Source organism: Kogia breviceps, chromosome 1 (genome assembly GCF_026419965.1).
Source record: "Kogia breviceps isolate mKogBre1 chromosome 1, mKogBre1 haplotype 1, whole genome shotgun sequence".
In the NCBI taxonomy this organism is placed as follows: domain Eukaryota; kingdom Metazoa; phylum Chordata; class Mammalia; order Artiodactyla; family Physeteridae; genus Kogia; species Kogia breviceps.
In genome coordinates, this window is record NC_081310.1 from 118837204 (window position 1) to 119125561 (window position 288358).

Genomic DNA, 288358 nt, shown 5'->3' on the forward strand with positions numbered 1-288358 from the left:
TTGCCTTTTACTTAATGAAAGTAAAATGTTGCCTTTTACTTAATGATATTTTACTTTATGTAAAATATCAAAGAATATTTAACACTTCTCACATTTTATAGATGATGTATAAGGTCAGAGGCTTTTAAAAGTCAGTGTGGCGGGCTTCCCTGGTGGCGCAGCGGTTGAGAGTCCGCCTGCCGATGGAGGGGACACGGGTTTGTGCCCCGGTCCGGGAGGATCCCACATGCTGCAGAACGGCTGGGCCCGTGAGCCATGGCCACTGAGCCTGCGCATCTGGAGCCTGTGCTCTGCAACGGGAGAGGCCACAACAGTGAGAGGCCCGCGTACCACAAAAAAAAAAAAGTCAGTGTGACAAGATATAATAGCAAGTTAAACTTTGCTTTTAAATCCTTTACTATCTGAGTGAGACTGAGTTATAATTCAGGATTGTCTTTAAACAGCTATTCAAAATGACATGAAACTATAAAACTCCTGTATATATGTGATTGGTAATGGTGTCTTTGCAAACTCATTAGAGGATTAAAGTAGAGGAGATACACCATCAGCACAAATTTGTAGATTTTGTGATCATAAGGCTTAAGATAATTAAAAACAAGATCTTAGAAAAAATAAAGTTCACTTCTCAGCATTTCATGATGTACAAACCACCCTTTGACTTCCAGATGCCATGTTGTCTAAGTTTGAGAACCACTAGTACCAAGAAAAGAGGGACAAATGGCAGAGTTCTGAGTCTAATTGCTAGCTCTTTGGCTTTTCTATGTTTCTAAGGCCTTCCGGGGGCACATAGTTAATCCCAGTAATAAACAGGACATTTGAACAGCAGTTTACAATTTACAAAGTGATTTCACACACATTATCTCTAATTCTTGAAGCCAGTAAGATACATTCCAGTTTAGACAATAAACAGACTTCATAATTTGAGTGTACTGTAATATATTAGTTGTCTGTTCTTACACAATAAGGTTGTTTTCAACTTTTTGCTATTATAAATACTGTGATAAGCATTGTGATGAATAATACTTTGCATGTCTATAGTTATTTTTATGACTATTCCTAAAGATAGAATTGCTGATTCAACAAGTATACCCATTGTAAAAATTTTTAATATATAAATTCAAAGGGTTCTTATTAGGTTATTAAATAACTAGATTATGTTTGATGTATTTTGCTACTATAAATAAAGGTAAATTAACCTGCAATCTTTTTGTTTCTCTGTCTAAAGTTCTCTGTTTCTTCACATCCCACTTGTTCCTCAATCTACTCTGGCCTGGCTTCCATTTCCATCACTCTACTAAAACAGCTCTTGCTAAGGTCATCAAGGACCTCCATGTTTTTTAAATCCAGTAGATATATTTTATTCCTAACCTTACTTGTTTTCACCATGGGTATTCACACCTTTGACAATTCCCCCTTCTGGAATCACTTACTTCCATGGCTTTCATGACACCATACTCTGGTGGTTTTCTTCCTACCTCTTGGACTGCTGTTTTTCTTTTATGTACTGTGTCAGGGTCCCCAGAAACAGACTAGAAGAACTCACAGGACTCAGAAAAGTTGGTATGCTCATGGTTATGGTGTATTACAGTAAAATGATACAGATTAAAATCAGCAAAGGTAAAAAGTCCATGGAGAAAATTCCAGAAGAAAACAGGCACAAGGTTCCAGGTGTCTCCTCCCAGTGGAGTTGCACAGGCACTAATTTTCCCAGCAATGATGTGTGACAACACCTTTGTGAAGTGTTGCCAAACAGGGAAGTTCACCCAAGCCTTGGTATACAGGGTGTTTATTTGGGGGGAAGGTCTGTCCCATAGGCATGGATCACCCATATAACTGACCTCAGCTGCTCAAATTCCAGCCCACAGAGGTCAAACTGATACATCATGGTCCAAGGCCTCAGGCATACTAAAACAGATGTTCAGCATAAATCATATTGATAGCTTAAACTATTCAGTCAAAGTGATACAGTGTGGCCCAAAGCCTAAGGGATACAAACCATTCTTATTAGGCAGAGTATTCCAAGGGCTCAGAGGTTATCATCTCCCAGGAGTCAGTCAAGAACAGTTCTAAAAACAAGCCTTTCTTTGGAATGTGCAAGGTTTGATCAATACAGGCCTACAAAGTTAGCATTTTGCTATACTCAGACTTATTCAGTGTTGGGCTTTCTGAAATATGAGCTCTAGACCCCCTTCTCTTCTCATCAGTTTTCTTCCCCTAGGCAAACTCATCCATGCTTCAGCTTCATTTGCCATCCATACAATGATAACTCCCAAGTGTATGACTTTAGCCCAGGTCAATTAATATCTCCATGTGAAAGTCTCAAAGGCACTGCAAAGTCAGCATGTCCAAGACTCAGTAATCTTTTCCCCAAACCTCCTCATCATCTTCCACATTCCCTATCTCAATAAATGGTGTTTTGAGCTAGAAAGGAAGATATTTAGAAGATACATTAACTGATTTTATTGACAGATAACATACAGGAGGGGGTCGTCCTTAAAACCTACAACTTCTTACCACTCATATCTAATCTTTTACCCAGTACTGTCAATTTGACTTTCTAAATATTTCTCCACATCCCTCCATTTGTCTACATTTCCACTGTCACCACCCTAAGTCAACTTACCACCCTCAAGATATCACAAGCCTCATCTCCACATGTACTGTGACTCCCCTATAATTCACTGTCTAAACTGGAGTTGAGTAATCTTTTCAAAGGAAACTGATCTCTGCTTCCCCAATCCTTATCTTAATGGCTTTCTCTTACCCTTAGGATGAAAAACAAAATCCCTAAGGGCCAATAAGGCCCGGTTTCATCTGGCCTAGACTACCTCTCTAGCCATAGAATGTCCCACTTTTCCCTTGCTTTCTACATTCTGGCTACATTGGCCTTTCAATTTCTTCACTGTGCCATGCTCCCTCTTGCCTCAGGGCCTTTGCACATTCTGCCCTCTAGGTGAAATGATTGCTTCTCCTACCACCACTACCACTACCACCCACTTTGCAGAGTTAATGCCTACTCAAACTTGAGGTCTGAGCTCAAGCAGTACTTCCTCAGAAAGCTTCTGTCTAGATCAGTTTTCTTTGTTGGATATCCTCATTGATCCCTCTTTCTGGGACTTCCCTGGTGGCGCAGTGGTTAAGAATCTGCCTGCCAATGCAGGGGACACGGGTTTGAGCCCTGGTCTGGGAAGATCCCACATGCTGCGGAGCAACTAAGCCCATGTGTCACAACTACTGAGCCTGTGCTCTGGAGCCCGTGCTCTGCAACAAGAGAAGCCACCTCAGTGAGAAGCCCATGCACCGCAATGAAAAGTAGCCCCTGCTCACCCCAACTAGAGAAAGGCTGTGGGCAGCAACAAAGACTCAAGGCAGCGAAAAGTAAAAAAATAAAGTAAAACTAAAAAAAGATTCCTTGGGCTTCCCTGGTGTCGCAGTGGTTAAGAATCTGCCTGCCAATGCAGGGGACACGGGTTCGAGCCCTGGTCCGGGAAGATCCCACATGCCGCAGAGCAACTAAGCCCATGCGCCACAACTACTGAGCCCGGGTGCTGCAACTACTGAAGCCCACGTACCTGGAGCCTATGCTCCACAACAAGAGAAGCCACCGCAATGAGAAGCCCGTGCACATTGGCTTCCGTGGTGGCGCAGTGGTTGGAAGTCTGCCAAAGCAGGGGACGCGGGTTTGTGCACCGGTCCAGGAGGATCCCACATGCCGCGCAGCGGCTGGGCCCGTGGGCCATGGCCACTGAGCCTGCGCGTCCGGTGCCTGTGCTCCATGACGAGAGAGGCCATGGCAGTGAGAGGCCTGCGTACCGCAAAAAAAAAAAAAAAAAAAGAAGCCCGCACACCACAACGAAGAGTAGTCCTCACTCGCCGCAACTAGAGAAAGCCCGTGCACAGTGACAAAGACCCAATGCAGCCAGAAACAATAATAAATAAAAATTTTTTTTAATTAAAAAAAAAATAGATCCCTCTTCATAGCTACTTGTAAGGACCAGTATAGCATAATGGTTAAGAGCAGGGGCCAGACAATTTGGGTTTGAATTCCAACTCTATCGCTTATTGGCTATATTGACAAGTTACTTAACCTCTCTCTGACTCAGTTTCATTTCTGCAAGTGGGTATAATAGTGGTGGGCATAATAAAACTATATACATATTATAGTATCTATAACACATTATTTGTGATTAAATTAATGCATGGAAAGAGTTTGGAATAGGGACCAACAAATATGAGTACATAATATTTCATTTTATCATTAAGGTCTCAATTTGCAATAATGCATTCATTAATGTGATTATCTGATTGATATTTGTCTCATTAAGCTCCATGAAATCAGGGATATCTGTTTCTGCTTATCATTTTATTCATGGTACCTGGCACATGGGTGCTCATAAATATTCAATAAATTAATAAGTGATTTTTAAAATTTTATTTATTTATTTTGGCTGTGCAGGCTTCTCTAGTTGCGACACACAGGCTTAGTTGCAGTATGTGGGATCTTAGTTCCCCAACCAGGGATCTAACCTAGGCCCCCTGCATTGGGAGTGTGGAGTCTTAACCACTGGACCACCAGGGAAGCCCCAATAAGTGATTTTTAGAAGTAGAATTATATTGGATCAAAAAAAATTTACATATTAAATGTTTCCTGATCAGAGGAAGGTTTATCTTTGTTTATAAGAAGGAAGAGACTTGGCCATTTTTCTGCTTAAAGAAAAGAACTAATAATAATCCAGAATTTGAAAATAAAGGAAATAAAGGAAACTTTTACCAAAGCAGACTCCCTAAGAATCTGGGAGAAAATAGGATATAGAACACATGATGGGTAAATAAGCCTTGGAATAAGAGAAAGAATATCACTGCCTGGAAATTATGGGAAAGAAGATAGAGTACTGTGGAGATATAGGTAATTTTGTGCCTTAGGGGATGTGGATAGAAGAGTAGGAAAAGCCTGTGTAACTTCTGAGAAAGAAGCAAGGCTGTATGCTGAGAGAGGGGCATCAGTAAGGTTAGTTGGGCAGTTAGAATTCTTTTGGCTGCAAGTAACAAAAGATGGTGGAAAGAAGGGTTATTGCGAAGGCAATCAGCATGTCTATTATAACTGATAAATATTAAAAATAGTCACTGAGCTCTCCTTCTTACCCATTTCTTTTCCCTTCCCCAGCGATTCTGCCCAGAAGCCATTAAGCAGGATCAACAATGCGGGTATTTGTGCCTCAGAGGGAGAGCAGCTGTGCTCAAGGGCAGAGTCAGAGACTAAGCAGGGTTTCCTCCTGGGGAGAGGGGTCAGCCTCTGCAGGACGAAGAGAGAGGCTTCTACATGGGAGGGTGGGCCATTGAGTTTGGAGAACAAGCAGGGTGAAGAGTGTGTCCATGCAGGGGATTATCACCCAGCACAGACAGTCAAAGCCAGAGAAGAGTGGGGGCACCCAGCATGGGACATCAGAGCCAGCACAGGGTGAGGAGGGTGGCCAGCACAGGGGGATGGCCTGGCCCTGGCATCAGAGCCCACGATGGATGGGGAAGGCATCTGTGTAGAAGGAAGGTCCAGTGTAGGGTTTTAGACTCTGAGCAGGGTAAGGAAGACATCCAATGGGAGAACAGTTTTGCATGGGCAGGGGTTAGCCCAGCATAGGGTAGCCCGAGAGGGTTAAGAAGGGCATCAGTGCAGGAATGGAACCCGTCATAATGTGTCAGAGCCTTGATGGAGTGAGGACATCCTCCTCAGTTACAAATATGGAAAGAGAAAACTAGAATAAACTGCAATGCTGGGTTGGAATTATGGTATCCATGTATCCTCATGGGTGTCAATATATAGAGATAGTTACAGAAATAAATACATAAATGAGACATAAATGTATAATTGTATATGTATGTATATATAATGGAAGCAAAAATTTTACCTCTACCCTCTTAAGGTCTCTGGTTGGGCCTGAGTATTAAATTGACATAAGACAGATTAAGGGACTTCTCTGGTGGTCCAGTGGGTAAGACTCCACGCTCCCAATGCAGGGGGCCCGGGTTCAATCCCTGGCCGGGGAACTAGATCCCACATGCATGCTGCAACTAAGAGTTTGCATGCCACAACTAAGAGTCCACATGCTGCAACTGAGTCTGCGTGCCACAACTAAGAAATCCACATGCCGCAACTAAAGATCCTGCATGCCGCAACGAAGACCTGGGGCAGCCTAAATAAATAAATATTTTTTTAGAAGAACATTAAGAGGAGAAAAGCATACAGATTTATGTAATATAAGTTTTACGTGACTTGGGAGCCCTCATAAGGAAATGACCCAAAGCAATGACAAAACCTAAGGGCTTATATATTAAGTTGAACAAAGAGAGGCAATTGTGGAAGAGTAACTTAAATATATGGGGAGACTAAAGGAAGATAAGAGTTATTTGGGGGCTTCCCTGGTGGCGCAGTGGTTGAGAGTCCGCCTCCCAATGCAGGGGAGACAGGTTCGTGACCCGGTCCGGGAAAATCCCACATGCTGCGGAGCAACTGGGCCCGTGAGCCATGGCCGCTGAGCCTGCGCGTCCGGAGCCTGTGCTCCGCAACGGGAGAGGCCACAACAGTGAGAGGCCCGCGTACTGCAAAAAACAAAACAAAACAAAACAGACACATGGGCTTCCCTGGTGGCGCAGTGGTTGAGAGTCCGCCTGCCAATACAGGGTAGATGGGTTCGTGCCCCGGTCCGGGAAGATCCCACATGCCGCGGAGCAGCTGCGCCCGTGAGCCATGGCCGCTGAGGCTGCGCGTCCGGAGCCTGTGCTCCGCAACGGGAGAGGCCACAACAGTGAGAGGCCTTTGAGAGGCCCGCGTACTGCAAAAAAAAAAGTTATTTTAACAAGGTCTGTTGTATACAATTTTCTCAGCATCGACTCCCTATCTCTGGTGATAAGAATGTGTCTTTCCTCCTGGTATAAGGAATACATCTTTTACATGGGGGTTTCATCTCCTGCTTTCAGGTAGAAAAGGGGATGTCAGAGCACCCTTCCTGCACCTGCTGTTTTTTTAAGAACATTTTGTTCAAAATAATCCTTAGGCCATAGTAGCACATTTTGGGGTGGCATATTCTGCCACCCTTTACATATTTATGTGGATGTATATGTGTGTACATAGAACATATATTCCTTAGGTCTCTCCACTGAGAGGCTTGGGAGCAACAATACCCCAATAGCAACAAACACACCTAGCACATATTGTACATCAACAATACTTCAGTAAAAAAATTAAGTTAAAAAAATAAAATTAAAGTAAATGTTACAGATTCACAGCCCCTCATTTACAATTCTAAAACTTAACAGGTTTTAAAAATCAGAAGGTTTTTTTTTGTAATTTTTGGCAGTAAAACCTGAAGTCTAATAAAAATAATAATAATAATACACCTAGCACCCAGATCCTAGCTCTTAAATACCCTTCTCTTTTAAAAAGAACTAGAGAGCCCTTTAGTGAAATGGCTGATTCCAAGCCTACAGCAGAGAAAACAGAAGATGAGCCTGGAATATTTTATTGTTGCAGGTAAGGACGTCTTCATAAAATGATGGTAACATGTTAAAAGGTAAGAAAAGCCAGCTTTAATAAGTTTTGAGTAGCCAAATCTGGAACAATTTGAGTATCAAAATAAGCAATGATAGGAACAGATTATAACCCACTGAATAAAATAGGAAACCATGAATCCAAACTGATGAAAAGGGCTTACCTGGTGGTGCAGTGGTTGAGAGTCTGCCTGCCAATGCAGGGGACACAGGTTTGTGCCCCAGTCCGGGAGGATCCCACATGCCGCGGAGCGGCTGGGCCCGTGAGCCATGGCCACTGAGCCTGCGCGTCCGGAGCCTGTGCTCCACAACGGGAGAGGCCACAACAGTGAGAGGCCCGCGTACCGGAAAAAAAAAAAAAAAAAAAAAAAAAAAAAAAAATCACATTAGCAAACTAGCAAACTGACAAAAAGAAATAAATCAAGTTTGTTGAGGAAATTTTATTAACATAGCCTCAAAGTTTACATATTTGCATAATTTAGTATCTCATTTATATGCTTAATGTAGTGTCAAAATATTACTCACAAAATATTTATTAAGTAAAGAAAAAAGGAGTAACTTTTTAGTGGAGAAGAGTAGCAGACACTGCCTTAATCACTAATTGAATTTAAGCCATCAGTAATGAGACAAATCAAAACTATATTAGGATGGCATGAGAACACAGAACACAATTCTTTTACATTCCTGCTAAAATTGTATAACCTGCATCTAGTCATGAGGAAGCATCAGATAAACACAAACAGATATTCTACAAAATAGCATGTCTCCAATCTTCAAAATTTCAAGGTCATTTGGAAACCACGTTAAGAAGATGGCAAAGCTGCAATATGGAAGAAGCATGGGATCTTGAATCACTAACTACTGATCAGGCCCATTGGTTTTGGAATTTATGGGAGTGATAATTAAACTTCTGCATGAGCCACTATTCACTTGGAGGACCAAAAGAAAAACTATCAAGGTCACAAACATCAAGGAGAGACTGAGGAGCTATTCCAGATTGAAGGGAGATTAAAAAGACTGACAAACTGCAAATAAAAACCACAATGAGATACCACTTCACATACATTAGGATGGCTATTATCAAAAGAAAAGATAAAAAGAAAACAAGTGTTGGCTTTTATGTAGAGAAATTGGAACCCTTGTGCATTGCTGATGGGAATGTGAAAAGGTGCAGGCACTCTGGAAAACTATATGGCACTTCCTTAAAAAATTATACTTTTTTTTTTAACATCTTTATTGGAGTATAACTGTTTTACAATGGTGTGTTAGTTTCTGCTTTACAACAAAGTGAATCAGTTATACATATACATATGTTCCCATATCTCTTCCCTCTTGCGTCTCCCTCCCTCCCACCCTCCCTATCCCACCCCTCTAGGTGGTCACAAAGCACAGAGGTGATCTCCCTGTGCTATGAGGCAGCTTCCCACTAACTATCTAATTTACATTTGGTAGTGTATATGGACATATATATACACTACCAAAAAATTATACTTAGAATTACCATGTGATCCAGCACTACCACTTCTGGGTATACACCCAAAAGAACTGAAAGTAGGAACTTGAACAGATATTTGTACATCAGTGTTCATAACAGCATTATTCATAATACCTAAAAGTTGGAAACAACTCATGTCCACTGATAAATGTATAAACAAAATGTAGTATATACATACCATGGAATATTATTTAGGCTTAAGAAAGGAAACTGACACATGCAACAACATGGATGGAACTTAAAGACATTATGCTAAGTGAAAAAAGCCAAACACAAAAAGACAAATATTGTATGATTCCACTTATGTGAAGTACCTAGGATAGTCAAATTCATAGAGACAGAAAGCAGAATGGTGGTTGCCACGGTGTGGGAAGGGAAAAAATGGAGAATTATTGCTTCATGGGTATGAAGTTTCATTTTGGAAAGATGGGAAAGTTCTGGAGATAGATGGTGGTGATGGTTGCACAAAATGTGAATGTATTCATGCCACTGAGCTGTATATTTTTAAATGGTTAAAATGATAAATTTGTTTTGATACAAAGGACATTTCTGGATCGATTGGTAAAACTTAAATGGGTCTGAGGTAGTAGTGATGTATGGTCTTGATAGTTGTGCTGTGGCTACTTAGGAGAATATCCTCATTTGTAGGAAATACTTGCAAATGTTTGAGAATGATGGGGCATCTCTGTTTGCTCTGAAATGAGCCAGGAAAAGAAAAAAACATTTTTCTGCTGTGCTTATAACTCTTTAACATACTTAAGATTATTTCCCCCAAAAAATTAAAGGTAAAATTAAAAGTGGAAATCAGCAGTGGTCTGTTAAATAGTTGAGAAAAATGAATCCTGGGTTAGTTTTAGCATCAGGATTTAAGCACAGGTCTCCTAGATTATAGCCTTGGAGCACTTTCGCATAAAGTCAATACAATGTTAATATAATAAAGACTCCATTATAGTATGTATTTTTGTATATATGGTGTTTTATTTGTTAAAGGTTGGCTTTTGCTAACTACCTAGCACATTATTGTGTTATGAATCACCATTCTCCAGACAATGTTCCTTAGGAAAGATAGCCATAAGTTAATAATAAGGAAAAGAGAATGGAAATAGGAAAACAAGGCTGATGGACAAAAAAATTGTGTCTGTATTCTAAAACTAACTACAAATGATTTAAAAATTTTTTGTTGTTATTTTGTATTATACTTGTGGTAGAAATGTGTGGGTTTACTAGAGGAAGTTAGTTACAACTAACTTCCCTTAGTTGTAAATATACTATGGTCAATAGAAAGTGCTGCCTACCTATTTTAAATTACTTTTATATTTTATTTGGCCTTAAAACAGTTGTCTTTTATTATGTAAATATACAAATTAATCACTGAAAGGAATGGTCCAGGGATTGGACCATTTGGAATTGGAATAGAATTGCTAAGTAGATTGATGGCTAATGTCACTGAAAAGGCAGGGAAGAATTGGGATCCGGAAATGGCCTTGGTGGATAGGTGGGATGCTCTGGGGCACTTCTCAAGTTAATGGACAGAGGGGAGATGTCAAAGGTCAGGGGCCAAATCTGGCCTGCTTTTGCATGGTCCCAGAAGGTAAGAATGATTTTAATGGATGAATATTTGCAACTGATCAGAGCTCCCAATTAATGTTATTCCTAAAAAAAAAATCATTCTTCTCATTAGTAGACCTTTTATATAAAAACCCACATAATATCCTTGATTTTGCCTCTTGGCCTTCAAAGTCTAAAATATTTACTATCTGCCCCTTTACAGAAATGTTTGCTGAGCCTTGTTCTAGAGGTAGAAAATGGTCTATGTTCATGTGAAGAATGGAGTTGCAAAAAAATGTTGGAATTCTTGACAGACTCAATTATTTGTGAAGAGTTGTCTGCTGAGAGTGATGGAAAAGTGGCTGATAGGGAATAAAATAGTTGAAAAGTTTTGAAATAATTGCTGTGGGAAGTGCCCACATATGATAAAGGGACAGTTCAAATCATGGGGAAGAGATCTTAATAAGTGATCTTAATAAGTGATGTTTGTGCAACTGGCTAGTCATACACAGCAAAAAGAAAATTAGGTTGTTATCTCACTCCTCTGCCAAATAACTGTGGATAGATGAAAATTAGAAATGTGAGAGAATGAAAACATTAAAGTACCAAAAGGAAGTTTGGGTAAATGTCTTTTATAAATTTGGTATGAGAAATCTCTTGAATCTTGATGAAGATTTAAGAAATAAAAGTTGAGGCCGTACCTTTGACTACATAAAAAATTTAAAACAGGTATAGCCCTCCTCCCTTAAAAAAAAAAGATATTCGAGGCTAAAAAGCAATTCACAAATGGAAAAATATGTACACAACATACATGATAAACGGTTAAGATCATATCTCTTAACAGTATTTTTTACTGTTTATTTTTAAAATTTTAATCAGATGAAGTTGATATTCTTTGTTCTATGAAGGCTGTCTTAGTTATGCAAATATAACTGGTGAAGGCACCCACTGTCCTGCAAGAAGATTCTAACAAAACTTTTTGGTGTGTTGGACTTGCCTGGTGGCACAGTGGTTAAGAATCTGCCTGCCAGTGCAGGGGAAACGGGTTCGAGCCCTGGTCTGGGAAGATCCCACATGCCGCAGAGCAACTAACCCATGCACCACAACTACTGAGCCCAGGTGCTGCAACTACTGAAGCCCACGCAGCTGGAGCCTCTGCTCTGCAACAAGAGAAGCCACCGCAATGAGAAGGCTACGCACCGCAACGAAGAGTAGCCCTTGCTCGCCGCAACTAGAGAGAGCCTGCACGCAGCAGCAAAGACCCAACACAGCCATAAATAAATAAATTAAATTTAAAAAAAAACTTTTTTGGGTGTGTGTGTGTGTGTGTGTGTGTGTGTGTGTGTTTCCAATCAGCAGCTGCCTCACCTTAGTTTTACCTAGTGGGTCACTGGGAGAACGTGAATCAGTTTGCCTTAGAAGCCTGGTATCCATAGGGAAGAGGAGACCAAAAACCCTTTATACTCACCAAGATCTGAAGTTAAGGAGAATTTATGTGGATGTTCAAAGACTCAGTGGCAAAGGAGGACTGAGTAGACACCAGTTCTAGTTCTCTCTGTATTTGGCTATTAAAAGAGGTGCCCTTTGGGCTGAGTAAGCCCCCCTCAGTATTCTTGGACAATCAGTGGAGACGAGGGAAAACCACAGTGGAGAAAACTAGACTTTCTTCTAATAGGGCATGTGGCAGGCCTTGAAAATTAATGGATGTACTTGACCACATTTGTACCTTGAGTTTCTGGAGCAGATCATACTAGTTACACTAGTATATAAAGAACTCTTTTAAAAATCAAGAATAAAGGTCCTACTGAATAGCACAGGGAACTATATTTAATATCCTGTGATAAACCATAATGGAAAAGAATATTTTAAAAAGATGTCTAAAATTTAAAAAAAGCTACTGAACCACCACCCCCCCAAAAAAAAATCAAGAAGAAAAAAGCATTCAATATAGAATAAACAAAAAGCATGACCAACCAATCATATGAGAATAAAAATAAATGCATATTAAGTGCATGAAAATGTCAAAGGTGCACTGGTAATCAAAAAAACTATACAAATAAAAAGTGACATTATTTATCACAGATCAGATAGTTCAAGAAAATATTATTCAGTGTTGTAGATGTGAAAAAATATATATATTCCAATGTACTGTAAGTTAAGCATATAACACATTGTCATTCTGTATTAAAAACTAGTATGTAAATTTGTTTAATTTTAGAAAATAAATAGAAGAGGGATTTCTAAGGAAATAATTGGGCAAGCACCCAAAAATATGAGAACATTGGTTGTAGAGTTGTTAGATAATATATACAATTCATGAGTACAATAAATTAATTTGTGCCTTGGAGTAGAGTTCAGTAAAAGAGATTGGTGCAATGCCTTCCAGATTTATGGGAGTCCTACAATTTCCCTTTTTTTTATGTCTATATTATTGAAAGCTCATTCACTGCCCTCCACTACCAAGTCCTACCCCCAACTATGCCTAAGTTGCTGGAAATTCTGTCAGCTATTCTTAACAAGAACAAAAGAAAGCAGAATCAAAGTTGAATGAGAAGGAAAGCAAAAGAGGGTGAAACGGAGAGTAACCATCAGATCCATTAAACTATAACTTGCTTAAAAATAATAAACTGTAACCTGCTTTCACTGATCAAGCTTGCTTTGTTTTTACAAAAACTTGCATATCCTCCAAGCATCATGTAGCCTAAACAATGTCACGAATCTTAAGATGTTTGCCCAAGTTGTTTTTCAGGTACTTAGTCAGCTGTTGTCCATTTTGAGCTAGTTAAGACTTGCTGGGACCATGGACCTTCCAGCTGGACACGCACAAGTGTCCAATTGATGATGACCTATTGACATCAGAAGGCCAAAAACTCCACCCTCAGCACATGGCTAATGCCACCATTTTCTAAAAATGTGTCCAGGCTTCCCTGGTGGCACAGTGGTTAAGAATCTGCCTGCCAATGCAGGGGACATGGGTTCGAGCCCTGATCCAGGAAGATCCCACATGCCTCAGAGCAACTAAGCCTGTGCTCCATAACTACTGAGCCTGTGCACTAGAGCCCACGAGCCACCACTACTGAGCCTGTGTGCCACAACTACTGAAGCCCGAATGCCTAGAGCCCATGCTCCACAAGAGAAGCCACAGCAATGAGAAGCCCGTGCACCACAACAAAGTGTAGCCCCTGCTCGCCACAACTAGAGAAATCCTGCACACAGCACCAAAGACCCAAAACAGCCATAAATAGATAAATATAAATAAATTTTTTAAATAAATTAAAATGTGTCCAATGAAGAAACATGTAGCTTAGTTTCACCTGTGTGAAACTTTACCTCATCTTTTCGTTATTTCCAATCACAGTGTTTGGCTTGCTGTGTGTCAGGCAAAGGAAATTGGCCTGGTAACAGGAAGAACTGGGATTTCCCAGTCTACCAAAATTTTGACTTTGTCTGTGGCTATAAGGAACTGAAGGATGCCTCCTGGTCTTTTGTATTAGCATGAGGGAAATCCTAGTGGGCTTCACATTAAATGTAAATATGATTTAATCATTTCTAGGAAGCAGACTATTTACCAACCCTTTCCAGGTCATTAAAAACAGCTCCACTTGGACCAATTCATATGCACTTGTTCTTTATGTATAATGGAAACCATATAAATTATCTTCTAAACCAAAATGCTTGAGAATGAAAGGGGATGCTGTTTTATGCTGCGATTGTCCTAGGAAAACCAGGGCAAACAGTCACCCTATTTACATACCATATGATTTTGCCATGCTGCAGGGGGAAAACAGATCTAATTGAGTTCAGATATTAGTAGATGTAAATTGAAGTAAATTGAAGCACAAATCAGATAGATAGCTACCCAGCTAGAGAAATAGATATTGATGTGTGAAAGATGTAGAGACGTATGGCACAATAATTTTAATAGATATCCATTTTGTAGTATAATACAGTCCATTAAATTTTCTTTTTACCTGGCTTCTGCTTCACAAATAGGCTGACTTTATTACAACGACTTTAACAATTTTGAAAAATGCTGTTGCTAGTTCTTTAGACTCTTGTCCTTTTGTTACCGAACCAGGTTCGCTTGCCCCATAGACGCCAAGGTTTGCAGCAGAGATAGGGTTTATTCATGAGACAGCCAAGCAAGGAGACAGGAGAGCAAATCTCAAATCCAGCTCTCCCAAAGGCGAGGGGTTTTAAATATTTATGGATAAAGGGCATAGGGTGGTCAGAAGTGCAGGGGAAGGTGACTGGAGGTAAGAAAAGAGGAAGTGAGGTAAGTGTTGCTCTGCACAGTTGCAACTGGGCTTCATGCTCCTTTGTAGGATGTATGTTCAGAAAATGGCGGAGTTAGCATGATCTAAGGGTAGAATTTTTGGCCCTCTGACTCAAAAGGTCACCTGTGGAACACTAAAGCAGGCCCGGTTAATGGGCCCATGGCCTCAACTGGCTTGATGTGGACAAGAGCTGACTCAGTTCCTGAAAAACAGTTTGAGCACACATCTTAAGACACGTCAGAGATGCTATCTATAAGGGGGTGGTGAAGGGAGTCTTGTGATACATTGTCTAAACTACGTGAAGCTTGAAGGGCATGCAGTTTCACAAGCTTGATCAGTGAAGACAGATTACTATTTACTAGACAAGGAAGTTAGTTTAATGGATATAACTAATGACCATCCTCAGTGTCACTTTTACATATTTTAAAATCTAAAAGGTAAGAAGTGGCAGATACAATAGATAGGCTCATTCAGCCTTCATTTCAAACCCTTTTTTGCTTACCTTAATCTACCGTAGAGGTTTGTGCTCCCAGACCCTCTTATTGCTAAGTGTCACCATGTGATTTAATTCAGGCTAATGAGAGTTAAGTGGAGGTCTGCTGCTTCTTATTCCTTTTCCTTCTTCCTGTTTAGAATGTATAAAATATCTGATGCACAGCATCCATTCGCAAGAAAGCAGAAGACGACTGCTAATGAACTGGTTTCTTCTTACTGTATGTGTGCGTTGGGTTTTTTTGGAAAAAATGTGTATATATTTGTACTTCTCCTTTTTTATTATACAAAACTCAGCACACCATATATATTATTTTTGGCTTACAATTTCACTCCTCATTAGTACACAGAGATCTTCCTTTTTCTTCTTAATGGCCACATAGTATTCCATTCTGTGAATTTTAAAATCAAACCTCAAATTTGAATAAAAAGAAAAACAAACTTCCAGTCCTTCCCTCCCCAGCCCCAGAAGGCCTATGAGTTTGGGATTACCAGATGCAAACTATTATACATAGGATGGATAAACAACAGGTCCTACTGTATAGCACAGGAAACTGTATTCAATATCCTGTGATAAACCAGAATGGAAAAGGATATGAAAAAGAGTATGTATAACTGAGTCACTTTGCTATACAGAAGAAATTAAACACAACATTGTAAATCAACTATACTTCAATAAAATTTTAAAAAGAAAAACAGGGCTTCCCTGGTGGTGCAGTGGTTGAGAATCCGCCTGCTGATGCAGGGGACACGAGTTCATGCCCTGGTCCGGGAAGATCCCACATGCCGCGGAGCGGCTGGGCCCGTGAGCCATGGCCGCTGAGCCTGCACGTCCAGAGCCTGTGCTCTGCAACAGGAGAGGCCACAACAGTGAGAGGCCCGCGTACCACAAAAAAAAAAAAAAAAAAAAAAAAAAAAAGAAAAACAAATAAACTTAATTGTATATAAAATGATATAACCTCAGGGACTTCACTGGTGGCACAGTGGTTGAGAATCCGCGTGCCAATGCAGGGGAGACGTGTTCGATCCCTGGTCTGGGAAGACCCACATGCCGCGGAGCAACTAAGCCCATGCACCACAACTACTGAAGCCCATGCACCTAGAGCCCGTGCTCCACAACAAGAGAAGCCACTGCAATGAGAAGCCTGTGCACCGCAACAAAGAGTAGCCCCTGCTCGCCGCAACTAGAGAAAACCCATGTGCAGCAACAAAGACCCAACGCAGCCAAAAATAAATAAATAAAATAAATTTTTAAATGCTTAAAAATACTTTATAAAATGATATAACCTCTGAGAGAAAAATAATTAATTCAAATAATTTTGAGTACAGGTTTCTCACTGTACACATTTAGTGGGGGTATAATTTGAAGACAGAACTAAAATGAAATCTTAAAATTCTACTTAGAAGATTTGTTGTTGGTAGTGATATTGGTGTTGCAGCTCTGAAACTCTTGTGCATAATATAAGGAAGAGCAAATAATTGATATTGAGACCCAGGGTTTTCTCTGTGGGAGAAGGAAAATAAAATATGGAAATGGGGGAAAGTAAGGAAAGACCTGTGATGTTTGATTTGAATTGGAGGGGTCACTGTAAACTGATGGTTTTTGTTTCATTTTATTTTTAAGTGCATTTCCTAGCTTTGTCGACTGAAAAGGGCCAGAAGCAATGACAACCCAGAACAATTTCTAAATATTATTCTCCACTATAAAGAATCAGAACTCCTTTAAAAAATGGCTGAAACCAGCTCTGGGGCAGAGAAAGCACAAGGTAAGCCTGCAGTGTTTGGCTGTGCCAGAAAGCAAGGAACTTTTCAAAGACTATTGGGAACAAAAGGACAAAGGGGCCAATGTGAAGGGTCTCCCACTGTCCAAATTTGAGACAATATGGGAATCAAACAGCATAACGATGGTAAAGGATTATAACATGCTGGGATTTTTTTTTAATTCTACAAGTTCACAGTGACAGAGAGGGAGATAAGCAGATGCTGTTGATGCTTTTTTCCACATTACCCTCAACCCACTTGAATTCTTTTCTATCTGTCATTCTGAGATGCCCACTTTTCTGCTCTGCCTGAGGTCTTTCTCAGGAACCACTTAGAGTGTATGGCTGCTGAGGGAGGCAATGGGAAAGTGCAGAGGTTTAGGAATGGGGGGATAGTTGATACATCCAGGGCAGCTCTTAACTAACAGGTGTTGGGATTAGCAGCACAATTCTAAGGAGTTCAACATCGTTTCTCAGTGGAACTGAGCCCCAATTATCCACAGCAGAACTGTTCATTGATAAACCATTTACTGGCTTTTCCTCCTTGCCCTTGTCTAACTTTCCCCATTTCCTCTGTTCCTCTGGTATCATCTCCCAAATAAACTACCCACAACCAGGTTTCTGTGTCAGGGTCTGCTTTGGAAGGACAAAAAGTAAGAGTTAAAGAGACTAGATAAAGGGGGAAAGGGTAAGCTTGTATTATAGAAGAATGCCAGTTAATACATATAAAAGGAATGATAGAATTGGGAAAATCACCATTTTGCAACCTTGAATTAAAATTTGATTCAGGCAAGAACTATTAATTTATGCTAAAATTATTATGAAAGGTTAATGAGAAACAAGATATTCACATGGTGTCAAAGTATCACCCACCCCTCAGATTACTTAATGATTACAAGGAGATCTACATGTTAAGTGGAAAGACTGGTCACCACCTCTACCGAGTTGTATGAGTCAGCTCGGGCTGCTGTAACAAAATACCATAGATTGGGTGGCTTAAATAACAGGAATTTATCTTCACAGTTCTGGAGGCTGGGAAGTCAAGATTAAGGTCCTGGCCAATCTGGTTCCTCGTGAGAGCTCTTTTCCTGACTTGCAGATGGTCACCTGCTTGCTGTATCCTCACATGACAGAGAGAGAGAGAAAGGCAAACTTTTTGGTGTTTCTTTTTTTTAAGGACACTAATCCCACAATAAGGACTTCATCTTCATGACCTTATCTAAACGTAATTACCTCCCAAAGGCTTCATCTTCAAATGCCATCATTTTAGGGGTTAGGGCTTTAACTTATGAATTTTGGTGGGACACAGTTCAGTTCATAACACCAGAGATCACACTTCACATCACAATACTTGGGTAACCTAACATTATGTGCCTTCTGATTTTATGCAAAAAAGGTTACAACATGTATTTTTGCTAAAATATTTCATTTATTGCACTAATGGAGAAACAAAGAAATAAATCCTGGGACTTCCCTGGTGGTCTACTGGTTAAGACTGCCCTCCCAATGCAGGGGGACGGGTTCCATCCGGGGTCAGGGAACTAGATCCCACATGCCGCAACTAAGACCCGGCACAGACAAATAAATAAAAATAAATAAATATAAAGGAAAAAAAAAGGAAAGAAATCCTGAATGTGGAACATTCTACAAGAAAACTGCCCCAGACTCTTCAAACAGCATAATTAAACATTTTTTAAAAGCCAGGAGAACTGTTCTAAAAATTTTAAAGAGTAAAGAGACATAACACCAAATGTAAATTGTGAACCTTGAAAAAAAAAGCAACTATAAAAAAGACATTTTGCAGACAACTGGGAACATTTAAATATGAACCTAAAATTAGATGATTAGACATTATTGTTGATTTTCCTAGGTGTGATAAAAGTAATGTGGTGGTAGGAGAATATCCTTATTCTCAGGACAAGCATGCTTTACCCCATTTACTTAGGGGTAAAGTAATATAATATCCACAACTTACTTCCAAAAGGTTTAGCAATAATAAATGCAGTAATAAACAGTTTAAAAAATAATAAATAGATTAAAAATTTAAAAATAAGGCAAGTGTGACAAAATGATAGCAACTGGTGAATCTAGGTGAAAAATGTTCATTGTGCTATTTTTTAAGTTTTCTATAGCTTTGAAATTTTTTTAAAAACTGAAAAAAGGTAAATATTATATAGAAGCCATATAAATGTTGTTTTTGTTGTCAAAGTGGAAAAATGGATCCTTGTGAATGCCTTTATTCCAAGTCTCCCAGGCCAATGTGTCATCTCTTTCATGCTCTATGATGCTGAATTCTAGGGCTTCAATAAAAAGCTTTTCTGGGACTTCACTGGTGGCGCAGTGGTTAAGAATCCGCCTACTGATGCAGGGGATAAGGGTTTGAGCCCAGGCCAGGGAAGATCCCACATGCCGCGGAGCAACTGGGGTGGTGAGCCACAACTACTGAGCCTGCGCTTCTGGAGCCTGTGCTCCGCAACAAGAAAGGCCGCGATAGTCAGAGGCCCGCGCACCACGATGAAGAGGGGCCCCCCGCTCGCGCAACTAGAGAAAGCCCTCGCACAGAAACGAAGACCCAACACAGCCAATAAATAAATAAATTTATTTTTTAAAAAACAACCTTTTATCTGCTCAGGGGGTTCTTATGGTTTGCTTGTTATTTCCTGGAAACCTATAGTTTCTCGAAGGTTAATCTCAAGGGGAGGAGCCAGCAGCCTATCTATTTCACCATATTGGTTAAAAGATGCCATTAAACACATTAGAATGGGAAAGAAAGGGAGTTGGGACTGGGCAATGGAGTTAAAAGGGAATGAATGAATAAATAAACAGGAGAGGGGCCCTGAATGGGGCAAAAAGCCACATAGTATTCACGGTTTTATTATAAAATATAATAATTATAAAAAATAGTAGTTCGTTGCACCATCACACTCTACTCCGATTTCCACAGCACCAAACATTCACCTCTTTAAGGTTTTTCTTTTGGTACTTATCTTGTATTTCTAAATAAAGTTTTTAAACTCTCTTTTTTTTTTTTTTTTTTTTTTTTTTTAGAAATTCTTTTTTTGGGGGGTGGGAGGCCACGCTATGAGGCTTGCATTATCTTATTTCCCCAACCCAGCCCCTTGGCAGTGAAAGAGTGGAATCCTAACCACTGGACTGCCAAGGAATTCCCTAAACTCTTATTTCTTGATTTTCCAATTTTAGATGCTTTCCATTGACCATAGAGGGAGATTTTTTGTGAAACTAACACGGCTTGTGTTTCAGAGTCCCTCACTTTCACAGGCCCTTTTCAAGGCCCCATTCTTAACTTCAAACAGATAACTTTGTATTACTTTTCTTAAAGACCATCCCTCGAATCATATGTTCCTCTGGCCCCACAAAACTTGAATCCATCCCTGATTTACTACCAAATTTGGACAATGAGGACTTAGCTAAGTTATATCCCACTCCCTTCAACACACACCAAAACACATACATTTCCCTTCCTCGATCTCACACAATTATATTATGTTTTTAAATTTTAGGTCATCTACCATGTTTTAACCCACAGATGCTCTTCCTTGTTATCTTTTCCACATTATCTTATTTTGTCTTATGGGTGTGAAACCGAGCAGGATCCTGTGGGGTTCCTGGGCACGGAAGCCTTTCCGTGTTCCCATTCCTTGTTTGCAGGGAACAGACTCCAGCCTCTATGACCTTCCCTGAGTTCCAAAGGGCAGATTAGAACAGTTGCTGATCAGGGGAGGGGATGCAGAGACAAGGGAGGAGCAGCCAAGAAACAATAGTGCAGCCTTGAGGCATGTTCCTGGTTCCACCTCAAGTAATATACATAATATCTTTGAGCTCTTTATAGAACTAAAACCCAACAAATAGAAGTTGTCAGCATTCTTCTTACCAGAGAAGACCACCTGAGGCCAGATTAAAGGAACCAGAGAAGCTCATCAAGAGATTATCTGAGACCAGATTAAAGGAGTGCACAACCGGTACACACCCTAATCTTGTCAGCAAGCCCACCCCTGTACTATTGCTATACAACTCCTCACCAAATCCTCCCAGGTTGGGACACAACAGTTTATGAGGACAGGAACCTGCTGTGTCCCCCTTTGCCTGGCAAAGCAATAAAGCTATTCTTTTCTACTTCACCCAAAACTGTCTCCGAGATTTGATTTGGCACTGGTGCACAGAGGCTGAGTTTTTGGCATCAGATGCAATATTTTATCTCTCTAGTAATATTGCAGGGTTTGTTTTGTTTTGTTGGTTAGTTGGTTTTATAGTTTAATTTAGTTTAGTTTAGTGTAATTCCCTAAATTGTCTCTGTTTCCTCTAAGTTCCTTCTTTCTTCACGGTCTGTTCAGCCCTCTCTCTTACACTGTAGACTTTTCTTAAATGGGTGGTAATCCAATCACATTTAAGAGTGAGGTACTTAAAAACTGATCAGGAACTCAGGTGGGGGAAGTTTTGTAGATGGTGGGTGTGGTAGGCAGGCTCTAAAATGGCCCCTAGTGATCCTCAGCTCCCAGTAGTCATACCTTTGCAGTGAAGGATTATTCCAAAGAGAGCCTGGTCTTTGCCCTCAGTTCCTGGGAGGTCAGTTCTAAGACCTTGGAATATTCTGCCTGATAAGGGTATCTTATTTACCTGGAGGCCTAGGGCCATGCGAGGTAGTCTATGCTAACAATGTGATTTATGGTGGTGGCTCTGGACCATGCAGTAACAGCTCAACCTCCAGAGGAGCTACAGACTAAGGTTAGCCAGGCAGGCAGTCAATCATGTCTACATGACTAAGCCCCAGTACAAATTCTGGACACCAAGGCTGGGGTAAGCTTCCCCAGTTGGCAGTGTTGCATGTGTATTGTCACACATCGTTGCTATAAGAAGTAAGCACTATCTGTACAACTCCTTGGGGAGAGGAAGACTGGATGTTCTGCACTTAAACTCTCCTGGACACTGCCTTATGATCCTCTTCCCTTGGGTGATTTTGATCTGTATCCTTTCACTATAATAAACCATAACCAAGAATATGACCACTTTTAGTGAGTACTGTGATTCCTAGGAAATTATCAAACCTGAGGGTGGTCTTGAGGACCCCTACATTTGCAATGCCTTTGTGTAATCCTTTCCCTTTGAATGTGGGCTGGACTTACTGACTCACTTCAAGCCAACAAAGTATGACTGAAGTGATGCGATGTCGATTCTGAGATTAGTTTGTAAATAGGCTGAGGCTTCCATCTTGGGTATTGTAGACAGTAGCCTCTTTCTTGTATTGCTTGCCCAGGGAGAAGACAGCTGTCATGTCCTGAGCCAGCTCCATGGAGAGGCCCACTTGGCAAGAGTCCAACAACCACATAAATGTGCTTGGAAGTGGATCTCACTTCAGTTGAATCTTCAGATGAAACTGCAGCCCTGGCTGACAGCTTGCCTGCAATCCCACAAGAGACCTTGAGTCAGAGGTACTCAGCTAAGCCATGATTCTTAACTTAGAAACTGTGAGATAATAAATGTTTGCTGTTTTAAGCCACTAAGTTTTGGGGCAATTTGTTTCACAGTGAGCTACAATGTAAGGTGATTAGGAGGATCCTATGTATTGAGTATCCAGAATTGTTTTTATCTGTAGGTATTTTTCCTGATGCCATTCAATTTCTTTGAAGAAGAACTCTCCAATCTCCCAGAGAATATATGCCTGGCTGCCTGAGTTCAGGGGCCAGAGCTGGAAAAGGGACCAAACTTTCACTTATTCCCTCCATTTTTAGCCCCAAGGCAAACCCCTGCCCTCTAGTGTGTTTGGTGTGCCTAATTCTGAAGACTTTCCCTTGTCATCTGTCTGGAGAAGTTGTTGTAGCTACACCCAGGTGAAGAACGGGCCTGGTGGGGCTAACGGCTCTGTATGTAGACTTTCAAAAATTTTCCTTGTTTTCAGACCAGATCCTTACTCTCACCTTTTAAAGTAACTAGTGTCATTCACAAAAATCAACCCCACAAGAGTTACAGATCTACCATGAAAAACAAAACTATAAAACTTTTAGGAGATAATATAGAAGAATATAATATCTTTATGACCTCAGGAAAGAGAAAGATACCTTAATATAGTTTTTAAAACTATAAATTTTAAAGGAAAAATATTATAAATTGGTCTACATGAAATATAAGAATTTTGTTCGTCCAAAAACACCATAAAAAGAGTAAAAAGACAAGACATATATAGTTACAACACAAGAGGTTTATAACCTAACTATTTAAAGGTATCTTAAAAATCAGCAAGAGGGGCTTCCCTGGTGGCACAGTGGTTGAGAGTCCGCCTGCCAATGCAGGAGCGGCTGGGCCCGTAAGCCATGGCCGCTGAGCCTGCGCATCCAGAGCCTGTGCTCCGCAACGGGAGAGGCCACAACAGTGAGAGGCCTGCATACTGCATACTGCAAAAAAAAAAAAAAAACAAACAAATAAACAAAAAAACTGTTAATCTGTAACCTTTATGTGTGAAGAACAGTTTGGCTGAATAAAAAATAATCTCTGGCTTTCTTTACTTGAGTATATTGTACATATTGCCTTTGTGTTTTCTGGCATTCAATTTTGCTGTTTTGGGAAGTCTACGCCAATTTGTTTTCCTTTCCTTGTAAATGATTTTATCATTCTACCTGGCTCACCAAATAATTCTTCCTTGAAATTTGGATAAATTCACTTTTCACTTGAATTTGCTTAATGATCATTAGTTCTAGTAGTTCTGATAGCCACTGAAATGACTGGACAAAGGTTATGCCAAGAACAAAGACAGAGGCCAAGGGCTTTCTTTAAGCAGTATTATCACCCTGGTCAAAAGTAATCCTGCCCCTGTTAACTCTATTTTTCTAGACCTTTGATAGGTAGCAGCATGAAAAAAAAAAAAAAGAGGTATAATTCACATGCAATAAATGCACATATTTAAAGTGGACTATTTGATGAGTTTTAATATAGACAGTTTTAGAAAATGTAGGCACCCTAGGTTTGGCTCCCAAAGTGTGTGATCCTTTGACATGATCACATGATCCTCCTTGACAGCCTGATTTGACCACTAACTCTCTGAGAAGAAAAAGAAATTTCAACCTTCCTCCAAAGGAAAACTAAACAATACACACAAAAGAATGCTAAAATCCCCCAAATACCAGCCTGAGGTTTTGCCTGAATTTTCTTTAAAGTCTTTTTTTTTTTTCATTTTTAAAAAATAAATGTATTTATTTTATTTATTTATTTTTGGCTGCATTGGGTCTTCATTGCTGTGTGCGGGCTTTCTCTAGTTGCGGCGAGCGGAGGCTACTCTTCGTTGCAGCACGCGGACCTTTTTCATTGCAATGGCTTCTCTTGTTGCGGAGCACAGGCTCTAAGCATGCAGGCTTCAGTAGTTGTGGCACATGGGCTCAGTAGTTGCGGCTCGCAGGCTCTAGAGCATAGGCTCAGTAGCTGCGGCGCCCAGGCTTAGTTGCTCCGTGGCATGTGGGATCTTCCTGGACCAGGGCTCAAACCTGTGTCCCCTGCATTGGCAGGCAGATTCTTAGCCACTGCGCCACCAGGGAAGTATCTCTTTAAAGTCTTTTTTGGGGGGACACTAGTGTCTTTACTTGTATTTCATCCCAAACACCTTTCTTTTGAAATATAATTTATTCATAATGTTTGGATAAATAATATATAATTATTATTAACATATGTTAATCATTTATTGTGTGATTACCGGATAATCCAAATTTTGAAAGGCTCTTTAAGAATTCAGAAAATACAACCCACCACAAGGATAAAAGAATCATTACCATCCTTTAAAACTGTGCATATATATATTTTTTATAAAGGACTTGAACTTCAGTAAGTCCTGAGACTTAACTGTGCAGTTTCAGTGGGAAGATTGTGGGTTCGAGTCCCATCTGTGGTGTGGTTTTGAGACAGGAGGGAAGGGGGCAGGGCACAACCTTTTTTAAAAAAATAAATTTATTTATTTTATTTATTTATTTTTGGCTGCATTGGGTCTTCAGTGCTGCACGGACTTTCTCTAGTTGTGGCAAGCGGGGGTCACTCTTTGCTGAGATGCATGGGCTTCTCATTGCAGTGGCCTCTCCCGTTGTGGAGCATGGGCTCTAGGCGTGTGGGCTTCAGTAACTGTAGCACATAGGCTCAGTAGTTGCAGATTGCGGGCTCCAGAGCACAGGCCCAGCAGCTGTGGGGCATGGGCCCAGCTGCTCCGTGGCATGTGGGATCCTCCCAGACCAGGGCTCGAACCCACGTCCAAGGCATTGGCAGGCGGACTCTCAACCACTGCACCACCAGGGAAGCCCTAGACCCATGTTTTTATAATGTTAGTGTCTAGGTTCTGAAAGAACCAGCTCATAAAAGCCACAGCATACAATTATACTACATCTAAGTTATAATTTTATGTTCACATTACATATAGGTATTCTCCAATATATTCATAAGTGATTCCCATTTTTGGTTCATCACTAAGGTTTTTATCCTCTTATAAAACAAATACTTTATAGTGGAGAATCCTGGCAGATACCAAGTGATCAAGGTTAATATCACCAGTAATATAAAAACATCATGCTGTACCCCTGATATAATGCACTAAGAAGGGTACATCACCTTGTAGTAGCCTTCCCAATAATGTAGAACCTCAATAATTACAGGAAAACATCAGATAATTGTGGGATAATTGTCCCAATTGTGGGATAGCCTATAAAATAACTGTCCAGTATTCTTCAAAAGAGTCAAGTTTTGGGAATTCCCTGGTGATCCAGTGGTTAGGACTCTGTGCTTTCACTGCCGAGGGCCTGGATTCAATCCCTAGTCAGGGAACTAAGATCCCGAAAGCCATGAGGCATGGCCAAAAAAAAAAGATGTCCAGTTTTGTGTGTTCATTATTTTTAAGAGTTGTAATATATTTAATAGTATGGTTGTTCCATAATTACCTAATTCGTTCTCCATTAACACACACTTAGGATAGTTTTTCACTACTACAAACAATACTTCTGTGAATACTATTCTACATGTATTTTGGGGTCCTTTTGCAAATAAAACTGTAGAGTTCATTCTTGGATCAAAGAGTATATACATTCAGAAAAAAATTATAGCTATTATCAAATTTCCTTCTTAAACAGCTATAATGGGACTTCCCTGGTGGTGCAGTGGTTAAGAATCCACCTGCCAGTGCAGGGGACATGGGTTCAAGCCCTGGTCCAAGAAGATCCCACATGCCTTGGAGCAACTAAGCCCATGTGCCACCACTACTAACTAAGCCTGCTCTAGAGCCCTCAAGCCACAACTACTGAGCCCACGTGCCACAACTACTGAAGCCCTGGTGCCTAGAGCCTGTGCTCTGCAACAAGAGAAGCCACCGCAATAAGCAGGCTGTGCATCACATCGAAGAGTAGCCCCTGCTCACCGCAACCAGATCAAGCCCACAAGCAGCAACGAAGACCCAACGCAGACAAAAAAAAAAAAAAATAGGCTATAACAATTTATAATATGTTCTGTTCCAACCTTGCCCTCAACATTATGAAAGTTCCTTTTCCCCCAAATCATCTGCAACACTGAGTATTATCAATTATTTTTATATTGACCAATTATTTTTTTTGACTACACCACACGGCTTGTGGGATCTTAGTTCCCCAACCAGGGATTGAACCTGGGCACTCAGCAGTGAAAGTGCAGACTCCTAACCAATGGACTGCCAGGGAATTCCCTATATTGACAAATTTAATAGAATAAAAAGTGATGTATTGGAAGGAGGATTCTGGGAAGATAGTGAAATACAAAGCACCAGAAATCTGTCTCCCTACCTACACAACAATTGCACGGGCAAAATCTGTCTGGCAGAGCTATTTTGGAACTCTGGCATCTATAGGAAGTCTCACAACTTCCAGGGGAAGGCTTGGACAGTAAATTGTGGTTAATTTTGGTCAATTTAAGCTCTTAGCTCAGTAACAGCTAGTTATCCCCTATATCCCAGTCCCATAGTAGGAAGCTGTGCAGGTGTTTCAGGAGCAATGTGTGGAGCTTGTGGGAGCCAAGGCAGGCAATAAGAATCTTGTCCTCTAAATACTGGGGATCTGTGTTCTGACTGATGATTGCTGCTTCTGATCGTGGAAGTTCAGACACAGATATGGGCAGCAATTGTTATTCCCTGCCCCACATTGTTACAAGCCTCTCCAGCTCTGCCTGAAATGACTTCCAAGGTATTTAAAGGACTGATGCCTTTTTTCCTTACTCTTTATTTTTCTCTTGTTTCACTTTTGGGAGCCAGACTAAGACATTTAAGGACATTTAAGGACTAGGATATTCCAAAGCAGCCACATATACAAAGTCATTGTGCATGCCGAGGGGAAGGTGCAGGCTCAGAAAAGACTTGAGAAGACCCTAAGTTTACACTTCAGGTTTATTCCTAGCACAGAGATATCTAAAATAATCAAAAATAAAAATAAAAACAAAAGCAAAAAAACAGCAAACCCTGGGGAAGAAGGAGAATCTGATTTCTAGAGTTCCTGTATTACTAGTTTCAAAAGTTCAGTTTTCAACAAAAAATCACAAAACATATAAAGAAAGAGTAAAGTATGGCCCACTGAAAGGAAAGAAATAAATCAACAGAAAGTGTCCCTGAGAAGGACAAAATGGCAGACCTATTAGACAAAGACCTTAAAATAACTGTCTGAAAGATGTCTAAGGAGATAAAAAGTATAAAATGAAACCAAAAAGAAATTCTGAAGCCAAAAGTTACAATAAATTAAATGAAACATTCACTAGAGGAATTCAATAGCAGATTTGACCAGGCAGAGGAAAGAATCAATGAATTTGAAGATAGGATAATGGAAATTATGATGGCTGAGGAATAGAAAGAAAAAGAAGAAAACTGAACAGAATCTAAGGGACCTAGGTGACAACATCAAATGGACCAATATAAACACTGTGGGAATCCAAGAACAGAGAAAAGAAGGCAGAGATATTATTGGAAGAAATAATGGCCCCCAACTTCTCAAATTTGAAATACATAAATATAAACATCCAAAAAGCTCAATGAATCCAAGTACAATGAACTCAAAGACACCCACAGCAAAGTACTATTATAATCAAACCGTCAAAAGATAAAGACAAAGAATGAAGGTTGAAAGCAGCAAAAAGAAGTGACTTGTCCCAAAGGGTCCTCAATAAGACTATTAGCAGATTTCTCATCAGAAACTTTGGAGATCAGAAGGCAATGGACCAATATTTTCAAAGTGCCAAAAGAAAACAACGGTAAACCAAGAATCCCATACCTGGCAAAACTGTCCTTCAAATGTGAGGGAGAAGTTAAAACACTTCCAGATTTAACAAACAAACAGAAAATACTGAGGGAGTTTGTTATCACTAGACCTACTATAAGAAATGCCAGAGGGGGTCCCGCAGGTTGAAATGAATGGACAGTAGATAGTAATTTGAAGCTGTATGAGAAAAAATGTTCTCAGTAAAAGTAAAAACATGAGCATTATAAAAGCTAGTTATCATCGTAACTTTGGTTTGTAACTTCACCTTTTGTTTTCTACATGATTTGAGACTTTTTTTTTTTGCTGTACACGGGCCTCTCACTGTTATGGCCTCTCCTCTTGCAGAGCACAGGCTCCGGACGCGCAGGCTCAGCGGCCACGGTTCACGGGCCCAGCCACTCTGCAGCATGTGGGATCTTCCCGGACCCGGGCACGAACCTGTGTTCCCTGCATTGGCAGGTGGACTCTCAACCACTGCGCCACCAGGGAAGCCCTGATTTGAGACTTTTTAAAAAAATATTTATTTATTTTTGGCTGCATTGGGTCTTCATTGCTGTGTGCGTGCTTTCTCTAGTTGCAGCGAGCAGGGGCTACTCTTTGTTGCGGCGTGCAGGCTTCTCATTGTGGTGGCTTCTCTTGTTGTGGAGCATGGCTCTAGTGCATGGGCTTCAGTAGTTGTGGCACATGGCTCAGTAGCTGTGGCTTGTGGGCTCTAGAGCACAGGCTCAGTAGTTGTGGCGGACAGGCTTAGTTGCTCCATGGCATATGGGATCTTCCTGGACCAGGGCTTGAACCTGTGTCCCCTGCACTGGTAGGTGGATTCTAAACCACTGTGCCACCAGCAAAGTCCCTTAAGAGACATTTAAAAAAAAAAACAATTATTTGCCTAAAAGCTAGTATAAGTGTAACTTTGGTTTGTAACACCCCAAGTTTTTAAGTAGTTTGATTTATTACTATTTACCTTTATGGCTTCTGGGTTTTTAGATGTGCCTTTTAACAAAGCATTCATCACTCCAAGAAGTTAAAATAATTCACCCATAGTGGTGATCATTTTGTAAAGTATAGAAATATCAAAACACTATGTTGTGCAGCTGGAACTAACATAGTGTTGTAGGTCAATTATACTTCAATAATTTCTTAAAAATCACCTATGCTTTCTTCTAGTGCTTTTATTCTTTACATTATAATTTTTAATTTATCTAGAATTTATGGTTATACAAAGAATAAAGAAGAAATTTGATATGTATATATATTTTTTCAAAATGGCCTTAAAATTTTGAGTAACCTATCTTTCCCCACTGATTTGAAAAAAATATGTTAATGCATACTAAATTTCACGTGCATTTCAGTCTATTTTTTCTACTTTCAGTATTTTCCTTTGATCCAATTTAGGTGCCTTTCTGCATCAGTACCAATATGCCTAAATTACTATAGCTTTATAATAGGATTTATTATCTGGTTATTTGGTATGGCTAGCCACCTGTTATTCATCTTTGTCAGATGATACCTGGCTCTTCTCAAACATTTATTCTTCTAGATAAACTTGTCATTTCATGAAATTCTAACCAAATAAGCAAATAAACACAAACCAATTAGTATCTGGGTTTGGAGCTACATTGAAATTACAGATTGATTTTGTGAAGAACTGGTATATTTATAATCTATTTTAGTCTTCCTAGCCAAAAACATTTAAAAATTTTATTTCATTAAAATATATTTCATTTTAATAAATAACTCTTGAATGTCCAATATGCATTAGATGCTCTACTAGGCATCAGGGAAACAAAAAGACATGGTTGGGAGTTCCCTGGTGACCTAGTGATTAGGATTCCAGGTTTTCACTGCTGTGGCTGGGTTCAATCCCTGGTCAGGGAACTGAGATCCTGCAAGCCTCGTGGCATGGCCAAAAAAAAAAAAGACATGGCCTCTAGGAGCTCATATCCTGGCTGGGAGGACTGACAAGTAAACAAGTAGTTCTAACATAATGTGTGGTAAGTAAATATAAAAGTATGTCTACAACTTAGAGAACAGATACAGAAGAACATAACTGTCACATGGAGAAGGGTATCAGGGAAGGCTGCCAGGAGGCCATGACCCTTACCTGCTCCTTGGAGGATGAACATAAATTCATCAGCAGCAAATTGGGGAAGGTATTCTAAGGAGAGGACAAAGCATATGAAAAGGGACAAAATAATGAAAGGGTATGTCATGATAGGTTTGGAGAATTATGAAAATTTCACTACAGTTTAAGAATTGCCTTCAGATAATGAATTGGCAGGTGAGCCATAAAATATAACTTGTCTTAAATTTCGAAACTGTAGCAGAACCTAATATGTGCCATGTAGTGTTCTATGCATTCTATACACTTTACGTGTGTTAATTCACATATTCCTTACAACAACTCTCTCAGACAGGTTCAATTGTGCGTATTTTTCACATGGGAAACAGACACAAGGAATAAATAAACTTGCCTGAGGTCACATAGTTATAGGTGACAATCAAAATTTACTCCTGGAACTCTGACTTAACCACTAGGCTCACTATCTGCCTCTCTCTGAAAAGCTTTGTATGCCATGGTAAAAAGTTTAGCTTTTAATTATAGGTAACAAAGAGCCAATAAAGAATTTTAAAGAAAGTAATGACTTATTAGTTTAATTTTGGGAGGAAGATTACTTTGGTAGCAGCTTTGAAGGTGAGTAGTAGGAAAAGATGGTTACAAGGAGAACAGGGAAGAAGCTATTCCTATCATTCAGAGATAAGGAGGACCTGAATTCATGACAAGTGGCAGTGAATACAGAAGAGATCAGAATTAGTATGACATGCCCAAAGTAAATGAATAGGATTGGATGGTGAGTTGGATATAAGGATTAGAGAGGTATCAACACCTTCCTTGTAAAATATCTAGGTGGAGTTGTCTAAAGACTGCTGGGGAGAGGGAATTCCCTGGTGGTCCAGTGGTTAGGACTCAGCGCTTTCACTGCTGGGGCCTGGGTTCAATCCTTGGTCGGGGAACTAAGATCCCACAAGCTGCGTGGCATGGCCAAAGAAAAAAAACCTGCTGGGGAGAGAGTCAGGCTAAAGATACAGATTATTGAGTCATCCACTAGAAACCCCAGGTGAAACAACCGAACAGAGCTTTAGGGAATACCAGCATGTAAGCAATGAGCAGAAGAAGAGAAGTAGCCTCTAAAAATAACACATAAAAACCTGTAAAACTGGTAGGAAGATAATTAACAAAAAATAGAAAGCAACAAATACCATAAAAGAGGTACAAACAAAGTAGTGTGGGAGTTCAGAGAAGGATTACAACTTAATCTTTCTGAGCCTCTGTTAAGTCATGTGTAAAATTAAGTTGGACTAAGTGGTCCCTGAAGTCTCTTTTGTCTCTAAACCTCTGAATCTATTCAGTGTCTATCATATGCCCACTAACACAAGGATGGTATGAGAAGATGCAAGGCACAAACCGTGCTCTGGAGGAGCTTTCAATCTACTGGGGACCCTGGCCTCCTCCCCCTCCCCACCACAAACTAAAACAACACTGGAGATGAAGATCATTTATTTATAATTAAGGGGTGAATTTTGTGGCATAGCCTGTGGGATGCAAATTCAGAGATGAGAGTAAGAGAGTATGTACATAAAAGTTTAATGGAAAAAGAGAGTGGATTTGGGCTGGATTTAGATAGAGAAGAGGAGAAGCATGGAGAGACATAAAGATGTGAGTCCGCTTGCTTGACTGAACTTGAAGATCTCAGTTGGGAATTCATGGGAAGTAAGGTTTTACTAGGTAGCGCAAGGTCAGATTATGGTGGTTCTTACAAACCAGAGAATGGGGTTTAGAGTTGACCTGGAGTGAGCAGAGAGCTATTATAGATTCTTGGTCAGGGTTGGGATATATTTAAAGTACAGGACATAGGTAATTTGATTGATCTCAGCTAATTTTACCCCACAAAATGTTTACCGTTATATTATACTTTATCGCACTGCCAGTTTCAGTGTTGTGGATGCTGCGGTGTGCTGCCTAAATCACCCTCCTCAGGTCTGAGGCACTCTAGCTTCTGGGAGAGTAGACAGCTGGCAACTCTCAGCTAAGTCCTTCTCTGGAACTTGCCTTGGGCTGAAGACAGCCACCTTGTCCAATGTCATGCTACCTCACCAGGAGCAGCCTACCCTCAACAGTATTTACAAAGGCCCAGCCAAGCATCCCAGTTCAGAAAAGCTGAAGTGTCATCACAGTTCCAGAGTTCCCAGTAGGGACTGATCCAGGCCTTTCTTGCAACTGTATCACAGTTTAGCTTCCCCTCCAGCCCACTCCTTCTTCTTTCCCTCCTCCACAGGTGTTGATCCCAAGAACACTTCCCTCCCTAAGAAACTTTTTGCATGCTAATTTCCGCCTCGGATTCTTTTTCCTAGTGAACCAGATTGCAACACCCAAGACAATAATATTTTCACTCAACTCTTCATCTATTCTACTTAACAATTTAACTGAAGAAAATCTGTGAACTCAAATTTTGGTTTGAGCAGTTTTCCTCAATAATGTTGACACTTGTAGTTTAGAACACCAAGATCAACCTTTTATAAAACCTGTAATATCTAAGATCACATAACTTTTTTGGCAATATACGTCACTTCAGTTTATGAAGAGAGTACAGCTACAAACAGCTAAGCATAAATAATGAATACCAATCAAAAGGAAATACTGAGTTGGTGGTAACCGTGGCTTGGCAGGCTAATGGAGCACATTGCTGGGTGTCTTGTATAGTAATATACTTGCAAGTCTCAGGTGTTTTGCAGAGGTGGTCCATAGCTGAAGATTTTACAGTGCTGTTTCAGGTCACGAAGAATCATGACACCGCCTGATTTTTTTTTTTTTTTTTTGCAGTTGTCCAAAATATCTTACTTTTATATATTTTGCACTTAGCACTACTTAAAAAAAAATCACCAACAATTATACTACCAGATGGCTCTCAGCTAAGCACATTACTGTCTTGAAAACACCTTGAACAAAGTTCAGAAATTTAAAACTTGGAATAAAAATGGGTAACAAAATATTACCATCCTAAAATTGGTGGTAAAGTGGTTACCATTGTTACAATGGTTGCCTCAAAGTGTCCACAGCATCGAAGTGCCTGTGAAAAATATCTTGCTAAGACAATGACTGGTCTGGCAGCTTTTTTTTTTTTTTTTTTTTTTGGCCACCCCGCACAGCTTGTGGGATCTTAGTTCCGCAAACAGGGATTGAACCCTGGGCCCACAGCAGAGAAAGAACAGATTCCTAACCACTGGACCACCAGGGAATTCCAGGTCTGACAGCTTTTGAGGGAAGGAAGTGGTATGGAAAAGGGATGGAGAGATTGGCTATCTATATTGCTGATGGGCTACGGCCACTTTTTTGTCCTTATGATGCCTTATTTTTCAAAATGTCCTTTTCTCAACAAGATTAATAGATGTAGTTTAGAAATAAGTAACACTCAGTGCTCACTGAAATTATCAAGTTTTTAACCCTGAAGTAAATAGGCTTACATTGCACACTTTATAATACATACAAATTCAGTAAAGGGAAACATCCATTGAAAATGCTGGGTCTGCAATTGACATATTGCCAAAGAATAAATTATATCCTGTGCTGTAATTATGTATTCAGAAATAATGAATACTAGGAGAAAATAGCAAAGTAGTAATTATGCCAATTACAATTGATTAGTTGGTATTAACATTTAAAAAGTGCTCATTTTATTATACTCTCTTATGCCACATGAAGGCTCTGATATATGAAGATATCTCATTCCTCTTTAAAATCCCTTTTGATAATTGATTAAAGTCAGTGAACTCAGAAGAATACTTGGAACTTGTATTATTACCCATGATGAAATTTTATTTAGTTATGCTACAATTTTCATTGTTTTATGTTACTCTGTTTTCTAATTTTCTAATCTGTTTCTCCTGTGCTATTGGAATACTATCATTGCATTTTTTTAATCACTGCATTTTTATCTAGAACAAAATAATGCAAAAGAACTGTAATAAGTGGAGTGCCTCAATATCCACTGTTGTTTACTTTTTGTTAGAAATTGAGATTAAATATGGCAAAGTGGTTGCCATTCTATATAAAGTAGAACTCTGTTTCTCTGCAGATCTACAAAGTATGAATTTGTTTAGCAGGACAAGATGATAATCCAGTGAGTTGGGTGCCCTTCATAGTTTTAACATTGAAAGTGAAGTCTACTTGAAATTAAATTTAACCTCTGAAAAAAACAGAAGGATCCTTCAATATGTGAAACATCAGAGTAAATTAATTATCTCCGTTTTCTCAAGCCATGAAATGGAGAGCAGACAGGTATTACGAATTGCTGCATAGGTAATTTACTTAACTTTTTATGACCTTGTGCCCTCTATGGTCAGACAAGAATACTACAAGAAATAAGCAGTTTCTCTCTTAAAGTATAAGAGAGGATAACAGAATGTGAATTGAAGGAAAGACCTTCAAACTTAGTGAAAAGTACAAGACAAAATAAGGCAAGGAATATTTACGTGTGGCTAGATAGGTGTTCTTAGGACCAATTTTAGTGAGTGGTTAAGATTTAATTATAGCGGGACTTCCCTGGTGGCTCAGTGGTTAAGACTCCACGCTCCCAATGCAGGAGGCCAGGGTTCGATCCCTGGTCGGGGAACTAGCTCCCACATGCATGCTGCAACTAAGAGTTCGCATGCCACAACTAAGGAGGCCATATGCCGCTACTAAGAAGCCTGCCTGCTGTAATGAAACTAAGACCGAGCGCAACCAAATAAATAAATAAATAAAGATTTAATTACAGCTATAAGCAAAAGCCTAACATATATGGTCATTAACAGAATTCAATTTAAGAAAGTTATTTCCTAAGCTGTACACACTTCTTTCCTTTGAAAGAATTTGATTGCATAGTATGGAGGATAAAAGGAAGACTGAGGGCAAATGAAGCTGAGCTGGTTTTTTTTCTCTTTTTAATTGAAGTATAGTTGATTCACAATGTTGTGCTAATCTCTGCTGTACAGTGACTCAGTTATACACATATAGACATTCTTTTTTCATATTCTTTTCCATTATGGTTTATCACAGGATATTGAATATAGTTCCCTGTGCTATACTTTAAGACCTTGTTGTTTATCCATTCTAAATGTAATAGTTTGCATCTACCAACCCAAACTCCCAGTCCATCCCTCTCCCTCCCTCCTCTGCCTTGGCAACCACAAGTCTGTTCTCTATGTCTGTGAGAGTGTTTCTGTTTTGTAGATAGGTTCATTTATGCCATATTTTAGATTCCACATATAAGGGATATCATATGCTATTTGTCTTTCTCTTTCTGACTTACTTCACTTAATATGATAATCTCTAGTTGCATCCATGCTGCTGCAAATGGCATTATTTCATTCTTTTTTATGGCTGAGTAGTACTCCATTGTATATATGTACCACATCTTCTTTATCCACTCATCTGTTGATAGACATTCAGGTTGTTTCCATGTTTTGGCTATTGTGAATAGTGCTTCCATTAACATAGGGGTGCATGTATCTTTTTGAATTATAGTTTTGTCCAGGTATATCCCAGGAGTGGGATTGCTGGATCATACGGTAAACCTATTTTTAGTTTTCTGAGGAACCGCCATACTGTTTTCCATAGTGACTGTACCAACTTACATTCCCACCAACAGTGTAGGAGGGTTCCCTTTTCTTCACACCCTCTCCAGCATTTGTTATTTGTAGAATTTTTAATGATGGCCATTCTGACTGGTGTGAGGTGGTACTTCATTGTAGTTTTGATTTGCATTCTCTAATAATTAGTGATGTTGAGCAGCTTTTCATATGCCTACTGGCTATCTGTATGTCTTCTTTGGAGAAATGTCTATTAAGGTCTTCTGCCCATTTTTCAATTGGATTGTTTGGTTTTTTGTTGTTGAGTTGTATGAGCTGTTTGTATATTCTGGAGATTAAGCCCTTGTCTATAGCAACATTTGCAAACGTTTTCTCCCATTCTGCAGGCTGTCTTTTCGTGTTTCTTTTTTTCCTTTTTTTTATTGTTTCCTTTGCTATGCAAAAGCCTATTAAGTTTGATTAGGTCCCATTTTTTTTTTTTTCTTTTCCTATTGCCTTGGGAGACTGACTTAAGAAAACACTGGGGGACTTCCCTGGTGGTCCAATGGCTAAGACTCCCAATGCAGAGGGCCTGGGTTCGATCCCTGGTCAGGGAACTAGATCCCACATGCCACAACTAAGAGTTTGCATGCCGCAACCAAGAGTTCTCATGCTGCAACTAAAGATCCCACATGCCACAACTGAAGATCCCACACACTGCAATGAAGACCCCACACATGGCAATGAAGATCCCGTATGCTGCAATTAAGACCCAGCACAGCCAAGTAAATAAATAAATATTTTTTAAAAATAAGGTCATGTTACAACATACTACATACATTTTAAAAAAAGAAAACAATGGTATGATTTATGTATGAGAATGTTCTGCCTGTGTCCTCTTCTAGGAGTTTTATGGTGTAATGTCCTATGTTTAAGTCTTTAAGCCATTTTGAGTTTATTTTTGTGCATGGTGTGAGGGTGTGTTCTAACTTCATTGATTTACATGCAGCTGCCCAACTTTCCCAGCACCACTTGCTGAAGAGACTGTCTTTTCTCCATTTTATATTCTTGCCTCCTTTGTCTAAGATTAATTGACTGTAGGTGTGTGGATTTATTTCTGGGCTATCCATTCTGTTCCATTGATCCATATGCCTGTTTTTGTACCAATACCACACTGTTTTGATTACTGTAGCTTTGTAGTATTGTCTGAAGTCTGGGAGAGTTATGCCTCTTGCTTTCTTTCCCCCCCCCTCAGGATTGCTCTGGTAATTCTGGGTCTTTTCTGGTTCCATGTAAATTTTTGGATTATTTGTTCTAGTTCTGTGAAAAATGTCATGGGTAGTTTGATAGGGATCACATTAACTCTGTGAAGCTGAGCTTTTCACTCAACCAAAAATTTTTAAGATCTAGAGAGAGAAAATTTTATATGAGGGTATTAACACCCCTCCTTCTCCTACTGTATTTCTTTTCACTTACTGAGATATAATGGGACATTTGGAGTACCATCCATTTTATTTCTAGGTTCTACAGAGTGAGATTATATACTCACATGAACAAAATTTGGTTGTAACAAAATGCTGATGCCCATTTTAAAAGCATTTTTATCTGTAGCAAACTGTATATAAATTAATATTACTAGCATACTTCTTTCTTTTCTCTTCAATTGGTTTAACATTCTCTTGAAATTAATTTTTTAAATGATGGTGCAAAATCAGCTTTGGGAAAACCAAAGTATAAAACCAAAGTATAACTGAAGGTAACTCAAAACATTGCAGTTGATGATAATGGTTTTTACTGTACAGTAAAATCTCATTTTAATGAATATGTATTGACATGTTGTATCCAAATCTCATTAAAATGGAAATTTCCTGCTGCTGTGCACAGACTATTTAACCATTTAAGTAAAATAAGTACTAAGCATATTATTCACATCATATCAGCACAGAATTCTCCTTTTTCCTCATTTGTTTACCACCCTTTCTTCTAATGTAGCTTAACAGTAACTTATGCTATGAAGTTAGATAAGTCATCACTGTCCAGGTGTAAGATTCTTGGTCGGTAAAATGTGCAAATTAAGAGCATGACTTGCACTAACAAGGACCTGTTGTATAGCACAGGGAACTATATTCAACATTTTGTAATAACTTATATGGGAAAAGAATCTGAAAAAGAATATATGTATATATATATATATATATATATATATATATATATCTCACTGTGCTGTACACCTGAAACTTAACATGAGATTGCAAGTCAACTATACTTAAAAAAAAAGGGGGGGGGCATGACTTGCAAGTTGCAGATGTCACTTCAGTTCCTATCTCACTAAACACAACCTAGTCACGTGGCATATGCACATGATTGGATGGGAAATTAGTTTTTAGTTGAGCAGCCACGTGCCCAGCTAAAACTTCTATTATAGGAGGGGATAACATATACCAGAAGGACAAGTTGTAGTCTCGGCTACAGTAAGTCACTGAGAGAGTAAGCTGAGTTTACCCCTTTCCCTCTCAAAAGACATAAGAAACCAATCAAGTCAGATAGACATTATAGGGGTAATCCTGAATTTGTATAATACATTGAAAAGACAGTTATTTACAACTTCAGATACTGACCTACTGTTAATAACAAATTTCTTATCTGTCATCTCTCAACAAATCACTACAGCAAGGTTACGAGTGGTTGACTTTTATGGCTATTTCCCAGCCCAAACTATATAATAGGTCAATAAAAACATCTCAGATTTTCCACTGCTGGGAGTTCCCTGGTGGCCTAGTAGTTAGGATTCAACACTTTCACTGCAGAGTCCCGGGTTCAAACCCTGGTGGGGGAACCATCCAGCAAGCTGCTTGGTACAGCCAAAAAAAAAAAAATTTTTCTCCACTAATAAGATTATATAATAAATATGTCTATTACATTTTTCTCAATAAAGAAAAACATTGGTACTTCCCTAGTGGTCCAGTGGTAAAGAATCCACCTTCCAATGCAGGGGACGCAGGTTCGATCCCCGATTGGGGAACTAAGATCCCACATGCGGTGGGTCAACTAAGCCCCTGCGCCACAACTACTGAGCTTGCGCACCTCAGCAAGAGAGCCCACAAACTACAGAGCCCACAGGCTCTGGAACCCACGCACTCTGGAGCCCGCGCGCCACAACGAGAGAAAACCCACACACTACAACCAGAGAGAAGCCTACGCACCACAATGAAAGATCCTGCATGCCTCAATGAAGATCCCGCGTGCCGCAACTAAGACCCAACACAGCCAAAAAAAAGAAAAGAAAAACGTCATGGGGAGTAGGTGGGCGAAAACTTATCATAGTGGGCAGCTAAGTCAAAGGGGTTATCTTTTTTGTTGTTGTTGTTTTTGCGGTACGCGGGCCTGTCACTGTTGTGGCCTCTCCTGTTGCGGAGCACAGGCTCCAAACGCGCAGGCTCAGCAGCCATGGCTCATGGGCCCAGCCGCTCCACAGCATGTGGGATCTTCCTGGACCGGGGCACGAACCCGTGTCCCCTGCATCAGCAGGTGGACTCTCAACCACTGCGCCACCAGGGAAGCCCCCAAAGGGGTTATCTTTTAACCTAGGAAAGATTCAAAGTGTAACAGGTTTTGTTTACTCAACTTCTTTATCTCCTGATGGTGGAAGCACCATCCCCATCTTACTTTGAGGAATTATCACTCCAATCAACTGTCAACTATAGTACCCTACCACAAGACCACACGTATATGACCACAGCCTGGCCAATCATACTACCCCAAATCCCTGGCCATACCTCTGAGTCCAAGGACTGAACATGGAATCCAGACATGGTCAATCGGAACTCTTCTCTGGAATTATATATACTGATACACTTGCTTTCCTCTGAGATTGCTGAAGTGGGATGGAAGTCTGTAGCTGCCTTGTACAGAGGAAGCCTATCTGTAGGAGGAGAGAATAAGGCCAGAAAAAGAGAGAGAAAAAAGAGATGAAAAACAATTACAATGACATAGAATCCCTGCATTTAGCTGACCACCCTGCAGTCAGCTCCACCTCTGTCCTCACCAGTTAAATGAGCCAATAAAAGACTCTTCTAATGCTTAAGATCGTTTTAGTTAGCTTTCTGTCACTTGCAAACAGAGTTCCAATATGCAGAAATACATTCTAAGGATGGAGGAAACAAAGAGGATATAATGTAATAAATGTTAGTCCTTAGGGTAGAAAATAGGGTAAAATATATACATCCATTCATAAATGTTTACAAGGTATCCCATTAGTTTATCTTATTCATTTATTTATTTATTTTTTTGCGGTACGCGGGCCTCTCACTGCTGTGGCCCCTCCCGTTGCGGAGCACAGGCTCCGGTCGCGCAGGCTCAGAGGCCATGGCTCATGGGCCCAGCCGCTCCGCGGCATGTGGGATCTTCCCGGACCGGGGCACAAACCCGCGTCCCCTGCATTGGCAGGTGGACTCTCAACCACTGCGCCACCAGGGAAGCCCTCTTATTCATTTTTGATTCTATGTTTTGAAATTAAATGAAATTTGGGGTTTCTATCTGTGACCATGTGCTCTTCTGGCATTAAATTAAAATAGTACCTTCTAATACATAGACTGGCTATCTTTGAGTGGTGGGTTTATGAATAATTTTCATTTTCTTCTTTTTTGCCTGCATTTTCTGAATTGCCTATGATAACCTTTTTTTTTTTTTTTTTACCATTTTAACCAAACAGTTATTTTTATTATTTACTACTGTATTAGTTTCCTATTGCTGCTGTAGCAAATTACTGAAAACAGTAGCTTAAAGCAAAACAAATTTATTGTTTTATCATTCTGGAGGTTAGAAGTCTAAAACTGATCTATAAGGCTGAGTTTCTCTGGGAGAAGAACATTCTAGGGGCAGTTTGTTTCCTTTTCTTTTCCAGTTTCAAGAAGCTATGTACATTCCTTAGCTCATAGTCCCTTTCCTTCATCTTCAAATCCAGCAGTTTAGCATTCTCTTTCCTCTCTGATCGCCTACTTCCCTACCATAAGGACGCTTGTGATTACACTGGGCCACCCAGATAATCCAGGATAATCTCCCCATTTCAAGAACCTTCACTTAATCACATCTGTAAAATTCCTTTTGCCAAGGAAAGTAACACACTTATAGGTGCCAGGGATTAGGACATCTTTGGGGGCCATTATTCAGCCTACCACAATTAGCTACATGTAAATAAATGTGAAAGGTAATTAACATAAAAACTGAGAAGCATAACCTAGCTATGTAAAGAGAAGGTATCTTAGTCCATTTGGTCTGCTATAACAGAAATACCATAGACTGTGTGGATTAAACAACAAACATTGATTTCTCACAGTTCTGAAGGCAGGAAATCCAAGATTAAGGTATTAGCAGATTTGGTGTCTGGTGACAGCCTACTTCCTGGTTCATAGACCGCAGTCTTCTCGCTGTGTCCTCATACGGCAGAAGGTGGGAGGGAGCTCTTTGGGGTCGCTTTTATAAGGTTACTAATATCATTCATGAGGGCTCCATCCTCATGACCTAATTAATCACTACCCAAAGGCCCCATCCTCAAATACCACCACACTGGAGATTAGGTTTCAACATATGAATTTAGCAGAAGGCACAAATATTCGGTCTAGAGCAGAAGGCAATATTTCAATGGGTTGGATGAAGGCCCCTGGGAGAAAATAAGCTGAACAATCTCTGGGTCATGGTCTGGCTTTAGCTTCCCTAACAGCTACAAGAGCCTCTTCTGGGGAAGTTAGGCAACAAGGCTACAAGTGAATCCTGGGAGACGAAAGACTCATCAGCATTGTTGGGCTTTCTGGCAAAGCTGGAATATAGGCTAGGGGCTGCACCTTTGGCAGGAATATGTTCAGGAGATGAACTCCTATGAATTTTCTACTTCTAAGCTCTCCAGAAGTAGGATATAGCAGAACACTTCCAGCAGGTCAAGGAGGGGAGAACAGGAACTTCATCAGGACAGAGAGCAAGCCAAGTGTAGGTCAGAAATGTGGGCCAGCTCACCTGGGCATCCTCCTCCTCAGGGTATAAGGATGGTGCCAATTGTAGTGGGCACTCTTGTGATGAGAGCTCTCAAAATGTTAGTCTCTTGAGTCATACTATTCCAACCTGAACTGGCTGCCCTCTATTGAGTGTACAGATATAATCCTGGGATCCTCTTTCACCAATCACTTTTGTGTGTGTGTGTGTGGTTGGCGGGCCTCTCACTGTTGTGGCCTCTCCCGTTGCGGAGCTCCGGACACGCAGGCTCAGCGGCCATGGCTCACGGGCCCAGCCACTCCGCGGCATGTGGGATCCTCCCGGACCGGGGCACGAACCCGTGTCCCCTGCAACGGCAGGCGGACTCTCAACCACTGCGCCACCAGGGAAGCCCTCACCAATCACTTTGGAAGAGTTCCTTTACCTTTTCCCTGCGTTGGGTCAGAAGAGCACATTCTCCAGTAGTAGCTCCTTAAGATGCTCAGGTAGTAAATGTTTTCAAGATCTCACTTGACTGAAAATGTCTTTATTCTATCCCCACACTTAACTGTTAACTTGACTATACATAGTGTCCCAGGTTGGAAATTTTTCATAATTCTGAAGGCACTGCTCCATCGGCTTTTTAAAAAAAAAAAATTTATTTTGGGCTGTGTTCGGTCTTCATTGCTGCATGTGGGCTTTCTCTATTTGCAGTGAACAGGGGCTACTCTTTGTTGCTGTGCATGGGCTTCTCATTGCAGTGGCTTCTCTTGTTGCGGAGCATGGTCTCTAGGGTGCGTGGGCTCAGTGGTTGTGGCTCACGGGCTCTGGAGCGCAGGCTCAGTAGTTGTGGCGCACGGGCTTAGTTGCTCCGCGGCATGTGGGATCTTCTCGGACCAGGGCTCGAACCTGTGTTCCCTGCATTGACAGGCGGATTCTTAACCACTGTGCCACCAGGGAAGTCCCTCCATTGTCTTCTTTCTAGTTTTCAGAGTTGATGTTGAGGAGCCTAAAGATATTGATTGATTTTTTCTATGTAGAAGGTCTCCTTTCCCCCAGATCTTGCAAAATGGGCTTCGTTGTTGTTATATCATTAATCATAAACTTAACTCCGCAATCCAGCTAGACTTGTGATAAGGAAAACATGGAACCCAAAGAACTGCAGTAAGAGCACAAAGGTTATAGGAGGTTGTGAGTAGATGGGGGTTGAGGGGTGCTCTCTTGAGCTATGGAAGAAATCGGCTGGTAGTTAAGATCAAACACGAATCAAAAACATTTTTTTTTTTTTGCCACACCCTGCAGCTTGCAGGATCTTAGTTCCCCGACCTGGGACTGAACCTGTGCCCTTGCACTGAAAGCATGGAGTCCTAACCATTGGACTACCAGGGAATTCCTTCAAACTTTTTAGTTGTCCACAGTCAGCAATAGTTATCTTCCTGCCGGTATTGCTATTATTCATGGACCCAAAACACTCCATGGCTTCCACAACATTCATATCCTCTTTTCACCTCGCCAAAGACCACATGTTTTCCATCCAACCATTCAGTCTTGGCAGTGCAGATGAAAACTGGAAACGATGGGCTTCTTATTCAAAAAGGATGCAATTCAGCTGAGGTTGAATCTGGGGAGAAGGGAGAGAAGGGACAGAGGAGGATTGGAACTTGATTTGACAGAACAGTCATGTCTACCCAGAGAGAGATCTTTCTTGCATACATCAGGTTCAACCTGATGTAAATTACACTCTATTAAAATTGCATACACGCATATAAAGCGTTACACAGGATGTGAAGCAGTTCACAGAACCCTTGAAGCCATTCATAGATCTTTAGACAGTTAAAAATACTTAGTATATAACCTTTCAGGTATTTGCCCATATGAGAGAAAGTCACTTCCTTTTGTATATAAATTCCTAAATAAATTTAGAAAAGTTAGAAAAATGGGGAGGGTGGGAGAAGGATGTTTCCAGAAAGCTAGAACATAGGAAAATCCTAAATCACACTAGTATTTTTCCCTTTGAGTGTGGCTAACTTTGCAAAGTGTATTATCACCTCATCTTAAAATTTTAAAAAATGTTAAGAGGAAATTTAAATGTAATTCCTTTCCCCCCCATCTCATCATAAAGAAATATGTAGCAAGCATTATCCTCAACAGTGTTAACATGCTACTGAACTTTCCCCAGGGTTTAGGTTTATACCATTGTGATGCACTTTGTTTTGTTTGGCCGTGCTGTGTGCTGCGTGCTGCACAGCTTACTGGATCTTAGTTGCTCGACCAGGGGTCGAACCTGGGCCCCCTGCAGTGGAAGTGCGGAGCCCCTCGCTGTGATGCGTTTTGGATACTGATTCTAAATCTTTATATAGATTTTTAAACTTCACCACTATACCTTTTTTGACGTTTCATAAGTACTTCATACGTTTCTCTAATTTATTGTCCTCCGTAATTAAGCAGTCAACAGCTCAAAACCAATGAGCTTCCGACTGAGGCTAAAGATTTGCCAGTTCCAGCATATCTCATATATCCATTTCCCAGTCATTTTTATTTTAAAAAGAGCAACATATGAAAATATTCAATAAATTATATAAATACTGCTATACAAAAATGAGTAAAACTGAACTGATGGATGGTATGAGCTCTACCTTATAATAATATGAAATATTTGATAGCTCACATATGAAACTCCATACTTACTGTATAGAGAAGTTATGAGTGCAATACACAAAAATTTTAAGATGATTTTTAAAAAACCGTAAATGAGGTTACATTATAAAAATTATTCCTTAACCTGTTTTTCCTATACATGTACCTTCAAAACCGCTGACCCATATTGTCAATTATACCTCAAAAAAAAAAGGCACTGACCATTACCAACATAATAGGTTTAAAAAGTTCTAGGTTTAATTTGTATTCTTAATGTTAAACACCTTTTAATTGTTTTCTGGTGAGAGTTCACCTCTCAGTGGTTTGTAAAATGTCTCTGTACAGTAAGACTATGACCTTATTTGATATATTGCAAGTATTTTTTTCTGAATTGGGGAGGAATCTTTTATACTTTTTAATTCTTTACAAGTAGAAGGGTAAGAGTACAACCATGGTGCTAGACTACTGTGTTCAAAATTTGATGATGCTTTCTAGCTAATAAAACATCGGCAAATTAATCAGCACCTGTTACAGTTTGTGTATGGGAACAACAGTATGTAATTCCACAGGTTTTTGTGAGGATCCAATTATTTTTCTATTCATGTAAGTTTAGTTCATCTACCTAAAGTGCATGGAACAGTGCTCAGCACATACTAAGCTTTATGTGTTACTTATGATGATGATCATCATCATAGATGACATATATGGAGTCACTGTAGTTCTTTAGTCTTGGTTGGTAATTAAGAAGTCCTTAAGAACTACCTCTTTCATTTTATTTCAGCCGCACTGAGCAGCGTGCAAACTTCCCCGACCAGGGATCGAACCTGTGTTCCCTGCACGGAGTCTTTTTTTTTTTTTTTTTTTTTAACATCTTTATTGGAGTATAATTGCTTTACAATGGTGTGTTAGTTTCTGCTTTAAAACAAAGTGAATCAGTTATACATATACATATGTTCCCATATCTCTTCCCTCTTGCATCTCCCTCCCTCCCACCCTCCCTATCCCACCCCTCTAGGCGGTCACAAAGCACCGAGCTAATCTCCCTGTGCCATGCGGCTGGAAAGTACGGAGTCTTAACCACTGGACCACCAAGTAAGTCCAACTACCTCTTTATTTGAAATACTTATAAATCAAAAGTTTCCAACTTCTTGTACATGTTGAAAACTTTCAATAAAGATCTCTTGGGTACAAAATATGGTCCTGGTGACTCAAAATTAATTCTACGAACATTATTATAAAGTCATACTTATTTTGAAAGTCTAAAGTTCTTTTTTTAAATGGCGAAAACACAAAACAAAACAAGCCACCACTATATTGAAATTTTTTATTTTGCTGAAATGTACAAACAGAATGTAACAGTCCACATTCTATGCTTTCTAAACATTTAACCACTGATGATTTCCGTAAGATGCCGTTGTTCTTCACAGTTCAGATGTTTGACCTATGAAAGCCCAACATGCCTTCCTTTCTACCCACCAGATTAGTCTTTTTCAGAAGTCTTGCCGTATGTTTTCTTTGTTTGCCTCTCCATGTTGCTGCTTCATTTGAAAGAGTTCATTTTCTAATTGTACAATAGTCCTTTCAATCTCATAATTCTTACTGACCAGGGATACCCAACTAGAAAAGAAAAAAGGGGGGGAAATTACTTAATGTGAACTTTCCCTTATAAGATTTTTATAGTATATATATTTTCAGCCAGGGTCATAACACTAACCTTCACTTTTAGCTTTACATTTTCAAAAACTGAGGTGTAATTAGGCGGGAAAGTGAGTAAAGGATGTATAGGACCTCTCTGTATTACTTCTTAAAATTGCATGTGAACCTACAATTATCTCAAAATAAAAAGTTTAATTTAAAAAAGAACAAATTAGAAAGAGTTGAAGAGATATGAAAGAGTGATTGAAGTTGGTATTTAATTGGATTAACAAAAAAGGAGAGAAAATAGGACAGAGGCAATAAAGAAAAGTGATGAAGAAATTTCTACAACTGCTAAGATAAAATTCCATAGATTCAAGGAATCCTTCCCCTTCCCCCAGAAAAAAATCTCTAGGACAAATGGAAAGAAACACACATGTACACGTAGAAGATTATATTAGTTTGAAGAACAGTGTGGAAAGATGCATAATAGACTGATAATATGGGGTACTTAGAGGATGAGGGGAAGGTGGAACAAGGACAATGATGTGGGTTATGGAGGGAGGGAGGTTAGGGAAAGAGCAAATCAAAAAAGAAAAGAAATGATTAAAAAAATCATGACTATATTCAGACATTTGTACAAACTTATTTGAATACATGAAGAACAACATTAAAAAAACAAAATATATAAACAAAGGGAAAAAACCCCTGAGACACGTACAAATTATGAAGAAAGTATGGAATCTCCCTCCTGCAAGAGTTAAAAAATAGACTTTTTTCCTTTTAAAAGGAGAATACAGGTAAAATCCTATTCAGAGCAGAAGTACTGGACAGAAAACAGGGTGCTCTAAGATCAGAATAAATTAGCAGTGGTTCAGTGTTTGTTTATAACTCTCATTTCCTTCCGAGCCCATACTTCAGAAAGAGGAAGAGGCGGTGAAGAGTGGGATTCAGAAAACAGCATTTCTTTGACACCTGTGGCATCCCATTTGAATACTGTTTGAATTATATTGTTGAATCTTGATCTTAAAATGTGCTAAGCAATTTAAAAGGTGATGGGATTGTAGATACTCACGTTGACTCCATTTCTCTTAACTTAGATCCAGCTGTGAGTTGCATGTTCTTTCGCTGCCAGTTTAAGTCTTGAATATGTTTCCTGTAAAAAAAATTATTTATACAACCCACCTACATTCTAAAATAAGACTAAAATCAGCAGAAAAATCTATAACTAATATAATACATCTTTAATTCTTTGAAAAGAACATATATATATATATATATATAGTCATAGACTAATTCCAGGAAATAACTTACTTTTTTAAACTTTCTTCTCATTATTTTTCAATTACAAATTTCATAAAACATGCTCATGGTGAAGAATTAAATAAACACACACAAGCATGCACACAAACAGATTAAAAATCCAAAGTCCCTCCTCCCATGTGCTTCTCCTTCTCCCTGATAACTTTTGTTCAGTTTCTGGTGAGTGTCTTTCCAGATTCTTTCCTGTATATGTATGTGCATGTATAGATTAGGGTCTTGTTTGTTTTTGTTTTTAACATCAATCAGATTATACATGTTATTCTACAACTTTTTCCCCTTCTAAAAGTACCTTTTCAATGTCTGCAGACTTGCAAACTGCAAATGACCTGGTACAGATGTTTTCAGACCTCAGGTCTATTTCTCCTCCACTCAGGTAGGGCAAACCCAACACTAGACACTGGACAGAGTGGATCATCAACTATTTACTCTCATACGACTATAGTCCAACGGTTCCTTTTTCTTCTCATTCTATTTATTAAGATTCACCTCAACTTTATTCTAAAATAAGAAGAAAAACAATTTACCTTAACTTCTGGAGCTCTTTCTGTGCATGTTCAATCATATGAACTAGATTTCTAAAAAAGTAAATCAGATTAATGTACATTAAAATCACATAGTACCAACTAAAAGTATACTATCTAGTTGATACAAGGTCAAATTTTTCTGCTAAAAATAGTTAATATTAATTGAGCTCTCTGCGCCAAACACGTTAGACACTCTATAAAACTAATTTAATTCTCATAAGAATTCTTTTTTTTTTTTTTTTTTTTTTTTTCATAAGAATTCTTTGAGGTAGGTATGATTATCCCTATTTCACATGTTAGGACACTATACTCAGAAAGATTAAGTAACTTGGTCAAGGTAACATGGTTAAGTGTCAGAGGTGAATTCTACTTCAGGTCTTTTAAACTCTTCAGCCCAAGCCATTTACTGATATTCTGATTTTGTGTACTTATATCACTTCTTAAACTGTTACTGTCTTTTCATAGACAAGATGGGAAGTATCTGATAAGTGCACTCATTTACACTCCCTTTTATCTCTTTATTTCTTTACCTACATTTATCTTGTCACTCTCCCCTCCTGTCTACTGCTCGCTAGAGAGAAGGAAAAAACTGTTGTGGAAGGCTATAGATTCAGATTCCATTACAAGTCAGCTCTAATGAGCCGAGGGGAGAAGTTGAGCCATACAGAGTTCCATGTGATTATTATCATTAGAGAAGTGATTCAAAGGTAAAGTTCAAAATCTATCTTTTCCTAAATAACAGCTTTACTGAGATATAATTTACATACCATATCAATTTCCTCTTAAGGCAGCAGAGTCCATTTCAACCACATTGGCCCCACTATGCTCTTGCTCTAGATCCAGTATTGTTTCCCGGCTTTTGTGAGTCAAATTTCCTGCTGCCCTTCTGAGTTATTCTATCTCCACTGACTGATTTCCTATAACTAACTCCAATTCTCTAGAGATTTGGTTTTCAAAAAGTGGTGCCTCTCCAGCTTTCCTTCAGCTCATCCCAATTTCCCTGTCTTTGACAGTCATTCCATGCTGAGGACAATAAAGCTTAGTACTCTATTCCTGACATCCGACCATTAATAGGGAGCTTTCTTTTGAATCACCTCTTCCTGAAAGCTCAGTTTGTGGTCTTCTCCCTTCTTCCAGCCTCCCTCTTAAGTACACAGGTCTCTCCTCAAGTACTCTGAATGCTGAAACTGATCACACTGCAGCATGGGAGTCAGAAGACTTGGCTTCTAGTCCCAGCTCTGCCCTAAATAGCTGTTTCCTTTGATGAGTCACCTGACATCACTAGGGCTAAATCTGTTTATTTGTAAAATTAGGGGCTGACCTTGAAGGTTTCCCTTCAGTTTCAAGTACAGAATTCTCTCCTTATTAATGAAATACTATTTTTTTAAAGCAGTTCTGCACCAAGACCTACTTAGAGCTAAAAGCTTTCTGCCTACCATATCTGACACCCTCAAATCCTACCACAAAGAAAGAAAATATAGTACAGCTCCTCTGGAGGAGCATACATTGGGTTTGGAGGAGACAAAATATGTGCAGGAGAATGACCAACACTATAAATAAAGTGTTATGTAATTAAATGTAAAACAAGTGATGTGCATGATAATTTGTATAGTTACTCAGAAGAGAGAGAGAGAGTACCAGAGGCAGAATTTTAATCAGGGAAGAGAAGGAAGCAGATTAAAGTTGGGCCTTAAATAAGTTGAATTTGGGTAGAATAGTTAAAGCTATTCCAGGAGAAGATAAGGCCTGAGTAAAGGTTCAGAGGCAGAGTTTATGATAATCACCAAGGAGAGGACTAGTTTGGCTGGAGTGGAAGTCTGCAACTGAGGTATAGCCTTTTGCTTTGAATATCATGTTAAATAGCCTGGACCTTACCTTGTAGGTAAGGGAAAATTATTAAAGGTTTCTAGGCAAGATGAAAGCAATGCTCTCTTCAATTGAATGCCTCCTCCCCACCACCCATCCCCTCACCTATGTTCTCCTCCATTCCTGGAATGTTCTCGCTCTCCTTTAAACATCCAAATCTCACCCTTTTCTGGAACCCCTGTACACTGTTGGTGGGAATGTAAATTGGTGCAGCTACTATGGAAAATAGTAGGGAGGCTCTTAAAAAAAAAAAAACTAAAAATAGAACTACCACATAATACAGCAATTCCACTCCTGGGTATATATCCGGAAAAAATGAAAACTCTAATTCGAAAAGATACACGCACCCCAATGTTCACAGCAGCACTATTTACAATAGCCAAAACATGGAAGCAACCCAAATGTCCATCAAAAGATGACTGTATTAAGATATGGTGCATATATACACATATACAATGGAATAGTACTCAGTCATAAAAAAGAAATACTGCCATATGCAGCAATGTGGATGGCCCTAGAGAATATTATGCTTATTGACATAAACAAATTGGACAGAGACAAATATTGTACGATGTCACTTATATGCAGAATCTAAAAAATAATACAAATGAAAATTCATGCGAAACAGAAAACAGACTCACAGATATAGAAAACAAACTTGTGGTTAGCAAAGGTAAGAGAGAAGGGGAGGAGGGACAAATTAATCTCACCCTTTTATAATGATCCTAATCTGTAACGTCCCTTTCTTTGGATCTCTGTAGTTTATGGACCACAACACACAATGCAGCACTTGCCCCCGTGCTGCCAAAAATGAACTACTAGTTATCTGGCCTAGAATATCTTGCCTCCTCAACTAGATAAAGCTTCCTGGGGACAAAGATCACATTTTTCCACTTTGTGAAATACACATTTTGGGGATTGATTTGCTCTCAAATTTCTTAATCATCCCAACCCCATTTTCCCTTTATTCTCCTTGCAACATATTCACAATAGAAACTGAATTGTTTGTTCTGCAGTTTCTTAAATTTTGGATTTTGCCCAAAGATCCTTATGTGGCCAATAGAAATTTAAACATTATTCTGAAAACTTGAGTAAAGGTATTTATTATTTCATGATTTTTGTTTTCCTGTTTCAGGAATCATACTCTAACAAATAGTTTTATGCACAGTTGTGAAGTTCAATGGCCTTTTCTCCTTAAACTGTTAATAGAAACTCAGGATTTTAGGGCTCAAAGGAGCCATGGAGATCATCTAACCACTGAGTTTTACAAGCTGGAAACTGAACCCTAAATAGATAACAAAACCTAAAGCTAAAGCTAGTTATATGGAACAGGAACAGGAGCTAGTGGCACTTTTGTTTCTGGTGTTAATTCTCTACTTACAGTCAATTCTCATCATTTGCAGATTCTGTATATGTGAATTTGCCTACTCACTCAAATTTATGTGTAACCCCAAAATCAATACCTGCAGTGTTTTGTGATCATTCATGGACATGCTCAGAGCAGCAAAAAATTTTAGTTGCTGGACACACACATTTCCAACTGAAATGGAACAAGGAGTTACTCCACCTTCTTGTTTCAGGTCTCATGCAGGGATGACCGAAGGATAGAGTTTGATTTCCAACTCTGGCAAGTTACTTAACACTTCTGAACTTTATCTTCTCTTTTATAAAATAAAGAAAATACAGAATCTGCCAGGATGAGCTGTTTTAAAGGATTTAAGATTATAATCTATCTGAAATGTGTATATATACATATGTACATATTTCTCCCAGGAGAATGGTTCAGTATTTAAGGCCACTTTATAAAGCAAAACATGCAATAATGAGAGCTAACTGTATAAGCAACCCCCCACATTAAGAATTACATTCTATCAAGCTGTGATTTGTAAATCAGACCTCAGAACTCATTATTGCAATATTACACAACAAATGTGTTACGTTTACATCCCCTTAAACTTTGAGATGGGTCTCAAAGCCTTTCATATGGGTTGTAGTTCTAGGACATGACCCCAAGTGAAAGTCCAGCTATACTATTTTTATCCTGTGCCCTGGTCCCCTGCCTTTATTCGCTCTGGGGTCACCACTGGCAGTGCCATAAAGGAGCCAGGTGCCATCCAGAGAGTCAAATCTCCACCCAGCATGGGGCACGTTTCTCCTCCAGAAATACCGTAAACACGGTATTTCTTAAGTAAACATTTAATACACTCCCTCAGAAAGGAGTGTGGCCCCGTGGCTACGGGGGCACGAACCACATGTGGGTGAGAGGAAAGCATTCCATTCTCTTGCCCCCGTGCCTCTGGGATGAGAGGGTGCTAAGGCCTGCGACCTTAGTCCTGGTGCCCAGGAGGGGGTCAGATGGAGCTGGCCTCCAAGGAAGAGACTGCACCCTCCCGGCTGGAGGTAAGAGGCGGGACCTGCTGGGGAGGAGGTGGCAGAGAATGCACCTGTCTGCAGCACAGCCCTGTCCTCAGCAGAAGCTGCTAGTGAGTGCCCTGTCGTGGCTGGGAGTCACGTGCCTGGCTGCAGCTCTCAGGAAGGGATGGAGCAAAGACCGGGGCGTTCATCCTCCCACGAGGCAATCTGTGGGCGGGGGGTGAGAGTTTAAGCGGCAGATGAACACCGAGGGAGAAAGAAGCCTTGTACTGCCAACTGAGCCAGGAAGTTGGGCGGGGAGGGCAATGGAATAAGGCACTATGATCTGTCTTGCTGATCCCTCTCACTGAGGGGGAATGGAACTCAGATCTATAGGGCTGAGGCCCAGATCCTCCCTCCAAAGGCTATCCTTTTCACAGATCCCAGGAGACAAGAATAACTGACTGCTATTTTAAGGGTTGGAAACTCCTAGAACTTGGACAGGACTAACAAATTGGTGGCGCTGAGATGATGCTCCCCAGAGCGGCTGCCAGGCCCGAGACTCAGGTAAAGGCAGGAAGAGACGACAGGCTCACTCCAGTGGGGGAGATGAAGAGTGGCTAAGGGAGAGGATGGCTACCTGGGCCTGACCGAGGCTAGTCTGCCGACTGGGCAGAGCCAGCCTTGACTTTGGGCTGACTTCCACCAGCTGCTGGGTGTCCGAGGTGGATGAAGTGGAGAACAGGGGAGGGAGAAGAGAGACAGGCACTTGGGGCCAACAAGCTGGGCCTCAGGAGCTAGGAAGGAGGTCCTGCCACCAAGCAAGGACAGGCTGGGAGTCCTGCAAGACAAGGGTACATGGAGGCTGGCTACCCCAACCGAGGCTGCCCACCTCACCTGAAAGGTATGGCCACCTGTGACCTACAGCTCCAAGACCTTAGTCAGAGCTAAGAGACCTGGGGAGGGCGGAAGGGAAGGATAAGCAAAAGGTAAATAACCTGTTAGGCATGAACCCTCACTAGGACTTCAGAGTGTGGGCTGCAGTCAGGGACAGGTGAGGGTGCCAAGTCCGCGGACTGTTTTTCCCACGTGCTCATGGACAGACAGACAGCTGCCCCTGAGGGAAGGCGGGGAGGTGGGGCAGAGAAGGGGTGCACACTGCAGTTAGGGGATGTGCTCTGCCAGCTGCAGCTCAGAGTAGACTCTAGGCTGTCTGAGAAGTCAGAGGGAAGAGACAAGAGACAGGTGATGACAAAGAATTTCAGCTGAGGGAGGGGAACGAGGGGCCTGGTCACCTCCTGCTACCCTGCTGGATCCTGCTAACCACAGCTAGCCATCTGCCCAGAAGGAGGAAGAGGACTTAAGAATAGGCGGAAAAAATGTGAGCAAACATACTACTGAGTTTGCAAGTCTGGGCTGATGCTGTGCTGGTCTCTCCTAAACTCCCAGGGCCGAAGGGCTGCGGCTCCAGGGGAAGCCCTCCTTGGTCACATACCAACTTAAATGCCTTCCAACATCTCCCCTATCCATCCTATGCTGGTTTAGAGAGAGCAAACAAAAACAACTAAACACAAAAGAATTCCTTTTCCCTTCCTTGCTTTGCTGTAATGGGGTGAGAAGCCAGGTGAGGGGCAACAGGGACAGCTCTCCTTCTCCTGGCAAGGGGAGAGGACAGCCCACTTCAGAAGCCCAGGAGTAGGGAGGTTGCAAGAGTCGTTGGAGAGCAGAAGAAAGGCTACAGACAGACACTGGAGGTGGGGTCACAGGGTCACAGCCAACAAGCCCACAGGCACCTAATGGCCATAGTCTATTCCGTCAGCCAGGTCCATCCTTTCCCATCAGACACATTTACACTGAGGGTAGCCCCTAACAGTAAGTCCCTGCAGTGAGGGAGATGATGCTCGGCACTGTCACCATATGTGACACCATGGGGCTGGCACACAGGGCACACCCCTCACTGTGAGGAGATGACAGTGGCAGCTGGTTCAGGACACCCTGTTCCTATGGCAATGGTCACAGCTGGGTCTTGGGGACTCAGACGGTATCTGATGACCTGGACATCTGGCGAGTACATCTGGGAAGACGACAATCCAGGAGGCAGGAGGTGATGGGTGCTGAGCTCACAGGAGTGACAGATGCCTGCCGAAGACCCAGCTGTGTCCCAGGCAGAGGTTTGGCACACAGTTTTTTCTGGGAATCATCCTCTGGGAGGAAGATCACTAACAGAAAGGTAGGCTTGTAGAGCTGGGGTGGGCTGGCCGTTCAAACGCCAGGCAGTACGAGATGATCACCCTCTGTCCCTTCCCCCCTCAGAACTCCTGGTTTTAAGGCAGTAGAAGGAATGGATTCCCTCTGTAAGTCCTGGTGTGGCCCTCAGCTTCCAACTGCTTAAAGAGGACAAACCCCAAATACAGATCTTCTTTCTCAAGTTCTCCTGGCCAAGCCCTGGTCCTCCCCTTCCCAGTGGTTCTTGGCCTCTGATCATCTCCAAGGCCCAAGGGCCAGCCAGGAGCAGGCCACCAGGGAGTCCAGCAGTTCCTGCACCTGGTGTTGAGGCAGCACAGAGGCCTCCTTCTGGCTTCATGCCTCCCCATTCTAGGAGAAATCCCCAAATTCTCCATGGAGGGGCAGGCCTTCTCTGGGGAAGTGAGGTGTTATAAGCAGAACTAAGAGATGCGTAAAAGAAAGAAGACAGGAAAAATAAAGAACAAAAACAAAATAGCTCCCTAACCCCTTATAAAAATTAAAAATGAAATTTATACATATGCTTTGTCCATACTGAGTTTCTTTAAAGAAATTGGTGCCTGTCCACAGCATAGCTTCCTGTTCTTCTGAAGTCTTAATCGTTTAAATTTTTTAGAAAAAAGGGGGGGGGGGAAGGAAGACAAAAAAATGAAAAAATAAAAAAATTAAGCAAAACTAAAAAGAGGGGGAAAACCTAAACAAAAGCTTCACATTGCTGGAGATCCAGCTGTTGGGAGATCACCAACCGGCCAAGCCACTGCCTGTACCCTCTGCCGTCCTGTGAGACATGAGACTGTGGGTCCTGAGGATCAACCTAGTTTAAAAACACCCAAGATGCTTTGCCCTGAATTTTAAGCAGCACATGTGACCCAGTACTGGGCATATACCCTGAGAAAACCATAATTCAAAAAGAGTCATGTACCACAATGTTCACTGCAGCTCTATTTACAATACCCAGGACATGGAAGCAACCTAAGTGTCCATCGACAGATGAATGGATAAAGAAGATGTGGCACATATATACAATGGAATATTACTCAGTCATAAAAAGAAACAAAATTGAGTTATTTGTAGTGAGGTGGATGGACCTAGAGTCTGTCATACAGAGTGAAGTAAGTCAGAAAGAGAAAAAACAAATACTGTATGCTAACACGTATATATGGAATCTAAGAAAAAAAAAAAGGTCATGAAGAACCTAGGGGTAAGACAGGGAATAAAGACACAGACCCACTAGAGAATGGACTTGAGGATATGGGGAAGGGGAAGGGTAAGCTGTGACAAAGTGAGAGAGTGGCATGGACATATATACATAACCAAATGTAAAATAGATAGCTAGTGGGAAGCAGCCGCATAGCACAGGGAGATCAGCTCTGTGCTTTGTGACCACCTAGAGGGGTGGGATAGGGAGGGTGGGAGGGAGGGAGACGCAAGAGGGAAGAGATATGGGAACATATGTATATGTATAACTGATTCACTTTGTTATAAAGCGGAAACTAACACACCATTGTAAAGCAATTATACTCCAATAAAGATGTTAAAAAAAAAAGACTAAAGGTGGCATGGGTTTAGAAAAAAAAAAGAAACAAAAAAGCCTTCTTACTCATTATACACTTTCCAGGCATTGCATCCATGCTGTGACATTAGTTCCAGATTCTCAATTCGAACTGCTTGATGCTCTAACTGGGCCATAGAATTGTTTACGCATTCTTGCCACGCAGTAATGTCATTTTTCTGACCCGAGGAAGGGGCTGGAAGTTCATATCTGAAACAACAATGAAATAAAACCACATATTCCTCCAAACCTTTCTTTCTACTCCCAACAGAATGCCTCATGGGTCTATGCACACTGTAAAAACTACAGAAGACTGAAGATAAGATGCAGACCTTGCAATAATAAGAAATCTATTTATCCTAAGAAACAATCAATTTACAGGTAAGATTTAGCATCATTATACACAGTAACAAAAAATTGTTCACTTCAATGAACAATTTAATAAGCTACACTCTGCATTCATATAATGTACTGTTATATTAGCTATTAAATGTTATTAAAGAATAGTTAAAACATTAAGATGTTTGTAATACATTAAGGGAAAAAAGGATAGAAAAAAAATATGTACCTACATCAATCCACCCTCCCACCCACATACCTACACCCCTCTAGAGAAAAAAATGGCAAGGGGATATAATAATTTCTACATTTTGAACTCAGTCTTTTCTGTCTTCCTAATACCCAGTGCTTCAACACTGCCAACGTAGCCAGCAACATACGCTCTTCATAAATCTCAGCTCATTACTGAGTTACTACAAACTAACTTCTAATTTCCATTTTGTTATTTTTACTAGGTATTATAAAACCTGCAAATCATTCCTATGAAAAATTGAGGGATATGCAACTGGGATTAAGAAGTGATAAACCATTTTGTTTAAAAAAACAAAAACAAACACAAAAATAAGCTTTACACATGCATCATGAATGCAGCATTTCAGGAACTTCTAATCATAACCCACAGTAAGAAATATTTTACAGTGTGATCCAGTACACAAATACACACAGCTGAACAGAAGTTTCACAAAACAAAACTTACCTTTACATGCAATGCATTCTGATATTTTCTATCCTACTTCCTTAAAAAAGTGCTGTGGTGTCTTACTAAACTTACTTCACAATCTACTGCTTAAAGGATCATGACCTACTTATGGGTTCAAGATGTACTGTTATGAAGGAGTTACTATCATGAAAATCTTTAGAGCAGAAGCACCTGGAAACAGGAGAACTGAGGAGTCCTAGGAGTTTCCCTCCCTTTATCATTCAAGCTAGATAGGAAATGGAGCACAAGAAAAGAAAAAATCTGGTCCTTTGGTTCTACAGACTCCAATCCCTCTTTTAATCTGCACATATGCTGAGAGGATAACCCTATTGTTCATGTGGCCCTCTCTGCTCTGCCAGATTAGTTACTGGTTCTCATAATTTCATAGTTTTCTGAGCTGAAGGGGACCTCAGATGTTAAGCAACCCAATTCTCCAATTTAGTGAAAGTAACAAAAGGGTGTTTTGGTTTTTTTCCTGAAACAGTTTTGTAGTAAAGTGGTACGGGAAGGGAGACAGTAGAACCAAAGTCAATGGTACGGGGAGACGGTAGAACCAAAGTCAAACAATGCAGGTACTCTGAGTTTACTAATGTTGCCTGTGTAAGAGTGAAGCACTACATGTCTAATCAGGAACCTTTCCTCTGGAATTCTTAAACATGAACTTAGTTACAATTTACCATTCCCCTGTTATTGGATTTTAAAATAGTTTGCATTTTTAAATAATGGTGCAAAGAATATTTTTGAACATTAACACAAGATTATATGAACCACTATTATAACTATTACATGAAAAAACATAAATGCATAAAAACAGACAAGAATTTTTTCTTTTCCACATTCACTGTAACATGGCTACAGCAATTTTACTAATAAATTAAAATTAAACAATGATTTGAGGCCAGTTGAACCCAGAAATAGGACTTACCGTTTCATACTGAGCAATTCAATGGGTTGTCGAGCAGCCAATCTTTCAAATTCATTTCTCATTATGTCGGTCTGATGTGTAAATTGAAGAAAGAATTATTTCCAAAATCATATCAACAAACTGTATTACTATCCATTATTAACGGATCATTTCCCTTTCCCCCAGGTCTTCTCTGCAGTCAGTGCTTTCTAGAATCTGGAGAAGTGCACAGGCACACACACACTTCATATGTAAAAGGGCCCTCAGAGAAAAGGATCAATCCTAAATCAGTGGTTGTCAGTCCAGCACACATTTAGAATCAAATGGGAGTTTTGAAAACAATTCCAATACAATTCACATTATCACTCCTCTCCCCCACTACAGGACGTGATTATAACTTTGGTTTTTAACTCACCAGTTGATTGTAAAGTCAAGCCAGTGTTGAGAACTATGGATCTAAGTATTCACTGGGGGCATGGGAAGAGCGAAGAGGACTTGGGACATAAAATAATTTGCTTTAGCGCTGAGCCTAAACCTATACTTTCTTTTTGATCCTGGCTGCTCTTTTCACTTTACTCTTTGCAAAGGAGTAACAGGGGAAGGGGTAAAAGCACCTGGTTCTGCTGTTTGCTCTAACAATTTTACTATTTTTTTAAAAAAATGTGGTATAGCTCTACCTCTTTAAGTCCAGTGTTTTGGTCAACATCCTATTCCATTTAAACTAAAGAGTAGGCAAAAAAGACGTTCCAGAGGTCACATTCCTTGCTTAAAAATTGTGTATTAAGCATGTCTTCATTGGAGAAAGCCTTTTTTTGGACTATTGCTGAGTTTCACACAACTCTAAGAAAATGTGGTTACTTAGTTTCCTGTAGAAACTAAGGCATTCTAGCTAGAAGGCTATGCACAGTGCCAGAGTAAAAACTAACAATTAGGTAAGACAGAAACTACAAAAATATAGTACAAGCAATCTTCAGCCACGTAACATCACATGGCTAGTAAGTGACAGATCTGGAATTTTAACTCAACTCTCTTCAAAGAATGAGCCAATGCTCACAGGGCTAAGTCATAAAAAGAACTCCAGGCATGAACTGCACACATTAAGCATTCATTAAACTGCCTTAGGTGCTCTTCATACATTCAGTGATAAATATCTGGGTTCCTATTGTGTGCCAAACACTGTTTTAAGTGATGAAAATACAGTGCTGAAGAAGACAAAAAAGATCCCTGCTCATAGAGCATTCTCATTCTCAGCTTAGACAGGCCTTCCTCAGCCATCCTATCTAAAGCAGTCACCCAGTCACTCTGTATCACATCATTACTTTAATTCTCTGTATAGCTGTATCAATAATCGGGTATCTTCTGATTTATCTGTCTCCACACTCTAGAATTTAAACTCCTGTTCCCCAATAACTCGAACAGAATCGATTTTCAGAAATAGTTATTAAATGAATTAATGAAAGAGCAGTTCAAAGGTAGTTTGAGGAGTGCTTAAGGTCTTGGGCAAATTAGTAAGCCTAAGCTGCAGTTTTCCCATCTAAAAAATTGGGATAATAAACATACAGTTATATAGTTCACAGAGCTGTTTTTAGGATTGAGACAGTGAACCCAGTACACTATTAGCTTCTACTATTAAAAAGCGTTAACAGTATACTAAATATAAAGACAGGAAACACAGGTTGTATCTAAAAGAGGTAAAAAGAAAACTGGCTCAAGTATTTAAAAGTTTGTGACTGAATGCAGTTATCTAAAACTTTCAGAAATCAAGCTAATAAGAACTCATTACTGTCCTTAGTTCTTAATGTGATAACATCTATATTTGGGCAACATCATTTACAAAAAGCATGGGAAAACAGCATGCCATAGGAACATATCTCTCCTACTTAAAACTTAACCAATATATATATATTTTTTTTGCTGTACGCGGGCCTCTCATTGTTGTGGCCTCTCCCGTTGCGGAGCACAGGCTCCGGACGCGCAGGCTCAGCGGCCATGGCTCACGGGCCCAGCCGCTCCGCGGCATGTGGGATCTTCCCGGACCGGGGCACGAACCCGTATCCCCTGCATCAGCAAGCGGACTCTCAACCACTGCGACACCAGGGAAGCCCCAATCAATATTTTTTTTCATGTTACTTCAATAGGAAATCCTGCGTTTTAATAACAGAATTTTCATAAATAAATGGTTAACTGTAATGGGGGAAAAAACGGAACATGTATGTACTAAAATGCCTAACAGAATCCATTAACTTAGAAATGATATTTTACATTTCATTCAGCTAATTAGACCCTAAATAGTATTTTGGGTGCACTTCTAGGCTAAATATCTAAATGGTTTGATATGGTTCACTTAGATATCATTTATCTCTACAGTCATTCACGTCCACCCAGTAAATATTTAAGACTTGATACAAAGGCCGCCCTCCAGTGGTTCTCAGAGGCTTAGGTAATGAGGCTTCTATAAATATATAAAACCCTAGATCACTTGTTTTACAGTAGTCCTTAATTAGAAGAGGATCCCTTTGAGAACTTACGCAATAAACCTATCTCGGAAAAACGTAACACTAATTTTTGCACTGTTAGGTCAGTTCGCGGAGTCCCAGAAAGTCCTTCCGTGGATCTCAGAATAAGAACCCCGGGGAAGGTTTATCTGTGTAGCTATTTTCAACTGACTGACAATACCTATACAACACGGTAAGTAGTAGCTAAGCAAGTAACAGTTAAAGCTGGAATTTAAAATTCACTTCTACGTGGAGTAGGCTCTCGATCCAAAATAAGGATTCACAGGATCCTGGTTCATACGCAAGGCTCAAAACATCACACTTACTTCAAAAGCGGAATAATCCGGGGCTGTCAGGTAGCTCAAGTAGTTCTTGGTAGGTCGGTATCTGCGTGTTTCCTCCTCCACCAATGCCGCAGCCTAAGAACGAGAACACGGGCCAGGGTAGAGGCAGCATATTGTTAAGCGATTCTTCCAGCACTAAGGGCTAGCGAGTGCTGAGTCAGTTACACAGACACTCCGAACTTACCGCTTCCCGCACACCAGGCGCTTCATAACCTTGGTCAAAATACGGCAGCGCATCCACCACAACCTCTCCTGCCACCAAACCCGTCCCCGCCATTACTAGGTCCGCCGGAGTTTTCCGAGTCTGCGCGGGCTCAGGTTCACTTAAATACTCCTGCGCCCGACGCTAACGTAATGACGTCGCCTGCGCATCAGCTTTGGCGCCTGCTAAGTTAATTCTCAGGGCGCGCTCAATAGAAATTGACCGGCCATTTTGTTTTGGTCGGACTTGACGTCACGTCGTGGTTTCCCCGAGTCAGCGGTACATCTCAACTTCCTGTCCCCGCGTGCTCTACCGTTTTGCCTCCGACTGCCAGCAAAGTAGAGAGGAGTTGGGACTTTTGGTTTGCTCCAGGACGCTGATTTCTGGGTGGGGAATCCTTTAAAACTTTTGGAGGGAACTGGCTGAAGGATTTGGCGGGGAGAAAGATACTGGTTTCCCACCTCGGCTTTACTCTCCTAACCTTCCACCTTCTTCCGTTAAACTTCTCTCCCTTTGCACTTCCTTGCTGTACCCCCCCCCGCCCCCCATTCTTCGTCCTCGACGCCCCGAGGGTCTTTGCACTAAGTGCAGTTCTTTCACAGATTCTGGAAGTGGGCGCTAGTCTCCAGTTAAAATTGCGATGCTTTAGACTCTGCGTAACAAAACGAACCTGATCTCGCCCCCCGGGGCGAGATAACTGCCTGCTAATCCCATTTTTTAAAAAGACTGTGATTTCGCCTTCAGGGCGTGTATAAAATCCAATCATTTTGCCTTTAGAACTTCCGGTAATAGAATAGTTTCTCATTGCCTCCGACCACTCCTGCTACTGCTGGTGCCCAGTCTCTGGTCCCTGGCTTCCAGTTCCTTTTGACTAAGCAGGGAAAGACCAAATCAGGTAGTCGGACAATATACCGTGCCCCGTGCAAATCTAGACCCCGACTTTGCCAAAAGCCTGGAAATGTTGGCCATGGTAATTAAGCTTGGTTAGTCTTGGATCGATTATCTTTTACCTACCTACCATTAGATAAATGTGTTAGCTACAGATTTAAGTGAAGTAAAATATCTCTACAGCTTAAGCAATTTTATTTCAAATTCTCCAGGAGATCCATGGAATTTTTTGTGTTTGTTTATTCATTAAAAGATCTGTAAACATTTTATACAAATTTTCAGCGATTATTTTACAAATGTGTCCAGAATTTGTAATACTTTACAAATAAAAAATAAAACAGACTGAAGAAAAGGAAGCAGCTTCAGATCGCAGGGATAAGACTCCCATCCCTGAAGAAAAGGTCTCCTCACAGAGGGATGTCTGGGATCCACCACAGTAACACCTTATACCCCCATTTTATAAACACTCAATTCCCAGTTACTAATTGTTCCCTCAGGGTGGGAGTGTCAGAGGAGACCAAATGGGGAAATGTCTGGTAAAAGCCCCACTGAGGTAAGCTGCTTAATAAACTTTTTTTTTAAACATAGGCTTAGTTCTATTTTCTGGACCCACATCTATAGGAATTGTATTATACAGCACCCGTCTTAAATGGTGTCTGCTTCAGATCCATTCATGCACACCTGAATGGGTTGTAATGACAATACTGCACAAGTTAATAAGTTGTATCATAACACAACTTATAATGCTTTAAGTTTGAATAAATATTTTTTATGCCAGTTAAAGCCATCAGCAGGAGTTGAAGAAAACAAACTGACACTTGCTGTAACATTTATCAATTAGAGTTACACCAATGCTGACAAATTCCTCTTTCATACCACTACTACTACTTTAGATATTAAGGGTTGGAGTGATTATGTGGTGTGTGCCCAGGAAATGTCCATATTCTCAGTCCAATTTAACTAGAGCAAAAAGTCCAACATTTCTAGAGGAACCAAAAAAAGTCTCATCTAGACACCTATAGTTTGAAGTCCCTTATTCTCAGAGCTGCAAGTTGACTCTGGTACACTTCAACTTAAAAAACAAAAACAAAAAAAAAAGCTTTTTCAATAGCTATAGTCCCAGAGTTCAAATTTCCATCTGTAGGAATAACCAACTTTCTATGTGTTCATAAACTAATAGTCCTGGCTTCAGTTTAAAGTTATTTAAACTCTCTGAATTCCATTTTCCTCATTAGTAAAATACAGAGGCAAATATCTCATAAAGTTGATTTAAAGACTAAACAAGATGACATACATACATGTACCATTCATGGCACATGGTGGACACTAAAAAAGAAGGTAGTTCTCATGCCCTTAAAGGACATTTTCCTGTTAGGTATATATTTTTTTCTTTTCTTGTTTTTGGCCATGCCACGCGGCATGTGGAATCTGCATGGGGGAATCTTAGTTCTCGGAGCAGGGATCAAACCCGTGCCCCCTGCAGTGGAAGCGTGGAGTCTTAACCACTGGACTGCCAGGGAAGTCCCCCATTAGCTATAATTCCCCAAAGTTTAATGTTGACGTGCGTGGGACAAGCTACCCGAGTGCCACATGATGTGGAGGAGGAGCTATAAAATGTCTATTTTTATAAGATACTCAATAACAGTGATAATACATAGGGCTTCCACGTAAGTGAGATTCCCCTAGACAGAGCATTAGACCAAAAAAAAAAAAAAATGAGTATAGTCCTTAGCTCAAACAGCTCATAGGTTTAAAGCTACCATGGTATTTCAGTGATGAGAATTATGTGTGAAGGGCTAGTCCTCTACTTCTATCATGCCTCCGTAGTACCTTAAATGCAGCACTTTTCTCATTGTGCTTATATTTGAGCTGTTTTTAAAATGCAACACCACCTCTTTCTTGTAAAAGACAAGTGCCTTCATAGACTAAGTTCAAAACACAAAGAATGAGCTCAGGAATCAAAAAGAAAGGCCACTTTAAAAAAATTTGGAGGCAGAGTAAAGGGAGCATTGGTTCCAGACTACTCCCAACAATTCTCCAGTGATTACTACAGCAGCAACAGGAGAATCCTCCTTCGAGAACCTGGCCCGCTCTGTAACCTTTCAACTTTCAAGATTTTGTAGAATACTTCAGGGCATCTTGACTCTTGGAAAAATAGTTTTTTTGTCACTTTCTGTTCTATTTAGGATGGAGGCTGTCAATCAAAGATTTCATTTCTTCTGCAGAAATTTCATTTTACTTCCTAAAGGAAAAAAAGTAGAGTGAACTCTCATTAGTTCATTTTTATTTATTATACATTATTTGAGGCAAGGGATTAAACCTAGTCATTCAGAACAGCCCAGAAGTAAGCTGTCATCTCAAGCTATCAGTTGATGTGTTTAACCACCAAAAAAACCCCAAACCAAACCAAACACACACACACAAAATCCCCACATTTCTAATTGTAGAGGTAGAAGAGAACTGAGACATCATCTAATCTCATGGTTTTCAAAACTGACTGTAGGTTAAAATCAGCTGTCCTGCTCCCCAGAGATTTCGTGGAGCCTGGTGTGGGGTGTGGGGCGGATTTTCTTTTTGTTTTTTCTTTTTCTTGCTGCACCACACAGCTTGCAGGACCTTAGTTCCCTGACCAGGGATTGAACCCGTGCCCCTGCATTGGAAGCGTGAAGTCCTAACCACTGGACAGCCAGGAAATTCCCTGGATTTTCATTTAAGTTCCCCAGAGATTATAATATTGTAATCAGAGCTGAGAACCACTGATCTAATCTAACACCATGGTATAAAGATGAAATAACAGCCCTCGGCATAATTTGTCCATGGTCTCTCAGCTAGTTAGGGGCTAATTTTAATTGGGGGGGGCATATATTTCAAAGATCAATATAAATACCATAGAATACAGGTTCTTCATTGTTTGGGGCTACCACACCACTGTTCTCCTACATCATACTGGATAATTAAAAGTTAACTATAATTGAAAAATCATAAACAACTGTGTTTCCTTATGAAGAGTAAAATTAGAGACTTGCGGGATCCTCTTTTGCCTCAGATGCCCTCTGAACCAGGTTTTTTTTTTTGTTTTTTTTTTTTGCGGTACGCGGGCCTCTCACTGCTGCGGCCTCTCCCTTTGCGAAGCACAGGCTCCGGAAGCGCAGGCCCAGTGGCCGTGGCTCACGGGCCCAGCCGCTCTGCGGCATGTGGGATCCTTCCAGACCGGGGCACAAACTCGTGTCTCCTGCATCGGCAGGCGGACCCTCAACCACTGCGCCACCAGGGAAGCCCTGAACCAGGTATTTTTAACCTGGAGTGTATGGATGGGCTTCAAGGGGGTCCATTAACACCCTAAAATTATATGCATAATTTGTTTGCATGCTCCAAGTTTATTTTTCTGGGAAATGGTGCAGATTTTAATAATATTCTTCCAGGGATGTGGCCTAGAAAAGATGAATAATCATGATATGCAAAATTCTTATATCATGAGGGAGCTTCATCTGAGAAAAACAGCCCCATGGACAACTCTGATGGAGAATCCTAACCTCTGAGAAAGAGTTTTATCTTTCTCCAAAACACGTTGGAAACAGGGTGATGCTTTCTGGTCACCCTCCTTGAGGTTATATTGTTGATGTGATTATAAAGCTTTTGTGATGACGCATGCTTACCACAAAAGTTTTTTGTTTTTTTTTTTAAACTATATTTATCTAACAGGAAAACACAGCAACTTACCAAGACTCCGCAAAATTCTATTCACTCCACTGGGTTCAGACTCGGGAATTGTTTCCAAATACTGGAGGGCCCGGACCTCAAACAAACCTACAAGAAAAACTCATGTTGATGAAACTGCCATACATTCAATACTGAAAATCAATTGAATAAAACTCTGTACTCACTACCAATGTACTTCCGTAGCTAAAACAATATCACAAAATAAATGTTTCCCATAATAAACAACTCATAGTGAGCCCTTGTAGCTTTACGCTATTTTTTGTTTATATTATTTTCAAATCTTTCAAGTACTCACTAAATACAGAGGGAGAACTTTATGATGAAACTGACCTTTCACCCCACTTTTCCGAAGCTCTCGGTCTTGGATGAATCCTGCAAACATCTGAGTTTCCATGAAGAGATCCAGGAAGTGGCGTACACTTCGGGAGGTGTGGGATTTACGGAATGGCTCCCTTTGGAATACACGCACCCCATGCTCAGTGACAGTCATGCTCAAAGAATAATGTCCCACCAGTTCAACAAAAAACCTGACAAATGCTTCAGACACCAGAGAGTTGAGTGTCACATCTTCTGCAAAATGAATGAAAAAAGAAAGAAGGGGGGAAAAATCCCCTAAGTTTTGTGTTTATAGGGACACTGGCTCCAGTTATAAAAGTGACGCCTAGGGGATCATAGATTAAAGGACAGCTTTCTTGTACTCTTCATGACCTGAAAAAAGGCAAATGGCTTATATCCTTACCTTCCTTTTCTTCCCATGCATACTGCAGTCTGCACATCTGTGATTTCACTGTAATGGCTCTTTCAAAGGCAACCAGTGAGAACCAGCCAAATTTAATCTCCTTTTTTATTTTTATCCTCCTTTAAACTCTATGCTGCATTTGTGCTGACCTCCTCCTCATTCCTCTTGTCTCCCACAGCTTTATGCTCTCCTGATTTCCTGATTCCTCTCCTGCCTTTATGACCAAACATTTGTTTTGCTCTTGCCTCTTCTTCTTCCTAGTCATGGTCTTTGAACCCCTTCTCTTCAACATTCCTTTCCTTAAAGAGCTAACTGGTATATATAGAGAGAGCTTCCTTTCTTTGTCAGTAATTCTCAACCTCAAATCTCCAGTCCTGATATTTCACCAAAATTCACTTTCTACATTTTCAGGCTACCTATAGGTGATCATCATTTGGCTGTCCCATTAGCACTTACATTCCATTGTCTAAAAGTCACCATCTAGGGAATTCCCTGGAGGTCCAGTGGTTAGGACTCTGTGCTCTCACTGCTGAGGGCATGGGTTTGATCCCTGGTCAGGGAAATAAGATGTTGCAAGCTGCATGGCACAGCCAAAAAAAAAAAAATGTCACCATCTCAGGTCCTTTTGGGAAATTGGTAGACTACAAATCAAATAAACAATACATGCCAAAAACCAAATTCATTCTATTTCTCCACCAAATCAGTTTCTCTCTCAACTTTCTCATTTCATATTGCATCATGATTATTCCATAATAAATAATAATGTATTGAGTGCTTTTACAAATTTTAAAATAATCCAGTGAGGTAAGTCTATTATTTCGCTTTTACAGCTGAGGAAACTGAGGCTCAAATCAAAGACATTCTCCAGGGTCACCTCATCCAGTACCGTGAAGAAGCTGCAGGACTCCCAAGTCAAATGATTCTTAACCACTATAATATGGCACAATGTGTTGTCTTCCAGGTTCCAGGCTCAAACCTCAGGTTCAACTTAGACTCCTCCTTTTCCTCCCATATCAAAATAGTATTCTTTTCCTCACAATGTCTCTTACTCTCTCCCATGGGCTGACTGGGAATCTGGGACCCAGGTTTAATCAGACTTCTACCATGAAGCAGCTTAATAATAGTGGGCAACTTGCTTTACCTCTCATGGCCTCTCTTTCCATATCTGTATAATGAGGTGGCTGATTAGGCAATTTCTGAGCTCTCTTCCAACATTACATTTTTATTCTTTTTTTAAAATTTCATTTTTATTATTTGGCTGCATCAGGTCTTAGCTGCAGCACGTGGGCTTTTCTCTAGTTCTGGCACGTGGGCTTAGTTGCCCCATAGTATGTGGGATTTTAGTTCCCCAATCAGGGATCTAACCCATGTCCCCTGAAATGGAAAGCAGAATCTTAACCACTGGACCACCAGGGAAGTCCCTACATTTTTATTCTAATCTAGATTTTTGTTATATTTTGTTCAACAGACTTCCTTCTCACCTCTTTCTTTCTGCAGCTGAGAATCCATCACTGCTTTATCATTAACACTTTTGCCCCACTCTCCCATCACCTCCAGTTACTGTCCCATCTCTCCTCCAGTTCGCAGCAAAACTTTCTTGGAAGAGTTGTTTATACCTGTTGTACCTACTTTCTTACACCTAATTCCCTTTCTTTAAAAAATTATGTTTTTCTATAACTTATCTTCCATTCTTTGTTTCTGTTTTAATGAATAACTTTATAGATTCTTGTAACATGTATGAATATTTCATAAGATCAGCAGTGAGATGACCACACAAGTGCCCACCACAAAGCTTAGAATAGAACATCACGTGTATCTCTGAAGTTTCCTGTGTGGTGCCCTCTCAGTGGTGTTCTTCCCCTACTTTGCAATAGAGGGTGACCATTATTTGTAATTTTGTGTATATCATTTGCTTTACATTACAGTCTTACCATACACATCCAACACCAACAACATATTGTTAGGTTTTGTATGTCTTTGAACATTATATAAAACATTATATTCTTCTGCAACTTACTGTTTAATTCAACGTGGTTTTTAAAAAATATTTATTTGGCTGTGCTGGGTCTTAGTTGTGGCATGCCAGATCTTTGAAATGTGTGTTTTAAGCTTCTTTTTTTTTTTAATGCTATATTCTCCTGTTAGTGGACATTTAGGTTGTTTCAGTTTTTGCTCTCACATACAATACCACTATATAAATTATTGTACTTATTTCCTAGTTGTCATGTGCAAGAGTTTCTCTGTGTATATATCTAAAATGGAATTGTTGGGTTGCAGGATATGTACACCTTTAATGTTACTAGATGATGCCAAATTGTTTTCCAAAGGGGCTGAAGTAATTTACACATTCTCATCAACATGGGATACTGTCAGACTTTTAAATTTTTGCCAATATGGTGGGTATAAAATGGTATCTCACTGTGGTTTTAATTTACATTTCCCTGATTTTGATGGGGTTGTGTATCTTTTCATATATTTATTGGCCTTTCATGTTTCCTCCTCTATGAAATGACTGTTCATATCTTTCCCCCATTTTCCTCTTGGGTTGTTCATCATTTTACTTTTAAATTGTAGGAATTTTAAAAACTAAATTCTAGATACTATTCCTTTGTTAGTTATATTTGTTGAAAATGCCTTCATCTAGTTTATAGCTTGTTTTTTATTTCTTTTAGGGTTAGGGAGATTGGGGTTGACATATATACACTATTGATACCATGTATAAAATAGATAACTGATGAGAACCTACTGTATAGCACAGGAAACTACTCAGTGCTCTGTGGTGACAGAAATGAGAAGGAAATCCAAAAAAGAGGGGCTATATGTATACATATAGCTGAGTCACTTTGCTCTACTGTACAAACTAACATAATATTATAAAGCAACTATACTCCAATAAAAATTAAAACAAAAATAAAAACCAAAAAACCTGTTTCCTCTTTCCTTCATGGAATACTTTCTTCACTCAGTTTCTACAATATCACATACTCCTGGTTTTTCACCTACTTCACTAGCTGCTCCTTTTAGTCTCCTTTGCTGGATCCTTCTCTTTCCAACTACCAAAAGTTGGAAATCTAAGCACATCATTCCCAACCAGGGCTCAATCCTTAAATCTTTTAAATTTTCTCTCTATACTTACTCTATTGGGCTATCTCATCTGGTCCCACAGCTTTAAAATAGCAACTTTTAAGTGTATGTCTCTAGCCCAAATCTTTCCTCTGAATCTCAAATTCATGTATATAAATGCCTATTTGATATCTCTAGCTGAAAGTCTGCCAGGTATTGGATGTCCAATAAGTATCTCAAACTTAATATTAAAATAACTGAACTTTTAGTTACTCCTCTAAACCTGCCCCTTCTCTAATGTTCCCCATTGGTAAACAGCCTTAGTGTTCTCATCTGTAGAATGGGGATTAAATCATAACACCTGCTTCATAAAGATATTACAAGGATGAAATAAGTGCTTAAAACAATGCCTGGCACAGAGTAAGCCACCCAGAAAATATTATTCATCCTTTTTATTCAACAAATACTTATTGAATACCTTTTTTTTTTTTTTTTTTTTTTTTTGTGGTACGCAGGCCTCTCACTGCTGTGGCCTCTCCCGTTGTGGAGCACAGGCTCTGGACGCGCAGGCCCAGTGGCCATGGTTCACAGGCCCAGCCGCTCCGCGGCACGTGGGATCTTCCCGGACTGGGGCACAAACCCATGTCCCCTGCATTGGCAGGCGGACTCTCAACCACCATGCCACCAGGGAAGCCCCTGAATACCTATTTACTGAATGCTGTTTAAAGTACTGGAAATACAAAACAAATAGATGGTCACTGCTCTCATGGAACTTACATTTTAGCACATCAGATGGTGATGAAAGCCATGGAGAAAAATAAGGTCAGGGAGCAGGATAGGACGTGCTAAGGAACAGGAACAATTTTAAACAGGACCGTCAGAAAAGGCCTCACTAAGAAAGTGACATTTGAGCATGGGCCTGCAAGAACAAAGAGCAGGAGCCATGTGGATATCTAGGGGAATAGCATTCCATACATGGAACTGAGCAAGTGCAAAAGTCCTGAAATAGAAGGGGACTTGGCACATCTGTGGGTGAGCAAGAAAGCTGACTATAAGCTTATGAAGGCACAGGCAGTCTCATACTACTATTGCATATGCTTTGGCAGGGTGCTGGGCATTTGATATTTACTGCCTTGACCTTCAATCCTCAGACCACTTGTCTCATACCTTGTAAAAAATTCTGCTCCTGAGCCAAAATTTCATTTCGTTCTTCCAAAATTTGTATCAGGGCAGCTTGGAGTTTAGGTGGTAGAATTTCATCCTCATCAGATACCTTAAGAGAAGAAATTGAGATTTTCATGAGCTTTGAGAAAGACAGTCTCAAACATGCCCTATTTAAGTCCCTCAAGTTCCACAGGTGGCTTTGTATATATTTTGGCTGAAGAGTCAGTCTCAAGCTTCCTTCCCTACATTGAGCAGAATCCACAAAACTTATGGCATACACATCTTCATTACATTTAAGAAAAATAAATAATATGCCTTATAAAATTTTCTGGCACTTTCCCACAAAATGTTTCTAATCTCCAAGTCTTACGCTATATTACAGAGATCATCCCCAAATAAATGGTGCTTCACATGTGATGAGCTGACTGATTCTGAAAAAAGACAGTCTTGGGAAACATTCTTTTCACCCTGCGCTCAGTGCTCACAAAGCTACATACAGGTTACATACAGAGGGCTGCTCTAAAGCTTTACTAACTCTCCTCTCCACTTCACTATCCAGAATAAGTGACCACTTCCTTTCTGCCCCTACTGTATCTTGTATAAGTTTCTATTACACCATTTCTAAAACTTTATGGCTATGTCTGCTCCCTCTCCCCTCCCCTTTGAACTATGAGTTTGATCCTGAGGGATCAAACTGAGTATCTTACTCATCTTTAGTTTCTGACTGGCTAACAGAATATCTAGAAATAATTGGTGCTGAATGCTTGTTAAATTTAATTAAATTAGAGACCTATACATCAACCCATAAGACTTGAAGGGAGGGTTACCTCTTTTGAGAATGACATTTAATCTGTTTCCTCCTTCCCTAAATTGGGACAGTCAGCTATGAACCCAAATCAAATTTTTCAGGTCAATCTTGTATGATTGGCTGCAGTGTCAAGTCAAGTATGTGTAGGAACTATAAGTCTTGCCTGAGTCACCTTCTCTAAGTACTTTCAAATATTTTCTGGCCAATTATACCCAAACATTATGTAATCACCTCCTTTGTCACTCACCTCCTGTAAGAACTTGTCTGCACAGAGATCAACTATCAGCACCTATGGAATAAAGGAGCCAGACAACAAGTTAAACCAGAGACATTCACAGAGAAATACATTAGACACTGCTAGATCAGGAAGAGTGTTTTGATTCTTTCATGCAAATGGGAATACTTTTAAATAAACTTAAAGCTTTATTTGTTTGTTTTGTTTTCTTTCTTTTCTAAAAATTGAAGTATAATTGACTTAAATATTATATTAGTTTCAGGTGTATAAAGTGATTCAATATTATTATACATCAACTTAAAGTTTTAGCCCATTTAAAAGTTAACTCATCAACACAAGTAAAAAGAATTTCAAGTTAAAAAAAAACGAGGGCTTCTCTGGTGGCGCACTGGTTGAGAATCTGCCTGCCAATGCAGGGGACGCGGGTTCGTGCCCCCTTTTGGGAGGATCCCACATGCCGTGGAGCGGCTGGGCCCATGAGCCATGGCCGCTGAGCCTGTGAGTCTGGAGCCTGTGCTCCACAACAGGAGAGGCCACAACAGTGAGAGGCCCACGTACCACAAAAAAAAAAAAAAAAAAAAAAAATGATGGCAGCACACCTAGAGATTAAAAGAGACTAAAAAACCCACACCAACCAAATGTACTACATGGACTTTATATGGAACTTAATTCAAACTATTAAAAATTTATGAAATAATTAGAGAGCTGAATACTGAATTTTTCTGATATTGAGGAACTGTTATTAAATTTTTTAGGTGTGATAATGGTATTGTGATTATGTTAAAAATGACCTTATAGAAATTCATATGGCAATATTTAGAATTATGAAATTATGTCAGGATATACTTCAAAATATTATGGGAGAGAGGTAGAAGTATGATTGGTCAAAACTTTGTAAGTATTTACGGAGGGTGATTGGATTTATTTTACTCTCTTGTTTACTTTTACATATGTTTAAAATTTTCCATTATAACAAGTTAAAAAATAGGTTAATACAAAAATCAGAAGTGTTTCTATACACTAACAATGAAGTGTCTGAAAAATAAATTAAGAAAACAACCCCATTTTCAACTGCACCAAAAAGAATAAAATACCTAGGAATAAATTTAAACAAGGAGGTAAAAGACATCTGTGCTGAAAACTATAAGACACTGATGAGAGAAACTGAACAATACACAAATAAATGGAAAGATATTTCATGCTCATGGTCTGGAAGAATTAATATTGTTAAAATGTCTAAATTACCCAAAGCAATCTACAGAGTCAATGCAATCCCTATCAAAATTCCAATGACAATTTTCACAGAAAGAGAACAAACAATTGTAAAATTTCCATGGAACTACAAAAGACTCCAAATAGCCAAAGTGATCTTGAGAAAGAAGAATAAAGGTAGAGACCATCATACGTCCTGATTTCAAACTATATTACAAAGCTATAGTAATCAAAACAGTATGGTACTGGCATAAAACAGACACATGGCTCAATGGAACAGAATACAGGGTCCATAAATAAACCCCACACATAGTCAATCAACTTTTTTTAAATTAATTTTTTAAAAAAAATTTATCTATTTGGCTGCACTGGGTCTTAGTTGCATCACATGGGATCTTTAGTTGAGGCACGAGGGATCTAGTTCCCTGACAGGGGTCAAACCTGGGCCCTCTGCATTGGGAGCGCACAGTCTTCACCACTGGACCACCAGGGAAGTCCCAGTCAATTAACTGTTGACAAAGGAGCCAAGAATACAAAATGGGGAAAGGACAATCTCTTCAATAAATGGTGTTGGGAAAATTAGATAGCTGTATGCCAAAAAATAGAATTGGATCCCTATCTTACAACATACACAAAAATCAACTCTAAATGGATTAATAACTTAAACATAAGACCTGAACTCGTAAAACTCCTAGAAGAAAACACAGGGGGTAACATCTTTACATTGGTCTTGGCAATGATTTTTTGGATTTGACACCAAAAGCAAAGGCAACAAAAGCAAAAATAAGCAAGTGCGATTATATCAAACTAAAAAGCTTCTGCACAGCAAAGGAAACCATCAATAAAATATAAAGGAAACATAAAGAATGGGAGAAAACATTTGCAAATCATATATTGGATAAGGGGTTACTACCCAAACTATATAAAGAACTCATACAACTCAACAGCAAAAAACTCCCAAACAATCCAATTAAAAAATAGGCAGAGGGGGCTTCCCTGGTGGCACAGTGGTTGAGAATCCGCCTGCCGATGCAGTGGACATGGGTTTGTGCCCCGGTCCGGGAAGATCCCACATGCCGTGGAGCAGCTGGGCCCATGAGCCATGACCACTGAGCCTGTGCGTCTGGAGCCTGTGCTCTGCAACGGGAGAGGCCACAACAGTGAGAGGCCCATGTACCACAAAAAAATAAAATAAAATAAATAAATAAATAAATAAATAAATAAATAAATAATAGGCAGAGGAACTGAATAGACATTATTCCAAAGAAGACATACAAATGACTAACAAACACATGAAAAGGTATTCCACATCAGGGAAATGCAAATCAAAACCACAGTGAGATATCATCACCTGTTAGAATGGCTAGCAACAAAAGACAAAAGATAACAAATACTGGCAAGAATGTGGAGAAAAGGGAACTATTGTGCACTCTTTTTGGGAATGTAAATTGGTTCAGCCACTATGGAAACAGTAAGAAGGTTCATCAAAAAGTTAAAAATAGAACCAATTCAGCAATCCCACTTCTGGGCACGTAACCAAAGGAAATATCACTATTTTGAAGAAATAGATGCACCCCCATGTTCACTGCAGCATTACTTACAACAGACATGACAATGGAAACAACCTAAATGTCCATCAACAGATGACTAGATAAAGATGTGGTACGTGTGTATACATACACACATACACACACACACAAAAAAAAACACACAATGGAATATTATTCAGCCACAAAAAGAAGGAAATCCTGCCACTGGTGACAACATGGATGCTAAGTGAAATAAGTCAGGCAGAGAAAGACAGATACCACTTACATGTGGAATCTAAAACAACTGAATTCACAGATACAGAGAACAGATTGGTGGTTGCCAGAGGTGGGGGGTGGGGGATGGATAAAATGGTGAAAGGGGTCAAAAGGAAAAAATTTCCAGTTATAAGATAAATAAGTTCTGGATATGTAATGTACAGCATGGTGACTACAGTTAATAATACTACAGTGTATATTTGAAAGTTGCTAACAGTCTATCTTAAAAGTTCTCATAACAAGAAAAAAAATTTTCTAACTATGTGAGGTGATGGATATTAACTAAACTTACTGTGTAATTATTTTGAAATATATGCATATATCATATAATATCATTATGCTGTACATCTCAAACTAATACAATGTTATATGTCAATCATATCTCAATAAAACTGGGGGAGAAAAAAAGGTTAACCCATCAGTGTAATAAGGAAGAAGAGCTATTTCAATAAGTGGTACTGGGATAGTTGGCTATCCATATGAAAAATATGAAACCACCCCTACCTCCTTTTTTTTTTGGCCACACTGTGTGGCTTACAGGATCTTAGTTTCCTGACCAGGGATTGAACCCACGCCCTCAGCAGTGAAAGCAGGGAGTCCTAACCACTGGACTGACAGGGAATTCCCCCTACCTCCTATTATATAAAAAAAAAAAAAAATCAAGCACTCGACTTCAGAAACAAAAATTAAAGGCATAATAATAAAGCTTCCAAGAGATAATATAGGAGGCTATGTCCATCAAGTTAATATAAAGAAAAACTTAAGCAGTTCACACACACACACACACACACACACACACACACACACACACAAAAAAAAAAAAAAAAAAAAAAACACTAACCATAAAAAAAATTTGATAATTCTGACCACATTAAAATTAAAATCATCTCTGTATTTAAAAAACGCCATTTTGGAGAATGAAAAGGCAAGCTACAAAGGGGCTCGTATCCAGAGCTATAAAAGAAGCTATAAAGAGGCTTCTTGTAAGAAGCTATAAAAAGGCTTCTTACAAATCAGTGAGGGTAAACAATTCAGTATAAGAATATAGCCTATGAATTTTACAAAAGGTGACATTCAAATGGCCAATAAACATAGAAAGATGCTCACCCTCAACCATAATCAAGGAATGCCAGTTAAACCACAATGAGAGTACAAGTACATACCCATCAGATAGGCTAAATTACACAAACTGACGACAACAAGGGATGACAAGGATGTGGAGCACCAGGAACTCTCATACAGTACTGGTGGAAGTTTAACTTGGCACAGCTACTTTAGAAAAGCTTGATTTTACCTACTAAAGTTGAAGGTATGTTTATTCTATGACCCAGCAATTCCATTTCCAAGTATATGTCCATAAAACTGCAGGCACATATGTACCAAGGGTCATGAACAAAAATATTCATAGCAGCATTATTAATAATAACTCCAAACTGGAAACAACTCAGATGTCAATCAACTGTAGAATGGATAAGAAAATTGTGGTATATTCACACAGTGGAATACTACACACAATCAGAATAATCAAACTACGGTTGTTAAACCCATCAACACGGATGAATCTTAAAGACATAATGTTGGGGACTTCCCCAGTGGCACAGTGGTTAAGAATCCGCCTGTCAATGCAGGGGACACAGGTTCGAGGCCTGGTCAGGGAAGATCCCACATGCCACGGAGCAACTAAGCCCATGTCCCACAACTACTAAGCCTGCGCTCTAGAGCTCACAAGCCACAACTACTGAGCCCACGTGCCACAACTACTGAAGCCCACTTGCCTAGAGCCCGTGCTCCACAACAAGAGAAGCCACCGCAATGAGAAGCCCGCACAACACAACAAAAAGTAGCCCCACTCGCCACAACTAGAGAAAGCCCACGCGCAGCAACGAAGATCCAACACAGCCAAAAAAAAAAAAAAAAAAGATATAATGTTGCTCCAAAGAAGCCAGACTGAAAAAAGAAAAGAAAGAAAGAAAGAAAAAAAAATACTGTATGAGTTCATTTATTTCAAGCTTAAAACCAGGCAAAACTGAATTATATTGTTTAGGTATACATGTCTAGGATGTTAAACTATAAACAAAACAAGAAAATGAGCACCATGGAAGTCAAGATAATGGTTATCTTTTGCAAGGGGTGGGGAAGGGAACAGTGATTAGAAGAAAGCATGATGGGGGACTTCCCTGGTGGTCCAGTGGTTAAGACTCCGAGCTTCGAATGCTGGAGGTGCAGGTTTGATCCCTGGTGGGGGAACTAAGATCCCACATGACATGTGGCACGGCCAAAAAATTTTTTAAATAATAATAAAAAAATTAAATTAAAAAGGCATGATGGGGACTTCTGTTTCCATTGCCATAATATTTGTATTCTATTCCAGTGTTGGTTACATAAGCATTCACTATGTGATAATTAACTGAGCTATACATTTTGTTTGGGTATTTATCTGTATGTGTTTCATATCTGAAACAATTTTTTTTTTTTTTGTGGTATGTGGGCCTCTCACTGTTGTGGCCTTTCCCGTTGCGGAGCACAGGCTCCGGACGCGCAGGCTCAGCGGCCATGGCTCACGGGCCCAGCCGCTCTGCAGCATGTGGGATCTTCCCGGAGCGGGGCACGAACCCGTGTCCCCTGCATCAGCAGGCGGATTCTCAACCACTGCGCCACCAGGGAAGCCCTGAAACAATTTTTTAAATTAACCCAGAGTAGTTTCTGTGTATGATTTTTTTAAAAAGACCTATTCTTCTATACAATGGAGAAAAGACAGCCTCTTCAATAAGTGGTCCTGGGAAAACTGGACAGCTACATGTAAAAGAATGAAATTAGAACACTCCCTAATACCATACACAAAAATAAACTGAAAATGGATTAAAGACCTAAATGTAAGGCCAGACACTATAAAACTCTTAGAGGAAAACAGGCAGAACGCTCTATGACATAAATCACAGCAAGATCCTTTTTGACCCACCTCCTAGAGTAATGGAAATAAAAACAAAAATAAACAAATGGGACCTAATGAAACTTAAAAGCTTTTGCACAGCAAAGGAAACCATAAACAAGACCAAAAGACAACCCTCAGAATGGGAGAAAATATTTGCAAATGAAGCAACTGACAAAGGATTAATCTCCAAAATTTACAAGCAGCTCATGGAGCTCAATATCAAAAAAACAAACAACCCAATCCAAAAATGGGCAGAAGACCTAAATAGACATTTCTCCAAAGAAGATATACAGATTGCCAACAAACACATGAAAGGATGCTCAACATCTTTAATCATTAGAGAAATGCAAATCAAAACTACAATGAGGTATCACCTCACACTAGTCAGAATGGCCATCATCAAAAATCTACAAACAGTAAATGCTGGAGAGGGTGTGGAGAAAAGGGAACACTCTTGCACTGCTGGTGGGAATGTAAATTGATACAGCCACTATGGAGAATAGCATGGAGGTTCCTTAAAAAACTACAAATAGAACTACCATACGACCTAGCAATCCCACTACTGGGCATATACTCTGAGAAAACCATAATTCAAAAAGAGTCATGTACACAATGTTCACTGCAGCTCTATTTACAATACCCAGGACATGGAAGCGACCTAAGTGTCCATCAACAGATGAATGGATAAAGAAGATGTGGCACATATATACAATGGAATATTACTCAGCCATAAAAAGAAACAAAATTGAGTTATTTGTAGTGAGGTGGATGGACCTAGAGTCTGTCATACAAAATGAAGTAAGTCAGAAAGAGAAAAACAAATACCATATGCTAACACATATATATGGAATCTAAAGAAAAAATGGTTATGAAGAACCTAGGGGCAGGAGAGGAATAAAGACGCAGATGTAGAGCATGGACTTGAGGACATGGCGAGGGGGAAGGGGAAGTTGGGATGAAGTGAGAGAGTGGCATGATGGACATATATACACTACCAAATGTGAAATAGATAGCTAGTGGGAAGCAGCCGCATAGCACAGGGAGATCAGCTCGGTGCTTTGTGACCACCTAGAGGGGTGGGATAGGGAGGGTGGGAGGGAGGGAGACGCAAGAGGGAAGAGATATGGGAACATATGCATATGTATAGCTGATTCACTTTGTTATAAAGCAGAAACTAACACACCATTGTAAAGCAATTATACTCCAATAAAGATTTTTTTTTAAAAAAAAGACCTATTCAGAATAACACAAGAAGTAGCCCATGGTTCAATGCTGCAAATAAGATACAACTTCAGATTCATGTGTACTATAGAATTTTTCTCACTTTCATAAACAGATACAAAAATATGACAGCATAATGTATTAACAATCATAATTATATATTATTATTAATTAATGACATATCCACCACTGTTAAAGATTACTTGTTTTCATTTGCCAGTGCCCCAGTCTTTTCCACAGGTACTATTTCTCCCATCTCACCTCTTCAATGGGTAGGTCCTGGAGCTGTGGTAAGGAGCAAGACAGGATTCCAATAAGGAATGGAGTAGGTGAGCACACAATGTCAATCATAGATGCTGGCAGGACTGGGATGTAGGTATGCTGCCAGGTGAATGGATACAGTGTGGCAACCACAGCATGGCCACATTTTGACAGGGTGCTAGCCAGAGGAGAAAGCAAATGGTGTCATATAAAGAACAATGGAGGGCATTTCAGATATTACGTTACAGAATTACAAAGTGATGCCAGTTAGTGATCATAGATTAATAATTCTGTGATTACTCATTAAATTTTAACATTTTATTTAAATTTTAACTTAATTTACTGAATATCTTTAATCTCAATCTAGCTGTTTCCCACAATTTATATTGCTAAAAGCTAGTGTGTACTTAGAAAAGCAATACCAATTTTTAACAACAGTTTAAACAAAACACATTTTGAAGGTAAATTAATTGCAACCCCCCAAAGTCACCGTTATAGCCGAATGCAAATAGCTTTTGGATTATCCATGTCACTATAGCATTAGGTAATTGAGATCCTACCTAAGTGTTTTCTAACATGCCCAAATTTTAAAATAGTAAGAACAAGTAAAACAACAGTCTGAAGTGACATATTTTACTTATTTCTCACCTTAGGCTGTTGGCAACAAAGATTATCCTCCGCTCCAAAAGGAGAGAGGCACAGACCCGAATGAGATGGCACACACTCAGGCACTTAAAGAGACATTCAAAATCAACATGTTCCAATCGTGAGTCCAGTGGTCGGCACAGTTCAATTGACTGAAATGCAAAATTTCAATCAGAGGAGCTGAGGTGGGAAAACAATCCCTAATGATAATATTAATGGATCCTGTCATTCTTTTACAGGTTAAATTCAAGAGAGAGGGTCTGCTACAAAGAGTTTGTGAAGCTGCCTACACTAATGCCAGGACTTAATACCTTATTTTTGGGCTGTAAATTTCTGGTGAAATCTTTCATCCCACTGGACAATAGTATGCATAATCTTCATTTATCACACTGAAATAGACATTATGCAGGGGCTCAATCTACGAATGGTAGAAAACCTCTGGTTCCTGGGTCTAGGATCAACTATCTCACAGATCAACTGGATGTTTCTCCAGTGCTTTTGTGACCAAAACATATTCTGTGCAGTTTATGAAAAAGAGAAAACTATCCTCTAAGGTTTCTATCAGGTAAGGCCTACGAGTGTAAGGCCTGCTTTTTGGCAGCTATCAAACCTTTTCAAAATGAACTAACTTACCCCATCTCCAGCCCCAGGGAGGTAGCTCTTTACTGTGATGGTGCGTCCAGGAGCTGGGAAAGGAGCTTCCATGACACTTCGCATAAATGGGTAAACCAAAGCTGGAGACATTTCTCTTCTCTTCTCTACTTCATCCAGAATCTACATACACACAAAAGAAATTTTTTTTAAAATAGGGACTCAGTTCAAAAACATAAAAGAATCCTATTGAAGGAACTACCAAACTGGGTACACAAATTTGAAAATAATACCAACAGATTTAAAGACAGATAAGCTTCTGCAACCAATAAAAGTTCATTAAAGGCATCATTTCTTTTAGAGGTACCTTTAAATCTCCAAGAAAAGTTACTAAAATAAATCAACTTAATTTTAGAAGAGAAGCCCCTTTTTATATCACTAAGGCAGGGGCAAAGAAGGTGACACAATAATACCCTGCAGTTTGGTGTCTGGGAAAGACATGAGACCAGATAAACTTCAGGCAATGTTTTGCTTTAAGCTGGGAGGTTTAGCAAACCAAAATGAGGATGATGGGGCAACATCATCTGGATTAGAGGTCTAAATTTAAGCCTTCAAACCCATACTTCTAATCTACTAATGGGGAACCCTTTCTAAAGTAGTATGTTAAAGTCTATGCCACTTAACATGGCCTAGTGAAGTCATGAGAAACAAAAACTTACTCAGAGCTCAGAAAGGACACCACTTTTTATAGGGCCCATTCTCCACTCACCTTTGAAAAAAGGTTGAAGCAGCCTAGGCGACTGACCATGCAGTATACCTCAGGGAGTCGCTTTCCTTTGCCTTCTGGCTAAAAAAAAAAAAAAAACCACAAAGCAAAAATTAAGCAGCACATGTCTTTACTAATTTGGACTATTAATACCTCTTAATACTCCTTAGTATAGAGTAGGAACCAAAGCTCCCATTCTCAATGAACATTGAAAGATGAGAAAACGCTAAAAAAAAAAATGATAGTATGATTTATTCCAGTTTAGTGACAGCATATAAGCAAGAAGTAACTCAGAGCTCCCTCGATTGGCTCATTGTACTCCATTCCTCAAATATAACCAGACTGACTTCAGCTACAGCGTCAGTGCTTTCTTCATCTATTACAAACAAACAAATAAATAAAATAAATCCATACCATTTCTATTATGGAACACTCTGTGGCTAACCTCCACCTTGCTCTTACTGTTTAAAGCTAACATAGCTTCGGGACTTCCCTGGTGGTCCAGTGGTAAAGAATCCTCCTTCCAGTGCAGGGGACTCGGGTTCAATCCCTGGTCAGGGAACTAAGATCCCACGTGCTGCGGGGCAACTAAGCCCATGAGCCACAACTACTGAGGTCATGCGCCTCAACTAGAGAGCCTGCGTGCCGCAAACTACAGAGCCCACATGCTCCAGAGCCCGTGAGCCACAACTAGAGAGAGAAAACCCGCACGCTACAACTAGGGGGAAACCCGCATGCCACAACTAGAGAAAGGCCCGCGTGCCACAACTAAGATCATGTGTGTTGCAATTAAGATCCTGCGTGCTTCAACTAAGACCCAACGCAGCCAAAAAAAAAAAATAATAAATAAAATAAAAATATAAAGCTTAACTAGCTTCTTTATAATACACAGACCACTGAGTAGCCCCCAAACTCATCTAGAGATCGTGTTTCTGAAGTTCCTAGTCTGACTCTTTTGTTCCTCTACCAAAGCTGCCTGTAGTACAAGTCTGGGACTTACCAAGAGCTTCTTACAGTAACCAAACCACCGGCTCCCATCTTCACCAGTTAAGACAAAGGAGAACGTTTCACTGAAAAAAAACAGTCAATAGTTTGAGATCCAAACAACTGCTTATGACATTCCTCGGAACAAGCAATTAAAAATTAGAGTCCAATAGCAGTCATTTTGTGACATAAGAGGAGGCAGCAATATTATATTTATTGCAAGTCACATTCCTCCTGAGGGAGAATGTCTAGCCCTTGAGAATATCTTGCTTTGTACTGGAGTGACAGAATAGAATGTGATGAGCTGTTGATGCCGCTGGCTCCGTTTACTTTCTTATTTATCCAGTCCAGCTACTAATCAAGCCTATTTTCCTTTTGTTGAATGTCCAGTAAATTTAGTCAAATATATAGGTAAACTATAAAGAATTTTGATAAGCTATTCTTCCCTTCCAAATTCTTCTATTTAGTTCTGAGAGGTCATATGGAACTGTGATAAGGAAAAGATTATATCCTTAATACATAAAAATTATTAGGAAAATTATCATCTCATTAGAAACACTGGCAAAAAATATGCAGAGATAATTTACAAAATGAAGACCTAGAGATGACCAAGAAATAAATTCATTAACAATCAAAAGAAATTCAAATCTGAACAATATATACATATGTCTATATTTGGCCACGAATAAAGATTGGAAGGGAACATCTCAAAACATTTACAGTGATTATCTCTGAGTAACCAGAATGCCAGTGATTTTTAATTTCTGATTTTTATTTACTCCTCTGTATTTTTCAGACACTCTAGAATAAACACACATAACTCTTGGGGAAAGCCAACCATGGAGCAGCCAGGCCAATAAGAAAGAAGCTGCCTATGCAATTAGTACAAATGACAGCGCAAAAGCTTCAGGGTTGATGGCTCAGAGATGAGAGTGGCGATCAGGCTAAACTGGTTAGGAGAGACAGGAGCATAGTCTGGAGGCAACGTGGGGTGGAAGGGCAGAGCTACTTAGGCAACAGCTGAGGCTGTCTTCCAGCAGGTCATTGGCATGTGATATGGTTCACATAATCATGCTTTTCAGCCTAAATACATGATCAATAATTACAGTTTTGACCAAAGCAGTTATCTATTTATAAGCAGGATATGAAACAATGATGGTTTATTAATTGAAAATAGTAATTTCCTCTAGATACTGGGAAGCAATTTCTTATAATTCCCTTCTCAATATACTTCCACCTTCCAAACTAGAGCCCCCTCTTTGTGCAAGTTCGACAGGGAACATACAATCTGGGCTATGGCTTCTTCTAACAACTTGAAGGAGATAACAAGATGCAGATATTGCCATGTTTTATCTCTGTTTCTCAGTCCCTAAGTTCAAGTCTTTTTTCCTTTTCTGTCCACTTGGTGGCATTTCTGATTATATGTAAAGTGGAACTTTTTTCCTGCAGAATTGGCAAATTGAAGAGACTCTCAAACTTGTTTTCCCTTTGACACTGTGTTTTTCTTTTTTGAGCCCCACATAGGAAATGTCCTAATTGTTTCTTCCTTTCCTCCCACTGCATCCTTGATCTGCCACAGAGTCCACATAGCTTCACTGCTGGCTCTATCTGTTTCTCAAAGATTCTGGTTCTACTTTTGCTCGTCCAACAAATAGAAATCAGATAAAGTAGTCTATTTACCTCTTGAGTTCTGAGGTTGGCACCCAGTCCTTTGAATCAGGAAAACAAAATTTTGGGATAACTTTGAGCCTCTCTTCAGTGTCTCTGGATTGCTTAAAGCCATGATCACCCTGAAAAAAAAAATAACACTGTTAAGTGACTAACATTCTATGTAAGCGGAGTATAGAAATAAACTCATCCTGGTCTTAGGAAAAGAGGTCTCTGATAAGTCTAGGTAGGTGTCCCAGAGTGGTTTTGTCCTATTTAATAAAACAGGAAGGCCAAGACTGGTAATCACTTAAAACATACTGAGAACTGAGTTTCTAAGGAAAAAGAATTGTTTTATATAGAGAGGGTACTTATGGAGATCCTATAATCTCATGTAAGAGAAATGATTGAAAACAATTTCTTAGCTAGAGGAAGAATCTTAATTCAGAATTCACATACTAGTGAGAATATTTTTATGAATCATGGGACATAAAATAAATGAAAATCTATTCTATAATATACTGATAGCAAAAACCTAGCTAGCTCAAGACACTCTCCGATCAATAATCCAAGATGTTTTGAAAAGGCAGATGATCGTTACTTAGAAAAGATACTATTTTTAGAATCCACCCCATATATAATCATTTCCCTTAGCATATAATCTTTGCTACCTAATTATGGGTTTGCAAACTTCCTGTAAGATTTTAGCATGGAAGACCTTTTGCGCAAGTCTTGAACTTTAAAGGTATTGTACTTTAAAGGACAGTCTAAATTTAGTTAAACCAAAAGACATTTTAAAATTAGTATAAAAACAAGCAGGTAAGTCTAATTACCATATTGCCTTCATGTAACTAATACCAATGATCTATCCTTTAATTCCTAAAACAAAACATGCAGCCATTCTGGGTCACTTAGAGATTAAGCTCTTAAGAAATGGAAAAGCATTCTAACAAAATTTTAGTTGTGTCATATTCTATTATTTTTATATTGTTAAACGATTCACAGTCATCTTCATTCAAGGTTTTCCATATCAGAATCAAGAGGGGCTCAGGCAGCTCTCTCCCTCCCAGACTTATAGGTGCCTGATGCACAATAACTCCAAGTAACTTGCTTAGAGACATCCTTGAATTACTGTCAGAGTCAACTGGGTCCTCATCTGGTTCCAAACCCATAACTCAGGCTGTGCTGAAAACAGGTTCAACCTCAAGATTTCTCTTTGCAAATGTAAGACTGATGAACAACAGAGAAAAAAATTAAGCTCCTCTTTATGGGAAATTTGATTCCTCAAGACTATGTAGATTACATTATTTTAGACTCTTACGGTACTGTGTTACTAAAGAGTACAGTGACCCTGTGCTCTCAGGCCATACTGAGGAATTTTATAAGAAATTAAACATTGATTTATTTACAGCAGGAATGTTGGTGAGGACTTTCTTAAAAAATGAGAACCCATGCAGGAAATGTCTCAGATTTCAGTTCAGTTGTGCTTCACTAGCTTTTCTTATTTTTTTATTTTTATATTTTGGCGGTGTTGGGTCTTCGTTGCTGCTCATGGGCTTTCCCTAGTTGCGGCGAGCGGGGGCTACTCTTTGTTGCGGTGTGCAGGCTTCTCATTGCAGTGGCTTCTCTTGTTGTGGCGTATGGGCTCTAGGTGTGCAGGTTTCAGTAGTTGTGGCACACGGGCTTAGTTGCTCCATGGCATGTGGGATCTTCCAGGACCAGGGATCGAACCTGTGTCCCCTGCATTGGTAGGAGGATTCTTAACCACTGCACCACCAGGGAAGCCCTTCACTAGCTTTTCTAGTGAAACATGCAACTCAGGGTTTAAACCCTAAGTCCTAAAGTTCCTGAGCAGATAATGAGAGAAGTGGTCCAAGTAGTAAGCTGGAATGTGAGTAAATATCCCTGTTTAAAGGGATCACTCCTTCCCAAGGCCAGCTACATAACTTGCAGAGCACAGTGCAAGATGAAAAACTGTGAGCCCCTTGTTCAAAAAGCAGGAAAAAAATAAATGTAAAATGAAATATAAAACTTGTTACTTTCTTCTGTGGTTTCTTTCTCAACCTGCAAGGGGGTTTTTGATTTTCTACTTAATGGCATGCTCCCTCAGGCACGAGGATCCTGGGGACAAGTGAAGACCCTCACAGGTGCCCAGGGACCCTGGCCTGCAATCTGGTGCTCAAGTGGCCCACCAGCTGCTGGGTTGCCCCTCGGGCCAGCTGCAGTACCGAAACTCTGTGTCCTGACTAGGGGTGGGAAAGTTGAGCCAAGGACCTCCCTTCCCATGGGCCCACTACTCCAACCCGCAGCAGCTAGGCGACCCTCAAGGGGTTGTAGCCTCCACATGGGGACATGCTTAGTACTTGGATTGGGGGTGATGAAAAGGCTTGGCCCCCAGGCCACCCACTGAACACAGGAGCAATGCCCAGGGTAGGGAAGGATCTACCATGTGTTGCTTAAGACACTTCGGGGTTAATGCTTGCCTGACCCTGACCCCCTCCATGACCGTGCAGAGGGTGGCAGCAGTCACTGAGTGAGGATTGAAATGCAGAAGCCAGACAGGGCCTGGGGAACCAAGGGGTAGGAGTGAGGACAACTGGAGAACCCATCCTGGAGAGGCGGCAGCAGGTGACAGCATACATGAGCCAAGGCTTTAAGACCTTGGCACGTGCCCCACTGTCTCATCAGATCTCACTCCTCACTTACAATACACAGATTCAAATATAAAATTATTAAGAACTTCAACGGTGACTGTGGAGCAGGGTGCAGGGCCCTTGCAAGTGAGGGGCCTTGTGTGACTGCACTGGTCACGTGCCCATGAAGTCAGTCCTGCTCCTTACTCAGCTTCAGCCAATTCATGTCACTTAGGAATGTAGGCTGAATGTTGGCAGTCTTTCTAGTTTCTCAGGAGAAAGCAGGAATACAGATTTTTATGTGAAATATGACTTTTAAGCAAAAAATTGACAACAAAAATTTTATTATTTTATTACTGTGCAAACCCAAAAAACATATCTGTGGGCTAAATATGCTCAGAGGCCATCAGTTTGTTAAGCCCTGATGTAATGATCATGTTCTTTGTATTTACTGCCACAAAGCTCAGAGCCACATTTGGGGTCTATTTTGTAAGCTCTGTAAGGGCAGGGACCAAGAAGACCTATTTCAGTTGTATTCCCAGCACCTAATCTTGGCAAATAGTAGGTATTTATGAAATATTGATTAAATAAATGAATGAATTATTTTGTGAAAAAGGTAGAGTAAATGAAATAATACCGTTAATAACAGTTACCATTTATCAAGTGTTACTATGTGCAAGGAACTGGATTAAGCACGTTACATACATTATCCCACTAAATCCTCACTAATAGGGAATAACATTACATAGTGCTTACTGTATGCTAGACACTGTTCTAAGTGCCTTATATTAATTATAATTAGCTCATTTAATCCTCACCACAACTCCATGGGGTAGACACTATGAAGATTATCCCCCTTTGACCAATGAAGAAAATGAAGCACAGAGCAATTTAACTGCTCCAAGTCACAGAGCTAGTAAGTGGCAAATGCAGATAGCTGGCTCACAGTCCATGCTCTGAACTGCTACCCTACTCTGCCACATTTATCACTCCCCTCATTAAGGATGAGAAAATTGAGGCTCTGTAACTTGCTAAAGGTCACTTAGTAAATAGCAGAGCAAAAGATAAAAACCCAACTTGAATAATGAGCTTTAATTCCCCCTTGGTTGCAGCTCATGCCTGACACAAGATATCATCAGAGTGCACCGGATGCTACAAGAAGTACGGTATTAGTAAAAGCTAACTGAGACAATAGGAAACAAGAAGACAGGGAATAAATACACAGAGACACAGAAACGTTCCTGGATGCCTCACAGCCTCCATGCACTTACCTTGCTAGGGAATTGTTGTATGATCTGGGGAATGTAGCTTATTTCTGATGGCTTCTTCTGTAGAGATACCACTACAAAAAGTTCAAACAGCTGCTGCTCCTGTAATTCAATTAGATCCCGCTCTAAGGTCTGGTAGTGAGGATTCCTCTTGGAAGATTGCTGCAGTTGTGCTATGCGCTTGTACCGACCTGCGATGAGATTACGGAGCCTTGTTTTCCTTTATAGCCCTATCTTCCCTCTAGCACCCAAAGGTCATGACCCACGTGGGACTAATCTTCACTCAGTCATTGCTAATGAATGTTGACTAACCAATATCTGCCACCCAGACATACTTGTGAGGGCTATGACACACTTGGAGGACAAGTGCAGATTCTCACAAGCACCTGGGGGCCTTTCAGTGGGACTGATGTTCTGTGTCCCAACTGATACCTATGTATGTCCCAACACATACTCTGTGCCATCCCATCTTTCATGGCATGACACCAGGATACACGGAAAATGTCAGGTAAAAGCACTGGCCTGACAAAAGATGCCATTTGGGGGACCATGAAATCATAGGTGGGGGAAAAGATTTGATAAAAGAACTGAGTCCTATAGAAGGTAAGTTCCTAAAGAGACAAGTTTGATAAAATTAAAACAAAAACTATCCTCACATTAAACAAATGTTCTTTTCCCTTCTCTCCTTGGCATATATTACTAATAATAGACATATACTCATATCAATAAATGGTGCTAAATGCAAGAGAGAAAAATGACATGTAAGAAGGTATCCATTAGCAGACTATTTCTCAAAAGAAAGAATTCATAGAGGCATACTATGTAAACAGTATGAGCAATCCCACTGAAAAGTGGATACCATTTATCCTTTATTCTCATTTATCTCTAAATTCTGAATAATTTGGGGTAGTCTCCACTAGGGGACATGCAGTACTTGCATAAGAAATAGTCTAAGCATCCCAGAGGTTTGCTTATGTGTCATTCTGAGCCAATGATGGAAAGACTCATTCTCTAATTGTTTTGCTTTTCTTTTGAGATATGATGCATTCTGCCCCCAAAGAAGTTACAAGGTAGATCAAAATATTAAGAACACTTAAAAAATAATTTTGGAGTGCCTCTCCAAAATTATCCAGTACATTTAGTGCTCTAGGCAAACCTTCCTTACTCCAAAGGGCTCAGTTCAAGTCAAGAAAATTTTAGGGCCTGTTTCTCAGTAGCAACAGAACAAAATTAAACATCTTTACACATCCAAGCTGAACCTGATGGTGACTTAAGTTTCGCCTTCAGTCAGGCTACAGAATCAAACACCTGAAGCAATTTAGGCTACTGGTAGGAGCACATGATTATTAATCATAAGATCAGAGTATCAGACCTGGAACTGCCCTGTACTCAGCTTTGATAATTCAGGTCTCCTATTTTTTCCATGCTTCAGTTAAACAGAAACTAAATAATTTGCTGTGAAAATCCATTAGATGAAGGATACAGAGCACTATGACTGCTTGAACAAATACAGCCAAAAATGCACAGCATCTTCTATATTCTAACAGAAAGTAAATGGCACAATAATTTAGAATAAAAATACCTATGAATAAGAAACAGATCAGTGTTTCCTGTCCCAATGTCAGAGATATCTAAGATACTCAAATGAGTGACTGAAAAAATCAGATATTTAATGCAAAGTATTTGCCTCAGAGAATGACTCACATACTCTGTTTTATCTGCTGCACATAAGTCTGAACGTGCAGCTCTGCCGCTCCCCTCTTAAGATGGAAGAACATTACATCTTAAGAACTACACTGGTCTGCCTCACTCCACCATGGGAGATTTTTAATGCTGTCAAACATCTGACAGTGTACTGTTTAGTTCCCCAAATCTCAACAGGTTCTTATAATGAAGAAATCACCGACAAAGTGAAACTTCGTGTAGAAAAAACATGCTTAATCACAAAGGTAGGTGCCACTCCACCTACAACCAGGATCATCACACGAAAGGGAGCAGCCCCACTGACTCACTCACTCTTTGGCAGATACTCAGCATCACTTTCGTACCCACTGGTTTCACCTGAAAAGAAACAGTTTCCATTTGTATTGTCCAACAAGAACAGGCAGAACATGAGGACAAAAACAATGTAAAAGCTCCACAGACCTGGGGACTTACTTGGAGTAAGGAATAATTAAGGATGCTGAGCCTTTCTCCAAACCACTTACCTGTATCAGCGCAGGACAGGTGCAAAAAAGAATGAAAGGCTCAGAGAAGACACTATTCCATTCCATCTTCTTCCCACACCCACCTCCCTCCTCAGTTACCCTCTCATCCCTAATTCTAGAAATTAACAGCAGGTCAGACTAGTTTTAGAAAGCCTTGATCAGAGTGGATTTTATTTCTACCTTCATATCATTGTCTTTATATTCCCAAATAAGGTATCAAAGGTAAAACACCAACCTGGCTAAACAAAAATCTCAATACAGAACAAACTATGAATTTAGATTAACAGGAAAATGTGATGCTAAGAAAGATTACCAAATAAGTTTATGAAATAATATTCTACCTTTTTTATGATGCCTCTAAGCCACCTCTAATGCCAAACTAAACTGAACTTTACTCTGAATTCTTATAGTACTCAAATGGCTTTGAACTGCTCTTATTTTCCACAATTGGATTTTAAGTATCTTGAGGCTAAGGGGCTTTGTTTTTAGAAGGGAATGTTTTGTACATTACTAGGCACATTGTCAATTTACAAAAAAAGAAAGAAAGAAAACAACCATAACATAAAACATCGTGAACAGGTGAACGAAAAATTTCTAAATTAAGTCTGAAAAGTTAAAGCAAAATTTTAAAATATAAAGAAAGGGAAAAAATTTTAATGTATCAAGAAAAACAAGGACTAGAAGTCACAAATGAAAAATGTATGGAAGTTTGATTGTAAAAAAATGTAAAATTTCTAATCTAATAAAAAATCATTAGCAAATTCAAAAGGTAAATAAACTGGGGGAATATTTGTAATCCACATTGCAGACGCAAGGCTAAGTTTCTTAATATTTAAATAGCTGTTACAAATGAATAAGGAAAAACAGAGCACAACAAAAAAAATGAATAAAAGAGTGGGAATAGGCAATTTATAGAAAAAGATTGATAACTATTGATAAATATAACTGTCCAAATTCATAATTAATAAATTTAATAAATTAAAACAATAAGTAAGATACACTTTTCAACCATGATACTGGCAAAAAATAAAAAGCTCTAATAAAACACAGTATTAATGAAGATTACGAGGAAAAAACCATTTCCAAAAGCTCTTCATAGAAATATAAAGCTGTTATTTTTTAAGCTGTTAAAATATATTTGTGAGACAATTTGGCAGCAGTTATAAAAATTTTAATTTATGTGTTCTTTAAAGTATGTGTTCTTTGATTAAGTACACTGCTAGGAACTTATTCTACAGATGTATTCTTACCAACATACAAAAAAATATATAAACAAAAAATGTATATTATAGCATTGTTTAAAGAAAAAACATCTATATCTATATATCTACCTATCTATTTATAAAAACTTAATTATCCATAGGTTAAATAAAACGTTAGAAGCAGCCAAAATGTCTACCAGCTAAATAAAATGTTTACATCTATACCAAGAAATACAGTACAGCTATGTGGATCTCTATGTGTTGATACCAAAAGAGCTCCAAAGTATATTAATTATACATTTTTTAAAACAGCAAGACATACAAAGTCTGAATAGTATAAAATTATTTGGGGAGAAAAAATATTTGCATGTGCATAATATTTTCTGGGATTAGTAGGAGGAGGTTTGGGAAACTTCGGCTTTCCGTTTTATGTTATTTTATATTATTGTAATTTCTTGCTGTGCTCATTTTAATTTTGCAATAAGGAAGAAGAGAATATAAAAAAAATACTGTCTCTTCATTAGATATGTGGGAAAGGTACACAAGACATGTTACAGAAAAAGCAGGTATTTAAATATTGTGTACTGTACAGGTTTTATAACTTCAAACTAACTACAATGACAAAAAGTATACTGGGGCTATAAAATATTGTTCAGTACGAAAGAACAAACACTGTGAGCTCCTGAGTCCTATTTGTATTCTTAGCACCAAGCACCTCTTGGGAGCCCATGAAGTGTTTGGAAAGAAAAAAAAAAAAAGAAAGAAGGAAGGGAGGAAAGGTAATTTACCTGGAAAAGACCTTACAAAAGATCATTTAAATGGCTTTAACAAATTCACATCTATGGGTTTTGACGATCTGCGTTCCAAGACACTGAATGAAGGTTAGGGGGTTTATAAGCCAATAGGAAAATCTGTTGAGAATCTGTAGGAATCAAAAAAGTACTAGGTTGTCCCTTTTTAAAATGTGACTTCAACATACAAAATTATAATTTTGAAGAAGGGCAATAAATCATTTTGTGATACCTGATAACTGAGAGTTAAGAACTGTTTAGGTTGGAACAGATTCGGCAAAACCTAGCATGTACTGGCAGAGTAGGTAAATATAATTATCTGGTTCTATGAGGCACTGTTGATATACAGACAAAAGCTTAAGGAGGTAAACAAAAATCTGAGAACTGTGACTACTGAGCCAGGAGATCCTCAGGCATGAGAGAAATTCCTCGGGTCCACTGAAGGAGTTGGTCACAGAGACTGAGTAAAGCATATTTCCTTTGAGCCACGCAAAAGAAAACAAATTTGTAGGGACTACTCCTTTTTGTGTGTGTATGTGTGAGAAGTTGGCAGTTTATGCTCATGAATTTTTTCTTTGCAATAATGATACAGTGAAAAAAAGGATTTGGCTCTTCAAAAACTTTTCTTAGAGCCAAATTTACTAAAATGTTCCTAATCCATAAAGCATTCAAATAAAATAAGAGATCAGTGATAATCTACCTAGGGTGGCATTTCTGGTGGATACAGTTATCAATAGAGTGCTATTAATATGGGAAAATGATAATGTTTTCTAAGAATTTGTCCTGGTTCCAGTGTCTTGATATTTCCCAAAATTTGCAATTTATAATTTATATTCCTTATCTATAAAACAATAATATTTGCTACATGCGGTTATTTAGAAAAACAATCATAATAGAGAAGAATATGACTTTGTGGTATCATGTTCCTTGATTCAAATTGATGTTTCCTCCTCTGGCTCAGCTTCTTCCTCTGTAAAATTAGGATAGTCCCTACCTCCCAGTGTGGTCATACGTTATACACCAGATAAAGTACATAAAGAAACTATTACTTCATTCAGTAAACCAGAAGTATTTCTTCTACAGAAGAGAAGGCTGAAATGTTGTAATAATTGCTTTTGAAAATATGAAAACTCACATTTTAAATGGTGATGAGATGATTTTAATCATCACAAGGTAAGAATAAAGAGTCTTGAATTATTGAATGGGGAAGTTTATTTTCACATAGTAATTGTTAGAATGAAGAAGATATTTTCATTGGAAATTAAGAAATTTCTGTCTTTGGAAGTCTGCAAAAATATGAAATATTCTTTTCTGGTATGACTTGGCTGTTGTTTCTCACTTATGAATCTCATAGACAAAAATTGCTAAACTCTACACATCTTTTGCCAGATAACCAAGTTAAAGTTGTAAAGAAAATGCTACAATAATAATTCCCTATAGATGTTGAAAGTTTCTTAATTAAGACAATCTAAGTTTTATTAGGCATCTGAAGGATAAAACTACTGAACTTATTAGATGACTATAGGTTGAGTACCACATACATTGAGTATATATATACTTAATATTTTCATTTCTCCACTGAGAGAGTCTATACTGACAAAAGACTATAAATCAAAGTAGTACTACAAAATAAGGATGCAACCTGTCCATGAAAATTAGTCTCATTGGTTTATAACTATTTTTTAATTTATTTACTTATTCATCCAATAGTTATTACTTGGTACAGAACTAAACAAAAGGGATTTGAAGAAGAACAAGAAATAATCCCTTAGCCTAAAGAAGTTTTATGTTTAAGTGGGATAAACAGGAAAGTAAACCAAAAATTATAATTCACATCAAACATTAAATTATATAATGATTCGCCCCTCATATGCTAATAGCTATGGACAGTTGGAACAATTCTTACCTTTAGAGGGAGGTACATCTTTTCCAGTGTAAGGGTGTAACTTTACCCTCTTCTTCCCTCTCTTAGATTCAAATATATCATCAATTTTCAATACAAGCTGGAAAAAGACCAGAAAGGTACAAGTTAAAACAAACACCAACAAGTTTTGCAGCTTGATATTAACTTATTAGTGATTCTCGTTCAGAGAAAGATCCATTTTATAAATAAAAACCTTTACCTTTTTCAATTTTGAATCTAACATTATCTTTAGTAAGATGATATGCTATTCTAATACATACTCCATTTAACATGGGTAAGAGAAGTGGGAAAGGATATTTCCTTTCCAGAGGAATTCAGCACAGGCTCTTACAGAGATTGCTTGTCATTCCATGTCACAACATGCAGGAAATCTGGCTACTGCACTCCATATATTGACCAAGCCTTACCAATGCACTCAAGTTTTTGCTTGCCCAGAGTAAGAAGTGGGATATTTACTCACTTGTAAGGCAGGGTGAGGCACAGTTATGTCTGCTCCCAGGAATTTTTGCAAAGAGAGGATAATCACGCTTAGAAAGCTTTAGTCAAAAGGAATACTCCTTTGCTACTGGGAGCACTAATATTATAATTTATTTTGGAAACATGTCATAAAAATAGGAGATTCTCAAACATGCCCAAGTACAAAACAATGTTCCATTTAATATGCATTATTCGTTAAAATTCTTTCTTTGCTTCTGGGAAGTGTGTATAAGAGACAGACAGTCAGACTGGGCTTAAAAAAGAGAAAAGAATTAAAGCTGATCAACAGCCACTTTTAAAAGGAGAAATTGATTAGTTTTTCTATGTATATTTTTCTTAAAATTCCAAACTTTTTCTTAACTATCAATCTTGATTTAACATATTTAATGCCCAGAATTACAGTTGTTAGGAACATCATATAATATGATAACCAACAAAGTTGCTTGAGAATAATGCTCTTGTTTTTTCCTCTGTCCTTGTTTCTCTAGCAATCCTGGCAATCCATAGGCAGTGAATCAGTCCATTGCAAGAAAAATAACATGTGAGAAACATGTGCTTCCAATATGCAGATTATTCCCACATTTTTGGATGAGTTATTAAAGATTTTCATAGCTATAATTCAAATGAAAAGTTACCAATATTCTTAAATATTAGCATTATAAAAAAACAAGAGAATCCAACATAAAAAGGTATTGCTAGGGGCTATAGGAAAGATGTATAAGAGTAAATAAACATGTATTTTGGATACATAAGGACCAAAAATAGAATTATTAATGTGTATTTGAAAAGTATACTTAAAAGTATACTCAAATGTTATAAAGGAAAGGGAACTATCTATTCTAGAAATATGAGATAAAGTAATAAAATTTAAATTTTGATTATGAGCTAGGAGCCTATAATTACCTTCTAGTTACAGGAAATACTGTAGAATATTCTTCCTAAGAAATGATGGAAACCATATTGCTGTACACACTTGACACAAACAATATAAAACATTAGGAAATCTGCTCTAGCAAACAATCCCACACAGATTGCCACAGTAGAGAAGAAAGGAAGGGTAGGGAAGAGGCATATGGACTAGATCAGTTACTTTCAAACTATGAAACCAGTTTCCCTTCCAGAGATAGCTCTAGTCATCAAAGAGGAAATAAGTGAAAACTGCTTTCCTTGTGGAACGTTGTTCCCGAAGATAGTCCAAAACCAAAATTTGTATTGCAAATGAAACATCCTAAAAGAATTTAATCCAAGGAGGGTCACAGGTAGAAATGCTAACAGTCTGTTCCTGCCTGACAATCAAGAATTCATCATCATTTTTCTCTTCCCCACTTCTCAAAAAAACCTTTGGGAAAATATCAGAACAGGAAAAGTTGGATCATCTCACCTATAATCAGAAAGAGAACAAGCTTTGAGTACTCAAGGGATCCACAGTACATAAAATACTGAGGCATGAAATCAAAAGCACCGCAAATATCCTTGGGTCTCATTAAATTCCACAATCTATAATTTCTAAATATTTGTTAATGCTATTCCAAGAACCACATCTTAAATACAATTCCTTATGTGTTTGTGTTCTAGCCCCCGTGAACACATGATCTGCTGTTTCTGGAACATGTGGGAGGCTGCTTTGTTGTGCCAGCAATTCTTTTTTTGGGGAAGTATAGTTGATTTACAATGCTGTGTTAGTTCCTGGTGTACAGGAAAGTGATTGTTATGCATTATATATACATATATCCTGGAAATTCTTTAAACCTCTGATTTTTAAGTAGTCCTCACCATACACAGGAGAATAAACACCTAAAGATTTTTTTTTCCAGAGAGATCAGTTTAGTGCTTTAAAAAAATTCTGTGTCTTTTTTTTTTTTTTGTGGTACGCGGGCCTCTCACTGTCGTGGCCTCTCCCGTTGCGGAGCACAGGCTCCAGACGCGCAGCCTCAGCGGCCATGGCTCACGGGCCCAGCCGCTCCGCGGCATGTGGGATCTTCCCGGACCGGGGCACGAACCCGTGACCTCTGCATCAGCAGGCGGATTCTCAACCACTGCGCCACCAGGGAAGCCCAATTCTGTGTTTTTAACACTTCACATATTAAAGAGGGAGGGGCAGGAAATGAATGGATCAGAAGAATTAAAGTAACTGTGGAACAGAATATTTCCCAAGGAACCAATCAGCAGTTACTACACCAAGAAACAGCTATGACTTTTGTTTAATGTTAAAATCAGGTATAGAAATCATGTGCTAAATGAATATAGCTAAGTCAGATGGGATTAAAGACAGGAATAGTATTTAAATGATTTTATTTCTGCATAGTAATCCTGAAAACATTCTGAATTACAGAACAAAATAACATAAAGAGTTTTTAAATATTTTCATGTAATTTCTTAAATGTCTCTCCTAAAAAAATATTTATTACAAATAATCCACATTTCTTTATTTTGGTTCAGTGGCTCTCATTGAGATGATTTACAGACTTATTGCCTTTTTTCCCTTGAGAGAGAAGTCATTTATTTAATATAATTGGCAAAAATTTCTGTTCCCAAGTAATAGTAAAATTTCTTTTTTCCTTCCTTTGAGTGAACATTTTTGGCATATACTTTGTCACTATCAAAAATTTGTAACTCAGGCACAAAACTGAATTAACTTTGGCTGTTATACAAATGAGTGAGAACAACACTGAAGCCACCTTACTAGAAGGTCCTTTTACATGAGGTTCTAGGGCTTCCTTCACACCAGCAGCTGATTTTAATGAGAACTAAGGTAACTAGAGAGAAGCCCTCCATCTAAAATCAATTTTCCAAATCCACACACACACACAAAAAAAACCTTGGCAAAAGCCATTCATGCATTTTTCTCGCATGAGCAAAAACTTAGCTTAAGGCTGCTTTCCAAATCTTCTAATTCCAGTAGGTCAGTTCTAACCTATTATTCGTTTCAGTCTAAAGTTTATTTATTCGCATTTGTGGAAATGCTGAAGTAAGAGATGAAGAATCAAAGTACTGGCGTTCTTACCCTTGGAAGATTTTTCCTTTTCCTGTTTGCAACCTCTCCAGCTCGGAAAAGCTTCCATTCAGTTAAAGTGACAGGCAACGTGGCATCCTTTGTGAGCTTTGACCGTAAATAAACTTGTGAGTTCTTCAGTTCCATAGTCTTCCGGTGAAGGAACTGAGGTTTGGAAGGAAGCTAAAACAGAAGAGGTACTGCTAAGGTAAGATCATCTAGGCAATGCCTGTGTTCTCAAAGTCAAAGCTATCCCCCCCAAATATTTATCTTTCCTTTAAAGTCATCTAAAGTGAGGACACCGTAATTTCTTTTTCACTGTTTGTAAAGAAGTTTCTTGGGTTTCTAATCCAAGTTCTTCTACCACAATGTAATCAAATATCCAGAAAACAATAGCTCAGAGTCCTCATTAACTCAAGGCAGCCTTTGCTTTCAGGGCTGGTGAGTGCTTTCAGGGACCAGACAGGTAATTTAAGCCACAGGTTGATGTGAGACTATTACAGTGCTGTGGTAACTATAGTGAACTAAAAGGTTTATGGTCTGTCTAAAGGTGTTTGTATTCAAGTCTTCTGAAGCGCTAAAAAAACAAACAAAAACCTCTCCCCAAAACCAAAAAAAAAAAAAAGTTTTGTGCTGCTGCCCCCAGAACAAAACAAAGAACAATAAACCCACATTTCAGTGCCTCTTAGTTTTGGCCCTAGTTAAACCATTTTAACCTTTTTGTAGGATCATAAATAAGATTCTAATATTTTTTTATATTATTTCTCTGGTTATACCTTGGGTGCTCTGAAAGCACTTTTAGGGGGTGGTAGCTTCCATGTTGAAGGAGATCTCCACATGCGCAAAGGCTGCACTGGAATATCTTCATATGGATTTTCTTTGGTGGGATCTTGAAAAATAATGAAAAAAAAGTTTAGAGGAACATAATTAAATGCGAACACACGATGCTTAAAAGGAAAAGAAAGCAAAAACTGACTAAATATGTTCAGCTTTCTACTCTACATTGCTGTAGGGATGGAGATCTCAAAATCAATGGTATTTTAAGCTCACAAACCACTCAGGTGTCCAACCAACCTCAAAGAATTCTCAAAATACCATACTACACACATCCACTTCTGAACTGAACAGTCCAATAAACTAGTTGTAAAATCCATTATAAAATGAAGGAATATATACAACAAAGGTTTCAATATTAGAAAGGAAAATCTAGAGCAAGACATGCTTGATTGTAAAAGAAAATAACTCTAGTAAAGGGCTCCACCAACTACATACTCACTAAATTTAATTGCAAAGTTTGTGGACACCTACATATGATATCCTCATAGATATTGTCCTCAGACTGTGTGTAATAAAGTGCTGAGCCAGAATTTCTTCTAAGTTCTTCATGAATCTTCTGTGAGTTCTGATTTCGAAAGTGCTGAATGTCCTCAAATTCAAAGGATTTCCTTAAGAAAGGAGATACATTTTAAAGTTGTATCTTTTAAAACTCTAGTATTCTTTATATTGGTATGATAGATACAAACTGATAAGAAAAAGACTTAGTGTACAAAATTACAAAGGTGTTTTATCAGATACCTAAGAATAATAAATTAGGCTGATGCCCTATACGTACCATGAGAAAACTGGAGGCTTTTAGCCAATTACATTCATGTTCTTCTTTGGGTACTTTATTAAATTCACTCTGTAATAAAAAGTGAGGCTAACGCCAGCATGTCCTAAATGAAGTAGAACAATGTACTTGCTTCCCTATACATTTTTTTTTTCTTTTTTGGCCACACTGTGTGGCAGGTGGTATCTTAGTTCCCCAACCAGGGATCGAACCCACATCTCCTACATTGGAAGCGTGGAGTCTTAATCACTGGACCGCCAGGGAAGTCCCCTATACATTTTTAAAGATATAAAATGGAAGTTTTTCTATGGTACTTATGTCAGTAGATTGTCCTGGATATTACCTATACTCCTACTGTTTCGCTTGTATGTATTTTCCCCTTGGGTTAATCAACATCTGTATAATCAAATTATAGGTGTAACCCACACATGGAAATGGAAATTGGTTTTGAAAAGGAAACAGAAGTTCAATAGTTCTATAAGGAAAATACTAAAAATCATTACCTTTCAAATAAAAACATACCTTTTAGATCTCCCTCTGATTTTTCTGCCATATTTCTTTGGTTCAGGTTCCTGAGAAGAGGCTAAAGAGGACTCTGTACAAGAATTATTTTCACAGTATTTTCTGTCACAATTTCTTTCTTTATATGGCATAACACCAGATTCAGATAAATATCTGAATGTCCTACGAGGTTTTGGCAAAGGATTTATAGAAGGTCCACATTCTTGTCCCTCAGGTTCAGAGTAAATGTTTTCTAAGCTCTTCGTTACACCATATGAACTACCCAGACCTCTGAAATTCAGTTCTTTTTCTGAAGAGTCACAATGTTCTAAAGCTAAATTTAAGACTTTATCTGGGGGAAGTGCTTCTATTTTCTTCCACAATATCTGTGAGGTATAGAAATTTCCTGGAGGTAATGAAGTCTCTGGATCCAAAACTTCTTTCCAGCTTTCATTTTGTTTGTCCCGAGAACATACCCAGTTTGATCCTGATTCATTTTTAAAGAAGTGTGTATCATCATATTCACGTTTCTCACTTTCATCCTCACTTTGATTGTGGCTTTTGGCATCTTCATTAATACCTTGATCAACATTTTGAGAGTTGGTGACATCCAGCTTTTTGCTCTTTCCCTCAGCAACAGGATTTCTCTTAAGAAGAATCTCTTGATTACAGTTATTATAACTCACTCCAAAGTCCTTTGGATCGCACTTATCTGGATTAGATTTACCATTAGTTCTTCCTTCCCACTGAGAAATTTTTTGTTTGATGTTTTTGCAGTGGCTTCTTGACAGTGTATGAACAGCAGAACGAGAAAAACCAACATCCATGTTCCCAGTTGGGTGCATGACAAGTGATGAATTTTACTGAGGTTCCATCACAAGTAACTGTGAAATACTATATTCTTTATCCTGTCAGTTAGAATCCAAACAATTCCAGTATTTTCCTTTCATCTTTAACTTGAAAATGTTTTAAAAAGGAAAATTCTGATCATCGATCCTTGTTGAAAATGGCTACAACTTTATCTTGAATAATCCTATTAAAATGAAATGAATATGTTAACACAGTTTTATAATTTCCTAATTTAAACTCCACTAAAACACTGCCCACCTATCCCTAAATAAATTGCTTACATTTCATATGTAAAGATGTACCTGTCATCCATTAAGCAATTCAACCTCATAAAGGCATTCCTCAGATGGTGGTATAATATTACAGAGAAAATATTACTTATGGTATTTCTCAAATTGTCTGCTTTAACATTCTGCATATTTAATTTCCTAAAGTTAAATAGAATGAGGTTTTATAAGAGATTACACATAGTAGTTACAATATTATTTTGTGATAAATCAATTCTTTATGAAACCTCCTGTTAATGAAACAAGGACCAACAGAGTATTATAAAAAGCATACAGAAATACATCTCAAATAACCAAAAAGTTTATGATACATCCAGAGGAAGAGCCAATTAGTCTGGAAACACACCAATAGCTGATTTCCTTCTCCAGTACTACATTGAGATAATATTAGCTCATCACATACCCTTATTTCAACTTTACTATTAGCAACACAGAATTCCATACACACCACTGTCACTAAAGACAATCCAAGGTACCATTAACTATCAGTAACTTTGAAACGTAATAACCTATTTTGTCACTGACTGAACTTTCCACATCTCTGCCACCACACACTTGACCCAAATCAGCAAAAATACTTACAGTCACATCCCTTCCTTTCACATAGAGGCTTCACTCATTTAGGCCCATTAACTGTTTCCTCAAATGCAAAATTTGGCAGAGAACTTTTCCTGTCAACTGAGTAAAGACCTGATCTCAAGTTCTACTGTATACTGTTTAAAAATAGCAACTGATTTGATACTTCCTGAGACAGGGGTCATCCTTCCTTGAGCTTTGTCTGTGTGGCCTTGATTAACAGGCAGGAAAATGTCTTGGCCCAGCTCTGTCAGTGTAGCTGACCAAAACTGATACATACACAACACACAGACACAATTTATTCTAGGCAGAGCAACTGCTAGTCAGGACTACCATCAACTTTCAATTAAACTATTTCTTCAAGTTTGTAGGAAAACCAGGTTTGCTAGCAAATAAACTTTGATGAGGGTCTTATGCAAAGAAAATCATTCTAAAAAACCTTAAGAAATTGAACTCATGTGAGTGGAAAAAAAAACAAAACAAAGCACCCAAAATATAAAAGGTGTTGGGCAGAACTCTTCACAAAAGACTAATGCATAGAATTTGAACATCCAATCAGCTTCTACTGCTCATTATTAAAACTCTGAAAATCCTTTACTAGTTTCTGATGTATACAGAGAATTCCTAAGGATTTTAAGGTGTCCTTTAGACTCAGGTTTTCTTCACTACAGACAAGATAGGAGTATTTTTCTCTCTCCTGGGAGCCTAGTCAAGGTTTTTGGCAGTCCCAAATTCTTTCATACTCTTCCCTTGTTAATGTGTTTTAAGTATGAATGCGTCAAACTGAGAAGAAAAAGATGAAAATTGCTTGGGCTAAAAAAAAAAAGTTTAACTTGAAAAGAACTGGCAACAAATGGCTTAATCTATGGAATTCACATACAAATGTAAGTGATGTGTATTCATGGTGTTTCAGTGGCAAGAGAGTAGCATAGCAACATGACACTCCTTAAATCTAGGTAGGTAGCACACCATTGTAAAACAGGTATACTCCAATAAAGATGTTAAAAAAAAAAAATCTAGGTAGGTATTATGAAGAGAAATGCTACTTTCTCCTAACTATGTATTAATACATTGCAGCTTTTAAAAAATGACAAATTATTTCAAAACCAGAAAGTTTTAATGCATTCTAATTAGATCAATGTCTGTATTGATATTATAATGTCTTTATACATGATTGCACAGCTCCAATTTTTGCCAAATTAAGCTCTTTATAATGTGGCTTGCCTATTCTTATACATAAGTTGTGATTTTGTCCTATCCAAAAAATAAGAATCACCAAACCAAGAGTTGCCTGTTTTTTCCTTACAGGCATCTCACATCTAACTGTCCTTTTAGTCTAATTAAATTGAGTCACTTTGCTACCCAGCACCTCCTCCCCTATGGCTCTCCTAGCCTGCAAGATTCTTTATATCCCATCCTTCACCTCTAGTTTCTTGCCTTGACCTCCACTATCAGTAGACATTCTAATCCCTACGTGCTGGCCCAGTGTTCAAGTCCTAGATCTCTCCAAGCTTCATCTTTTGAAAGCTCCCTAAAGCCAACTTATTCACAAATTTGCCCTTAGACACTGCTTTATCAGCCTTGCTTCAACAGTTCTCACAGAAACACAGATTGAGAAAATATAGCAGCTTCAATAATTTTTAAAATTTTGTTTATTCTCTTAATACTACAAAATGAGTCAAAAGCTTCTCCAACTATTAAAGACTATTAAGTCAGTCAGGACTCACACGAAGAGAAGCTAGAGCTCACGATAACCACAATGGGCAACCTCAAGAGAAGAAACCAGCAACTCAGTTCCTCAGGTGGGCAAAAGAAGTATAAATGTGAAAAACTAAGCATGATTTTAAAAGTATAATAAAACAGAATGCTTGGAGTAAAGGCTATTAATCAATTCTTTTTTCCTACTCTTTGTTCCCAAAGAGGTGATTCTTAATCATGTCCTTTTGTTTTTACAGTAAGTCCTCCATATACAAATGAGTTCCGTTCCGAGAGCACATTCGTTAAGTCCAATTTGTTCGTAAGTCCAGCAAAGTTAGCCTAGGTACCCGATTAACACAATTGGCTATATAGTACTGTAATAGGTTTATAATACTTTTCATACAAATAATGCATAAAAAACAAGAACAAAAAATAAACATTTTTAATCTTACAGTACAGTACCTTGAAAAGTACAGTAGTACAGTACAGCAGCTGGCATACAGGGGCTGGCATTGAGTGAACAGGCAAGAAGAGTTACAGACTGCAGGAAGGAGTGGAGGTGGGATATGCTAGAAGTGAAGGATTGCCAGGAACAGGAGACAGAGGGCAAACTGCAAGTTCACTCACACCTGATGTTGATGGCACAGGTTCTGGTTCCTTGCTGGATTCAATTCTATCTACCCTCTTGAAAAAACAATCCAATGATGTCTGGGTAGTAGCCCTTTTTTTCTTGTCATAGATGACACGGTAGCACCAGATTGCATTCTGAACGGCTGCTTCAACCTTTGTGTACTGTTCTATGTTCGGGTCCTGTGCCTCAGAAACTAACAGTGCCTCCTCAAATAAAGAAAATCCCCTTGCCATTTCCTGCATCATGAATCTCTTTGGTTCTTCAGTTACTTCTTCCTCCTCTTGTCTCTCTTCGTCCTTTCTCTGGGCCTCCAGTTCCTGGTCTTTTTAGCAGTACCAGCTAGATCACCACTGCTTTTACACTTGCTTCCGGACATCCTGGGCTTGAAATAAAGATACTGTACTACTGTACTCTATACAGTACTGTAAAGTACACAAAAGCAAACCTCTTGTAGAGGATGCATGCACGTGACAATGTACACCAGACACGTGGACTAACTTATGTGACTGGACATGTTAACACACATTCACATCTTTGAAAGTTTGCAACTTGAAGGTTCGTATGAGGGGACTTACTTCTTTTCTTTTTTTTTTTTGTGGTACGCGGGCCTCTCACTGCTGTGGCCTCTCCCATTGCGGAGCACAGGCTCCAGAAGCGCAGGCTCAGCGGCCGTGGCTCACGGGGCCAGACGCCCCGCGGCATGTGGGATCCTCCCGGACCGGGGCACAAACCCGTGTCCCCTGCATCGGCAGGCGGACTCGCAACCAATGCGCCACCAGGGAAGCCCGACTTACTTATTTTCTATTGCTTTTCTGAGTATTTACTTTCATCCAAGATATATATCAACTACAGTTTATCAGCTTAAGATGTAATTTATAGTATAACCTAACACATATAGGATTCTGTGCTCTTAGCCTTTTAAAAGAAACCAATCTAAATCCATTCAGGTAAGTGAAATTCTCTTGAAGAAAGAGAATATTAACGTTCTATTTAACTGACTCAAGTCTATATAAGGAAAGTTTCTCAATCCAAATCCTTTAAAATATTTTTATTTGATTAAATATAATCTGGCCAAATAGGAAGAATTTAGAACATTCTAAAAGTTGACTTAAAAACTGATGAAAGGATATACTTTTAAATGGTTAATTTTTGTTATGTGAATTTTACCTCAATTGGAAAGAAAACAGACGAAAGGGACCGAGAAGATTCTCGCTCCTGGTATGATAGAAAAATTGGACTAGACTTGCCTTCCCAACATAAAAAACTATAAAACTGGACTTATATGTAAAATAAATGCTTTTAGATATTGAATAACAGCAAAGGGCTGTGATCCCTGAAAGAAGGAAAACAAATGAAGTGGGCACCAAGATGGCCCAGCTTTTACTCTGGAGGCTCTTTTCAGAAAACAGCATAGAACATGGTAACCATGCTGAGTTAAGGATAAAGAGACCAGAGTGTGGAGGGGCAGAGGCAAATACAATCTTCAGGGTACAGTATCAGAAAGGAGGGAGCAACACAGAAGAGAAGCTCCAGAAATCTACATAGGATCTACTTGAGTCTTGGGCTGAATACTAAGGTGGTAAGGTGTAAGGTAACACTGCACGAGGCTAGACAACATATTACTGGGAAAGACGAGTTAATGGAACCCTTGTAAAGCTGACTAACACCCAGAGTTAACAAAGGTCTGGGATTAGTTCAACTTCCAATGATCTTCACAAGGGAGGTCTTGTCAAACACCTGGGTAATTCAGGATAAACAGTAGGAGGTCACAGCTTGCCAGTGGGACTAAACTAGCCCTAGAGTGAAGGCTACTTTAGAACCACCACAAAAAATAGCTTTAAAAAAGCTTTTCAGAAGGATCAAGTTGATTCATAAGTAATTTAAATAACCACAGAAACAAAAGTCAATAATTTTTACATGAACACACCAAAATCCAGACATGCCACAATGTAACATTTACAATGTCTAGCATCCAATCAAAATTACTAAACATGCAAAGAAGCCTGAAAATGAGACCCATATTCAGGAGAAAAATCAGTTAACAGAAACAGAAGCAAAAATGACAGACATGATACAGTTGTCAGAGAAAGACTTCAATTCAGATATTTTAAATATATTCATAAACAAAGCAAAATATGAACACAATGAGTACAGAAATAGAAGACATAAAAAAGAAAACAAAGGGAACTTCTGGAGCTTAAAAATACCCCATAAGAAAAGAAAACTTCACTGGATTGTTTGAATAGCAGATTTTAGATACTGCAGAGGAAATGATCAGTGAAGCTGAATAAGTAGTAATAAAAACTGTCAAAAACTAACACAAAAATTGAAGCACAGAGAGAAGAAAAGGGTAAAACAAAAGTCTCACTGGGACAGTATCAAATGGTTTACCTTATATATAAATGGGAATCCCAGAAGTGAGGGGGTGGGAGGCAGGGAACAAATATTTTAAGAAATAATAGCTGAAATTTTTCTAACTTTGATGAAAACTCTTAACACATAGATCCATGAGGCTCAACAAATTCCAAACAGGATAAATATAAGGAAAGCCTTACCAAGGCAAACCATAATCAAGTTGCTGAAAACTGGTGAGAAAGAGAAAATTCTTAAGAGCCAAAGGAAAGAATATACATTACATATAGGAACAACAAGGTAAGTCAGAAAACAATGGAAAATATTTAGAGAATTCCTTGGTGGTCCAGTGGTTAGGACTTGGCGTTTTCACTGCTGTGGGCCCAGGTTCAATCCCTGGTTGGGGAACTAAGATCCCACAAGCTGCCCAGAACAGAAAAAAAAAAAAAAAATTAAAGTGCTAAGGGGAAAAAAAATCTGTGAATCTAGAATTCTAGACATACCCTTCAAGATGAAAGTGAAATAAAAACATTTTCAGTTAAACAAAACTGTTGTGAATTTGTTAACAGCAGATCTGCACTTAGGGTCAGGGACATAATTTGTGGGTCACAGGGCAAATTGAAAACGTGAGGCCCATTGTTCAAAGTGCTTTAAAGGTACATACGAAACTTTTCCTTTTTCTGCAGTCTTCTTTTCAGCTTATCAAGGCGTTTTAAATTTACTATTTAATGTGTTATGTGAAAAAAGTTTTAATTTAAATTATTAGCATGAGTTTTACCATTCATCTATATATTGTGCAATATCATTTTAAATGCAAATATCAGAGCGATACATGGAACATTTACCAATAGACCATACATTGGGCCATAGAATAAGATGTGATACATTTAAAAGGATTGAAATCATTCTGAGGATGTTTTCTAACCCACTATGGAAGTGAATTACAAATCAGTTCTAAACCAAAAGGAAAATCCCAAAATATTTGGAAATAAATGTTTATATTATAAAAGGAAGAAAAAGTTTAAAAACAATGAATGAGGATACTATTTCTTGGTGTTTTAAATTGGAACACCTTTTACCCTGTTAAGTTTCAAGTTATATTTTATCTATTTTTTAAAATTGATTTTATTCTTTTATACAGCAGGTCCTTATTAGTCACCAATTTTACGCACATCAGCGATTGTCAATCCCAATCGCCCAATTCATCACACCACCACCACCACCACCACCCCGCCGCTTTCCCTCCTTGGTGTCCATACGTTTGTTCTCTACATCTGTGTCTCAATTTCTGCCCTGCAAGTTGGTTCATCTGTACCATTTTTCTAGGTTCCATATATATGCAATAATATACGATATCTGTTTTTCTCTTTCTGACTTACTGCACTCTGTATGACAGGCTCTAGAACCATCCACATGTCTACAAATGACGTAATTTTGTTCCTTTTTCTTGCTGAGCTATATTCCATCGTATATGTGTACCACATCTTCTTTATCCATTCATCTGTCAATGGGCATTTAGGTTGCTTCCATGACCTGGATATTGTAAATACTGCTGCAATGAACATTCGGGTGCATGTGTCTTTTTGAATTATGGTTTCTCTGGGTATATGCTCAGCAGTGGGACTGCTGGATCATATGGTAATTCTATTTGTAGTTTTTTAAGGAACCTCTATACTGTTCTCCATAGTGGCTGTATCAATTTACATTCCCACCAACAGTGCATGAGTGTTCCCTTTTCTCCACACCCTCTCCAGCATTTGTTGTTTGTAGATTTTCTGCTGATGCCCATTCTAACTGGTGTGAGGTGATACCTCACTGTAGTTTTGATTTGCATTTCTCTAATAATTAGTGATGTTGAACAGCTTTTCATGTGCTCCTTGGCCATCTGTAAGTCTTCTTTAGAGAAATGTCTCTTCTGCCCATTTTTGAACTGGGTTATTTGTTTTTTTAATATTGAGCTGCATGAGCTGTTTATATATTCTGGAGATTAATCCTTTGTCCGTTGATTTGTTTGCAAATACTTTCTCCCACTATGAGGGCTGTCTTTTTGTCTTGTTTATGGTTTCCTTTGCTGTGCAAAAGCTTTGAAGCTTCATTAGGTCCCATTTGTTTATTTTTGTTTTTATTTCCATTACTCTAGGAGGTGGATCAAAAAAGATCTTGCTGTGATTTATGTCAAAGAGTGTTCTTCCTATGTTTTCCTCTAAGAGTTTTATAGTGTCCGGTCTTACATTTAGGTCTCTAATCCATTTTGAGTTTATTTTTGTGTATGGTGCTAGGGAGTGTTCTAATTTCATTCTTTTACATGTAGCTGTCCAGTTTTCCCAGCACCACTTATTGAAGAGACTGTCTTTTCTCCATTGTATATCCTTGCCTCCTTTGTCATAGATTAGTTGACCATAGGTGTGTGGGTTTATCTCTGGGCTTTCTATCTTGTTCCACTGATCTATGTTTCTATCTTGTTCCACTGATCTATGTTTCTGTTTTTGTGCTGGTACCATATTGTCTTGATTACTGTAGTTTTGTAGTATAGTCTGAAGTCAGGGAGTCTGATTCCTCCAGCTCCGTTTTTTTCCCTCAGGACTGCTTTGGCTATTCGGGGTCTTTTGTGTCTCCATACAAATTTTAAGATTTTTTTGTTCTAGTTCTGTAAAATATGCCATTGGTAATTTGGTAGGGATTGCATTGAATCTGTAGATTGCTTTGGGTAGTATAGTCATTTTCACAATATTGATTCTTCCAATCCAAGAACATGGTATATCTCTCCATCTGCTGGTATCATTTTTAATTTCTTTCATCAATGTCTTATAGTCTTCTGCATACAGGTCTTTTGTCTCCCTAGGTAGGTTTATTCCTAGGTATTTTATTCTTTTTGTTGCATTGGTAAATGGGAGTGTTTCCTTAATTTCTCTTACAGATTTTTCATCATTAGTGTATAGCAATGCAAGAGATTTCTGTGCATTAATTTTGTATCCTGCAACTTTACCAAATTCATTGATTAGCTCTAGTAGTTTTCTGGTGGCATCTTTAGGATTCTCCATGTAGAGTATCACATCATCTGCAAATAGTGACAGATTTACTTCTTCTTTTCCAATTTGTATTCGTTTTATTTCTTTTTCTTCTCTGATTGCCGTGGCTAGGACTTCCTAAACTATGCTGAATAATAGTGGTGAGAGTGGACATCCTTGTCTTGTTCCTGATCTTAGAGGAAATGCTTTCAGTTTTTCACCATTGAGAATGATGTTTGCTGTGGGTTTGTCGTATATGGCCTTTATTATGTTGAGGTAGGTTCCCTCTATGCCCACTTTCTGGAGAGTTTTATCATAAATGGGTGTTGAATTTTGTCAAAAGCTTTTTCTGCATCTATTGAGATGATCATGTGGTTTTTATTCTTCAATTTGTTAATATGGCTTATCACATTGACTTACGTACATTGAAAAATCCTTGCATCCCTGGGGTAAATCCCACTTGATCATGGTGTATGATCCTTTTAATGTGTTGTTGGATTCTGTTTGCTAGTTTTTTGCTTTTCTTTTTTTTTTTTTGTGGTACGCAGGCCTCTCACTGTTGTGGCCTCTCCCATTGTGGAGCACAGGCTCCAGACACGCAGGCTCAGCAGCCATGGTTCAAGGGCCTAGCCGCTCTGCAGCATGTGGGATCCTCCTGGACCGGGGCACGAACCCGCGTCCCCTGCGTCGGCAGGCGGACTCTCAACCACTGCACCACCAGGGAAGCCCTATTGGAAGATTTTAAATCACAGTTTCAATTTCATTACTTGCTATTGGTCTGTTCATATTTTCTATTTCTTCCTGGCTCAGTCTTGGAAGGTTATACCTTTCTAAGAATTTGTCCATTTCTTCCAGGTTGTCCATTTTATTGGCATAGATTTGCCTGTAGTAGTCTCTTAGGATGCTTTGTATTTCTGCGGTGTCTGTTGTAACTTCTTTTTCATTTCTACTTTTATTGATTTGAGTTCTCTCCCTCTTTTTTTGATGAGTCTGGCTAATGGTTTATCAATTTTGTTTATCTTCTCTCAAAGAACCAGCTTTTAGTTTTATTGATCTTTGCTACTGTTTTCTTTGTTTCTATTTCATTTATTTCTGCTCTGATCTTTATGATTTCTTTCCATCTGCTAACTTCATGTTTTGTTTGTTCTTCTTTCTCTAGTTCCTTTAGGTGTAAGGTTAGATTGTTTATTTGAGGTATTTCTTGTTTCTTGAGATAGGCTTGTATTGCTATAAACTTCCCTCTTAGAGCTGCTTTTGCTGCATCCCATAGATTTTGGATCATCGTGTTTTCATTGTCATTTCTCTCTAGGTATTTTTTGATGTCCTCTTTGATTTCTTCAGTGATCTCTTGGTTACTTAGTAACGTTTTGTTTGGCCTCCATGTGTTTATGTTTTTTTACATTTTTTTCCCTGTAATTTATTTCTAATCTCATAGCATTGTGGTCAGAAAAGATGCTTGATATGATTTCAATTTTCTTAAATTTACTGTGGCTCCATTTGTGACCCAAGATGTGATCTATCCTGGAGAATGTTCCATGCGCACTTGAGAAGAAAGTGTAATCTGTTTTTGGATGGAATGTCCTATAAATATCAATTAAATCTATCTGGTCTATTGTGTCATTTAAATTTAAATTTAATTTTCTGTTTGGATGATCCATCCATTGGTGTTAAGTGAGGTATTAAAATCCCCAACTATTATTGTGTTACTGTCAATTTCCTCTTTTAGAGCTGTTAGCTGTTGCCTTATGTATTGAGGTGATCCTATGTTGGGTGCATACATATTTATAATTGTTATATCTTCTTCTTGGATTGATCCCTTGATCATTATGTAGTGTCCTTCCTTTCCTCTTGTAGCATTCTTTATTTTAAAGTCTATCTTATCTGATATGAGTATTGCTACTCCAGCTTTCTTCTGATTTTCATTTGCATGGAATATCTTTCTCCATCCCCTCACTTTCAGTCTGTATGTGTCCCTAGGTCTGAAGTGGGTCTCTTGTAGCCAGCATATAGATGGGTCTTGGTTTTGTATCAATTCAGCAAGCCTGTGTCTTTTGGTTGGAGCATTTAATCCATTCACGTTTAAGGTAATTATCAATATGTATGTTCCTATGACCATTTTCCTAATTGTTTTGGGTTTGCTTTTGTAGGTCCTTTTCTTCTCTTGTGTTTCCCACGTAGAGAAGTTCCTTTAGCATTTGTTGTAGAGCTGTTTTGGTGGTGCTGAATTCTCTTAGCTTTTGCTTGTCTGTAAAGCTTTTGATTATTTCATTGAATCTAAATGAGATCCTTGCTGGGGAGAGTAATCTTGGTTGTATGTTTTTCCCTTTCATCACTGTAAGTATATCATGCCACTCCCTTCTGGCTTATAGAGTTTCTGCTGGGAAATCAGCTGTTAACCTTATGGGAGTTGCCTTGTATGTTATTTGTCATTTTTCCCTTGCTGCTTTCAATAATTTTTCTTTGTTTTTAATTTTTTCCAGTTTGATTACTATGTTTCTTGGCGTGTTTCTCTTTGGGTTTTTCCTGTATGGGACTCTCTGTGCTTCTTGGACTTGGGTGGCTATTGCCTTTCCCATGTTAGGGAAGTTTTCAACTATAATCTCTTCAAATATTTTCTTGGGTCCTTTCTCTCTTCTCCTTCTGGGACCCCTATAATGAGAATGTTGTTGCGTTTAATGTTGTCCCAGAAGTCTCTTAGGCTGTCTTCATTTCTTTTCATTCTTTTTTCTTTATTCTGTTCCACGGCAGTGAATTCCATCATTCTGTCTTCCAGGTCACTTATCTGTTCTTCTGCCTCAGTTATTCTGCTATTGATTCCTTCTAGTGTAGTTTTCATTTCAGTTATTGTATTGTTCACCTCTGTTTGTTCTTTAATTCTTCTAGATCTTTGTTAAACCTTTCTTGCATCTTCTTGATCTTCGCCTCCATTCTTTTTCCGAGGTCCTGGATCATCTTCACTATCATTATTCTGAATTCTTTTTCTGGAAGGTTGCCTATCTCCACTTCATGTAGTTGTTTTTCTGGGGTTTTATCTTGTTCCTTCATCTGGTACATAGCCCTCTGCCTTTTCATCTTTTCTATCTTTCTGGGAATGTGGTTTTTGTTCCACAGGCTGAAGGACTGTAGTTCTTCTTGCTTCTGCTGTCTGCCCTCTGGTGGATGAGGCTATCTAAGAGGCTTGTGCAAGTTTCCTGATGGGAGGGACTGGTGGTGGGTAGAGCTGACTGTTGCTCTGGTGGGCAGTGCTCAGTGAAACTTTAATCCGCTTGACTGCTGATGGGTGGGGCTCGGTTCTCTCCCTGTTGGTTGTTTGGCCTGAGGCAACCCAACACTGGAGCCTACCTGGGCTCTTTGGTGGTGCTAATGGTGGACTCTGGGAGGGCTCATACCAAGGAGTACTTCCCAGAACTTCTGCTGCCAGTGTCCCTGTCTACACGGTGAGCCACAGCCACCGCCCTCCTTTGCAGGCGACCCTCCAACACTAGCAGGTAGGTCTGGTTCAGTCTTCCCTGGGGTCACTGCTCCTTCGCTTGGGTCCCGATGCACACACTACTTTGTGTGTGCCCTCCAAGAGTGGAGTCTCTGTTTCCCCCAGTCCTGTCAAAGTCCTGCAATCGAATCCCACTAGGCTTCCAAGTCTGATTCTCTAGGAACTACTCTGCTCGTTTCCGGACCCCCAGGTTGGGAACCTAACGTGGGGCTCAGAACCTTCACTCCAGGGGTGGACTTCTGTGGTATAAGTGTTCTCCAGTCTGTGAGTCACCCATCCAGTGGTTATGGGATTTGATTTTACTATAATTGCACCCCTTCTACCATCTCACTGTGGCTTCTCCTTTGTCTTTGCATGTGGGGTGTCTTTTTTGGTGAGTTCCAGTGTCTTCCGGTCAATGATTCTGGTGTTCTAGCAAGAGGGAGTGAGAGCAGGTCCTTCTACTCTGCCATCTTGGATCCTCTCTCAAGTTATATTTTAATTTTCTCTCCAGGTTAAACACTCTAGCTTAACATTTGTTTAAATTACTTTACAGCCAATCCTGAACAGAATGTACCATTATTTTCAAAGTTACATTTTTCTAAACCATGTAGTGAAATTTGAGTGTCATTATTCCACCTAAGAATTGAAAAATAAATGATTTAAGGTTCTCCCTTAAGAAGAAAAAAAGAAATAAATTAAGCCCAAAGCAAGTAGAAGAAAGGAAATAATAAAGAGTGAATACTGATGAAACAGCAACACATGAACAATGGAAAAATACCAATAAAACAAAAAAAGTTATTTAAAAAGATCAGTAAATTGATAAACCTCTAGGTAGACTGAACAAATAAAAAAAGAGAGAAAAAGCACAAGTTAGCAATATCGGGAATGAAAAAGGAGGCATCACTGCAGATCTCACATTAAAGGATATAAAGGACTATTATGAATAAATTTATGCTGGTAAATTTGACAAGTTAAAGGGACCAATTTCTTGAAAGAAGCAAAGTACCAAAACTGATGTAAGCCTTGGCTGCAGCTTTTACTTTCTGTGTAATCTTAGTCAGGTTCCTTAACCTCTCTCTCCCTCCATGAATGTGCCAATTCATAAGCTGATACATTTCAACTATTGATACTTAGATCAGTGCCCGGCACATAGAAAACACTCAGTGCATGCTAGGTGATATTAATATCACCATCATACAGACAGGGACCCCTTCCAAAGAATATATGGCATCTACATTAGATCAGTTTGAGAATTGTCAACCTCATCAACTACTACCCTAGTATGTGAGTGAGTGGGAAGATTACAACAGAATTTAATATTTAATGTAGCAAAAACTGCATCAAAAAGAAACTGTCTTTTGGTCTTTATTAGAAAACTGGACTTCTAGCAATGGGAAAAATAACCCCTTCAAATGATGGTATTTCAGATCTTAGTCTAAGTCTTCCTTCTTAAGCATGATTTCTGTTTTCCCTGGGCTAAACTAGCCAGCTTGTTTTCACCATGATTTGAATTCAGACCATTACTGGAAATGTGTAGTGCTGATAATATAGCTTAAAGTACTTTAAATTTTTGCCTGGAATGGCTTCATGTACAAATTTGAGTAGGGTGGGATGATAAAACAATAAAAAGCCCCATAAGATTTACCATTAAATTTTTAAAGTAACCAAAAACAAAAACAAAAAAAGATACAGGAATTCTTAATGTCTCTATATTTACTTAAAAATTAATTTAAAATTTTAATTAAAAACCTTCCCATAAAGAAAACTCCAGGTCTAGAGAGCTTCACTGGTGAATTTCATTAAACATGTAAAGAGACAATGTCAAGCTTACACAAACTCTCAGAAAACAGAGGAAGAAACACTTTCCAATTCATTTTATGAGGCCAGCATTACCCTGTTAGAAAACCAGACAAACGCTTTACAAGAGAAGAGAAACACAGAACAATATAACTCACTAAAATAAATGTAAAAATACTTTTAAAGTATTAGCCAAAAAATTCCATAAATAAATACAAAAAGGATACTATACAGTGATTAAGTATACTTTATAACAAAATGCAAGTGTTGCTTTAACGTGAAAAGCCATCACATTTATGACATAAAGAAAAAAAAAAAACCCTCACACTGGTCAAAATGGCCATCATCGGGCTTCCCTGGTGGTGCAGTGGTTGAGAGTCTGCCTGCCGATGCAGGGGACATGGGTTCGTGCCCCAGTCCAGGAAGATCCCACATGCTCCGGAGCGGCTGGGCTCATGGGCCATGGTCACTGAGCCTGTGCGTCCAGAGCCTGTGCTCCACAACGGGGAGAGGCCATAACAGTGAGAGGCCCATGTACCGCAAAAAAAAAAAAAAAAAAAAAAAAGGCCATCATTAAAAAGTCTACAAATAATAAATGAAGAGTGTGGAGAAAAGGGAACCCTTGTACACTGTTGGTGGAAATGTAAATTGGTGCAGCCTCTATAGAAAACATTATGGAGGTTCCTTAAAACCTTATCCCATTCCTGGGCATATATCTGGAAAAGATGAAAACTAATTCAAAAGGATACATGCACACCTATGTTCATAATGGTACTATTTATAATAGCCAAGACAAGGAAGCAACATACATGTCCATCAACAGATGAATGGATAAAAAAGATGTAGTGTGGGTACACACACACACACACACACACACACACACACACACACACTGGCATACTACTCAGTCATCAAAAAAAATGAAATACTGCCATTTGCAGCAACATGGATGGACCTAGAGATTATCATACTAAGTGAACTAAGTCAGACAGAGAAAGACAAATATATGATATTGCTTATATGTAAATCTAAAAAATAGTATAAATGAACTTATTTACAAAACAGAAACACAGACATAGAACACTCATGGTTACCAAAGGGGAAGTGGGAGGAGGGATAAATTGGGAGGGAGTATGGGATTAACAGATGCACATTACCATATATAAAAATAGAAAAACAACAAGGATTTACTGTATAGCACAGGGAACTGTATTCAATATCTTATAATAACCTATAGTAGAAAATAATTGAAAAAGAGAATATAGATATATGCATACATATATGCATAACCAAATCACTTTGCTGTATACCTGAAACTTAACAGTGTTGTAAATCAAATATACATCAATTAAAAATAAATAAATGAAAAAACCTCTACATGATTATCTATTTTTTTTTTTTTTTTTTTTCCAGTACACAGGCCTCTCACTGTTGTGGCCTCTCCCGTTGCGGAGCACAGGTTCCAGACGCGCAGGCTCAGTGGCCATGGCTCACAGGCCCAGCCGCTCCGTGCCATGTGGGATCTTCCCGGACCGGGGCATGAACCCATATCCCCTGCATCGGCAGGCAGACTCTCAACCACTGCGCCACCAGGGAAGCCCCTGATTATCTTAATAGATGCATTAAAATTATCCCAAGATGACAGAGTAGAAGGACCCTGTGCTCACCTCCTCTCACAGGCACACCAAAACTATAACTATTTACAGAACAAATATCGCTGAAAAAGACTGAAATCTACCAGAAAATATATTCTACAACTAAAGATATAAGGAAGGAACAACAACAAGACATGCAGGAGGGGCAGAGATGCAGTATAGTCAAGACCCATATCCCTGGGTGGGCAACCCATAAATGGGAGAATAATTACAATTGCAGGGGTTCTCTCTGAGGAGCAAAGGGTCTGAACCCCACATTAGGCTCCCCAGTCTGGGAGTCCTGCACCAGGAAGATGAGCCCCCAAGACATTTGGCTTTGAAGGCCAGCGGGGCTTACTCTAGAGAGAAACAGAGGGCTGTGGGACATAGAGACTCTACTCTTAAAGGGTGCACACAAAATTTCACACACTCCAGGACCCAGGGCAGAAGCAATAATTTGAACGGAGCCTGGGTCAGAACAACCTGCTGATCTTGGAGAGTCTCCTGGAGAGGCAAGAGGCAACTGCAGCTCACCCTGGGGACAAAGACACTGGTGGCAGCCATTTTGGGCACTTGTTCTACCACGTGGACACTGGTGCTGGCAAGCACCACTTTGGAATCCTCCCTCTAGCTTATTAGCCTCAGGACCCCTGTTTACCAACATTTAGGCACCAGTACTGGGACACCTCAGGCCAAGCAACTAACTAGGCAGTGACACAGCTCCACCCTCCAGCAGACAAGCTGCCTTAAGACCCCCTGAACTCACAGCCGCCCTTGGACACAGCCCTGCCCACCAGAGGATCCAAGACCTGGCCCCACACACCAGATCCAGGACCCTTAGGGTCCTGCAGCCAGACAACCCAGAACACAGCTCTGCCCACCAAAGAACAGGCACCAGTCCCAGAAGCTCCTGAGTCCCAGCCCAACCCACCAGCAAGCCTGCACTAGCCTCGGAACCAGCCTCACCCACCATTGGGCAGACACCAGCCCCCAGGACCCAGCCCACCCAGCAGCAGGCCAGTAACAGCCTTGGGACAATCTGAGAATCAGGCTTGCCCACCAACAGGCCAACATAAGCTTTGGGACACCCTGGACCCCACAGTCAGCTGTGTCAGGAACAGGCCCCACCCACCAGTAGTCCAACACCAGCTCTGGGACACGTGTGCTCCACAGCCAGAACCCAGGACCCAGCTCTGCCTACTAGTGGGCTGGCACTAACCCAAGGATCTGGCTTAACTCACTGGTGGGTGGATACCAACCCTGGGATCTCCTAGACCCCAACTCCACCCACCAGTGAGCCAGCACTAGCCCCAGGGCCCGGTGGGGTTCTGCAGCCAGCCAACTCATGACCCAGCCCTGCCAAAAAGCAGCTGGCAGCCTCCTCACAGGCAGGGCCTGGCAACTAACCAGGCTGGGGGCCAGCCATTTCTACCAGACTGTCCACAGTATTCAGCCCACCATAAGAGAAGGATCCACACAGCTAAATTAAGGGGCACCCCCAGCTCTGGTGACCAGAGGGGAGTGTGTTTCTGGGATGCATAGGATGTCTCCTACAAACAGATACTTTTCCAAGGTTGGAAGCATAACCAACCTACCACGTATACAGAAATAAAAACAGCAAGTTAGGCAAAATGAGGTGACAGTGGAATATATTCCAAACAAAGGACCAAGAAAAAAACCCAAAAGAACTATGTGAAGTGGAGAAAGACAATCTACTTAAGAAAGAGTTCCAGGTAATGATTATAAAGATGATCAAAGAACTCAGAAGAATAATGAATGAACAGAGTAAGAAATCAGAAGTTTTAAACAAAGAGTTAGAAAATATAAAGAACAACCAGAGTTAAAGAATATAATAACTGAAATGAAAAATATACTAGAAGAAATTAACAGCAGACCAAATGATACAGAGGAATGGATGAGTGAGCTGGAAGACAGAATAGTGGAAATCACTGAAGCTGAACAGAAAAAAGGAAAATGAATTAAAAGAAGTGAGAAGTGTTTAAGAAACCTCTGACACAACATGAAGCATACTAACATTTGCATTATAGGGGTCGCAGAAGGAGAAGAGAGAGAAAAGGGGGCAGAGAACATATCTGAAGACATAATGGCTGAAAACTTCCCTAACCTGGAAAAGGACACACAAATCCAAGTCCAGGAAGCACAGAGAGCACCAAACAGGATCAACCCAAAGAGGATCATACCAATACACATTGTAATTAAAATGACAAAAGTTAAAGATAAAGAGAGACTATTAAAAGCAGCAAGTGAAAAGCAACACATTACATACAAGGGAACTCCCGTAAGACTATTAGCAGAAACTCTCAGGCCGGAAGGGAGTGCCTGATATATTTAAAATGATGAAAGAGAAAAACCTACAACTTAAAATACTCTGCCCAGCAAGACTCTCATTCAGATTTGATAGAGATATCAAATTTTTACAGAGAAGCAAAAGCTAAAAGAGTTCACCATCACCAAACAGGTTTTACAAGAAATGTTAAAGGGACTTCTCTATGTGAAACAGAAAAGTCCACAACTAGAAACATGAAAATTGCAAAAGGAAAAAGCTCATTGGTAAAGGCAAATATACAGTAAAGGTCATATGCAAAACTGGTAGAAGGTGAAAAGACAAAAGTAATAAATTCATCTATAGCTACAATAAGCAGTTAAGGGATATATAAAATAACTAGATGTCAAAAACAATAATCATGAGGGGAGAGGAGTACAAATGCAGAGTTGTTAAAACGTGTTTGAAATGAAGAGATCAGCAACTTAAAATAATCATATATATGCATAAACTTCATGATAACCACAAAAGAAAAACCTATAATGAATAACACACATACAAAAGAGAAAGGAATCCAAACATAACACTAAAGGTAGTTATCAAATCACAAGAGAAGAGAACAAAAAAAAGAACAAAGGAACAAAACAGAAATACCGGAACAACCCCAAAACGATTGAGACAGTAAGTACACGTATATCAGTAATTACTTTAAATATAAATGAACTAAATGCTCCAGTCAAGACACAGAGTGGCTAAATGCATACAAAAACAATATGTGTATATATGCTGCCAACAAGAGACTCACTTCAGATCTAAAAATAAACAGACTGAGGGCTTCCCCTGGTGGCGCAGTTGTTGGGAGTCCGCCTGCTGATGCAGGGGACATGGGTTCGTGCCCCGGTCTGGGAGGATCCCACATGCCGCAGAGTGGCTGTGCCCATGAGCCATGGCCGCTGAGGCTGCACGTCCGGAGCCTGTGCTCCACGGCGGGAGAGGTCACAACAGTGAGAGGCCCGCATACCGCAAAATAAATAAATAAATAAAATAAAATAAAATAAAATAAAAATACACAGACTGAAAGTGAGGGGAAGAAAAAGTTATTCCATGTAAATTGAAATCAAAAGAAAGCCAGGATAGCAATACTTACATCAGACAAAACAGACTTTAAAACAAAGACTGTTAAAAGAGACAAAGAAGGATATTACATAATGATGAAGAGATCAATCCAAGAAGATAAAACAACTGTAAATATATATGCACCCAACATAGGAGCACTTATATACATAAAGCAAATATTAACATACATAAAGGGAGAAATTGACAGTAGCACAAAAATAGTAGGGGACTTTAATACCCCACTTACATCCATAGACAGATCGTCTAGAGAGAAAATCAATAAGGAAACACTGGCCTTAAATGACACATTAGACCAAGTGGACTTAAGAGATACATATAGAATATTCTGTCCAAAACCAGCAGAATACACATTCCTTTTTAAGTGCACATAGAACATTCTCCAGGGTAGATAATATGCTAGGCCACAAAACAAGCCATGGTAAATTTAAGAAGACTGAAATAATATCAAGCATCTTTTCTTACCAAAATGCTATAAGACTAGAAATGAACTAAAAGAAAAGAACTGCAAAAACACCAACACATGAAGGCTAAACAATAGGCTAAACAATCAATGGATCACTGAAGGAATCAAGGAAGAAATCAAAAAGCACCTAGAGATGAATGAAAACAAAAACACAACAATACAAACGCTATGGGACCCAACAAAGGCAGTCCTAAGAGGGAAGTCTATAACAGTAAAAGCTTACCTCAGGAAACAAGAAAAATGTCAAAGAAACAACCTAACTTTACACCTAAAGAAACTAGCAAAAGAAAAAAACCCAAAGTTAGTAGAAGGAAAGAAATAATAAACACCAGAGCAGAAATAAATGAAATAGAAACTAAAAACAAAACAAAACAAAACAATAGAAAAGAATAGTGAAATTAAGAGCTGGTTCTTTGGAAAGATAAATAAAATTGATAAACCTGTAACCAGACTCATAAAGAAAAGAAGAGAGAAGGCCCACATCAATAAAGTGAAAAATGGAAAAGAAGTTACAACTGCCAGCAAAGAAATACACAGGATCATAAAAGACTACTACAAACAACTACACCAATAAAATGGACAACCCAGAAGAAATAAATTCCTAGAAATATACAGTCTCCCAAAACTGAACTAGGAAATAATAGAAAATATGAACAGACCAAATACCAGTAATGAAACTGAATCAGTGATTTAAAAAAAAAACTACCAACAAACAAAAGTACAGAACCAGATGACTTCACAGGTATATTCTACCAATATTTAGAGAAAAGTTAACATCTATCCTTCTCACACTATTTCCAAAAATTGCAGAAGAAGGAAAACTTCTGAACTAATTATATGAGGCCAGCATCACCCTGATACCAAAACCAGACAAAGATTTCACAAAAAATGAAAATTATAGGCCAATATCACTGATGAACATAGATGCAAAAATCCTCAATGAAATATTAGCAAATGGAATCCAACAATACATTAAAAGGATCATACACCACAATCAAGTGGAATTCATCCCAGGGATGCAAGGATGGTTCAATATCTGAAAATCAATCAATGTGATACATCACATTAACAAATTGAAGAATAAAAACCAAATGATCATCTCAGTAGATACAGAAAAGCTTTTGACAAAATTTAATGCCCATTTATCAAAAAGACTCTCCAGTAAGTGGATACGGAGGGAACATACCTCAACATAATTAAGGACACATATGATAAGCCCACAGCTAACATCATCCTCAATGGTGAAAAATTGAAAGCATTTCCCCTAAGATGAGGAAAAAGACAAGGATGCCCACTCTTGCTGCTTTTATTCAACACAGTATTGGAAGTCCTAGCCACAGCAATCAGACAATGAAAGAAATCCAAATTGTAAAGGAAGAAGTAAAACTGTCACTGTTTGCTGATAAAATGGTACTATACTAAAGACACCACCAAAAAACTACTACAACTCATCAATGAATTTGGTAAAGTTACAGGGTACAGGGCTTCCCTGGTGGCGCAGTGGTTAAGAATCCACCTGCCAATGCAGGGGACACAGGTTTGAGCCCTGGTCCGGGAAGATCCCACATGCTGTGGAGCAACTAAGCCCATGTGCCACAAATACTGAGCCTGCGCTCTAGAGTCCAAGAGCCACAACTACTGAGCTCACGTGCCACAATAACTGAAGCCCAAGCACCTAGAGCCCATGCTCCACAACAGGAGAAGCCACCCCAATGAGAAGCCCACACACCGCAACGAAGAGTAGCCCCTGCTCGCCGCAACTAGAGAAAGCCCACGTGCAGCAACAAAGACTGAACACAGCCAAAAATAAATAAATAATAAAAAAAATTTTAAATAAGTTACAGAGTACAGAATTAATGTACAGAAATCTGTTGCATTTCTATACACTAACAACAAACTATCAGAGAAATTAAGGAAACAATCCCATTTATATCTCATCAAAAAGAATAAAATACCTAGGAATCAACCTACCTAAGGAGGTAAAAGACCCCTACTTGGAAAACGGTAAGACACTGATGAAAGAAATTGAAGATGAAACAGTTGGAAAGATATATTGTGTTCATGGGTTGAAAGCATTATTATTATTTTTTTAAAAATTTATTTATTTTCTTTTCTTTATTTATTTTTGGTTGCATTGGGTCTTTGTTGCTGCATGAGGGCTTTCTCTAGTTGTGGTGAGCGTGGGCTACTCTTCATTTCAGTGCACAGGCTTCTCATTGTGATGGCTTCTCTAGTTGTGGAGCATGGGCTCTAGGCGCACGGGCTTCAGTAGTTGTAGCACACGGGCTCAGTATTGTGGCTCATGGGCTCTAGAGCTCAGGCTCAGTAGTTGTGGTGCACAGGCTTAGTGGCTCTGCAGCATGTAGGATCTTCCCAGACCAGGGCTCAAACCCATGTCCCCTGAATTGGCAGGTGGATTCTTAACCACTGCACCACCAGGGAAGCCCTGAAAGCATTACTACTGTTACAATGACCATACTATCCAAGGCAATCTACAGATTCAATGCAATCCCTATCAAATTACCAATGACCTTTTCCCAGAACCAGAACAAAAAAAAATTTTTAATTCGTATGGAAACACAAAAGCCCCCAAATAGTCAAAACAATCGAGAAGTAAGAACAGAGCTGGAGGTATCATGTTCCTTGACTTCAGACTATACTTCAAAGCTATGGTAATCAACACAGTATGGTACTGGCACAAAAACAGACACAAACTTCAATAGAACAGAATGGAGAACTAGAAATAAACCCACACATCTGTGGTCAATTAACCTACAACAAAGGTGGTAAGAATACCCAAGGGAGAAAAGTCAGTCTCTTCAATAAGTGGTGCAGGGAAAACTGGATAGCTACATGTAAAAGAATGAAATTAGAAATTCTCTAATACTATATACAAAAATAAATTCAAAAAAACCTAAATATAAGAACAGAAACCATAAAATTCCCAGAACAAAACATAGGCAGAATGCTCTGTGACATATCACATGGCAATATTTTTTTGGATGTCTCCTAAGGAAAAGGAAAAGGAAAAGGAAAAAAAGCAAAAATAATCAAATGGGACCTAATTAAACTTAAAACCTTAACAATTAACAAAACAAAAAATGAAAAGACAGCATAGTGAATGGGAGAAAACATCTGCAAATGAAATGACCCATAAGAGGATAATGTCCAAAATATATAAACAGCTGATACAACTCAACATCAAAAGAACAAACAATGCAATTAAAAAATGGGCAGAAGACCTGAATAGACATTTTTCCAAACAAGACATACAGATGGCCACCAGGCACATGAAAAGGGGTTCAACATCGTTAATCATCAGAGAGATGCAAATCAAAACTACAAAGAGATACCACACCTCACACCTGGTAGAACGGCTATCCTCAAAAATACCGCAAATAACAAATATCAGTGAGGATGTGGAGCAAAGGGAACCCTTGTGCACTGTTGGTGGGAATGTAAATTGGTACAACCACTGTGGAAAACAGTATGGAGATCCTCAAAAAACTAAACACAGAACTACCATATGGTCCAGCAATTCCACTCCTGGGTATATATCTGGAAAAACTGAAAACACTAATTTGAAAAGATATATGCACCCCAATGTTCATAGCAGTGTTATTTACAATTGCCAAGATATGGAAGCAACCTAATTGTCCATCAACAGATAAATGGATAAAGAGGATATATATATGGGGGGGGAATGGAATACTACTCAGTCATAAAAAAAGAATAAAATTTTGCCATTTGCAACAAAATGGATGAACCTGGAGGGTATTATGCTCAGTGAATTAAGTCAGAGAAAGACAAATGCTGTATGTTATCACTTATATGTGGAATCTAAAAAACAAAAGGAACTAGTGAATATCAAAATAAAAAAAAAAGAAACAGACTCTCAGATACAGAGATCAAACTAGTGGTTACCAGTGGGGAGAGGAAGGGCAGGAGGAATAAGACAGAAGTAGGGGATTAAGTGGTACAAGCTATTATGTATAAAATAAATAAGCTGCAAGAATATATCGTACACAGTACAGGGAATATAGGCAATATTTTATAAGTATAAATGGAGTATAATGTATAAAAATTTTGAATCACTATGTTTCATACCTGAAATTAATATAATATTGTAAATAAACTATACCTCAATAAAAACATATAGATGCAGAAAAAGCATTTGAAAAAACTCATACCCATTCACAATCGTAAAAAAAAAAAAAAAGGAACCCTTCAGAAAATGAATAATTAAATTTCCACAATCTCATAAAGAGCATCTATGAAAAAAATTACTGGTAATAGCATACTAAGTGGTAAAAGACTGAACACCTTTCCCTTAAGATTGGGAAAAAGGTAAGGATGTCGTCTTTTCCCATTTTTATTCATCACTGTATGAGAAGTCATAATCAATGCCATAAGGCAAGAAAAATTAAATAAAAGGCATTCAGATTGGAAAAGAAGTGAAAGGTTTTTTGGGCAAACAACATGATTGTATATTTAGTCAATCCCAAGAAATCTACAATTACAAGCTAACAGAACTCATGAATGAATTTAGCAAGGTCTCAGGATACATTGTCAATATTTAAGAATTAATTGTACTTATATATACTGGAAAATGAAATTTAAAATAACATTTACAGGGCTTCCCTGGTGGCGCAGTGGTTGAGAATCTGCCTGCTAATGCAGGAGACATGGGTTGGAGCCCTGGTCTGGGAGGATCCCACATGCCACAGAGCAACTAGGCCCGTGAGCCACAACTACTGAGCCTGCGCGTCTGGAGCCTGTGCTCCGCAACAAGAGAGGCCAGGATAGTGAGAGGCCCGCGCACCATGATGAAGAGTGGTCTCCGCTTGCCACAACTAGAGAAAGCCCTCGCACAGAAACGAAGACCCAACACAGCAAAAATAAATTAATTAATTAATAAAAAACTCCTACCCCCAACACCTTAAAAATAAATAAATAAATAATAACATTTACAGTAGCATGAAAAACAGGAAATACTTAGGAGTACAAGACTTATACACTGAAAACTACAAGATAGAAAAAATTAAAGAATTAAACAAAGACATATCATGTTAATGAACTAAAAGATTTGATTTTGTTATGATATCTAATTCTCTCAAAATTGATCTGTAGATTCAACACAATCCTCATCATATTCATAACAGGCTTTGTTGTAGAAATTGACAAGTTGATTCTCAAGTTTATATGGAAATTCAAATGACCTAGAATAGCCTAAATAATTTTGAAAAATAATAAAGTGGATTTCAGGCATTATAAAGCTGTGGTAATCAAGACAATGTGTACTGGTGAAAGCAGAGACAAGTGGACCAATAGAACAGCATAGAGTCCAGAAATAGACCCACTTGTATATAGACAATTGATTTCCACAAAAGTGGGGAAAGAATAATCTTTTCAGTTAGTGGCACTGGGATAAATGGATATCCATATGGAAAAAATGAACCTCGACCCTTACCCACACCAGGTACAAAAATTAACTTGAAATGTACAGGTGTCCCCTCCTTATCCATGAGGGATACATTCCAAGACTCCCAATGGGTGCTGAAACTGCTGACAATACCAAACACTCTGTATACTGTTTCTTCCTATAATGGGGGGGGGGGGGTAGTATAAACAGTGTGGATTCTTTGGACAAAGGGATTGTTCATGTCCCTTGAAGGACAGAGCAAGATGGCAGGAGATTTCATCATGCTACTCAGAACAGCATGCAATTTAAAAATTATAAATTATTTATTTCTGGAATTTTCCATTAATATTTTTGGACTATGATTGACTGTGTAACTGAAACCACAGAAATTAAGACCATGGATAAGGGGGATCACTACATCATAAACCTAAACTTAAGAGCTAAAACTATAAACCTTTTAGAAGAAAAAATATGAAAAAAAATCTTTGTAACTTTAGGGAGAGAAAAGACTTCTAAGGACACAAAAAGTACTAACCATAAAGGCAAAATATTGCTAAAATGGACTTCATCAAAATTAAGATCTTCTGCTCTTCTAAAGATGTTTTAAAAATTAAATGGCAAGCCACAGACAAGGAGAAATTATACACAATACATATATCTGACAAGGACTTAAATCCATAATATATTGTACATAAAGAACTATAACAGCTGAATGAAAAGTCACACAATTAAAATGTGCATCAGATATGAATAGACACTTTACGAAAGATTTTAGGAGTAGCCAATAAGTACAACAAAGCACCTGAAAAATGCACACTATCATTAGTTATCAAAAACATGCAAATTAAAACACAAGATACCACTGCACACCCACTAGAATGGTTACAATTAAAAAGAATACTAAGTATTGGAGCTCATGGAACTCTCAAACACTGCTGGCATAATATGGTACAACCACTCTGGAAAATAGTTTGGCAGTTTCTTATAAAATTAAACATATGATTGCCATATGAGATAGCAATTTTGAGACAGGTTGGGGCCTGGGACCCGGGACCCTTTGCTGCAGTCCTTACACCTGGACAAATGTCTCCTTGAGCAACGGAATACAAAGAAACTATAAGGAACTAAAAATAACTGTGTATGTGCAGTTGGGGCAAATTATGAACAACAAGATACAAAAAGACCAAAAACATAACTGCCACTTCTGAGGTGCTGGGAGCAAAAGCAGGGTACTGGGCATGACCCCTGCACACTGCACCACCAAGCAGGTGGGCAGACCACCTAAGACACCCCTCCAGCCTAATACATGGGTCCGCCCCTATCCTCACCCCATTTAAGGGACCAGCTCACCCTTGGCCTCAGGGCGCAAGCAAGGGAACCTATACCTTGTTTTCGTTCCCAACCTATACCTTGTTTTCGTTCCCTCGTGCTGCAGCATGAATCCCATTAAAGCCTTGCCTGAATTTCTCACCTGGCCTCTCATCAACTTCTATTGATAAATGAGTCAAAGAACCCTGGCAGGTAACAATCTCACTTAGGCATTTCATATGAAAGGAAAATAATGTTCACACAAATACTTTTACATGAATATTCATAGCAGCTTTACTCATGCTAGCCCCAAACTAGAAACAACCAAAAGGTCATCAAGAAGTGAATGCATAAACAAATTGTGTTAGTCATACAATACATTACTCATCAATTAAAAAGAACTAATGATATGTACAATAATAACTTGATGTCTTTCAAAAACATTATGCAGAAACAAGAGCACATACAGTATGATTCCATTTTTACGAAATTCAAGAACAGGCAAAACTAATCTATTATGAAAGAAAGCAGATCAGTGGTCGCCTAGGGCCAGGAAGGTAAGAACCACAGAGAAGTATAAGGGAACTTTATGGAATGAAGAAAATTTTATATATCTTGATTGGGATGGTAGTTACATAGGTGTATACATTTGTTGAAACTAATGGACCATACACTTAAAATGGCTGCACTTTACCGTTTGAAATTGTATCTCAGTGAAGTTAGTTTTTAAATGTGAAAAAAAAGATGAAAGGTAAAATATCTAGTACACTCTGAAAATCCTATGCATTTTTGCTCTTAATTTGAATGAGAAAATCATCCTTTTAAAACAGATTTAAAACATGTCATTTACTTCAATATTAATTTGCATAGTACTTCTAGTTACAAAGCAGTTTCAGTTAATCTATCTCCTTTCCTCCTCATAACAACCTTGATTATTATTGTATACATTTTTATAGGTGAGGATACTTATGCTCAGAGAAGATAAATGAATTACCAAAGCCCAAGGTTTTCTTCTTTATCATAGCTACTATTAAAAACTTGACAGTTCAGTTCATTTCAACCTGTTCTTCCTCTGCCAGAGCCAGAGATACTGAGCTCTCTAATTGTCTGCCATGCCAGAAAAAGAAAAAGCCATCAGGATTTAATTTCCTGAATCTGAATGCTTTAAGGGAAAACACTGCCAATGTCAAATTTAAAAACAAAAGGTCTCCTTTGTTGAAGTTAGTGCCCCTCAAAGCAGGTGTTACTGGTCTTCTGTATCCTTAATAGTGAAGTGACAATCATTTAATTAAATAGTGTTAATAAACTTGTTATTAAACAAAATTCAAACACAGTGAATTTCACTCTGGGGACAATATGACTAACTTTCACTAAAATAGTCTTCTATTCAATTTTCACATAAGGCTTACTGCTTAAATGCAAAGGAAGCTTTGGACTTAACAAGGGTCCATATTTGTCATGAATTTCAGACCCATATATTTGTAATGAATTTCAGACCTTTTGGAAACAGTGACTGTATGCTGAGTAAGATATGTTAATTATTCTAAACAAAAATCACTCTTTGTATTCAAGCCTAAATTCTGTAGGACCAGTATTACCTTTCTCTGAACAGCAGATTTTGATCAGGAAATGTAAAACAAGTTGTCATACAACCGTATCCTGGAACATCTAAATAATCTGATATTTCTTCCTCATAAACGCATTTAGCCCCCAAGAATACTATACTATTTACTGCAGATTTACCTTAAGCTCCTAGCTATTCCTTTGTCCTAGGAAAGGAGGAGGCTTGGGCATAGATGCCTATTTTTTTAAAATGCCAGCCACTTTCAGGTGTAGTGTCAGAATGACTAGCTATCTGAAGAAAATGGGTGCCAAAAGGATTCCAACTACTCAGATACTAGAAGGAACACAGCCAAATGGAAAAAGAATCACTACTGGTGTCATAAGGGTGATTTATTTCAGGAAAGAGATAAGACTAAAGATAAAATCTCTGGAAAAGATGACTCCCCCTCAAAAAATAAAGGCATTGTAGTAGAAAGAGGGGAAGAGAAGTAAGATTTTATTTATTTATTTATTTATTTATTTATTTTATGCCTTCAGTGTACAAGGTCCTTTAACAAACATTATAATCCTCCTCTCAACCATATAAAGTAGATATAATCTCTCTGTGCATATTCTTTACCTGAAAAATGGAGATGAGAGATTTTCTCAATAGTCCAAGGTTCCAACAGCTGGAGGAGTTGAGATTCAGACCTGAACGTGATTACTCCAATGTCATTTGCTTTTCCCACTAAATATGTTATACTGTAACCCAAATAAAGAGTTTATTGAAATCAGAAGAAATGGAGTTCAGTCCTAACCCTGCAATTTATTAGCTGTGTGACCTCAGGAAGTCACTTTACCTTTCTGAGTTTCAGTTTCTTCATGTATAAATTCTGACTATTCACTGATCTCTGTGTACATCCTTTAATATTTCTTGTAGTGCAGATCTGTGGCAAACAAATTTCCCCTCTTTCATTAATTTAAAATAACTTAATTTCACCTTCATTTTAAAAAATTTTATTTATTGGCTGCGTCGGGTCTTAGTTGCCACATGCGGCATGTTTCACTGCAGCACGCAGGCTTCTCTCTAGTTGTGGTGCGTGGGTTTTCTCTCTCTAGTTGTGGCACGCGGGCTCCAGAGCACATAAGCTTTGTAGTTTGTGGCACACGAGCTCCCTAGTTGAGGCGTGCGGGCTCAGTAGTTTTGGCGTGCAGGCTTAGTTGCCCCGCGGCATGTGGGATCTTAGTTCCCCAACCAGGGATCCAACCCACGGCCCCTGCATTGGAAGGCAGATTCTTTACCACTGGACCACAGGGGAAGTCCCTCACCTTCATTTTTGAAGGCTAATTCTGCTGGATATAGAATTCTAGGTTGATAGTATTCTTTAATTAGTTTAAGGTTATGATTCTTCTGACTTTCAGTTTGCATTGTTTCTATAAAATGAGAAGTTTGCAGCCATTCTTATGTTAGTTCCCCCGTACATAATGTAGCTTTTTTTCTCTAGCTGCTTTTAGGATTTACTCTTTATCTTCACTTTTCAGCAATTTGGCTACATAAGCCTAAGTGTGGTTTTAGTTACACTTATCTTGCTTGAGGTCTGTAGAGCTTCTTAGATCTTTAATTTGTGTTTTCTATCAAAATTACCCCCAGCTATAGTTTCAGGTATTTTTGGTTCACCTTTGGACTCAACTCAACTCTGGCAGAGCATCACTGCACAAATACATGAGACTGCACAATTTCTTTGCCCTTCCCACACCCTCCTGCAATGCTGCCTTTCTTAGTAGAAATTTGAAGATGGGAGACACAGCAGATAATTGTTGGGCCAACTCATTTGCTTTTACATTTGGAATTCTTCCAAATTCCAATCCACATTTCAATTCCAAGAGTCCATATTGTTAACTAAGGCTTGGCAGATTTCCCCTTGCCTCTATAAAGCCTCACCATCTATGTCAGGGCTACTTGTATCCAGACCATGTGGTTGTCCCCAGGTATGAAAGTTTCTGTGGCTTCCCACTCACTTACAAACAGATTCATTTTGGAATTCAGTTCATCAAAGTTTCCTTCTGTCCACTGCTATGCACAAGCCCCAGAGAAATATATGATCTTTATTTTGTCCAGGATTTTCTTGCTACTACGGGAGCAAATGTTTTCCGAGTCTTTCTAACCCTAATTAGAAGAGGAAGTCATAAAATGTTTTTAACGAAATAGAATAGTGTGAAATAGAAAAAGTCAGAATACACTGTATGTAAATAAGGGAAAGTATTGCTTCAGAGATGTTTATTTCAGATGTGTAATAGATAGACTGCAAATGTATTTATTATGGTGGGGTGTGGTCAAAAAATTTTGTAAAGTCTCTGCTCTAGAGACATTAAAGTCCACTTCAGTATAAAGCACAAGTTTAGAGAAAGGATATTAGGATACCAATTTGTAAAGAGAACAGTCTACTGCCAGATCACCTTCATGCTCTGAAACTTTTCAGAAACCCAAAGGCTTTTACTTATCAACTCAGAACAAAGTAAGTCACTGTAAAAATATACAAAACCATAAATTATCACAATAGGCAACTGCTGTCAGAGAAGAATAAAACACATCCAGATATTTTAATAACAGATAGCCTTTGATTTTTTTTTAAAGCCAGTTTCTGGACCTATGTACTGTAATTCAATTTGTTGTTAGTGATTACTATTATGAGGTTAAGTGCGCAAAGAAATACCCTGGAGAGAAAATATGCTCCTTTTACATTTTGCTTCCTTAATAAAAATATTTTCAAAATCTCTTTTTAAGAGTGAGGGAGTTATACTCCAATAAAGATGTTTAAAAAAAAAAAGTGAGGCAAAGAGCCAAGAATATTCTCTCAACATAGGAAAGTTATTCCTAGGTGAACAGAATAAACAACTTTTAACTCAGCAATCAATGAAATAAACCATAGAAATAGGTATGAAATAAAACGTAGGTGGAGGCTACAATATTTAATTTATAAAGGGAGCATCACGGCGCATGGTACAAAGAATGCAGGCTTTGGAGGCAGACACCTGGATTTAAATTTAAATTCTCTACAACTTACTGTGTGGCGTGGCCTCGTACTCTTAATCAATCCAGCCTTAATCTATAACAAGGGAATAAGATTCACCAGCAGAGTTACTGGAAGGATCAAATGAAATAATATATAAAGTGTCTTGTACAAAGTGCCCAATAATGCCTATGACATTACTGCCACAACTTATTTAAATATTGTATGTGTATGGGTGTCAGTACATATTCTCACCAATCTAACCTCCTGAGTGTCTCTCTTCATTTCTATTACCATTACAAAAACCTTAATTTATGCCGTATCATACTTCTCCTAGATCTACTATAATGTAGCCTCTTCTATGGCCTACCTTCCTCCAGTATCAACCTGCCTCCAATACTGTTGCCAGAGTGCTAGTTTTAAAACTTGGATATGATCAAGTGACAAACCAGTTAAAATCTTTTACTGGTACTCCATAATCTACTAAGGTGATTAGCAAAACATACCCTCAAAGAACCATGCACTTTCAAGAACAGAGCAAGGTTCTGCTATCAAAATTGAATAATATCTCCCCTGACCCCACTACTTTGCAGAAATAAGTTAAATTAGTGGGCATAATTTCCTCACTATTACGTTTTTTTTCTCCACAAATATATCTTAAACATTTGACCCTTGCTACTATTTGTGGTGATATTCAATACTAACAAAATGGCAAAACAAATAAATATATGGCCAACAAATATTAATGAAAAAGTTGGAACAAGGAAATCATGAAGAGTTTTAAAGCTTTAAAAAAATGTCATAGGTACACACACATCTGTGTTTTTATAATGCATAGAAATGATCATGATTTTGCTCTAAAATACTTTCTAGTTTAAATGATAAAATTAATCCTGTAAATATTTCATGGTGTACTACCAGTGACACGATAAAGTCCAAACTCCCTAACATGACATATGAGGTCTTTCACCCTTTGATTCCAGCTTTGACTCCTGCCACTTGCCTTTGCTCACATGCTACATGCTAACAATATTGAATACTTTGCATCTTCTAGTGGTTTAAAGCTAGAAAATTACGAGTTACACAGAGTTCAAATACCACCAGACTTGTTTCTTGGCTGTGTATCCTTAGTCAAATTACCTAATCCTTCTAAGCCTACTTCCTTATCTATAGAATGATCTGATGATTATAGGTAATACATATTGAGCATTTACTATGAGCCAGGCATAGTTCTACTCACTTTACCAATATTAACTCATCTAATTCTTGTGACAATCCATGAGGTAAATAGTATTGTTAGCCTCATTTTGCAGATGAGGAAACAAGGCACAAAGAGGTTAAGTAACTCATATGTCTTAGCACTCTCTGCCCCAAAAGACACAGGTATTTATTTATTCTGTAAGGTTGTTATGGGGATTAAATGAGATGATATAAATAAAATGTTTAAGATAGCTCCTGGCTTTCAGTAACTGCTCAATAAATGATAGCTACTATTAATTGCTTCATGAACATACAATGTACTTTCAAGACCAGTTCAAAGTTTTTCTGTGAGATCTTCCTTAGCCCTTTGCCCAGAGTTAATCACTCTTTCTGTGCGCTCCCATTACATTTAATACTGTTCTGTAATTTTTTCCCAATTTTGAATTCTCCTTACAACAAATACTTCTTTATACTGTTCCATGACCTTAAGAAACTTAAAATTCTAGAGTCATTCTTGCTGGGTATATTTAGAAAAACAAGGAAACTCAGGGATGAAAATGAAAAGAGAGATAGCATTAATAGCCAAGAGGAGTAAATGCTTCTGCGATGCTGTCTTAAAAGACCTAAAGTGAACCTAAATCTCAGAATATCACTCCTGTACTTGTTACAGCAGAAGATGCTAAGACATGCGTCAGAGAAAAACTGAATATAATAAAATCTACTCAGGAAGATGGGTAGGAATTTGAACTGCTCATGGTATTTGCTTTTTGAAACTTCTATTAAGTATATTTAATTAAAATATTAATATAGCATTTAATTTGTAAAGCCTTGAGATAAATTTTTAATAAAAGCCACTGGAAGAAATCTTGCCTAAAATACATCATTAAATTTAGCTAAAACTATTTTAAAGCAAATGATAAAGACAGAAAGAAACAGAGGGAAAAAAAGTAAATGTCAGACTGGCTTCTGCCTTTCAAAACTTTTACCATTTTGCTCAGTGTTCCTTGAATAACAAATCTTCAAAGCAAGCACATACAGGATATCAGCCTTTTATCTCACTCCTATCAGAGGAAACAGCCTTATAGGTAAGTAAAAATGATTCCCAAAATAGCTAAGAAACTTAAAAAACCCTAATATTACTAATAATAGACAACATAAACAACTCAAGCAGTTATTCTGCCTAATTGCAAAGTAAGAAAGACAATTCTTCAAAAAAAATTGAATTTTAACAATTCTTCCAACTCTGTTGAGACATCAATCACAGAAATTTTTGAGGTTTTTCTAAAATGAAAGAATAAAAAATCATAGTTGATTTAATGCAGATTATATTCAGAATTTTGAGGCACAAGCCAAAGACTTAGAATAACACTAACTTTGTGATTGTATTATATAGTTGGTTACCCACGTTATTCAAAAAACTTCCAAATGACTACAAGTCCTTTTCCTTGCTGCCCACTGATTCTACTGGGTACTACTGAAGGTTTTATTTGCCACAGCTGTGTGACCTTAGGAGTTATCCTTATAACTAACCCAATGGTGTTATGGACTGAATGTTTATGCTCCCCCGAAATTCATATGTTGAAGGCCCTAACTGCCAATGTGACTGTATCTGAAGGTGAGACTTTGGGAGGTAATTAGGTTATGAGGGTGAAGCCCTCATGAATAAGATTAGTGCCTTTATAAAAAGAGACATGATAAAGATGATCTCTCTCTCCATTCTGGGAAGTTACAATGAGAAGACGGCAATCTAAAACCAGGAAGAGGACCCTCACCAGGAACTGGATTGGACAGCACCTTGATCTTGGATTTCCCAAACTCCAGAATTGTGAGAATTAAATTTTTGTTGTTCAAGCCACCCACTCTATGGTATTTTTGTTACAGTAGCCCAAGCTTACTAGGACAAATGGTAATTCTTATTGGCTACACATTCAAACATATCTCTAACTCCAACCATTTACCATCTTCACTGTTACCACATTAATCCACACCACCATCATTTCTCCATCTCTCATTTTTCGATTTGTACTCAGTTTTCACCTTCCCTGTTCATCTTATCTCAAATAAGGCTTCTTTCCCCACATATTTCTCTATGCCTTCACCATGCTATATTTTCTCCATAGAGCTTATCGTTTACCTGAAATTCTATTATTTATTTGTTTACTTATTGTTTGTCTCCCCTATTGGAACGTAAGCTTTTTCACTACTGTATCCCCAGCACCTAGGAGACTATACACCAGATAGTAACCCTTCAGTAAATACTCGTTAAATGAATGACTAAATCCTGACTATAAGAATACATAATAAGGAAAGGTTTATGAAAATTAGCAATGCCTATTACTTTAAGGGCCTCTAATGATGTGAAGTTGCCCCATTTGTAGAATAGGAAAACATCTTAGAATACTTTAAAGATAAATGAGTAATACCAAAACAACTTACTTAAATAATTACAAGCCCCACAATAATGACTTTTTTGTACATTTCTTATTTACCAGGCACTACATGCATAATCTCATTTAACCTTTACGACAATCCTTAGAGGAAGACATCTTCATTTTCCAGAAGAGGAAACTGAGGCTTAGCAAGATTAGATAATTTTTTAAGGTCATATATGTTATCATATGTGGGGAAAGTATAATTTGAACTCTAAAACCCCTGTAATTATTAATATCATGTAACATATTACCTTCATGATAGAAAGACATTTTAAAAGGGGGCAATATCTAAGTCAGGGATCTTCAAATTTTGGTTCTAAACTCCTATGAACATAAAAGAATGATTTATGTATATTTATAAGTTATAAACATACACAACTATAGTAACATGCATATTATAAAGCACACAAAAATAAAAAATTTAAAAGAGATATTTTAAAAATCATTGTATTACTTTTCTTAAAAATTAAATACATAGGGCTTCCCTGGTGGCGCAGTGGTTGAGAGTCCGCCTGCCGATGCAGGGGACGCGGGTTCGTACCCCGGTCCAGGAGGATCCCACATGCCGCGGAGCGGCTGGGCCCGTGAGCCATGGCCGCGGAGCCTGCGCTCCGCAACGGGAGAGGCCACAACAGTGAGAGGCCCGCGTACCGCAAAAAAAAAAAAAAATTAAATACATAAGAGGAAGGTAAAATAACCATTTCACTCTCACTAAAATATGATTAATTACAAATATTTTAAGTAAAAGCAATGTGATTAAACATGATGTTTTTTCCTTGAAACAGTAATTCAAAGATCTAGTTCTAAATTCAGTTTATTTCAATACTTGGTTCTAAGGGTGCTATCAGCTGAATTACGTCCAAATTCATATGCTGACATCCTAAGCCCTAGTACCTCAGAATAAGACTATTTGGAGAAGGAGTCTTTAAAAAGGTAAATAGGTTAAAATGAAGTCACTAGGGTGGGCCTTAATCCAATATGACTGTTGTCTTTATAAGTAAAGGAAATGTGGACACAGACAGATACAGAGGGAAGACTGTGTGAAGACACAGGGAGAAGACAGCCACCTATAAAGCCAAGGAGAGAGGCCTCAGAAGAAACCAACCGTGCTAAACCTTAATCTCAGATCTCTACCCTCCAAGTGTGAGAAAATAAATTTCTGTTGTTTAAGCCACTCAGTCTGTGGTACTTTGTTATGGCAGCCTGAGCTGACTAAAATAAAGGGCCATAGTAACTGAAAAAGATAACCTACCACAATACATAGAGCCAATGAAGAGCTTCATTGACTGAATCAAAATACTCATTGGTAAATTCCATTCACCAATTAAGCAAGAGTTTTTGTTGAAATTTGATTAGTATACCTCCATCTTCTCCAATGTCTGTCAACTATACTTGCAAACTAATTGGACAGTATTACATTATTTACATTATTAACAAACTGATTAAAAATCCCTTGAAACTACTTTGAAAGATCTTAAAACAGACTAGAAAATTGTTTCCAAGAGTGCTAAGTGTGCAGATAGGAAAGTTTTATAGATGACACACATACTTTGTTTTGGGCAATAACAAATAGCAATGGAAACATTCCCAGTTATCAAATTCCCTCTCCAAATCATGAGTTTCTTTAGAAAAACAATTATTTCTCTCTCATTATTAACTTTTACCTTTAAGGAACACAATAAGTGTGTTTATATTTAATTTTTTTTTTGCCAATAACCACTTGTCATCACAGAAAACCAATAATTTTGGAACATTTCTTATGGTAAAGGAAAATTGTGTGATATTTTAAGATTGGCAACTTTTAAAACTACTTCTCCGTAACAAACTAGAGAACTACTGTGAGATACAAAATATTTTCATGCCAATGCTCATCTGATTTTCAAGGACTGTAATGATTCTATTATTTAAGACATAATTTCTAAATCTACCTACTTGGACATTTATAAACTGGACACATATGACTGTTATGTGTTGCAATAACTAAAAGAGAACAATAGCTAAAAGACCAGTGAGGATGTCACTGCCAACTCTTTTTTGTTGGGGAATGAACACCTTCCCCTTGGGATTTATGCCTTAGATGAAATCTGGTAAGAGTGGAGGCACCAGTGTCAATCTGTATATTAAATATTTGACAGAGCCTAACTTATTACCTTTTTTCTTTTTTTTAACTTATTACTTTTTGAGGTGAAAACAAATATAAATAACTCTAATGCTCTTTTCACATCCTAATAAATCGTCTTGTGCACCCCCAGCAGACCGTGAGTATAGAGTAAGATATTCCAACTTACACATGCATTAACTTTAATGTTCACCATTTTACAAAGGAACCTGAGGATATTCAGGGGTCTGCTACAATAACCAGGTGGCCCAAAATCCTATGAATAGAAAATGTAAACAACTCTTCCCTTTGAGACTTAAGAGAACTAGTCAGAAGAAGCAATAACTATTTCCCCCTCAGCTTTATTGAGATATAATTGACATATAACATTGTGTAAATTTAAGGTATACAACATGATGATTTGATACATATATATATTAATATACATATACACACACACCCCCTGTGAAATGATCAGCACAATAAGGTTGGTTAATATATTTGTCACCTCACGCAACATAGTTAACAACATTGTTAACTATTAACTATAGTCACCAAGAACTACTGATATTTTTTGAAAAGTGTAAAAGTACATGCCCACAGAGGTCATTTACACCTGGATGGTCCTTAGGCTTTCCTGAATGACAGGGAAAAGTAAAGGAAGCCTACAGAAGGGGAGATATGCACTACAGGCAGAAGAAAAGAATGTGATTTGGGAAAACTTCCTCAGTCTAAATATCAAGGAGGCTAGAAATCACAACAGTAACTATACTTCTGTTGCAGCTGGACCTTAATCTAGTGTTCCAGTTAGTAATCTAGTTTAGAGACAACCTAGGTATGGTTACTGCAAATTATGCCATATCCAGAAATGTACTGGTCCTAAAAGGTTGCAAGGGCCACTGAGGAAATAGGCCTTAAATAAGGTTGGAAAAGAACCTCCCAAACCAGCTTCTTATACCATGAAGTTAGCCAAGACTATATCAGGATTCATAGAAAAATGAATTTTCTTGTAGTAGAACCACTGTTATAACCTATATGCTAATTAGTACATGGATTAAATCACATCCTTGAACTGAAAAATAACAATTATACTGAATAAAAGACTAGCATAATGCAGTTAGCCTATAAGGTTTTAACCAATACCAGTGTTTTAAAGATATTCAACTAAATTTACCCAAGAAAAATAAATTTATAAAGATACTTTGAAAAACTGGAAAATATATAAGCTCAAAGCTTAAAAAATATTTTCTAAATAATCTAATGATATGGTTCATTATCCACACCCCTGTTCCTCACCCATAAATAAGGCTATAATTTAACAGCACATATTTAATGTTATCTAATTGCATGGCTGATGTTCAAGGCAGTCCTCTCAGTCTAATTCAGTTCTTACATATTTCTGATCTGAGAATAAAACCTAATTAGCACTATGAATATTTTCAGCAAGTAAAATGTAAATGAAAAATCCAGGAGGTACAGAAGAGATATGTTTGTATAGAAATGTGATATTTTAAATGTCAATAATTATTAATTAAGTGCTTACATGTGCCAACCACTGTGTTTACTACTTACCTAGATTATTACATTTAATTTTCACAGCTCTGATAGTCAGTATTACCTCCATTTTGTGGATAAGGAGGCTGAGACTGAACTGGTTACATAGGTTACCCAAGGTAACACAAACTTAGTTTCGCTTTACTCCAAAGCTTGTGCATTTAACCACTATATATTACTTGTTTTTGTGGGTAGACATAACAATAACATCAGCTAATATAACAGGATGTCAAATGCAACTTTTCCTGTCCTCTCTTGAGTTTCTGCAGGGGGCTCAAAGGCCAAAATCAAAACAAAAGGAGTCAAACACTTCCTTACTCTAAAGAGAAGGACAAGGCTTATAAAGTGGGGTGGCCAAAACCTGGTTCACTACCCTTGTCAAGATGATATGAGAAGAATTTCAATTCTTTAATTGTAAGGATTACAAGGAACAACAGAGAGGATTTCCTGAAAGAAACTAGGTGGTCTATGTTTCTCTGCCTCCTAAGGGAAAAGGGGGAGATACTTCTTGCCCACCTCAAGCCAAGGGACTATAACCACAAGATAACCACTCAGAGTGCTTTAACATGTATCCTGAATTAGGAGGGAGAGGGGACTAGTACCAACTCCTGACGGGGGTGGAGGGGGGAAGCTGGCTCAGAGCTAAATTTTAAAGACTGCTTAGGTACCACAGTCAAATGTTTCAGTAGAAGAGGAAGTTTTACAAAATGAAACAATGTGGAAAATTACATATAAAAATAACTTTAATAACATGAAACTTTAGAATTTTACTACATTAATGCAATGTTAATAACTATCTGCATAATTAAATGAGGTTTATCTTTTTTTATTGAGGTATAATTGACATGTAACATTGCATTAGTTTCAGATGCACAACACAATGATTTGCTATTTCTATCAGTGTGAAAAGATCACCACAATAAGTCTAGTTAACATTCATCAACATACATAGTTACAAAATTAAAAATTTTTTTTCTTGTGATGAGGACTTTTCAGATCTACTCTCTTAGCAACTTTCAAATATGCAATACAGTATTATTAACTATAGTTGCCATGCTGTACATTACCTCCCCATCACTTATTTGTTTTATACCTGGAAGTCTGTATGTACCTTTTGACCCCTTCACCCATTTTGCCCACCATTCCCACCGTCCCCCTCTCGTAACCACCAATCTGTTCTCTGTATCTATGAACTTGGGTTTTGCTTATTTGTTTGTTAGTTTCCACATATAAGTGAGATCATGCACTATTTGTCTTTCTCTGTCTGACTTATTTCACTCAGCACAATGCCTCAAGGTCTATCCATGTTGCAAATGGGAGAATTTCATTCTTTTTTATGACTAATATTCCATTGTATGTATATACCACATCTTCTTCATCCATTCATCTATCAATGAATACTTTGGTTGTTTCCATATATTGGCTATTGCAAACAATGCTGCAATGAACATGGGGATGCAGATATCTTTTCGAAGTAGTGTTTTCACTTTCTTCAGGTAATACCCAGAAGTGGAATTGCTACATCCTATGGTGGTTTTATTTTTAATCTTTTGAGGAACCTCCATACTATTTTCCATAGTGGCTGCACCAATTTACATTATTACCAACAGGGAACAAGGGTTCCCCTTTTTCCACATCTTCACCAACACTTGTTATTTCTTATCTTTTTGATAACAGCCATGCTAACAGATACAAGGTGACATCTTATTGTGGTTTTGATCTGCATTTCCCTAATGATTAATGATATTAAGCATCTTTTCGTGGGCTTGTTGGCCATCTGTATATCTTCTAAATGAAGTTTTATCTTAATCTTTTTGATACATTTATCCTTTAAAAAAACACTCTAATATAAGAAATAACTATCCCAAATCAGAACTTTTCAGCTTTGTAAATGCTTCAGATAACCTTAAAATAACCTAGTTTTTAAATCACAAACTCAAGCTTGGCTAAGTTCTTAGCAAGACATTGGAAAATAAAAGCAGCAAAATTCCTACTTCCTTGAGTGTACAAAGGTTGAAACAAATTTCCAAAAACTAAAAAGAAGCAATTTTTCCAAAAGGGATTTTAAAAGTCATACAGTAATACTGCTACTTTTTAGAAATTTTGAAAATATAGAAAATGGGGAAAATATCTATAAGCCTACCACAGCATAATCACCAGTATATTTTGGTATATTTCATTCCTATTTATTTCATAAGATATATATATTTTTAAAATTTATTTATTTTATGTATTTATTTTTAGCTGCATTGGGTCTTCTTTGCTGTGCGCGGGCTTTCTCTAGTTGCGGCGAGCGGGGGCTACTCTTTGTTGCGGTGCGCGGGCTTCTCCCTGCGGTGTCTTCTCTTGTTGCGGAGCACGGGCTCTAGGCATGCGGACTTCAGTAGTTGCGGCATGTGGGCTCGGTAGTTGTGGCTCGCGGGATCTAGAGCGCAGGCTCAGTAGTTGTGGCGCATGGGCTTAGTTTCTCCACGGCATGAGGGATCTTCCCGGACCAGGGCTTGAACCCATGTCCCCTGCACCACCAGGGAAGTTCCCGGGAAGTCCCCCATAAGATAGTTTTATATAGTTGCAATTATAGTGTATATGTCATTGTATCCTGCTTTTCTTTTTAATGCTGTATAAGAAGATGTACTTTTCAAGGTTTAAGACTGAGACATAACAGGCTCTCCTAAAAACATACATTCATATCCATTGTACAATGTAACTTTCCATTTTATACTAAAGCTTTTAAAAAAGCCAGAAGACAGATTTCTCAAGTTTTCAAATCACATCCCAAAATTATACATCCACTGGGTATCTTATCTCACTTTACAATATAAAAGCAAAAAAAAGTAAAACTGCATTCACACAGATATTAAACATATCTCCTATCCCTCAAATTACCATTTAAAACACATAAAAGTATTAGTTCTGCAATATACTAACCCTCAGGCCCAACAATATCATACAGACACAAAGTTATTACTAAGATAAAAAATTATTACCAGCTCTTCCCCTCTCTTCCTGAACAATTCAGCTGAAAGCCATTGGGTGGAACAGAGTGAGGTAGGCATCCATTCCTCATGCTAAGGAGCCACAACAGCAGGGCAGGTTATCAAAGCACCAGAGCAGGAGGAGTAAGAAAAGCATCTGTGTAGGAGGGCTGTGAGTGTGGACCGTCAGAACCCACACAGGGTAAAGAGGGCAACTCCACAGAGGGGCAGCCTCTGTGAGATGTTAGTGTTGGAGCAGGATGAGGGGGTAGCCAGCCTGATGGGTGGCCTGGTTTGGGTTGTCAGAGGCAGAGCAGGGTGAGAAGAGGATCTTTGTGGGAAGGGGCAGACAGGCATAGAGTATTGACAAGTGGACCCTGGGTTGAATTTCAGCCCCTCACCTGGATGTCTATGTGTAATACACAAACTGCTCAATTACATAGGACATCCTGATTGAATACTATGCATGCATTAAAAGAATAAGGTAGAGACTTGTGTGCAGATATGGAAAGATGTCCAAAATAAAAGTGGGGAAAATATTTCTCAATTATGGTTCCTTTTCTATAGACTTTTAAAAAAGGATACACATAATCTACACACACACACACACACACACACACACACACACACACACACTTTGCAATAATGTAAGTTTGGATATTACACAACTGACTCCTACCCTCTGTAGTCCCCTTTTCTGAAATGGGGGTGGGTGGGATAGATCTCTTGTCTTCCTCAAAGCGGAGAAAGCAGGTGGTTAGGAAGTGATCATCTTATGATCATTTGGACATTCTCAGTTCAGTATACGGTCAGTTGTGTCAATAAAAGTTTCATTATCTTCAAGTTGGTACCTTTTATACAATCAGACCATATTTTTTGTTATTACAAGACTGAATCTTATAAGCCCTGCTTACTGAATTATGGTGGATATGGAAGAAATTGCCTACAGTGCGACCAGTGAGAAGGACTTGGGAGTAGGGGAGCAAGTTTTTTACTCTTCATTTTATAACTTCTTACAATGCTTGACCTTATGTATTTGTTGTTGTTGTTTTTGTTTGTTTGTTTGTTTGTTTTGTGGTACGTGGGCCTCACTGTTGTGGCCTCTCCCATTGCGGAGCACAGGCTCCGGACGTGCAGGCTTAGTGGCCACGGCTCACGGGCCCAGCCACTCCGCCGCATGTGGGATCTTCCCAGACCGGGGCACGAACCTGTGTCCCCTGCATCGGCAGGCGGATTCTCAACCACTACGCCACCAGGGAAGCCCCTGTTGTTGTTGTTTTAAATGTTACAACAGGATCTATCTGAACAGTCAAATAATGGGTCTTTTAAATTGCAATCTTCATGGGAGAAAGTATTTGCAAACGAAGCAACTGACAAAGGATTAATCTCCAAAATATACAGGCAGCTCATGCAGCTCAATATCAAAAAAACAAACAACCCAATCCAAAAATGGGCAGAAGACCTAAATAGACATTTCTCCAAAGAAGATATACAGATTGCCAACAAACACATGAAAGGATGATCAACATCACCAATCATTAGAGAAATGCAAATCAAAACTACAGTGAGGTGTCACCTCATACCAGTCAGAATGGCCATCATCAAAAAATCTACAAACAATAAATGCTGGAGAGGATGTGGAGAAAAGGGAACACTCTTGCACTGCTGGTGGGAATGTAAACTGATACAGCCACTATGGAAAACAGTATGGAGGTTCCTTAAAAAACTACAAATAGAACTACCATACGACCCAGCAATTCCACTACTGGGCATATACCCTGAGAAAATCATAATTCAAAAAGAGTCATGTACCACAATGTTCATTGCAGCTCTATTTACAATAGCCAGGACATGGAAGCAACCTAAGTGTCCATCGACAGATGAATGGATAAAGAAGATGTGGCACATATATACAATGGAATATTACTCAGCCATAAAGAAACAAAATTGAGTTATTTGTAGTGAGGTGGATGGATCTAGAGACTGTCATACAGAGTGAAGTAAGTCAGAAAGAGAAAAACAAATACCGTATGCTAACACATATATATGGAAACTTAAAGAAAAACGGTTCTGAAGAACGTAGGGGCAAGACAGGAATAAAGATGCAGACGTAGAGAATGGACTTGAGGACACGGAGAAGGGGAAGTTGGGACAAAGTAAGAGAGTGGCATGGACATATATACACTACCAAATGTAAAATAGATAGCTAGTGGGAAGCAGCCACATAGCACAGGGAGATCAGCTCAGTGCTTTGTGTCCACCTAGAGGGGTGGGATAGGGAGGGTGGTAGGGAGACGCAAGAGGGAGGGGATATGGGGATATATGTTTATGTATAGCTGATTCACTTTGTTATACAGCAGAAACTAACACACCATTGTAGAGCAATTATAAAGATGTTAAAGATGTTAACATCTCCAATGTTAACATCTCCGATAAAGATGTTAAAAAAATAAATAAATTGCATTCTTCATATATTTCTATATTAAATAAGGCCCTAATAAATGCTTTTTAAAAAACACATATGGGGCTTCCCTGGTGGCGCAGTGGTTGGGAGTCCGCCTGCCGATGCAGGGGACACGGGTTCGTGCCCTGGTCCGGGAGGATCTCGCATGCCGCGGAGTGACTGGGACCGTGAGCCATGGCCGCTGGGCCTGCGCGTCCGGAGCCTGTGCTCCGCGATGGGAGAGGCCACAACGGTGAGAGGCCCACGTACCAAGAAAAAAAAAAAAAAACATATATGATGATGCAGAAACATCACTTCCAATAATTTATCCTAAGGAAATAATTGAACAAATTCACAAAGATACACACACACACACACACACACACACACACACACACACACACACACACACACATATATATATACACAAGAGTAGATTTAGAATACTGTAAAATTTAAAATAACTTAAATTTCCAATAGGAGACTTAAATGTATTATGGTAAATCCATACAATGGAACATTATGAAGTCATACATGTTCATAGTAAAAGAAGAATGTTATAAAGCACTGTATAGTATAAGTTAATTTAAAAATCTATATGAGGGAACTCCTTGGCGGTCCAGTGGTTAGACTCCACGCTTTCACTGCCTCAGGCGCAGGTTCAATCCCTGGTTGGGGAACTAAGATTCCTCAAGCCACACGGCAAAGCCAAAAAAAAAAAAAAAAAAAAAACTATATGAATAAAAGAGTGATTACGTGTATAACACCAAAATGTTAACAGTGATTTTCTTTTTTTTTTCTTTTTTTTTTTTAACAGTGATTTTCTTATCTCTGGGTTATTAGAACTATGGCTCAGTTTTCTTTTTGCTTATCTAATTTTAAAAAATAAACATAAATTACATTTATAGCACTTGTTTCATAAAATATAACTTACTTTTTAAATGATTCATCCAATACTTTCTAAGCACCCACTTCATATAATGTATTGTGGGAATTAAAACAGAAAGAACAATAGTTAAGTTTTTTAAAATAAAATTTATTTCTTACCATACCATATCACAAATCCTTTACAGTATTACTAAATAAACATATTTCATTTTTAAATTGACTTTTATAGATCACCATGCTCTGTTAGAGATAAGCTTTATAAACTCTGAAAACATTACTAATCCAAAACAGGTCAGTTCTAGGACATTCTGGGTCAGTCTTCTTCTATCATAGATGGTCATTTAAGTCATGAAAGTAGTTAAAAGAAAGGAGAAAATTCCAGGAGTATGTGGAATCATGGGAGCCAAAGGAAGAGAACCTTTCAAACAGAAAAGAATGGTCAACAGTGCACTGTCAAAAGTCAAATAAAGACTTGAGTGTCTGTTGGTCATTAGGACCTGGGCAAGAGCAGCTTCAGTGGAAGGAAGGAAGTTCATAGTGAATTGAGAAGCGGATGGGAAAGAACAAATGGAAACAGCAACTGCAGAGAACACTTTCAAGGAGTTTATCCAGGTAAGCAAGTGGACATCAGAGCAGTAGCTGGACAGGAACATGTGGTCCAGGAAAGCTTTTTTTTTAAGATAGAAAAGAACTAAGCTTGTTTAAACACTGGTGGAAAGGAGTCAGTAGAGGAGAGAGAAGAAACAGTGGTAGAGAGGAAACACCAGGTGGGAGAGAAGGCATGGCCTTCAAATGGAACTGGAGGGATTAGCATTTGACAGAAGGAGGGACAGCTCTTCCACTGGAACAGAAGGTAATGAGGAAAGAAAGACACAGACACAGGTACATTTGTAGGTTTGGGGTCTGTATGTTGATTAACTTGCCCTCTAATGGCTTCTATTTTCTCTTTGAAATAATATATGCAATTAATTGCTGAGAGTAAAGTGATAGAAAAGCCAAAGGTTTAAGGGGAGTAAAGGTTTAAAAGAGACATCACGGAGAAAAAAGCAAGAATACATAGTTACATACATATACATACATAAGCAGAGAGTTTTTAAAAGGCAAAGAATTAGGGATTAAACCTTTGAGAACATTAATCATGATTAGGAACTACAGATGGAAAGAAAAGGGAGAATCAGATAGAGTGGAAAAAAGATTAGTGAGAGGTAACAGAACAAGGATAATGTGGATCACAAATAATCATGGAAGGAAAATGTCCTAAGAAGAAAAGAAAGAGGTAAGGAGAATAAGGACCGAGAAAGGGTCCTTGTATTTGGTAACAGGGCATTAAATAAATGGTGTCAAAAGACAGTGAGGACAGGGACTTCCCTGGTGGTCCAATAGTTAGGCAGGACTCCTCGCTTCCATTGCAAGGTGTATGGGTTCAATCCCTGGTCGGGGAACTAAGATCCCACATGCCGCAAGGTGCGGCAAAAAAAATAATAATTAAAAAAAAAAAAGACAGTAAGGGCAGATAACAGCTAAAGCTTAGGGAGAAAATTAATGAGAAAATGGATCAAGTATGAATACATTTATTTTAAAGTCAGTAATAATAAGAAGATCCAAAAGGGGAATCAATTTTAAATACAATGCTTTAAGGTTCGGAAAAAAACCTATATATATTTTTAAATTGCAGCAAAAAAATAATGAAGGATATAATAAATACATGAAAGAGGGAGGGGAAAGTTAGGTCACGTGGAAGAAAGAAGTGTCAGGAGTCTGAGAAGTATAACAGTTCTTATGGAACTGGAAAAAAGATGAGAAGATTTGTGTATGCTTAAGACCCAGACCAAATCAGTTAAGCTTGCTCATACCATGTAACTTTAATCTTTGAAAATTACAATAGCCATATTAAGATTTAGAAAAAAAGCTCATCTACTTGAGGATAAAATTTTTAAGAGCTGCTCAACAATGACTTGGGTAATTAATAGATTAATGGAAGTACACTCAGTTGAAGTTGGAAACATGATTCATAGAAGGTTTGGCCTACCTACATGATTCTTCATCTGTCTCCTAAAGCTGGGCACAAGAGTGAACAAAGTAAACTGGAGCCAAAGATAGGAAAACTAGTAATTATCTCCAGCAGGGGGAATGCCTTGCTTCTTGTGCACAACAGAGATCAGTGGAGCAAAGGAACCTAGTGATATGAGGAGAGCAAAACTGAAGTCTAGGGCACTGGGTAAAGGAGATGCATGTTTGTGGGGAGAAACTGGGTTCGAGGGAAGCAATAAACACAAGGAAAGTAGGCACACATATGTTAATAGGGAAGGAGATAGAGTGAGCAATCATAATTGTTTGCAGGAGGAATGGAAAATCAAAGAGGGATCATTTAAGAGCAGTAACAGCAGTAGCATAGGTTGGTATGGTTTTTTAGAATACACACACACACACACACACACACACACAATCCCTAAGGGTCTTGAGCCTGCTTAGTGGGAGAAAAGATTCGCCTACTGAATCAAATCCTCTTTCTCTTGCACTGTAGGCCAATGCTTCCTAAACCCTTCTGACCAAAACCCATGGTAAGAAATACATTTGATTCACAGTATACACACACACAACTGAAACAGAAGTTTCACAAAACAATAATTAACCTTACTACATATGATAAAGTAAAACATAAAGTTAACATCAAATATTTGGTCATTATTTAAATACATTTAAAATTCCAAAATTAATACATAATATAAATATTAAAATTAGAAAAGAGTCAATGTAATACAATGAGTGACCTTTCCTGTTCATAAATTAATTCCAGTCTGGAACACACAAGGACAGTGTTATTATTAGTTATTAGTTATTATTAGTGAACTTATTAGGTTCACTATAGAGTCCTGCCCTCTTTTGCTTTATATTGGGTCAGGGTTGAAAACCCTAGATGAAACAATAAGTTGTTGTGAATGGTAAAAATAGTACCATACTCATTCTACTTAGTAATGGAAATTCTTTGGTCTTAACACAAAATAATGGTTAGCAATATCATTCATAATCACTTCAGAGTAAATTAAGAACTAAGTTGTAAGAATTCATTTTCTTCTTGTAATCCATATTGAACTCAGTTATTGATGCAGGGCAAATGGATCTTTTAGCTAAATGTTTTTCTTTAATGTTTTAAACTGCCCCTCAGGAAAATAATAAGTAAAAGTTTGGAGACAGAGAAATGAGATTTTACAGTATCTCTACATTTTATTTTGTTCAAATTTTCTTTAATGATAATGCTCTCTTCCAGATGTATCAACATGTTTGAAAGAGTAAAAGAGTACAAGTATTACTTGCCATAACAATGTTTTGGAACCCTTAGACATATAGCTTCAAATTTAGTTCACTAGGTTGCCAAAAATATCAGTTAAATAAGCAAATTTTGCTATTCAAAAATACTGGAAAACACCTGCCAAATGAAAATGTTTTTCAACTAGAAAAATTCTAGATTCACATAATCTGCTTAGCTCCTTACCTCTTAACAATTATCAAACTCTGCTGTGACATAGTAAATGGATATAATTAGCTCTGAATAAAACATTTTTAAAACTTGGCTACTCAGCAAGTCTCCTTTATAATAATTAATAACTTTCAATATTTTTCAGTACACGCAAGAGATTCAGAGGGTTTTCAGCACATACCAAAGCTTTGTATACATAAAACAGTGATTCCAAAGAGCACTCTAAGCCCTTAGAACAAATGGGACAGAAAGACAGCCCAGCAATGACCTGCTGGGCAGTGTGCTCATTCATGCCCAGCCTACTGCTTCTGCTGGAGGGAAAGCTTCAAGGACACCAGTAGTCCGGCTGCCCTGGACATTCAGAAGAAAGCAGGAGGATGCCTGCACTGTAAGTTGTGCTGTTTTGACTACTGTCTGTATGTCCCTCTCTGTCTCTGTCTGTCTCTGTGTCTCTGTGTCTCTGTCACTCTCCCTCCCTCCCTCCCTCTGCTTGAGTGTTGGAAGGGTCCACGTAAGTGTGGACCTTTGGGGGGAAAAAGCACTATTATGAGTAGCTTCAAACAATGTTTAAAATAACTCCTCTATATTTTCTAATCATATTTGCTATTCCACTACTTACAATTACTTCAAAAATTTTTCCCAGTTTAACTTATGAGGATCAACAATTCCTTTTCTATAAATATGTCCATACAGTTGTAGCTAAATTTAAACAACACAAGAAAATCTTCCTTATTAATTATCTTGCTACCATATGTGACAGACTAAAAGCATAGTGAAACTTAAATCAGTGATCCCAACAACTTGGTCTGTAAAATCTGCATCAAACGGTAGCCACCTTATAAGCATTGTTGAAATGTCCCATAATGATACAGAATAGAGGTATGTCAACACGAAGAGGCGCAATTTTCAATTTTCCACTGACTAATCACCAAACATCATAAACATAACACCCATGCATTCTAGACAAATACTTTTTTCAAGAAATATGTAGCCATTTTTCTCTTATGCCACTGATATGCAACAAAATAAAACAATAATCCATCTTTCTCAGGAATGGTCCTTAAATAAAAGGGAAATTGAGATAATTTTATATTCTTTTCTTTCTTTGAAAATATATATTTTAAAATTTTATTTATTTTTGGCTGTGTTGGGTCTTCGTTGCTGCGTGCGGGCTTTTCTAGTTGTGGCGAGCGGGGGCTACTCTTCGTTGCAGTGCGCGGGCTTCTCATTGCAGTGGCTTCTCTCGTTGCAGAGCCTGGGCTCTAGGCGCACGGGCTTCAGTAGCTTCAGCTCGCGGGCTCTTGTGCACAGGCTCAGTAGTTGTGGCGCATGGGCTTAGTTGCTCCACGGCATGTGGGCCCTTCCCAGACCAGAGATTGAACCTGTGTCCCCTGCATTGGCAGGCGGATTCTTAATCACTGCACCACCAGGGAAGTCCTCTTTGAAAATATTTTAAAAGGCTTATTGAGAAGTCCAGTATGGGCTTCCATGGTGGCTTAGTGGTTGAGAGTCCACCTGCCGATGCAGGAGACACGGGTTTGTGCCCCGGTCTGGGAGGATCCCACATGCCGCCGAGTGGCTGGGCCTGTGAGCCATGGCCGCTGAGCCTGAGCGTCCGGAGCCTGTGCCCCGCATCGGGAGAGGCCACGACAGTGAGAGGCCCGCATACCACACACACACACACACAAAAAGTCCAATATGCTGTTTCCAAGAATCTTTTCAATTTTAAAGATTTTAACTTTCATTTGCAACAGTAATACAAATATATGTCACTTTAGTCAGGTTTTGCACATTTGATAAACCCATTTTTAAAATAATCTTCATTGAAATCTTACACTTTTTCTCGTCACCTTTTCCTCAACATTTTTGTACTTCTAGATGCAGGTATTGAACATGCCTCTGTATTTTTTTTACTACATACTTTCTTCTCCTAATAATTAAACAGTACATTTAAAGGGTATACTGATCTAGTTTCTTTTTAAATAACAATTATCATTGAGCTCTTAAAAACATCACACTTGAAGAATGCATTTAAAGTTAAAAAATAAAACGTAGTTAGATAGCGTCTCACCATTTTTACCAACCATCCTGCTCAACGTTGAATTATGTTAATATAAATTAACTGTGCAATAATCATTGCATTACAGTCATCACCAAACTGACCATCACTCTAATTCACATAATTCTGCTCTTTTGTTCCATGTTACCCCTTACAGTTTAAGTAGGAACCAGGGAAAAGGTGGTTTTGCAGTAAATACTGTTGTAAAGCAGGCTGTGTCGTTTCCTCCCAGCAGGCCCTAACATCATCAGCCTTAACAGACTCTTATTTAATCAGAGTATCGAAGAATATGGATAAATATTTAAATACAAAATTATGCTTCATATTGCTAAGTAACCAACTCAAAAATATCCTAGACAGCCAGAGTTTTTTGTTTTTTTTTAACTTGAACGGAAAAAAAGAAAGAAAAAAAAGCACATATCTTTTAAGTAGCACCAGAACAATCTCACACATACCTCCATCTGTCCTATATCTTAACATCCACACAGAAAAAAATCCACAAATATGCCACTTCTATGAATTTAAACTTCGAAGAAAAACTAATAATTGTCCTCCATGCCCCCTGTTGTAAACATTTATCTCTGCTATGAAAACCATGAAAGTCAGAAATCTAACTTAAAGAAATAGAGCATAAATATTAGTAACAACTAATATAAATGGATTAATACTGCCTGAACTGAATGTTAAAATTATGTTTCAGCCTGCTAACCAGGAATCTAAAATTTATAAGCAAAAAAATATCATAAATTTCCTCCTCAAAAATATAAGGTGCAAGAGAAACATCTGGGATGGCTAGATGTGAAAAAGTTAAGTCGTTTAAATTTCTTCCTCTTATCTCACCATTATTTAATCCTTCAATCTTATAACCTGCTATAATGCCCCTGAAGTGAAGAAAAACTTCATGTTTCCTTTTCCTTAGGATAAAAATTATTCACGCAATTCAAAGAGGAAAAAGATAAAAGATTCCATCCTGCCCAACACTCTGGGAACCAGTGCAGGACACTCCTTCCAGTTTTGGTCTTTTATTCCACCTAGCTTTCAATGTCCCCACTTTCACTAAGGCAAAAAGATTGCTGTTTGACAGCTTAAAGATGGCGGAAGAGTAAGACGCGGAGATTTCCTTCCTCCTCACAGAGACATCAGAAATACATCTACACGTGGAGCTTCTCCTGTAGAGCACCCACCGAACGCTGGCAGAGGACCTCGGACCTCCAAAATGCCTGGGCGCGAGGAGAGGGGATTAAGTGCGCCGCTTAAAGGAGCCCTAGAAGCGGGCGCGGAGCTGCCGAAGAGACAAGAGACTTTTTCTTGCCCCTTTGCTTCCTCGGGTGTGAGGTGAGGGGATTAAGAGCACCGCGGAGAGGAGCTCCAGAGACGGGCGCGAGCCGCGGCTGTCGGCCCGGACAGTAGAGACGGGTGTCGGACGCTAAGGTTGCTGCTGCCGCCACCAAGAGGCCTGTGTGTGAGCACAGGTCACTCTCCACACCGGCCCTCCCGGGAGCCCGTGCAGTCCACCACTGCCGGGGTCCCGGGATCCAGGGACAGCTTCCCCGGGAGAACGCACGGCGCGCCTTGGGCCTGTGCAGCGTCACGTCGGCCTCTGACGTCGTGGACTCGCCCCGCCCCCGTGCCACTCCCTCCCCCCAGCCTGAGTGAGCTGGAGCCCCCGAATCAACTGCTCCTTTAACATCGTCCTGTCTGAGCGAAGGGCAGTCGCCCTCGGACAACCTACACGCAGAGGCGGGACCAAGTCCAAAGCTGAACCCCAGGAGCTGTGCGAACAGAGAGGAGAGGGGGAGGTCTCTCCCAGCAGCCTCAGAAGCGGCGGATTAAAGCTCCACAATCAACTTGAAGTGCCCTGCATCTGTTGAAAACCTGAATAGACAACGAATCATCCCAAGTTGAGGAGGTGGACTTTGGGAGCAAGATATACTATTATTTCCCCCCTTTTTTTCTTTTTGTGAGTGTGTATGTGTGTGCTGCTGTGTGAGATTTTGTCTGTATAGCTTTGCTTGCACCATTTGTCCTAGGGTTAGACCGACCCATTTTTCTGTTTTTTTGTTTGTTTGTTTTTTTTGTTTTTTTTTTTAAAGGAAATTTTTCTTCTTAATAATTATTTTTTATTTTAATAACTATACTTTATACTACTCTGTCTTCTCCCTTTCTTTCTTCCTTTCTTCCTTCCTTCTTCCCTCCTTCCCTCCTTTCTTCCTTCCTTCCCCCTCCTTTCCTCCCTTCCTCTCTTCCTTCCTCCCTTTCTTCCTCTGCACCTTCCTTCCTTCCTTTCTTGCTTCCTTCCTTCATTTCTTCCTTCCTTTCTTCCTTCCTTCCCTCCCTCCCTCCTTCCTTCCTTTTCTTTCCTCTCTATTTATTCTACCTTTTATTTTGAGCCGTGTGGATTAAAGGTTCTTGGCGCCCCAGCCAGGCACCAGGGCGGTGTCCCTGAGGTGGGAGAACCAACCTCAAGACACTAGTCCACAAGAGACCTCCCAGCTCCACGTAATATCAGACGGCGAAAATCTCCCAGAGACCTCCATCTCAACACCAAGACCCAGCTTCACTCAAGGACCAGCAAAGAACAGTGCTGGACACCCTATCCCCAACAAAGAGTAAGACAGGTCTACAGCCCCATCCATTAGCAGAGAGGCTGCCTAAAATCATAATAAGGTTACCAACATCCCCAAACACACCACCAGACGAGGACCTGCCCACCAGAAAGACAAGATCCAGCCTCATCCACCAGAACAGAGGCACTAGTCCCCCCAACCAAGGAATCTACTCAACCCACTGAACCAACCTTAGCCACTGGGGACAGCCACCAAAAACAACAGGAACTACGAACCTGCAGCGTGCAAAAAGGAGACCTCAAACACAGTAAGATAAGCGAAATGAGAAGACAGAAAAACACACAACAGATGAAGGAGCAAGATAAAAACACACCAGACCTAACAGATGAAGAGGTAATAGCCAATCTACCTGAAAGAGAATTTAGAATAATGATGGTGAAGATGATGCAAAATCTTGGAAATAGAATAGACAATTTGCAAGAAACAGTTAACAGGGACCTAGAAGAAATAAAGAGGAAGCAAGCAACGATGAGCAACACAATAAATGAAATTAAAAATACTCTAGATGGGATCAATAGCAGAATAACTGAGGCAGAAGGACGGATAAGTGACCTGGAAGATAAAATAGTGGAAATAACTACTGCAGAGCAGAAGAAAGAAAAAAGAATGAAAAGAACTGAGGACAGTCTCAGAGACCTCTGGGACAACATTAAACGCACCAACATTCGAATTATAGGGATCCCAGAAGAAGAAGAGAAAAAGAAAGGGACTGAGAAAATATTTGAAGAGATTATAGTTGAAAACTTCCCTAATATAGGAAAGGAAATAGTCAATCAAGTCCAGGAAGCACAGAGAGTTCCATACAGGATAAACCCAAAGAGAAACACGCCAAGACACATAATAATCAAACTGTCAAAAATTAAATACAAAGAAAACATTAAAAGCAGCAAGGGAAAGACAACAAATAACACACAAGGGAATCCCCATAAGATTAACATCTGATCTTTCAGCAGAAACTCTACAAGCCAGAAGGGAGTGGCAGGACATATTTAAAGTGATGAAGGAAAAAAACCTACAACCAAGATTACTCTACCCAGCAAGGATCTCATTCAGATTTGATGGAGAAATTAAAACCTTTACAGACAAGCAAAAACTGAGAGAGTTCAGCACCACCAAACCAGCTCTACAACAAATCCTAAAGGAACTTCTCTAGGCAAGAAACACGAGAAGGAAAAGACCTACAAGAACAACCCGAAACAATTAAGTAAATGGTAATAGGAACATACATATCGATAATTACCTTAAATGTAAATGGATTAAATGCTCCCACCAAAAGACACAGACTGGTGGAATGGATACAAAAACAAGACCCATATATATGCTGTCTACAAGAGACTCACTTCAGACCTAGGGACACATACAGACTGAAAGTAAGGGGATGGAAAAAGATATTCCATGCAAATGGAAATCAGAAGAAAGCTGGAGTAGCAATTCTCATATCAGACAAAATAGACTTTAAAATAAAGACTATTACAAGAGACAAAGAAGGACACTACATAATGATCAAGGGATCGATCCATGAAGAAGATATAACAATTGTAAATATTTATGCACCCAACATAGGAGCACCTCAATACATAAGGCAAATACTAACAGCCTTAAAAGGGGAAATCGACAGTAACACAATTATAATGGGGGACTTTAACACCCCACTTTCAACAATGGACAGATCATCCAAAATGAAAATAAATAAGGAAACACAAGCTTTAAATGATACATTACACAAGATGGACTTAATTGATATTTATAGGACATTCCATCCAAAAACAACAGAATACACATTTTTCTCAAGTGCTCATGGAACATTCTCCAGGATTGATCATATATTGGGTCACAAATCTAGCCTTGGCAAATTTAAGAAAATTGAAATCGTATCAAGTATCTTCTCCGACCACAACACTATGAGACTAGATATCAATTATAGGAAAAGATCTGTAAAAAATACAAACACATGGAGGCTAAACAATACACTACTTAATAACGAAGTGATCACTGAAGAAATCAAAGAGGAAATCAAAAAATACTTAGAAACAAATGACAATGGAGACACAACGACCCAAAACCTATGGGATACAGCAAAAGCAGTTCTAAGAGGCAAGTGTATAGCAATACAATCCTACCTTAAGAAACAGGAAACATCTTGAATAAACAACCTAACTTTACACTTAAAGCAATTAGAGAAAGAAGAACAAAAAACCCCCAAATTTAGCAGAAGGAAAGAAATCATAAAGATCAGATCAGAAATAAATGAAAAAGAAGTGAAGGAAACAATAGCAAAGATCAATAAAACTAAAAGCTGGTTCTTTGAGAAGATAAATAAAATTGATAAACCATTAGCCAGACTCATCAAGAATAAAAGGGAGAAGACTCAAATCAATAGAATTAGAAATGAAAAAGGAGATATAACAACTGACACTGCAGAAATACAAAAGATTATTAGAGATTACTACAAGCAACTGTATGGCAATAAAATGGACAACCTGGAAGAAATGGACAAATTCTTAGAAATGCACAACCTGCCAAGACTGAACCCGGAAGAAATAGAAAATATGAACAGACCAATCACAAGCACTGAAATTGAAACTGTGATTAAAAATCTTCCAGCAAACAAAAGCCCAGGACCAGATGGCTTCACAGGCGAATTCTATCAAACATTTAGAGAAGAGCTAACACCTATCCTTCTCAAACTCTTCCAACAGATAGCAGAGGGAGGAACACTCCCAAACTCATTCTATGAGGCTAACATCACCCTGATACCAAAACCAGACAAAGACGTCACAAAGAAAGAAAACTACAGGCCAATATCACTGATGAACATAGATGCAAAAATCCTCAACAAAATATTAGCAAACAGAATCCAACAGCATATTAAAAGGATCATACACCATGATCAAGTGGGGTTTATCCCAGGAATGCAAGGATTCTTCAATATACGCAAATCAATCAATGTGATACACCATATCAACAAACTGAAGGAGAAAAGCCATATGATCATCTCAATAGATGCAGAGAAAGCTTTTGACAAAATTCAACACTCATTTATGATAAAAACCTTGCAGAAAGTAGGCATACAGGGAACTTTCCTCAACATAATAAAGGCCATATATGACAAACCCACAGCTAGCATCATTCTCAATGGTGAAAAACTGAAACCATTTCCACTAAGATCAGGAACAAGACAAGGTTGCCCACTCTCACCACTCTTATTCAACATAGTTTTGGAAGTTCTAGCCACAGCAATCAGAGAAGAAAAAGAAATAAAAGGAATCCAAATAGGAAAAGAAGAAGTAAAGCTGTCACTGTTTGCAGATGACATGATACTATACATAGAGAATCCTAAGGATGCTACCAGAAAACTACTAGAGCTAATCAATGAATTTGGTAAAGTTGCAGGATACAAAATTAATGCACAGAAATCTCTGGCATTCTTATACACTAATGATGAAAAATCTGAGAGTGAAATTAAGAAAACACTCCCATTTACCATTGCAACAAAAAGAATAAAATATCTAGGAATAAACCTACCTAAGGAGACAAAAGACTTGTATGCAGAAAACTATAAGACACTGATGAAAGAAATTAAAGATGATACAAATAGGTGGAGAAATATACCATGTTCTTGGATTGGAAGAATCAACATTGTGAAAATGACTATACTACCCAAAGCAATCTACCGATTCAATGCAATCCCTATCAAATTACCACTGGCATTTTTTACAGAACTAGAACAAAAAATTTCACAATTTGTATGGAAACACAAAAGACCCCGAATAGCCAAAGCAATCTTGAGAACGAGAAATGGAGCTGGAGGAATTAGGCTCCCTGACTTCAGACTCTACTACAAGGCTACAGTAATCAAGACAATATGGTACTGGCACAAAAACAGAAATATAGATCAATGGAACAGGATAGAAAGCCCAGAGATAAACCCACACACATATGGTCACCTTATCTTTGATAAAGGAGGGAAGGATATACAGTGGAGAAAAGACAGCCTCTTCAATAAGTGGTGCTGGGAAAACTGGACAGCTACATGTAAAAGTATGAAATTAGAACAATCCCTAACACCACACACAAAAATAAACTCAAAATGGGTTAAAGACCTAAATGTAAGGCCAGACACTATCAAACTCTTAGAGGAAAACACAGGCAGAACACTATACGACATAAATCACAGCAAGATCCTTTTTGACCCATCTCCTAGAGAAATGGAAATAAAAACAAAAATAAACAAATGGGACCTAATGAAACTTAAAAGCTTTTGCACAGCAAAGGATACCATAAACAAGACCAAAAGACAACCCTCAGAATGGGAGAAAATATTTGCAAATGAAGCAACTGACAAAGGATTAATTTCCAAAATTTATAAGCAACTCATGCAGCTCAATAACAAAAAAACAAACAACCCAATCCAAAAATGGGCAGAAGAACTAAATAGACATTTCTCCAAAGAAGATATACAGATTGCTAACAAACACATGAAAGAATGCTCAACCTCATTAATCATTAGAGAAATGCAAATCAAAACTACAATGAGATATCATCTCACACCGGTCAGATTGGCCATCATCAAAAACTCTAGAAACAATAAATGCTGGAGAGGGTGTGGAGAAAAGGGAACCCTCTTGCACTGCTGGTGGGAATGTAAATTGATACAGCCGCTATGGAGAACAGTATGGAGGTTCCTTAAAAAACTACAAATAGAACTACCATACGACCCAGCAATCCCACTACTGGGAATATACCCTGAGAAAACCATAATTCAGAAAGACTCATGTACCAAAATGTTCATTGCAGCTCTATTTACAATAGCCAGGACATGGAAGCAACCTAAGTGTCCATCAACAGATGAATGGATAAAGAAGATGTGGCACATATATACAATGGAATATTACTCAGCCATAAAAAGAAATGAAACTGAGTTATTTATAATGAGGTGGATGGACCTGGAGTCTGTCATACAGAGTGAAGTAAGTCAGAAGGAGAAAAACAAATACCGTATGCTAACACATATATATGGACTCTAAGGGAAAAAAATGTCATGAAGAGATTAGTGGTAGGACAGGAATAAAACACAGACTTACTGGAGCATGGACTTGAGGATATGGGGAGGGGGAGGGGTGGGCTGTGACGAAGTGGGGGAGTGGCAGGGACATATATACACTATCAAATGTAAATTAGATAGCTGGTGGGAAGCTGCTGCATAGCACAGGGAGATCACCTCTGTGCTTTGTGACCGCCTGGGGGGGGTGGGATAGGGAGGGTGGGAGAGAGGGTGATGCAAGAGGGAGGAGATTTGGGAGCATGTGTGTATGTATAACTGATTTAGTTTGTTGTAGAGGGAAAACTAACACAGTATTGTAAAACAATTATACTCCAATAAAGATGTTAAAAAAATAAAATAAAATAACGTGATTAAAAAAAAAAAAGATTGCTGTTTAACTGGTTCAGTAAGGAATACTGAATGTTGAAAAACATTTTCAAACATATTTTTGATTCTGACAGTGTACAAGTTTATTTCTCTGTATCTCGGGTTCCAAACTAATGAAGGGAATGTATTCTAATTACTCAATATGAGAAACAGAGTATGAATGAAAAATTTTCAGATGTTTTAAGAAATGTACTAGAATTTGGAAGCAGGAGGTATAACTTTGAAGAACCATTTTCTAAAAACTAAACTAACAAATCCAAGTACTTCAAAGGACACCCCTTAGAACAGGGTCAGCAGACTATGGCCTACCTGTGGGTCAAATGTGACCCAACATCTGTTTTTGGCCTCTGAGAATTTTACATTTTTAAACTGTTGAAAAAATAATTTTGTGACATGTGAAAATGCTATGAAATCCAAAGTTCAATGTCCATAAATAAACTTTAACTGGACCTCAGTCCATACTCATTCATTTAAGTATTGTCTATGGCTCTTTTTTGGCAGAATTGGGTAGTTATGACAGACTGCATGGCTCACAAAGTCTAAAATATTTACTATCTAGCCCTTCAGAGAAAAAGTTTTCCACTCCCTGCCTTAGAAGATCATACACTTATTCTAATGATACTACAAATTAGGAAAATATTTTTGAAACTGCTTGTTTGAAAATGCCTTCAAAGCCGTAACACTTTCTTTTGAATCTCCTCAGTGGTGACAACCCTTCACTCTTTGAAGATGAAAATGAATTTTGGAAATGGCTAAGCCATTTGGAGCCAAGATTGAATAAGTTGGTTATCAAGATGAATCAACCATTTATTGATAATCTAAATATATGGGAGGCTTTTGTTTTTTTCAAGCACTATCTCTGACTTCTAAGAGCTAACAACCAAGTGAAGGGAGAGTCATATGCTTTCTTACCTTTGATTCAAGGTAAACAGGCTCTACAGACAGTCCCCAACTCATGATGGCTCCAGTTAAAATTTTCTGACTTTACGATGGTACCAAAGTAATACGCATTCAGTAGAAACTGTATTTTGAATTTTCATCTTTTCCTGGGGTAGTGATATGTAGTATGATACTCACGATGTTGGGCAGTGGCAGAGAGCCGCAGCTCCCAGTAAGCCACAGGATCATGAGGGTGAAAAAGCAATACACTTAAAACCATTCTGTACATACAACCATTCTGTGTTCCATATACAGTACAGTATTCAATCAATTATATGAGATAATACACTGTATTATAAAATAGGCTTTGTGTTAGGTGATTTTGCCTAACTGTGGGCTAATATAAGTGTTCTGAGCACATTTAAGATAGGCTAGGCTAAGCTACAATGTTTGGTAGGTCAGATGTGCTAAATGCATTTTCAACTTATGATATTTTCACCTTATTATGGGTTTTTCAGAATGTAACCCCATGGTAAGTTGAGGAAGATCTGATAAAAGCCCATTTTAAAATAAAGTGTTAACTATTTCATGTAATTTACTGCATACTGTACTGAAAGTGAAAAATAGAATGGTCCTATGGGTATGGAATGGTTATAAGTGTATCGGCTGTTTATCCTTGTATCAATAATCATGTGGCTGACTGGGAGGTTGACTCCTTGCCTCTGCCCAGCATTAGGAGAGAGAATCACATCACATACTGCTAGCTCAGGGAAAGATCAAAATTCAAAATTCGAAGTACAGTTTCTACTAAGTATGTACCAATTTTGCACCATTGTAAAGTCGAAAAATCAGAAGCGGAACCATCTTAAGTTGGGGCCCATCTATTATAAGCATGGACCTAGAAAGTACAGAGGTGGAAAAAGAATTATATAATAAAGCCAGAAGATCCACTTTCTTGATTGGCTGTGAATTTGCTATAAAGTATTTTTTTTTTTTTTTTTTTTTACAAAGAGGTACTCCAATAATAGTTTGGGCAATACACTTTGGGAATAAATGAGTGACTCACAGTGAAATTTTAAAAGAACAGGATTCATTTGGATGTAAAGGCTGTTTAATCTTCAATTAAAACCCATTTAATTTCTTTATAATCACAATTAATAAGATAATTAGTATAAATGAATCCATTCTATTCATACAAAGCAAATAATTTATCCTTGGCCCTCTTCTCTTCTAATTCCTTGTCTTCCCCCCAAACAATTTCATCTGCTCTTCTGGCTTCAATTTCCACTTACTGGCTAACTCCGAAATCTGAATCCCCAATCTCAGCCTCTCTTCTGGGCTCTGGATCCTCTCTTGACATCTCTATCTGAATGCTCCATAGACACTTCCAACTCACCATGTTCAAAACTGAAACAATTATCTTCCCATCACATTAAAAATTAAATCAAGTTCCTCTATTCACAGTTTCCCAAGCTGAGAAACTAAGTTTTTACTTTTCTGTTCACCTTCAAAGCCAATCACTTTTTAAGCCTTGTAATATCATCTGTCCTCTCCTCTTCAGCTCTATTACCATTTTCCTACTCCAAGCCCTTATCCACTCTTATCAGGGCTATTTCAATAGCAACAGCCTTCTAACTATCTTTCTACCTTTTGCCTCTCCATCCAATCCAGCCTCTATACCATACCACCACCATGTTATCTTTCCTAATTACTTAAAGTCCTTCCCTGGCTCTCCACTGTCTTTAGAATCAAGTCCAAAGTCCTCAGCATGATAAACAGGCTCTTCACCAAATGGCACCGCAGACTTCTTTTTTCTCTTTCTCTGAGTCATAACTTTTTACCTGTGTAAATCTGTATATTGTTTTATAGTATATCCTGTACTTCAGTATTAAAACTATCTTTAACACCATATTCTATAGTGAAAGATTATGCCAAACTGGGCAAATCTTCATTATTTCAAATGATAGGCACTGAAATCCCACACTTACCTAATTTCTAGAAATTTCAGCGATCCTAACATGACTGGCAACCAAGCTCTGCAATTTTATTTTTTTCAGCTTATTTCCAGGCACCACCTTCTTTAGCCCAACCCCTCATCTCTATACACTCTGACTTTTAGTGACAATGTGGACTACAACACATTCCTCAAACATACCATATACTTTCACATAATATTCCTGGTTTTCATCCATATCTTCTGTTCCCTTCCCCAACTCAGCAAACTCCTATTCATCCTTTAAAGCCAAATTCAAATATGGTATCTTCTCACTAATCCTCCCTACCATATGCAGAATTATCTTCCCTCATCAATGGTCCCATTAACTCTATAACTATATATCTGTTATAACTCTTATCACACTGAAATTGTAGGGACTTATTTACGTGTCTAGTTATAAGCATCTTGAAGGCAGGGAAACATTTTCTTTTCTTGAATCTAACTTTAACTTATGGTCTGAGAACAAACATTTTAAACTTCTTATTAAAAAATAATCACCTCTTATAGTATTAAGCTAATGCCATAATTGTAGTAACTGAGTGACTGAGGGCTTAGAAACAAAAAGAATCCCACATCATTCACCAGGAAAAAAAAAATATCCTATATATAAAGTATATTAAATTGTAGCTTGGATATGCCTTCATCTACACCTTGCAATACCAGTTTCTTTCTCTCTCTTTTCTTCTTTTTGAAGAAGTTCTTTACAGAACTTTCTTTTAAATGCTTGTTGGATTTCATTTGTATCTCACTCACAGAATTTTACACTAAGTATAATGACGAGGTTAAGATCAGGATTTCTGGAGCCCAACTGTCTGGTTTGAGTCCTATCTAGCTCTGGCACCTAAGCTGTTTGATGTGGGAAAGTTATTCAACCTTTTTGTTTCTCAATGAAGAGTTCATAATAATAACACCCCTCAAGATGCTGTTGTAAGGATTAAATAAGATAATGCATGTAAAGAATTTAGAGCACTCCCTGGCCCAAAGAAGGTCCCAATAAATGCTGGTTGACATTGTTAACATCAGTTTTAAAAACAGCTTATGTTAGCCCACTTGGTAAAGTGTAATCTCCTAGATGGAAGGAATTATATCCTGCCCATACATGAATATAATATAAGTGCTAAAACTGTGCCTTGGAATGTATTAGGTGCTCAGTAAATAACGTGACTATAAGGCTTCAGTCCTCCAAGATCAACAAACTATAAATCACAGCAAAATTTATATATGGAGTACATGTTTGAAATTGGTGTTTCAAAGCATCCACCTTGCACCGAACTGTTGAAACATGTAAAACTATTAAAGCAACACAAAAATTACATTCACTAGAAACTTTCTCTCTACTCCTCCATTTAATTTGATCTTGGTATCCAGTGGTCTAAAATTCTTGTCTATAATGTAAGACTTACTACAGATCATTTAAAACATAATTTTCAGCTTTAGAAAAGTGCTTATTGTCGCATCAGAAAAATTAATATTCTTCCTTTATATTTGCATTTTTTAAAGAATCTATTGCCACACTCAACACAAAAAAACTAATGAAAAGCCAAGAGACACAATTACTACATTTCCTGGTTTCTGCCTGGGAAACGACTTCAGAACACGCCTATAAGTATCCCTAGTCAAAGTCCGCTGGTTGCAAACTATGACTCTTTGTTCATTTCTGCTCGCCCGCCGCAACACCTCACACACATGCCCACAGAAAATAATGCACATGTCTATAATAAAGGCTGTGCCCCCAAAATGCAGCTATACATTAATTTTGTTTTGGAGGACTTAAATCTTACAAAAGCAAATACAAGTCTGATTTGAAACAATACTCCCAGCTTACTTCACCAGGTAACTTAAACTACAACTATTTATCTAAAGCAAAGACATAGATTGATTGCTACCAAACTTCTTGGTAAACGATCAGTAACAGTGTATCGATAATATATGCTATTCCAGAAAAATTCATTAATCAGTTAAAAATGGACCACGCTTCCATCAATGGTGATTTGTGGGAAATGAGCTTAAGCAATTTATTTACACAGTAAACGAAGATGTAGGACTTTATCTAAAACACTGTAGGTGAATCACTAGCTTTAGGGTAAAGGTTTACAACGTGCCTACTATGTGCCTGGCACTTAGTAGTTGTTTTACAGAATATGCAATACCTAACACTTACAGAATACTCTCACACATCTCATTTGACCCTCAGAATACCCCAGGCATGCATGAGCATCTCGATTTTACAGCTAAGGAAACGTAGGCCCAGAAAAGTCGACTTGAGCGAGGCATCACATCTGGTATGTGGGTCCTGGCTGAGGCTCCAGCCCCTGACTCATATTCTGATCATCTTATGCCATACTAGTTAGAAGCTCTTAGATGTTCCAATGCCAGATTTTTAACTCAAAATCTTACTTGACAATTTTCACTACTGTGCTCGTCAGATTCGGTTAAGAATCAAAGCACAAAAAAGCAAAAATGTAAAGTCTGTCGTCTCAGCCTGTCGACGTTCAAGCGCCGCGGCTAATCCTGGAGAGAGCCCCGCATTTCTTCCTGGTGGCGGGGCGCTCCCTGCCTCTACCCCAGGACTGTCGAGCGTCCCCGAGCGCCACCTGGACGACGGTCCCCGCGCCCCGAGGGGAGCGGCGAGGAGACCCTCAGCCAGGCTCCGCCACAACCGCCGAGGCCGACGAGCGGGCTCCCAACGCGCGGCGTCCGCTGGGCGCCGGGCTGCACGTTCGGGCGTCCCTCCAGGCCGGGGAGGTGCCGACAGAGCCTGGCCGGCGCGGACACCTCCGCCAGCCCGCTCCCGCGCTGCGGCCAGACGGCGCCCGACGCTCTCTGGCCCCGCTCCCGACACCCGGCGTGCGACACCCTCCGCCGCGAGGGCCCGAAACCCCTGCCTCACACCCCGCCCGGGTCGCCCTGCCCCTACTTGCTCTCGTTCTCGACGCCGCCTCCGCGGCTAGGCTCCGAGGCTCTCGTTCTCCACGCAGAAGCGCCCAGTCGGCTCGCTCCCACTCTGGGTGGGCTCCGTCCCGCCCTCACAGGCCCGGCCGCAGGCCCCGCCCTGGCAAAGCCCTGTTCTTATTGGTTCCTGTTCCCACCCCTCACGGTCGGGCCCGCCCCCGGCACCGCCAGGGGACCGTCCAGAGGAGAACCGCTCCCTCTGGAGTTCGGTGTAGGGGCTAGAATCTTGCCCAGGACCTTGGGCGCCGAAAGGGTGCGGCCCCAGAAGGCAGCTACCGGCGCCACTGTCGTCCGGCCGAGGGCCTCTAGCCAAAGCTCCTTCGCCGTCGCCGTGCCTGCCGTCCGTCAGGCCCCACGGCGAAGGACCAGAACTTTACACGAAGGTTGACTCCTCACAACCACCTGCAAGAGAAAGCCTAATCAAGGAATCCAAATGGCACCTCACTCAAAGAAACCATAGAATTGTCTCCTGCCACCGGGCTTAGTAGGCCTGGTGTCTCCATCGAAAGAGCAGTACCATTTCTCGGGCTGAGCTCAAGGAGGAAACAAACATTTCTCCGGCAATTGCAGTACAGCGCCTACTTGAAACATACACAGATGCAAATGACGCTCCGGACACCTGAGGCTTGAAATCCCAGAGCAGGGGTGCCTTTGATACTCCCAGTGCCTGAGGTCGGCTCCTACGCCCTGTTGCGACACACATGCTTAAGCGCTACGCCTGCAACGCACTCACACTCAGGTATGTGCATGGCGCAGTGCCTCCTGCGAGCAGCAGCCCAGTTTCACTAAGGCTGCGAGTCAAGGATGATTTGAGCCTGTTTCCCAGGCACTTGCTAACCACCCCACCCCGCCTCTGCCCGCCCGACTCCACCCTACCTCACCCCACCCCCACCAGAACCTCTTGGATTTGGTGATCAAACGCTCCCCACATCTGTTCTCATGGAGGTACCAAAATAGAAGACGGCCAGAAAGAGCAGTGTTTGGTTACACATCACAGATGACTGTCACAAGCCAACGTAGCCAAAGCAATAAAAGCTGCATATCCCAAACCACTGTGAAACCATGAGCCGTGGACAATGAAACAGGAAGTCTCTTCTATGATGGGGGGGAAAAAGAGGAATGACAAGACATATATATATATATATATATATATATATATATATATATATATATATATATATATATAGACAAGACAAGACATTTTTAATCATGTCTCAATGAGGAAATAAATTTGTAGTAAATTTTGAACACTGATCTTTTTTTTTTTTTTTTTTGGTATGCAGGCCTCTCACTTGTGGCCTCGCCGGTTGCAGAGCGCAGGCTCAGCGGCCATGGCTCACGGGCCCAGCCGCTCCGCAGCATGTGGGATCTTCCCGGACCAGGGCACGAATCCGTGTCCCCTGCATCGGCAGGCGGACTCTCAACCACTGCGCCACCAGGGAAGCCCTTGAACACTGATCTTTATGGACTCCTCCTGCTCACCACCAAAAAAGCCCTTATGTATTTAGAAAACTTCCCAAACAATTGTTTAAGATAAAATTGGGGGCTAGAATAGTGTGGCTTTGGAATTTATTTTAAAATTCAAATTTATTTCAAAGTTCAAACTTTGAATTCCAGGAGATTATATGACAAAATGAGCAGATCGAATTCCAAGTACCAAATTGGAAACCAAATCTGCATGGATGTAATAAATGAATTAACATGTATGTATTCTACTGCCCTCTCATGGGTAAGATGGAGATATACATAATGGTAGTTCATGCCTTTTAAAATCTGAGAATAGAAAGTTTAATTTGGCAACTTATATTATTTTGATGACAAAGAGGCCAAGGTAAAATAAAATCAGGTTTTCCAAGGGACTTGCAAACACTCAGCAAACAGAACTTCAACTTCAGAAACAAGGGAGAGTATTCTAACACCAGGGCTAGTACAAACATGCTGTTGGGATCACGCCTATGCTTATGGCTAACTGTACAGAATGTGGAAGCATGCAGGAATTTGCTTTTAATTTTTTTTCCATTTGAAACGTCATTACTTTCTGAGATGTTTCACAAAATGCTCTTTTTCACATTTGTATCCACTCATGCTATAACTTCTTGCTGTGAATAACTTGAGAGTAGACATGAAATCTTATTCTTTATATCTTTGCTGCCTAGAATAGTACCTGGTACTTTAGATGTTTGATCAGTAAATTGTTTATTGAATAAGTGGAATGAAGTATCAGCCCAACCACTAGATGGCAATGCAACTGTATATGTATAGAAGTATGGTCTGGCTAATTGGATTGAATTCCACCTGACCTTGAGTAACAGGAATGTTTCTAAAAAGTTACATGTGTATCTTATTTTGGTAAATGAAATCATTTAAAATGTACCACTACAGCTGACTATAACTTTATTGTCAATTATATCCTTAAAACTAAGAATCCTTTTGTAAGATAAATTCTCCATAAGTATAAAAACTCATAATTACAGATTTTCTATCTTGGGGTACACCTGTTCTGTTTTTTGTCTAAGAAAGCCACCCTTCAGATGTATCCTGTCAAAAGGACTTTTCAGAAGTCTAAGTGCCTATAACAAGTTTCATTCTATAAACCAAAAGCCTACATTCTCCCTATATCAAATCATTTGTTTATTTTTTTTAAAAAATATTTATTTATTTATTTGGCTGCACGAGGTCTTAGTTGCAGCAAACAGGATATTTTAGTTGCAGCACACAGGATCTAGTTCCTTGACCAGGGATTGCACCCGGGCCCCCTGCACTGGGAGTGCAGAGTCTTAACCACTGGACCACAAAGGAAGTCCCATCATTTGCTTGTATTTTTGCCCTGCCTTAATAACCATTTTGCCTGGAAGTCATGGACACTCAAGAGTCAGAAAAACCCAGGTCCCCATTGCTACTTCTCACTAGGTGCATCCTTGTGCAGCTTATTTTTTTATCAAAGGTCATTTCTTTTTTTAATTAATGTATAGTTGATGTACACTACTATATGTTACAGGTATACAGCATAGTGATTCATAATTTTTAAAGGTTATATTCCATTCACAGTTATTATAAAAAATTGACTATATTCCCTGTGTTGTATAATTGTACAGGTTATTAACTTCACCAACCTCAGTTTACTCATCTTCCCCAAAATGGAGGTAATAATACCATAAAGTTGTGCAAAACATTAAATGAAATAATGTCAGTGGAGCAATATCTAATACAATCTTTGGCTTGTAGTAGGGATTCAATAACTGGTAACTATTGTTATTCACACTCTACAATGAAAATTTCACCCATATTATTATTTGGTTTATTTGTTTTATTCTCCTGATTTAATGCCTTCAGCAATTAAATTAAGTTCATAACACCAGGTTTCGTAGCGATAGGCCATGCGGATTTGGGCCACATTTGTCTTTCGGATATCATTTCCAGTAGGGCCTTCTTCAAGGTAATTGTCACCCAGAAACTTTGCTTTCTCCTATAAGAGAAAAGGAAACAGAATGATTGTTGTCTCTTTTTACCCTGATATAGACAATAATTACATCCTCCACAAAGATTCCTTCCTTATGTTAACTATGGGCAAGAGGAAAACAATAAACCATTAAAAGCACTCATCCAGTACCTCAATGTGCACAGTCTGCTGCAAAATCAATTATATTTTATTTCCCTTGCCCAGAAAGCATGGCCAGAGAGACAGAATAATTTTTTCTAGTCCCTGTCCATAGTAACTGCACATGATTTGTGAAATTATTTTTCAACATGTTTCCCCAACTAACTTTTCAACAGTCAAGTTACCAAATTCTAAACTCAGAAGGACACCCAGTCAAGGGCAGGTCTACCTCATGAGAAATTCCACATTGCAGAACACTGTTTCTTGCCACTTCACACATATCACAGGTACTCAGCTTGAAGACTTGTGCAGCAATGGCATATTCTTCCATCAGGGGCTCCTTGGGTTATTTATTTAAATGAGGCCAAAAAGAAAAAAAAGAAGAAGAAAGGAAGAAAAAGGAATGCATTAAAAGAAATAACCCACATCCTGAACAAAAAGAATAATGAAATATCTTGATTCAACTTTAAAATTCTGGGTGGTAAACAACATTTCAGCAAAAATATACTTGTATTGCTCAAAATTCCATATGTGTACCTTGGTGAAGTGGAATTGCATCGGGTCATCTGTAGACAGTGAGATCATTAGCCCTTTCTGGAGGAAATCTAAAAAAGGATTTTTGGCATATTCTAGAAATAAGCTGTTGTTACTTAATGGCGACATAGCGATTGGAATCTGGGCTAAGAAAAACAAATACTGTAACACAGGACTCTGTAAAGGAAGAGTGAAAAAAAAATTTTTTAATGTTGAAAAAGGGATACAAACTAGAAAAGTTAAAACCTCCTGGTTACCTCAAGTTTTACCTTTCAACAAAATTATCACCTATTCTTTAAATCCCCTTGTAAAGAAGAATAATAGTTTTTAAATGTAAATACTATTTAGAAGAAATTTATTTGGGATCAATTTTCAGAAGCATTGAGTCAAACCCAATTGTTTGTGTTTTGTCTAAGTTAGATGGCCCATCTTAGGCAAAAGACTTCACCATGAAACATTTTTTTTCTCTACAAGAAAGTTCTGACTCACACCAGAGGCATTTTAAAACATGCTATAACATGAAATCTGATGAAAACCAGTTTCAGGTAAGCCAAGCTGCCTCTGATTTATCCCTTGTCAGAGTTCTAAAATGCAAGTCAGGTGATCTACATTAACTCCTCCCTGCCACCAACTATCTAGGTAATCTTGAGCAAGTTCCTTTACTTCTCTGGGCCTCTGTAAAATGAAATGCACTAAATAATCTCAAAAATCTTCTTTTGCTCTATTTTAATTTGATTCCAGTGTTGATAATTACTTGTGACAGAATGATAAGGGAAAAAATGCTGTTCCTCTAGCTCCAATATAAAAGTTAATATTGAGAAGAGAGCTTCCAACTCACCTTTTTTAAATTCAGGCCATGAGAGATATTATCTGCTGTCATGAATGCTGTCATGAGATGGGTGAGAGCTCCAGCTTCCCCACAGTGAGGTCGGAACAGAAAGGTATTCATGCCTCGTTCCCTAGGGAAACGGAGCTACTATAGCAATCACAGGTGACTGACTGGGACCTGGCAACAATTCTGGGCATAGAGTGATTTATAAGAAAATCTGGTGGGAAACACCAGAACACTCTGAAAGGGAGTGAAAGGGAGTGGGGTATCCAAAGTATTCAGCAAAACTGACAATTCCAAATCATAATCTTAATTCTTCCCAAACACAGGCTTTTTGAAAAAAGAGACAACATAGGATATGAGGGTATGGAGGCAAGTTTTGATTACCTGAACAGAAACATCTTCAGTTTCCACCCAAAGTTTACCAATATCGCCATGTCGTTGTTTCTCCTACTCACACTTTAGTGGGGAAACATTTCCAGAAAACCCCATTATGATAGTCCTCTATTTATTCCTTACCCAGATATATCAAGAAGGGTAAAATGTACGGAACTTTATAATAAATTGCACAGTGATTAGCGTAAATTCCTACACTTCTAAAGAAAAGGAACTGTGAAAGTTACTGAAGGCTCCAAACTGTCCATTCCTGCCCCTAAATAAATAAAGAAACCGAAGAAAAAGACAAGGGACAGAAATTTCTGCTCTGGGCCAGCTGGCAGCATCCCAGCAGCATAGGCCCTCAACCACCTAGGGTGCCAATGTATGAGGAAAGAGGTGTGTTAAATAGATTCTCCTTCTAGCTCCAGTTCTCATCTACTTACTTTCTCAGGCTGTTGAGCACCGTGATGTTTGCGTACATATAGTAGGCATAGTAAGTGTAAGATGGATTCTTTTCCATGATCCACTCCTGGGGCTTAGGGCTCTTGGAGGAGAACATGTGGCCACTGTGTTTGGACTCATCATCCACACTGTCGAAGCCAGTAATCTGTCAGGAAGAGTGAGCCACTTAATGGGTTCAGTCTGAACGCAGGGTCCCAGCCCTCAGACAAACTTTCAGCTTCCAAAGGCAAGGACCAAATGTCAGAGATAAGCATCAAGAATTAATCATGGCTAGGTAGGCGGGCTGGTTCATGTGCAGCTGTAGGAAAGTCTTCAGGGCCATGCTTACATGCTTGAGGAAGACACTGAGGTCTGGGTGATCCTGGGGGTTGATAGTGGCCTCAAACACTGGCATGAATATATTCTCCAGCATCTTTCCGAAGTGTGGAAGGAAATTCTTAGATCGGAACACATCACTAGAGGCAGGAATGAAGAGAATTTAGGAGGAAAAGCTTTTTTGGACTGATAGTTCAAAGCAAAGGAACAAAGGCAAGCAAAGGACTAAACACCATGTTCAGGAGAAGACTTAGTGTCTCCATCCTAGGTCCACTCTGGTACATTCTTCTTGGTTACCCATAAAGAAGGATTCAGTTTGGGTTTGGCATAGGAGGTATAAATTCCTTGCTGGACCACATGCCCCTATATCTTCTACAAATCCTCTGTGGTAAGAACACTAAACGTTCACAGCTAAGTCCAGATAGAAAATGAAGAGTATGGGAACTCTGTCATGAAAGGTTCAATGATTTTTACGTGTGTGGTATTGTGAGCATGAAACAGTTATCAAGAACACCTCTGACATGCTGTGGCCAGGGGCAATCTAACAAATTCTTATATAGCACTCAATATATGCCATCCACTCTTTTAAGTGGCCAGAAGTATTAGCTAATTTAATCCTCATAAAACACAATAAATTAGGTACCATTATGACCCCATTTTAAAGATGATGAAACTAAGGCACAGAGAGGTCATGCAACTTGCCAAGGTCACACAGCTAGTAAGTGGTAGATTCAAGCATAGCCAGTCCAGAGCCAGGGCCCATGCTTCTAACCACCACACTCTAATAATGCCTTAATATCTCTTCCTTAATGATATTAGACAGAATGTTTTACTCCAGTCAAAAAGCTACTTTTTTTTTGGTTAAAGAGACAGGATAAAACTCTTGCATTGTCACAGGGCACACAGAGCATGGAGGTAGGTGGCCAGACAATATATAAACACTTAAGTTAGATAAAAGATCAATGATATGAAAATCCCTGAGGGCAATGAGTAATTAGCAGGTGATAATACCACTGATAAATACTCATTAATTATGGAGAACTTGAACACTTGTAGATGAGACAATCGGCAGACAGTGGTAGAGGTTCTGATACAAGAAAGGTACACCCCAGTACAGATGCGCATGAACTGGACACAGAGAGGAAGACCAAGAGAAAGAAAGTGTATAGTAAAATGTATATAGTTCTTATCCTAAGTCTTAATCATTCTCAATAAGTTATTTTGTGATCTGCATAAAGTCCCCTGTTTTAAAAAACAAAACCAAAAAACCTGGTTAGAAAACTGAACTGAAATGATCTTCCTAACTCCTGCCTGTCATCAAGAGTGCTAAACCCAGAGTGGACAAAACCAGGCACCCAGGCCCCAGTACTGAATGCTGTTTAACAAAGCTTATTTCTGTCCAGATGTGCTGCACATTCCTTGCTGGTGTGGAGGAGGTGGGACAGGTGGGATGAGGGCAGGCTTTAGGGTTTCCAGTGGGTGGGTACATACTAGATCCTGGGGACCTGGATTATCCATGTCATGTTGGGGCAGTAGATGTGGTTTCGGACGAACCAGGTGGAGAGTTTGCTCCACTCATCAGGACTGCGGCCGTAGATAGACAGGCGGAGCTCAGTGTGCTGGTATTTGGCGTCCACCAAGTCTGCGCCTACCTCCTGCAAAGCCAAGAGAGGAGTCCAAAGCCAGGAATTCCCACAGGTCCCTCAGGGGTCTAACCTGTGGGGTCTAGGGAGAGGAGATGGGTACTAAGAAGAACAGAGGAAATGTGAAAGGAAGTCAGAAGAAAACTATCAAGGTTAAGATGTAAGGAGCCTGAGAGGTGGGGGGGTGGAGCTAGTCGGGCTGAAAGACTGATAGGATGTAATGGAGTCTAGAGGGAAAAAGAGTCAGACTAAAGATGATGAAATCCCAAGGCACTGCTGCAAAAGAAATTCAGCTTTTCATATGCCCCCTATCTCCCAAAACACACATCTCCCAACTGCACCTGTCATTCCTGCCTCCTAATGTTCAGGTGTCATGAAGATCAGGATGGATTCTGATCCTAATTCTTCTGGAATTTACAATTCTAAAAGCCCGGAAGAGCCAGGTCCTTAATCCCAAATCCACACCCTTAGTGTCTCTGTCGTAGGAATCAAGGTATTTTAAAATCATTACAGTGAATGTTTCAGAAGAAATTATCACATTCATTTGTGTATTGCCTGACCCCAGGGATAGCACCCTTCCTCCCTCCCTCCCTCCCTTCTTTCCTTCCTTCCTTCCCTCTTTTCTCCTTCCTTTTTTCCCCTCTCTCCTTCTTCTCTCCCTCCCTTTCTTCTTCCCTCTTTCCTTCCTTCCCTCTTTTCTCCTTCCTTCCCTCCTTTCTCCTTCCTTCCCTCCCTCTCTTCTTCCCCCTCCTCAAGAACCAGGCCAGGTAACATAGATCTGGTTGATTTCTCCTCACCTTGATGATAGTGGCAAAATATTCCCCATTAATGTAATTGTCTGTCTTCAGGTAGATGTCCCGTAGCTCACTTGCTCCTACAGGATTGTATTTGTCATTGAACTTATCAAAACGCTGGAAAGTCTGACGTCCCTGCATCAGGAAACAGGAGCACAAATGTATCTTCATCAGAGCTGCCTGAACACAGAGAGTTAGGGAATGGCCACAAGGAACAGGGGCCTGGTAACAGTAGAAGGGCTTGGCACGGAGCAACTAAGCCAGTGAACCACAACTACTGAGCCTGTGCTCTAGAGCCCACGAGCCACAACTACTGAGCCCGTGTGCTGCAACTACCAAAGCCCATGCCTAGAGCCCATCTTCGCAACAAGAGAAGCCACCACAATGAGAAGCATGCACACCGCAATGAAGAGTAGCCCTAGCTCGCCACAACTAGAGAAAGCCAGCACATAGCAACAAAGAGCCAACGCAGCCAAAAATAAAATAAATTTATAAAAAAACAAAAAACAAAACAGGAGAAGGGCTTGGGTCCAAGAATGGAATCCAATACAGCTGACAATGAGAGAACCTCAAGATTGTCCATGGGTTCTTTCAGTCAGCATGGTAAGCCCACGTAGTTTAGCAGGCTCTGAGAAGGGAGAGTTTGTAGGAGAAAGGCGTGTGCGGTTCTGAGTATTAAATGAAACTGACATTATCTTTTCAACCTACAGCATGAACATCCAGAGAATCAACAGTCAGGTCATAGGGATGCATTTTTAATTTAGCAAAAATTTCCTTTAGGGTCAGATTTTTCTCCTTGGTGCTATAGACGACTCTGTCAGCATCAAGTTGGTAAGATTTCTTAATAAAGCGCAGTAGATGTTTCTGGTTCATGCAAGCGGCTGCATGGATATGGGTATCCACCTGTGTGAACATTCAGAGAAAGAAAAACCAACAATCAGCTTGAGTTATACTGCTCTGTGGTGCCTGCCAATCCCACTGTGATGGGAGAAAGGAGGATATGATAGGGGTGTGACCTAGCAGCTGGTGGAGGTGGCCGAGCCACAAATGAACCCATATCAACTTTTTGTGCCCTTGTGAGGATGTGAAAGGTTAGGCTGGATACAATAACATTGCCTGCTTCTCTTGGATATCTGTGCATCAAATTTACTTCCTACATTTGATCCACACAAAAGTCTTGGGGACAATTCTCCACCCATAAGATACAGCTGGAAGTGAAGCAGCTGCTACAGCTTTCAGCCCCAAAGGGAGAAATGTTGAAATGATGAAGCCATGGCACAGTGATGGCACTTATGAATTAGGTATTTTTATGAGTACAATTTTATAAGCGGAAGTTTTGATAGATTAAGTAATTTGCCCAAGGTTAAACAGGTGGCTGAGCCAGGGTTTGGTCCCAAACCTCTGCTCATATATTTCCTACTTCCACTTCCTTGCACCCACTTAAGTGATCAGAACACAGCTTGGAAGTGTTTCTAGTTGATTAGTTTTCCATTTGCTATTCACAATCCTCTTGTGAGCTAGATTGAGCAGATATATTTCCCAGTTTTACAAATGAGGAAACTGAAACTCAGAAATATTTAATCACTCCCTCCCACAATGTCTTACAGTCAGGAAGTGGAAGAAAGAGGATTAGAATGAAGACCTTTCAAATCCTAGAACAGCGGTTTTTGAGTTTTTTTTCATTTTTATTATTTTTGTTGTTGATAACTATAATTTTTATGGCAATAGTGTGATAAACCTTTCTATGCAGAAAACAGTAGAAAAGGCATTTTAATCTTTCAGACATCATCTATCTGCTTTCATGAAGTTCTACTGAACCTACAGAAATCTTACATGAATCAGAAAAACAGTATCTTTCTTGTCCTGTTCAAGAAATAAGTGGATTAATGTTTTTGTCCAGGAATGACCCCTGAGCACCGAATATGTTTACCTTCCTGCAGTTGTAAAAATCCCGGTGGGGGTTGCTCTTCAGCTCCTTCAACTCATCCATCTCGTTGAGCATCTGATGGACCTGGAACTTGGAGGAGAGGAACTTCAGGCGCCGGTGGGTATAGGTCTTACTGTGAAAATTAAATCATGATTGTAAAAAATTCCAGACATTTAAGGAAAACAGTCACAATTTCAAAACCATCAGGACCATGGAACTGGCTTACTCTGCATTAATCTAACTTGAAAAGTATTGGGCTCCAAGGACTTAATCTTTTCATCAGAATTGTACATAAATAATAATGAGGGAGGATTGGGGCTCAAAGCCTGTCTCAGCCACCTGTGTGACTTTGGGCAAATCACTTAACTCGTCAAAGTCTCAGCGTGTAAATCGGGAGTTATAAAAATACTCACCTCATAGAACGATTGTGAGGAGAAAAAGAAACAATGCACACGAAGGTTTTAACATAGTGTTTGAACCTTGTAAGCAATTAATTAATATGTAGTCTTACTGTCAGTAGTAGTAATAGTAGCAATAGTTTAGGTCTTAACACTTACACGGGTCCTCGGGCAATTAAAGCAAGTAAAAAATTCATATCATCTAAGAAAGTGTCCAGATTTGGATAAGGAAGTGGCTTAGGCTCCTCTTTGCTGGCTGCTTCTTCATTAGGATAGATGTAAACCACACCGTCCTTCATTTTGAGGTGATAACCAAGGTTTTCCGGGAGGTTATCTGTTCGGAAGGGGTCTTCTCTCTTCTTCATAGGAGGGGTAAAGACTTTTTCAATAAAACACACAATAATATATCAGCACATAGGATGAATGACCACATAAAAATAACCAAAGTTAAATACTGTAAGATCTCATTTGTATGGAATTCTGTATGTCATAAGTTGTAATTATCCAGAGCTAAGCTAAAGTTTAATTTTACATTATTTCCCAAAGGTGACTAAATTAGTAGTATAAAATTACTATAACATTTTGTCTAGTGTAAGAATGATTTTCAAGTTCTTCAGAATTGTTGTTTATATAATTGCAATACTACTTACAAACCATTTTCGTTATTTATTAAAGTTGTTAAAGTCTTCCTGTTAAGAGCATTTTATTAACATTTGAGATGACTACGTAGAAATAAAAGTAAAACTACCGTTAAAAAGTAGAGTTTGGGCCTTTTCCTTATTTAAACCAAGCTTCTCCATCAGTCTTAATTTAGAGTGGTTATTTTTTAATAGACTTAATTTTTTAGAGCAGTTTTAGGTTCACTGCAAAATTGGACACCAAGTACAGAGTCCCCACACCCCCTGTCCCGACACATGCACAGCCTCCCCCGCTGTCAACACCTCAAATAAGAGCAGAACATTTGTTACAATTGATGAACCTACACGGACACACCATGATCACCTGAAGTCCATAGTGTTTGCTTTAGGCTTCACTCTTGGTGGTGTACCTTCTATCTATGAATTTTGACAAATGCATAATGACATGTATCTATGCTTTTAGTACCATACAGCATAGTCTCACGGCCCTAAAATCCTTTGTGCTCCATCTAGACTGGTTTTCAATATAAATATAAATTCTAAGAGCTGTAATTCTTATTGTAATTATAATATACTTGCCACGTTTTAAAGCACATGCAATTTTTGCTAAAGGATTTGAGAAGGGATCATGTGGATAAAGGTCCCCTTTTTTCCACTGCTAACAATTTCAACCTAAGAAAGCCAAGAACAAATTCCATACTGTCATAGCCTTTAAAGCACTTCTTTTACTTTCAACAAGTATGTGACCATAAACAAGACCAAAAGACAACCCTCAGAATGGGAGAAAATATTTGCAAATGAAGCAACTGAAAAAGGATTAATCTCCAAAATATATGAACAGCTCGTGCAGCTCAACATTAAAAAACCAAATAACTCAATCAAAAAATGGGGAGAAGGTCGAAATAGACATTTCTCCAAAGAAGATATACAGATTGCCAACAAACACATGAAAGAATGCTTAACATCATTAATCATTAGATAAATGCAAATCAAAACTAAAATGAGATATCATCTCACACCAGTCAGAATGGCCATCATCAAAAAATCTAGAAACAATAAATGCTGGAGAGGGTGTAGAGAAAAGGGAACACTCTTGCACTGCTGGTGGGAATGTAAATTGATACAGCCACTATGGAGAACAGTATGGAGGTTCCTTAAAAAACTACAAATAGAACTACCATATGACCCAGCAATCCCACTACTGGGCATATACCCTGAGAAAACCATAATTCAAAAAGAGTCATGTACCAAAATGTTCATTGCAGCTCTATTTACAATAGCCAGGACATGGAAGCAATCTAAATGTCCATCAACAGATGAATGGATAAAGAAGATGTGGCACATATATACAATGGAATATTACTCAGCCATAAAAAGAAACGAAATTGAGTTATTTGTAGTGAGGTGGATAGACCTGGAGTCTGTCATACAGAGTGAAGTAAGTCAGAAGGAGAAAAACAAATACCGTATGCTAACACATATATATGGAATCTAAGAAAAAAAAAGTCATGAAGAGCCTAGGGATAGGACAGGAATAAAACACAGACCTACTAGAGCATGGACTTGAGGATATGGGGAGGGGGAAGAGTAAGCTGTGATGAAGTGAGAGAGTGGCATGGACATATATACACTACCAAACATGGGGTGGATAGCTAGTGGGAAGCAACCACATAGCACAGGGAGATCAGCTAGGTGGTTTGTGACCACTTGGAGGGGTGGGATAGAGAGGGTGGGAGGGAGGGAGCGCAAGAGGGAAGATATATGGGAACATATGTATATGTATAACTGATTCACCTTGTTGTAAAGTGGAAACTAACACACCATTGTAAAGCAATTATACTCCAATAAAGATGTTAAAAAAAACCAAGTATGTGCCCAAGGCATCAGAAATTTTCCTGTTTGTAAGTGATGACTAAGACAGCCAGAGTGAGAAAAATAATATAGAAAGAAAAAGTTTGGGGGGTGGTGGTGTGATGAATTGGGAGATTGGGATTGACATATATACACTAATGTGTATTAAATGGATAACTAATAAGAACTTGCTGTATAGGGCTTCCCTGGTGGTGTAGTGGTTAAGAATCCACCTGCCAGTGCAGGGGACATGGGTTCGAGCCCTGGTCCAGGAGGATCCCACATGCCACGGAGCAATGAAGCCCGTGCGCCGCAACTGCTGTGCCTGCGCTCTAGAGCCCACGAACCACAACTACTGAAGCCCGCGTGCCTAGATCCCATGCTCCGCAACAAAGGGAAGCAAAGTACAACAAAGGGAAGCCACCACAATGAGAAGCCTGCACCGCAACGAAGAGTAGCCCCCGCTCGCTGCAACTAGAGAAAGCCCACGTGCGGAGCAAAGACCCAACGCAGCCAAAAATAAATAAATAAATAAATAAATTTACTAAAAAACATATATATATATTTAAAAAAAAAAGAACCTGCTGTATAAATTTTGATGACCAAAAAAAAAAATATATATAAACTTTTGAGTCCCTACTCTTAAATATACTAGAGAGATAAAATATAATTTAGGAGAAACAAAGGCAAGACATCCTAAATGTCAATACTATAGAAGATGAACAAACCAATGTTATGAGTTACCAAACTGGAATATGTTTAATATTATTTTAATATTAAAAGGAATTAAAGAGAAGAAGCTCTAGAACTGGAAATCTTTAACAACATAACAATTTGATAGTTCAAAAACCTTAAATAGCTGCCTCCCCTGAATTTCAATTCTAGAAGTCTAATCCTAAAGATATAGAGCAATTGTACAAAGATGTCTTAATAAAGATGTTTATTGTAACCTTGTTGGAAATAAACTTTTAAAAGTCAGAAATCTAAACGCCTAAATATAGGAATTGGTTAAATAAATTATGATATAGTTATACAATAGAAATTATTAAAATCAGATTGTTTTAAAATATGTACTATACAAGACAGAAAGTAAAGGTGAGATATATAAATAAAGTGCTATGGAAAGTCAAAACTTGTAGTTTACTTTTATCCAGAGGTCAGAGGAAGGAAGGAAACGATGATGGTTGGGCTGCACCTTGAAAGATGAGACCAGATCTGGACATTTGGACATATAGTAAAAAAGTGAAAGGAAGGGCAATGCAGCACAGGGAATGGCATGGCAACAGTACAGGGGCAGGAATGTGCTGAACTAAATGGACAACCAGGACAAAGAGTTCAAAGGTGGAGTAAAGGAGGTAAGTTTATAAATAGATTGAGTGTGCAAGTCCAAAAATAAATAAATAACAGATAAATAAAACATAGTTAGAAGGCTAGATGGTGGTAGGCCTTGAATGCCAGGCTCAAGACTGTACTTAACTTTGTAGGGGGAGTAGTTGAAGGTTTTTTTCAGGAGAAGGATGTGCTCAGATCTGTTTTATAATAACTGGTACCAAAGTGAGGATGAACTGAAAGGAAGATTAGAATTTAACAGAGTAGTTAGGAAGCTATTGCAATGATCTGGATAAAGAGAAATATGCACCTAAATTAGGGCTTAAGGAATGGTGAAGAGAGGAGCTTCTGAGAGATATTGTACAGACTGAATCAAGTGATTGGGCACTTGGGCAGGAGAGAGAATGGAGCCAAAGATGACTATGATATCTTAAAACTGGTTTACTTATAAGCATGGGGCACATTTAATAGTTAGTAGTTAAACCTAAAGCCATATTCCAGACATTATATAAGAAAATTACTTACCTGGATAGAAACTCTCATTTGCTACCCAAGCCTCACCCTCGATGTTTCTCAAGTACTGGGAAGGGGTTTTTGGAAACCTCTGAAACGACTTCTGCATATACTTCTCCCGTATACACAATGCCCGATAAAGACCTTTGCAAACCATTTGGAAATCTTCAACGGTAACCTACCGAGAAAATTTCAGAGTAGCTCCTGTGAAAACTGGAGAAGTGGGTAAAGCTTGTCCTTGGCACCTCCCAGCTCTCCTGGGTGTCACAGCCCCTGCTGAGCCGCTCCTGCTTCTCGCTCAGCTTGGGCCCTGGGTCTCCCTCAAGGAGCAGGCCCTCAAGTTTTAATCGCTCTTCCATTTCTGCCAAAACGTGTCTGTCCTATGAGTCTTTCCTTACAGTCCCGTATTTGTTTTTGGTTTTTGCTAGATAGCAGTGATTGTCTAACAAATATGATTAAAAGAACCCATTCTAACATGGACAATACTTTCTCCAGATAACAAAAGAACATTTTAAGTATGGGCTTCTGAAGACAATATCTCAACTGAAAGACAGTGTTGGTGTAATTTGAGAACTCAGATCACCTGCTGGTCAGTGTGGGAAAAATTGGGGGAGGAATAAGGTGTCGCAATTCCCTCAAACCCTGTCACCCATGCACTGCCTTCTGTAGCTAGAGACAGATCAGAACATCATCCTGTGAGAAGTCATTCTTTGGGATGGTTTTGAACAGAATTTTATCTGAGACTAAAAACAGAGATTCTAGAGTAAAATTTTCTTAGAACTGCTGGAAATTTCCTAAAACTTGTCTATTACCCTAGCCCCATCCCCAACTCCTGGCTGGGCTTGACATGCCCAAACAGTTATAACTCTAAATCATTGCATGCTCATCATCAGAACCCAAAGACTTTCTGGGACCAATGTAAGCTTGTTCCCAATGGTTTGAAGTCCAGATATTAATCCTAAACAGTTGAACTCTTTTTTTTTTTTTTTTGCGGTACGCAGGCCTCTCACTGCTGTGGCCTCTCCCGTTGCGGAGCACAGGCTCCGGACGCTCAGGCCCAGCGGCCATGGCTCACGGGCCCAGCCGCTCCGCGGCATGTGGGATCTTCGAGGACCGGGGCACGATCCCGCGTTCCCTGCATCGGCAAGCGGACTCTCAACCACTGCGCCACCAGGGAAGCCCCTGTTGAACTCTTTTTAATGACTTGCTGACCTTGGCCAAGAGAGTCTGGCACAGGTGCTAGGTCTGGGGGTCTGCTTCCAATAGCATGCTTGTTCCTTTGCTACCTAATGGGCCACCCATCTAAAAGCTCCTTGAGGACAAGAGCTGGATCTTATCCACCTTCTCGTCCTCAGCACTTAGCACACAGTGCGTGGCACAGAGTATGTGCTCAATAAGGACTGATTACATTGAATTTGTTGTTTATCTGGGATGAATGGCCTTGGGAACTTAGCCCTAATTCCCCCTTTACCTCTCTGTTCAGTTATAAAGGCAAAGACTGATTCAGGTACAGGCCGCAACTAGGTGGAGTGTAGCTCAGCAGCTCAGCCACCTTCAGCCAACTGGTGTAGCCACATACTTGGTTCTTCAAAGCAATTATACTCCAATAAAGATGTTTAAATAAATTAATTAATTAATAATAAATTTAAAAAAAAAAGACTCCAAGCCAAGGTTTCAGGTGCCCTCCAGCTTTTATAGGAGGAGAAGCTAATCCCTGACTTCTGTGAGCCTTGTCCTTCCTCTCATCTTCTTTCTTTTTATTCCTGTTTTCATTTCCACCAAGCACATAGGGATCAAGTTTGTCTCTTAATATTTGTGGTATTTTTGAACTCTGGTCTTCTGCAAACTTTGTTTTCCACATTGCTATTAAACAGTTCCTTTCAGTTACTTAGCATCTAAAATCCCTGCCATTTGTAGAGCACACATGTTATCATGCAGAAAATGAATAAACAAGAATAGCATCCATTTCATTACTCTGTCATTTTTAAATATCTTGGGACTGACCCTAAGTGGGTCAGTTACATGAGAAGAGGGTTTAGGACAGGTCATTAAAACTATATTTGGAGCATAGACCAATGGCTAAACAGCAATTTCACCAATATGATGCTGATTTTGCAAGTCCATGTGGCAGAGATTTATTTATTGACCAACTGTTCTGGATAGGACAAGCAGGTCAAATTGTTTGCAACCTGAGTTTACTATCCCTGTGGCATACCAGAATCTGTTCCAAGCAATAATCTACTGTGTAAGCATCTGCGATGAAATTGGAGAGGACAGTTGGTCGAAAAATAATAGCTGCATTAGAATGTTCTGACCTCTCTCTCATCTTCTTCTTCTTTTTTTTAAAAAAACTATTTATTTATTTATTTATTTTTGGCTGCGTTAGGTCTTTGTTGCTGCGCGCGGGCTTTCTCTAGTTGTGGCAAGCAGGGGCTACTCTTCGTTGCGGTGCACGGGCTTCTCATTGCAGTAGCTTCTCTTTGTTGCGGAGCACAGGCTCTAGGCACGCAGGCTTCAGTTGTTGTGGCACGTGGGCTCAGTAGTTGTGGCTTTCAGGCTCTAGAGCGCAGACTCAGTAGTTGCGGCGCACGGGCTTAGTTGCTCCACGGCATGTAGGATCTTCCCGGACCAGGGCTGGAACCCGTGTCCCCTGCATTGGCAGGCGGACTCTTAATCACTGCACTGCTAGCGAAGTCCTCTCTCATCTTCTTTTCTCTGGTCCCTCCACTCTTCTTTCCTCTTCTCTCTCTTTTTCTCCTGATCTGTTTTCTTTGATTGGTTAATGCTACCTGCAGCCCTTCTCTCCATTCTACGTCTGCTCTGGGTCCATCTTTCCCCAAGAGCCCTCCCCACCCTGCCCCCCAGGCCTCCCTGAGGCTCCCTTTCCTGCTTTATGATTCTCTCAGTGAGACTAGTTCAGTTGCTACTCTCTTTGGTTCTTTTGCCAAAATCTGTCCACTGTATTCTGTAACACACACATCACATTCTACTGTGTATTCACATGTGCAAGCAAATGAGATAAAGGAGGAGAAATTATGTGAGATGATAAAAGCAAAACAGAAATATAAGTCATAGCATATCGTAAACAACAAGGTCCTACTGTATAGCACAGGGAACTATATTCAGTATCCTGTGATAAACCATAATGGAAAAGAATATAAAAAAGAATATATATATATATATGTAAAACCGAATCAGTTTGCTGTACAGTAGAAGTTAACACAACATTGTATATCAATCATACTTCAATAAAATTTTTTAAAAAATCATAGCATATTGGTATTGAAATGTGATAATGAAGTATAGCAAAGGACAGGTGAGCTAACACCTTCCTCAAAAGGAAGAGGAGGAAGGAAAGAAGCTGAAACAATCAAGCTGAGTATCTTTCTAGCAGCTACATGTGAGGGGCAAGAAGCAACTCACCCCAGAGGAATAATCGCCTGTGATCTGCACTCTCTGAAAATCAGGCACGGTCTGGTAGGTGGGAGACGAAGAAATGTATTCATCAATGTGGGACAATTTGGTGGAAGATGTTTCACTTTGTGGAACGGACAAACTAATGGTCTTCTGTCCAAAGAAACGCTTTTTTCTTGGTTTGAAATTGAAAAGTAAAAAGAGTTAACTTTATCTTCATTGCGAGTTTCATTGTGATAAATTGATGTTCCACTATACAATTTCATTTTGAGGAAAAACAGTGAAAATTAAATGTGGACTGGGTGTCAGAAACAGGATCCAACCTTATGGAAAGGGGTATCATGTTACAGTGTTCCCTTCATCCTCATATACCCTGGAACAGTGGGCCTTAGGGAATGTACTAGAAGACTCTCAGCATGACACTGTCCTGCACAGGAGGCCCACTCCCAGCAGAACAGGATGTCTGGGTGCTGCAGTAAGCACAGGCTATGTCAGTTAGTACCTGTGTCTGGTGCATGTCCCTTAAATTCTGTGAGCTTCTGTCTCTCTCTCTAAAAAAGTGGTGTAATAATGTCTACCATACAGGATTTCTGTGAGATTTAATGTTTATAAAATGCTTAGCACACTACCTGGAACTTGTAAGTTGCTTAATCAACATTACTTCCTCAAATCAACATGTATTTATTCAGTTTCTACTTTGACCCATGCCCTATGTTAGGTCCTATGGGGGATGCCAAAGAAGGTGGATTGTTGTTATTTCCTTAAAGAAATAAAACCAAGGGAAGGACTGCAGAATGACCTTCTCCCCATGAAGCTGGTTGGGGGAGGGGAGTGTTTTGAGGAGGGGGGTCCAAGTAAGTGGTCAATAACAGGTTTGAGGACTAAATTGTGGCACATAGTGACAGGTAGTGAGTACTAGGGTAGTTCAAAGAAGGGAAAATAAACAGATTTTGTGGAGAGGGATCTGTTCAGGGAAGGCAGGAGTTACACATCACAGGCATAGGATGGGCAGCTCCTGAGGGCAGAAACGGAGGGCTGTATCCCTGAGGCCTGGAGGAGGTCAGAGTGGCTGGAGGGCAGGATTCCTATCAGGCAGCACAACACTAAGGTTGACTAAGGACAGAGTCCAAAGATGAGGCCCTTGAGTTCCAGTTTCTACATAGTGTGGCAATTGAGTGTGTGCAGAGCAGCCATCAGCCCATTTTGGTTTGGAACGATCATGTGGTAGATCATGTCCTCTTGCTTGGGTGAACAGAAATGCTTCAACTAAAGGCAGATTGGATGAAGGTAGGAAGGCCACTGTTTTCTTCTTTTTTGGTCCTCGTCACTTCGCCCTAGTGTATTCAGTGTGTGTGTTTGGGAGGCTGTGGGTTTAACTCTGACAGTTTTTCCTCCAAGTTGAATCACCGTTCAGAGTGAACCATCTGCCCTGACATTTCCCCTTCCTTGTGTCCCAACGTACTAAACATTCCACTTACACCACTTACCTCCTGCCTCCTGTGGGGGTGGATAGAGCCTCCCGCTGGAATAGGTGTGCGCGCATCTCATGGTGCAAAATTGGACAGATCTCATCCACATCAAAAGGGGAGATCTCATGACGGCCTCCCTCATCTTTGACTTCAGAGGCAAACACTTTTTCAGCAAAGCTCCGCGTTGCATCATCAATAGCTAAAAGGGGTTTTCGCGTGTTAGTGTTCAAGCACTTTCTCAGGAGTCATCCGAGAGTTTCTGCTACACATGAGGCACAGTGCTAAGGACTGCCCTGGGTACATGGTTCCCCCGCTCTCCACCCAGTGTGCCGGAAACATGATGGAGCTTCATGCCTATTCTCTCTTTAGAGGGTTTCTGTGTGGGTAGCTTGGAAATCCATTCTCAGAATCACGGGTCAGATTCTTACAGCACACTTTAGGAGGGTCCTAAAGATGGGATTGGGCTCTTGCAGGACTAGCACTTAATCCAAGATCACCTGTTTCTGGCAGGGCTAAGTTTGATTTCATAGTAACCATGCAGCATAGTCCTTCCTATCAGGTTGGTGGAGTTTTTCTGACGGTTTTAAAGATGTGGATAGGGTTGTTGGTCCTTGGCATTCTTCTTCCTGAGCAGGATAAGTGATCTAAATAGTTCTGAGAAATAAATGTGTACTTTAGGGCCTTTCTTCCTCATAAGACAGATATTGTGTTTCTGTCACACATCACAACCTCATTTTTTTCAAATCCTGATGACTTGGTGATGTGCTGGTGTGTGGGAGGAGGGGAATCGCTAATATTCACTGCCTAGTGTTGGGGGTCCCATTTCTTGTGGACATGTGGCCTTCCACAATGAGTGACTTTTGGACACCATTTTATTTTTACTTGCCTTAATTTTCCCATTCTTAAAATGGGTGGAAGGATGACCTTTAGCCTGGCAATGAACAACCCCATGATTCTTAGGATACAAGACCACCAGTTTTATCATATAGGGTGGTGATGGCCATCAAGTATCTGCTTTTCTGTTAAGTTCTATTGTGTTTTCCAGACACCCAGCTGTTTCCATCTGAGTAGTTATAACCTCCAATACTTCTAAAAGTCTCTTGGTATTTCCAGAAAAGAGCAGGTAGCAAATAAAGAGAATGGCAAACAGCTGGATATTTAGAACAACAGCAGAAGACAGAAACATTCTTTAGCGCAGGCTCCGGATGCGCAGGCTCAGCGGCCATGGCTCATGGGCCCAGCCGCTCCGCAGCATGTGGGATCTTCCCGGACTGGGGCATGAACCCGTGTTCCCTGCATCAGCAGGTGGACTCTCAACCACTGCGACACCAGGGAAGCCCAGAAACATTCTTCACGTGATGACAAAGCAAACTGCATGCAGAAAGATAGGTCCCCCACTCCTGCCCCCTCAATGTCTATACAAGTCTCCAAAATGACACATTTTCAATTACAATTTTGGTAAGTGTACTGTATTCACATACTGTTCTGTACTTACCAACTCCTTCACCTTCTCCTGTTTCAGTTTCCTTATGTATAAAGTGGGAATACTAATACCTACAAACCTCACTCACAAGGCTGTTGTGACATCAAGTGAGATAATGTATGTGAAAATGCTTTTTTAGAACAATTTTTTAAAGGAAAATAAAACACCAGATTAAACTGAATGACATAATTTGGTAGCATTGCTCAGACTGATATTTGGTATTTTGGGTTAGGTTTGGGTTATTAAGGAAATGATAAATGGTATGGCTTAGTATAGGCTGAAGCATACATTGGAAATGAGAGTAATTGACTCATAACTTCACCAACGTTAACAGTCAGGTCAGCCAGTTTTCAAACCTGGCTTGTCACAGCAGAGTAACAGAGAAGCCCAATATGTTGGCTGAACTTCATGCATCTATTTGTCTCATTGAGCTCAAGCACTTCCTGAAACTGACAAGCATCTTTGGATGCTATCTCTAGTTTTTTGGCAAGCACCAAGATCCATGAAGGAACAAACAAGACACTAAGTAGACACATTTGATGACCTGAGAATGCCTCCCCACCCCACAGCCAACTGTCCCCCAGAAATAGTTATTCCTCCCTGAGCATCACAGGCAAGCACATGCACCTAAAGGATGAATAACAAGCAGAAATTAGAAGAGGCTTCATGTACCATGGGGAGCAAATGGAAATAGGTCAGTGGGCTCTGATGATGATGAGGAGGAGAATGAAGATGACTATGCAACTGGCTTGTCATGATGGGTATGTGGCAATGCTCTTGGAGGTCTCAGGAAGGAAAGTATGGAAATGGAGTCCCAGGAACCAAATCCCACTTGCTTGAGACCTGGCTCTTCCAAAACAAGCATCTATTATGTGGGACTGCACATATCTATTTGTTTCATGTTTTTAAACTTTGTTTTTACTAGGTTGTATCTCCCTAAGTCACTATAGACAGTTGAAAAGTAGAAACTCTACTCTCAAGAAGTAGCTTACATTATCACCAAAAATTAGATGGTTGATATTTCCTTCCACTGAATCAACCAGTTGTTTTGGCTTCATGTAACACAGCTGAAATTTCATTCCTAATTCAAGAGCTTTGCCTTTCAAAAATACTTCAGGGAGTGGTGGTGATTAGGGAGAGGAAAGAGTGAAACTGACATTTCAAAAGGTGAGTGGATAAGATTTGGTGACAACCTAATTCATGGAGTAAAGTACAGATGACTCCCTGAGGTTTGTATAGATAATTGCTGAGTTCTTTTTTGAGCACCTTTGAGATAATGGGGCATCTGAGTGGCAATGTCTTGAGGTTAGGACATCCACATTTAGACAGAGAATAGATAAGAGAATAGAAACAAGAAGTAGAGTGGTGAAGCAGAAAGAACACTGGACTAGGAGTGAGAAAAAGTGTCTGTGACAGCTGGGTCGCCTTGGGAAAACCATATAATCACTAGGAGCCTCAGTGTTCATCATCATAAAATAGTAATAATAATTATGTCAACTTCAGAGAATTGTTGTAAAGATTGAACAAGAAATACTTTTAAAACTACACAGTACTATCCAGAAGTTGGGGATTATTATTATTAACATGGGAAGTGCAAGACTCTTGAGAAAAGAAATATCATGCTTGCTTCTTCACCCAGACCCAGAAAAACATGCTTATTTCTCAGCAGTTCTTTATTAATGTGTAGGAAAGACAGGTTGTAGATCTTTCATCTGCCACATGGCATCTCATAGAGGAACTCAGAGGCACCATGAGTACTATCAGTCTGTCAAAGGACAAGTCTGATTTGTAATGGAGGGGAACATACATAAAAAGTTACAATTTTATCAGAAATGGGTTTCACTTTATCCAGTAACAAAAATTCACAATGAAATTTTTTGCACTGGAGGAGGGTTTACTATGGCAGGACTCAGTAGATCCCCTTAACTAATGTCTAAAGGAGAAGATCATTTTATTTCAGAATATCAAATGAATGTCCTCTGAGGTTCTCTTTAAAAAAGGGATTTTTTTGGGGGGGGAGGCAGGAAAATTCATGAGTTCATTTGCTATGCTATGGGAGATCTATGGTCATTATAAATCTTTGTTGGCTTTTAATGGTATTATTAATAAACACTGCTGAAAAATACCCATGCTTCTGAAGTAAAGAATAGTATCTTTTAGAAATTGATACTTTGGCAAATGGCAGGAAAAATAGCCCAAAATACTCACGTTTTTCTTCAGCTGTATGAAATAAAATAGAACAAGATAAAATATATGAACAACTTTCAAAAATCATTGTGGCTACTAATCAGTGCTTTGGAATAGAAATAGGTAGGTTGGTATAAGAAAGGGGTGCGGTGGGATGTGTTATTAAAGCTCATTCTTCCATTTTTCTACAATTTACTGCCAATAGAAAACCCTGGGAATATAGTTATTATATATCTCTTCATTTTCTTTTCCTTTCTAATTTGTCCTTTAAATTTATGTTTATAATTTTAAAAAGGTACTCTTTGTAAAATGTGATTTTTAAAAACCTGATCAAGAGGGATAGAAACTCTCATACAAAGCTGATTGCAGGTAAACGAAAACAGATTATTTGGTAAATAATTAACACCTACCAAACAGCCATTTCTGAGAATCTATTCTACTGAAATAATCCTTAAACATGGAAAAAGCTTTAGGTACAAATATTATTGTCAGAGCAAATTTACACTTAAAAAAATCATAAAGAACTTAAGGGATTGGTTAAGAAAATTGGAATATTGTACAGCCATTTAAAATGATGTTTAGGAAGAGTTTGGAGTGCCATGGTAACTGATTAAGTTATAATATGAAGCCAAAAAAAGGGCAGGATACAAAGTCACATATATAATATAATCTCAACTGTGGTTTTTAAAAAAAATTCTTTAAATTTTCAAAGAAAATAGTTTGAAAGAAAAACACTAACATGTTAAAAGTTATCTTTGGATGATGAGGATTGTGGGTTTGTTTTTTTTTAAACTACTTTTCTAAATTTCTCAGTTTCTCTAAATGAGTGTTTATTACTCTTAGTTTTCAGTGAATTTTCTCTTTTTATTTCACATGAAATATATTACTTTTATAATGAAAAAGACTTATAAATTTATTATTTTGAAAATTACTCTGTGTACAAACCTGGATTGTGAACCATCAGAATACACAGATTAATATTAATATTGCCATTATTCTCATGATTTTCAGCTAATGGTATAGCTAAAGACATTGTATAGGACCCTCCTCCAAAGTGTGGCAGCACAGGTTTTGTTTAGACTAAGAGTAGATAATAAATATCTTACACAGTTTTCTACTGGGATCATCAAGGATGCTACTACATGATACAGTTTTAGAAGATTACCTCTCTCCTAAAACTAAAAACCAAAATCCCCTTGAAAACCTTGCCTTGTCTTTTCCTGAAATTTATTAGTTAAAAATACTATGAACCTTAAATAAAGGATTCCAGAGCTGACATGATAGCTAAAGGATTGCTTGCATATTAAAAGAAGTGAACTCTCCAAACACTTTTGCACACCTACCTGGAAGTTTCAACAGAGGCATTGTGCTGGGACCCTTGATTCTAGGATAGCACAGTAGAAAGGAAGAGACAGGAGACTGTGGGGATGACTGACTGACACTATAAAACACACTGACATTCATTTTATTATTTTGCTTTGCCCCTGTAATTTGACCCTTCTCTGCTAAAAGGAGACAGATGAGCTTTAGACCTATTTATAGCTTTAGGCATTGACTGTGAAAAACAGGTGAAGCCTTCAGTGTTTACCCTGGGATTTTAGACAAGATATCTGTGGTAGGCCAGAAATTGCATTTCAATACTCTCTAAATCTTCCTATGGATTGGATTCTCTTCACGTGTAGTTTTTTTGTATGACTGGACCACTGATGACTATTTTCCACCCTAGCGAAACACAATGAAATCGTCTAGGCTCCTGGAAAGTCAAGGTCCTCAGGATTTCAGTCCTGAGAACAGCTTTCTGTGGTCGGGGAATATGCTGGTACATTAATCAAACTCTCAACACACACACACACACACACACACACACACACACACACACACCCCTTAAGAAATATTCCTGACTTGACAGAAATTCACCTGACAGAATTTATTTGATGAATTAAGTCATAAATTTACTTCAAATCTAGTGGAAGCACAAGTGCCATCTAGAGTGCTCAGGGACCCTTACTCTATATATTGTTACAAAAAGAATATATTTCTCATGCATAACATTTTATAGTATACAAAGTACTTTCCAAATATTATCTATTTGATCCTGCTTACAATGCTATAAGGCAAGGAGTACCTTACCCTTGCTTCCCAAATGAGAAAACTGGGGCTCTTGGGAGAGACGTGCCTTGCCCAAAGTCATTCTGATTGTTAATGCAAAGCCAAGTCTCTCTGGACCAAAATCATGCTCCTTCCACAATAACACAGAGTCCTGGTTACAGCAAAATACAGGAAGACCTCAATTTTATTGTGCTTAACTTTAACACACTTTGCAGATATTCTGTTTTTTACAAATTGAAGGTTCATGGCAACCCTGCAAGCAGCAAGTCTACTGTCACCATTTTTTCAACAGCATTTGCTTACACTGTGTCTCTGTCACATTTTGGTAATTCTCACAATATTTCAAACTTTTTCATTATTATTATATTTGTTATGGTGATTTGATCTTTGACGTTACCATTATAATTGTTTTGGGGCACCACGAACCCATGCCCATATAAAACAGTGAACTTAATCGATAAATGTTGTATGTGTTCTGACTGCTCCACTGACTGGTTCCTGTCTCCCCGCTTCTCCTTGGGCCACCCTATTCTCTGAGACATAGTTATATTGAAATTAGGCCATTGAATAACCCTACAATGGCCTCAAAGTGTCTGAGTGAAAGGAAGAGTCTCATGTCTTTCACTTTAAGTCAAAAACTAGAAATGATTAAGCATTGTGAGGAAGGCCATGTTGAAAGCCAAGATAGGCCAAAAGCCAGGCCTCTTGCACCAAACAGCCAAGCTGTGAATACAAAGGGAAAGTTCTTGAAGGAAATTAAAGATTCTTCTCCAGTGAACACACAAATGATTGATAAGAAAAAATCAGTTTCATTGCTGATATGAAGAAAGTTTCAGTGGTTTGGAGAGAAGATCAAACCAGCCACAACATTCCTTTAAGCCAAAGCCTAATCCAGAGCAAGGCCCTAACTCTTCAATTCTGCAAAGGCTGAGATTGATGAGGAAGCTGCAGAAGAAAAGTTTGAAGCTAGCAGAGGCTGGTTCATGAGGGTTAAGGAAAGAAGCCATCTCCATAACGTAAAAATGCAAGGTGAAGCAGCAAGTTATCCAGACGATGTACATAAGTAATGAATGAAGGTGGCTCCACGAAACAATGGATTTTCAATGTAGATGAAGCATCCTTACATTGGAAGAAGGTGCCATCTAGGACTTTCATAGCTAGAGAGGAGAAGTCAATGCGTGGCTTCAAAGCTTCAAAGGACAGGCTGACTCTCTTGTTAGGGGTTAATTCAGCTGGTGACTTGAAGTTGAAGCCAATGCTCATTTACCATTCTAAAAATCCTAAGGCCCTTAAGAATTAAGCTAAATCTACTCTGCCTGTGCTCTATAAATGGAAAAACAAAGCCTGGATGACAGCACATTTGTTTCAACATGATTTACTGAATATTTTAAGCCCTCTATTGAGACCTACCACTCAGAAAAAAAAAATTCTTTTCAAAGTATTATTGCTCAATTGACAAAGCACCTGGTCACCCAAGAGTTCTGATAGAGATGTACAACAAGATTTATGTCATTTTCATGCCTGCTAATACAATATCCATTCTGCCACCCAAGGATCAAGGAGTAATTTTGACTTCAAGTCTTATTCTTTAAGAAATAAATTTCTTAAGGCTACAGTTGCCATAGATAGTGATTCTTCTGATGGAGCTGGGCGAAGTAAATTGAAAACCTTCTGGAAAGTATTCACCATTCTAGATGCCATTAAGAACATTCATGATTCATGGGAAGAGGTCAAAATATCAACATTAACAGGGGTTGGAAGAAGTTGATTCCAGCTCTCATGGATGACTTTGAGGGGTTCAAGACTTCAGTGGAGGAAGTAACTGCAGATGTGGTGGAAATAGCAAGAGAACTAGAATTAGAAGTGCAGAGCTTTATGGCCATCCTCTCCTTTCAATCAACAATATTAGAACACATTACAAAGTTGTTACTCAACCAAAATATTTTTTGTTCCTTTTGAACTCTTTTTTTGTGACATTTCCATCTGGATTTCCCAATGGTATCTACAAATTGATATATCCAAACCAAACATTTCCACCCCCCCGCCCAAATCAGTTTCTCCTTCAAATGACTCTTAACCTTTATATGTTACCCTCCAGTTTTCCCATTCTATTTGTGACAGATACCCTAGTTGTCTATTCAAAAATCATTTTCTCTTTTTTCTTATTAACAAAAGCTAACTAATGTTGACAAATGTTTACCGATGTGCTCAGCCAAACAATTATATTTGCTAGACCTCTTTGCAGTGAGAGTGGCCATGTGACACAGTTTGGCCAATGGGATAGAAGCAGAATTGCTGGGCAGGATGTCTGGAAAAGCTCTTTTAAAAGAGGGCAACTCAGCTGGCATATGTTTTGCCTTTTGCCCTTCTTCTTATTCCTGCCTGGAATAAGAAAATATCTGGGTAGGTTGAGTGCAAATCAACAACTGTTGTAACACAAGTGACAAGCAGGACAAAAGCCACACGTGAAGAATGCCTGAGCAGAAAGAACGGGCCTGGGTTCCTGATGGTATCCTGAAGCCACCACAGTATCCCTGGACTGCCCACCTCCAGACTTCTTAATATATGAGAAAATAAATTTGTTTTATCCACTGATTAATCTGGGTTTTTTAGCTACTAGCAACCAATGTAATTCTAACTGATAAGTCATGAGTTACTTCAAATTCAGATGATTGCAATAGATTCTAATTATTTTCCCCGTCACCAATCCATATTGCAAAATACTGCCAGGCTAAATCTTCTTGAAACACAACTTTGATCATTATACTCTCAGTTCAAAAACATTCACTAACTCTTCATTCATTGTTTCAACAAATATTTCTTGGGCACTTAAGAAGACCAAGTTTACGTGGTTAAGGTGAACTAGACCTCGGTTCTAATTCTGTTTCCTCCTCTTACTAGTTGTGTGGCCTCAACTTTTGAAAACCTAACCAGACACTGTCCTGAGCAATGCCATTTAGTAAACAAGAGAGACAAGGCCTCTGCTTATATTCTAATGGGCAATACACAATAATTTCAGGTAGTAATGGGTGTTATGAAGAAAATAAGACAAGGTTATTTCTAGTGATGAGAGATGGTTTTCAGCCAATCCTATAATGGAGGACAGGAGTAGATCACTTCTCAGAACTGTTTAGTAGTATAGATTTTTAGATACCTCACACAAGTCTCTACTGGATCATGAAAGACTTTATCCATACAAATGACCGAACTTCTTGAATAAATTTCCCTATCACTATGGAGCACTACAGAGAAAACAAAGTTCCTCGAACCTATGGGATCATCCTCGCTACTTCATGGTCTTATCCCATTGATGTCCCCTCAAACATTTTTTGTATACCCACCCATTTTACAGTCCAAACCCTTTTTCATAAATGCACTCTTTTCAAGAATTCATGACCCACCTGTGGAACTACAATTAGTTCAGTATGGTTGGGACTGAAGAGCCTTAGATTGTAGTCTGAAGAAGTCTTGGCCAGGCCAATGGGGAGCTCCCCCAAAAGACTGCCATTATAGGAATTCAGGACTGAGCAGAATTGGTCCAACTCTATACCCTCATCATGGTCAATCATTGACTTTGGGATGGTGAGGGTGGGTACTGAGCATGGCTTCAAGATTGCAGATGAAAAGGTGTGGAAACTGGAAGCTGTTCAAGGGCCTCTTCTCCCACCTCTGTATTTATTGATTTATTTTTGCCACACCACGTGGCATCTTAGTTCCCTGACCAGGGATTGAACCCACACCTCCTGAAATAGAAGCACGGAGTCTTAACCGCTGGACTGCCAGGGAAGCCCCTGTTTGAGAAGCTTTAGAGGAGCCATGAGAGTAGAGGAGCCTTGATGATTGTGAGTTGAATAGTGCATGGGAGCTGAGGAAGGTGGAGACTCTTCTTTCCTAATGATGTTGGCAGAGGGTGGAAGGAGAAAAAATAGAATGATAACTAGAGGGAACTAGGGTCAAAGGAGCAGATTTATAGAATTCTAGGGGCAGAAACAAGTAGATGGAGGAAAGTAAACATATAAAGAGAGTGGAAACTGCAGGTCAGAGCAAGTTTCCAGTCTTGGAGGACATGCGAGGAGGTGGAAGCAAGTCCCAGGTGGAGGAAGAACCTGGAAGAGAGGAGAGGCGCTTTATCACTGAGTCTGGAGTGGAGGAGGGGAGAAGAATGCAGACAGAGAGACTCTGAGATGTGGGGGTAGTGTTTGGGGTAGTCAAGGCCTGTACAATTTTTAATATTCCTGATTCACTTAGTAAGTAAATTAAGGATTATAAAGTTGTTAGCAGGTAGAAATGTCCAGACAAATGTTGGTAGGTGTAAGTAGTGGGGAAAAGTGCAGGACAAATTTCAAGTCTTTACCATCAAATTAAAAATGAAAAGATCTTAAGAAACTGCTGTCTTTTGGGGAATTCCACCTGATGCAGGTAAGAAAATATGATTGATTATACTATGAAGAGTTTCTAAAACTGCATATATTGTAACACTCCGTTTTTTAAAAAAATTAGTTTTTTTTTTGTTTTCCCACACAATTTGAAGTGAATTTGATTATAAAAAAGAACCAGTTTCTTGATAATACTCAATGTTTAATATATGGGGAAACAGACACTCATGTGGTTGGTGAAAGTGTAAGATTTTAGCCTTTCTGGAAGGAAATTTGGCAATATATTTATCAAAAACCTTTAAAAATATGCTTATCCATTGATAAAAAATTTAATTTTTATGACTTTATCTTAAGAAAATTATTATACAAGTGCTCAAAGATGTGTTTCAATAATGTTAATTGTAGCCAAACTTATAAGAGTCAAAAAGTAGGAACAGGGACTTCCCTGGTAGTCCAGTGGTTAAGAATCCGCCTTCCAATGCAGGGGACGTGGGTTTGATCCCTGGTCGGGGAACTAAGATCCCACATGTAGCGGGGCAACTAAGCCTGAGCACTGCAACTACTGAGCCCACGAGCTCTGGAGCCTGCGCGCCACAGCTAGAGAGAAGCCCGAGTGCCGCAATGAAGAGCCTGTGCACTGCAACAAAGACCCAAAGCAGGGGCTTCCCTGGTGGCGCAGTGGTTGAGAATCCGCCTGCCGATGCAGGAGACACGGGTTCGTGCCCTGGTCCGGGAAGATCCCACATGCCGCGGAGCAACTAAGCCCTTGAGCCATGGCCGCTGGGCCTGCGCGTCCGGAGCCTGTGCTCCGCAACGGGAGAGGCCACAACAGTGAGAGGCCTGCATACCGAAAAAAAAAAAAAAAAAAGACCCAAAGCAGCCAAATAAATAAATATTTTTTTTAAAGTAGTAACAACTGCAATAGAAGATTGATTAAAGTACAGTACAACCATAATATAAAATACCATTCAGTCATTAACATGATGAGTAGATGAATATATATTAACCTGGAAAACATTCAAAGATTTTTATTAAGTGAAAAAGCATTTTACAAGGATGTATACATAGTATAATCTTGTTTTCATTAAAAAAAAAGAAAGGCATTTAATTTATGTATCAATATAGACGTTGAAAACAGCCTGGACAACGTATACAGTGTTCTGTCTGGGCGGTGGAATAACGGCAATTTTTTACTTTTTTCTTTTGTCTTATTTGCATTTTCTACCATGAACAAGTATTATTTTTGTCATTAAAAAACTGAATTTAAAGCAAAACAAAACATATTCTGGCCCTATTATCATCTACAGCCCTTAAGGAAAAATGTCCAGAAGTTCCCTTAAATGGGACAAGTCTATCTACTCATTCTTTTTCTGTAATTAAACTTGGTTTTTCTTCAAGCATCGGTATGTAAACTAGTCTCATTTAATTCTATTTTTGTTTTAGTTTTTAGCAAAAGAAAATCATTATTTTCTATGTCTTTTAAAAATTGTTAATGTGAATATTTCATCCAAATTATGGACTACATTGGTTGGAGTTTACCCAGATGCTTCCCATCATTTAGAACATTATTCCAATGGAAAACATTCAGAGTTCCAAATAACAAATTCACAAACTATTTTTTAAAGCATAGATTTATTGTATTTTATCAACTTAGAGATACCTGTAACCTGAGGCTCTACAGGAAGGAGATGACAGACACTTAACAGGAATGAGCTGTGCACAGGCAATCACTGCTGCCTGGCTTTTTTGTCCAGAAAGCCCTTCTTCTAGTCTACTATAGCAGGTTTCTGTCCCTGCTGTGAAAACTGCTGAAAGCGCCCAGCCCTTTCCAACCTGCTCTTCACCCCACCCTCCTCCATGCCCTCACAGTCACTCATGGTTCAGATGCCAAAGCGTTCTATGGGGCTCGGGGCTACCAGTAGTAAACTTTCAGGATGCGCTTAATCCTTTGTAACATTGCTTCAGTGGCAGCAGTTCTGAGTTCATTACAACCTCTGGTTTGGAATACAGCACTTTTGCCAGCAGCAACTATGGACTATTTTTGTCACCCTGCTAGAGGTGTATAAAAGTTACCTTAAACCTAAGGAATGAGTTTTAGTTTGGAATATAATCAAATTCTGAAATCTTATGGTCTTTTACTGTATTTAGCCTCATTTCCCTGTCAGTCATAATTTCCCATACATGCCTAAAAATAAAGAAGTCAAATTCGTAAGACTCATCCTTTTCCGTGAGACAAACTGACTTTGTTTCCTGCCTCCTGCATGGAACTAAAATTCAGCAATTTGCTTTTAACAAAGCAATCTAAACATCAAAAGTACACTGCATTCTGTCAGGAGAGAGGGGGAGACATGCCGTGGGGTCTGTGCAATAACAGTGCTCAACACTGTTCCAAGGTTGTTGTTGTTTTTTAACATATATTAATTCATTTAATTTTCACAACAGTCTTTTGAGGAACTATTATTACCTCCATTTTATAGTTGAAGAAATTCAGGTACAGAGACTGACTTGCCCAAGGTCTCACAGTTGTTAAGTGGTAGAGATGGGATTTAAGCCCAGGAATTATGGCTCCTGCGTCAGGGCTCTTAACCACGGTGTCATTTACGGCCTCACTCTTGCTTAGTTGTGCAATGACCATGATTGTGCCTAGAGTATTGGGTTCTGGACTAGATATGAGGATGCAGCGTAGTGATTCCCAGCTTGACAGATGGTTGTGGGAGTAGATCGAAGTCAAGGGGTGTTTAAACTTTTACTTATGGAATCTTCAAACTAAATCTTGAGTGGAAGCCTAAAATGAAAACAAATGAAAGTGCTTATAGTTAAAGATATGCAAATTGGACAGTAGACAAAAATATCACAGTTTACCTATTAATCTGGTAAGAGATTGAAATTTTGATATATCCCAGGGTTGCCTAGGGTCTGGGATAAAACATCTTCTCATGCACTGTTGGAAGGAATCTATTGATAAAACATTATCTGGAAGACAATTAAGGCCATATGTATTAAAATTAAAACATGTATTGGGGACTTCCCTGGTGGTCCAGTGGTTGAGACTCTGCACTCCCAAGGTCAGGGAACTAGATCCCGCAGCATACTGCAAGTAAAAAAAAAAAAAAAAAAAAAAAAAAGATCCCGCATGCCACAAGCATGCTGCAACTAAGACCCGGCGCAGTCAAGTAAAAAAAATATTAAAAATTTAAAAATTAAAAAAAATTAAAAATGCATCAAGTGTAAACCCAACTATTTTGTGGGAATTTGCTCTATGCATATACTGGCAAATATATGTTGAGTATAATGATATTTGATATGACAAAACAATCAATCATCAAATAAAAAAACAGCCTGTGTGTTTGTCAGCAGAGAAAAGGTTATATAAATTACAGTACTATATAGTTTTCAAAAGAAAGATGTTGTTGTAAATATGCTGGCTTAGAAAAGGTATGGAATTTATGTTAGTAAGTGAAATGAGTAAGGTACAGAACACTGTATATCTAGATGATTCAATCTTACACACACACACACACACACACACACACACACAGCATGTGACCCTGTGCATAAAAATCACCGCAAAAGATGATAGAAGAACAACAAAAGTTTAAAGTGATTAACTTTGTGTAAATGTTAAGTAATTCTATGTGTGGTTTCCAATTTTTTTCAATTTTTTTAAAACCAGGTTCTATTACTACTCTTACAAAATTAATAAAACTGACTACTTGAAACACAAGGTCAATTCATACAAAACTTCAGGTAGTTGAATTAAAAATTGTCATTATTGATAGTTAAGATTATAAAAATAAAATATCTGGATAATATGCCAAAAAAACCCTACTCCAAAACAGATGAAAGTGGAGCCTGGGTTGAAGGACAAGGGAGGATGAGCAGAGACCTGCCCACTCAGGCTTTCCCAGAAATCTCCTTTACCTACTCCAAGGGCTTTGAGCAGCATGGTTTGAAAGCTACAGTTGACCCCTGAACAATGAAGGCCTTAGGGGCGCCCACTCTCCATGAAGTCGACAACCGCCTATAACTTACAGTCAGCCCTCAGTATCCACGATTCCTCTGTATGCCTGGATTCAACCAACCTCAGAGTGTAGTACTGTAGTATTTATTGTTGAAAAAAAAATCTGCTTAAAAGTGGACCTGCCCACTTCAAACCCATGTTGTTCAAGGGTCAATTGCACTAGTGAACCAAAAAGAGCACAGGATCTGAAGTCAGAAGACCTGGGTTCAAACCTGGAATAAACCCATCTGTTTTTACAGGATTCACATCAGTAAAATGTAGACCATTCCTCTTTTACATGGCTTTTGTGGACGGTTAAATGATTTATGTAAGAGCACTTTGAAATTGTGAAGCAATACACTGTTTCCTTTTATGAGAGCCTTGACTTGAAAAGGAGAGACCCAAGTGGCAATGAGGCATGAGACAGGCTCTGTGCATCTTGGGTAGCCTTGATTATTCACAGAAAAATTGGGTAGGAGGTGACCCTGGGCAGTGTCATGAGGGTGACAACTGGAAGAGTAAGGCTAAGCAAGTTATGTCTCAGTAAACAATATCCTTCTCCTTTGAAACAATCACCAAATTGCAACTAAGAAATTTTTGTTTTTGAGATCTCTCCTCAATGCAATATAAAAGATGAATTAGAAGCCAGTCTATCTGGCTCACTGCTGTATGCCCAGAGCAGCACAGCATTTAGGCACATAGTAGGTTCAATAAAAACCTGCTACATGGGTTAGGAAGGAAAGTCGTAACGAAAATGTACTGAGCCAATGAAACAAAAACATTCTGTTAGGGCATGTGGCTATGCCTCCTAGTGGAATCCAAATGTGTTTCTCTGAGAGGAAATGTCACACCAGCTATAGAACCATGGGGCGACAGGCCTTGGTAACTTCAGTTCATGTGCCTTGGCTAGGCTTTAATATCATATGTCAAACTCCTCAAATTCACAGGCAAAACAAGCATAAACTTATGAGATTTCTTGATCTAATTTTCAAGATGTCTTTAAACTATACTCCAATGAATAATTTTTTTTTAAATGTTGGGTCTCAATTGTACATGTGGAGAATTGATTCATACTGTTTTAAAATAGTGTGCAGTTTTCCTTCAGACAAATATCATACAAAATTCACATATCTCAAGCTCCTCCAGCAAGTGTCAATAGTGCCAATTTTATTACTTCCACAGTAGCCATTCTAGAAGATTGCTTTTCATAGCCTGGATAATATTTCATCCTACTGCATCTGAAGGCTCTAGTAGGCAACTGCTCAGTTCCAACCACATACTCCCTGGTTAGGCATGTAGCTGCCTCTATCTTTAGAAACATTTAATATCCCTTTAACCCCCAATATTGCAGGCACTACACTTTGTTCTCTTTATACGGTACCTACAAATTGATGGCAGTCTGTATTTACACTAGTTTTAAGAAGAGATTAAGCATTAAGTTGAAAAAGAACATCTCCCCCCTCCCCATTATAGGTTAATAAGCAGACTATTTTGGTGCAAGTGCAAAGTAAGTCATGAATACAATGTCTCCAGATAAGAATGATTAATTCGCTAGGTTTACTTCCAGTTCCTGAATCTGAACCTTTGATGTTCCTTTTGGCACTGCAAAGGGTATTTATTATCTGTATTTCGGATGTTCCTAGAGTTTCAGTTTTCTTTTATTAAGGTATAGGACCACATTTCATTGCCCAGAGTTATACGGAAAGCGTTACAAAGCATACCCTTCCCCTTTAGATACTGGACACTGCTTCTCTGTGCTCTCAAGTCATGGAGCTGGACATAATCTGAAATGTGTCCTAAGTGGTTTTGCAAAATGATCACTAGCACAAACCCTTGGCCCCTTTACATGTATTTATGGATATCAAACAACTCATGCGACTCTGTTGGACTCTTAATGACCTTGAGAATTGCTTGTTCTGAGAAAAGAAACCTTAATAGCACAGAGATGCATAGGAGGTCCCCTCATATTCCAAATAAACAAGTTTCCTTAGCTACTTTTCCATTGTTTGTCTTTCTATAGCTTCATCTTGCCAAGCGGAACAGCAGCTATCATCAGTAAGAAAATATCCTTTCCTCCTTTCCTCTTTCGCAGTTATCAGGGTGTTAAATATTAGAAGAACAAAAGATCTGATGTGAGGCATAGGTGACTGACTTAGGAGGAAATCTGTTTTAGATACATCAGTCCATAATTCTGTTTTTCATATACATTTTACAATCTAAAATATTTACACTCATCCTAGTAGCTAGAAACAGTATCCTGTTGCTTAAATTTGGTTTCCTTAAGCTTAATTCAGTCAAATACTAATGATCCACATTTCTGCCTTTTTAAAGAAAAAAGTGAAAAAAATTTTGATGTCTTTGGTAGAATGAATCAAAGTCCTCATAATCACAGTATTCCAGTGTTGACTGAAAAAGCCTAGGTTTGGTCTTCCCTGGTGGTGCAGTGGTTAAGAATCCGCCTGCCAATGCAGGGGGACACGGGTTCGAGCCCTGGTCCGGGAAGATACCACTCGCCGCGGAGCAACTAAGCCCGTGCGCCACAACTACTGAGCCTGCGCTCTAGAGCCCGTGAGCCACAACTACTGAAGCCTGCGCGCCTAGAGCCCATGCTCTGTAACAAGAGAAGCCACCGCAATGAGAAGCCCGTGCACCACGACGAAGAGTAACCCCTGCTCGCCGCAACTAGAGAAAAGCCTGCGCGCTGCAATGAACACCCAATGCAGCCAAAAATAAATAAATGATTATAAAAAGAAATAAAAAAAGAAAAAGCCTAGGTTTGAAATCATTCTTTTATATCTCCTTAATTAGGATTGGGAAATCTGAGATATCCTAATTCAACTTCCCTATTTTGAAAACTGAGGGAACTATTGGCTAGAGTAGTAAAATTATAGTTGGAGCCCATGTTCTCTGGCTCCTAGACTTATGCTCTCAAAACTACACCAAGATTGGTAGACTGTACAGTAGTACAAAAATAGACCAAAAGATCCAATGGTAGTTTTTAGCACTTCACGTTAATGTGTGAGAATCTGCCATATAGCTTTGAATCACCCCGACATAATAAAGCAGGCGCTGACATATTTTATACTGAGACAAAATGAGGAACTCAGATCTTCCAATATTGTTCAAATGTCACATTCAAACGTCTGAATATTAACTTTCAATAAAGACAATCAATGGAAAAAGCAATTATGACTAAGCAAGGAACTTCCAGTTTTTATTTTTCAAACATTTAACAAGAAAAATATTCAACCAAATTTTAAAAAATTAGGATGGATTAATTTACAATAAAATAGTCAACTTAAAATATCAGCCCTTTCATTTAGGGCCAAGGAGGCCAATAGTTCCTGTTTAAACAGCAGAGCTGCACAATTGACATTTTTTACCTATATTTAATGGCACAGAAATATAAAAGTCATACAGCTTCCATTGAGATCCTCCCTTGCCTCCAGAGAATTCATACAATTGCTTCTCAGGTCAGTACTCAGGCCTTTAAAAATTACCAGTTATATTTTGAAATATATCTACAATTACTCTGATAACAAGAACACTTTAAAAACAATTCTCATAAGAAACACCTTAAAATAATTTCGTGGCACATTAGGTTTCTTAAAGAAACAGCAAAGATGAAAAATAATGTACAAGAATTATAGTCTCTTGTTTATAGAAACCACCCAAATTAAATACTTTCTCTAATTTAATTATCCTTGCTTCTTATAATATATTAGCAGAGATGAATTACAAGAAGCAGAATGCACCCTTTTTTGGTTCTTGGTTGTAGCTGCCAGCTTAAGAGTTCATGACTGTAAATGTAAAGCAAAACATGACTATGCTCACAAATTCTGGAATGGAAAAAAACCAAACTATCTCTTTAAAGTGTTTCTCTATCCTTGCTTTCAAGTCAAGACAAAAAATTCACAGCAGTTTAAAGGATGATGAAAGACTAAACATGGGGCCCACTAAAATACAGATTGAGGATAATTTTACCTATTACACTCCTGAAGTGAAAACTGTAATAAGTACGATATGACAAAGTAGCATTCTATAGTAAGCTGTTGGAGCAAATACAGCACTCAACAGATTCATTTACAGACAGGCATGGTAGCCTTCACACAGAACACCTTATTTTCATAATCTTGAACGTACAACCTTTAAGAAACAAACAGACATAAAGTAATATGTAATTTATGACAGCTGGCCAGGCACTTAACTTGGGGAAAGAGACTTTCAGATTTCGAGGTAAACTGTAATTGTTTTGCAATCACAAACATATTCTAAAAACTATCTGATACCACACTAACTGAAGTTATTCAGCGTTTTAACTGTAACTTTGTCACTCTACTGTGCCAAAATTCATACCAAAGTGTAACTCTTTAAGAAGCTATTAAAAGAACATTTTCAAGTCTGAATTTTGGCCCCATTTAGATACTTCTGTGCTTAGAACACACTTGAGAAAACTAAAAGATACAAACATACAAGGGTAATGGGCACAAGAGCCTAAAATGAGTTAGTTTTTCCCCCCAATTTGACATTCATAAGAATCACACTGTCAGTCACATAGACAAGAGGAAGAAGAAGAGGAAGACAATGACAACTGAGGTGACAAGTCTCCATCTATCCTCAGGAAAATGACAGAGCAATGCTCCAAGAGGAGCAGAAGCAAAGTGGCAGAGAGTTTGTTTACTGGTGTGGACTGTGAAAGCTCTCAGAATTAACACTACGGAGCACAACTCTCTGGGTTGTTTACTGGTGTGGACTGTGAAAGCTCTCAGAATTAACACTACGGAGCACAACTCTCTGGGTCTTTCATTCTCTGGGTACATTGTTTTTTCTTCTCTTCTGAATTTATTTCAAGCCAATGTGAAATTTGCTTAATAAATGAAAATTCATATTAGAAGATAAGAGGGCCTCCGTAAGTATTTACACATTAGAAGACGAGAAGTGGTCATTTTGGAAGTATTCTTTTATCAAAAGTTATCCAAGTCTATTACTCATTAGAATTATCAGGATATTATCTGCAAATGGAAAAGCCAAGCCTCCAAATCCTCATAACTATTAATTATATTCTCTATTCCCTTCTCAAACAGCAATTCCAATCCAAAGGCTACTTCTTGTTCAGAACAAGAACAAACTCATCAGCTTATCTGGTATGCCCAGACTAATTAATCAACATCCTGTTTTAAACCCTTCGAAGAACATTATGAATAAAGAAAAATTTAAAATTTTTGATCTGAGGCATCCTCATTCTCAAAAACATGAGAAAAAATATTGGCTTAATTTGGTTTCCATGTAGCTAAAAACAGAGTCTAGATCCTTTATTCATAAGGACTTCTAAGCTGACCCTTCTCAGGATAACAAGTTTTTCCACTCATGGTTAAGAATTTGTGCTAACTGACCTCTTCTCTCCTCGCAGGACTAACCACATGCATCTGGCAAAACTACTAGCTGGAATTAATGGTGCAATGAGCAAATGTGGAAGAATTTCTCTTTCTGTGATGCTAACTGGCTCAATGAAGTTTTGAAACTGTGACCCTGGTCTATTAGCACCATGCTTTACTCAACTGAAATAATCAAGCCACTGCTATGGGGTGAAGGACAGGGGATGGGGTGAGAAGGGGACAGAGGGCAATTATATACATGAATAATTACCATGATACAGCAGTGAAAATTTGTCTATTAACATATTTGAGGCTTGAGAATCATTGATCACAGCTATTAAATAAACCTGCATCAAATTTTTATAATTTTGAACACCTGCAAATGTAGACTTTCTGATATGACCCAAATTTAAATATGAATGGAAGTTCATTGAACATTAGATTATCAGTAAGCTAGAAGAAACAAATTATATACATTTTGCAGGTAGTAGACTACCAAAACAAAAAAAAGTGGAGATTAGGTAAAAAGTAAGCAAAATTATCCCTAATCATTTATAGTCTCACCTTTCTCTTGGGAGAGCCCCAAAACAGGTCTCTAGAAAATCAACTTCATACATGTAAGAAATGGCATCTGCTATCATATTGGTATATCTTTCCCTCAAAGCTAGACGGGTCACAGACATATCTCAGACAATCATTTTCATGTTTAACAGTTTCTAAGACATCTATTCCACTGAAGTATTGTAAAGGAAGTCTACAAACCACTTCCAGGAAAAAGGCACTTCATTGTGAAAGTCAGATTTAATTACAAGAAAGTTGAGAAGACGAGGATAGACTCAAAAAAGTCAGTATTCACTTTTGTATTTCTGAATACAGAGCAGATGCCAGTTTATAGAATATAGCTGATAACATTACAAACAAACCAAACAGCAACATTAACTATATTCTCAGCAAAACAGTAATTTATGACATTTCTCCAAAAACCAACATAGTTCCAAGTTCAACAGTAAAAAGGAAAAAAAATCACCAGCAGTTGCTACTTCAGAGCTCAAGCCATTGTTTTCTACAGAATTTCATGTTTCTACAGTTTGGTTCTCTGTTTCAGAGCATTAATTGCTTTTCAGATGAAAAACCTGGGGTGGCGGAGGTTTGTTTGTGTGTGCTCGGGGAGAACCCAGGGTGGAGAAATACTGGGAGTAACAAGAGGTTCACTTCTCTGGTCAGACAACCAAGTGAGGAGGTAGTTACTCTGAGAACTTCTCAAATAGAAAATATTATACTGATCTACTGAGAGTTGGGGAAATCGCAGGAGCTTCTTTGTGAGACTGAAGATAGCAACAGGAATACTTCTCCTCCAGGGAAGTCAGGACCAAGGTGTCAGTGCAGCTGAAATAAAGATGGAATCTGTATAAACGGTACACAGCGAGTATTAGAAAAACAAGGTTACAAAATCAACATAAATGATAATACATTCGTTTCCAAATCTGTCCTACCTTGACGGTGGCTCTTTTCTGATGCTAGAACTTTAAAAGTATCTATGAGAAAAGAATACACACCATGTCATCATCATGTAGTAATCCTTTAAGCTCCTGTAATACATTTCATAAACAATGTCTTCTAATTTCTAATATTATTGAAAATTTAGCAGTCTGTAAAATAATTAAATGTTTTAAAAACAGTTTAGGCTGTGGTACTCTCAGAAAGGGTGCCATAGGAAAGTTCTTTATTTTATAGTTCTAAGTGAGCAGAAACTCTGTTAAATAGAAACATAGAAAAGATAATAGCAACACTCCTCCAAATTGCCTAAATAATATTTATAATTATGTCAAGAGACCACATGCTCACCTTGTTACATCACCACACATGGCAAACCCATACAACCTTGAGTCCCATCATCACTGCTGTTGAGTTTTTTCATTCGGTACTGACGTATTTCTCTTACCAGTGTGTAAAAGGCATCTTCAACACCCTATAAAAGAGAGAAAATGATAAAGATAGCTTAACAGACACAACCCAAGTTGTAAGCTCTCTCTCATTTGTACTTCTTTATGTGGATTTAAAATTGCAATTATTAAATTATTAGCTGATAAAATAGGCTGATTCAGCATTCCTATTGAGTCACATTAGCAGGCTGATATACAAATAGCACTTTCTGCAAAGATAACATTCAAGTAAAGGAAAATGGGTAACCTGGGACATACAGAACTACCAGATCTAAAGATTCCATTCAGGAGGGCCTATGCCTTAAATAGTAGCTGGTGTTGATGGATAAAGGACTAATGTTTTAAGTATCTTTAATCAAGGGTCTTCATTTTAGAAATATTTGTGCATGTTAATTTGCAGGAGTAAAAAAGAAACCACACTTGAATATTAATAAATTCATTTGGGGTTTAAACGGAAGATTAAAAAAATAGAACAGTATTTTAAAAATCCAAAACAACAAAGAATGTGGATCACATCTCTAGTGAAGAGTCAATCAATCAAACTTTTCTGCCTTAAATAAACCCAAACCCTTGCCCGATGCTAAAAGCTGTACTATACCTGTCTGGTCTTGGCTGAGGTTTCAATGAATGGAATCCCATAACTCTTGGCCAGTTCATGGGCTTGTTTTGTGTCAACTGTCCTTGTTGGCAAATCACACTTGTTTCCTACTAGCACCATAGGTACATCATCTGAGTCTTTTACACGCTTAATCTGTTCCCTAAAAAAGGGAATATGTTATCATAACATAAGAATAAACTTTTAGGAAGGAATAAACAGCTAGGGCAAAAAAGAAAATATAGCAAGTTTCACCTAGCCCTATTAGCTTCTATACTGAGTTTCACTTTTTTTCTACTTATAAAAGGCCTTGCATACTAAGAAGACTGGTGTAGACTTGATGCAGCAGCCACAAGGAAGCCAAGTACCAGTTCACCTTCTATCTTGACACATGTCCGTGTTAGTCTCCTTGATTCTCCAAAGAGCTTGGCTCTGGAGTTAACTGGCAACTCGAAATCACACTTTAGGTTAAGGTCTGAAGTATAAAAAGTAAAGCTTACTGCCTCCAAATAACTTTTTGAAGCTCCCTTGAGAGTGACAGTATTTAATGAAAGACAGTTTACCCATTTCTCTAGATGGGGGGTGTCCAAACATTTTCTTCAAATTATAGCTGGAAGTCCAAGATATAAAATAGGAAACACCAGAACTGCTCTTATTAACAGGGGACTAAAGGATTTGGAACTCCCAACTGACAGTTCTCTCTTCAATGACAAGTAAGACATACCACACAGCAGTTTGAAAACTACTGTTCCAGATTCTCTTGATCAACCCTGTCCAATAGGACTTATTATGATGATAGAAATGTTCTCTAGTTGCACTGTCCAACTATATATGCTAGTCATATGAAGCTACTGAACACCTGAAAAGTCAGTTGCTAATGGAGCCAAGGAACTGATTTTTAAATTGTTTAATTTTAATGAATTTATTTTAAAATAAATAAATTTATTTATTTATTTTTGGCTGTGTTGGGTCTTCGTTGCTGTGGCAAGTAGGGGCTACTCTTCGTTGTGGTGCGCAGGCTTCTCATCGCAGTGGCTTCTCTTGTTGTGGAGCACAGGCTCTGGGCGCACGGGCTTCAGTGGTTGTGGCACACAGGCTCAGTAGCTGTGGCACACGGGTTTAGCTGCTCTGTGGACTGTGGGATCTTCCCGGATCAGGGCTTGAACCCATGTCCTCTGCATTGGCAGGTGGACTCTCAACCACTGCACCACCAGGGAAGCCCAATTTTAATGAATTAAAATAACCACATATGGTTTGTGGCTACCATACTGCACAGCACTGCTCTAGACTCTACCCTGGGATTACATACAAAGTCATGTACTTGAAATGCATTTCACTGGCTATCTGCAGAACTGAGCTTTGGTGTGATGACAGTAACCTATGTGAAGGGATAATATAAGACAACCTAAGGAGAAAAATGATTTCTAGAAATTCAGCAAATATTTATTTGGTGCTTGCCAAGTGCTAAGCATTTTATTAAGTGCTGCTATTAACTGCAGAGAGAAAATGGAAAGTAGAGCAGGTTTAGGGGAAGAAAACCAGTTTTAGACTAGTTTGTTTCTGAGAGTCGACATCGTCATATGGATGGAGCATATGGCAAGACTCAGGCTACAGGCAGAATGCCTGTGTAGCATTTACTCTGTGCTAAACACTGCTCTGAGTGATTCACATATCTATTAACTCGTTTAATTTTCACAGCAACTCTTGGTAGGTACTACTATCTCCATATTATAGATAAGGAAACTGAGGCCCAGCAATTTAGTAGTTTGCCCCAAAGTTCCATGGCTAAGAGATGATGGAGCCAAATTTCAACCCAAGCAGAGTTTGTATTCTTAACCATTATATTATTCTGCTTAAAGAACACAGAGCTAAGAAAAAGGAGCCCTGGGTTTTTGGTTCTGGCTCTGCTACGAATAACAATCACGACTACGAAAACCTAACAAACCACCTTCTGAACTTTGTTTCTGTAAAATAAGAATGTTGTATTAGAATTTTTATGGTCCAATCGAGCTTCGAAACTTTAAGTTTCTGTGGAGAAAGACCATCTTTATCTACCCCCCCCCTTTGCCTTGCTTTCATCTTTATCTACGCCCCCCCCGCCCATTTGCTTCTTTCTGCTATCTTCTCTATTACTTACTGAAGAATGTTTCTCAAAGGTGATTTCCTCTCTGTGGTCGCTCATAACACCTCTAGTTCTGAATCACTCCCATTAGCAAGCAAGCTTCATTTATGTAGTATCAGGCATTCTAGATATAGTTGCTTATATAAAATAAACTCCAGTATTAACTTTTCAGTAATAACCCCAGATTCCCAATGTCACAACCTAAAAGCAATTCTTTTTATAATTAAAAAATTGTATCTTCCCTAGTGCGCTATCCTCATTCTCACCCCAAAACTTCAGAACACACTTAAAGATCATTCTTTCAGAAAAAACAATGCTCCTAGTACCTGTAGAGGTTAATATCTGCAAATGATTTGCTATTATTGATGGCAAATACACAAAGGAAGCCTTCGCCTGTCCTCATGTATTGGTCTCTCATGGCACTGTACTCCTCTTGTCCAGCTGTATCCAGTATGTCCAACAGACAGGTTTCACCATCTATAACCACCTGTTTTCGGTAAGAATCCTGGGGTGTGGAGGGGTGGGGGGCAGGGAGAGAGGGAGATTCCATTTTTATTAAAAATCACACGGAATGCAATGCTATTGCTAAGGTTAAATAAGCTCCTAACCAAGTCCAATTCTGTCTCTTTGGTTTGTCCCTCAAACTGCTGATATAATCACAAACAGAAAATACTTAACGTCACCCTAGGAAAAATGCCCCAAATGCTATATGCCTATAGAAAGGAAAATGTGGTCACTCTGTTCCTGGAAAAGATGAAGAAAACATGGTAATTGAAAAGACAGTTCTACCGCACTTAGACTAGAGATTACGTTCATTGAAGTATGAACTGTACTTCTCTTATTTGAGTTGTTTATTGTCCATTTACAATTCTAAACATACCTCCACCAATTATAACTTGGTCCAGGATGCACTATCTTTTGTGTTTATGATTAAATACACAAATACCTTTTATTTCAGACAAGGTTATATCAAAATATTTTTCTCATCATGACAGACTGCACCTCTGGGGAATATTTCTAAATCAAATTCCTAAAGGTTCCAAACATGGTATAGTTACATTAATTCCTCGGGAAGATAGACATGCATAGATCATATTTTAAAAAATTTTTCAATTTGGCTCTAAGGCAAAAATTTTACTTATATTTTAATATTTATGTTCTGGGAATTCAGTTCAAAGAAAATAACCTCCTCACACTTAGTAAAGATCTGGCTCCAGAAACAGTATGCAACATAGTTTGCCAGCCCATTGAACAGCGCCTCTGTAACTTACGTCATTGAGGGACTGTAATATACTTTCAAATTAACATAGAATTCACATTGTCAAAATTTCCTTAAAGCATGAAATAGGGTCAAATGTATGACTGTTCTGAGGAAATAAGCAAAATAAAAATGATAAAGATAAAGATTAGTCAAACTAATTTATGATAATAGAAGTCAGAGAAGTGGTCATTTCCTGGCAGGATAGGGGAGTTTACTGACTAGAAAGGGGAATGAGAGAACTCTCCTGGGCATTGGAAATAATCTATATTTTTGTCTATGTGGCGGTTACAAAGTGTACACAAATTTAAAGCCACTGAGCTATAGATGTTAAGATTTATACACCTTATGTAAATTACCTTGCAACAAAACTCTGAAAAATATTAAAATGTTCTAACCATTAATACTAAAGCTGGTAAGCCTAAAATAAAATTTTGCCAAGGACTAATGACTAATTTTTAATAATGGCTATATTAGAGTTAGCTTGCATTAAACACTCAATGGCTGGGTGGTATGAAGACCAGGCTGTGGATTAAAATAATCTCTAGAGTTAGACATTTCTTTTTTTTTTTTGTGGTACGCAGGCCTCTCACTGTTGTGGCCTCTCCCATTGCAGAGCACAGGCTCCGGAACCACAGGCTCAGTGGCCATGGCTCACGGGCCCAGCACGTGGGATCTTCCCAGATCGGGGCACGAACCCGTGTACCCTGCATCAGCAGGCGGATTCTCAACCACTGCGCCACCAGGGAAGCCCAACATTTCTAAATTGAATAAGATTACAAACTCTTTACTTAAAGGACTTTAGATGCCATTTACTGAAACCAATCTATAACATGAACTCCCACAAAAACAACAGAAACTTTAAATAAGTGATAATTACACAGTGCGTTAGCATCCACAAAAATTTAACATATTTGATTTTTCACAACATCCCCTGGGTGTCAGGCAAGACAGGTTTATGGTAATTTAATAGATGAGAAAAGTGATTTGCTCACTATCATATAACTAACTGCAAACACGGACCATATTCCTAGGCACAGTGACTCAAAATCTCACGCTCTTTCTTCCCCAACCCCCAGTCTCAGCTGCTTCAAGTGGCTAAGAAACACTCAGATCTCTGAATCCTTTATCTCCATCCTGCTATCATTCCGGTATTCTATCTATGAACTGTGTTTCTTTTTAACGGAGCTGTCATATGTGGAGAAACTAAATGAGTTCAACACTTAGTTTGTAACCGTTTTCAAAACTGTTAAAAACTGTAAACTTTTTAGAAAATCTTCAGTAGCTAATAAAAGTGAACTCTTCTCCAAAAACAGGTAAAGCTTTACTTATTGTATTACGTGCCCCAAATAACTTTTTATTTTCTCTCCTGATTATTCCTTTAGCTAAGGAATAGCTGAAAGGTATGGGAAAGGGAATGGGTTAAGAGTAAACTGAAAGAGAGAGGTATGGTCAGCGGACTGCCACTGGGCCTCACCTCTATGGTGGGATCATATTCATCTACAAAGTGGTTCTGGATCAGCTGGATTGTCAGTGCGCTTTTCCCAACACCACCTGCTCCAACCACCACCAGTTTGTACTCAGTCATTTCACACCAGCAAGAACCTGTGGGAAAGCAGCAATTAGGGTTAACTGTCGAACCACATCTACAGTGCTTCAAAGCTTTCTGTGATCAACAGTAACTAAAACCAGAGTCTGAAATGTATTGGTTCCGTACACGTTCATCTCCACTTGGTTCTCAAAGTGATTCAGGAGTGCAAAAACACTTGCAGGTTACTGTGGATCTCAGAATTCTGGATTAGTCTTCTAGCTACCCCCACCCTCGTCTATTTTTCAATAGCCCTTGGGCCCCGCCCTCAGCCTAAGGTAAAGAAAATCCCCCTTTCTACTCCTTTAAATCTTCTGAGCTCTGGGGGAGCGGCCTCCATACCGTCTCCCCTTCTCTCTCCCCCGCCTGTCTCCAAAGAACTCCCCCGAAGGGCTCAAAACGAAGGACCCCCCGCCCAGGGCCTTTGTCTCCAGCTCGTAGATACCGCTCGATTCCTGGCAACAAGGAGTCGTCAGCATGCTCCAAAGCCGAACGCTACACACGCCAGAGCCTTACCTCAAGCTCCACTGCCTCCGCTTCGGACAGATTAGGACCACGACCGGGAAAAATGTTGGAGACCCCGGAACCGCCATGAACAGCCCCCACCAAGGAGCGGCACTTCCGGCCCCGCCCGCTACGCAATCAGTCGGCGCCCCAGGCGCTTAAGTCCCCGCCCCGGCCACGTGGGCCTCCGACCCTGGAGTCACGCGGCAGGCCGCACCCAGACCCGCCCCTCCCATACAGGACGTTTTAATAATGAAAGCGCTAGGTGCTAGTGTCTCAAAAATCAGTAAAACTTTATTCGCTTCCATTCTTTCGCCATTAACAGAAAACTGGAGAAAGCAAAAGTGTTACGTGTTTACAAAGATAAATGGCCTCTTTACCCAGAGAAGATCAAAACCTCAAACGACAACAGGGAAGATAAAAGCACCCTCCCCCACATCCCCTGAGCTGACCCTTGTCATCTTAGACAAAGCCTTCAGTCCACTGGCCAGGGACCCTGTATGTGGCCAATTCAATATGAGGGCCAAGAAATCAGACCAATCCGTTCCCGTGATATAAAGCCGAACAGAAGCTACACCAAGGGTCAAGTGCCTGTACTTTTTACAGGACACAGGAACCAGGCGGCTACTTATAAAAAAAACAAGATTCATTTCAGGCACAACTTTTTTATTATTTTTTGTTTGTTTTGTTTTGAAATCAGTAAAAGAAACTGGGTCCTAGAAGCTGCAGTGATCTAAGCAGCAGCAAGTTTGTGCATTCATCCTTGTTTTTCTTTAAATACGTTTAAATTATCACACTGCTGGCACACCTCATTTGCATGAAATTCTGCACCATATATACTAATTGTGGTAAAGTTACACCCCTCCATCCGAGGGTGGGGGAAACTACCCTGGGAAGATAATTTTCACTGAAATCTAACCAAACTTCATTAAGTGGACTGTAACAAGATTATAAATGATATGAAAAATAACATTTTAACATTTGGCCATCAACTTAAAGAACTGGTTTGCCTATACAAATTTTTGTAATTTTTATTATATTCTACCATCATATGGTCCTCAGAATTAAAGCATAACGAACAGAAAAGGAAAAAGAATGCAACTGAGTGCTAAGGCAGAACATCTTGCCAGAAGTAATGAAGGTAGAGTATATACTAAATATCAAGTGCAGAATTTCATAGGGCCAACAAGGTAACAGTCTATATTTTTCACTTACAGGCAGAAGTGGATTTTGCAATTACCAGTTGCGTTAAATGCACCAAATAAAGCTCCTAAAATTGATTCTATAAGGCGCCACCTTAAGTTTTCCAGGCTGCAACTGCATAATTTTAAAATGGTTTTCTTAAATTTATTTTTTTTTTAAACATAACACGAGGAAGGTGTTAAAACTGGTGTAATAGCTCAATAGAATAAGTATTCCAGATTTTGGGAGGGATGAAGAGGGAGATATTCAGAACCCTTCACCAGAACCCCCCCAACTTGATCATAGTGGATTAACGATGTGCTTTGTGGATGTGGTTAGTCAATGACACCAGCTTGACGGATCTTTCTTTCGGCACCAAATCCCTGTGAGGAAATAAAATTGCAGTTAATGACCTGGGTGTATGACAATCATTGTACATTCACAATTCCAAAAGGGACTACCAAAGCATTACTCTCAATCACCACCAATTCTTCTGCAGAGGAGGAAATCTATAGTAAGCCTTCCTAAACTATGTTCAAAGTATCAGGAACACCAAGAAATGTTCCTCTTACTGTAAGCAACCATTACGTTAGGGGCTGAACCAATGTGCAGGGATGCTAACTAGTTATGACAGCAATACTGAAGCACCTTGGTAAAGTGAGCTCTTTGAGTTCTGCTAAAATAGGTTCTCAAGTAGTATGTTTGTCTGTCAGTTGCCCCCATCTACCCAAAACCTTGTATGCCCTCATACCATTGAGTTATCTGGTCCCCTTGGCTGACGAAGAACCATTAGGCGAGGAGCACTGGCATCATCCAGGGTGATGTTCTTCAAGCGATTAACCAACCTATCAGGTCGTGGAGCTGCAACAGCCTTGGGGCCCTCGCTATAACAAAGTCAAGAGGTGAGAAGAAGCAACACTTGGTGGGAAGAAAAGTACATGCAGAGGAGTGTGTCTTCTACCTAACTACCAAAATGACTCAGTTTAATGAGGGGAGACTCTTGCCTCACCTAGCCAACTAACTAGCAAGACAGGGCAGACAAGTTTATGTTTTTATTCTGAACTCAATGTTTATTATTGCTTAGGAGCTGGAAGAATCATTTGGGTGAGGGTCATCCCTAGACTGGTCTGCAGCCAGAAAACCAGTACACATAAAACAATGTAGCAGGTATGGAAAAACATTAGAAAAGGAAAATATGAAGAAATATTTCCAGAGACTCCCACCTCCTCTCATGCTATTTTGTTATTAAAACGGAACAAAAACATAGTGCCAGAAATGCTAAACTACAAAATTTAGACAATGAAGAAATAACCAGAAAGTGGCAGAAGAGGATAAAAAAAAAAGCAGTGATGGAAAAGTGAAAAAATATGATAAAGCAGAGATTACAAAAGAGACAGTCCAGGGAGGTTACTAATCAACAACAACAAAGAACTCACCAGACTCGCCAAACATTACAAGCACTGCACTTGCCAGTGCGTTGATTAAAAATCACTGAGAATTCCACCTCATCTCCTGCCTGTAGCTCAATGCCATCCTGAACTTCTTTCACATGGAAAAAGAGCTTCTTGCTATCTCCTACTTCATAGTTAATGAAGCCAAACTGAAATTTTAAAAAGACAGCATAAAAAAGACATACCACACACAGCAGGGAAAAGAAACTCACTTTGAATGAAGCACAATTTGCCCCTAGCTAGTAGGGGTTTATAAAATGTGGCGTCAGTGCTGATGCTTGCTGCCTGGGCTCTAACAACAGCATATGGGTCTGCAAAACTTGTCAGGGAAGAAATGTATCTTTGAAACCACTGCCATCCACTCTATCATAGCCTGAGAAACAAAGAAAGGTTACCTTGTGCCTACATATATTGTATGAACTAAGCTTTTGAATTAAGCAAAATCATTAGGAAGCTGTTACTTGAACATATGCATTGTTTTGATCCCTTCCAAAATTATTAAGCTGGGTTATGGTATTATTAGAAACAGCCATACAAAATGTTAGTCACTGTACTGATACCAAAAAATGTCCTCTCTGAGGACTCAGAGAGATTTCCTTGAGATTTAAGTACCAGGAATAGTTTTGTTTGCCTGAAGCTTATTTTATGAACACTTCTACACATGGTTTCTTTCTTTGTGTGGTCTGTAAAAGAAGTTCTGAGCTCAAGTATGAAAAACATTATAATCTTTCTATTCTGGAAATCTCACTCCAAACTTATTTCCCCCATTGTTAGCTATTAATACTACTCTTACTTTCCTTTTGCTACTATTGCCGTTTTTTTCTTTCCATGTGGTTTTCTCTGTGTTTTTAATAAGCTACTTCAAATCACTGAAAAGGGCGGTAAAGTGGAAATAAAAATCAAATGAATGTTGATGGTTCCCCCGGGCTGAAAAATGTTCAAGGTTTTGGTTACTATTTGGTTACCAACTCATAAAAGGATCAAATTCAGATCAAGAGATATAACCACTTACCTGATCTTTCACACATTCCACTGTGGCCCTACGCAGGGGTGTGATGTTGTAGGCCATAGTCTGTGCATTTTGGCCCAGGACACACAACTGGAACTTGACGCTCTCCCCTTTCTGTAGGCAATCCCCTTTATTGGCCATCCCAACTATGCCAAATGGATAGATCTCACCTTTCATATCCCCTGTAAGGAGAAACAGGTACAGTCTAAAAGCTAATATTTCACAACAGCCCTCTGCTGATGGTCCTAATGAATTTTTAATTTGCTAAAAATATATTCACTAAGAAGATTTTTTTATACCTAAAAAATTCTACTTTAAAGCTCCAATAAAATCCTGAATGCTAAATACTATCACAAAAACAAATGAGAACTTGTAGCTCATTATCACCTTACTAGCTAATGAACAGTTTTAAAACATATTTATGGGGGGGAAAAAAATAACACTAGCACTCACAATCTCATTACCTTTGAGCTTTTAAAGCTCTATGGGTTGCTAACATGATCCACTGGATTATCTTCTTCCCAAGTTCACAATATGAGCCAGTCAAAACCATTTCTGATCCAAACCTGACTGGGCATTAAACAAGCCAGGCATAGGCAAAAACACAAAATAGAGAAATCATTTCTTGGCATTCCACCTCCTTTCTTTGTTCTGATTGTGGCTCCCTCAAACCTACAGGCACCATTCTTCTAGATCAGGGACCATCACACTTTTTCTTTTTTGCGGTACACTGGCCTCTCACCGTTGTGGCCTCTCCCGCTGAGGAGCACAGGTTCCGGACGCGCAGGCCCAGCGGCCATGGCTCACAGGCGCAGCCGCTCTGAGACAAGTGGGATCCTCCCGGATCGGGGCACAAACCTGTGTCCCCTGCATCAGCAGGCAGACTCTCAACCACTGCGCCACCAGGGAAGCCCAACACTTTTTCTTAAAGGGCCAAATAGTAAATATTTTAGTCTTGTAGGATCCTGTCTCTGTCATGATGACTCAACTTTGCTGTTGCAGTGAGAAAGCAATCAAAGACAGTATGTAAACAGTCTTGGTTGTGTTTGAAAAAAACAGGCCAAAGAGTCCATCCAGATGCCTATCAGTTCACCTGGATGGTGAATTCACTGAATCAACGAAGGTGGAAAAGAGGGGAAAAACATTAGATGGAAGACGAAACTTCAAAACTGGGAATGCTTTTAACCATTCTCTTGATGATTACAGGGGTAAGTGAAGATTTTCTTCTCAAACTTACGGGAACTAAAAACTTTGAGGAGAGATTTCCAATAGATCAAGTCATGTAGAAATACTAAAGACAGCTAGACTGACTTAGTGGTACTAGCAGTAACCACTATTTATTAAACATTTATACTGATGCATATTTAATCTTTATAGAACATTCTGAGGTTGAAGATATTATCCTCATTTTAAAAATGAAGAAACTGGGGCTTCCCTGGTGGCACAGTGGTTAAGAATCTGCCTGCCAATGCAGGGGACACAAGTTCGAGCCCTGGTCCGGGAAGATTCCACATGCCGTGGAGCAACTAAGTCCGTGTTCCACAACTACTGAGCCTGCGCTCTAGAGCCCGTGAGCCGGAACTACTGAAGCCCACGTGCTTAGAGCCCGTGCTCCTCAAAGAGAAGCCACCACAATGAGAAGCTCGTGCACCGCAACGAAGAGTAGCCCCCGCTTGCCTCCTTTAGAGAAAGCCCCATGCAGCAATGAAGACCCAAAGCAGCCAAAAATAAGATAAACTAAAAAAACCAAAACCAAAACAAAACAAACAAAACAAACCCGAAGAAACTAAGCTAGTAAAGATTTAATTAATTTGACTTAGGTTGTACAGCTAGAAGTGGAAGAGCTGGTATTCAGATCTAGGTCTGTCCAGCTCTAAAACCCATGGTCTTATATTGGGTTAGTTGTATTCCTACATAAAAGAGCTGTTCTCACCACCAAGTGGGGAAAAGTGACCTTTCTAGTCGCAGAAAACTCTAGGCTCAGAGATTTCAGGAAAGTTTCCTTTTCCAAAAAACCTTGCTTTTAGACTATCAAATAGCCAGTGTTGAAGAATAAGTGGATTGGGGGTTGGGAATGCAAAAGTAAATAAAAGGGTGCATGATACAGAGGAGGAAATGGGGCACTTTGATATTATCTCATGAGTTTAAGTTAGTTGCCCATACCCTCGTGGACCTTTTAAAGGTATGGCGTCACCATGGCATTAGTTTAAGACTGACGTGCTATAAAGTCAATTCATATTTGGAGATGTGTGTATTGGGGTTCTATTAAAAACAGAAATTCCTAAGAACCTCATGTAGTAAAAGGAACATGTTCATCAAGGCTCATTTCCTTCTCTCAAATGACCTTCTCTTCCCCACTTTATGTTCTCCTATGACTCCTAGATGACACAAGATTTATTCCCTTTGTGAGCCAAGCTATTGTCTTTGGTTAGAATTTCAAATCCTCTCATCAACCCCATCATTATGGTAATTCTGCTGTATTAATCATCCAGTGTTCCCTACTACCATTTCTACTGCAAAGTTGGTCTTTCTGGTGTTAATTGTTTGGGGTAAGGGATGACACCAGGACTCAGGGAGTTGTCAAAGATGGGGAGAAAAAGGCAGGAAATGAAAATGTAGGGAGCCTTGACCTAGAGAAAAGTAGTAGGATCCCCATGGGATCCTGGCTATTAAGTAATAGATATAGTAAACTTTTACAGGAGACAAAAATGTTTATAGAATTGAACAGTTACTAGGAAATTTTGTTAATACTGATGTAAATAACCAGTGAATAATAGAGGAAAACTGCAAAGTTGTATTAAACCCAGCCAACCTGAATGTCTGATTATCAAACTTATGCATATTTTTAGTGTGAAATTTTGTTCTCAGTCTATTTCAATATAATTCAGCGTTAGCAGCTCACATATCAGCCATAAGCTCCACAGCAGTCATTTGTTCACAACATAAACCCAGGCTGATCTCATTTCCAAGGGATAAAAAAATAAAAACCAAGTACTGTGGGAATAAAATCACTTTTCCTTGATTCAGTTTTTAAGGAATTTGAAAACAACTGCCACCCTACCATATTTTAAAATCTTCGACACACTCATCTGCAGGTAAGGCAAATTTCAAAACAATCTGATAGCTATGCTCTTACCTTCATCCATGATCTCAATCATTCCTTGGTACTCAGTCTGTGTTGGATCGACACTCCTCAAGGGGCGAATGACTTTACCAGAGTAGATGGTGGGATCAGCTTCCTCAGTAATGCCATTCACTACAAAACAAAAGCATGTATACCTCTCCCTCAACAATTTTATTTAAACTCTATTGTACAGGACCAAAAAAAAAAAAAAAAAGCGAACATTAACAGAACAAACGTTAACAGAGGGTTGGCTGGTTGCCTGCTAGTCCTGAAATGCAATACTTCTAAACTACTATTAAAATAAATATGTTTAAAAACTTAATAAGTATATATATTTAAACATGTCTTGCTCTCTCACCTTTTCCACATGACCAAATATCACCTTTTTCTTTTCTTCTTCTTTTTTTTTTTTTTGTGGTACGCGGGCCTCTCACTGTTGTGGCCTCTCCTGTTGCGGAGCACAGGCTCCGGACATGCAGGCTCAGCGGCCATGGCTCACGGGCTTAGTTGCTCCGCGGCATGTGGGATCTTCCCGGACCGGGGCACGAACCCATGTCCTCTGCATGGCAGGCTGACTCTCAACCACTGCGCCACCAGGGAAGCCCCAAATATCACCTTTTTAGTGAGGCCTTCCTTGGTCTCTACAAGTATTGCTAACCCCAATACTTATATACTTCCCCAATTTATTTTATCTTAGTATCTTTCTGAACATACTTCTATCCGATATTTCACTCATCTTTTTTGCCAAACTGTCTTAGAATTTCTTCACTGCTGTACCCCATTTCTAAAACACTTACTTATTAAACTGAATGAACATTCTTAGCTCCCATTTCTCTAGAATAACACCAAGAAAAAGTGTTATTTGGTGAGTTTACACGAAAGCCAAAAAAGTAAGTTGTAGGCCTTTGAAAAGTCACAGATCCTAAATAGCAACGATTTCCTTAAGTTACCATTATTCTTCACATTTAAACTCATTCTTCTCCAAAACCGTCTTCTCGAGGAATGCCTCCCCCACCCCAATCCCATGGAGATTTATTATCTTGGGGTTATTTTTAAAAAGAGATATTGAACTGATAATAAACTCAAAGCAAATGATCTAGAAAATCTAGAACAATGGTTCTCAAACTTCAGTGTTCATCAGAACCACCTCAAGGATTTGTTAAAACAGACTGCCCATCTCTAAAGTTTTGGTAGGTCTGGGGTGGGGTCAGACAACTTGTATTCCTAACAAGTGGCCAGGTGATGCCACTGGATCTGGGGATCACACCTGGAGAAACACTGATCTAGAACAATAGGCTTTTTTCTCCCTCTCCCACCCTATGCCTCACCCTCCTACCCCAAACATAGGCCTAATAATCAGAAGTCACAATTCATTACCTGAGTGTGTTTTGTTCACTTTTTCTGCACTGACTTTGTTGCCTTTTCCTTTGGACAAGCTGTACTCGACCATGTCCCCCAGTTCCAGGCTATCAACATCACCAGAGAACTCACTGCAGGGGAGGGGAAGGAAATGACATTTGAATAAGCATTTACCACAAACATCAACAGTATCCAGTAGCCTTTATTTCTTCTATTATAATATTCATGGTGTGCTTACTTAACCTGGATACTGTTTTAAGCACTGACTCATATAATCTTCAGAAACATCCTATGAAGAGGTACCATTATCCTCAGCTTCAAGATAATGAAACTAAGATGACAGGAGGTTATTTTCATTTGATAAAACTTAACACAGGTACTAAGTAGCAGAGCCTGGATTCAAACTGGAACTGTAAGGTTCTAAGAGCCCATGCTCTTAACCACTATACTATAACACCAAATCAAATATACAACTCTCTGGTAGCAACACATAAAACTGTATTCTTTTACTGAAGCAGAGACTCCTATCCAGTATTCGAAGCAGGTACAGGTCTTTCCGTATCTTTTGACCATATGTTTTCTATACAGAGGTAGACAGTTAACTTTATATATTGCCAAAATTTCACCAATACGAAATCTGAGATTAAAAAATACATAACTACCCAATACTAATGTTTTTGACTCCAAAACCAAAGAATGGTTTGTAAGCTCTAAGTTCCTAAAAGGCATTCCTCACCTGTAATGGAAAAAGATTTCTTTATCATGATTGGCTGTTTCAATAAATCCAAAATTATCCTTCAAAGTTGCCACATAACCCAAGAGCCTCTTGGAGTTGGAATTACGACCTAAGAGTCGCACACAAGTTGCAATCTGCTGTCCAGGCCTCTGTTTGTCACTAATACTAAATTCAACCTGTGAAAAATAACGATGCTCATTAATATTATGTCATTTCACACCAAGAGGAAATGACAACTCCCTCAGACCTTGCTGTCCACTCTAAATATCCTTTTTATAAATACTCTGATGGAACAGATAGTCACCAGAACTATCACTTCTACTTTTCATTTCACTTTTCTCAAGGAACAAGTTTTGCTCTCCAGTGTGTATTCCTTGTAGATTCTTAATTTCTCTAAAGGAGGTCAACTGGAAAACCAGACATACTAAGTATGACAAAAATGAACAGCAATATAAAAACCTTTGGCATGATTTTACTGATATTGCTTCAGTGACTGTTTTAACTTTCTTACCAATATTATTAATTTTATATAAGGTAATTGCTTTTGACATATCTAATGCTTAAATACTAACTCAAAAAGCTTTAACAAAAAGCTTGCTAGACCCTGTTCTTATTGAATAAGCTGCTTTTAAATAGGAAGATGTTCATATGTTAAGCTTGTAAGCACAAAAGAATGTTAGCAAAACTTGATAAAATTTAAAGAAACCATTTTTCGGGCTTCCCTGGTGGCGCAGTGGTTGAGAATCTGCCTGCTGATGCAGGGGACACGGGTTCATGCCCCGGTCTGGGAAGATCCCACATGCCGCAGAGCGGCTGGGCCCGTGAGCCATGGCCACTGAGCCTGCGCGTCCAGAGCCTGTGCTCCGCAATGGGAGAGGCCACAACAGTGAGAGGCCCGCATACCCCCCCCACCCCCCCCCCCCACACACAAAAAGAAACCATTTTTCAGGATTTATGATAGATGATAACCTTTAACCCTCCCCCCTCTCAAATAAGCAGAATTATCTTGCCTTGTCTCCTATCTGAGGAGAATTGGATCCTTCCACATCCTTGGCTTGAAAAGCAATGGTCAATTTCACCCCACAATCATCATAAGCAATAACACCATCCTCAGCCTCCTAAAGAAAGTCAGAAAACAATGAAAAGAATCAAGAACCACCAAAGAAACAATATAAGCACAACTGCAATTATTACAGACTCCTGAGCCAAAGAACTTGTACAGCTGTAGAAATTTCCTATCAAGGGTTCTCTAAAATACGTATTTTTCGTATCAATAATAGATGGTCTTACCTTTTAACCAAGGGCTGACTCAGTCTGCCTAATTTGGTCTTAAAGTCTTAACCTAATTTTAATATTGAGGAGGGAGTGCTTACTGACAACATGCCTATTCTATAGTTTTTCACGGCCAAACAGAAATCACCCCCCCCCCAAAAAGAAGCCCTATCTTCCTGTCAAACTAATTAGTGTTTTATAAAGAAACCCTGAATTTTTCTCATCGGTACCTCTATTCAGTGAGGAATATCCTTTCCTCATTTATCTCCACCTATTAAATGTCAATGCCTTACTGAAACCATCCCAGATCCTGCCAGTTTAGAATTAATTTTTGCCAAAGCTCTCTCATTGACCTTTCATAGCAGCATTTAATATTGTTTGAATCACCTGTTTCTACACAATTCTTGTTATTTACTTAAGAGCAGAGGTCATCTTATGGATACCTTCGTATTTACAGATTTAGTGGATTTTTCAATAAGTGGAATTCAAATGTGTGAACTGAGTCTACCAAAATTTCAAAGTTTTAAATTGCTTGGATGACAAGTACTATCATTTTAGATGAGCGATGCTAAACTGGGGGTGATCAGGGGAAATTTGGCAGATTCTGGAGATATGTCTGGCTGTTGTACATGGGAACAAGAGATATTGGGGCTTCCCTGGTGGCGCAGTGACTGAGAGTCCACCTGCCGATGCAATGAACATGGGTTCATGCCCCGGTCCGGGAAGATCCCACATGCCGTGCAGCAGTTAGGCCCATGAGCCACGGCTGCTGAGCCTGTGCACCACAACGGGAGAGGCCACAACAGTGAAAGGCCCACGTACCGCTAAAAAAAAAAAAAAAAAAAAAAAAAAGAAAAAGATATTGACCTCTAGTGGGCCAGGGATGCTGCTAAACATCCCCAAATGCAAAGAACAGCTCCCCACCTCCTCCCACCCAAAGAATTATCCAGCTCAAAATGTTAATATTGATGAGATTAAAAACCTTGCTTTAGATTAGTTCACTGTTAATGTTACAGGGAATTCTGAAAGAGACAATACTCCATTATTGTGTGGACAGTGGTTGCCTTTAAGCAGAAGAGGAATAAAGAACTGCAAAAATCATTTTGATTAAAACTTACCTTTTCTTTGCCTTTATTTGGGCTAGTGGTTTTAGGATTGGAAAAAGTGGCTTCTTTTTCTACGGTGCCCAGAAAACGATGATCTGAATGGGAGTGGAACGAAACCGTGCCCTTGGGAAGTTTTTTAATCCTAATAGCATGATTTCTTTGGGCAGAGAGCATATCCTACAAATGATAAACAAAAGTAACTTTAAAACCAAAAAAGGAAGGATCAAGAAAACCTCCCATACTTTTTGCAAAAACTACTCACAGGAACCACAGTAAACTCTACTTCATCTGCAATATGGAGCTGGTTCCCATCCAGAATTTCACTGAAGTGGAAGAACATACGAGCATCACGATCCACACACTTGATGAAACCAAAACCATCTCTCATGGCAGCAATTACACCCTGAAACCAAAACAATACTTTCACTGGCTGTGAAGATTGTCAAGACAACAACATTCAAGTTTGGAAGTATCATCAAATTAAATTCATTACGAATTCTCTGTATTAAACAGCCAAAGTTTGTACCCACATTGTAATTTTTCCACTTAAATACAAACTCACTGATTTCAATAAAGTAAATTAATCTCAAAGCAATTGCCTGAGACTCCCCAGATGCTACTTCCTGGCCAATACGCATTAGAAAAATTATCATTTTTGAAGTAAATGCATGCAACATTCCGTTTAATTTTCAATTCTGTGAAAAATATTGTTTTACAAGAAGAGGAAACTGAGGTTTAAAGAGGTTAAGCAATTTGTTCAAAGCACACAGTAAGTGGCAAAAACCAGGATTCCAAATAATGCCCAAGCTTTGACACTGTAACTTCCAGAAATTAGAAATCTGCAGAACAATACTCCAAATACCTCCGAAGTCAATTAAAGGCAACTCATTAATCTCTACCTCAAAAATTTGAGTTTAGGCACAGGAGGACTTAAGATTTAGGTCTGAAAAATAAAATATATGAAGTTCTATCCTCATGTTTTTTTCCTTCACACTAAATTATCAGCTCTGTAAGGGAATTATATCCAGAGTAACTGGCACATAGCAAGTACTCAAATACTTAATAAAATACAATTAACAACCCACCAATGACTTATATATTGCATATTTACATATTAGAGATGATTATTCTATAATCAGTTTTGAATATAGCCTAAACAATACTCTGACATTTAATCCTTGCTATATCCTGATGGTAAGCAAGCTATTCAACAATGTACTCCATAGTACAAAGCAAAACAGATCTAAGAAACTAAACATGCATTAAAGTTTAAAGCACATTGCAAATGTCAAACAAGATCAGTTCTCCTAACAGTTAAAAAGTTTCAAGAAACTTAAATTTTCATTGAATGTATCCAGTTCTACTGACAACACTGAGATATACTGTAGATGTTACGACTCCAAACAGAAGCAAATGTAAATTACATCTGATAAAGTTAATTCATGAAAACGGAACTTGTAAAATATGTTTCGGCAACAATTCTGGCATATATCATTTCCAGACATATACTCGCTAAAAAGAATTTGCAAAGTCCTGCTGTAAAAACGAAAGAAACAAAACCTACTTTGTTTAACCTAGTGTTTACTAAACATTTTATGGAACAGTCTGGAAAGATCTACTTTCTACAATGATGAACTTAAATCTTCTCAGTCTTCATATTTAAGGGCCAGAGAATCACTGACTCTCAAAAGACCTTAGAAATCATCCTCTCCAGATTTTAATTCTAAAATTTTCTCACATCTATTTCAAGGTAACTGGCAGAGCTAAGTGTCAAACCCAGATTGACTCAAGTGTCTGTGTTCTCAATCACCTTAATAAGGTAATTGCCCAATACTGTCAGAACTCAAAGAATTTGCAATACCATATTACAAACTTGACTGTAACATTGCCTTGCTGCCTCCAAGATTGGGTATGTATCTAATAATATCCAACACTTACCATTTCTCTGGCTTCATTAGTGAACTGAAATGTATTTGACAGAACTTCTATGTTGGTTGCTCGTTCTAATTTGTCACGACGGTCTGTTGAAATATTAAACCTAACATGGTCGCCTTCCAGCAGGGTCACCTTGGATTTCGTATCTTTGTCTCCAAAGGGAAGTTCTTTAGGAATCACAAAATCAACTTTGATGCGTCCTGGCAATGGGTCATTCTGATGAAAAGGAAAAACTATTTTAGCTGGAGATTTCTCACCCTTCCTAGTTCTAAGTCAAAGAAGAAGGACACACAGCAAACCCATGTTATTTATAACAGATAGCTCCCTAAAGGAAAAAGAGGTGTTGATAACGTAAGTCCAATTTGAAAGGTTTGTGTTCTGTGGTCACATGACACAACCATATAATCATACTGCAGTTAAGATCCTGCACTCTGATACTGAGAGATTTTATTTAAGGAAAAGAATTTCAGTCTTTTATGTTCTACATTTCCTTCGCAATGACACCACTGATCTCATCTCTTCACCCCACCCCAGCCCCACCCACCAAAAACAGGAAAAAACCAAACTGGGATGCACGCACGCACGCACACATGAATTGTTTTCTTCCCAATCTAACCAGCATTTTTTTTGCCCCCTTCTCCCTATCACCCAGTTAAAAAAAAAAAAAAAAAAACAACGAAAGAAAGAAAAACATATTCATGGATGTACCGATGGTTTCTCATTTAGTTTAATTACACACATTAAATACTTAATTGCTCCACTGTCACAAAATTACATTAATTGAAAGTAATGAAACTTCTGAATACTATACCGTATTATTCTATTACTGATGAGGCATAAGATGACTCTTATGAAAAAAACACTATTTACCTGGTTTTTACTGGGTACTTTTGGGATAACTTTGGTTACAGTTCCTTCAAAATGTTCAATGCTGATATCTTCAAAAATGACTGTTCCTTGAGGCAACAGTCTGACATCTGTTGCAACTTCTTTACCCTAAATCAGAAGGGAGTGGAGAGGGCGAGGGGAACCATGTCACTTTAAGTGTTTCCTAAAATTTTAACTCACTACTTATCTTAAAAGCCAAAGATCATGTTATTCAACTATCTTACATTTCTGTCCTTGATTGTGAATTCCACGTCATCTCCAGGCTGCAAGGTTTCTAAGTCACCCTTAAATTCACTATAGTGAAAGAATATCTCCTTTACAATATCACCTCTTTCAATAAAGCCAAACGCATCCTAAAGCCAAACAAATATAAAGAAACAGCAGGAATATTATGTACTATTCAGTGCACATATTTATGATTACAATTTACAATCAACAAGCCTTTTCATGAAATTATACTCCAGTGGAAACAATATTACTTGGTAAAGTCTAATATTAATATCATCAATGAAATGGCCCATTTTAAAGAACATAATTAGTAACCAAGGAATTCTAAGAGATTACTTCTGACGTTAACAATTAAATATTTTTAAAGGAAATATAAAGAGGAAAAACAAAAGGCTTGGGTTTGAAAGACTTAAGCGGTCAAAGAAAAAACTAAAGTTTCTCAAATTTGATGGACACCTTACCTTCATGGCACAAACTACTCCCTGACAGCGAGCTGGTTTCTTTTTCAACAGCATAATATTACGAGCACTTCCAGCACCAGTACTAGAACAAAAGAATCAGGTGGGGACGATGGGGACCAAAGAGGGGTGAAAAATGCATTGGCTTGGTTAGACATGATGAGTTTAGAGAAACAATAAACTAGTTTTCTGAGACCTCAAGAATTCTGTATCATCACTAATATAAGGTTTTATAATACATAATCCTTTTCATATGGCTTCATATGCAAAGGACTTCTGTGCAAACTCCCTAGCCTTTTAAATTGCGTGCACATATGTCATCGTTTCTCTCTCAGACTGCTGAAATAAGGCCACAAATTGGTTGCAACCAGATGGGGAATGCTAAAGTTTTAGAAAGACCATTATTACGTGAACAAACAGAGTAGGTATTATGTACTGCAAACAAAGGTACAGGGGATAAAGAGATAAATAAGAGATGGTCCTGTTTGCAACGAATACTGAATTTAGTAGCTATCCCATCAATTATTTCTGATTAAACAGTCATAAAAGAAACGTGAGTTAAGTGCAGTGATTATAGCAGATATTTGCTATGCTTTAGAAAAGTGACATTCAGGGCTTCCCTGGTGGCCCAGTGGTTAAGAATCTGCCTGCCAATGCAGGGGACAGGGGTTCGAGCCCTGGTCCAGGAAGATCCCACATGCCATGGAGCAACTACGCCCGGGTGCCACAACTACTGAAGCCCGCGAGCCTAGAGCCCGTGCTCTGCAATGAGAAGCCACTGCAATGAGAAGCCTGCCACTGCAATGAAGACCAAACACAGCCATAAATAAATAAATAAATTTAATTAAAAAAAAAAAAGTGACGTTCACCTCCATTGAAAACAGACATTACATGTTGCTGCAGCAGCAATGAAAATCAGATCTTGTTTTAAAGATGGCACATACAGTGTAAGATGCAACAGTATTTGTTGGTGTTTATAAGATCTGCAGACCAATTAATTACTTCCCTTAATTCTTCATGGACAAATTGTCGCCCAATTGTGTTTTTATTTCAAAAATTTAACAGACTAACAAAGACACTGGAAAAATCCTATTTGCTCTTGCAACTTACTACAGTGAAAAGGCTTTATTTAGAGCCAGATTGGGATTCAAACATCAACTTAAAAACTGTATGACTTTAGGCAAGTTACTTTATGAGAACATACCTCATTTTACAGATGAAGAAACTTACCAGATGAGGCTGTTCTGAGGATTAACAACTGTACATAAAATATTTAGTACAAGTTCTTAGCACATTCAAGAACTTATTAAGTTCTTGATGGTGGATGGCTCCCCATCCACCTCAAACTCAAGCCCTATTCCCAAGTTTCCTAACTTGACATTAAATTGAGGCTTCAGACTAGCACTACTAGTATCAATCTACAACTCAATCTGATTCCTTCTAGTCTTACAAGAGGTAAAAGGTTCAAGGCTAATAATTCTGCACACTCTTGGGACTTTTCTTTCTGTACTGCCATTCAAAGTCCATTCCCAGCACTTTCTCCTGTTTTTAACTTCCTTTTGTACTTGTATTTGTTTCTCCAACTCCAAAATAAAAACAATCATCCCTGGGCTTTAACTACACTTTCCTTAACTGCTTATGCCAATGAATTCAACAGCTCTTATCTCCTGCCCATAACTAGCTTGTTCAGATCTATATATGCAACTACATATTTAATATCTTCCCCCACAGACACCTCAAATTCAAAATGCCAAAATAAGCACAATTCTTCTCCCACCCTTAATACTTTCTGCTGTACCTCCTTAGGCCAGTTAATGGTATCATTATCTGCTCAGTAGCCCAAGCCAGAAAAATGGCATTTGGGACACCCCTTCCCTTAGTTGTAATACACACCTCTATCTAAAAAGTTATAAAACTTGGTGATTTTATCTCCTCAATGTGACTTGACTTTTATACCCAAACACCCCTGGCCTGTCTATACTAGACCCTTATCTTTCATATTAATTCTCATAACTCTGCCTCTAGTCTATAGCATTCCTACTCTCCAAAAGCCTACCATTTCCACAACTTCCAACAATAAAAACCAATCACACTTCCCCATTTAAAATCCTTCAAAGACACCTGTGACTAATGAATAAAGTTCAAACTTCATCTTTCCATGATCCAGTCAACTCAATCAACTACAACTTTTGGCTTCTTCCCCGAAATGATTCTTCCTCTATCCAGAATGTTTTTCTCATCTCCTTAGTGACTTCCTCATCTTAAAGCTTACCTCAAGCACTGCTGCTATGGCAAAACCTTCACTGATCTCTAGAATAGTTCCTCGAAAGTTCTGACCATGTTTTAATTATCCTCCCATCTCTGACACCCTGCATAGTGCCTGTAATAGAATTGACGCTCAAGTGCTTAGCTGATGAATAAAAATTTAAAATATCATGAAAATTATCCAGATTTACGAGTTAGGTTTTTGACTTGCTTCAAATTTCTTATTGTAAAAGGAAAAAAAAAACCAAACAAACCACTTAGGTGGGAAAAAAGAACTTACTGTTTATTGTTATCAATTACAAAGTTTATTTTATCTCCCGTTTCCAGCTGAACGTTCCCTTCAACATCTTCAGGGGTGTAAGTCAGATAAAACACTTCCTGTGAATTAATAAGGTATTATTACTATACTGGCAGGATGCATGTTCAGTGTATACTGTGATTTACTTTGTTAAACACTTCTTAAACTGGCATTTAAAGCCAAATTTCTTAAAAGTAAATGCCTTTTGACAAGTACATAGTTTATTCACATAAACACACTTCCCCTCCAAGGTGCTGATGACTTCTGCGAGTCCACAGCTGAGCAGCAATCCAACTTCAAAAAGCTTACACACGTGGAAGCATTTGCCCAGAGGCTGTAGTTACATTTCAAAAAAACCAATTTTTATATAAGGAATTCCAAACAAAAAGCTGAGTTAGTGCTTAAAAGGAACCAGAAAAAAGATCCCCTCCTACAACCCCCAAAAAAAGCGAGAAAAAGAAGCATTTTACCTTAATGTTCTAACTAAGGTCACACTTGGGCAAGCTAAGACACTTGGAAGTCCTATGGATTTTTTTCTCTTTAGATTTTTTTGATAATGCTGCACTCGAAGCCTCTTAAAAACCAAATTTTAAACTGATTTTTATCAATTGCAGCTTACGTTTTCTATTTTGAATTTTAAAGTACGCTTATAGATCACATGGTGGATCAGGCAAAGGTTTAAGAAAAATACACAAGTTTACCCCATTACGTTCGTAGCATACACTCCCTGTTGGACTCTGACCCGGGGCAGCTGGAGATTTACTCTCTAAGTTGTGAGGAACAGCGCACACAACCTACCAGTCAAAAAAAAAAAAATTTCCATTGCTAATCATTTCAGGAGCAGCACTGTGCAATATAAACTGAATTTTAATATCCTCTATACTATACAAAGGGATACATTTTAATATGATCCACAAGAGGATGTCATGCTGCCAAGTTTCAAACTTACAGTACATAAGCTGACTGTAAGTACAGACTTAGGGTTATATGTAAAAACCCAAATTGAGTCTTGACCAAATTTTTATTTCAGGTCAAGAAATGCCAGTGCTTCTGATATAATTTTAAAATAGTAATAACTTTTATATACTACAGCTCTCTTGCGTGCAAACTGAGGAGATGGGGAGAATCTTCCTTTTCTAATGTGAAAGATATGCAAATGCAGGGCCCTAAGAAAACATAAAGCATCTAAGTCACTAACTTGTCCATTAATTCGTTCTTCAGGGAGGATTTCTTGTTTTATCTTCACCAGTTTAACAGCAATGGGTTTCCCAGTCCGCCGGTCAGATGATACTTCAAATTCAACATCATCTAAAACAAAGAGAGTGTTGTGTTTGTTGGACTAATTTTGGCAAAATAGTATCTCACTTTCAAGCTAAACTTAATGAGGCATTTGAGCTTCCTCAGACTGGTGATTCTTAAAGTGGTCCCTGGACCAGCAGCATCACCTGGAGTGTAGCAGAAATGCAAATTCCCAGGCCCTACTCCAGACCTACTCCAAAACAAATTCTGGGCATCACGTACAGCAATCTGCGTTTTAACAAGCCTTGTAGGTAATTCTGATACACACTGATGTTTCAGAACCACTGCTTTAGACTAAGCTAGCCATATCTTAGTTTTCATGGCACCTACACATACTACAAATGTAATGATGAGATTTGGCAAGCTTCCCCCCCCACCCCCCAAATCCCTCTATACCCTGAGTTTCTTCATCTGTAAAATGAGGATTAACCAAAGTAACACTCTTGTACAGTTGAGTATTTGGTATGCCAAATATTCATGTAACTATTGTTCTTTTTTCTCGAAGATATTAAAAAAAAAACCACACTGAGACCTTGTAACTTCAGTCCTTTAATAAGCCACACATTTTCACATGTGAAAGTAATTTCTATGTTGTCAGCCAAAATGAATTGCCACATAGTCCAAGTGGTGACATTATTAAGAGTTATTTCTTTCAGGTACTATTCAAACTGGTACCTGGCAAAATAATTAAAACTAACATTATAAAGTTTACTATTTTCACTGGCTTAAAACCTAACATATAGCCAAACAGTCATTACTGGGGGAATAACAATTAAATATACCAAGTGTCTATTTAAAAAATATTCCAAGATATCTTTTAATTAATTACTCTTTCATCCCTCAAAAAGACTACCACCACAACAGAAATCAGGATTCTGCTAATTTATATAAAAAAAACTTCAGTAACTGGTACAATTAAAAGGCCAAAAGCATAACACTGTCATGAGTAAGTTGATATGCGAGATAAATTTGTGATTAGTTTTATAAAAAGGAGAACCAACAGATTACCTCCTACTTTTAAGTCCTGCAGGTTGCCATTATACTGTGAACAGTGGAAGAAAAGTCTAGCTTGACGTTCTGAACACTGAATAAATCCATAAGAGGTTAGCAGTTTTTCAATAACCCCAGTTTCACGCAGTGCTGCTGAAGTACCATTGGGGTACCCATTATGCCCATTGTTGTGGAGAAGATTTGGATCAAAGCTCATCTGTTTTAAAAAGAGAAAGAACTCAATACATATAGATCTGTATATTACCTCCATAGCTTATTAATAAGTCTGATTAACAAATCACTGAATTTTTTAACATAAAAAGGCAAAGAAAATAAAGGTAAAACAAATAAAGGAAGATGTGTTTTTATTACTGAAATGTTAATTTAGCTAATAAAACATTTCAGAGGAAGTAATTCAAATTATTTTGGGGGAACTGCCCCAATTTATGGTAGAATTTTCACATACCAAACAAATAGAATTTCTGGAGTTTAAATATTAAGATAAAGTAACTACATAAGTAAAAGTTGCCTTTATATTAACTTTAAATTACTAAAACAACAATATCAGGACAAAGGTAACTACTATTCAAGAGATGGAAACCCAAACTACCAGGACATTTCATTAAATTTATTAATACTTATTTTGAAATGTAAATAGAAACCCTGATGCTATTTAGTAAGCCGTGCATCTTGAAGGCAATTATTTTAGTAGAGATTAAAACAATAAAAGAAACTTTCCATGCAATACTTATTTCAAACTAGAAAATACATGCATGCTCAGGTCCTTTAATGGAAGATGACTCAAAACAATGAGTTAGAAAGCAAGAGTTTTCTAAGAACTCCAAGACAACAAAAGCTGTTCAATCCTAAAAATCTTCACTCACTTCACAGGTACAACTAAAGAAATCTTTTCACCTGTTTCAGACACTGAACTCTCTAAATACTGTCATTTGTTTCTATGGTCAGATAAAGCAAAATAAAACATTCTTTAGTGAACAAAAGGGCTATTTAAATGCAATGCACTGGGACCTATTTAATCACCAGACACTGTCTATCACATTGGATATTTCATTTTATTTAAGTGAAGCATGAAATAGGACAAAATCCCTAGGAAAAGTTAGGTCTATAACTGATTTACTATAGCAACATATCCACATCTTTACACCTAGTTTTAGACCCTTTCATTGAAAATTTGACTTATAAGCATTTTCATTTAAGTTTGATGTTGGGCAAGTAAAAAAATTTTTCATTAGAAAAAAAAGATGACTGAAATTCTAGAAAGATAAACCCAAGTTTTAAGTAGTTAAAACACTGGGTGGGATAGCCAAATCATGCAAATCAAAGCCATCACATCTGTAGGTGGTTAAGTTCTAATTCATTCATGCTAGACACTTTTGTGTTGGATGTGTACTAACTCATGTAAGTTTTACAAAAGCCCATGAGGAAGTAATATTGTCCCAATTTTACCAATGACGAAACAGACATTGAGATTAAATGACTTGCCAAAGTCAAATGACAAAGGAGTTGAACCAAGAAGGTCTACCTCTACAATACTGACTGGAAACTAGCTTCTCAAACTGAAGTTACCTAGTGAACTGGCTAAAATACAAAATCTGATTCAGCGGCAGGGGTTTGAGATTCTCTTCTAACAAGCTCCCAAGGTGATATCTATACTTCTGATTCTTGGACACACTTTGAGTTGCAAGGCCTAAACTACTAAACTTACCTTTCAAGATTCAAGGTGAAGGAAATACTTAGGGAAGTTAGAAAGTGAGTTTGCAGGGTATTTCAATCAAACTGAGTGGCCCTTCTTAGTCATGCTCTTAACACGAAGAAAAATGCTGGGATGACTGCTTCCCTGACTTACAGATCTCTGATACGTGGGGGTCCTCTTTTGTTTTTTAGTCCCAGATGAGGTAGAAGATGAAGATAAAGGTAAAGAAAGTGAAGGAGGGGCTGTAGGAGGGGGATGAGGATCTGATGACACAGTAAAAACGTTCTCCATCTCAAACAGCTGTGATAACATAGCACAATGTTTACAACTATGATCAATAACAATTTAACACACATTTGACAGTCAACCTGTATATCTTTACATTTATCATTAAGTTACTTTAGCAAAATATAATTCATTTAATCAGATTTCTATCAACAAAATAAATTATAGCATTAACATTAAACAGTCAAACTGAAATGTATTTCTTAAAGCACTTACTTAACCCCTAATCCGTAACATTTACAATTTAAAAAATGCCATAAGGACTCTGGAGGTTGCTACGGCAAGACAACTGAGCCCAACTTCTTCTCAATGTCCCACAACTTTACACAGAATCCAATATTCTCAATCACTTGTCTCCCTCAAGTAGGGTACACAGGATAATCTAATGGGGTGTAGGAAGAAAATATATGAACTAGTATATATTTGGTCAGAGATAAAAACTAGCTTTTACAAATGGTTATTATGTATTTATAGAAGAGGCCTTGCTGAGTTGATATGTCAGGTCGTATCACATGTCATACATTACTTAAGTACTCTGAGGAAAGAGTGCAGAACCTCACGAGATTGACAGTGAAGCCCTCCTTCATTTACTTTCAGCATATTAAAGTTTACATCTCTCCAATTAAGTGTACATATTTAGCTATCTAGTTTAATTAAACTGCCCTCACAAATAGACCAACTGTTGAAAAAGATTCCCACAGAAGAATCTTAGAAGATAATGCTAATAAAGCAAGCAAAGGCAGAGAATTGGGAGCCAACACTTCTAATCCTAGTATTAGTTCTTGTACCTCCACATTACGAAATAAATGACCATCTAAAGAGATCTGACAAGTCTGACAAAACATTAAGATCAAGACTATGATACAGCTTACACCAGTATCAATAAAACATAAAATGCATACTGTCCCTCAGATATTAATTCATGATAGTATAAAGTTTTAAAATTAAACACGTATAAACTAAGCATCTATATATATATATATATATATATATATATTTCTAGTGGGGTTGAAAAGTTTCTACACTGTTAACAGGTACACTATTTTCACAATATTGCTTATTTCACCTTTGTCCTATTTGTACCACTGCTTCACAATGCAAATGGAGCAGTATAATCACACGATTTATAAACATATACACATACATATTGACCATACATGCTCTTCTTATTAAACAGTATGATCAAATTAATTTGAAGACCACTATTCCACCATCACTGACTTAGATCATGACTTTCAAGCTGTGCTTTTATGTTTAGACTGGTTCTTATCGCCATACAAGTAAGAATGCAATGATACGATCTGTAATACATAGGCCAGGAAGCTGCAAAAAACACATTCTCAAGTCTCCAGTCCTAGTAGTCCTAGCTGAAGAGGTAAGACTCATGTTTTTCTCACCCTAAGGAAAAATGAACCAGAATGAGAAGGAATTAGAGGTATTATTTCTTTCTAAGACTAAACTGTTCCCCAACAAGCCTACTGGAATTTAGGCTATACTGCTCATCTCATCTCACCTTTAGATGTGCACATCAAAACAGAACTGAACCAGAACCTCTCCTTTGTTGTAGCACCTTTCCTGACTTAAGTATTTTTCTCTAGCCTTTATCTAATTTGAGGGCTACTTTTTAAAAAGGGATTATCACTCAAGCAACTTTAGATAAGACAGTATGTTAACCCTTAAAAGAATTCCTAATAGTTCAGCTAAATTTTTTTTAAAAGCAGCACCATCAAAATTTTAAAGAAGCACCATTAAACAAAATGGATGTTCCTTAAAAAACAAACAAAACCGCCAAACAATTACGTAAAAAGAGAAATCCAATGGAAAAAGTAGATAGCTCAACAGACGCTTGTTTATAAAAAATTAACATAAAAACAACATCAATAAAAGGGGGGTGGGGGTGGACCAGTATGTAAATGTTACTTGGCTTTTTTTTAAGATAGGGGAAAAATCAATTGACTTGCTCATCTCACAGCATACAAAAAATATATTCTAGATGAACTGTGTTAAATGCCTTAAAAATATTAAATAAAGATGTATGCATTTATAAAGTTTTTGGAAGGGGGGACTTTCTAGGTTTAAAGTCAATAGAAAAAAAGCCAAGGGAAAGGATCAATATTTGATTACATAAAAAGTATAAGCTTTTATACTCAAACCTAAAGAGAACAAACGCAAATGTAAATATGAGAGTGTATCATTAAAGAATTTAAGCTGGGCTTCCCTGGTGGCGCAGTGGTTGGGAGTCCACCTGCCGATGCGGGGGACGCGGGTTCGTGCCCTGGTCCGGGAAGATCCCACATGCCACGGAGTGGCTGGGCCCGTGGGCCATGGCCGCTGGGCCTGCACGTCCGGAGGCTGTGCTCCGCGGCGGGAGGGGCCGCGGCGGTGAGGGGTCCGCATACCGCAAAAAAAAAAAAAAAAGAATTTAAGCAAATCAGTAAGAATTAAACTACCAGAATATAAGCTCTATGAGAGCAGGGGCTTTTTGTTCAAAGCAAATCCCTAGTGTTAGACAGTGCTTGGCACATAGTAAGCACTCATTTGCTGAATTATGGAAAGACATTAAGATAAATAAGTCTTAAAAGATCATTCATTAAACACAAAACATATGAACTTCAATTCTGGCAAGCAAAAATTTAGATAAAACAAATTATTCATTTATCAGACTATCAAAGATAAAAGATTAAAAAAATTGAGAATGTAGGTTAAGAACATGCTAATATATTTTCATGGTGGCAAACTGGTGCAACCTTTCTGAAATACAGTTTAACCACATGTACCAAAATGTGGAGGTGCTTTCCTTAATAATTCCACTGCAGGAAACCTATCATGGGGAAATGTGGACAAGGCTTTTTGCACAAATGTGCATTAAAATGTTTTAGTAACAAATTCCTGGAAACAATCTTAAGTTTCATAGTAATTTATATAATGACAAAAATATTTCTATAATATGATTTCAACTGTATTTTAAAAAGGAAAGACGAGGAAAGTCTACTTCAATACTCACAGACAATGTAACACTTAGATGGTGTTCTAAGTGCACAGAGCTAAAAATGGTAAATGGGAACAGAACTCAGTGCTCACTCCACGGCTCACATTCTTTTTTTTTTTTTTTTTTTTTTTTTTTTGTGGTACGCGGGCCTCTCACTGTTGTGGCCTCTCCCGTTGCAGAGCAAAGGCTCCGGACGCACAGGCTCAGTGGCCACGGCTCACGGGCCCAGCCGCTCTGCGGCATGTGGGATCTTCCCGGACCGGGGCACGAACCCGTGTCCCCCGCATCGGCAGGCGGACTCTCAACCACTGTGCCACCAGGGAAGCCACACGGCTCACATTCTTAACCACTGCTTTATGCACTAAACCAGAACTCAAATGCTTACAATGCATCAGCACTGTTCTAGGTTCTACATGTATAGTAGTGAACACAGCAGACGAATATCCCCAACACCAAGTTTAGACTTTCAACTCTTTTCTATGTATTTGTTTTTAATCAGAAAGTCATTAATGGGACCTCCCTGGTGGCGCAGTGGTTAAGAATCTGCCTGCCAATGCAGGGGTCACAGGTTCGATCTCTAGTCCGAGAAGATTCCCACATGCTGCGGAGCAACTAAGCCCGCGAGCCGCAACTACTGAGTCCTTGGTCCTAGAGTCCATGCGCTGCAATGAGAAGCCATCGCAACGAGAAGCCCGCACACTGCAACGAAGAGCAGCCCCTGCTCGCCGCTCGCCGTAACTAGAGAAAGCTCACGCACAGCAATGAAGACCCAAACGCAGCCAAAAATTTTTTAAAAAAATCATTAACAATGATTTTTTTTTTAAAAAAAAAAGGAGAACTGGAAAGAATCACAGGTCAAATTTAAACTTCACTTCTAATTCAAGAAATCAACTAAAGTTCCCCGAAGAACACAGAACTAGAATCAAAAGACTGGCTTTTAGTCTTGCTTCTCGTAATTTTTAAAACTTCTCTGAGATTGTTTCTGCAGATGTAAAATGATGGCCTAAGTGATCTCCAAATTCCCTTGGGAGGTGGGAAAAAAAAAAAAATTCTGTGCTCCTTAATTTCTTCTTGCAACATCTCTGAGTTGTTTTCCCCCCCTTTTCCCTAACCTAGTCTGCGTGGCTCCCACTGAAAAGGAATTAGTTTAGAAAAGGCAACCTATTTCACTGTATGACACTTCTAGAAAATGACTGTTTTCTTAATCTAAACATATTTCCCCTTAACTTCCTTTGCTCCTTTCAGTTTTCGGAATGCAACTGTTTTTCAGACTAACTCCTATTTTCTGGATATGTTCTAAATTATTATTCACTGAAGTACATTTCACTACTATTCTTACTGTACCCTGACCAATATATAGAAAGCACTGATTATGTTTCTTGATTCTGTAGACTAAAGTTTGAGTAACTTTATATAACTAAAAAAAAAAAAAAAAAAAGAAAAAAAAGAAAAGAAAACTCTATTACTCCTTAATTAGTAAAATCAGATTTTCTCCTTTTAGTACTTGTATAACTGATCATTTGTTCCTAAAGAAAAAACTAATCTAATGCTTTTAAATTTCTTTTCTTAGTTAACCTGGAGTTCCAATTTAGAGGGATAACTTTAAATTATCAGCCTTTGTAATCTGTCTTTTAAGCATTCTATGTCCTTCCTTAATACCCACCTCACAGGGCTGTGGGGATGGTTAGGGTTAGTTACGTCATACAAAAAGCCCGAAATGGTGCTTAGTACAGAGCACACACATAACTACTTACTACTAAATCTTTTTAAAAAGTAGAGCAAGAATAGAATCTGGTAGCACACATATGGAGACCTCTATGAAAATCAGTCCATTAGTCAAAGCCTTTTAATGCTTATAATCCAATCTATATTCCATACTGACCACTATGTTATCAAGAGATACTCTGTCAAATCTCCTTATTGAAACTTATTTTTTATTTGTTTGCTCCTGGATTTTTGTTAGGGATGGAGAGCAGGCTCCAAAATTCGCACACCTGACTGAAAATCAATCAAGACATTTACAGTTCCTGATCATAGGTCTCCACACCCCTAGCCAAGTTACCCTGTTATCTTCTTATTCACCTGAGGCTTTAGTTTTCTTTTAATGTTCCTAGCTTTGCTTTCTTTGTCACCTTAAACTGTCTTTGATCAAAATACTCATCAAAACAATCCATGTCTATCTTTACATGACAAACTTCTTATAAGCCTTATTCACTGGTATTTTTAAAGGCCAATCCCACTCCTCAATATTTTTATTCATTCCTAATTATGTACTACTTTTACTGTTTTTTACAAAGGCTCTTTTAAAATCTGTGGTTCTCAGATGTAGAGAACAAACTTATAGTTACCAAGGAGGGAAGGGGCAGGGTGGGATGAATTGGAAGACTGGGACTGACATATATACACTACTATGTATAAAATAGATAACTAATGAGAACCTACTGTATAGCACAGGGAACTCTACTCAATGCTCTGTGGTGACCTAAATGGAAAGGAAATCTAAAAAAGGGTGGATATATGTATATGTATGACTGATTCACTTTGCTGTACAGCAAGAAACTAACATAACATTGTAAAGCAACTATGCTCCAATAAAAATTAAAGTAAAAAAATAAAAACAAAATCTGTGGTTCTACTGCATTACCAAATCTGTTTCCTTAGCTGCACTCATTTTAAATGGAATAATTCACAACTGTACAATCAGAACATGTTTTACTGTCAATAACCCCCCAATTGTCATTTATCTGTTTGTAAATATGTGAATTAATCTATATAACTTAACTTTTGACATCTATGCATGCATTTACACATTAAAAATGTTCACATAGCAGATGATGGCTTTCTCTCACAATGGTCTGCGATGCCCCTCTGGCCAGTGCCAATAATGTCAATGGCTCAGCTGATGCCAGGAGGAGCAGGGAGCAGCTTTTGATCTTAGGCTTGCTGAGAAGTTTGATGACTAAACTGGGATCCTCTAGGACAGGTTGCCAACAGCCCTCCCCTAGTCACCCTGTCTTGTCTCCTTACAGCTTTGCTTCCCCCTACCTCCACCCCCTCACCGGGGCGGGGTGGGGGGGATGTTCCTGTAGTAAACTAATACTCAGAATACAAAGATTAGGTTAAACAAAAAGCACTTCTACTTTAAATCCATCTCTACAATGCATGTCAATGCAATGAACGCTGTAGCATCTAATCTTTTACCCTTCTGAATAGTAACGATAGAGCTGTACAATTTCAATCCCCATTATTTTATCTAACCCAGCACAATTGGTACCAGTCTAAAATTATTTTTTTAAAAAATCAGATGAGGAGGTAGGAAGAAACGAACAAAAAAAAGCAAATAATACAATAACCTTAATACTGAGTAATTAAATGTCTGTTTATGGATAATTTAAATAAATTGGTATTAATGGTAGTTTTAAATTAAGGAATAATTCTGGTCCACAGTAAGGTCATTACCACAGCCAGGTCCTCGACCTTTAAATAAACTGGAGATAAAGGCCCATTGCTTCTTGAAATGGTGATGAAGCTTTTATAAGACAACAACCTAGGAGTGGTCCGTTTTCATTCTCCGTCTCATTTGATCAATGAAGCGTTTTACAAAAGGATTACCACCCAGTTCTTGAAATTCTCTTCCTTGGCATTCCTACCTGGACTACCTATCTCTTTCAACATTCTCTTCTTTGGCACTTCTTCCTTTATTACCTATAAAGTGATGACTCCTTTCTGAATTGCAAGCCTTTATTTCTGCTGATTTTACAAACTCTAGAAACTAAAGATTAAAAAGGAACAATTGCCCTTCACAATCTTACCTCCCCCAAACAACCACTGTTTAACATTCCATACTAGAATATTTTCTCAACTTCAGATTACTATCTAATAAAATAGATTTCCACAAATCCCTACCTGAACTTCCCCATTCCTATGAACAAAGATTTCTAACTTAGAAAACTGGATAGACTAGATCAATTCCCTCCAGCCTCAACTTCCCATTCAACTAGTCACCAGTCCTATTACTTCTACCATTAAAACACCTAGTGTCTACCTCTTTCTCTGCCTTTACCGTAGCTTTTATCTTCCTTACACTCTGTCCATTACTCCTAACAAGTCTTCCCATCCTCAGCCTATTCCTTAACAGTGGCACCATTTGTCTTTCAAAGATACATTTATGAATATATAACTTTAAAATCTGAAGCAATAAACTATCTCAGGTTTGAAATACAAAATCCATTAAGCCCTTGCTTATAAACAGCTGACAACTTTCCTGAAAAATAAAGTCAAGTTGAGTGGGCCCTGTAGAACCTGCCTGCAGCAAGCCTCCCTTTCCAGTTATTCTCTCTGCCCCACAAAACTGTATTCTCTACTCCATTCATAATAGACTACTCAACATATACCATGTGCTTTCAGATCTCCCCAAATCTGCTCATTCCGTTACCTCTATACTTCTACCAAAAACTCTTCTCCCTCTTAACAAAGTACAACTCACCTTCAAATGTCCCTTCTCTGTAGGCTTTCTTTACCCAAGGTTACCTCAAAGACTACAAAGGGCACTCCTAACTGAAACCCTAACTTCTAAATAGTAGAGGGAGTTTTTCTTTCCAAGAGACCAATAAATCAAGAGATCTGTATGTATTAATAAATATAATATGGGGTGGAAAATCCCAGTTGTGGGCATAAATATTGTCATCTAACAAAAGACAACAAATTAAATAAAATAATCGAGTGTTGATATTTTCAGACTAATAGTTGAGAATATAAATTGTTTTCAGAATACCTTTAGAAGCAAACAGATTAAGATTTTAAATTTAACCAAATAATTAGGAAATCCAGAATTATAAACTGATTCTTGCCAACAGGAAATGACAAACCTACCTCGCAGTGATAATCAAATATTGCACTTTCAGTAGTATTTGCTGATTCTTCTTTTTCAGCACACGTTTCAAAGGATGAAAGTTGCTAGTGTTAAAAAAAAAAAAAAGAAAAGAAAAGAAAAGAAAGAGAGAGAGCGCGTGCGAGAAAATGACCTATCAAGCTAATAAAGAATACAACTGCTGCTGCACCGGGCAATCTCACAGTACAGCACTGAAGAAAACAAAGACTACTAGCAGCGTTGGGAAGTGCTCTTTCAAAGCTGTTGAGTAGGCACAAACTTCCTGTTTCAGATCAAGTGTTGTGTCTTCAACGTAAGTGTACTCTTCTTTGGTCTTGTTGGTTGTTTCGAGGTTTGTTCCTTGCCTGATCTGAACTTGAAGCAGCAGTTTCAGGTGGTAAAGTCTGTTCTGTTACACTTCATACTAGAGATAAGAATGAAGACATTAAGTATAACTTACATAAAAGAATCAGGGACAGAGGGCAGCTAGAGGGACAAACTCATTTCATTAACTTAGAATCAAGCATTGCAGAAAACTTGGAAGCACACACACTCAATGTCATTTGAGCAATCTCCCAAGTGCTAATGGATACCTCCTTTGGTACTGTACACTCAAAACCCGAAATTATTCAGTCCTTATTGACACCCCCTCCCCACAAATAAATTCGAAGTTACATAACATAATATTCTATTTAGTATAAGTGTTTTGTAACTACCTAGCACTGTGTTAAGTACTGTGGAAAACATTAAAGAATTTCCTGCCATCAGGGAGTTTACACCCTTGTTGAGAAGAGTTATTGATACATGGAGGAAAAACTAGAATATAGGACAAAATGTCCAAAATTAATTTGCTCAATATCTAGGTATCTACTACATCACATACTATTCTAGAAATACTACTTATTGTTTGTGCATCACTGTCTGTGCATCAAAGCAACATGGTCAGAGAAGGCTTTTAGTAAGAGGTAGAATATTTCAGCTTAATTTGGAGAAATAGGCAGATAATTTTGAGAAAAAGAAAACAGGTGAGTAGTCTAGGCATAAAATATCACATAAACCAAGCCAGAGTATACAACTAAATCCTAAGTCCCTTGAGAGCAGAGACCATGTATAGGATTTTCTATGCCTGGCATCAAGGGAGCTTTATTGCATGAGACTGTCACAGCAAGTGTGGCTTGTTGTTTCAGAGGAATCAACAGGCTAGCCTGGCTAGAACAGAGGGCTGGGTTAAAGTGAAATGAGATATATGGCGTGACAGATGCAGTAGAGCCAGATTATGAAGTGTTTCAACTTGATATAACAGGAAACAGAGAGCCTTAGTTCTTGATGAAAGGGTATGAAATCCTGAAATCCTATGAAGGATCACTTAGTGAAGGAAACAGACATCGCATTAGAGCTGTTGCCATAAACAGATGAGGAATGTCCATAAAGGAGAAACAATTAAAATGAGAAGGGAAGAGAAGTGAAATATATGTATAAATAAAACCACAGAATTGTGCTTTGTATTAGCTGTAAAAAATTATTATTTTGCAGTGCCTCAAATGTTAGCTAAAATGGTACTGTTTAACTAAAATGACTTATATGAGGAAAAGAAAAGGTGGATTTGGTTTTAGATATGCTGAGAGGTGGATAGTATATTTTAAGATCAGAAGTAATGACTATAAGGTGAGAGGTGAGACCTGGTGAAACAGAATAGGAGAGCTCAATATTAATCACACTGATACTTACCAGTAAAATGTCACAAACAAGTTATTTAATCTCCCTGAGTTTCAGTTTCTCCTATGCAAAATGAAAAGTCAGTAACAGCTGATCTGTGGCCACTGCGTATACCTAACATTCCATGACTTTATACAGTAACTTCAAATATCAAATGTTACATTTGTCAAATCTTTCAATTTTATTTGGATCATTCTCCTATTACCCAGACTAGATACTTCTTAGAGCAATGATTCTCAAATCACTTGGGAAACTTTAAGACATACACATACCCAGTCCCCACTCAAAGAGTAATTTAACTGGCCTGACGTAGCACCACTTCTGTAATGATCTTTGATTCCTCCCTCTCCACCTACACACCCAATGTTGCAAGTCTTATCAATATTTCAAGACACCTTGTGTATTCATCTTTTGCCCTAAATGACATCATATTTTAGTCCAGAGGTCTGACACATCTGCTAACTTCCAGTGTCAACCCTTTCCATATTCTGCCACATAACACTACCAGACTGATTTATCTAAAATTCCAATTTCATCTCATTCATCTCATCTCCTTGTCCAAAATCCTCAGTGATTTTTCCAGCACTCTAAATGGGAAGTTCTTAATCCTGGCTGCAAATCCAACCCACCTGGGACTTGGTGGGGGGGAATCAAAGCCTGGATCCCACCTTGAGATTCTAATTAGGTCCTAGGCATTGGTGTATTTTCTTTCCCACCCTGCCCCCAAGGTGTTTCTGACTTGCAGCCAGCGTTTAACCACCACCATTCAAGGTGTGTCAGTTCTACCTTTACCTTCTTCTGCTTTACCTTTACCTTCTTCTGCTCTCCAGTTTTCTAGATAGGTGCCTTTTCCTCCCTAATTCTTAAATGCAACTCTTGGGAGATTCCTGAATTCTAGTCTTTGTGTATATGGGTCTTTCCACAAAGAATACATTTTGTCATCTTCAATGCGACAAAAAAAGCCTTTCTTGACCATTCCAGCACAGATTTATTACAGCAACTCCAACTGCTGGCATCATGCTTTTTGGTACCAAATCATTTCTGCACTTTACTTACATGTTTATGTATCTTGTTCCTTCAATTATATTTCAGATTTCTGAGAGACAAACTCAAGTTCATTTCTTTATCACAGCCCCCGACAGCACTTAACCAGGTACTGCTAAATTTACCACAGCAGAAACTAATACAGCAAAAAGATAGTTAATCTATAACAGCAAAAGACACAATTCAAGTTGGTAGACCCACCAACCTTAAAAAAATTTGTTTTGGTGAACTGTATAAAGTCTTAATTATCCAATCAAGAAATAACCTCTTCCTTTAAAATATATCCATTGGGCATTTTAAAAAATTTGCTATCCACTCATGCTAAGATTATTAACATTCATGGGTGGTACTGACCAATTCTTTAATCCTCTGAACCAACGTGTACCCCCTACAACCTCCCCCCGCCCCCAAAGCTAGACGCTTAAGTCACATGAAATACAGAGTAGTAATAAAAAAAACTAAGGAACAATTTAAATGTGGATCTGAGAGTCTCCCTGATTACTAAGTAATCAACTCCTTTTTCCTTTGCTCTGTATGGGAACACTATCACCATTAGTTAATAATCAATTATGTCATGCTGTTTTAGAAGTTAATTTTCCTTTACTTGATCAGATAATCCAAACAGTCATGCCCTATTTCACCTGCCTTAAAACTATCATCACTTGTTTTGTTATTTACTGTCTCCTCCAGTTCTCTGCTTCATCGCAAAAGCTTAGCTGAAGCCGGGCACACAGTAGGCCCTAAACTAATACACGTTGAATTAATACATTTATATGGCATTAATCCATCTAAAATGTTACCACATAACCCAGTTTATCATTTTGACAAATTATACTCAGTCGGTACAGCATTAGTCTATAAAAGTCCCTCCACCTAACCCACTTTCTTCAGAGTACTTTCTTTGAGAATAAGAGCAAAGACACAAACAGGCAGCACTGAACTGAAATGGTTCTCTATTGTTGATTTATATGACTAACACTCATTCTTGCTTTAACTCCCCAGTTGGTATTTCTTGATGCATTAACCCAAGACAAGTTTAAGTATATCACATTTTTCTCTAACCTGTATAACCGAAGTGCCCAACAGGTTTTAATTCAGTTTTACTTTGGGATCTAAGGAAAATGATAAAGTTTAGATAATTAACCACCTTAAAACAATTTAAGTCATCAACACATTGAGCGGAAATAAAAGAAAATCAAATTGCTGCAACCATCTTTTTCTATATTTCCTTTAGTAATAACAATTGTGCTGTTACTAGATATTTAAAATTATACACCCACCCGTCACTTAACTTCTTTTACATAATACTAATACTTTGAAATAGGACAAATGCCAGTGTGGAAAGAAGTTGAAGAAATGCTCCAGACACAAAAATCAAAGAATAGTGTAGACCAGCACCATCCAATAGAAATATTGTGCAAGCTACATATGTAATTTAAAAATTTCTAGTAATCATATGAACTTGAAAGAAAGGTGAAACTAATTTTAATTAAGTATCTTATTTAACCAAATCCAAATGTCATCAGTTCCCACAGGTAACTGACATGTTTTTAACATCCCTGGAAATCAAATGCTTATTTTATATTACAGCACATTTCAAGTCAGAACTGTGCACAGTTCAACTGCACAATGGCCACACACAGCTAATGGCTATCACACTGGTCAGAGCAGATACAGACTGATGAGGGGAAAAAGGCACTGGCATGCCCAATAAAGCAACAGTAAATGTAAGGCCCTTGGGCAAAGACCTTCGCTGATAAAAGGAGGCAGTACCTAGCAAACTCACCCATAGCAGGAGTTTGCACTTACTACATCCAAGAAGCAGAAATGCAGACAACTAACTGGTTATATATTGGCTGCAGCTGCAAACCAATGGATAGCCTACAGGTTCAACGTGAATAAACTGCCGATCAATTATTTTCAACTACACATTAATATTATACCCCAGCATAAAAGGACATGTAATGCTCCAAAAATAATCTTTCAATACACAATATTCAGTTTAATACCCCTAATGAAAAATGTAGCACAACAGAAACATCTCTTAGAGTTCCTCTGGCTTGGCAGTATTTATGAACTGGAAAAAAGTTCTGAATTATTTTTTTTAACTAGGTACTCACACATGCAAGCAGAAAACATTCTAATACCAAGACAAAGGAATTTTTAAAAATCTTGATTTGGCAGAAAGCATTTAACAGGAAGAAATGATGGGATTCAAGAAAACAAGTCACCCCCACCACAGCAATTTCACCACTGAAGACATTCCAGCTATTAAGTCTTAAAAAATACAGTTATAATTCTTCTAGCTGTAATTCTTTATCATGAAAAATCCTGCAAGTTACAGCTCTCCATAAGACAGTCTGGGTCAAAAATCTCAAAGTAGTCCCCCTTTGATTTTTGAAAAGACTAAATTAAGAAGGCAAACCAATGCCTTGCATTTATTTAACAAGATCTCAAGATTTTTATTTTGTAATGCAGTCCTCAAATTCAACTCCTTAAAAATCTGCCCACACAGCATTTCCATGTTTAAACTACCTTGTCAAAAGTATGGGCCTCACAACAATGTGAATGAACTTAATGCTACTGAACTGTACACTTAAAAAAAAAAAAAGGTTAAAACGGTAAATTCCGTTATGTATATTTTACAACAATTTAAAAGAAAGTATTTTTTTTAAATGTTGTAATGGTCCTGCATTGTGTGTCTTTAGATGGAGGGAAGGGAAAACAGGAGTAGGATAAAGCAGGACTACATGTCAGCTTCCATATTCTCATTTTTCATTGCTAGGAATTTACCAGAATTTTCAACCATACTCTAGAGGTCATACTTGTTAAGTCAGAACTTATTTACAAAAAAAGAAAACCTAGCTTCTGTGCCTCAAATGCTTTACTTTTCAACTCAGCTGCTATAAATACTCATCTCGATGGTAAACATCCAGAGCAGCTGCAAAATCACTCAAACCACTACCATCTCTTTTATTTCGGGCCTATGGCTAAAAGGAAAAAAAAAAAAAAAAAGGTTGAAAATTTATCAAGATTTTATGACTCAGGCATATGCCTATTCAAGTATATAAACCCCCTCCTTACCCAAACCAAGAATACCCAATGTTGGTTAGTACCAAAAGGGCACAAAGGTATTATACTGCCCCTCAACGTAGTATTGAAAATGCTTCCTTCTAGAGACTCGAAAATTACTCAGCGTTTTGATACAGAATAACTTATATTAGCGGGCTATAATTTGGTACCTACATTTTACAGATTGGTAGCTCTGGTCAAGAGCTGCCAGTTCATACCATCCTGTAAAAAGCTAAGTCTCCCACAGGAAGGATTTAAAGATTTAACTACCACAGTGCCTTTGGGAGTCCTCCCTCCTCCTTCACCCTACCAACTGTTTAAGAGGACCACATTCTTTCGCTTATTTTAGGCGCAAAACAAGGAAATTACCTCACACAACAACGTTCAGCTTTTGTATTTGCAGATTGAAGGCTGTTTTTAGAGAGGGTTCCCTGCCTCACTTGTCAGGCAAGAGAGGAGCTACTGTGTGTTTCTAAAAGAAAACCTTAAAGCAAAAAGAACCGTAGCACTAAGATTTCCTGCTTATGATACAGTGGATGGTAAGAACCTCGGAAGTGTCTACGACCAGGGGTCTAAAAAACTAATTCTACATAGAATGACGAAGCCATGCCTTTCATTGCACAATATGGGCCGGGCTCTTACACCATAAGAATCAGAGGGGGAGCAAGGAGAACTCCACTGAGTTCTCACCGAGTTCGCCCTAACTCCAGGATTAGAAGGGTGAGAGCCATGTGCCTAAGTTTAGGGGCTGGTTCTCTTTCTCAAGAAGCCGAAGGGGGGGACTAGAGGTGAAGGTTGGGTGTTGAGACCCAAGATAAACAGCTCTAGGTGAATGGAAGTAAGGATGACAATTCGGCCGCACTACCGTGCCAGATGTGCCGAGGAAAGGAGATGTCTCTAAGCAGTTAGCTGGAGCGGGGTCTCAGTCCATACACAAAGGAGGCGCCATTGCCGCACTGCGCTCTGGTACTCGTAGTCAGATCCCCAAGAAGGTGATGGCCAAGATACCACAGGGTTCAGAGTCAGAATAGGCCCCTCTCCTATGCCTCCAGCTCTTCCAGTCTCACACAAAGGACCGCGCCACCACCCCCTCGCCCCGCCCGCCGGGACTTGTAGTTCTCGTTTCCCCCACCAAGCCGCAGAGCAGGAAGCAGCCAGACTACAACTCCCAGCAGCCTCCGCGCCCGAGCCCCGCACCCCTGCCTCCATCTTGGCTGCGGTCGGAGCCTCCATTTTCGCTCCCTCCCCCCACTTTAGTCACCAAAACCACCACCACGCGCGACCGCCTGGCCTAAACTCTTCGCTTCTGCTCTCAACCTGACGTGAGGCCTAGACAGTTGAACGTGAGCCGGGTGGAAAAGCCCGGGGCAGGGGCTCAGGGTGAGTTCTCCTCTACCCGGAGCTCTAGGAGTGCCCACCCTGCCTCAGAAGTCTCTCCCGTTTGTCTTGGTCCTCTCATACACCCTTAACGTGGCTTTTTGCTACCCCCAGTTGGACCCTGAGGTCGTACTCACCCCAACAGCTCAGCGCCCCCTCTCCAGCGCCGCCATAAGCAGCACGGCCCGGTACGTAGGAATAAATCTCGCTTCTCTCGCGAGAGTTGCGGGCTTCGAGCGCGTGCACAGGAAGGGGGGAGCGTACCCTTAGTACGCCTGCGCACGAGGTCTGAGTGACGCCAGCCAGTGCGCTGCGCTTAACCACAACCGAGGTGGTGTCTACGTTCCCTTAGTTCCCATCCTCCGTGAGCTGCAGGACAGTTTCGGTGTTTGCTGACTCCATTGGGACGCACGGGGCGGGGTGGCGGCTGACTTTCGGCGTCTCTGATCTTTGCAAACCTGAATATGTTTTAGGCCCCGAGACCAGGATAAACCTTGAAGGCGAACAATTAGGAGGGCATATCAGGAATATCATAAAGGATTTCTCTTTTCTCAGAGATAACCCGGAAGTTCCCCAAACCCCAGTTCTTTATTCACAGTGCAAGCCTTCTTTCTCTTGTCCGCTACATTAGACTGGACTTTAATATGGAGTTAGGTTTTAAGCAAGGTAATTTGAATGCTATACGTGAGAACTGTGTTTCCCACAAACTATGTTGCTTGCAACAGACAGACAAGAGTGAGCAAGGTAGCATAATCATTAAAAACCAAACTCCTTCAACTGACCTTTTTAGTTAACAGAAGATCTACATAGTGTATCAGGTATTCAAAGGGGTGAATCAGTAACCAAACGGTTGAAATCAGGGCAAATGGATGACTCATCCCACAGGGAAAGAGGGAAGGAGGAAAATGGTTAATTCTGGCCCCAGAAAAATTCAATGAATTATACCTTGCTAAACGGTAGAGCAGTCCCCTTTGGTGAGAGGAATGCTCTTTCTCAGATTCTGTGGCTTTCACTTGACAATACTGGATAAAAAATGACCAGTCACGCTCCTGAGAACTCTCCCACCACTTTATTTTCCCTTTCAACACTTATTTGTCCAGCATCTCGTATGCATTGTCGCTGGCGTGTATACTATAGTAAAGACAAACGGTCATGGTTCTGTCCTCAAGGAACTTTCAGTCTAGCATCATTCAGTAATCACAAAACCAAAATCTGAACATACACATTGAAATAACTGCAATGAAGGAAAGGTGCACAGCTCATTTCTGAGCAAATCATCTTGAATTATAAGAGGAGGTAGTATTTTACTTCTGATGTTCAAAGATTTTTCTTTCCACCTGTGTTGCTATTGGTCTAATCCCATTCCACCTCCAAGCTGCCTCTTCTTTTTGATGCCTTCCCACGCTTTCCCAGACACAGATATTTGCTTCATTTTCAGCGCTTTCATAGCTCACTCTATTGTAATTATTAGTTTATACTAGCTAGTGATTCTTTAGGACAGGGCCTGTGACATTCATCTTTGCATCACTCTTTCCTGTCAGTGCCTGGCATAGACAACCCTCAAAAGCTTGTTGAATGAATAGCACTGAACAACAATGTAAGAAGTTGTTAGAAAGTGGAGTGTTCTGTTGGGAAGTACAGAATGTAAACATGTCAACCTAGCTGTTTTGCTTCCTCTGTCCAAATCTTAAATTAAGATTTCTCCTCCCCAGCATTAGATCTTGTTTGGATATTCTAATCTAGTGTTACAGAGAAACTGCCCTGGGCTCTTGCACTAGAAATAAGGTCATGTGAAGCTGGGCTAAAAGTAGAATTAGGTCTAAGAGCACACATTCTCAAGTATCACAGCAATGGGAAATGTAAAAAATAATAGTCTCACTAAATTCTATAAATACAAGTCCTATTAATAAGAATAAAGTCTCGATTTCTACCATCACACATAGCTTCTAAAGACCTTATTAAACCATATAACTATTTTATCCTCATTCTATGTCTCAATTGCCTTTAAATTCCTCCTTGGTCCATAATTAGAATGAAATTACACTTAACACAAAATGCAAATGTGTATCAATCCAGAAGCATACATTTTAGCTTCCAATGCATTAAAGTAAAAGATGGAGTAATTCACTAGTTTAAATGATTTAGTCTTAAATCATTGATTTAAATCGCTAGTTTAAATGATATAGTCTTTCTACAAGTACCACTCATAGGTTTCATGTTTAGGTAGAGGTAGGTTTCATTCTTAGGAGATCACATTTTAAGGCAATAATATTTTTTCAGATTAATTTTGAAGTAAAATTAAAAAAACCCCAAAATGTAGTTATATTTTTATGTTTATTTTTTAAACTGAAGTTAATTAAAGCAGAAGCTTGTGAAGTCACTTTGGAAACCATTTCCTATACAACAGGGTAATCATGGATTTGGGGAAGATATTTACTCCATTAAGGAATAATAATTAGAATTTAAAAGTTGCATATATTTTTGGTTATTTATCATGCTAATTTTTCTTTCGAGAAACATAGACAATGAGATTGATTATAGTTGTGGGTTTTCTTTCTCTCTACCATTATCAATAAGCACATTTCTCTGGAGTCTATTTGAGAATCAAAGGCAAGCATCCTGGGCTTCCCTGGTGGTGCAGTGGTTAAGAATCCGCCTGCCAATGCAGGGGACACGGATCTGAGCCCTCGGCCGGGAAGATCCCACATGCTGAGGAGCAACTAAGCCCGTTCACCACAACTGCTGAGCCTGCGCTCTAGAGTCCGTGAGCCACAACTACTGAAGCCCACGCTCCTAGAGCGCATGCTCCACAAGAGAAGCCACCACAATGAGAAGCCTGCATACTGCAAGGAAGAGTAGCCCCCACTTGCTGCAACTAGAGAAAGCCCGTGCACAGCAACGATGACCCAACACAGCCAAAATAAATAAAATAAATTTTTTTAAAAAGTAAGCATCCTTTATGCATTTATAAGGTTTTCTTGAGCAGTGATGGATGAGATTTTTGTCAGTTGTCTGTGAAATGAGAAAAATAAGATCAATGTAGAGACTTATTTTAAGTAAGTCTAAATTGATTCAAGATTTAAGGACTGTTTTGGTTTTTTCTTACTTTTGGCCATGCCATATGGCATGCAGGATCTTAGTTCCCGGACCAGGGATTGAACCTGTGCTCCCTGCAGTGGAAGCACGGAGTACTAACCATTGGACCACTAGGGAAGTCCTTAAGCACCGTTTTTATTCTGACATTATGTCTTTCCTAGCTAGGGAAGTTAATGGGAACTTCCTTTATAAAATTATGGTAATAGTGGATGGTAAAGGAATCATGTTCAAGATTTCAGAACAGGAAAACACAAGTTAGAGCAAAAACTTTCATAAAGAATATTACTTCCATGGGCTTCCCTGGTGGCTCAGTGGTTGAGAGTCCACCTGCCGATGCAGGGGACACGGGTTCGTGCCCCGGTCTGGGAAGATCCCACATGCCGCGGAGCGGCTAGGCCCATGAGCCATGGCCGTTGAGCCTGCGCGTCCGGAGCCTGTGCTCCGCAACAGGAGAGGCCGTAACAGTGAGAGGCCCGCATACCGCAAAAAAAAAAAAAAAAAAAAAAAAAAAAGAATATTACTTCCAAAAGAATGTAAATAAGATTTAACCCTAGAACCCCACAATCCAAAACTTTTTATTCATTAAGAAGCCCCCAGGGGTGGGCTGTGACAAAGTGGGGGAGTGGCAGGGACATATATACACTATCAAATGTAAATTAGATAGCTGGGGGGAAGCTGCTGCATAGCACAGGGAGATCACCTCTGTGCTTTGTGACCGCCTGGGGGGGTGGGATAGGGAGGGTGGGAGAGAGGGTGATGCAAGAGGGAGGAGATGTGGGAGCATGTGTGTATGTATAATTGATTTAGTTTGTTGTAGAGGGAAAACTAACACACTATTGTAAAACAATTATACTCCAATAAAGATGTTAAAAAAAAAAATTAAAAAGAAAAAAGAAAAAAAAATGTAAAATAGATAGCTAGTGGGAAGCAGCTGCATGGTACAGGGAGATTATCTCAGTGCTTTGTGACCGCCTAGAAGGGTGGGATAAGGAGTGTGGGAGGGAAATCCAAGAGGGAGGGGATATGGGGATATATGTATACATATAGCTGATTCAGTTTTTTATACAGCAGAAACTAACACAACTTATAAGGCAATTGTACTCCAAAGAATATGTTAAAAAATAAAAGTCGTGTAGAATGGCAAAAAAAAAAAAAAAAAAAAAAAAAAAACTCTAGAAACAGTAAATGCTGGAGAGGGTATGGAGAAAAGGGAACACTCTTGCACTGCTGGTGGGAATGTAAATTGATACAGCCCCTATGGAGAACAGTATGGAGGTTCCTTTAAAAACTACAAGTAGAACTACCATACGACCCCGCTATCCCACTACTGGGCACATACCCTGAGAAAACCATAATTCAAAAAGAGTCATGTACCAAAATGTTCATTGCAGCTCTATTTACAATAGCCAGGACATGGAAGCAACCTAAGTGTCCATCAATAGATGAATGGATAAAGAAGATGTGGCACATATATACAATGGAATATTACTCAGCCATAAAAAGAAATGAAACTGAGTTATTTGTAATGAGGTGGATAGACCTGGAGTCTGTCATACAGAGTGAAGTAAGTCAGAAAGAGAAAAACAAATACCGTGTGCTAACACATGTATATGGAATCTAAGAAAAAAAAATGTCATGAAGAGATTAGTGGTAGGACGGGAATAAAACACAGACCTACTAGAGCATGGACTTGAGGATATGGGGAGGAGGAAGGGTAAGCTGTGACGAAGTGAGAGAGTGGCATGGACATATATACACTACCAAATGTTAAATAGATAGCTAGTGGGAAGCAGCCACATAGCACAGGGAGATCAGCTCTGTGTTTTGTGACCACCTAGAGGGGTGGGATAGGAGGGTGGGAGGGAGGGAGATGCAAGAGGGAAGAGTTATGGGAACATATGTATATGTATAACTGATTCACTTTGTTGTAAAGCAGAAACTAAGACACCATTGTAAAACAGTTATAGTCCAATAAAGATGTTAAAAAAAAAAAAAAAAAAAAAGAAGCCCCCAAACAGTTAAAATGATTGTTTAAATGAGAATAATATGTAAGAATAACAATTATGTAATAAAATATTAGAATTTCAATAAAAATAAGGCAGAAGCTTTATATAATGCTTCCCCTCCCCCCCTTTTTTTTGTGGTACGCGGGCCTCTCACTGTTGTGGCCTCTCCCGTTGCGGAGCACAGGCTCCGCGGCCATGGTTCATGGGCCCAGCCACTCCGCGGTATGTGGGATCTTCCCGGGCCGGGGCACGAACCTGTGTCCCCTGCATCAGCAGGGGGACTCTCAACCGCTGCGCAACCAGGGAAGCCCAATGCTTCCCTTTAAAAAAAAAAATACATTTATTTATTTATTTTTGGCTGCATTGCGTCTTCGTTGTTGCACGCGGGCTTTTCTCTAGTTGTGGCGAGTGGGGGGCTACTCTTCATTGTGGTACGCAGGCTTCTCATTGCAGTGGCTTCTCTTGTGGAGCATGGGCCCTAGGCACATGGGCTGTAGAGCACAGGCTCAGTAGTTGTGGCGCACGGGCTTGGTTGCTCTGCAGCATGTGGGATCTTTCTGGCCCAGGGCTCGAACCCATGTCTCCTGCATTGGGAGGTGGATTCTTAACCACTGTGCCACCAGGTAAGCCCTATAATGCTTCCCTTTAAAATGTCAGCATTGCACTTAACGGAACAATGAGGTGGACATGCTAAGTTGCTGCACTAAAAGTAATCACCATAACATTTTAGCTCTGGGAATCAGCCAGAGAGAAGCATGGAGCAAAGCCTATTTCAAACTTAATTAAAAATTAAACCAATTGTATTTAGAATAAAATCCAAAATCTTTTACAATGATCTATAGTACAAGGCCGTAAATGACCTAGTCTCTGCTAAGTCTCTAACCCCTGGTTCACTGTGTTTTAATCCACTGCCACCAACATTGCAAATTTGTTCCTACTTCAGAATCCTTTCCTTTACTCTTGTCTCTGCCTGGAATGCTCTTTCCCCAAATCAGATATTTGGCACTTTCTTCATTCAGGTTTCAGCCCAAATGTTACCACCTCACAAAGATCTTTTCTAAAGTAAAAGTACCCACTATTACTATTGCTCTCCATAACAATATTGGCTTGTTTTATTGTCTTTATAACATGTATTGTTATCCAAAATCAACACATTTATGAATTTAATTTTTCATTGCCCTACTTCCTGAACTATAATGTAAGCTTCAGTTCTCTGGTTCATCATTGTATCCTCTAAACCTAGGATAGTGACTGAGATAACAGTAAGTACTTAATAAATGTTCATTGAATGAGTGAATTATACTTATTTAATTAAATCTAAGACAGTATGGACTGTGTGATACATCATTATTTATGTACCAGCAAGAAGAAAATGTTGCCATTTTCACTATGACATAGGGAGTTCCTTGGCGGTCAAGTGGTTAGGAGTCCATGCTTCCATTGCAGGGGGCATGGGTTCCGTCACTGGTTGGGGAACTAAGATCCTGCAAGCCGTGCTGGCGCAGCCAAAAAAAAAAAAGCAGCACGCTATGACATAATACTTTTATTACTTAGAATTTTATATTTATTAAAAGAGCCCTTTTAAACTAATTTAGACCTAGTTTTTTAAAAAAATATTATGTCACACTTGTGTGTAAAAAGCAAATTAAATTAGTTAAGGTATTCCTAAAACTCCTTTACTAGTCCAACTCTTCTGAATCTCTTTCTTTTTAGTAATAAATTTGAACGTTTTTATTTTTTATAAAATTTATTTATTTATGGCTGCATTGGGTCTTTGTTGTTGCTTTCTCTAGTTGTGGTGATTGGGGGCTGCTCTTCATTGCAGTGTATGGGCTTCTCATTGCAATGGCTTCTCTTGTTGCAGAGCACAGGCTGTAGGCGTGCAGGCTCAGTAGTTGTGGCTCATGGGTTCTAGAGCGCAGGCTGAGTAGTTGTGGTGCACGGGCTTAGTTGCTTCGTGGCGTGTGGGATCTTCCCAGACCAGGGCTCGAACCTGTGTCCTCTGCATTGGCAGGCAGATTCTTAACCACTGCACCACCAGGGAAGTCCCTGAACATATTTTGAAAATGTCATACATCAAGAGGCACCATAAAAAAATAAAAAACCAACAGACTAGGAGAATATATATTTGCAACATATAAAACTGACAATGTATTATCATGAATGTATAGTAAATTAATACATATCAATTGATAAGGAAAATGGAGGAAAGACTTGAATGTCTATATTTTAAAAATCTCTGTATGGGCAAATAAACATTTGAAATTATGCTCAGCCTTATTAGTAATCAGGGGAATGCATATTTGTTCTGAGATAATTTTAGGCTTACAAAAGAATTAGAAATACAGCACAGAAAGTTCCCATAAACGCTTCACCCAGTTTTCTATTATGTTACTCTTACCTCACCATAGAACAATTTTCAAAAGTAGGAAATTAACCTTGACCCAATAATATTATCTACAAAATTAATTTGGGTTTCACCAGTTTTTTCTCTAACATCCATTTTCTCTCCTAGAATCAAATCCAGGATCCCACCCTACATTTAATACTATGTCTCCTTAGCTTCCTCTATCCTATGACAGTTCCTCAGCTTTTCCTTGTCTTTCATGACCTAGATGCTTTGGAAAATATTGGTCAGTTATTTTGTAAACTTCCCTTAATTCGGTTTTGTCTGATGTTTCTCTTGATTAGATTGAGGTTATGCATTATTTGGAAGAATGTTACAGAGGTCATGCGTGTACCCTTCTCATTGCATTGTATCAGGGCTTATATGATGTTGAAAAGTATTATTAGTGATGTTTACCTAATCAATTGGTCAGTGTTGTTTGCCAGGATTCTCATGGTAAAATTACTGTTTTTCCCTTTATAATAATTAAATATTGTTGTGGAGATACTTTGAGACCATACTTGATTGAACAGTGTCCTGTCAAAATTCATGTCTACCCAGAACCTCAGAATGTGGCCTTATTTGATTTTGTTTTTGTTTTTTTATTGTTTTTTGCAGTACGCGGGTCTCTCACTGTTGTGGCCTCTCCCTTTGCGGAGCACAGGCTCCGGACGCGCAGGCTCAACGGCCATGGCTCATGGGCCTAGCCGCTCCGTGGCATGTGGGATCTTCCCGGACCGGGGCATGAACCCGTGTTCCCTGCATTGGCAGGCGGATTCTCAACCACTGCGCCACCAGGGAAGCCCATGTGGCCTTATTTGAAAATAGGATCTTTGCAGATATAATCAAGTTGAAATGAGGTCATACTGGACTAGGATAAACCCTAATCCAACAACCAGTGTCCTTAGAAGAGGGAAATTGGGACACAGAGACATATAAGGAGAATACCATGTGAAGCCTGAGAAGGCAGAGATTGCAATGATGCATATGGAAGTCAAGGAATGCCAGGAATGGCCAGAAGCTAGAAAAGGGGCATGGAACACATTCTTCCTCAGAGCCTCCAGAAAGAACTAACCTGCCAACACCATGATTTCAGACCTCCAGCCTCCAGAACTGTGAGAGAATAGATTTCTGTTGTTTTAATCCATCCAGTTTGTGGTAATTTGTTATGGCAACTCTGGGAAACTGATACAGAGCCTATGCAAATATCCTTTTTCTGTTTGAACTTTAGTCCACTTATTTTAGCATGCATTGGATCTTGCTAATAAATCTCTTTTTTGTCTCATAGATGCGCAGGTTTTTCCACACAGAAGTATTCTTGGGCCACCAAGAATACTGGTAATGCAGAATTTCCTAAGAGTGTTTCATTGTTGTCTCCAGGATTTTATTCCAAGCTGCCAAAAGCCACTGTGGTAGGCAGAATTTTAAGATGATCACCAAGATTCCTATCACCTGGTACACTTGCCGTGTATAATTCTTTCCTCTTGAGCATGGGCTGGGCTTGTAGACCTTAGAGGATATCACTTATATCTCGTCAATGGCAAAAGGGATCATTGCAGATGTAATTAAGATATCTAATCAGTTGGGTTAATTAATCAAGAGGGAGCTTATTCTGTGTGGGCCTAACCTAATCAGGTGAGCTCGCGCGTGTGCTCTCTCTCTCTCTCTCTCTCTCTCTCTCTCTCTCTCTCTCTCTCTCTCTCTCTTTTCTCCCCCCTCAGTGGCTGGAGACTTTATCTTGGCCATACCGGCAGCATGTGGGATCCTAGTTCCCCAACCAGGGATCAAACCTGTGACCCCTGCATTTGGGAGCACAGAGTCTTAACCATTAGACCACCAGGGAAGTCCCCAGATGAGCTCTTAAAAGGGAGTCTAACAGCCTCTTCAATAAGTGGTGCTGGGAAAACTGGACAGCTACCTGTAGAAGTATGAAATTAGAACACTCCATAACACCATACACAAAAATAAACTCAAAATGGGTTAAAGACCTAAATGTAAGGCCAGACACTATCAAACTCTTAGAGGAAAACATAGGCAGAACACTCTATGACATCAATCACAGCAAGATCCTTTTTGACCCATCTCCTAGAGAAATGGAAATAAAACCAAAAATAAACAAATGGGATCTAATGAAACTTAAAAGCTTTTGCACAGCAAAGGATACCATAAACAAGACCAAAAGACAACCCTCAGAATGGGAGAAAATATTTGCAAATGAAGCAACTGACAAAGGATTAATATCCAAAATTTATAAGCAACTCATGCAGCTCAATAACAAAAAAACAAACAACCCAATCCAAAAATGGACAGAAGAACTAAATAGACATTTCTCCAAAGAAGATATACAGATAGCCAACAAACACATGAAAGAATGCTCAACATCATTAATCATTAGAGAAATGCAAATCAAAACTACAATGAGATATCATCTCACACCGGCCAGATTGGCCATCATCAAAAACTCTAGAAACAATAAATGCTGGAGAGGGTGTGGAGAAAAGGGAACACTCTTGCACTGTTGGTGGGAATGTAAAATGATACAGCCACTATGGAGAACAGTATGGAGGTTCCTTAAAAAACTACAAATAGAACTACCATATGACCCAGCAATCCCACTACTGGGAATATACCCTGAGAAAACCATAATTCAAAAAGAGTCATGTACCAAAATGTTCATTGCAGCTCTATTTATGATAGCCAGGACATGGAAGCAACCTAAGTGTCCATCAACAGATGAATGGATAAGGAAGATGTGGCACATATATACAATGGAATATTACTCAGCCATAAAAAGAAATGAAACTGAGTTATTTGTAATGAGGTGGATAGACCTGGAATCTGTCATACAGAGTGAAGTAGTCAGAAGGATAAAAACAAATACCGTATGTTAACACATATATATGGAATCTAAAAAAAAAATGTCATGGTGAGAGAGTGGCAGGGACATATACACACTACCAAATGTAAATTAGATAGCTAGTGGGAAGCTGCTGCATAGCACAGGGAGTTCACCTCTGTGCTTTGTGACCACCTAGAGGGGTGGGATAGGGAGGGTGGGAGGGACGGTGACACAAGAGGGAAGAGTTATGGGAACATATGTATAACTAATTCACTCTGTTGTAAAGGAGAAACTAACACACTATTGTAAAACAGTTATACTCAAATAAAGATGTTAAAAAAAAAAAAAAGGGAGTCTAGAGGTAGAACGCAAGGGAAGTCAGAGATGATCTCCTGTGGGCCTTGAAGGCCTCTGAGTTCTACACCTGCAAGGTAATGAATTTTGCAAACAACCATGAGAGTATGGGAGAGGGCCCAGAGCCTTAGATGAGATGCTAGCCTTGGATGATACCTTGACTTCAGCCTAGAGATCCTGAGAAAACCCAGCTGAGCCCTGCATGGACTTGTGACTTACAGAACTGTAAGATAATAGGTGTTGCTTTAAACTGCTAAAGTTGTGGTGATTTGTTCCCTAGCAATAGAAAATGAATACAGCCATACTCCAAATTCTTATGCTGGCACTCCTGATTTTACAGTAAGTGCTAATGCAAAGTTCACAGAAAACAGCTAAACCCCCATTCCTTTCTCAAATGGTCCTTAGTTTGTTGACTGAAATATCAAGAACTTGACTTTATCCAGTCACACCACCAGGAATGCAAACCAATTTTCTTATGCTTAGAATCAACTAGATGACAACCCCTACATGTATAAGACATATCCCAATTTCAGAGACATTAAAGTATGAAATAAAAATGAATCTTAGGATCAATAACATACAGAAATCCATTTCTAGGAGGCTAGACGAAATGTTGAGTGAATTGTAGTTCATCGAAGCTCTGAAGGTTCCACTTCCTCTTAATCATTCTTGGAGAGTGACAAAAGAAAAAGCATCATCTGCTTTCCACTATGAATATTAGTGGATAATACTCCTTAATTCACAAAGTTGCCATGAGACAACTGCAAGTGAAATAACTGCAGAATACGAAATACAACTGTTTATAGTGAAATGTGTCTAATATCAATGAAGTAGATGGAGGAAGAATTAAAAGTCAGATATTAGCAAGGACTTTTAAAAAATGTATAATTTTATTATTTTATATGTATGTATCTCTTAATAATATACTGTAGTCACATGATGAAATCTAGTACATCAGTGAAAATGAATAACAACTATATACAACACAATGAATCTTAGAAACATAATGAAGAGTGAAAAAAATCACATCCCCACAGACTACTATACAGTCTAACACCACTTTCATAGAGCTCAAAAAGGAGCAAAACTAAAAAATGTCACTTTAGTGTTATATACATATTTTCGGTCTTTTCTCATGTGATAAAACTATTAAAAAGAGGGAGCAGAGGGATAGAGACAGGAGAGGAGCACAAATAAATGTAACATATGAGTAATGTTCTATTTCTTAAATTAGGTGATGAATTATTATGCTTGATAATTTATTTGCATGTCACATCTTTTTATAAGTCAAAAATTACAACATAAGGGTAAAATTATGCATAATGTGCTGACAAAATTTATATTTGCATTGTTGCTTTTTAAACTATGCTTATTTTATCAGTCAGCGTTCTTAATTATAGTCAATTCAGGTTAATTTTAACAAAATGTGATTTTATTAAAAGCTAATAATCCTCAGGTAATCCTCAGGATCTCTGGATAGCCAGAAAACCAGCATTAGAGGCTATACAACCTCTATAATCACTTTAGATAATTGCTTCAGTGAAGACCCCACTGTGTCCACTGGGGCAGAGACACTGCAGCTTACACCATTGACTTTGCTCACACTGGATACTGAATGTTGTCAGTACAGCCACTTTGCTGCTCCTTCTGTGGAGGTGGATGTAGTAGCCAGTGTTGTAGTCACTGCCTTTATTCAAAGAATTCAGCATAGTTCCCTGCTTCTTTGTATCACTAACTTTTAAGGCAGGGGTATCTTCACTGGCTGCAGAGTGGCTGGGAAAACAAACATCTGACACTTTCAAAGTTTTTAGGAGGGAGGAAGGCTCTGCCTCATTAGGTGATGGGTTCCCTAACTATAGTATAGGAGTTAGGATAATGGACAGCCTAAAAAGAAATGACAGATGTCTTCCGCAGCCCATTCCTTGGCCACTCAACACCAACACACTCTTTTGGCTAATGCTTACACTTGTTAAAAACTATTCAGTGTAAGAGGACTTGTGTCAGACATTGTTAGCTGCTTTCTCAATACTCTTTCCTCTTTGCTAATAGAATACTGATTTTATTTGTGGCAGCTATGTCCCTAGCCTCCTTTGCTGCTAGAAGTGACCATGTAACAGGTCGGGCAAATAAGACAAAGGGAAGTCTGTCTGGATTTCTGGGAAAGCGTTGCTTTTCCTCGTAAAAGAGAATACATATAGCTGGCATACGACATTTCCCCTTTTTTTGTTTTCTGCCTTTAAACATGGACATGACTCCTGGCAGAGCAGCAACCTTCTTGAAACAAGAAAATTGTGCGAAGGCTGAAAAACAACATGCTAAGGAGACAGATTTAAAAGAGAACTGCACCCTTTCCTGTATGTATCAACAGTAAGGATTGTTAAGCGCTGATTAAGCATTGTTCTTTTCAGTTGCACGCACATACTCTCAGCTACACCACTCTAGAAAACAGATAATTATGTCTCATTCCTTAAGACTCCATTTATTAAATTCATGGTATTTTCTAATATATGGGCTGTGGTGTATCTTTTGCACCATTAATAAAATAGATTTTCCTCTCAAGAACCACTTGAACTCTGAATAGTATTTGGCATTTAAAGGAATCTTAACTTAATGGTTAAGAATATGTTTAAGTCTCGGTTTGAATCTTGGTTTCAGTTTGTAATAACAACCTCCTCATGCCCGAGTATCTGTAAAATGAGGTACAGTTGAAATGGAGATTATATAATAATTAGAAAGCACTAAGTTTCTAGTTCTACTCATTTTGTCTCTATTGGATTCTCAAGTTGTAAATAGTCCCTCTGTAGTCTATACATCCTTATATTGGATTTATCACATTGTTTGCCTCTTCTACCAGATTTTTCTTCAAAAAGTCAATTCCTCCCCCCGCTTTTTAAAATTCGTAACTCCAAATGAAGTGCCTAACACAGTAGACTAGACAGTCTCAAACCAGTGTCCTTAGAAGTTATCTGGGATGATTATTAAAATACAAATTCCCAGGGCTTCCCTGGTGGTGCATTGGTTGAGAATCCGCCTGCCAATGCAGGGGACACGGGTTCGTGCCCCGGTCCGGGAAGATCCCACATGCCGCGGAGTGGCTAGGCCCGTGAGCCGTGGCCGTTGAGCCTGCGCGTCCGGAGCCTGTGCTCCCCAACGGGAGAGGCCACAACAGTGAGAGGCCCACGTACTGCAAAAGAAAACAAAAAACAAAAACAAAATACAAATTCCCAGATTCCATCCCCAAACTTCTATTGTAGTAGGTCAGTGAACCACATTGTGAGGAACACTGAAATAGACCTTCAATGTTTCAATCAAATTATGCATAAGGTATTAATATAAGGTAATAAAGGTAGGTATCAATAATATTTATGCATTTTTCCAAGATACTTCCAAACAGTTTTAATTTTATACTTTGACTTGTAATCATGTAACTTATTATTTCTAACCATGAGGAAACCTCTAAAATCATTTCAGAAACAACTATTTATAGTTATACGAACTACAATGTGATAGAGAGTATTTATGAAAAACCCTGTATACCTGACAGGTTGCTATATAAGTGAAAAATAAACCCTTGCACTTCCTAATAATTACACTCATTACTGAGTAAAATTAGCTGATATTCTCAAAATGAGATTTTTATTAGAAAAGATAAGTTTGTACTAAAATTTTGCACACCAGTCAAGTTCCATCATCTACTGCAAAATAAACTTTCATACCCACTCAGACCAAAGTCAAGAACATTCCTTCTCCCCTTCAATTTTCTAACTACACACTATTTTCATAGTATTAACACCAGCTAGAATTCATATTATATAGGGTGCTGAGAATTCTTGAGGCTTATGCTTCAAGCTTTTGATTTGCCAGGGGGAAAAGTTAACATTTAGATTTATCCTGATATCTGAGATGTAAAGAACTTTACAAACAACTCTAAAGGAACATAAGACCGATAAAGGGACACCATGTTATAGTTTAATGGGCCATTTGATTACCTTATCATTTTCACTGAAAACTGGCCATGGCAGCTGACCAATGGTATAGGGTACCTGCCTCCTGAATGGAACTGTGGAACACAGAGTGGCACTTAGGGCATATACTGCAAGGCAAATGGCTAGACTAAAAGTTTACATACTCTTAGGAAATGAGATAAAAACGTCCACACTTCAGGTGGAAATTCTTTGCAGGATTCTGAATAGAAACTTGACAAATTTAAAAATGACATATACTGATTCATTACAGCCTACCATTTTAGGCAAATCCTTTGGTATTACTGGGATCAGATGCTTTTAGGATATCTTGGAGAAATTCTGTTGTTTTATTTGGAGTTAATTCTTTATGGCTGTACAAAAAGAATGTTACACCACACAAAGCACTAACAAAAAACTCTTTCTAATGATGTGTCTCTCCCATGCAAGTACAGTGCTTATGGTGACTGGGAAATATTGACAAGTTTAGCATTCATTATTTCAATTATTTTTGGGCAAACCTAAATTGATAGTATTACATGAAGTAATTTATAAATTTGAAATGTGAGTAAACTGAGATGGGGGAATGAAATGATGAGTGGGCCTAGCTGACCACTTAGCATTTGAATCTCAACACAGCTTCTATGAATGTAATAAACTCTCATTAAGTGACAAAACTTTGCTTCCCTGTGAAAAATGGATCTAAAAAGAAAGCCAACTACTAGTACTAGTAATGAAAGACATCCAAGTAAGTGATGGTTCTTAATTATAAATGAAAGTTATATATAAACTATAGAATGTAGTACCTAAGAACTATGATGTGAATAAACTTATTATATCTTCTTCACACTGGGTAAACTACCCAAGCTGAAGATTTCCTAATAGGACAAAATTGAAAAATTGACTAGTAACATCTAATAGAATAAATAAAAGTTACTTTTAGCATCTGAACTAAGAGCACATGTGTGCGTAAACATACACAGGACAAATTTTTCAGTATTCTTTGAACAATATGATGATTATACATACTACCACTAGAAAAAAAACAGTTGACTTATTTTCAAGTATGTTTCCCAGGGACTAGCAATAGGTTCTCTCAAATTAAGAGTAAAGACACCAGGCCATAAAGTGCCAACTCTTAGCACCAGAGAGACTTAAAACGTCAAAAAAGGTGAATGACATTACAAATTAGAGTATCTGCCAATCTATTTCTGTGGAATTGTATTATTTTTCTCAAATGGCAACAAATCCAGGTTTATGCCAAATAGATTGAAAAAGCTAATCTCTTTTTAAAATTTTTAAGAATTGCAATTTACAATCCTATATAAAATAAAATTGCTGGTTTATAATAAAATGCTCTAAGTTTCAGAGATATGAAAGAACAAAAATGAACTGAAAACAGTTCATATAAGTTGAGGTCCCAGAAATGAAAATTAAAAGTAGTCTCTTAGAGAAAGGAATGGTGAAACTCTGTATTTTAGTGAGTATTTTCACTAACATACCCCAAAACTGTTTCGTGGACAGCCACTTTTGACTGCGAATTCTAAACTGCCATTTGATACATTTAATCAACGTTAAATCAAGTCTGAGGCAAGACACTGAATGGACAATATTCGCATAGAGAGATAATAACTTCCTTTCTCGATAAATAATCTCTAGCCGTCATTCAGAAGTTGAATTATTTGATGGCTTGGGAAGCAGTGTCCATTGAGTTTTCCTTCCTCACCCGAAGGGACTCACTACTGATAGACAATAATTCTCGAAGTTCCTTATTTTCAAGCTGGAAAAAAAAAGTATATGTTCATTTCAGGTATTTTGACTGTCAAATTGCATCAGAACACATTGTTTTGAGCCTGAAACAGAAAGGATATTATTTTAATTTTAAAAGTTTTAAGGAAACAAAAGAACTGAGAATTTCCTAAAATTCTACTTATTTATTCATTTAAAAAACATTTACTGAGTAATTTCCACATGCCATATGTTAGGACTACACACAAAAAAACAAGGTCCCTCTCCACCTGAGGAATTCACTGCTTGTCAAACTCTTTATGTTTCCACAAGTTTTAGTATTGTTTCTTCTATCTTTCAAATTCCTAATAATAATTTCACTTTGTTCAATTTTCTCTCCTAGATGTCCTATGGTTTTGGAGAAAGGAAGGAAAGGGGGAAAAGAATTACTGGGCACATAGCCAGGTATCACATGTGTGTCTTACATCTATCATCTCATACAATAGGTAGGGTAAGTACCATTGCCTACATCCATGTTCTCTTTGAGGACACTGGCCCACAAAAGTCCAAAAACTTGTCCAAACTTAGACAACTTAGATGTGGTACTGCTGGGGTCTCAATCCAATGCCCATGTTTTTTCCACTTAAAATATTAAGTAAACTTTGTCCCACATTTCCTTAGGCTGTTTCCATAAGTGAGATAAATTAGGGACAGCGTACACAAGATCATTCTATCATTTTAACTAACTCCTATTTCCTAATTGGGACCTTGCCACTCCCTTTGATTTCCAGGTAGGGCAGCTTGCACTCTTCATCCTTATTCTCTCTGAAGGAAATTCTGGGAAGCCATAGCATTTTCAGGTTTCACTGAGAGTTAGAGCCCATGGTCATTAAACCTTGTACCATATAAATGCTTCCCTCAATACTCTGTATCTCTCTCCTAGCATTTATATACCATTTCATACCAAAATACGACTAGTCTTATTCCTTTCGTTAGACTCTGAGCAGGGACCCTGTCTTTTTCTCTCTAGTATTTCTCAAAGGGCCCATGACAGCATCTTGTAATAAGGAACATTCAAATCATCTATTGCAGGGGTCCCCAACCCCCGGGCCTCTGATGGCTTCTGGTCCACGGCCTGTTAGGAACCCGGCCGCACAGCAGGAGGTGAGCGGCAGGCTAGCGAGCAAAGCTTCATCTGCCGCGCCCTGCCGCTCCCCATCGCTCACATTACCGCCTGAACCATCGCCCCATCCCCACCCCCAGTCTGTGGAAAAATTGTCTTCTACAAAACTAGTCCCTGGTGCCAAAAATGTTGGGGACTGCTGATCTATTGTAATGCTTTTTCCTTAACAATTTTATGGGCACACTAACACCCCAGGCCTTTCTTTGTAAATTATTCCCATTTTAATAAAAATATTACATGAAAATAGCTTTTAAAAAATCAAGACTATCCAATAAAAATTAATTAAAAAAAATCAAGACTATAAGACTTATAAAATAGACTGCAGTCCCTTGACTTTGTTTCCCAAAGGCAACCACTTTTAATATTTTTATCTATTTCTTTTGGTATTTACTTCCATAATTCTACATAATATGCCCGGTACTGCTATTTCCTGATCATCAAATTTAGATATTGCCTATTTGAGTTCTTTTTACGCCAGATGAGGCACCTTAGCTCACATGTAATCTGTCCCTTCCACTCTTTCTACCCTCTCAATATGATACCTCAATTTCTAGCCAATACACAGTTGGCATTTTCATTGTTTGCTGCTGATTACATTTCCTTTCTTGAAAAGGTTATGGAGGATTTATTTTAATTTTAAATCAGACCACAAAGGAAACATCACTACATAACAGTGATAATACAGTGATGGCATATCTTCCAGAGTCTGAAATCTCCGTAAAATATTGTGAACCTAAAATATCAACAATCTTACCTCTAATTGTGCTAGTTTTTCCTGAATCTTACAAAATTGATCATCATCCATTTGAACTGCTTTCCTCATCACTTCTCCCATTTCACAGATTCTGTCAATCTGACTCTCAATTTCCTGTGAGGATATTAAGAATAAAAAGGTGAAAAAGTCATCTTTTTTACAGATATGAAGTTCATGAAAATATGTGCATTATGATGTTAAAAGTTCATTTAATCTGTGGTACAGAGGTTACAAAGGAGTTTCACTACAATCTAAGTCCTCAGAGGTAAAGCCATAATATAGTTATCTTGTGATATTCACAGATAATTTGTTTTCAAAAGATCAATTCTAGTCTAACCACCCATTGGATACTGGACACTATCTCTAAATGGCTGTTTAACTTAAATTTGAATACTTTTATTGGCAGGAAGCTTACCATATTCCAAGGTATCTTATTCTATCATTGGACATATCTCTTAGCAAGTTTTTCATAAAAGCTCAACTCTGTCTCCTTCAAGGATCAAGTTTTCTCCTCTGGACCACAGATTATTATCTTGTCCAGATGAAAGCCATTCACATATTTAAAATATCCCTGTGCCCTATGACTTTAGTTAACTGAAGTCATTAAAATGCTTTCAGTGGGATCTAAGATGAAACTTATCTTCCATAAATTCCACTGCAGTAAATAGTGAGGTGTCAATCTATTAATCTAGGATTAAATTATATAGTACCTGTGAATGTACAATGACAACTCTGAAGCACTCTACAAACTTAAGAACAATTACTTGGTCTCCCAAATTAAATCATAAGCAACCAAAGTATAGAAACTATGCCAGGTCTTTTTTTTTTTTTTTTTTAAACCATACTTCTCTCTCCTAACAACATAGTATGATGCTATGCAGTTCAGTTTAATAAAAATTTACTGACCTCTTGCTATGTGCCAAGTACTATGTTAGGGATAAAAGATGAATTCATGCTCCTTACAACCAAGGAGCTTACAGACCAGTGAAATGTACGATAATAACCACCCAAGTATTTACTGAGCACCTTTAACACTAACTGGCATTCTGTTTGGTGGAAGAACTAACTAAGCATTCATTAACATCTTGAAAAGAGATCTTGGTGAAGGGGGGAGGAACTTTAGTCTTACTCAAATAAAAGGCCCTGAGCAGCCCTTTACCCCCTTCTTTCTATTCATATCTTTACGAAGCTATAGTAAAACCTACAGCAAATGTGATAAACATGAAAGGAAAACAAACTTACTTTTCTTCAAAAGCAAACACACAATCTAAAACAATTTCAAGATTTCAATTCATTTAGAATTTATTCATCAAAGTTTCTTACTGCAGAGTGAGACTGGTGAGCTTTCAGAACTGGTTCAGCATCCACTGCTTTTTTAGCAACCATTAATTGTAACATCTGTTTCCGGTATTTGCTCATGATGAGTTCCAAAGCATCCTGGTGTTCCTCTAAGGAAACCCATAGCTCTATCAAAAAAATAAAATAACTTGGCAGTGATGTCTGAGAGATACGTCCTAAAGCCAAACTCAAACATTGGAATTTTATGACACTTCATGTAACATTATGAATCCAAAGTTGTAAATTAGTGTTTAAGTCCACAGAACTCAACAGTTATGGTCTGTGAAAAATATCTTTCTAGGCAGTGGCAGCATAATCTGGTAGAAACAACAAAGGATGTGGCCTCAGAAGACATGAGTTTAAGTTCAGTTCTGTGAGTTACTAGATTATGACTCTTAAGCAAATCATTTAACCTCTCTGAGCCTATTTCTTATCTGCCTTGTAATAATAAAAACCTTGCTTGTCTACCTCAAAATGAAGATATGAGAATGCAATGGCATGATACACGTGAAAGCCCTCTGTAAACTGATATACAAATAACTATTCTTACTACTATCATTAATAATGTAGTCATCAAGCCCAAGAATATACACCCGAGGATCCGATTTACCTCTTCCACCTTGCACAAGGAACATAAAAAAACCTTCAATCTTAGCTTTAATGTTTATTTCAATTAATATTTAAACATTAAATTTTAAGTCCTTGAGGATATTCTCTTGTTATGCAAGCCTCCATGCTGGGACACCTAATAAGCCATGCAATAATTCAACTCTACTAAACACCTCTTTGATAAGCTGTCTTTAAATAAAAAATCAGTAAGACCTTGAAAAGGGTAATGTAACAAACTTTACTGATACTGGGCGAGCACAGGCTAACTTTCCTGTTAAAAGTACTGACTCGGAAATACAGAATGTGCGCTTTTGTGAACAGTTTGTCAGTTTTGCAAGAACTTATGAAATATTACTGGATATGAAAAAATCATAACTACACAAAAAGGCCTGACCAACCTCTGTTTTCCTGCTGCAAGTCTCTAATCTGTGTATTCTCTTGGGACAGCAGAATGTGAGGTTTGTATTTGGACATGTCCTTTATATCGGATGCATCCTCTTGATACTGGACAAACAGAGACAGACTAATCGCGCAGTAAACAGAACAGCCGCAGATGCAACTTAATAGGCAGGAGGCAGAGCTTCAGGGCAGCATCCTCAGCCCCGACCCCCGCAGAAAGTTCTCACCACCGCCCTCTTGGACCAGGACAAAATTCCAGGCCGAGTGCCCACTCTACCTCACCCTCCACCCCTCAAGTGCCCGGAACCCGAGGGCACGGACCCCTACCCTCTGCCTGACCTGGTCCGGAAGCGCTGTCCCCGCCTCCCGCATAGCGGCCACCCGCCGGTGCAGCGCCGCTGATTGATCCACTAGCGACTCGGCGGCCGCATCGTGCTCCCGCAGCCTCTCCAGTAGAGTCTTAGCGTCTGTCAGAATCTTCTCGATGGTGCAGCTCATAGCGGCCCCAGGACGACAGTCGCAGCACCGCTCACCTGTGCGAAGGGCTCAGATCTCCCAGAGCCAGTCTCAGCTTTACAGACGTCACTTCCGGGTACGTTTAAAAGGCGTCTTGGTGGTAGCCGCGATATGCGCTTGCGCAGTGGCAGGCTAGGCGGCAGGTGACCCGCTTCAACCCGCGGCTTTCCTGTAGTCTCGCCCAGGGCAGAGCCTCGGAGGCCTGTCCTTGCCGCGCCCTTGGTTTCCACAGCCTGGTGGTCAAGTTGTGTTAAGGCTGGGCTAGTCCGAGTTTCTCCTTTCCCTACTGGTTTTGATTGATGTGGATTGTTATTGTAACCATTAAAAAAATATTTTTTTTAATATTGGTAAAATACGCATAAAATGTATCATCTTAACCATGCAATAGTAGTAAGTACTTCAGGTTGTTGTGCAGTCATCGCTACCATTCATCTCCAAAACTCTTTTCATCTTGCAAAACTGAAACTCTGCGCCCATGAGACTTTCCCTATTCTGCCTTCCTCCCAGCCCTTGGCAACCACTATTCTACCTTCTGTCTCTATGAATTTGACTACTTTAGGTACCCCATACAAGTGGAATCATATAAATCATAATTGTCATTTTTGTGAATGGCTTATTTCACTTGGCATAATGTCCTCAAGTTTCATCCATGTACAGCAGAATTTCCTTCCTTCTTAAGGCTGAATAGTATTGATATATATGTATATGTGTGTGTATATATATATATATATATATATATATATATATATATATACAACGTTCTGTTCATCCATTCATCTATTGATGGACCCTTGGGTTGCTTCCACCTTTTGGCTGATGTGAATAATGCTGTTATGAACACATGTATAAATATCTGTTTGAATCCCTCCTTTCATTTTTTTCGAGTGTATACCCAGAAGTGGAATTGCTGGGGCATGTGGTAATTCTATTTTTAAATTTTTGAGGAATGACCATACTGTTTTCCACAGTGGCCGTGCCATTTTACATTTTCACCAACAGTGCACAAGGGTTCCAATTTCTTCACATCCTTGTAGACACTTGCTATTTTCTGAGTTTTTTTTAAATAGCCATCTTAATGCGTGTGAGATGGAGTCATTATTTTCTGCTTACCTATTTTTTTCTGTTTTAATTCGATTATTAATTGAAAATAAATTTAACCAGAACAGCAATGACTTGTGCTGTTATATTGGTTTATGAGTTTACCTTGTCAAGCTTGTGTGTCAAACTTTGTTCTTTTTCATTAATTACTTTAATACTATAAATACTTTTGGAGAGTCTTGTTTCAGGCAATGTTTAGTGTCTGGGAATACAGCAGAGAATGACACAAGGTTTTGGCCCTTAGGGAGTTTATATTCTTTTTTCTTTTTAACATCTTTATTGGAGTATAATTGCTTTACACTGGTGTGTTAGTTTTTGCTGTATAACAAAGTGAATAGGGAGTTTACATTCTAATGGGAGAAAGAGTTCATACTCTTATAAGTAATTGAAGGTAATGACATGGTTAGGAACATGGTAAAAGGGGCAAGAGTGTCACAGCAGTAGTGAGAGGTCAGAGAAGGGGGTGTGGGAGGAGAATTGGGCTTTTTACTTTTGTATTCCCAGCAGATTTTGGAAGAAAATCTGCCTACCACACCTCCTATACATAATACTGCTGGCCCACCTATCCCACAATTGCAGAGTTTGCAAACAATGTTTTAATATATTCTTTTACTAAAACTACAATTCCAAGCAATTAGTGCTCTCCCCACTTTTTTGAACCACAGTCCCACAGAACATTTACATTACGCAAAGGAGAGGTGCTAAGTATATACAACAGGCAGTGGCCCACAGGAGAGACAATCTAGTGGAATTCTCTAATTCTCTTTTTGTTACACTCATACAATCTGTTCCTACTGAAATCTGGAAGACGACATTTTAGGTCCATTAGAAAGCCACAAAAGTATGTAATCAACTCTATTGAATTCTACTTCTTACTATGCTATCCTATGGAATTTTTTTCCTATTACCATTCTATGCTGTGCCTCAGGAGGCCTAGATCCTGTCCTTCCCCCTTTTTCCTAATCTGGGAAGCCAAAGTTTACAGTAGAAGATATACTAGTTCTATGGTACCATAACCGTCTCTAACACCTCGTCTATGGAAAGGATTGTATCCAGAATTGCTATCAGTATTGACAGCAATACTGATGTTAAGTGCTTACTCTGTGTCTGTCACTGTTCTAAGGACTTTATAGTAGGTAAGTTATTTAATCCTCACAATTACCATATAAGTTAGATTTCCTGCAAACAATGTCTTATGCATCAGAGAGCTTTAGTATTATCTATCTAGCTCGAACTTTTCTTTCCAGATATTGACCATTTTCTCTAAGTCAGCTTTTGATTACACAGGTCCATAATTCCTTATTCAAAACCTTGGAACATGATGTGTTCTGAGATTCAGAAAATGTAATACTTTAGAAAGGTAATAAGATCCATATACTGTATATTATATATACTCCTGGCAGGGTCTGAATGAATTATGTGCATCTTTTGCACATATATTGCATTTTAAATAAAACTGACTGCCTACAGTTAATAGTATTCTTCATATTTCCAGTCTTAGTGCTCTGTGACAGAATATAATTACTATTTTTCTTTAGGAATGTGCATGTTTTTGGTATAAATATTTGCTTATGAGATCTTGGGAGGACAGACCACAAGAGGAACATGAAGGTCTGAAATTCTTTTCACTATAACCTGGAAGAAAGTGTGTGAAAAGGAACTGGGCTGGATCTTACATGGCAGTGTCGAAATAGGATAGTGAACCACGCATGGGCCTAGTTAAGGCTGAGTGAGTCAGACTTTGGAAACTGCACTGTCAACTATTATGGATTGGCTTCCTGGAGCCAGGGCCCATATCATACTTTGAATGGTGGGAAATAGGAGATCTTTCCTGAATTCAGTGCTTGTTCCCACTATCAGTCATCCTTGAGGAGAAAATGTGGCCCCTATCTAGAGGCCAGCCTTTTCTCTGGCTGGGTCTAAGAGAGTGAAAGCCCATGGCTTGGAAAGGAAAAAGATAATGCTAAAGTGACTCCCGATTTTGATTTTTTTGTTTTCTTTATTTTTTAATTTTTTTTTACGGTACGCGGGCCTCTCACTGTTGTGGCCTCTCCCGTTGCGGATCACAGGCTCTGAATGTGCAGGCTCAGCGGCCACGGCTCACGGGCCCAGCCGCTCCGCGGCATGTGGGATCTTCCTGGACCGGGGCACGAACCCGTGTCCCCTGCATAGGCAGGCAGACTCTCAACCACTGCGCAACCAGGGAAGCCCTCCAACCCTACTTCCATCTGACTCTGATTCTTGGCTTCACTTCTTGTTTACAGTTCTGCTCCTACTCGTTGGACTGTCATCAGTATTTGGGCTTCCCTGTTGGACTCTTGGCCCTTCCTTAAGGATTTGGATTAGAGCCACCTTAGTTTTTCAGGCCTCAAAAATCAAGCTTTGTTTTGGGGTGATGAGAGTGCTCTAAAATTAGATTGTGGTGATGGTTGCAGTACTCTGTGAATATACTAAAAATCGTTGAAATGTACACTTTAAATACATGAATTTTATGGTATATGAATAAATAAATATGTGAATAAAGCTGTTAACAATCAAGTTCTGGATCACTGGCTAGTCACAATAAAAATAATACTAGCTTTTATTTTTAGAACATTCACTATGTGCAGTGAAATGATCCTAAGGCTTTATTCATAATTCTCACAACAACCTTATGAGGTAGGTATTATCATTACCCCTACTTTAACAGAGAAGGAACGTGTAATTTTCTCTAGGTCATACTGCTTATTTGTTCCAGAGCCAAGGTAAGAGTTGGGAGTCTGGCTTCAGAATCAGTACTCTTTGCCACTACACTGTAGTGTGGTGTTAGGGCAGGGTGGGAGTTAAGTATGTTCGTTTTTCTCGTTAAAGAAGGAGGTAAAATCAGGTGCTGAGAATGGTAGTAAGGCTGGTTTTTAAATGGTGCAAGGGTTTGGAATAAAGTAATTACTGAAGTGAATCAAAGGGTATATCATATATTTATTGCTGCATAAAAAACTACCCCAGAACTTAGTGGCTTAAAACAATAATCATTTATTTTGTCCATGAGTCTTCTGGGTAGTCCTTCTGGTCTGGGTCAGGCTTGTCTGATTCTGGTTTGTGATTGGTTGGTTGGCAGGAGGCTAACTGGTCCTGGATATGTTCACTCACGTATCTGGTGGTAGGCCAGCTGTCAGCTGGAGTGATGGGGGTGACTGGTCATATGTCTCTCATCCTTTAGTAGGCTAGCCATGGCTTGTTCATGTGGCTATGGGATAACAAGATCATTACAAGCCCAAATGTGCAAGTTTTTTTTCACCTCTGCTTATTCATATATACTACAGTGTCTCACTGGTGAAAGCAAATCATGTGGCCAGCCCATATTCAAGGGATGGAGAAACAGACTCCATTTCTTTCTGGGAGGGAAAGAATGTGTGTCATTTTTGCAGTCTATCATAGGAGATTTACGATCTCTCATAGGAGAGGTACCAATGTTTAAAGATAAATGAGTGGTGTTAGGGGTCTGACTAAAATTAGAAATTATACTTTTGTGGTGGCACAGTCTCCACGATATTACAATTTTCTGTAGCGTTGTTCAACTTCTTAGAGACAAATTGTAGTACTAGCAGTAGAAGAGAGAGGTCTTTGGGAATCTGTAATGAGGCCCAGCTGAAGAAGAAGGCAGTGGGCATGGGGGATGGTACTTGGTGGATGGACTGATATGCAACTGAGGGGGCAGTGGTGCTTGATAGAGGCAGAACCATGCAGTAGAGAGAACCTAGTAGAGATTACTGCTTTTAGTGGGATAGGAGGGGCAAAACAACATGGATTCCAGATAGTCTTTGACTGGTCCTGTCTGTTATCATATGTAATACATTCTTTAGGACATCCATAAATATGAATGAATTTTGCTAGAAGACAGTTGTCTTAAAAGAGCAAGTGGAGCAAAGCTGGTGATACATGAGGTTTTTAAATTTCATACACAATATAAACCACAATTCCCAAGAAGATAGTGGCTTTAATTTTTGATATATTGGAAAGTTGGATTAAGTAGGCATGCTTGCTTTATTTTTCTTTTCTTTTTTTCTACTTGTGAGTGGTATGTGTATGTGTGGGGAGTACTGGCAGGGTTATAACTTTAGCTTTGTTACTCCCAAATGGGGTAGTAGTGATTATAGTTGACTTCCTCCGCTGGACTGATGCCAAAGTTTCAGCTTTTCCACTTATAAGTTTGTATATGCTTTTAATAAAGGTTTGGGATTGTAATGTTGAATTTCTAAACAATGTGAACATTTTTCAGATATTGTTAGACATCTTCTTTTCCCTTTAAAAAGTGCTATAGGAATTCTTTGGTGAATTTGATTTAATGGAACATCTTTGTTAGAAAGTAAGTAGCAACAAAACCCAAATATATCCACCAAAAAGCACAACAATTTCTTTGTAATAATAGTCACAACAATAATAAACATTTATTGTGCACATTTTATGTTTTAAGCATGTAATAAACATTTACAGATATTAGAACATTTACTCTTCACAACATCTCAGAGTTCTGAGGGTAGAATAGTGGAGAGAAAAAAAAAGCCTGAGAGAGGAAGAGAGAGAGAGAGAGAGAAATGAAAGAGTACTCTGGAGATATGGACATGACTGGGACTAGGGTGAGGCAAGAGAGAAGTCCAGACCACAGACTTCAAGGAGATACTTATTCTTAGGTTTTTGCTTGAGCTTGAGAGTGAAGGCCTCCTTAAATTTTGTTCTGGGGCACCTCTCTTGCCTTACCCTAGTCCCAGGCCTGGACCTGCAAAGTATCATCCTAAATTCTTCAGCCAAGTACTGACAAGAATATTAGGAAACTGCCTGTGGCTGGGGAAAGAACCACCTAAAAGACTAGGTAGAGGGAACCATGCTCAAAATTCCTGGATCAGAGGTGAAGGGCAGTTTATTACTCTCTGCAATAACAGTAACCAGAGCATCAGGACTTTCATGTTGGTTCTCCTATCTTCACTTCCCACAAAGTGATGTAAAGGGGGAAGGATGACACCTGCACAAGTAGTGGGTTGATATAGGAGAACCTGGAGCTTAGGGAACATGAATCTTTTACAAAGGGTAGTTAAGCATGCCTCCCTTTTCGTCTGGAGGGAGACACTATCTTATACTTAAAGATTGTTTTCTAGTCAAACACCTTTGAAAAGATAGTATGAATAAGGGGGGAAAGTGCATCAGTTGCAAGATGTGCATAAATGTTAGAGACCCTTGGAGAATTGACTCTCAACAACTACCTCCTAGTATTATTCTAAACACATATTATACCTTTATAGGAGTTGTAAACTCAAAGCCCAAGAGGGGCCATACAGGAATAGTAAATGAGTTAACTGAGCTAAGTGCTAATAATAGGGAGTGGAAGGCTCTGTGGTGAAGAACTCAAGAGAGTATGCCTTCCCCCCAACCCTACCTAAATACATTCAGATTAAAAAAAATTTTTAATATAGTGCTTGCCAAATAAAACTATGGTCACTGCTCACACTCACTTAAAGATGAGCACAACTCTTTCCTTATACATTTGTGTTAGTATATATATTCTCTACAAGAATTTTGAAAAAAATATCAACCTACTTACTGTTTTTAAGGTGTTTGTGATTTTTCACCATAAATATAAATACACTTTTTAATGACTTTTTTGAATTTTTAATTTTTTATAAGATGTTTAAAGGTTATACTCCATTTACAGTTATTACAAAATATTGGCTATATTCCCTGTGTTGAACAATACATCCTTGTAGCCTACCTTACACCCAGTAGTGTTTACCTCCCACTCCCTCACCCCTACCTACCTTGCCCCTCCCCCCTCTTCCCACTGGTAACCACTAGTTTGTTCTCTATATCTGAATACACTTATTTTTTGATAAAATTAGGTAGGAAATAATAAACATTTATAAGATGAGAATTAACTAACAGAAATATTTAATTATATGATTTGACAAATTTGGTTTTAATACTTAATTGAATAAAGCACATCATTTATCTGTAGGTTTCAGTCAGTGTATCTCAAAAAAATTGGGAGTCTCCCAAATATTCCATTTATATATATTATACATAAATATATAACATATATTAAATATGTATTCTATTTATATTGAAAAGAAAAATCCTCACTAATTTATACTGATTCATCTGTTCTGAATTCAGAATATCCTAATGCGGGCCAAAATATCCAATATCTAATGCTAAGTCTTACTCAGCAAGATAGGAAGCCCTATGGGTTAGTGTGCTTTGATTTATTGTTAAAGGAGATTTCTCCCAAACTAGCATTTTCATTTATGCTCTTGTTTTATGCTCTGGAAATATAACCCAGGGGAAAGTATCGTGCTAATATTTGGGTTGGATGAGAAATATGTACTTCTTTTGTAAAGTAGGATAATTATTATTATGAACATAAGCTCATTCTTACACAGATCAATTGTGAAAAAGGCTTCTTGAGATTCTTGAAATTGACTTCTCAAAAAATTCTTCAATGATGTAAGGATGTTTTCATGCATTTCCAGGGACACTGGAATCCTAGTTTATTTATTTTTATTATTTTTTAACATCTTTATTGGAGTATAATTGCTTTAAAATGGTGTGTTAGTTTCTGTTTTACAACAAAGTGAATTAGTTATACATATACAAATGTTCCCATATCTCTTCCCTCTTGCATCTCCCTCTCTCCCACCCTCCCTATCCAACCCCTCTAGGTGGTCACAAAGCACCGAGCTGATCTCCCTGTGCTATGTGGCTGCTTCCCACTAGCTATCTATTTTACATTTGTCAGTGTATATATGTCCATGCCACTCTCTCACTTCGTTCCTGCTTACCCTTCCCCCTCCCTGTGTCCTCAAGTCCATGCTCTAGTAGGTCTGTGTTTTATTCCTGTCCTATCCCTAGGGTCTTCATGACATTTTTTTTCTTAGAGTCCATATATATGTGTTAGCATACGGTATTTGTTTTTCTCCTTCTGACTTACTTCACTCTGTATGACAGACTCCAGGTTTATCCACCTCATTACAAATAACTCAGTTTCATTTCTTTTTATGGCTGAGTAATATTCCATTGTATATATGTGCCACATCTTCTTGGACACTTAGGTTGCTTCCATGTCCTGGCTATTGTAAATAGAGCTGCAATGAACATTTTGGTACATGACTCTTTTTGAATTATGGTTTTCTCCGGGTATATGCCCAGGAGTGGGATTGCTGGGTTGTATGGTAGTTCTATTTGTAGTTTTTTAAGGAACCTCCATACTGTTCTCCATAGCAGCTGAATCAATTTACATTCCCACCAGCAGTGCAAGAGTGTTCCCTTTTCTCCACACCCTCTCCAGCATTTATTGTTTCTAGAGTTTTTGATGATGCCCATTCTGACCGGTGTGAGATGATATCTCATTGTAGTTTTGATTTGCATTTCTCTAATGATTAATGATGTTGAGCATTCTTTCATGTGTTTGTTGGCTATCTGTATATCTTCTTTGGAGAAATGTCTATTTAGTTCTTCTGCCCATTTTCAGATTGGGTTTTGTTTTTTTTTTTTTTTATTGAGCTGCATGAGTTGCTTATAAATTTTGTATATTAATCCTTTGTCAGTTGCTTCATTTGCAAATATTTTCTCCCATTCTGAGGGTTGTCTTTTGGTCTTGTTTATGGTATGGTATCCTTTGGGGTGCAAAAGCTTTTAATTTTCATTAGGTCCCATTTGTTTATTTTTGTTTTTATTTCCATTTCTCTAGGAGGTGGGTCAAAAAGTATCTTGCTGTGATTTATGTCATAGAGTGTTCTGTCTATGTTTTCCTCTAAGAGTTTGATAGTGTCTGGCATTACATGTAGGTCTTTAGTCCATTCTGAGTTTATATTTGTGTATGGTGTTCTAATTTCATACTTTTACATGTACCTGTCCAGTTTTCACAGCACCACTTATTGAAGAGGCTGTCTTTTCTCCACTGTATATTCTTGCCTCCTTTATCAAAGATAAGGTGACCATATGTGTGTGGGTTTATCTCTGGGCTTTCTATCCTGTTCCATTGATCTATATTTTTGTGCCAGTACCATACTGTCTTGATTACTGTAGCTTTGTAGTATAGTCTGAAGTCAGGGAGTCTGATTCCTCCTGCTCCATTTTTTGTTCTCAAGATTGCTTTGGCTATTTGGGGTCTTTTGTGTTTCCATACAAATTGTGAAATTCTTTGTTCTAGTTCTGTAAAAAATGCCAGTGGTAGTTTGATAGGGATTGCATTGAATCTGTAGATTGTAGAGTCATTTTCACAATGTTGATTCTTCCAATCCAAGAACATGGCATAACTCTCCATCTATTTGTATCATCTTTAATTTCTTTCATCAGTGTCTTATAATTTTCTGCATACAGATCTTTTGTCTCCTTAGGTAGGTTTATTCCTAGATATTTTGTTGCATTGGTAAATGGGAGTGTTTTCTTAATTTCACTCTCAGATATTTCATCATTAGTGTATAAGAATGCCAGAGATTTCTGTGCATTAATTTTGTATCCTGCTACTTTACCAAATTCATTGATTAGCTCTAGTAGTTTTCTGGTAGCATCCATCAGGATTCTCTATGTATAGTATCATGTCATCTGCAAACAGTGACAGCTTTACTTCTTCTTTTCCTATTTGTATTCATTTTATTTCTTTTTCTTCTCTGATTGCTGTGGCTAGAGCTTCCAAAACTATGTTGAATAAGAGTGGTGAGAGTGGGCAACCTTGTCTTGTTCCTGATCTTAGTGGAAATGGTTTCAGTTTTTCACCATTGAGAATGATGCTGGCTGTGGGTTTGTCATATATGGCCTTTATTAGGTTGAGGAATGTTCCCTCTATGCCTACTTTCTGCAGGGTTTTTATCATAAATAGATGTTGAGTTTTATCAAAAGCTTTCTCTGAATCTATTGAGATGATCATATGGTTTTTCTCCTTCAGTTTGTTGATATGGTGTATCACATTGATTGATTTGCGTTTATTGAAGAATCCTTGCATTCCTGGGATAAATCCCACTTGATCATGGTGTATGATCCTTTTAATGTGCTGTTGGATTCTGTTTGCTAGTATTTTGTTGAGGATTTTTGCATCTATGTTCATCAGTGATATTGGCCTGTAGTTTTCTTTCTTTGTGATGTCTTTGTTTGGTTTTGGTATCAGGGTGATGGTGGCCTCATAGAATGAGTTTGGGAGTGTTCCTCCCTCTGCTATCTTTGGGAAGAGTTTGAGAAGGATAGGTGTTAGCTCTTCTCTAAATGTTTGACAGAATTCGCCTGTGAAACCATCTGGTCCTGGGCATTTGTTTGTTGGAAGATTTTTAATCACAGTTTCAATTTCAGTGCTTGTGATTGGTCTGTTCATATTTTCTATTTCTTCCTGGTTCAGTCTTGGCAGGTTGTGCATTTCTAAGAATTTGTCCATTTCTTCCAGGTTGTCCATTTTATTGGTATACCATCGCTTGTAGTAATCTCTAATAATCTTTTGTATTTCTGCAGTGTCAGTTGTTACGTCTCCTTTTTCATTTCTAATTCTATTGATTTGAGTCTTCTCCCTTTTTTTCTTGATGAGTCTAGCTAATGGTTTATCAATTTTGTTTATCTTCTCAAAGAAACAGCTTTTAGTTTTATTGATCTTTGCTATCGTTTCCTTCTTTTCTTCTTCATGTATTTCTGATCTGATCTTTATGATTTCCTTCTGCTAAATTTGGTTTTTTTTTCTTCTTCCTCTAATTGCTTTAGGTGCAAAGTTAGGTTGTTTATTCGAGATGTTTCCTGTTTCTTAAGGTAGGATTGTATTGCTATAAACTTCCCTCTTAGAACTGCTTTTGCTGCATCCCATAGGTTTTGGGCTGTAGTGTTTTCATTGTCATTTGTTTCTAGGTATTTTTTGATTTCCTCTTTGATTTCTTCAGTGATCACTTGGTTATTAAGTAGTGTATTGTTTAGCCTCTATGTGTTTGTATTTTTTACAGATCCCTTCCTGTAATTGATATCTAGTCTCATAGCGTTTTGGTCGGAAAAGAAACTTGATACGATTTCAATTTTCTTAAATTTACCAAGAGTAGATTTGTGACCCAAGATATGATCTATCCTGGGGAATGTTCCATGAGCACTTGAGAAAAATGTGTATTCTGTTGTTTTTGGATGGAATGTCCTATAAATATCAATTAAGTCCATCTTGTGTAATGTATCATTTAAAGCTTGTGTTTCCTTATTTATTTGCATTTTGGATGATCTGTCCATTGGTGCAAGTGGGGTGTTAAAGTCCCCTACTATGATTGTGTTACTGTCGATTTCCCCTTTTATGGCTGTTAGTATTTGCCTTATGTATTGAGGTGCTCCTATGTTGGGTGCATAAATATTTACAGTTGTTATATCTTCTTCATGGATCAATCCCTTGATCATTATGTAGTGTCCTTCTTTGTCTCTTGTAATAGTTTTTATTTTAAAGTCTATTTTGTCTGATATGAGAATTGCTACTCCAGCTTTCTTCTGATTTCCATTTGCATGGAATATCTTTTTCCATCCCCTCACTTTCAGTCTGTATGCGTCCCTAGGTCTGAAGTGGGTCTCTTGTAGACAGCATATATATGGGTCTTGTTTTTGTATCCATTCAGCCAGTCTGTGTCTTTTGGTGGGAGTATTTAATCCATTTACATTTAGGGTAATTATCGATATGTATGTTCCTATTACCATTTACTTAATTGTTTCGAGTTTGTTCTCGTAGGTCTTTTCCTTCTCTTGTGTATCTTGCCTAGAGAAGTTCCTTTAGCATTTGTTGTAAAGCTGGTTTGGTGGTGCTGAACTCTCTCAGCTTTTGCTTGTCTGTAAAGGTTTTAATTTCTCCATCAAATCTGAATGAGATCCTTGCTGGGTAGAGTAGTCTTGGTTGTAGATTTTTCTCCTTCATCACTTTAAATATGTCCTACCACTCCCTTCTGGTTTGCAGAGTTTCTGCTGAAAGATCAGCTGTTAACCTTATGGGGATTCCCTTGTGTGTTATTTGTTGTTTTTCCCTTGCTGCTTTTAATATGTTTTCTTTGTATTTAATTTTTGATAGTTTGATTAATATATGTCTTGGCATGTTTCTCCTTGGATTTATCCTGTATGGGACTCTCTGTGCTTCCTGGACTTTATTGACTATTTCCCTTCCCATATTAGGGAAGTTTTCAACTTTAATCTCTTCAAATATTTTCTCAGTCCCTTTCTTTTTCTATTCTTCTTCTGGGACCCCTATAATTAGAATATTGGTGCGTTTAATGTTGTCCCAGAGGTCTCTGAGACTGTCCTCAGTTCTTTTCATTCTTTTTTCTTTATTCTGCTCTGCAGTAGTTATTTCCACTATTTCATCTTCCAGGTCATTTATCCGTTCTTCTGCCTCAGTTATTCTGCTATTGATCCCATCTAGAGTATTTTTAATTTCATTTATCGTGTTGCTCATCATTGCTTGCTTCCTCTTTATTTCTTCTAGGTCCTTGTTAAATGTTTCTTTCATTTTGTCGATTCTATTTCCAAGATTTTGGATCATCTTTACTATTATTATTCTGAATTCATTTTCAGGTAGACTGCGTATTTCCTCTTCATTTGTTAGGTCTGGTAGGTTTTTACCTTGCTCCTTCATCTGCTATGTGTTTTTCTGTCTTTTCATTTTGCTTACTGTGTTTGGGGTCTCCTTTTTGCAGGCTGCAGGTTCGTAGTTCCCATTGTTTTTGGTGTCTGTCCCCAGTGGCTAAGGTTGGTTCAGTGGGTTGAGTAGGTTTCCTGGTTGGGGGGACTAGTGAATGTATTCTGGTGGATGAGGCTGGATCTTGTGTTTCTGGTGGGCAGGTCCACATCTGGTGGTGTGTTTGGGGGTGTTGGTAGCCTTATTATGATTTTAGGCAGCCTCCCTGCTAATGGATGGGGCTGTAGTCCTGTCTTGCTAGTTGTTGGGTATAGGGTGTCCAGCACTGTAGCTTGCTGGTCGTTGAGTGAAGCTGGGTCTTGGTGTTGAGATGGAGATCTCTGGGAGATTTTCGCCATTATATTATGTGGAGCTGGGAGGTCTCTTGTGGACCAGTGTCCTGAAGTTGGTTCTCCCACCTCAGAGACACAGCCCTGATGCCTGGCTGGAGCACCAAGAGCGTTTAATCCACACGGCTCAGAATAAAAGGGAGAAAAAATAGAAAGGAAAGAAAGGAAGGAAGCAAGGAATGAAGGAAGGAAGAAAGGGAGGAAGAAAGGGAGGAAGAAAGGGAGGAAGGAAGGGAGGAAGGAAGGAAGAAAGAAAGAAAGAAGATAAAATAAAGTAGGATAAAGTAAAGTTATTAAAATAAAAAATAATTATTAAGAAGAAAAAATTTTTAAAGAAAAAAAACGGTTCGGTCAGAACCCTAGGACAAATGGTGAAAGCAAAGCTATACAGACAAACTCTCACACAGCAGCACACACATACACAGCTCACAAAAACAGAAAAAAGGGAAAATAATAATATATCTTGCTCCCAAATTCCACCTCCTCAACTTGGGATGATTCGCTGTCTATTCAGGTATTCCACAGATGCAGGGCACTTCAAGTTGATTGTGGAGATTTAATCCGCTGCTCCTGAGGCTGCTGGGAGGGACCTCCCCCTCTCCTCTTTGTTTGCACAGCTCCTGGGGTTCAGCTTTGGACTTGGCCCCGCCTCTGCGTGTAGGTCGTCCGAGGGCGTCTGCCCTTCGCTCAGACAGGACGAGGTTAAAGGAGCAGCTGATTCGGGGGCTCTTGCTCAGGCCGGGGGAGGGAGGGGCACGGATGCGGGGTGAGCCCACGGCGGCAGAGGCCAGCGTGACACTGCACCAGCCCGAGGTGCGGCGCGTTCTCCCAGGGAAGCTGTCCCTGGATCCCGGGACCCCGGCAGTGGCGGGCTGCACAGGCTCCCAGGAGGGGAGGTGTGGAGAGTGACTTGTGCTCGCACACAGGCTTCTTGGTGGCGGCAGCAGCAGCCCTAGTGTCCCACCCCCATCTCTGGTGTCCCCACCGACAGCCGCGGCTCGCGCCCATCTCTGGAGCTCCTTTAAGCGGCGCGGTTAAACCCCTCTCCTAGCACCCCAGGAAGCAAAGAGGGAAGAAAAAGTCTCTTGTCTCTTCGGCAGTTCCAGACTTCTCCCGAACTCCCTCCCGGCTAGCCGTGGTGCACTTACCCCGTCAGGCTGTGTTCACGCAGCCAAACCCAGTCCTCTCCCGGCTTCCTACCGAAGCCAGAGCCTCAGCTCCCAGCCACCGCCTGTCCTGGCGGGTGAGCAGACAAGCTTCTTGGGCTGGTGAGTGCTGGTCAGCACCAATCCTCTGTGGGAATCTCTCCGTTTTGCCCTCCGCACCCCTGTTGCTGCGCTCTCCTCCGCCACCCGCAGTCTCTGCCCATGAAGGGGCTTCTAGTGTGTGGGAACCTTTCTTCCTTCACAGCTCCCTCCCACTGGTGCAGGCCCCGTCCCTATTCTTTTGTCTCGGTTTATTCTTTTTTCTTTTGCCCTACCCTGGTACGTGGGGTGTTTCTTGCCTTTTGGAAGGTCTGAGGTCTTTTGCCAGTTCAGTGGGTGTTCTACAGGAGCAGTTCCACGTGTAGATGTATTTCTGATGGATCTGTGGGGACGAAGGTGATCTCTGCGTCTTATTTTTCTGCCATCTTCTCTCCGATCTCCTGGAATCCTAATTTAGACACTAATGGGGTATGAGTGAAATGGGTAAATGTGGACAAAGGGTAAACGTCCAGTTATAAAATAAATAAGTCTTGCAGATGGAATGACAGCATGATAACTGTAGTTAATAGTACTGTATTGTATATTTGAAGGTTGCTAGGAGAGTAGATCTTGAGGGATCCAATCACAAGGGGAAAAAATTGTAATTATGTGTGGTAATGGGTGTTGACTGGACTTAGTTTGGTGATCATTTCACAGTATATACATGTATCGAATCATTATGTTGTACACCTAAAACTGAAAATGTTGTATGTTATTATTTCTCAATAATAACAACAAAAAAGAAAACCATCAAAAAATAAAAAGAGGTCTCTTTGTCTCCAACTCTCTCAAAGTTCCAGGATATATAGCATCTAATCTAATCACTGATCTGACACTTTCATTCTTGCATATTTGCCTGAGATCCTTCAAGGCCCAAATCAAATGCCTTTAATTCTCCAGATCTCAACTCAGTCTTTCATCTGGGAAGCTTTCTGAAATCTCTCAGTTTTGGTTAGGTTCTTTTATTATATACTGTCATAAAATTATGTTTTTTCACACATTTATTTTATTTATAGTGATGTTTCATTAGTGAGAAACATCTGATGAAATCTCATCATATGAGATTACTTTGTTTCCCCATAAGACAGTGATTTCCACTATAGTTGAGATAATGTTTGTTCTTGCTATCATTGATCCCTAGCACCTGCAGAGTGCCTGAAAAATATTAGGTATTCAATAAATATTGTGGAACGAATGAATGATGCCATCAGGTTCTCCCAATCAAGTTCCATTAGCTTGAATTTGAAAGCTCCTCAGTTTGATTCTGATGGTTTGGTGGACTTGAGGACCATTGCATTACATATCCTAGAAGGTCCTGTTTAACATCCTGGACTGGGTCAGCCGATAGAAGTATGACACAAGAAAAGCATGCTACCATTTATTAAGTGCTGTGTCCACCAACACGCTAGCTATAGAATAAAATTCTGGTCAGTTTGAATGGAGAATCACTTATCTTAAGGATGTTGTGTTGCCTAAAGATCCACTAGGAAGACTGGAAAATCAGGTTCACCATTGTGCAACCAGGAACAATCTTCAAAATCATGCTGAAGAACTTGTGTAGTGAGAACATTACAACTACCATCTTTATCACTAGATGCTTCAGTTTGCTCTGCAGAGAGTTTTCAAATATCTCTACTGTAGTTGCTCCAGGAACTAACTAACTTTCTTTCTTTCTTTCGGTCTTTTTCTTTCTGGCTGTGTGGGGTCTTTGTTGCTGCTCGCATGCTTTCTCTAGTTGTGGTGAGCAGGGGCTACTCTTCGTGGCGGTGCGCGGGTTTCTCATTGAGGTGGCTTCTCTTGTTGCAGAGCACGGGCTCTAGGCTCATGGGCTCAGTAGTTGTGGCTTGCGGGCTCTAGAGAGCAGGCTCAGTAGTTGTGGCGCATGGGCTTAGTTGCTCCGCGATATACAGGATCTTCCCGGCCTAGGGTTCGAACCCGCGTCCCCTCCATTGGCAGGCAGATTCTTAACCACTGTGCCACCAGGGAAGCCCCCCACAGAGAGTTATTTGCAGTCATTGCTATTGGGAAGAGTTGGTGTGGGGGACAGTGATATCTGGTCAATTGAGCCTAAGTCATGTTCTAACTGCAAGGGAGGATGCCACATTTTTAGCTTCCATAGTGAAATCTGGGCTCTGCCTTACCAAGAATCATAAGGAGAGGAACTTTTCCAAACAGTGAAAAGTTGCAGGTACCAGGTGGCTAGAAAGAATGATAAATTTCATCTACAAATGCTTATTGTGGGCTATGCTAATTATTTCTTCCTCTGCTGTGTCCTTACAGTTCTTTGTCTGCTTAGCACTTATCATATTCTACCCTGTGTAGTAGTTACTTATATACATGTACTACTCCTTACCTATAAAGGAATTATGTTTTATTTATCTTTGCTCTGCCTTAGGAACCAGTGAAGTGCTTAGTTTATAGTCAGGTGACAAGAGATTTGGGGCAGTCGTTAATATTTGTTAAGAACTTCCTATTGAGGTGTGCTGTAAATTGAATTCAATTAAATTTGTGATTAGAGGGGCTAAAATATTCTGATCTGAAAATTCTTTATTTTATTTTATTATTATTATTTTTTGGCTGCGTGGCTTGTGGGACCTTAGTTCCCTGAGCAGGGATTGAACCCGTGTCCTCAGCAGTGAGAACTCAGAGTCCTAACTACTGGACCATCAGGGAATTCCCTGAAAATTCTTTAATCTAGAGTGCTCATGTAATGATTATTTTTAAATTTAAAATTTTTTTTAAGTAAATGTATTTATTTATTTTTGGCTGTGTTGGGTCTTCGTTGCTGCGTGCAGGCTTTCTCTAGTTGCGGCCAGCGGGGGCTACTCTTCGTTGTGGTGCATGGGCTTCTCATTGCAGTGGCTTCTCTTGTTGCAGAGCACGGTCTCCAGGGGCACGGACTTCAGTAGTTGTGGCACATGGGCTCAGTAGTTGTGGTTGCGGGCTGTGGAGTACAGCCTCAGTAGTTATGGCGCACGGGCTTAGTTGCTCCACGGCATGTGGAATCTTCGCTGACCAGGGCTCAAACCCGTGTCTCCTGCATTGACAGGTGGATTCTTAACCACTGTGCCACCAGGGAAGTCTTTCATGTAACGTTTAATAAACCAAGTCCTGATACTATCAAATCTGTAATATTGAAATTCTGAAGATTAAATGATAATTATAATGATAATTATTTCTTGAACAATTCCCTCTCCGACACTGCAGTTTCACCAGTCATAGATAACTAAAATTAACACTAAAACAACAGTTTACGCTGTCTCTTCCTTCTAACGCTTTTACTTTCTGTCACATTTATTCTTTCTAGGCTGAAAAGTATAGATTAGTTGTTCACTCTAATTTTTAGTGTTTAACTTCAGTTTGATAAAGTACTTAAATGAGGGTAGCAAGTGAAAAATGCGGTTGCTAAAGGTTAATGTTTTAATGCTTTTAATAACTATTAGCGCCACTTCTGCATCTTGTCAAAATGATACAAATTCATTCTGGCAGGACTCAGAAGAGCTGCTAACAAAGAATTACTCGACTTAGTTTAAAAAACAAGGAAGAGCAACTATCCTTCTCCAATGATAATTTAAAAAATACCCATTCTAACTCTGGCATTAATATAAAAGGAGGTGCCAAGTATTCATAAACACTGCATAAAAGTTGTGACTAATATTTTATCCTAACAATTAGAACCTAAGCTGATCTATCAATGCCCCATTAAATAAAACAGCCTGATAAGGCGCCCCCCCCAAAATGCCTGCACAAATCATGTGCATTTCTGTAACATTATGCCAAACATGATATTAAGGAAAAGGGGAAGTAGAATGAAAAGGAGTCTTAGAAGATTTAATTCTATATTTTAAGGTGCATTTACACAAAATATCTGACAGTCTAAAACCAATGGTTAAATTTCCAGGTAAAGCGTGTCAGTATCGTAAATGGTGACTCTCAAATTCTCTCTGATATACAGCTTTTTAATTCATACAAAGGAGATTCTCCTGGCTATTTAAACCAGGTGACTTTTTTTTTTTCCTCAAAATAAGAACCCTTAACAGGTGGTCCTATACCTTTGCCACTTTGGAGAAAAAACAATACTTTTCCCCTGCAGATTTTCACTAGTATTACGGGAAAATATTGAGCAGTATTATTTTAAAAATTCTCTAGATAGGAAAGTTGTAACTAGAATACTTTAGAAAAATTTCCCACCCTTGAAATTGAGATTGTTATAAGATTTAATTTTTCATTGGTTATTTTATTTAAATGATATTTAAAAATGTATAATATTCTGCAAAAGGTGAGTGAAGAAATTTCATAAATTATTATTTAATGTTAATTAGAAGCCATATATTTTTGGAGCTGTTTCTTCATAAACCAGTGCTAATCAATAAGATTTTAAAAATATATTGAGTATAAATTATAAATAGATAGAAATGTCCCTGCCATTATCTACAGTTTCTGTATTCTGAAAGGTCTGTACTACATTAATATGCTAGTAACAAAATAAAAATGAAGAAGAAAATATTTTAGAGAAAATATCAACTTTGGGTTCAACAAGCATTTATTGATTATCTTTTATGTGCAAGTGACTGTATTAAGCACTGGGGAAATAAAACTAAACATCGTCTCTGCTTATAAGGTATACATGATTAATTCATTAGGATAAATATGAATAAAAACAATTATAGCCCAGGGAGATAAAGCACTAATAGATTCATAAACAAAGTGTCAACTGCTAGTGCTCAGTTTTCCTCCCACAGAAT

At 38.8% G+C, this 288358-nt stretch overlaps 6 protein-coding genes, 1 long non-coding RNA gene and 1 other non-coding gene across 28 annotated transcripts; 1 reads left to right on the plus strand and 7 right to left on the minus strand.

Moving 5' to 3' along the window:
- Positions 1–23456: 23456 nt before the first annotated feature.
- On the minus strand, positions 23457–43547 carry LOC136794844 (uncharacterized). Of its 2 annotated transcripts, none has more exons than XR_010842187.1 (3): positions 42378–43547; positions 39745–39890; positions 23457–23521 (listed from the first exon to the last, which is right to left on the minus strand). It is a non-coding gene; the product is annotated as an uncharacterized lncRNA (long non-coding RNA). The 2 variants fall into 2 exon arrangements; XR_010842184.1 differs by lacking the exon at positions 42378–43547 and adding an exon at positions 41978–42254.
- A 2332-nt stretch (positions 43548–45879) lies between these two features.
- BCAS2 (BCAS2 pre-mRNA processing factor) lies at positions 45880–61308 on the minus strand. 2 transcript variants are annotated; one of them, XM_059037169.2, is made up of 7 exons: positions 61032–61308; positions 60830–60922; positions 58030–58100; positions 56114–56275; positions 48052–48102; positions 47280–47360; positions 45880–46186 (listed from the first exon to the last, which is right to left on the minus strand). In XM_059037169.2, exons 1-7 carry the CDS (start codon positions 61122–61124, stop codon positions 46060–46062), a joined length of 678 nt encoding a protein of 225 aa, XP_058893152.1. In that variant the 5' UTR covers positions 61125–61308; the 3' UTR covers positions 45880–46059. The 2 variants fall into 2 exon arrangements, with proteins under 2 accessions (XP_058893152.1, XP_066898544.1); XM_067042443.1 differs by lacking the exon at positions 48052–48102 and having other exon boundaries at positions 61032–61193.
- An 851-nt stretch (positions 61309–62159) lies between these two features.
- Positions 62160–163887, minus strand: DENND2C (DENN domain containing 2C). 3 transcript variants are annotated; one of them, XM_067042422.1, is made up of 19 exons: positions 163787–163887; positions 99356–100367; positions 98533–98669; positions 98001–98113; positions 97237–97407; positions 93738–93834; positions 89648–89692; positions 87635–87822; positions 83764–83873; positions 82100–82169; positions 81103–81180; positions 80376–80516; positions 79746–79894; positions 79098–79275; positions 71679–71720; positions 70627–70732; positions 65988–66227; positions 65658–65744; positions 62160–64179 (listed from the first exon to the last, which is right to left on the minus strand). In XM_067042422.1, the coding sequence occupies exons 2-19, from the start codon at positions 100177–100179 to the stop codon at positions 64148–64150; spliced, it is 2808 nt and encodes a 935-aa protein (XP_066898523.1). In that variant the 5' UTR covers positions 100180–100367; positions 163787–163887; the 3' UTR covers positions 62160–64147. The 3 variants fall into 3 exon arrangements, with proteins under 3 accessions (XP_066898523.1, XP_058893022.1, XP_058893014.1); XM_059037039.2 differs by having other exon boundaries at positions 65988–66224; positions 163783–163866; XM_059037031.2 differs by having other exon boundaries at positions 163783–163866.
- Positions 163888–167103: 3216 nt separating this feature from the next.
- On the minus strand, positions 167104–189030 carry AMPD1 (adenosine monophosphate deaminase 1). Of its 2 annotated transcripts, XM_059037127.2 has the most exons (15): positions 188923–189030; positions 183928–184108; positions 182450–182615; positions 179039–179204; positions 174855–175074; positions 174301–174430; positions 173079–173273; positions 172374–172505; positions 171425–171588; positions 169947–170073; positions 169600–169763; positions 168788–168908; positions 167953–168126; positions 167645–167755; positions 167104–167283 (listed from the first exon to the last, which is right to left on the minus strand). In XM_059037127.2, the coding sequence occupies exons 1-15, from the start codon at positions 188942–188944 to the stop codon at positions 167125–167127; spliced, it is 2232 nt and encodes a 743-aa protein (XP_058893110.1). In that variant the 5' UTR covers positions 188945–189030; the 3' UTR covers positions 167104–167124. The 2 variants fall into 2 exon arrangements, with proteins under 2 accessions (XP_058893110.1, XP_066898539.1); XM_067042438.1 differs by lacking the exon at positions 167953–168126 and having other exon boundaries at positions 188923–189013.
- A 6036-nt stretch (positions 189031–195066) lies between these two features.
- On the minus strand, positions 195067–211604 carry NRAS (NRAS proto-oncogene, GTPase). Of its 4 annotated transcripts, XR_010842204.1 has the most exons (8): positions 211462–211585; positions 210835–210962; positions 208426–208604; positions 205981–206140; positions 205285–205408; positions 204933–204974; positions 204004–204825; positions 195067–196849 (listed from the first exon to the last, which is right to left on the minus strand). XR_010842204.1 is itself a non-coding variant. In XM_067042456.1 (7 exons), the coding sequence occupies exons 2-5, from the start codon at positions 210943–210945 to the stop codon at positions 205289–205291; spliced, it is 570 nt and encodes a 189-aa protein (XP_066898557.1). In that variant the 5' UTR covers positions 210946–210962; positions 211462–211570; the 3' UTR covers positions 195067–196849; positions 204933–204974; positions 205285–205288. The 4 variants fall into 4 exon arrangements, 3 of the variants coding, with proteins under 3 accessions (XP_066898557.1, XP_066898547.1, XP_058893186.1); XM_067042456.1 differs by lacking the exon at positions 204004–204825 and having other exon boundaries at positions 211462–211570; XM_067042446.1 differs by lacking the exon at positions 195067–196849 and having other exon boundaries at positions 201251–204843; positions 211462–211604.
- Positions 211605–211718: 114 nt separating this feature from the next.
- Positions 211719–248488, minus strand: CSDE1 (cold shock domain containing E1). 13 transcript variants are annotated; one of them, XR_010842227.1, is made up of 21 exons: positions 248254–248358; positions 240910–241331; positions 232917–233063; positions 231068–231266; positions 229959–230068; positions 229462–229554; positions 228743–228840; positions 226201–226282; positions 225736–225864; positions 225494–225619; positions 224627–224839; positions 222951–223091; positions 222701–222865; positions 221321–221428; positions 220311–220486; positions 219593–219705; positions 218228–218347; positions 215095–215273; positions 214295–214455; positions 213383–213515; positions 211719–213014 (listed from the first exon to the last, which is right to left on the minus strand). XR_010842227.1 is itself a non-coding variant. In XM_059037055.2 (21 exons), exons 3-21 carry the CDS (start codon positions 233052–233054, stop codon positions 212967–212969), a joined length of 2535 nt encoding a protein of 844 aa, XP_058893038.1. In that variant the 5' UTR covers positions 233055–233063; positions 240910–241331; positions 248254–248404; the 3' UTR covers positions 211719–212966. The 13 variants fall into 13 exon arrangements, 7 of the variants coding, with proteins under 7 accessions (XP_058893038.1, XP_066898579.1, XP_058893045.1 ...); XM_059037055.2 differs by lacking the exon at positions 214295–214455 and adding an exon at positions 214068–214231 and having other exon boundaries at positions 248254–248404; XM_067042478.1 differs by lacking the exon at positions 214295–214455 and adding an exon at positions 214068–214231 and having other exon boundaries at positions 232776–233063.
- On the plus strand, positions 238864–238949 carry LOC131746995 (small nucleolar RNA SNORD35). The gene has a single exon (XR_009332732.1). It is a non-coding gene; the product is annotated as a small nucleolar RNA SNORD35 (small nucleolar RNA).
- Positions 248489–262406: 13918 nt separating the features above from the next.
- On the minus strand, positions 262407–269370 carry SIKE1 (suppressor of IKBKE 1). The gene is made up of 5 exons (XM_059037182.2): positions 269110–269370; positions 268770–268875; positions 267748–267890; positions 266425–266538; positions 262407–264539 (listed from the first exon to the last, which is right to left on the minus strand). The coding sequence occupies exons 1-5, from the start codon at positions 269266–269268 to the stop codon at positions 264438–264440; spliced, it is 624 nt and encodes a 207-aa protein (XP_058893165.1). The 5' UTR covers positions 269269–269370; the 3' UTR covers positions 262407–264437.
- Between the last annotated feature and the right edge of the window lie 18988 nt (positions 269371–288358).

Coding starts and splice junctions, on each gene's coding strand:
- BCAS2 (XM_059037169.2), bottom strand. CDS start 61,124: ATGGCGGGGACGGGTTTGGTGGCAGGAGAGGTTGTGGTGGATGCGCTG. Junction 60,923..61,031: donor CGCCTGGTGTGCGGGAAGCG/GTAAGTTCGGAG, acceptor TCTCGTTCTTAG/GCTGCGGCATTGGTGGAGGA. Junction 56,276..58,029: donor GAATTGCTCAGTATGAAACG/GTAAGTCCTATT, acceptor TTGTTGTTTCAG/ATATGAACTTCCAGCCCCTT.
- DENND2C (XM_067042422.1), bottom strand. CDS start 100,179: ATGCACCCAACTGGGAACATGGATGTTGGTTTTTCTCGTTCTGCTGTT. Junction 98,670..99,355: donor ATCAGAGGGAGATCTAAAAG/GTATGTTTTTAT, acceptor TCCTTTCTTAAG/GAAATCCTTTGAATTTGAGG. Junction 79,895..80,375: donor TCCCTGGGGCTGGAGATGGG/GTAAGTTAGTTC, acceptor TTTGCATTTCAG/TCAATTGAACTGTGCCGACC.
- AMPD1 (XM_059037127.2), bottom strand. CDS start 188,944: ATGCCTCTGTTGAAACTTCCAG. Junction 170,074..171,424: donor ATCCAGGTCCCCAGGATCTA/GTATGTACCCAC, acceptor TCCTGCCTCTAG/TGATGTGTTCCGATCTAAGA. Junction 167,284..167,644: donor AATGTGGAATTTCTCATGAG/GTAGACCTGCCC, acceptor TTTCTCTTATAG/GAGAAAGCAAAGTTTCTGGG.
- NRAS (XM_067042456.1), bottom strand. CDS start 210,945: ATGACTGAGTACAAACTGGTGGTGGTTGGAGCAGGTGGTGTTGGGAAA. Junction 208,605..210,834: donor AATATGATCCCACCATAGAG/GTGAGGCCCAGT, acceptor TCCACACCCCAG/GATTCTTACCGAAAACAGGT. Junction 205,409..205,980: donor CCTCAGCCAAGACCAGACAG/GTATAGTACAGC, acceptor TCTCTTTTATAG/GGTGTTGAAGATGCCTTTTA.
- CSDE1 (XM_059037055.2), bottom strand. CDS start 233,054: ATGGAGAACGTTTTTACTGTGTCATCAGATCCTCATCCCCCTCCTACA. Junction 231,267..232,916: donor CCCCCACGTATCAGAGATCT/GTAAGTCAGGGA, acceptor TTTTTAAAACAG/ATGAGCTTTGATCCAAATCT. Junction 213,015..213,382: donor GGGGACCAGATAACTCAATG/GTATGAGGGCAT, acceptor ATTTCCTCACAG/GGATTTGGTGCCGAAAGAAA.
- SIKE1 (XM_059037182.2), bottom strand. CDS start 269,268: ATGAGCTGCACCATCGAGAAGATTCTGACAGACGCTAAGACTCTACTG. Junction 267,891..268,769: donor CTTGCAGCAGGAAAACAGAG/GTTGGTCAGGCC, acceptor TTTTTTTGATAG/AGCTATGGGTTTCCTTAGAG. Junction 264,540..266,424: donor AAAAACTAGCACAATTAGAG/GTAAGATTGTTG, acceptor TTTTTTTTCCAG/CTTGAAAATAAGGAACTTCG.